The sequence below is a fragment of the Dicentrarchus labrax genome, unplaced genomic scaffold (genome assembly GCF_905237075.1).
Source record: "Dicentrarchus labrax unplaced genomic scaffold, dlabrax2021, whole genome shotgun sequence".
Classification (NCBI taxonomy): domain Eukaryota; kingdom Metazoa; phylum Chordata; class Actinopteri; family Moronidae; genus Dicentrarchus; species Dicentrarchus labrax.
The window spans coordinates 7,323,154-7,538,427 of record NW_026136717.1 but is presented as its reverse complement, the minus strand read 5'-3'; the positions used below and the strand labels follow the sequence as shown (position 1 = coordinate 7,538,427).

General features: G+C 41.3%; 13 protein-coding genes, 1 long non-coding RNA gene and 7 other non-coding genes across 32 annotated transcripts; 5 read left to right on the top strand and 16 right to left on the bottom strand.

Annotated features, from left to right (window-relative positions):
* Nucleotides 1–310: 310 nt before the first annotated feature.
* batf2 (basic leucine zipper ATF-like transcription factor 2) lies at nucleotides 311–7,882 on the bottom strand. Of its 2 annotated transcripts, XM_051428940.1 has the most exons (3): nucleotides 7,447–7,878; nucleotides 6,016–6,135; nucleotides 311–3,308 (listed from the first exon to the last, which is right to left on the bottom strand). In XM_051428940.1, exons 1-3 carry the CDS (start codon nucleotides 7,549–7,551, stop codon nucleotides 2,190–2,192), a joined length of 1,344 nt encoding a protein of 447 aa, XP_051284900.1. In that variant the 5' UTR covers nucleotides 7,552–7,878; the 3' UTR covers nucleotides 311–2,189. The 2 variants fall into 2 exon arrangements, with proteins under 2 accessions (XP_051284900.1, XP_051284901.1); XM_051428941.1 differs by lacking the exon at nucleotides 6,016–6,135 and having other exon boundaries at nucleotides 7,447–7,882.
* Nucleotides 7,883–9,489: 1,607 nt separating this feature from the next.
* On the top strand, nucleotides 9,490–11,997 carry arl2 (ADP-ribosylation factor-like 2). The gene is made up of 5 exons (XM_051428951.1): nucleotides 9,490–9,686; nucleotides 9,923–10,033; nucleotides 11,223–11,385; nucleotides 11,495–11,575; nucleotides 11,666–11,997. The coding sequence occupies exons 1-5, from the start codon at nucleotides 9,622–9,624 to the stop codon at nucleotides 11,798–11,800; spliced, it is 555 nt and encodes a 184-aa protein (XP_051284911.1). The 5' UTR covers nucleotides 9,490–9,621; the 3' UTR covers nucleotides 11,801–11,997.
* Nucleotides 11,998–12,820: 823 nt separating this feature from the next.
* Nucleotides 12,821–17,729, bottom strand: LOC127379416 (uncharacterized). The gene is made up of 16 exons (XR_007888303.1): nucleotides 17,678–17,729; nucleotides 17,079–17,115; nucleotides 16,790–16,823; nucleotides 16,450–16,499; nucleotides 16,220–16,267; nucleotides 15,989–16,033; nucleotides 15,595–15,642; nucleotides 15,315–15,356; nucleotides 15,063–15,125; nucleotides 14,594–14,653; nucleotides 14,363–14,416; nucleotides 14,083–14,133; nucleotides 13,831–13,873; nucleotides 13,444–13,496; nucleotides 13,207–13,252; nucleotides 12,821–13,035 (listed from the first exon to the last, which is right to left on the bottom strand). It is a non-coding gene; the product is annotated as an uncharacterized LOC127379416 (long non-coding RNA).
* Nucleotides 13,106–13,180, bottom strand: LOC127349614 (small nucleolar RNA SNORD31). The gene has a single exon (XR_007880345.1). It is a non-coding gene; the product is annotated as a small nucleolar RNA SNORD31 (small nucleolar RNA).
* On the bottom strand, nucleotides 13,326–13,395 carry LOC127349607 (small nucleolar RNA SNORD31). The gene has a single exon (XR_007880338.1). It is a non-coding gene; the product is annotated as a small nucleolar RNA SNORD31 (small nucleolar RNA).
* Nucleotides 13,943–14,012, bottom strand: LOC127349615 (small nucleolar RNA SNORD31). Its single transcript, XR_007880346.1, has one exon. It is a non-coding gene; the product is annotated as a small nucleolar RNA SNORD31 (small nucleolar RNA).
* Nucleotides 14,480–14,557, bottom strand: LOC127349606 (small nucleolar RNA SNORD31). The gene has a single exon (XR_007880337.1). It is a non-coding gene; the product is annotated as a small nucleolar RNA SNORD31 (small nucleolar RNA).
* Nucleotides 14,838–14,964, bottom strand: LOC127349608 (small nucleolar RNA SNORD22). Its single transcript, XR_007880339.1, has one exon. It is a non-coding gene; the product is annotated as a small nucleolar RNA SNORD22 (small nucleolar RNA).
* Nucleotides 15,201–15,269, bottom strand: LOC127349613 (small nucleolar RNA SNORD30). Its single transcript, XR_007880344.1, has one exon. It is a non-coding gene; the product is annotated as a small nucleolar RNA SNORD30 (small nucleolar RNA).
* A 1,311-nt stretch (nucleotides 17,730–19,040) lies between the features above and the next one.
* On the bottom strand, nucleotides 19,041–24,489 carry sb:cb1058 (uncharacterized protein LOC394209 homolog). The gene is made up of 3 exons (XM_051429533.1): nucleotides 24,330–24,489; nucleotides 21,792–22,564; nucleotides 19,041–20,420 (listed from the first exon to the last, which is right to left on the bottom strand). The coding sequence occupies exons 2-3, from the start codon at nucleotides 22,494–22,496 to the stop codon at nucleotides 20,265–20,267; spliced, it is 861 nt and encodes a 286-aa protein (XP_051285493.1). The 5' UTR covers nucleotides 22,497–22,564; nucleotides 24,330–24,489; the 3' UTR covers nucleotides 19,041–20,264.
* Nucleotides 24,490–27,990: 3,501 nt separating this feature from the next.
* b3gat3 (beta-1,3-glucuronyltransferase 3 (glucuronosyltransferase I)) lies at nucleotides 27,991–32,391 on the bottom strand. The gene is made up of 8 exons (XM_051429567.1): nucleotides 32,208–32,391; nucleotides 31,973–32,080; nucleotides 31,079–31,253; nucleotides 30,801–30,984; nucleotides 30,483–30,644; nucleotides 30,291–30,377; nucleotides 29,978–30,181; nucleotides 27,991–29,703 (listed from the first exon to the last, which is right to left on the bottom strand). Exons 2-8 carry the CDS (start codon nucleotides 32,064–32,066, stop codon nucleotides 29,605–29,607), a joined length of 1,005 nt encoding a protein of 334 aa, XP_051285527.1. The 5' UTR covers nucleotides 32,067–32,080; nucleotides 32,208–32,391; the 3' UTR covers nucleotides 27,991–29,604.
* A 563-nt stretch (nucleotides 32,392–32,954) lies between these two features.
* On the bottom strand, nucleotides 32,955–44,369 carry naa40 (N-alpha-acetyltransferase 40, NatD catalytic subunit). Its single transcript, XM_051429568.1, has 8 exons — nucleotides 44,012–44,369; nucleotides 41,186–41,281; nucleotides 39,178–39,230; nucleotides 38,800–38,895; nucleotides 38,200–38,358; nucleotides 38,009–38,092; nucleotides 37,597–37,674; nucleotides 32,955–36,750 (listed from the first exon to the last, which is right to left on the bottom strand). The coding sequence occupies exons 1-8, from the start codon at nucleotides 44,015–44,017 to the stop codon at nucleotides 36,603–36,605; spliced, it is 720 nt and encodes a 239-aa protein (XP_051285528.1). The 5' UTR covers nucleotides 44,018–44,369; the 3' UTR covers nucleotides 32,955–36,602.
* An 840-nt stretch (nucleotides 44,370–45,209) lies between these two features.
* trnal-aag (transfer RNA leucine (anticodon AAG)) lies at nucleotides 45,210–45,291 on the bottom strand. Its single transcript has one exon. It is a non-coding gene; the product is annotated as a tRNA-Leu (tRNA).
* Nucleotides 45,292–52,693: 7,402 nt separating this feature from the next.
* Nucleotides 52,694–70,853, top strand: rcor2 (REST corepressor 2). 2 transcript variants are annotated; one of them, XM_051429566.1, is made up of 14 exons: nucleotides 52,694–52,790; nucleotides 57,122–57,247; nucleotides 60,673–60,729; nucleotides 61,847–61,927; nucleotides 62,272–62,324; nucleotides 62,430–62,591; nucleotides 62,704–62,828; nucleotides 63,166–63,232; nucleotides 63,498–63,737; nucleotides 63,912–63,989; nucleotides 64,284–64,341; nucleotides 65,889–65,956; nucleotides 66,286–66,447; nucleotides 67,734–70,853. In XM_051429566.1, the coding sequence occupies exons 2-14, from the start codon at nucleotides 57,124–57,126 to the stop codon at nucleotides 68,079–68,081; spliced, it is 1,623 nt and encodes a 540-aa protein (XP_051285526.1). In that variant the 5' UTR covers nucleotides 52,694–52,790; nucleotides 57,122–57,123; the 3' UTR covers nucleotides 68,082–70,853. The 2 variants fall into 2 exon arrangements, with proteins under 2 accessions (XP_051285526.1, XP_051285524.1); XM_051429564.1 differs by lacking the exon at nucleotides 52,694–52,790 and adding an exon at nucleotides 53,138–53,378.
* Nucleotides 70,854–72,568: 1,715 nt separating this feature from the next.
* mark2b (MAP/microtubule affinity-regulating kinase 2b) lies at nucleotides 72,569–123,709 on the bottom strand. Of its 9 annotated transcripts, none has more exons than XM_051429555.1 (21): nucleotides 122,372–123,709; nucleotides 104,853–105,020; nucleotides 103,135–103,188; nucleotides 101,428–101,476; nucleotides 101,093–101,158; nucleotides 100,665–100,735; nucleotides 100,301–100,357; nucleotides 98,248–98,484; nucleotides 96,781–96,900; nucleotides 95,689–95,791; nucleotides 95,393–95,505; nucleotides 94,948–95,022; nucleotides 94,401–94,458; nucleotides 94,110–94,261; nucleotides 93,407–93,501; nucleotides 89,626–89,772; nucleotides 84,510–84,776; nucleotides 81,319–81,345; nucleotides 77,813–77,851; nucleotides 76,984–77,093; nucleotides 72,569–75,613 (listed from the first exon to the last, which is right to left on the bottom strand). In XM_051429555.1, the coding sequence occupies exons 1-21, from the start codon at nucleotides 122,420–122,422 to the stop codon at nucleotides 75,264–75,266; spliced, it is 2,409 nt and encodes an 802-aa protein (XP_051285515.1). In that variant the 5' UTR covers nucleotides 122,423–123,709; the 3' UTR covers nucleotides 72,569–75,263. The 9 variants fall into 9 exon arrangements, with proteins under 9 accessions (XP_051285515.1, XP_051285516.1, XP_051285520.1 ...); XM_051429556.1 differs by having other exon boundaries at nucleotides 77,813–77,848; XM_051429560.1 differs by having other exon boundaries at nucleotides 94,984–95,022.
* A 5,365-nt stretch (nucleotides 123,710–129,074) lies between these two features.
* On the bottom strand, nucleotides 129,075–134,421 carry krcp (kelch repeat-containing protein). The gene is made up of 13 exons (XM_051429534.1): nucleotides 134,191–134,421; nucleotides 133,698–133,859; nucleotides 133,491–133,572; nucleotides 133,158–133,217; nucleotides 132,533–132,764; nucleotides 132,300–132,386; nucleotides 131,871–132,002; nucleotides 131,572–131,759; nucleotides 131,286–131,482; nucleotides 131,102–131,196; nucleotides 130,913–130,967; nucleotides 130,474–130,571; nucleotides 129,075–129,834 (listed from the first exon to the last, which is right to left on the bottom strand). Exons 1-13 carry the CDS (start codon nucleotides 134,250–134,252, stop codon nucleotides 129,602–129,604), a joined length of 1,683 nt encoding a protein of 560 aa, XP_051285494.1. The 5' UTR covers nucleotides 134,253–134,421; the 3' UTR covers nucleotides 129,075–129,601.
* A 5,112-nt stretch (nucleotides 134,422–139,533) lies between these two features.
* cct7 (chaperonin containing TCP1, subunit 7 (eta)) lies at nucleotides 139,534–145,211 on the top strand. Its single transcript, XM_051375344.1, has 12 exons — nucleotides 139,534–139,627; nucleotides 140,571–140,654; nucleotides 140,776–140,845; nucleotides 140,940–141,046; nucleotides 141,196–141,374; nucleotides 141,544–141,715; nucleotides 141,859–142,023; nucleotides 142,123–142,311; nucleotides 142,700–142,797; nucleotides 142,911–143,043; nucleotides 143,948–144,154; nucleotides 144,313–145,211. Exons 1-12 carry the CDS (start codon nucleotides 139,622–139,624, stop codon nucleotides 144,541–144,543), a joined length of 1,641 nt encoding a protein of 546 aa, XP_051231304.1. The 5' UTR covers nucleotides 139,534–139,621; the 3' UTR covers nucleotides 144,544–145,211.
* A 139-nt stretch (nucleotides 145,212–145,350) lies between these two features.
* Nucleotides 145,351–166,229, bottom strand: hspa12b (heat shock protein 12B). Its single transcript, XM_051375342.1, has 15 exons — nucleotides 165,990–166,229; nucleotides 163,886–164,297; nucleotides 161,678–161,741; nucleotides 161,077–161,159; nucleotides 160,013–160,137; nucleotides 159,741–159,927; nucleotides 159,354–159,458; nucleotides 159,010–159,126; nucleotides 157,153–157,330; nucleotides 152,433–152,519; nucleotides 151,063–151,167; nucleotides 150,722–150,980; nucleotides 150,459–150,562; nucleotides 147,546–147,736; nucleotides 145,351–147,471 (listed from the first exon to the last, which is right to left on the bottom strand). Exons 3-15 carry the CDS (start codon nucleotides 161,721–161,723, stop codon nucleotides 146,998–147,000), a joined length of 2,061 nt encoding a protein of 686 aa, XP_051231302.1. The 5' UTR covers nucleotides 161,724–161,741; nucleotides 163,886–164,297; nucleotides 165,990–166,229; the 3' UTR covers nucleotides 145,351–146,997.
* A 3,850-nt stretch (nucleotides 166,230–170,079) lies between these two features.
* paip2b (poly(A) binding protein interacting protein 2B) lies at nucleotides 170,080–182,532 on the top strand. 2 transcript variants are annotated; one of them, XM_051375347.1, is made up of 4 exons: nucleotides 170,080–170,344; nucleotides 178,154–178,320; nucleotides 180,075–180,257; nucleotides 180,380–182,532. In XM_051375347.1, the coding sequence occupies exons 2-4, from the start codon at nucleotides 178,165–178,167 to the stop codon at nucleotides 180,434–180,436; spliced, it is 396 nt and encodes a 131-aa protein (XP_051231307.1). In that variant the 5' UTR covers nucleotides 170,080–170,344; nucleotides 178,154–178,164; the 3' UTR covers nucleotides 180,437–182,532. The 2 variants fall into 2 exon arrangements, with proteins under 2 accessions (XP_051231307.1, XP_051231306.1); XM_051375346.1 differs by lacking the exon at nucleotides 170,080–170,344 and adding an exon at nucleotides 173,222–173,390.
* An 8,323-nt stretch (nucleotides 182,533–190,855) lies between these two features.
* On the bottom strand, nucleotides 190,856–194,023 carry nagk (N-acetylglucosamine kinase). Its single transcript, XM_051375345.1, has 10 exons — nucleotides 193,903–194,023; nucleotides 193,375–193,459; nucleotides 193,069–193,167; nucleotides 192,751–192,892; nucleotides 192,298–192,408; nucleotides 192,103–192,215; nucleotides 191,877–191,964; nucleotides 191,687–191,784; nucleotides 191,494–191,572; nucleotides 190,856–191,361 (listed from the first exon to the last, which is right to left on the bottom strand). The coding sequence occupies exons 1-10, from the start codon at nucleotides 193,929–193,931 to the stop codon at nucleotides 191,159–191,161; spliced, it is 1,047 nt and encodes a 348-aa protein (XP_051231305.1). The 5' UTR covers nucleotides 193,932–194,023; the 3' UTR covers nucleotides 190,856–191,158.
* Nucleotides 194,024–195,887: 1,864 nt separating this feature from the next.
* On the top strand, nucleotides 195,888–211,831 carry dok1b (docking protein 1b). The gene is made up of 5 exons (XM_051375343.1): nucleotides 195,888–196,254; nucleotides 207,149–207,472; nucleotides 208,146–208,239; nucleotides 208,351–208,523; nucleotides 209,358–211,831. The coding sequence occupies exons 1-5, from the start codon at nucleotides 196,198–196,200 to the stop codon at nucleotides 210,759–210,761; spliced, it is 2,052 nt and encodes a 683-aa protein (XP_051231303.1). The 5' UTR covers nucleotides 195,888–196,197; the 3' UTR covers nucleotides 210,762–211,831.
* Nucleotides 211,832–215,274: the final 3,443 nt, after the last annotated feature.

Sequence of the window (215,274 nt, the reverse complement as noted above, 5' to 3'; positions counted from 1 at the left end):
GGCTGCATAACATTAATGTTAAAACTCTAAAATGTAGTTTAACAGTTGAATAAGTGGAGAAGATTCAGAAAGTCTGCAGTCAGTAATGTCAATAATACAGCAACATCTATCTAAAGTTTGCTAACATTAGCCACCAGAAGCTACTTGTCATACTAGACCAAATAAGGCTTTATAGCACCAAAACATCTGAGTGTACTGAACTGATCCAAGGTGTGTTTTATTGCCAACAAATTCAACTTGTAACTATATATTATATTAAATTATTATATTACAGATAGAAGATAATTGTAAAGTGAACAAAAGTGAAATAAACATGTTATAATATTTTTATTTATTTATAATTAGGTTTTCTTTTTCAACTAGCATTATAGCATAAATATATTAATCTACTGCATGATAAATACAACATGGTCATAACTCACACTACATCAGAAACCTCTATATGGTGTAAACCCTCATATATTTTCTATATATCTACAAACATAGTGTGTATAAAGCACAGCAATCTATGTAAATAATCATTTGAAAAACCAAAATCGTCAAATTAATACAATCAATGTGCAGAAACTCAACTACATCTCCCAACTAATTACTGTCCACTTTTCATTTCCTTACAGCAGTACCAGTAACAGTAACAACAGGTTTGAGCAGCCCCGACTTACTGTCAGCTACAGGGATTTCTCTCATTTGACTCACTACAAATGAGCACAGTAAGAGAATTATTAATTATACAAACATTTTTATCATAGGTTTAGCCCCACACGGGTGTTTGATGACCCCGTCACTATCATCATCCCTAATGAATCGGTGCCTGACAACCTCATCACCTCCTCCTGCTGCTTACTGTTTCCCTCCCTCACAGATCAATGCGGGCCAGCCGTCAGTGTTACTGCCTGTTAAAACAGCTCTGCCTGTAAAACATTATCCCAAGGTAATCCAAAACCACATGATCTCATGCATACATCTGGCTGGATTTGATCACGCAGTAACTGCCAATATGGGTCTCGAGTTGGCACATAAATTGTCCATGCAGCCATGGTTGGATTTAACCACTAGGGGGCTGTGAGCCTCTATTGGCCCTCTGTGTTTGTTCAGTTAAGCACACTTTTATTTGGGAATGTGCACCTTGATACAGGTACATAAGACAGATAAATAATACAGTTGTCCAATCTATTTACTGTTTGCAGTGAATCAAATAAACCCAAGAGACATTCATTTAGTCTCTTTGGAGACATTGGAGCATTTTTTCCCCGCAAGCAAAGCCTAAAAGATAAAAAATTAACAATGGATCATGTAGGAGCATAATTACAGTAAGTAGAAATAATGCAGTTCTATTATTTGAAGGGAAAGAAAAGAGATAGTTTTATCATAGGAAATGAAAGGAAAGTTGTAGCTTAAAAAAAAACATCAGATCAACTGACTTTTGCTGGTGTCAAATATTGCAATACATAAATAAATGATCAGTAGCAGCAAAATATGTGAGACGTGTGTGTGTCTGATTTTAAACTAGTTAAAAAGAAAAGGGGTTGAAAAACATTTTCCGGCAGCAAGGCCAGGGCTGTCTGACGATTCATAAGTTCACACTGTGGCTCAGATGAGGCACAGATGGAAATTTCTCCTAATGACATTTCGTTGAAGTTGCAAGGAAGTGAGCACTCCACCCTATCTAAAATTACACGTCAATGTTTCAAAAGTCAGTTTCTCAGTGTCTCTGGTGCAAAAGAAGAAAAACTATGCTGCTGGATTTCATTGCATAGTTGGTTCACATTTCATCTATAAGTAGCTCATTTATTGCAGTAGTATTATATTTATTGAGTTTTGGCCTGTTACCCAGCTAATTTAGAGATTTTAGCAGCTGTAGTCAAGGAGTAAAAAACCTCAGCTAGGCCGTTTTAAATGTACTACACTGAAAGCTGAATATGAGCAACAGCCCAGACATGTGTTTGGATTCATTCAATCATGTTCTGATGTCAAGACGGATGTCCCTTAGCATTGTATTTTCACTTTTAATAAGTTGTGTTGCAGTTCTTTCAGAAGATCTCAATCGTAAGAAGCCTCGGCTGCCATTTGGAACAACACTGAAAATGTACACATATATAAATATACATATAATATATGTCCATTTTGACACAATTTAACAGGTCTTTCTTTACAATGTGGCATGTAGTGCTACTGGTTACTAGTCCCACTCATTGTAGTATCCAATCATTGACGTCTAGGAGTTCTGAAAGGGAGAGATCTCTTAAGGGATCCCCCAATGGTGGCAGTGAGGGCAGGGGTTGAGAAGGAGGTCCATCAAAGTTGCTGGAGGTAGTCTGAGACATGCTAAGGGGACTTGGGACGGTGAGCAGGGAAAGCAGAGACGCAGGATTGGGCGCAACATGTTGACTATAACTTGGCTTTAAGGCAAAAGCAGAGGCTGGAGACGCCGCTAAGTTTGCCTGTGGGGACACTGAGAAGGCCTGAGGAGCAGGATCTTGATGCGCTGGCAGTAAAAGAGAGGGCAGCTGACTTGAATTGATTGGACTTCCCCTGAAGTGACCTCGGTGTAGCTGGGGCACATTCATGGGACAACTTTGCGCCACTAGACCTGCGTTCTCTGCCACTAAATGGGAGCAAGGGGACGCTACATTAGGTGAACCTGTAAGAAAGGCATCCAGTGCATCAAGGTGAAGAGTAGAGAAACAAGCGTTTGCTGGCATTGAAGAACGTTCATGGATGGCGCCTTGACTCGATTGAGGCTGACCAGCTACGGTGAGAGAGCTGGAGGGTACAGTGCTGGAAATGAGGCTGGTGCAAACAGGCGCAACATTTGTCTCCCTTGATGTGATTTGAGTAGGAGGATCATCACTAAACAAAGAGTGAGGAGCCGCGACTGTAGAAAAAGAGACAGAATAAGGAACGACTACAGACCCGGAGGACTTGAAGAGTTCTGAAGACAAGCCGGCAGCTGAGGCTAATGTTGTAGTTGTTGGAGCAGGAGTTGAAGAGGAAAGACAAGTGCCTCCCACACAGTCAAGGGTTTGAGGACCCAGGCTGGAGGTTAGGGAGGTAGAGAGTGAAGGGGCAGCAGCATGAGAGGAGCTTGAGGCCTGAGGAGGTACTCGAGGAGGGCTGGAGGGGGTCTGACAGCCAGCTGAGGGGGAACCCGAGAGGCAGGTTGTTGAGCTGGAGCTGGATGCAGAGTCTTTGAGGCAGCAGAAAGGCTTGTGGCGCTCCAGAGCTGCTGTGTAGAGTTGGAGGTCTTTTTGCAATGAGGCAATCTCCTTGTGAAGGGCTGAATTTGATCGCTCCAGACCCTGGAGCTCCTAAGGAGAAGAACAGAGATAAGATAAGAGGGCAGTAAAATAGAGTGAAGATTTAAAAAAAGGAAAAGAGGATCATAAATGACAAATAGTTCACTTCAGGTATATCTTTATTACCCCTGAGAGTGGCACTCATCAGCCATAAAAGCAGATTAAAGACATACATCAAAAGAAAAATAATAAAGCCAATCACATCCCACCCAGCAGCCAGTAGACCAGATAATGTGCGACCACGTCAGAACCTCAAAGGAGAACTGAAATATTGCTCTTTAGTGGCAGTCCTGCAAGTTCAGCACAAAAGGAGAGGGTTTCCTGCAGATCAGGTAAGTTTAATGTGACAAATAAAGAATCTAAATTTGGCTAAAAACCCTTAAAAAACCAAGACAAACACTTCCATAACAGCTAGTATTCACCAGTGACTGCAATTCCAGACTTGAATGACACTCAGAAGAATAGCTTTTTCCTTCAGTAAGATCACATTTCTACTATATTCTTCTTAAGGTCACAGAGTTAAAGTCAAAGAAGCAGTGCTACACAGTTGTGAGCCACGTGTGCTGACCCTTGACTTCACCGTGAACTGCTGACACCGGCTCTGTATTTTTGGTAAGTCAAAGTGGTGTGGGGAGCTTCCACCAATGCTTCTTCAAAATGAACATGAAGGACACACAGAGAGCAGAACAGAAAGAGAAAGAGAGAGAGAAAGTGAAAGTCTGGACTCCTTCTACACGAAACATACAAACAACACCCGCCCATTCATAAATCCAGTAAACACACACTTGTCCAACCAGGTTTAACTACTTGTTAAACCTGGTTTTTAGGAGGACAATAAGGCAAACTGTAAGTGGCGTCAAAGAGCAACGTCTTCAACCGCAGGAAGGTGCAGCACAGTCAACTCTTTCCCATCATCATAATGAGAGTAATTTATCACACTTTACGTGTGTCTATCGAGATGTATTCTGTCAGTGATCAATCATATGACAGATCTATGAATATCAGATTTTAGCCTTTATTATATTCAGTCATTCAGACAAGAAAATGCATTATTATTGGCACCACTGACAAACAAATGAGTTGTTTAGCTGCACAGAAACCTGTTAGAAAGGACATTTTAATATGGCAATCGATAATCAATGAACACCACCCATTTCAAGTGAATTTCTCCACTTCTTCATTTTCAGAATTGCTTTTCTGTCTTGTGTAATCTGCCAGTGCTGACCACTGAGCTCTGTGTTGCCAAAGACCATCTCAACTTTTTTTTCTTTTGGGACGATGCACTTATTTCTTGCCAAGAGTTGGATGAGAAGATCGGAAACAGTTTCATAGCTGTACGCTAAATATATAGCAACAGCCAGGAGATGATTAACTCAGCTTAGCATAAAGACTGGAAACAGGGAAACAGGTTGCTAAAATGGCAACAAAATCCACCAACCAGCACATGTAAACCTCACTGAATAACATGCTTTTTTCTTTCTTTCTTAGCTTATTTATTTATATTTTAAAAGTACTTTATTTTTCTGTGTGATTTTTGTGTGATTTGTATATTTGTATTTTTTATGCACCAAGTCACATTCATCATAGGTGTAAAAACCTACTTCTGATTCTGATTCTGATTCTGATTCTACAGGGGGTTGTGTGTAAAGAACAACTTGTCGTTTCTACGAGCTTTTGTGCGGATTAAACCAATGAGATACAACTTGTTAAGAACCCGAGAGCCAGTGCTCCGAGCTGCCAGTCCGGGCAGCTAACAGGATGGCTAACTGCACGGCTAACTGAGCTAACGGCAGCTCCAGTTAGTACAGCTGTCTGTCTATCAGGAAACTGTAAATCGCTAAATATTGAGGCAGAGCATCTGGAGGACATCAGACATTCCTTCACAACCGAAAAAGCACTTTCTGCGAGTCATACTGAGGAGTAGACCTGAGCAGAGCGGTCGCATAACTGACAGACAGACGGACTGGGCGAGTGGATGGGTACTGTACTCTGTGGGCGCGTTCCTGGAGCAGACGACCATACAAAAAAATGTACTTGTTGCGAAAGTCTGGAAAAACGTTGGAAACATTGCCTACGCATTCACAGGAAAAAATTTTTCTTCCGCTTACCTCATTATTTGAAACTTTGGTCATGCTTAATATAATCAGCCAACATGGTAACATTAACATAACACACACAGATAGGTCTCCTTTAAAAGAAGTGCATCACCTCCTGCTTTCTCAGAGGAATTCTTGGGGGATTTCACATGAAATACATCCCTGAATAGTTTTCAATAGACACATTATTAAGTTTCTGAGGCAGGGCACCTTTCGCTTCATTAAATCCAATTGGGAAAATTACTCTGTGCTTCAGAAAGCCCATAATGTGTGTGTGCACCTCTGTGTTACACCACCTGTGGAATTTGCCCCTTGGAAAAGAAAATAATAAAACAGAGGCAGGAGTGTTGTGTGTGTGTGTTGGGTGTGTGTGTGTGTGTATATGAAGGAGGGGGCACAGTGAGGAAAGGGAGGGCCAATGGGAAGGGCAAAGCAGAGGGAGTGAAAGCCCTTCTTCTAAAGCTGAGTATTTACAAGAAACGGCTACGAGCATGCTGACAGATTACACAAGACACACACACCACTAGTCACACAGCCTGTGTGTGTGCGTGTTTGAAAGAGAGATAGAAAGTAACAGAGGGAAGCACAGGGGAGAACAAAGATAAGGAATGAATGTTCTGAACCTCATGAAGTTCGTCCGCTCTCTCTGTTTGTTTTCTCCGGGTCTTCCTCGCAGCGTCTCTGTTCTTTTCTTGTCTTTTTGTCCCTCTCTTTCCCGTCTGTTGTCCCTCTCCCTCTCTCTCCTGTAAGGATTAGTGCAACAGACACACGCTTTTAGTATTAGAATAGTACACACTGAGTCTGTGCATGTCAAGTGAATACTTCTCTTGTGGTAGCCCCTACTGCCTCGTTTTTAAGGCAGACATTTATGTATTTCTGTGTGATGTTTTGAAAGGTTTCGTGGTTCACAATGTCATGTGAGCGAATTATCACATGAAATTACAAGTGTTCTCTGTCTCTAATAAAGCAGGAAGTTGTTGTAGCGCGTGATGTTATCATCAGGAGCAAAGTCAAGTTGACAAGTGAGGTTCAGGTGTGAAGGTAAATTGTCGCGTTCCTGACTGATTTCCTATCATGCCCTGAGAGGCTTTCAATGTGGCTGCATCTAACAATTACTCCCATCACTGTGTTTGACTCTTCATCAAATGGACCCAAATGAGACAGGAAGCACTCATTATTTTGTCTATATTAAACATTTATCCCAGGTCATTGGCACTAAAAACAAGATAACATCATATTCATCTAAATGTCTGCCAGATGTCATCAGACAAGAAGTGCATTCCTCCCAGCTAAACTACTGAAAGTGTATCCATTGGCAGAGTTTTTAGAGATTTTTGTTTTCTTTTAAAGACATTAGATGCAGTGGAATGAAGTGCACATACTGTACATCAGTCTGTGCTTGCAGTGGGAATTAAAGTGTGGGCTGAAGCCAAGTAACAATTAACAGCCATGATAAGTTGTGCTAAATATGTATTATGAGGTAGAAAGAAATGTTTGTGAAATAAAATGCACTTTTTTTTTTGTCTTTTCAGTCTTTTCACACCACTGTTGGGTGATTCATTAAATGTATTCCAGTATTTTGGGGCATTTTTTTTATTTTATTCCACTCTGGACAGTTGAGAGTTAATGGAAAACCACACTTTGGGGGAATGGCATCCAGTCAATGTCCCCAGCTGGAGCTGAGCTGCAGGCTTTGTAATGACAGTATGTGGTATGTGTCTGCTGACAGATTTTTAATGGGAAAGCCCTTTAATATATATAATACATTATATATAATGTTACTCATTGTGCCATTATAGCGACTTAGACTGTATCTGAGGCGCTCAGTTTTGATTGATTTTAGAGACACAATAAATAATAGTTAGATTGGGTGATTGTCCCATAACAGCATTTTATTCTAATATTTATTAATATTTACATGTGACATGATACTTTTAGTATAGTTTTCCTCGTGGCATTACAGTAACCCAACACTTCTATCCATCATTGTGTCTATGTTATAGTCTATTTTGATTAGATGGATTCTGATTGACTGATTGATCAGGAGAACTTACCGATCCAGCGGTGTTGCTGTGGCTCTCCTCAGCTGATACTGAGCCGGGGCTGTTGGGTTCGTACCCGGTGTCCATGAATAACGGAGACATCTCTTCCCTCCGCATCAGTCTTGGCTGGCCGACCGACTGTCCACCAGCAGGATGAACCTTCACCCAGCTCGGATCATCCGCACAGGTAGAGCCTCTCCCATCCAAACCCTGAAGTTGGCGCTCCTGCCTGCAGCCTCCGGTTGAACTCTGATTGACTCTGGACGACAGAAAAAGAGTCCAGGCTCCTCCACGGGCAGTGCTGTACTGTTCGTGGTGCAAACTGAAGTGTGCTTGGTGACCAGTTGAGTCTGTAAATGTGTGGCAGGGAGTGAAACTCTCAGGCGGGCTGTGTGAGAGCTTTTTTGCGCAGGAGGTTTGGCATTAGGGAGTGATGCAACATGATGCTGCGACTGCTTTCAGTTTCTCTTTATTTTAAACTGACCCGTTGCAGGGTAAGTGTGCCGGAGCTGTGCTGCCTTTACGTGTAGTACCTGTAGTTTCATTTTCAACTGGGTATATGTATAACTAATTGGGTTTAAAACACGATTGAAGCTGTGTTTTGGTGTTTGGGTTTTCAAGTGGCTGCTGTGTTTAAGAGGAGAGACAAAAATGAATTAAAATGAAAAGAATGAACAAAACAAATGCACATCCAACATGTTAGGGAAGGTTTTACCCTCAATCTGTTTCACTGTCTGTAATTACTGACTAAACGGGTTTTCAATAAGTGCCATAAAACTACATTTTCCCTTTAACATACAACTTACTGTGAATGATAAAACTACAGAATCAGAATCAGGTTTATTGCCAAGTAAGTCTTTAACTTAACCTAATATTTTCGACAGCCCATGAACTCATCACAGTGAATGAATGGGAAGAGATGTTCTGGGACAGGAACCAGTCGGGGCTGAATGACCAATTTAAGACTAAATGTTGCTCCTCCCTCACGTGCGGGGGATTTCGCAAATTGTCTCTGCCAGGAAATGAATAACCAAGCCCCCCAGACTGCAGCCAGCAGCTTTTACCGGTTCTCAGCAGGACATTATGTAACCTAAGGTAGAAAGGTGCTATTCTTTGACTGTTTGTACAGCTGAATCTCTTCTAAAGCAGGCACATACATAACCTCAAGGTTTTACAGTATCCAAGCTTGTTTTTATTAATTTGCCTGATATGAGAAGGAATTCATTCATTTGACTGTTGGGCTCATTTTATAAAATGATGGGCTTGTTAACTTAATAGTAAGGATATTAGATATCAGATATCAGTGCTTATATATCTCACAGCTCAGAGGATATGAAGAACTCGCTTCTTAAAGATTCTTAAAATGTATTATTTTAATAATTGCTATAATTAATTGCCAATTATCAAAAAAATACATGTGTTTTATTTGAAAGCACCCCAATAAACTGATGAAGGTACATTTATTTATTTATTTACCCTTATGTTAAATTATATATGTAATGCTAATGTATTAGATTAATTTCTATATAGTTTAAACGCTATTCTGTGACACTGTGTAATACAAATGATAATATATTATTCAATGCAATTTGGTAAAGTTTGGGACAGCAGGATGTTTTTACTGTTGGCAAACTAACTCTATTAGATAGATAGATAGATAGATAGATAGATAGATAGATAGATAGATAGATAGATAGATAGATAGATAGATAGATAGATAGATACTTTATTCATCCCCAAGGGGAAATTCACAATTTTTATTTTTATTGTACCCTCCAAATAAATTAGTATTTTTGGAAATACAACAGTCTTTATTTGGCATATTTTTGGAAACAAGCTGAGACAGTCATATCAACACCAAACTCAAATATGTAATGGCCACGCACGGGGGCGCCAACCCCGCACAGACCACGCACAGACGCGCCGCTACATCACGGCCACACCTTAAAAAGCTCACCGACCAATCAACCAGCTTCGAACGTCTCCAACAACCAATCAACACCCGCCCTTTTTTTTTTTTTTAACCAACAGTCCAATCGGTGGCTGCGGGGGGGGCGGGGCTAGTGTTCCAGTCTTTTCCTGGTTCGCAATGCTGCTCATGGATGCTAAACATCTCTCCTATAAAGCTATAACCCAGTAAAAGCAGCCTTTTTATTATAACTGCGGTTGAACGGGACACCACAGGCGATGGGTTTGCTTACAATTTTGAAGAAGATGAAGCAGAAGGAGCGGGAGATGAGACTGCTGATGTTGTATCCTGTGTGTTTACTAGCTTAGCTGTAAGTTAAAGTAGCACCGGTGTACCGACGTTAACGTTATTATCCCTTTATGTGCGTCAGTAACGTGACAGCTGGTGTATATCCGGTGGGGTGAGGAAGGTTTAGGATCACTGTTGTTGTGCTGTATCATGTTACCTTGCTTGCTGGCTACTTAGCATTGTTCGTGAAGTGGGTTCGTTATCTCTTCTTTAACCCGACTGCTGCTGCAGAGGACTGGACAACGCGGGGAAGACCACCATCCTCAAGAAGTTCAATGGAGAAGATGTCAGCACCATCTCCCCAACACTGGGCTTCAACATCAAAACAGTGGAGCACAAAGGGTAACACACACACACACACATACACATACACACACACACACACATACACATACACACACACACACACACACACACACACACAGAGTATGTTTTGGCTTTCCACTACAAGCAAAAGTCCTGCACTGAAAAGCTTTATTAAGTTTAAGTTTGTTAAATTATTTTATAAATGTGGTATTAAAATGTTTCCTGTCTGTGTTTTACTTTTATATTTGAGGTTTTTGGATTAATATAACAGTGTTTATGTTGCATTTTACTGCTGAGGATGTTTAAGGTTGAACTAATACTCATACTGTTGGGCAGTTTAATCAAAGTCAACTTTTAATGAGCTTTGTGACAATGCATCTTACGGCTAATTCAAGATCTGTTCAATAGTTTATTTTAAGATGAGGGACAATGTTCTTATCCTTTAAAGGAACACTTAACATAAATGTTTTAATTCAAAAGTACCAAATTTGTAGATATGTGGTTTTCACTGGACAGGAAGGGCACAAGAAATTATAATTTGAGTAAAAAGTACAGTACTTGCCTCAGATGTAGTGGCGTAGAGGTATAACAATAACTAAATACTACTTTTTTTTGAGTAGGCCATTTGCATTGAAAACATTCAGACAAGGCTGTGTTTGGACATTATTACTAACATTATTTATATTAGGTCTAACATTAAATTGAGTATATAGCGGTTCCAGCTGCACACTATGTGGATTGTGTGTATGCGAGCAATCCCCTGATGTAGATTAGATTAGCAAGAATTGTTGAGCATGCAGTGTGAGTACAGGACATACTCAACCGCCCCAGAATGCACTGCGTCTAATGTTGTAAATGATAAAGTCATGTGATGCAGTCAGTGCTACAGCCTGCTGGTAATGGCAGAATGTATACAGCCATATTCTTGTCACTGTAGGAGAAGCACAGGTCTGATAGTGAATGAGGGCTGAATTCCATTTAGCTGCTTCAGTTTCAGGGTCCCAGTATTGTGCATGCTAGTTTACTGTTACAGTGTCATGGCTCATTGGGACAGTTGAATGGAAAGGCCCCATCGACAGTCCGAATCACCTGATTTACACAGTAACCCAGTTATAAAGGCAAATATACCCTACAGCCAACCAAATCAAACCTTTAACTAAACTCTATAGACACAGGTTTCTCACTGTCACTGTTCACCTTGTGATCCTCTTTCTGGGTTTTGTAGCTTTAAGTTGAATATCTGGGATGTTGGGGGTCAGAAGTCCCTGCGCTCCTACTGGAGGAACTACTTTGAGAGCACTGACGGGCTGGTGTGGGTGGTGGACAGCGCTGACAGACTCAGACTGGAGGACTGCAAGCAGGAGCTCAGTTCACTACTGCTGGAGGAGGTACACACACACACCAGGGATAACAGTAAAATACAGTCTTCTTATTCTGTGTAATAACTGTCATTATTATATCAATCTCTATAGTCCAGTGTGTTCTTTCTCCATGCAGAGGTTAGCTGGTGCAACGCTGCTGGTGTTTGCAAACAAACAGGACTTACCAGGAGCCCTGTCGAAAGAGGCCATACGAGATGTGAGATTTTTACACAACAGTAATATCATTATTGTTGAGTTAATTATTGTATGAATTTATGTTTATGTTCTCACTGTGTTCTTCCTGCAGGCGCTGGCCCTGGATGAGATCAAAACTCATCACTGGTGTATCATTGGTTGCAGCGCAGTAACGGGAGAGAATTTGTTAGCTGGGGTGGACTGGCTGTTAGATGATATTGCTGCAAGAATTTTCACCACTGACTGAGTTTTTTTTTTTTTTTTTAACCGCAGCCTCTCATGCCTAAACTCCTACATGATTCCAGGCTCATTGGACTACGTAGATTAAAAAAAAGGAGCCCCGTTGTCTTTGTTCCTTCAGCCGCTGCAACATGCAGACTGTATCCATTACAGGATTCACACCTGGCTTTTGTTCAAGTAATCAATAAAATTCATACAACGAAACCTAAATGAAGTTTGTTTACAATGTAAAGACTGACATGAACTTTGCTGACTCCCACCTTTACTTTCAGATACAGTTGATTTGTGCCTCTCAATCAAATGTGTTCTTTAATAAATGTAATTGCCTACATTGTTTAACTACTGAAGTGTATTATGTCTCCAACTCAACTTCAGGAAAGACATTAGTTACATTAATCCAAAGGCCAGACTGCTTTCATCCTAGTCTATTTATGAGTGTAGTTAGAAAACATCAATGTTAGTTGTGACTCAATCTCATCACCTAGCCAACAGGTTACCTATAGTACAACAATGTAGATTTGCACTGGACCACATTTGTATCGTTGCTTTGATTTCAATCTTTAATGCAATCAGTTCAGATCAATTGTGGTGATCATTTACACACCTTTGAAGTGTCCCAACACTTACAACTGAAGAATTCAGTTTCCCTATGTTATAATTTGGGCTTTAGGTGAGAAATCACCATGGAAAATGTCTGAGAATTAAACTGAAATCAAGTAGAAGCTGTAATGGGCACATCATTTACAGCATATACAACCTAACAGGAACAATGAACTGGGTTTGTACACATCCCACTCTTGAAAGCTTTTCACATTTTAAGTCTTGTCATTGAAAGCACAAAATGACTTCATACCCACATCTTACCATTGTAAGAGTGTTTCATATATCACTGGATGCATAAAGTAGTTTCCCTTTGAATTAAGCCATTAATACAAATCAAAAGTATATTCTAAATTTTAAGACAAGGTTAAAGGTTTCCAAACTCTGAGGCAGACATTGTATGAAATATGAGACATGCAAGCTGTACTTGAAGCTACACTTTATTTGAAATAAATGCCATTACAAAATGTTAATTCAAGAATTCACAGCAGTCCTGTTGCTCAGTTCGCTGGCTGATGCAGCGTCTAGTTTTTGGTTCTTTGCAAATCAAGTGGTACCCATGAGTATGTTGACATTTTGAATCACCACTTGATCTTTAGACAACTGCAGCATAAGATGGCCGATGGATGTTCAGTTGACAGTCTGCAGAGAAACAACATCTTAGAAACAGGTGGCAGAAACGTCATTGTTTAAACTAGAAATGTGACTGTAGTTTTGATCAGAGGGGATACCAATCAGTCATGAATCTTCAGACTGGGGCGGTAATAAGGAACTCATCACTTCAAAATAAGCTTAAAAGTTATAAAATCTTACCAAGCAGTCAAAGCAGCAGGCAGCTTTGCAAGCAGATCCAGTTGGACTTTAATAGAAATACAAGACATGTCAAAATGTGTAACAAATACAATGAAGAAACTAAAGCTCTCAGTCTTGTAATCAGAGGGGATACCAATCAGTCATGAATTCTCAGACTGGGGCGGTAATAAGGAACTCATCACTTCTGCCTAAAGTAGACATCTACTGAAATTCAGTCAACATTGATCCAGTACTCACCATGTTGAAACTGAGCACAAGATCAAGACCATGTGATGACTGAGCTGCCAGACCTGGGAACAAACAAAACCACAAGTCGTCAAGGGTGCTCAATTAGGGTAACATGAGTGCAGATTGAATTGCCGAGGGGGCTTAGTACAAGTGTTGGATTTTTCCCGGTATGTGATCAGAGACGAGGGTTCAGTCATGGCTACAGTTAGTTTTTCCTCTATCAGAACTCCAGCAGGTCACCTTACACCTGTAGGATGTCAGGGTCCTCGGTGCCATACTGGGTCAACAAGAGGGAGACTAACTGAGAAGGGTCAAAATAGCAAAAACCCTTGACTGATATGGGGTTCATCATCATTTCCACCTTTCCAAATGTCACTTTAAACTAAGTTTAGTTACCTGCAGCAGTCTCAGGAGTCAGCTTAAGATAGCGTCACTGAACCTGCAACAAGCGAGAAGAGTTAGTTAACCGAGTTTGATTTGTGGCAAAGACAGTGCTAAATCTTGTGTGATCAGAGGGGATACCAATCAGTCATGAATTCTCAGACTGGGGCGGTAATAAGGAACTCATCACTTCTGCTTTAAGAGTTCAGACATTTATCTGAACTCCAATTCCATATTCTGAAACCTCAATATTGTTCCAGTACTCACCAACACAGGCAGGAGCTTTGCAAGACAATGTGACATCCCATGATGGCAGACCTTAAAGAAAAAAAAAAAAAAAGGGGTATTTATTAACAGGGCAAGCTTGTTAAGAGCAATTTATCAATGTAATTGGCATAAATCTAAAGACAGCAAGGCCAAAAAGGGTTCAAACTTAGACATGCAGGCAGTTTCTCATTATAATGCAAAGCTATTCAATTTAAACATGTACATGCAATTTTAATAACCTATACTGAAGTGTGCACAATCCCAGATACATTATACTTACATTTACACTGTAGTCCCAGGTGTCAGTGCTGTCAAGAGTCAGATGGTGTCAAACCTGTAACAGGTGAAAAGGTTACTCAACCCAGCTTAATTTGTGTGACTGACATTTTGAATTATTGTGTAATCAGAGGGGATACCAATCAGTCATGAATTCTCAGACTGGGGCGGTAATAAGGAACTCATCACATATGCACAATACTAGTAACAGCAACTGCACAGAGCAGAGACCCACCTCCATAAACAAGCACAGGCAACACAGATGACCTCATCCCAGCTCAGCCTCGATGTCAAACTAAAAGAAACAAATTGATATTGTTCAGGAATGTGATTAGCATCCAGTCACAGCCCAGTTTAAAAACTACAGCAAGTGTCTAGTATCTATGTTTGTACAGGCTCTAAAGATAGTTTTACTTCAGTAATCTCAGGGGCTCAAATCTGAATGAGTGCAACAATTAGACAATCATGTGATGTCAGTTTCCATTCAGACTGTTGGTAACCCCAACGTGTCTTCCCCTTATTGCCAAGGTAACACCAGTGGGTTCACCTTTTCAGGTTCTGGCATTAACACGAGGCGTAAGACGTGTGCGGGTGTCATCACGAAGGAAACTGAATGTGACATTGGTTGTTGTAACCCTGAACTTAACTGTGCTTAAGCCTTAAACAGACACCTCTAACTAAGTCCTCGCAAAGAGGACACTCACCTGGGAAATCACCTCTGGTGGCGAGAAGAGTCAAGTGTCTCCCAGGTGTCCAGAGGAAGGTACCTGAAACAGATAACACCATGAGGTCTTGGCACACAAAATCGCTCAAGTCCTAACCCGTCCTACATTGACCTTCACTGATATCAGATATTATATTTCTCAACAGCAGTTCAGACGAACGAGATTCCAAGTTATCTCATCATTTTCAGCAGGTCTGGATTAAGGCCTATTGTTACTGTGGTGACATCTTACCTTCAGAAAGACCCCGAGCATGCTGCTGAAGCCGGGAGTCACCTGTTGACAGAAGACAGGTCATTTACTGCACATTAAACACAGACTCATGTTCCTGTCAAGACTTTAATCGATTAGCTACAGAGCAAATTATTGCGCTGCAGCATTAAAAGCTTTAATAAATGCAGTTGCTCAGAGTTCGTGTCGTTTCACATCGGTTCAAAGTGAGCTAAGTTAATCATCATTGGAACTGCACCATGAGGACATTCACCATTTGGATGCATTTTAATGTAACACTCACCAGCAGACTTGAATGGTTCCTTCCTCTACAAGTATCCATTCAGAGGTTCTGCAAGAGAAACTGGGACTTTAGTACAATTCAACAATAACCCTTGTAGCATATATAGATTTGGAGGTTTGATCAGGGCTTTGGTGACAAACTGCCATGTGACATTAGTCGTCCAGGTGTTTGATGGGTGTTACCCCATTTCATCCTTTCAAACGGTCAGAAAAACCTTGCCTTTGACTTAATGTAACACTGAACTGGATTAAATATTGTTACTGCTGAAGTCATCCACACTAAACAGTTGACTGTGGTGCTTTGATTGACCTCTTTTACACTGTAGATGCATTTCAAATTTAGGAAATAGTATTTCTGATAATGTGATCATAATGCAGCTTTTGTAAAAACTCACATTTGTAGTTCCATGTGGCATCCTTCAAACTATCCAAACTCCCACCTACCAAAAGAAACAGGACATTAATACACGCTCAGAAATCAAACACTTTGCATTAGTTTGACTCAGGGTGATCAGATTAAAGGTTGACATCACTGTAATCAGGCATATGCTTGTCATTAATTGTAATCATCATGTTTATACCCCACTTGTGGATACACTCTTGGGATAAATGCATATTTTACTCACCTCAGAGGGAAGTCGGGCTGCTTTGGAGTTTAGCGACAGTGAAGACGCCTATGAAACAAACAATGCAATTAGCTATAAACCGAGGAAGGAATCTGAGTTTTAATTGCTTAAGGGCTGCTCAGATTAATAATCTAGCATCACAAAAATCAGGCATATGCTTGTCTTGTTTGAAAATTCATCAGTTATGGCCCATGAGGAACATATAAAGTCCTATTATCAGTCTAGCTCACCTGCCAGAGGCCATCATCTGTGTTCTTCATCTTTGAAGAGCCTTGAACATCTGAGGAGAAATAAATGAGTTTAGATTTACAGATTCTCAGCAAATACTGCTACAGTCATTTTAAATTACATCTTTCATTATACAGCAGCAGAGTTGTGATTAACCACTTTCTGACAAGTTAGCTGGAGCCCCATGTGCTACTCAGAATCTGGTAAAGTAGTATCTTCAAAGGCTGATTCAGTAAGAGAGAGTTCAGAATCATCACCGCAGCACTGAGCTCTGAACAGCCATAGAGCCAATCACCGGCTTATAAACAAAACTATACTGATCAACTACTATAGATCAATTACCTTGTGTGTGGAGATCGCCATGCTCTTCCCACACCTGAGGGATAGAAGGGGAGAAAAAGAAAAAAAGGTCATGGTCATAAGGTTAAAATGAGAAGTGCACGTGTGTGAGAGCTTCATGCCACTCAGCATTTGATAGATGAAGTTTCCTCAAGATAGATTCAGTGAGAGAGTTCAAATGAGACATCACTGTAGCATGAGGCTCCACGTTGTGTCACTACTGCACTTCATTTACAGATCATATTGAAGCATGGATTCAATGTGGATGAGCCACGTGGTGTCAGTAAGTTACCTCTGCAGCGGGGAGCTCGTGGATCTTCCGCCGCCATCTGGGAAACAGGATTTATTGCATTAGCATGATGAAGCTAACAGGCTAATTCCCCCTGCAAGGCTAAACTCGCGACCACGTGTTCAGGGCGGCACGAGCAGGTGACAACCTTTGTAAGAGCGTCTCACGTCAGAATAATTAATGCAATCACAGTAATTCAGTACAGGTCTGTGAAGTTATCATCATCGAGAGACGCTGCCTGCAGACACACCACGACAGCGGCGGACAGCGGCAAAAACGTGTTTCCTGAAGTCCATCTAATGTTTTACAGACAAATACCACACGCAGCATTTAGTAAACATGTTGTAGTTTATATTTATAAAGTGATTAAAGTAAAAATAAAGAGTCTGGCTGCCGGATGGTTAAGGATTGTGGCCTGTTGAGCTCGGGGCTGCAGTAAACAGGTTGCTATGGAAACTGCTCCTGAGCTTGTAAACAGGTGGAAGAGGATAAACACCAATAGACTTGTTGTGTATCCATAGTAACTTATTTCTAATGGTATCTAGTGAAATGAAAACGTTAACAAATGAAAGAAGAAGAAGAAGCAGCGGGATCGATCTTACCGTGAACGGAGGACAGGAGGAAGTGGAAGGAGAAACCGGTCCGTCTCTCTTTTATGTCCCGCCTGAAGAACTCCTCCCACCGGGAAACCTTCACCGAGGAAACCGCGCCAACATTTACATGAGCCACATTTACCTTTGTACGGATTTAATTTGATAAATAAAACAGTTTTATTCGGGTTAAACTCATCGTTTGTCGAGTGACTTTATACTTTCAGCTAAAGATGAATTTACAGAAAGTGTACGCGGTTTCTTTTACCACGTCATTTCCGTTTTTAAGGTGTAGTATGTTTCTCGTCCACAAGATGGCGGCAAAGACACAAAGTCAGAGTACCTGACTGTAAGTAAACCTACATCAGGTTTATTGACCATAATACTCTGGAAACTAGTCAGTTGTTTTAATTATATTATCAGTAATATGAGACACATGTTTTCTTTTATATATTTTATAAGATGAACACACACACACATACAAACACACACCTTTAATCGTTGTATTTCTACCTATTATATGTAGATTTATTCTTTGTCGTATGCAAATTACTTGAAATCAGTCTCAGATCTTTTATTGCAAACAGCTATGCACATGTTTTTTTTATTTTATCTTTATGTTTTGTTGGTCTTTGTGTAAACACAGAGTCGGCACTCCTGGAACAACGACAGCCACCTTGATCAGTCTTAAAGGATTCAAACTCCAGCAACACTTGTAGTGTAAGGATGAAACACGCTGGTCTCACAGTAAACCTGTCATTTTCACTTTAAGTGTTGAAACTGAAGCTTGATCCTTCAGGACTGGACCAGTAGAAACAAAGTTGTAAGGTCATGGTAACAGTTGCTATGGCGTTCTCACATGATGTTGTGATGTTGTGTTTTACTTCCATACTGTGAAGAGGAGGGCGTACGTCTCACTCAGCGACATCTGAAAGTTCTTTCAGCATCCTCCTGTATCCACATTCTTCACATATTCACACATTTTATAAACTCCATGTATCAGAAATTGTGTCACAGTTGTGTGTGTGTGTGTGTGTGTGTGTGTGTGTGTGTGTGTGTGTGTGTGTGTATAAATACTCTGTATATAACGTGATTTTGTTCTTCTTTACACTTGACATCTATTGCATGTCTGTCTGTCCTCCATCCTCTGTGGCTCTTCTTGAGATTCCTTTCATTTTCTCCCTGGTAAAAGGGTATTTGTGGAGTTTTTATAGTGTTAAAGCCCTGTGAGGTAAATTGTGATTTCAGGCTATCTAAATAAAATGAGTCTTGACTTGATTCATTCACATAACAACAACTCTGATGCTAAATCCAGACAGATTATTTGTGTATTTATTCTGAAACTGTACTAATCATGAAATGAAAATACAACCAGTACAATAAATTAAGTCTTTATTTAAAGTGCTTCTTGTTACGGTTCATGAAGCTTTGATTAGGATACAAAAGGATTTCCATAAAACTGAACACTTTTTATAGACAATCATTATACACAACTACAACATATTATGTCTAGTCTGCAATAATTACTGAGTACACTGAGGTAATATAAAAGCTAAATACATAGCAGATAACAGGAAGTTAAAGTGGGCCTATTGTAAACATTGCATTATTCATTTAAACAAGGGTCAATCATTAATACATTGAATAATATCTCATATCATGTCTTCTTGTTGCATGTTGATACTGAAGTTATAGTTAGTTCTTAAATATTATTTTGACCTTTACAGTGCCAGTGACTGATGTCTCAGGCCACTCACTCTCTCTCTCTCTCAAATGCACACACACACACATACATACACCCTCTCTCATGTCGTGTCCCTCCAGATTAAATAACCTTCACCAGAACACACAGTGAGAGATGGTCGTTATCTCATGAGGAAGTCAAACACTGACGAGCTGCACACACAGATGAGAAAACCACAGCTTAAATGGGTCAACTTTGGTTAAAAAACCCTGCAATTCCTCCACAAATACGAACGTGTGTTAAAGTGGACCACAATCACTGATTAGCTGCCAGACGGCAATAAATGGCACTGATTAACATACAAGAAATGTGAATATCTCCAGAACTAAAGTCCACTAATGAGTCATGGCTCTACGGTTTAATATTTCCATTCCTGCCGGTCACACATCCACTTCAGTAGTTTCATAGTGCTAAACCAACGGAAGATTATTTGAGCTCTGAGCCCTTAATAGTGGACCGGATATAAGGAGCTAAGATGTTAAGGCGCTCTTACACCACTGACTGAAAAGACGTTAGCAACATAGTAGAGGAAAACCAGGAGCAGCTGAACTCAGTCACACGAAGGCTGGACTTTTCCTTTTTCAGCCAGTCTCACAGACGTCAATGTACAATCAACAGCTCGGCTCCCTCTACTCATAAAGTACAACTGAATAGGTGCAGTCTGTGTGTAATTTAATGTGCACCATGATGAGACGAGGCAGTAAACTTTATGGTGACTACTTAAGACTCGGTAACTAACATAAATAATTAATGTGAGATGCACGACTCCACACTAATGTCATGGTGAATGTTCAGTACTAAGGGGAAATAGAGATCTAGCCTATATGAATATTAGATGCATGCCGCTCTCCAGTTCTACTGAAACTCAGCCAGCACAGAGTTGTGTTGCTGCTTCTTCTTCGATGACGGTGACGAAGATGGCGGCGGGGATGATGTCACAGGTGTGAGTGTGACGCTGTAGAGGTTGGTGATGAAGGCCTCCCAGCCGCGACGAAAGGCACGGTCCAAGGCCTGATGGGGATGAGAAGGCAAAGGTTAGCGATACATATTACATGATCTGAAATGAGGTTGATCAGAAAGTCACATGGAAGCTAGTTACAGATTTAAGACTATCAAAGAGTATGATTATAGTTATAGGCGAGATATTTTCACAGTGTCCTTGAAACTCGGAACTTATCAAGTTAAACTATTTATTTTTCATCTGAAACTTTATTCTCCGTATATGTTGAATCGCTCATATTTTGCATATTCAGCTGACCTGCTGTGTACCGACTGAAAGGCTCTGCAGTTTGCACAAGCAGTTCATTGGAAATATGCAAACTCAGCGCCTCTGTAGGTGGTGTAAAATGACACAATTATTTCCAGGGAATGGCCTGCTTAAATATGTTGACCATTTTCTGGAAAGTCTGCTCAGTTTCTCTTGAGCTTGAGTTCAGTTTTTATTGGTATTTTATTTTTTAAAAAAAAGGGGGAATTAAAGCTGTTTTGTCTTGGGTTAGGTTGGACCCATGGTCTTGGTATGTGGGGGTCCGGCTCTACCAGGTCAGCTACCAGGGTGCCCCTATTCTCTGCTTTCTTGACAACTTATCCTGCTGAGATCCCTTAGATTTGACTTGGTTTGGAACCACTGCTCCGAGCCCGTTGCCATAGTAACTGGAGATTTTACGCCATTAAAGAATATTCAGCCATCACCTATCGAGACTGAGCAGCAACAAAGAGCTGTTTTTTTCAACACAACATACAAGCGCTGTATTGTATTATACATGAAGCTGAGATCGTCCTCTATCTAACAGGAGGTCAGGCTCGGAGGCCTGAGGGTGGAGGCTGATTGGCTAACAGCGGTGGAATGTTTTTATGGTGTGGGCTTAGTGGGCGGGTCAACACTGCCATACTTCGTTCCACTGATCAAAGGACATGATATGGGAGGCACAGGAATGTCACCTCTGTGCATGTGTCTCAGTGGAAGCAGAAAATCTTTAAGAACATGTGAATCAGGCGAAGGTACACGCTGTACGCTTTACAGCTACAAGTCTGTTAGTGAAAACGTCAAACGTGACGTAAAGGAAAAACCCTTTCGGGGGGTAACAGGTTGGTGACATGCACCAATGGCTGCTGTACCTTGACCCTGGTGGCAGTCTATTATTAAGGTGATAGTTTCCATGGTGATTAATAGCCCAATGTGCAGTGTGTGGAGGATGTTGAGGGAGAACTTTACCCCTCTGTTCCACAAACTCTGGTTACGTAACCTTGAGGAGCTTAAAGTTTAACCAGGTGGGCCGAATATGGAATATGTGTAAATGTGAGTCAGGAAGCAGAAGTTAATAACGGTTGTCTTTGATAGAAATGCTCTCACTTTGTATTTCTCTGCCTATTCTTTCTCACCTTGCGGTAATTCTTGACCGTGTTCCTCTTCACGACCTTCATCCCCTCCTCTTGCTCCCTCTTCATCCTCCTCTCATCCTCTCCCTCCTCTTCTCTCCCCCTCTTCTTGTCTCTGATCAGGACCTGGTCGTCCTCATCCTCCCGAGCAGCGAAGTGAACGAGCGCGGGCTCCTTCCCTCCTCCTGTCTTCTCGTTCTCTTCCTCCACCTTCTTCGCTGTCTCCATCTCTACCTCGATCGTCACCCTGGTGCCCTCCAGGACGCGCAGGTCAGCTGGACTCTCTGTGCCCAGGCTGGGCCTCTCATCTCGGGCTGCGTCCTCCTCGGCTCTCCCCTCCTTCTGCTTCCTCCTGGAGCTCCTTCTCCACCTGCTGCTGCGGCGGCTGGGTTTCCTCCGGAGGAGAGTCTCCCCATCATCTTCCATCATCCCTTCATTGAAGTCAAACGCCTCGGCCTCTTCCTTCTCATCTCCCCCAGACACGTGCACCACGCTTGGGCTCGGGTTGCTCGCAACTCCCCCCTCTCTGTTACTGTCCTCCGTCCTGTTCCACCTCTCCTCCACTTCCTTCTCCCTCACCTCTTCCCCTTCTCCAGCAACCTCAGGCTCATCAAGGCGACCATAGAAGCCGCTGGATTTGTCCAGGAACTTTGGGGCCCGGACGGAGCTCCGCACAGAGCTTTTTCTGGAGTTCTTGCCGATTGTCATCTTTTCTCACTTCTTGTGTCCTCTGTTAAACACGTTTCGTCCTTCACAGCTCGTTTTTTTTGTTCCCTCTGAAAGATAGGGGCAAAGAGAGATTAGAGATTAATGCTGTTACATAACCCTCCCTCACCCACACTCTTTGGGTCTCCTCCATTTCATAGTAGCTCTCACAACTCATTTCATATGTGCCAAGGTTCGGGTGGTTGACAATAAAAAACGAAATAAAAGCGATAAATGCACCAGGAGCTCTTTTTCTGACTGTGTGTGTTTGTGTGTGTATCTGGTGCTGCAGGTCACAGTCAGTGTTATCAGGGTGGTGATGATAACTGAATGTGAAATTGGAGCTAATGACACCATGTTCTTTTTACAGCCGAAGACAAACACACACACGGACACACAGACTCAGACTTTGGCACTGATTTAACCAGTTGGAAGCTGTACAGCAGCCAAAATCAATGACTTCACATTGATTATTTCTCAATGCCAAGGTCAGCCTAACTGTTGGCTCATTCATCCAATAACGCCAAACAGGTGTAGGATCAAACTAACCAATCTTAAAGAATGTGAGAGAGAGTGTCACAGTGGGTTATTTTCCATCAGCCATCAAGGGCAAAACACCTTCTGTGACTGAGTGTTAGTTACTGATAGCTGCCCTTTAAAGCCTTTAAATTCAACCATATAATTACGGCTAATTTGTTTTTACCCTCCGACTTTCTATTATTAACTATAACTATTATTTAAAAAAGCAGGAATAGTTTGACATTTTGGGATATGAGCTTATTGGCTTTCTTGCTGAGAAACTGATGAGAAGATTAACACCAGTCTCATGGGGAGAAATAGCGAGCCAGTCTCTGTTCAAAGGTTACAAATAGTCCACTCAGCACTTTTAAAGCTCACTAATTGACACATTCTATCTTGTTTGTTATTGTACGTGTAAACAACAGGTTGTGGTTTTACAGGTGGAATTTCTTCACCAGGAGCAGTGACTTCCTGTAGTCCTCCAGGTTAGCTGTCTCCCCCAGATTTTAACTTTTATGCTAAGCTAAGCTAACCGGCTGTGGCTTCATGTTCACCAAAAAAACATAAAAGTGGTATTAACCTAATTAATTCATCCAGAGGGAAAAGGAGTTTTTCTCACAAAGTTGAACTATTTCTTAAACAATGCAGACTGTAAATAGGCTACATGATATTTTAAATAATTATCAACATTAAGAAAGTAAGTAAAGGTAGCCTTGTGTTAGCTTGTTAGTATGGATGTTGGAAGCTAGCATATTAAAAGATGCCATTTTAGTTTGTTGTAGGCTTTAGCATTTACATGTTTCATTGAATCAGAGCACCTATAGATTAAAACTATGTTTTTTCATAGAATTTTACAGGACATGGGTGTCTGAGCAAATAAAGTTAAATGTTGTTTAACCAACAGTTGTAACAGAATAATTAAGATAACAACAATCATTTAATAATGAAATAATGTTTGATTGCTAAGTGGGTAAAGTTTTGCCAGGTTTAGGTCACATCTCACATCCACAATCACAAATTACAAAGTAAAGAGAGAGACACGTTATTGAACAAGAGTTCAAATAAAAAGGAAACAGAAAACTAAAATCTAAAACGTAATGACACAATGTGAGAAAAAAAGATTAATAGAGCAACCAGATAGAAAGGACAGAAAGAATGAATGTATTTAACATCCTGCCATTTATAAGAAACAAGAGCTGTCATTTCTTTTCCCACATAAAGTAATTTATAGACACTTGATAATTAATATTATAAGAATATCAGTGTAGCAATAAGAAGAATGCAGAAACTTTTAGATTAAAGAGTTGCAGGTCTTACCTGATCTCTTGCTGTCAACTCTTGTCCCTCTGTGTGTGTGTGTGTGTGTGTGTGTGTGTGTGTGTGGGAGTCTGAGTGAATGAGGGAGTGCTGGGAGCTCAGGACACTCCCCTAACACACAACGTCACACACCCACCCTGTCCCAACCTGCACTTCTGTCGTCACCAAAGCAAATACACACATGCAAAAAGGGTGCATGCACACACACACACACACACACACACACACACACACACACACACACACACACACACACACGGAGCAACACACTCTCACTCTCTTTGTCTCTCTTTTCCTCTGACTCTTTCTTCTTAACTACACACACCTCTTCTTTACATCCTTAGACACACACTGACTTCGAGATAAAGTTCTGATTTAACATCTGTAACTCAAATATGAGACACACACGTCCACACACATGGTCAAAAACTATTTCAGCTCACAAATGATACCACCAGAAGCAAACATCCTATTCTGGTATCATTGTCTGTTTATCATTAACCATGGACATCCCCAGCTGTAGTCAAACCTGCAGAGTCCACTTTCAATTTAACATTTACCTCAACGGCTGAGCGTCCAACGAGACAACTTCTACGGTCCATAACACATGGGAAAGATGAATTCTTACCCCCAAAAATACATAAAAACTATACATAAAAATTCTGCCACAAGCACTTTTACTGTATTTAGCTCAAAGCTATATATAAGTACAGCCCCACTAACAGGGCTGTAGACTCTTGTTCTCTGTTCAACTCGGTGCATACATTGGTCACAACCGAAACCTGATGGGATCTCTACCACATATGCTAATAATACAGTATAAGTTTATATAAACTCAAAAATAAAAGCACACATGTTGTTTTTAACTCTCAAATATTGATATCAGCCTCAAAACCCAAGTCAGGCTGCAGCCAACATGTGTGAGACTACTGAAAGTAGCATAAAGGGAACTATATCTGAATTTCATTCTACAGAATTGCGTTTGTAAATGACTGAATAAAATAACCTTGAATCGTTGACTCTCAATATGACTGTGATCACCCCATCGGCTGATAATATTAGCTCACTGATATATCGGTCCATCTCAGATTGAATTACCTTTAAACATGTACACAGTTTAATCAAAAGGCTAATTAGGTTTGAATTTAAAGTTATTGAAAGTTAGTACCTTTAATTAATCCAGCCTTAATCTGACGTTACAAAACTAAATTGAGTTTAATTGTCAAACCAACTGGTCAGAGGTCATTTAATTGACTTTGTAAAAATGTAAAGGGTCTTCTCTCATTAATAACCCGTTAATAATCTGCTAACTGCTTACATGGCACAAGAACTGTAACTGCACTTACTGTAAAAAAATAAAATAAAATGTCTTTTTTGATCCATGGCATTAATAATGAATAATAATTGATTGAGCCTGAACATTTATTAGATTAAAACATGTTTTGGTTTGAGGAAGTGTGACGCAAGTTCAAAATGGCCACCTCTGAAATAAGATAACTTGCCTTCATATCCACTAATGTGTGCAGAACACTACTCTTTACTGATAAGCTGGTATATCCTAATGGAAAATTTGTGTGTGTGTAGATAAAATGAAAGAGCTCGGTCACTTAATGTTATCGTACTGTTGGGATGGTAAACACTGTGTCTGGGTGGGACAGGGAGTGGGAGCAGCTCAGCTCTCTCTCTGTGTGTGTGTGTGTGTGTGTGTGTGTGTGTGTGTGTGTGTGTGTGTGTGCGTGTGTGTGTGTTGGGTAATTATCTACATACCTGTTTTTCCCATATCAACTTCAGGATGTACAGTTCTTGCACATGCACACGCAGGCATCCTGTGGGAGGACATACCAACATTGAGAAAACACATACGCACAAACAGACGCATTAAATGAAGTGCGGGACGTGTTATTGGAGGGGTGAAAGCGTGGCAGTGCAGATGATGATACTTATAGTAATTAAACTACTTTCTGGTGGCACAGGTAGTCTACAGGCGTCTGTGAGTGAATCATTGTGGATCAAACGACAGTGTGTGTCTGGCTCTATGACTTCAGGTCCCCTTACTCATCTCCCACCTTCATCTTACAAGCCCCGTGTGAGTGAACGTTGGGCGATGAGGTAGACTCACACCTCCCTAACCCTCCGTATATAGTCAATAAGCAGGCAAGGGCGTTACAGCTGTCAGTCACACAGGCCTGTAAAAACCTCAGCTGTGTTGAGGCTAGAGACTCTCCGCCCACGTGGGTAATCACCGATGACGGTACCGGACGCTGGGAGCTGGTTGCCATGGTCACTGTCAAGCAGGGACAAGTTAGGGTTTTGGTACTGTCGGATGGTAAGTGTTGATTTTGATGTGGTGAAACTGGAGAAAACCTACAACATAGAATTAGAGAGGCTAGTGGGAACAATACCACAATATATAATTACATATAATTATATAAATACTCCTTTACAAGTAAAAGTTATTCATTTAAAATCTTAAGTAAAAGAACAGAAGTATGAAAATAAAAGCACTTGTTCTGCAAATCATATGTCATATTTAACATTATTAGATTATTAGTGTGTAAGTGGTGGTCAGTGGAGCTAGATTTAACTACCTTATATGGTGGAGTTTAGTAGTTTAGTCCAGTAGTTAAAAAATAAACTAGAGGGGTCATGAGACGCTTAATGGGACGGTAAAGAAAGTGATTTTGAAGTTTCTGTTAATATTTTAGACTTTCCTCTAATGTTTTTAGTACATTTTTGGATCATTTGATCTCTTTGGGATTCAAACATTATTTAAATGAAACCGTCTTAAAAATTTGTGTTTACCCTACTAATCCATGTCAAAATGGCTGCAGTGAAAAAGGTCTATTTTATAAACTGATGTTTCAAAATAAACTAGTAACAGCTGTCTAATAAACATAATAAAATAAAAGAAACAGCCCGAAAGGTACATTTCAGTACTAGGGCACAAACAAACGACGACAAAGTGATAAAAATCACAGACAAGCCTGAAGTGTGACAGTGTTAAGTATTACCTGACACACTCAGAGAACAGATGTGCTGTTGGCTGCGTTTCAAATAAAGCACATTAAGCTGCCAGTTGAGACACTCATTCAACTTTTTTGTCAAGTCAGCATTTCTTAAACTGGTCGGGGTCAGAGTCCAAAATGTGGTACAAGACTGAAGGTCTTTAGTTTGACATGGTCACGTTTCATCTGCAGTGGTGGAGAAAGGTTAAAGTCGTACTGTATCAGGACTCTTTCAGGTCCCTTTTAAAGGAGCCAGTTCAGACAAATTGTTAATAGTTTTAAATTATGTTTATTGTTTTTCAAAGAAGATAACATTAATATTAATATCAAAAATCAATAAATGACAGAGGATTTTGATGATTTGAGGAAGTTTTTGTAAATGTTGTGGAGCCATCAGACCTAGTGACCACGGCCAAGCTCAACCAGAAGTTCATCTAGCGGTTATCTCAAAAGCTGAACAATACTTCAGTTCCTCCTTTTACAACAGGGATGTTCCATTGTATGCACATTCCTCCCAAACACTGACCATATGTCAGCATGTGAGTCTTCCATTTTACCAGAAGACAGTCTCTCCGACTGTCAAAGCTAAAAACTAGTTAGAGATCATCATGAATCACTGAAGTTTAATAAAAAAAAAGACCACAAACGCAACCAAACATGTTTTACATTATCTACTAGGTTTATTTTCAAGGCCAAGAACAGACATTATCACATTGTACAATGTAAAGAACAATATTACAGTAATAAATACAGTATACACCAGTAGAGAACTGACTTACAGGCACTAATTACACTGAAGCAGGCACTAGCTTGTTTTACAGTATCATACAAAAGTAGCTGAGGAGCACTTGCTTGAGCTATAATGTTATTTTGCTCTTTAATCTTCCAACTTCAGAGGGTGAGACGGAAGATAATCAAGCACAGCTCGAGTACTTCAATTCATATTTGAAGCTTTTTTTCAAACATAGTCTTGAAATACTGCTACTGTAAAGTACCAGGGATTTCCTGCCTATTAAAGGCTAATTCAAGTCTTTTTCTCATCATCAGAGTGTGGAAATGTAACATGGATGCATGCTTAGTGTTTGTTTATTGCATAAGGAATATATATGAGCTTCGGTAGAGTTGTTCCCTCTTTCAGGACTTCTAAATTAATTCCACAAGCCTTATGTTTTTAAAAAGCATCACTAAAAAGACACACATAAAAATGCTGGCTCGAACTAGTTGTTGTTGTTTTTGTTGTTGTGCTATGACTCTCTTGAAAACCAGCGTTTAAGCTTTAACACTAAAGCTACACTGGGCGTGGAAATATTGGGTGTCTGTGTTGCTATGCTGACCCAGTTGTGTCTGTTACACAGGTGTATGTGTGTATAGGTGTAATAAATACAAGGCAATTATTACTTAGCATTTCCTTTAATTAACTGGTGAGTTTCGTGGCTTCTGCTTATGACTATTGTTTACTGTGGAAAAATGCACCTATGCTTCACAATACTATTACCTTGATAGCAAATGCAGACATTTTGATTAGACTGGTTGTACAGAGATTATTATCATGCCTATGATGGTGATAAAAAAACAAAAACAAACATCTATATGGCTGAATACGGACTTACAGACACTAATCACGCAAAAATCGAAGCCATGCATGAATAAAGTGCTCCGTTGCAACTGTATCTGGGACAGAAAAGGTTCAGATCAGATCCAACCAGCACAGGAAACAGAGGCTAAAGGCTGGAGCCAGACCTGGTGTAGGTCTAAATATCTAACTGCTGCCAGGAATGAGTTACACTGCAGGATTCCCACTGAGCACAAGTTAACATCTACAAATAAAGCACGAATGGACGTCTGTGTTCATCGTTCCTCCAGCTTTAAGCAAAAGTGTATTGTGGTGGAACAGCACAGCTCTGCAAAATTAAAACCTGGCGCCCCCATCAGGCATCTGTTCAAACTCCCGAGTCCTCATTCACTGTACTGCTGGACAAGGACAACTAAACTGACTAAAACCAAAGAAAAACCCTGATACGTACACTAACATACAGTTAGCACAGCTTTAACAGCACTCACTCAATATATACACACGTACATTTACTACCAGACACAGAACAACAGACAGTCAAAACCAGTTCAATTTAAATGTCACCTCGAACAGATATTTTTCTGTTTTACAGTATTTACAACGCAGAGTTACATATGCAGCATTAAACAGCAGAGTACGCCTTACAGTGTGTGTGTGTGTGTGTGTGTTTGTGTGTGTGTGTGTTTGTGTGTGTTCCTCAGACCTCCACTGCAGGGTCTGAACCCAGTCCCTGAGCCTGCAGAGCTTCCTCTCTCTTCATCTTCGGTTTCTCTGTCCGTGTGTGCCACACCAGCACCTACAAGGCACACACACAATGAATGGACACGGAAATACAACATTTCACCTTAAAATACACTTCAACTAGTAAGTCTGTCTTTAACTTAAATGTAAAAAAATCTCCAAGACCATAAACGCATCTCACACTCATCATTTGCTCTGAACTATAATACATGACAAAGACTATTCTTTCAAAACTTAGACATCTTTCACTCTCCATTCCTCTCTCACTCTCTCTAACACACACACACACACACACACACACACACACACACACACACACACACTCATACTTTAGAGCAGTTGTCCGCTTTGGGCTCCAGTTCGTCCATTGTAACCAGTCCTTGAAGGAAGCTGCTTTCCAGGAAGCCCATTGGTGCCTCGCCGTCAAAACAAGCCTCTGGATTGGCCAGGACAAGTTTGAGGGACACGGCAAACCCGGCCATGTCCATCGGGAAGGGACGACTGGGACGCCAACCGGTATGGAAGCGAACCACCTTAGAAGAACAATCAAAAACACCATATTCTGTATTAGAGAACTGTTGATGCAAAACACAGACTTATTCATCTCCACAGTTCATAAACCAGAACATAAAAAGCACCCACCTTTCCTCCTTCAACCACGGGCCTCTCATATTTCATCCCTCCAACCAGCCCCACCGGCCACACCGACACTCGCTGGGTACTCCTCATCTGAGACGGGACGAGAGGACATTAGTTTTTCTTGCTCAACCGTGGGAGATTTAAAACAGACACTTCCTCGGCTGTAGACTTTGCTGAGGATCATAAAGCACCCACCTCTTCAAATATCTGCAGGCTGTACGTGTTGTCGTCATCAGCAAAGTAAACCACTCCCTGCTGGTTGTCTCCTCCTGGCTGAGCCCTTCTGTCCACTCTGAGCCACCGCAGACCCTCGTTCCTCTGCTCGACTCCACGAGGCTTCAGCCAGCTGGGGTCACCCTGAGGAGGAGAGTGAGCATTCAGACCAAAAGTTTAAAAACGCTCCTTTGTTCATACTTAACTGAGGAATAATACTGAATTGAAAATAGCAACAAAAAAAACCTGCATTTGACTTCAACTGAAAAGGACAAAAACAAGAAAGACTGATGTCTGCACCTCCTGCAGTTTGCGGTCCTTGGCGGTGGGCATATGTAGGTGTGTGTAGTTCAGTTTACTCTTCCCCAGGAGCTCCGTCACCAGTGGCGTTTTGTGCGGCGAATCCTCCACCACGATCCAGTGGAGCTGAGGAACATGGAGGAAGGTCTGGGACAGACGAGTCAGCTCGGCCTTCTGCACCAATCTGGACAGACAGAAATCGAAAGGAACGGCGTGTTTGTATGTGGAAAAGTAACAGAGGGGGATGGAGATGGAAGTAGGCGAGGCTCCTTGGCTACCTTGCGTACGTCGGGGTGATGACAAAGATGGTGGGCAGCTTGGCAGGCTGTTTCTGGGGCTGTTTGGCCACATCCAAGTTCCTTATCTGCTCATGAAGACGGTGCAATTCCCCCCGCAGTTGAGATATGGTACGGTCTTTAGGGAAGTCGTGATCTGTGCAGTCGCAGCGCTGACCTGCAGAGTGTTAGGAACAGACAACACAAGTTTAAAGTACAGGAGCAAAAAGGGATTTCCCTGCTTGTGAAACTTGGATACACAACTGCTGCTCTGTTTGGTTGGTTGTTTTATTTTGTGCGTTTGTAACCTCTGTAAAAGATCACGACCACAATGGAAATGTTTAGCCTTATTAACTTTTTATTCATTGTATGAGGATCAAAATCAGCCACCACTGAAATGACTTTACTGGTGTGATAAATACATATAAGTCACATGACTAATTATCTCACAGTCTTCATTTTTGAGTTGTGTCTTGTTTTCCCAAAGGTAAACAATTATTACAAACATAAGAATAAAACAATATATAGGATAAATAATAGGATATGCTGAATATCCAGCCACACGCCACTGCATGGTAAGGGTCAGTGCCGAGGGACCTATAGTGTCTCATCTCACGTCCTCGTAATGAAGTTAAAGCTCTAATTATTATATCAGGACTGAATAATGGCTGCCTGTTATTCAGTTTTGCCCATATTACCACACTCATTCATTGTCATGGAACCCATTTGAAAGCCTTTATAGTAAATTGGGAAACACATTGGGAAAGTTAACTGTTATAGATTTTATTAAAGCTCAGTTTAGTTTTCTCCCCCTGTCAGACTGACCTGATGGAGTTGGAGTGGAGTGTTGTGGTGATGGATAAAGTCTGGATTTAGACAGTGTGGCTGACCACTTACCGAGCTGCATCAGTGCATAGACGAGGCCCAGCAGAGAGACCATGAAGTAGAGCACAAACACAGTCTTCAGCTTCAGCTTCATCCTGGTTGCCATGGTACCCTGAGCAGCTGACAGGACCACACAAAAGCATCACTCCTTGGTATTTATTCTTTATTATTTCTGATTATTTTTTTTATGTCAGTCTGACAATTAGTTTGAACATAAAATATCTCGACGGTCGCTGTCGTCACTCACCGGCGGCGGGAGCTCGTGGAGGACAGGAGAGTGCAGTTCAATCGTTCATGTCATCCTGGACAGATGTGAGCAAAGGCACCTCAGAGCATCAGAGCATCCATTCATCCATTCATCCATCCGACTCACAGCCAGGACACTTTATTCTTGCATCAATGTACCAACAACTTCCGGTTTCAGTGCAACGCAGTAAGGAGTCCCCTCAGAACCACAACCACGAAGAGTTCCACATACGTTGGCCATTATATTAACATTGATGTCTTGTAAAGTGGATTAAAATAGTACGTTTGCTCCAGTAAACATGAAAGCCCACTTCCCATTTCAAAAGTTAACATGGGAAACATTTTTAAAATATAAAAGTAAAATGATATCCTAAGTCAAAATGAAATTTAAATAATCTCTCAAATCTTTCCAAAATGACAACTGACTCTTGTTTTCTCATACTTAAGTACAATTGTTAACACGCCATCTCATAGCTTTTACTCAAGTCATAAAATTAAGTTACAAAGTTCTAATTTTGACATACTGTTTCAATTTCTATCATTTTTAACCACATTAATTTATTAACAGCAGAAATACAGAGACACACACACAGACACAGACACAGACACACACACACACACACACACACACACACACAAAAAACACACACACACACACACACACACACCACACACACACACACACACACACACTTTGTCCCTTGAAAAGAACAATTAATCATCATAAATGGGGGGAAAAAAGCACCTCTTGAAAAGTCAAACAACTTTCCTTTATTTGTAACATACAAATAAAACACTGACAAGGCATAATGACTTAGTTTTCCCTTTCATTGTCGTTTATGGACAGGACTGTAACACTCACTCTCAAACATGGAAGTTTTTTTTTAACATCATGTTTAAAAAAGTGTTTAACCTGTAAAAGGCCAAGAAATGAAAATGAAGATGGATCCACAACAGCTTATATATATATATACACACACAGAGAAAAGACCAAGAGAAGGATCTGTGATTTTGTGAGGGTATGTAACCATTTTTTAAAAATAAAAGTACTCACTGACTTAAAATAAACTGGTTAAGTTTAGGCTCATTTTCAAACTCAGGATATTTTCACAAAAGCTTTTTGACTTCAAGTGAGCCTTTTTTAAAAGACAGCCCACCCATCTGGATTGAATGTAACAACTGAGCGCTGATCTAGGGTCAGTACACACTGTGTCTTTAATTTTCTTGCATTTTCACACCTTCAAGGCAGAGCAGTTGAGGTGCTTTTGTTTTTACTGCAACATATAAAAAATAAAATCACTTTCCTAGTTGTGTTAAAAGTCAAAATTTAGATACGGTTCTTCGATTCACTTTCTTTAAATAATACGACATGACACGCAAACAAAAACTGACTCTAGGTCAGAGCTGTGGCCAATCCAATCCAGCGAACAGCTAACTGACAAAACGGCTGTTGAAATGAAATTGATGAGGTTCGATTACGTTTGATTAACCTGAGAGAGAGAGACTGTCAGTCGGTTGATATACTACCATTATGTACAACATCCTCTTTTTATTGTAACCTATGCAGTACAAAAAATGATTTACTGTACGTATCAGAAGGTATTCTAACACTAAAACAAGCAATATGTTGTTTAATTGTTTTCATGATCAAACAAGCGAGAGACACCAATAGGTCGTCTCCAGATGCTGAATTTTTTTTTTTTGTCTCAACCCAGTCTGGAAACAACAAGAAACTTTCACCCCAGGATCTGGGCTTGGTCATCCAAAGGGTTTTTCTTTTTTGGTGATAAATAACATTTTGTTCTTGTGTAACACAGATTATTTCGGTATTTAGGAGTTTCTAAGAACGTGTCTTCACATTTCAGTCTCCCCGTTTCACATATTTTGACCAGGTATGTCAGGTCTGTATGAAATCTCAAGTTGAGCCTTGATATGAAAAAACAAAACATACAAATTGAAGTCCCTCACAGCCACACTAGAGCAATCTTTACATCCACAGTAGTGTAAAGTAATGACTTTTTAACTCCTCCAGCCCACAAGTACAATCTGTACAAACTGACTACAGTCCTGGAATTAAAGGGTTTTATGGTGGTTTCTAGATAGTGCTTCTAACCCGGCTGACTCGCACTTGAAACGGTCCAAAAATACCCTGAAGGTTTTGTACAAAACAGACATGAAATCAACAAGATCGAGGTGGTTACAGCAGCCTGTCTAGGTTGACTAGTAATGTGACATCTAAAACCCTATGTGGAACTCCTACAAAGATCTCGGCAGCGGACGCACTGTTCAACTTTACCCAAATCTCACAGCACTGACTTTGTGCCAAGATGCTTTAAAGGAAACCGCAACATTAACTTTAAATGTCGCACAACTCTCCCTTTCACATACTAACATGCACGGCTGTTCATGGGAGATTTGTATGAAATATTAAAGTAATGCCATCAGACCCACATGAGGATTTTACACACGTGTTCAAACAGTGATGCTTAAGTTCAGAAGCAGCACTGCTGTTGTGTAATCCTGATTTAGACTACGAGTTTTGTTAAAAAAAAAAATGTAATTTTGTCATGCAAACTAATGATGGTGGGCTGGGAAAACAGTTGACGACTGAGGAGAAGGAGGAGGAGGAATAACGACCATAAAAAAACACCTTCAGTGCTCTGCAATTACTTGTATCATCCAGCCATCCATCCATCCATCCATCCATTGTTCCTTCCTCCAAGTTAACAGCATTCAGCTTCAAACGGCCACATAATGAAGCGGTGACTTCTACCAATCCTCATCCATGTTAAATCAATATGATTTGCTCATGCTAACAGAATATGTAAGAGAAGGGATGGAGGATGGTTTTAGTATTTTTTAAATACAGCTAAAGGTAGCGTCAACATCAACTTGTTTATCATCAACAATGAAGCGAAGGAAACGCAGTGAACGATGAGGCAAGCAGGAGTAATGCAATTGTACTAGGTGACTAAAGACGAGCGCAACAGATCTGCAGTCATCGTTCAGCACCTTTGGGACATAGAGGGAGAACGGAGGCACCAACAGGAGAAAGGGGGATGGGATTTCACAGAAGTGAAGCATGGAAAAACACATTATAGGCAAGTGAATCTCCCATTTGTATCTGAGAGCTTGGAAATGAGAGAAATATGGTGGGAAGAAAGCGTGAAAATGAGAGTGAATGACCTCATGAACTAAAAGAACTCCATGTCTTCAGTGAAGCAGGAAACCGAGTGTTAGTTCATGATTTGTACCTCTGATGAAGAAATATAGCTGACAGTTAAAGTTGAACATCTGAATGAGCCAGAGAGGGTCGCACTGGCATTATTTTCTGGGCTGGATGCAGGTCTACAGCAACAGATGATGAGAAATTTAACTTTTTCTTTTAATTATAAGCAGGGGAGACGTCTATACATTTAGCTGAGACCGGAGCAGAGAAGATGGGTAGTGCTAATATTGTACTGTAACCTTGTCAACAGTAGTATAACGGACAGATGTGGTTCAAAACAGTGCAGTTGCTGATAGCTGCAGTGCTATTGTTACAGAAAAAAAAAATATTACTTACAAGCCATATGTGCATATAACTTGCAACATAAAAAGGTGGTATTAGACAGCAAGCCTTCTCAGACTGCTTCTTCTGGGACCCAAATGTGAATACATTCAGCCTAATCCTGGGACCAGCGAAACCAGCTAGTTAGTCTCAAGTCCCAAAGAAACCAGGGGCTGTATCACAAGAACTGACTAACTCATAAAAATCCTATCGGTTTAGTTTAAGTGGTCATTTGAGTGAGGGAATGATTAATCAATTTTTACCACTAAATCCTATCTTAAGCTTAAGCAATCTTGACTTGAGGTAGTAAGTTTCTATAATACAGCCTTAGGCCAGCAACCAATTTTAGGTCCGAAGCAAAAGTTTGAGAAGCGCTGCAGAATGATTCAATACAGTACAGCAGGTTAGGAGATGAGAGGCAGGATGGGATGAGGTTCATTGGAGTGGTAGAGGATGTCAGCAATGCTTTAGCTTGTTCTTGACTGGGAACCAATAACTGTCATCATTAACTGGGATAAGAGAATGAGGAAAGATGAGCTTGGACATTGGACCAAGAAGTAGGAAAGAAAAAAAAAAATAAAAAAAAACAACAACCGGAGCTATGTGTGAAAGCTCACACTGCTTACTGCTTTTTGTAGCAGGAATACACAAAAAAAACAAACAAACACGTAAATCTCAATCCATAACGCGACATCAATATCTGTAGCCAGGTATTCCACCATCGGTTCATCTACAGCCGTTCAAACTCAAAACGCTTGCAGTGTAGCAGGCAGCTCAAGCTTTCACACACAGCCATGAAAGTTGCTGGCTTTTAAACCAAATCGTAAAAGCTGTAGCTGAAGCGGATCAGTGGCAGCAGCCCCCGCAGTGCCCGCCCCCGTGGGTGTGTCCCGCCGAGGCCTCGCCGTGTTTGGTCCGCCGGCTGAGGATCTCGTAAGAGCAGTCGTCGCCGCAGCAACCGGACATGCTTGGCGAGGTGTCATCGATCTCAAACCTAAAAAAGAGAGAGAGAGAGAGAGAGAGAGAGAGAGAGAGAGAGAAAGAAAGAGGTAAGTTAACAAGGATGAAGGAGAGGAGAGAGGAGTATTGTGAAATGGGAAGAATCATTTTTGCCAACACTTAAACGTCTTCTTCTGCTCTTATTAGCCTGATTTTAAATGGAAACGCCACTTACTTACTACATGTTACTGACATAATACTGACTGACTTCATGTTCACATAAAAAAAAAGGTGGGATTAAAGCAGCCCATACTATATATAGTTTGATCTAGTGTGGTATAGTATGAAGCCAAAAGGGATGGGAAACAAACTAATATCTACTTGGGACCCCAAAAATCTGTTGAACATGTTTAGTGATTTTATTGAATCATTATTTAAAAGAGGCTAAAACCCAAAAGTTTCCAGTGATTTGCAAGAAAAAAAAGCAAATATTACAGGAAAGTGTTGTAGAAATTGTTGTATTGTAGAAGTATGTTTTTTCTGCTTACATATCCTGCTAATAATCTCACGACCCTTCAGATTGAACCTGCGACCCCTTGTGTGGGTCCCGACCCCACAGGTAGAAAAACACTGCTCTAGAGGGAAAAAACGAAGCTTCGGACACGTTGCATATGTGTACATTAGATCACGGTCACCCTTTGTGTCTGCCTACTTTTTCTTTATGCATGAACAGAAATTGTGACAGCACGGAGATTCCTTAGATCAGCTTGTTCACGAGACGTAAGTAAGAGTTACAGAAATGAACAACATTCAAAGTCATTCATTGATTCATAAGTTTCCTTATACTTCCCATGTCTCCATATTCAAAAACAAAACCCCTTTGTAGAGCCAGTATACTCACTGTAAAGCTTCTCTGAAGAACTGGTAAGCCCCGTGGTTGTGTTTGAAAACTGTCAACATCACTTTCTTCATCTGCGTACTGGACATAAAGAGCAAGAGAGCAGAAAAGAAACAATTACTTTCACATGACAGGAAGATGTCACTTGAAAAGGTGGCCTACAGGCTTGGTCTTTTCATGGGAAAAAAAAAAAAGGTAGAATGACACCAAACTTAGTCTTCAAACCACATTGTGAAAAAAGTGTTCAGTTACAGTAAATGGGTTCAAAAGTTACTGATGGGATCATCAGTCTTACCGTGTAGAATACGACCCAAATTTAAAGTTATGAGCCAAAGGGCAGAGAGAACAAAGCTATTCATGCAGAAGCATCAGAATCTCACAGTCACACAGCAACGACTGCAGCTGTATATTTTACCTGTTAGCGATGAGCTGTAGTATCTGGATGAGGAACTTGCCGAGTCCTTTCCTCCGCACTCTGCTCTCTAACTGCACCTCATAGCTGCAGGGTCAAGACGACAAGTTACACCACAGGAAGAAAAAAAAGTCTGCGATTGTCAAAATAAAAGCTACTGCTGGAACCACAAACTTGTGGACGGCATGCCTTACCAATATAAAACCTCCTCCCCGCACTCCACGTCGAATCGGAAGTGAGAGAAGGCCACGGGGCGGAGTCGCCCGTCGCGGGCCAGTAGGTACCACGCCCTCTCGTCGTTCATCTCCTCCCTCTTTTCCCTCTCCTTCCACCCCCACTCGCTCTGCTCATACCTGCAGCACAGCGGAGAGAAAATGGGTCGACTCCAACACACACGGTGAATTTACCCTCCCATTTCTCCCCATCATCAGGCTGCTCTGGCAGTGCCACTCAGAAAGGACACATTTTCCCCAAATGGAGCAAAAAAATTTTCGACTGACTGGCTGCCATTTGCTAAGCTGAACACTACTCAAATTCAGGAAAAGAGAGAGAAGATAAACTGTAGTAATTTCTCTGCTTCCATTTCTTCAGCTCTTGGTCTAATTCAAATAAAAACACTGATCCACATCTTGCTCAGTAGCTGTTCAACGTCTCTCGCACACTAAGAATTTCTGGCTCGTCTGCACTACTTCCCAGCTGCAATCTACCAATCATATCTATATGAGCCTGTCCATTCATCACTCTCTTCCTGTCCCTACGCCTTTAACTACAACAGGACCGAAAGGACGTCTTACAGTGTCTGCATGTTGGCTCTGGTGAGTTCGAAGGCCCACTCCACAGACAGCGGGTTGAGGGAGGTCACTCTCTTACACTCTATCTGCAGATTCAGCCTGGATGGGAAGACAAGTGAGCAGGGTCAGTAACATCAAGAATGTGTGTGTGTGTGTGTGTGTGTGTGTGTGTGTGTGTGTGTGTGTGTGTGTGTGTGTGTGTGTGTGTGTGTGTGTGTGTGTGTGTGCATATGCTGTGGCAAAGCGGGAGAAACACTAAAAGAAGAACAGATATAAATACTCTCGGCAGACCAACTGGCCCCTCCATGTAGAAAATGAAACAAGTGTGTATTTCATGAAATGGTGAATAAGTCTTTTGTAGGCGTACAAAGCAATGCGTACCCATTTCTGTCGTACTTTTTGAAGGCTGGGAAGGCAGCCAGGGGGTCGTCGAGCTGTGAGGAGAAGGGGCAAAATTAGCTTAAGAGGCTTTCAAAACACAAAAAGTATTGAGTCTTTTCCCCCTCCAGGCCCGACTTTTATTACACTGCCCCCCCATTTATGCACACATATTTCAAAAGATACTGAAGCTGTGGCTTTAAATTTGCCTCATTTTTGATTCAGGCCTTAAAACAATTCTAAAAAAGATTATTACTGTATGGCTGAAGTAATTAGTGGTTGATTGCTTAAAATCAGCATTTTCCAAAGCAAGAAAAGTCAAATATTTGCTAGTTCTAGTTTCTCAAATGTAAGGATTAGTCATTTTTCTTCATCCCAAATGAAAGTGAACAAAATACACAACATATCTGAAGATGTCAAGATGGGCTCTGGGAAATTTAAGTGGGTATATTTTTGACTGTTTTCTGACGTTTTTTAGACAAAACAAAATCATTAAAATAAAAGACAGATTAATAATGAATAAGATCCTTGGTTGCACTCCCTACACTTCTTTATTTTCGAACTCTTCTTTCACTTGTGAATGCAGTAAATCCCCCCAAAATAGACCGTACCTCAAACCTTAGTATCCCCAGACTCAACTGCCTTCTCTGGAGCCTAAATAGGCCAACTGGGTCCCATATAGGCAGGAAAATTACAGGGCTATTAGTACTACAGCCCCATTAGTCACTGATTGCATGCGCCCACAAAGTCAGCTTTTCCTTGGCACTAAAATTATCATCTCAAATTAAGAATACTCCTCTTCTTGCACAGATTATAAGACGCTGGACCCCTGGGCTCAGACATGTGAACTATAAAGCTGTATATAATACAAAAAGATATCAGTTCAGACTTCTATCAGCAGATATTTAAGGATCAGAACATCTCTACATTTGAAGGAGCCATTTGACTTTTCCAATAACAAATGGGGCTCTTGTTTAGGGGTCCTCTGTCCCCTTAGGCCACTGGGCCTGTGCCTGGTAGGCCTGTTCACTGCAGCCATATCTCTCCTCCATTTTAAGGCCAAGGAGAACCTACCATATCAGGTTAAAATGGGTGTTTTCTTAAAGCAGTGAATGCACTATTTGTTCATTTGAAACAACAGTCTGAGTCAAGATTCATTTCTTTTGGCAAGAGCATAAACGAAAATAAATGTTACTTTGGGAGAACTTCTTGCATTCCTTCTCTGTTGGCACATCAACAGTGGAAAGGGGCGGGAGAAGGAGAACAGCATGCAACACAGTGTGCCCCATTTTGGGACAAAGTGACACAGAAAAGTAATAAGAGCAGGCAGGCCTGTTCAGAACTAGTTTGCAGCAACTACAGCTCAGCTCAAGGCGAGGGTATGAGCTTTGTTCTCCTTCAAGCTTCAGTAAGGCTTACCAATGCTCCAGCCCACCTCCAAGCTGCAGGAGCAGTCTGTTGTGTGTTGTACTAGATGGGTAGGATTTATTAACGCTGATTAATTATGCATAAAGAAACATATGGCTGTATTTGGCTTCTCCTGTACGTGAATATCAATTACGGGTGTAATTAGGGCAAGGAGGGCATCCCCAGCTTTTGGTGTCATTACAGTGATCTGTGTCTACTACTGTAACTTAACAAATGAGAAAAATCACAGCTCACGATGGAGATTTTAAGTGCCGTACTCGATGTAATCTGAATCCGCAGGAAAGCCTGAAACAGCACATAAAGGCCCGAGTGCTGGATGCTTTTATGTGAAGCACTTAAGAGTCGCAAAAGTGCATTTATTTTTAACTTATCATGCCATTATCAACTGTCAGAGCTACACCCCAGCAGATTTTGTGCTTGTTTTGCAGTCTGCAAGCAGCTAACGCCTCAACCTCGGTTTCTTGAACAAGATGACTCCAATTCCTTCAATAGTTTCAACTCGAATCTCCCCAAATGTTCCCACGAAAGCCCTGCAAGCGGCCCACTCCCAAACCCGACGACAGCTACCTCACCGGTTAATTACCTTATTGGCTGCGTCCACCTTGGCACAGACGGCATCCATAGCTGCCCTCTCCTCCAGACGACGGGCTTTCTTCTCCTTTGCTCTGTTGGACTTCCTCTGAACACGGGGGATAAGGGAGGGATGAACAGAGGAATGTGTTGAGATGGTGGTGGATATGCAGAAGAGAAAAGCAGAAACATTAGGAACAGATGAGACGGACCTTATGGAAGACAGGAGTATAGAAATTCTTTCCCTATGCTCCTTATTCCACCATCTTCTGAACACTAATGTGGGTTTGATAAAAACCGTACTTCATACCCTCCCCCAAGCTAGCAAGAAAAGAACTGTAATGATCTACTCATTTATTGAAAATCTTTAGCATTTTTTGTCACTTAATCAATCCCCTGCTTATTTCACGTGATCAATTACACATTCACTGATCCTTTTCTTATCTATATATCCACTGTGGGGCTGGAGGTATAATTTGGGGTTTGCTGGCTCTGGTTAGATATGACTCCATTCTTCAGTGTGCCTACAACTAAAATCAACTGAAGACTTGTACAGTCTCTTGTTACAATATGAAGAGGGATTGCAGTATTTTGGTACAAAAGCATAAGAAGGGCTAGCTTGTCAAATAACAAGATGTCATTAAAGTGGGTGGCAGAGATCAAAGAGCGTCTGCACACAAAATGTCAAATGTCATTTATTAGCTACCATATTGAGCTTGTTCATTCAGTGAGTGTGATAAAAGAAGGAATGCTCTTCTGTTGATACCACTTATGTACTGTAGAGTCTTTGTTAGAGCCATAACATCAGACTATATTTAACAGAAAATGTGTTGTGTTTTTAATTCACTTATGTGCTTTGCAGGCCCTTTAAATATAAATTATCACTATTGTTCTGAGTTTCTGTGTGTGTGCGCATGTGTAGACCCAGTGTTTTGTCTCACACACACACACACACCAACATGAAAACACTGACTGACTGACTCAAACCTCAAAACAAGTACAACCAGAGACATCAAGGCAAGACAAACAAATGAAGGTCAGTCACGCAGAACAAACACGAGTACACTTACACAGAAAACAATCTTACTACTATTATAAACATGATCATCCTGTCTATAAATACAGCAACAGCAAGATAAAAAAAGAGCATTCATATTCATATCAGTAGCTATTATGACCAACATTTAATCAATGCTGTGTAAAACAGTGGGGTGTTTATATCGCTGATGTTGCATATTGGTCTCGGTGTGGAGCTATAGTATTGGGAAAATTCTGATACTGATACTGTAATTTAGCCTGCTCTTGGCTTGACGTCCAATACTAGTATCAGCAATGGTGCAGCCATAATTCACATGTTTTACTCTGACTGCGTCCAGGCCTCGCAAAAGAGAGAACACGCACACTTCAACAGCTGCTATAAACGTGCTTCAACCACGACAGCACACACTACCATAAATAGTGATTATTAGTCGTCTTCAATTATTGTCGCCTGTAATTTATAGAGAAAATGAACACCCACTGACTCACAGCAGAAGTGGCCTGACACTTGAATTTAATCTCATGGTTTCTAACAGCGCTGTTTTCTGGGGTAACTCCTGCACGGTGGTACTGGAAGGATTAGTCGTTTAACCCCAGGAAATAATCAGAGGCAGTTTGTTAATCATTTAAATCATTAATCAAGGAAAAACACTGGAATTTCTCTTTTTCCCCCCCAGCTTCTCAAATGTGAGGATTGGCTGTTATATGTGTTTATATAATTCTAAAGTTAGACATATTTGTGTTCAGGACTGTGGGTTGTACATTACCTGGGGCTCTGACATTTTATAGCTCAATTAATGATAAAACATTCATTGGTTGTAGCTCTATATTGTACATTAGATTTCATATGCAATACCAATCTTGAGACGCTCCATGTCTCTACAACATGTTAATCAAGTTTTCAGTGACATATATACAGTGCAGAAATGGCGCACTGATTCTTCATGGACTAACAATAGCAATGGACAAACAAGCAGGCATTAGCTACGATTCCTTCATTAGATCCAAACCTAAAGAGGAGAAGTAACAATTATGGGAAGGAATGCACTGAATGGCCAACTTTAGGTCGGAGCATTAAGTCTGTACCAAGCACAGAGAGGCTGCAGACTGAGCTGGGGACTGTGCAAACACGTGGATTGGTTTATCTGGAGAGAAAGTGGAGAATAAACTCAAGTCTTCTTACACAGAGTAGCCAAAGTTATACCAACTTACTCAGCTTTACAGTATGAGTGCAGGCCTGGTCGGTGCCGAGAAAGTACGTGTTTAATACCCAGCAACCCCCCCTTCTTGAATCTATCACCACCATGTGGGCCCAGACACAAGCAGTCTTGTTGGTGAAACAATGTACACACAAAATGATTAGCATTAACAGCTAGCATAGCAGAGCGCTCGTCATTAATGTGGCATTCCTAAGTGGCTAACGCGGCTAGCACGCTAACAATGGCAGAACACACACACACACACACACACACACACACACACACACACACACACACACACACATATACAGGAGAAGTTAACTGAGCTCATCGACTAGGACAATGCAGTAATAATGGTCCAAATACCACGTAAAGCTCGGTATCAGCACGCGTTATTGTGCTATCGTTTGGAGGAGAGCAGCTACACGGCTAACCCACACCTCTAACTACATCCATCCACCATGGTCTCCTCTTCCTCTCCCTTCCTCTCTTCTTTCTTTCTCTCCTCTCACCCCATCACGCATTTTCCGAAGCCCCAACAAACATCCACCTTTTTCTCCGTCGGCACCAAAAACACATCAGGCGACACACGTACAACTCACCCCCATTTTCTCGGCTGTGTGTGATCGGTTCCCCCCGCAGAGACACGGCTCTATTGTCCCTGTGCTTCACTGTTGCTGAGTTATTAGTACAGACAGAGAGAAGAGGGCAGATTAATATCACAATGATAGATTGTGTGCTAACGAGGCTAGCTGGCTGTAGCGCCGACCGACGGCTACCAGACTACAGCGGCGCTTGGACGCAGATTTGATTAAAACGTCAATGAAAAATGAGCTAGTTGTTTTTCTCTTTAAATCGGATTGGCGCCAATAGTGCGAGGCTGAATTTATTACAGGTCCCCTCCTTTGCCCTTTTCTTCCCTCTCGTCTCCGTCGTCCAACTGTGCTGCATTCACGTGCTCTTGGCGAGCTCCGACTTCTGAAGCCTCAGTGAGTCTCAAACTCAACACCGACTCCAAAAACTTTGGGGAAAGTAAAAACAGGCTGGCTTTATGTTAAAATGTGTATTTCTGAGTATTTTATGTTTATTTTTGTTTATGTTACGTTTAATATTTTTTTGTAATTTTATTTACAAAGCATGGTCAAAGTTCACTAAAGTTTGCTCAGTCGTGAAGGAGTATTCAAACACATTACCACAAGACTGTTTATAAAAACTATATGAAAATAAAAATGTGCAAATAAACGTCTGTAAAATGATGAGTCTCAAAAGTGAAAGTAGCACACTCATTATGCAGCAGTAAGACCCACTGTGAGTAATGATTGGTGGTGCATTAATATGTAAAAGTCATTTTAGATGGTCTTTAGCTGTTTTACACTGCTTTGGGAAGTTAAACAACAGTGGATCATATTTTATAAGGTCATTATGTATAAAAAAAAATCTTTATTTACAAAGTAACGTGAAAATTCAGAGCAGCAGAAGATACATGTGTACATTGTATTTCCCACAGACTGGTGAGTTTGGCTGTTAAGTGAATGTAAAACTGGCTCAGAGCACTATTCATGAAAATAGATAGATGGCACATCATTAAATGTACCTCTGATCTTTACCATTATTGTAGACATTGCAACAAAGTGCATCTTTGACAGTTATGAATTTGCATGATTCAAACCACCTTACAGTACATTTCTGTAACATCAATCCTGCTGATTTTGATTATCAATAATACACCATTTTACATTACAATGCATTTACACTTGAAATCGTAGAAAGATTTCATTGAATTTATATAGAAAAGCTCATTGGCAGCGGTGGGATTCGAACCCACGCCCCCGAAGAGACTGGAGCCTTAATCCAGCGCCTTAGACCGCTCGGCCACGCTACCATGTGTCGTGCCACTTTCTATGCCTATTATCTGTTCGCCATTATTCCGACAGTATTTGAACGCAGCACTGGTTTAGCGCGAATATGGTTTCCTTGTCTGGAAAGTGACGACAGATCCTCAGAGGGCTGGCCAGGGTCAGGTAGCACAATGGAGCACAGCCTGTGGCCTTATTTCCGTATTAACTATATTCTCTAACAGAATCATAATGTATTATATTATTATTCATATAACAAACATAACTACAGGCAGCTGGGAGAAACATGTTTTAACACAATTACAAGAATTTAATTACAACAAGCTCAGTTAGCATTGGGGAATCATTCATTTTTATTTAATGCATTCTTTCTCAGAAGTTACTCTTTGTAGATCTCATGATCCAGTCAGCTAGAATATGTTAAACCTTCATATGTCCATATGTTTGCAAGTAGTGATGTTTTTGCTCCTCTGCAGTCTGAGCAAGTTATCATCCATGGATACAGTGAGTATTGAGGACAGTGCACAGAGATAATGATAGGAGTTACTGTAATAACACTTGTTCCATTTCATTTTGTAATTATAAAACAACTCACTATCACACAAACATTACAATATTTCTCAAATCCTACAGCTGATTATATTTCACTTTGCAAATATCTCAGGGTATAATGTAAGTAATTAGTAAAAGCTACATCAAATGCTCCCATGGATCCACTCTTTTCAGTTATTAGCCTATAATTTACAGTAATAAAAACATTATCTATTAAACAGGTTTGTCAAAAATGGGTCCACAGTCAAACAGGGACCCATCTCTTGCTCATATTACAAAGAAAATAATTTTTTTAAAAACCCAGAGGGTGAAATCAGCTTCTTGTAGAGTCAGATTATCTGAGTAGCAGTTTATCACAGTGAACACTAGGTGGCGACGTGGCGTGTGAAATCACTCCATTCATATTGTAGGCCTTTATTTCTTCCCAACCTAGAATTAAGCTCCAGACAGGATAAAAGATGAGCTATAGACAACTTTTATTTAAACTTTTACTGACTGACTTCCATTTTGTGCACTATTTCACTCTGGACACCAGTTCTTACAAACAAACTGTCATCAGCTGGTGAAGCATAAAACAGACTGTGGTATCTACCCTCGCCCTGCAGTGAAAAGAAACAGCTGCATATTATTTCATCAGGTGAAACAGCAACATAGAAATGTAGAGGAATACTAGATCAAAGTCACACTATAGGCCCCTGTGAGAACATTATAGGACCATAGAATGAGTCACGAAAGGATACCGTTAAGGTCACTAACAGCCTAAAACCCCTAGTGAGTACAGAAACACACACAGTGTACCCTACAGGAATAAATGAAAGTTATTTCACGTTGTTTGACCCAAGAAACAGGGAAAAATGTCCATCACAGTCCGAAACCCAACCATGTTTAATTTATTATCAGAAATTCTAAGAAGAATATATTATCATAGGAAGAACAGCTGGAAGCAGAGAATGTTTATCAGTCTTCAAAAAATACTGAAACCATTAATCAATTATAAAAAATAAGAAATAGCTGATTATTTTTTGAGTTATTGAATTATTGACTTATAGTTTCAGATCTAAAAGCCTAAATGTTCTATTTGGAGACATGGAGACCCAGGCCCCTCTTTAAAACATTCATAAAAACATTGTTTTATCAGTTTGTTCATGACTTTCCATATTTGAATAGAAAATGCCTCCAAACCTGATTTTGAACTGAAGTTTAGGACATCTGCCACAGACAGCGACATAGTTATGTACAGTGTTAAATACATATAATATACAGTTGATTCCCATTAGCTCTACTTCTGTTATAGGAGTTTTATGACAGGCTTAATGCCTCTAACAGGGACTTTGACCTCTCTGGGGTCCCTGAATAAAAGTCACTGAGGGGGAGAGCAAACTGCATTTCTTTGTCTGTCAATGGTTTTTTGGCAAACAAAAATATTACTTATTTCTTCATTCACAGCCCATATAACACATGAAACATAAAATATTTCCTTTTTTGGTGTAATAACAAGGCTTTATGGTTGTGTGTGTGCGTGCGTGTGTGTGTGTGTGTGTGTGTGTGTGTGTCACACCATTTATTAATCCAGTAAGGTCAGAAAAAAGAAAAGGAAAGGATAAAAAAAAAACTGATGATTGTGTAACTATTAATATTATTACACATACAGAAATGGAGTCTGTGTGACCCCAGAACAAAAGGGTTAAATATTACTCACTGACTGCAACTGTGAGTTCCTGTTTTGCTGGGATATGAGATGGCCACCTTCACAAGCCTACCCACTTTTTCATAATGCAAATAAAGGCCTTGTATAGGGGGGTCTGTCTCTCTCTCTCTCACACACACACACACACACACACACACACACACACACACACGGCAGCCCTCCCCAGCACGCAGATGGCCCAGTCTCTAAACCCCGCCTACAGTCTTTTGTCTTCAGGGAATCTGTCTCTCTGCTGTCGGTGGAAAAACTATTTATTTCATGTGTCAGTAGGGGGCGCGACGAGGCTCTACAGAGGCCCTGATGCTCGTTGTAAGAAGTCAGTCTGTCTGCATACAGTCGGACAGACTGACAGACATCCACATATCAACTCATATCGCAGTTGAGGTGTAACTCTTTGCCCTACTATCTGTATGTTTCCCTATTTTTGTAAGTATTAAAGACTTTCTCTACATTCTCTCTGGTGTGTGTTGGCAGGAGTGAATAATGAAATTCAAGCTGCCCCCCCACCTCCACCCACACATATACTGGTATACAGACAGACACACACACACACACACACACACACACACACACACACACACACACACACACACACACACACACACACACACACACACACACACACACACACACACACACACACACACACACACACACACACATACATGTTCTGCTGTAGACCAAAGATTAGTAGACAGATAGATAGCGGAGGAGATGGAGAGGAAAGAATGATGGGGGCAGAAAATAATGAAGATACTAGAGAGAATGAGGAAGAGGAGGACAGAGTAGAAAGATGAAAGAGGAAGGGGGGGAGGTGAGCGAGAGAGCAGCATCGAGGGGAGAAGGAGAGGGGAGGAGGATGAGAGAGGGAATCAACAGATGCAGTGTGGAAAGGAGCAGAGGAGAATGGTGGACGAGGATGAGGCCTCTCTCTCAACGCAGCGAGCCCTGCAGCACAGAATCACAGCACATAGACTAGACATCCACTCTACTATTCTACTATATGGTTGTACAGTACGTCTACACACTGCCTAGATGTGTCTCCTGCAGTGGGACGTCCATATCTGTGCAATAACAGGGAGTGGTTTATGGCTGATTGTGCTCAAACTATGTGGAAGGCCTTACTGCAGCATGAGTCAAGTCTGCATCAACTTCAAATGAAAGAACTAGCTTAGCTTATCTGGAGTTCAGTGGAGAATTTTAGCCTCATTTGATAATGTAGTGTAAATATTGTGTCGTAGCCTTTTCCATTCTAATAACAATACAATTCTAGGTGCAACAGTATTGATATAGAGGATGTTTTTGTTCTAGCAGAGTGATGAAGAAAAACTTAAATATTTAAACTTAAACTACTACTTGACAGTTTGCCATTAGATTTGGATCATGGGTGTGTCCAGTGGCTGGCCTGGGATGGCACAGGCTACCCTCTGATACCAGTTTGGCCACTAGGTGCTGCTACATTATCCTCAACTCTGATTGGCTATCTACTCGGTCAGAGGCGGGGCCTTAGTTTAAACAGTGTTTGATGAATAAACTGGACATTTGTTCATAAAATGTTTTAATTGTCCAGAATGGTTTTCAAATGGCATTTCACTGTAGCAAATTTTCTCTAGGAGATTTTTATTGTCAAATGGTTCTACACAATTTTGTATATATATATATATATATATATATATATATATATATTGTATGTACACGTGTATGTTTTTGGGGTACAGTTTCTTCAGAAGCACATGAAAGAATAAAGCATGAAAGCTTTATGTTACATTTGTTGTGTTGTGATTGGTAGGACTGTTTATCTTTTCAACAAAAGCCTTAAATGTAAGAAACTGTAAGATACTGTAATGATTGTAATTGAAGTAGATACATAGACAAGCGGTAAATTAATGCTCTTTTCATTGTCTGTGCATGTGCACATTCTTCATGGGTTAGTGTTAGTACCCCACTTGGGCCACCCCAAAAGGTCTAGACACACCACTGCTCTCTCTCTCTCTCTCTCTCTCTCTAGATATTTACAGTCTAATTCCTTAAAGATGAGGCCTCATGATTTTAGTGACCTTCGGATCTTGCACTAGCTGCACCTTCAGGACAAAATGTTGTCTTTACCAACATTTTTGCCCAAACAAGGCGCCGTATCGTAACTTAAAGGTTGGATTGTCATATTTCCAGTAAATATTCAATATCAAAAGAGGATGATCCATTTTTCCATGTTTTACCCCCAATATCTCAGAAGTTAGATGGCAGATAGGCAGGAAAGTAAGTTCATGCTCCCAAGAAAAGATTTTTGTGATGCCATTAATTTAAGACAGTTTTACAGTTTAATTCCAACGCTAGTTCTAAAAAGAAGTTCAAATATTGTTTTGTTCTTAGGGTTTATAACAAACACAGCAGCACACTGAGCCCCCTACTAGATTGTTTTCAATGTGACCCAATTCTATACTAATTGTATACAGTGTGCCCTATATACTAATTGTCTTAGTAGACTTTTTTTGCAGTACACAGAGAGCAACAAACTTAAAGGATTACGATTTAGTGGCATGGTCCAAATGTGTAGGAGAAACTACAGTGGCTGCAAAAAATGCAAAAGGTCCGTATCTAGAGCAAGTGTTTGGTTTGTCCCTCCTGGGCTACTGTAGAAACATGGCGGTTCAACATGGCAGCCTTTGTAGAGTTAATAACAGCCCATTCTAAGGTAACAAAAACACAACCATTCATATATTCGGGTTATTATACACTAAATGAAACATATCTATGCATATTATATTTCATTTCTGCCAATAGATCCTCCTAAATGTTACACACTGGATCTTTACATATTATTTTTAGGCGTCCTATTATGTAGGAGTTTCAAATGTTTTTGCACACCACCAAAGGTGACATATTATCTTACCATTGTTATATAATCTTAGTTTGACGACATAAGATCCAATTTACGTCATAAAAGCTTGTGTGAGACAGTAATGAGTCATATAATGTGTCATACAGTGCAACTTGAGGCACGATGTCTTGGCATCGGTGCATAAAAATCATATAATGAGTTGGCAAATGGCATCATTTCACTGTCGTTATATCAAGGTGAGGAATACAATACACAACATTTCGACTCACATCCCATATGACTGCAACTACTTGATAAATACAGCAGGAAGAGCTTGTTCTATCACATCTGATTCTAGACCACGCATCTCCTGAGATAACAGAGAAAGTCAGTGGATTCATAGAAGGGAGGGATGGGAGTCAGGGTGAGGTATAAGGGAAGGAGGGAGAGAGACAGCAGAGGAGACAGACCTTTACCTCGACAAAAGTGAGAAGAGCAGACAGATAGACAGGCAAGAAGGAGGAATGAGACAGGTGGAGAGAGGAGGGAGGGAGGAGGTGAGGGGAGGGGAGGGAGGGTGAGGAAAGAAGTGGAAACCAGAGTGAGCTAAAGGGAGAGTGGGAGGGACACTCAGTTCTGAGAGATCGAAGAGAAACAGAACGAGGAGGGAAGGGAAAGGGAGAGAGTGAGAGACGAATGGAGAGGAGGACAGAGGAGGAGGAGAGGGGAGGACAGAGAGAAGAAGAGGAGGAGGATGAAGGGAGAGCCGAGAGGTGAAGGGAAGGAGGGAGGGGGAGGGATGTAGCAGTTGTTCATTAGTGAGGATGTGTTAGGGACTGGAGGACTGAGCGAGGGGAGAGACAGTGGAATGGTGAGTTTCATGGACACTGACTAATGAGAGGAGAGGAGGGAAGGAGGCGAGGGGAGAGGAGAGGAGGAGGTGGCAGGGGTGAAAATGAGATTGGAGAGGGAGGAAGAGGAAGGGGGAGGAAGAGGAGAAAAGGGGGGGAACTGGAGGTGAGCGAAGCGAAACTGCTTTACTGTGTCACTCTAGGGGGAGGATGGGGGGAGGGGAAGGGAAGAATTTGCACGTACGCACACACACACACACTGTTGAAATCGAAAGCAACATGAGAGGAAGACAACAAGAGAGGGGGGACAGAGAAGTAGCCAGAGAGAGAGAGAGAGAGAGACAGGAAGGAGGAAGAGGAGCAGGAGGAGGGGTGAGGAAGGAGATGAAGAGCAGGAAGGAGGGGAGGGAGGCAGGAAAGACAGAGGAGAGGAGTCATCACTGGAGAGAGAAAGTGAAGGGGGGGATGTGGAAGAACAGAGGAGGGAGGGGGGAGTATTAAGGAAGGGAGGAGAGCGGAGGATGCAAAGGAAATGGATGGGGTGAAAAGAGGGAGGCAGAGGGAGGAAAAGAAAGAGGAGGAGGAAAGAGGAGAAACAAAAAAATCAGGTAGGGGGGCACAGACAGTGAGAAGAGAGAGGAAAGAGAGGGAGGGAGGAGGAGAATTAGGGCAGATATTCAGGAGGAGGGAGGAAGAGGGAGAGGGGAGGAGGAGGAGGAGGAGGAGGAGGAGGAGGAGGAGGGAGAAAGTATTGGAGAAGGAGAAGAAAGAGGAGCAAACAGACAGATTTTAAAAAAGAAGTGTAGGGAGAGGAATCCGAGAAATAGAGGGGTGCAGAAAGGAGCAGGAAGCGGGACCGTGGAGAGAAAAAGGGGGGGGACAAAAAGAAATCTCGGAGATGGAGATAAGGTGGAAAAACAAGAGAACTGGGATGATGATGAAGAGGAGGTGGGGAAAAAGAGGAGGAGGTGGTGATGCCAAAGAGAGAGTAGAAAGAGAAGAAGCTGGAGGAGTATGTAACAGGCTGTTACATGTCAGCAGCAGGCACTTGTGAAGGTAGCAGCAGGTTCTGTGTGTGTTGTGTGTGTGTGTGTGTGTGTGTGTGTGTGTTATTGTGTTTATAGCCTGCATCAGGTGTGAGAAATCCTGCTACAGCTATCACTGAAACATCCCTTATTACACACACACACACACACACACACACACACACACACACACACACACACACACACACATCCACCTGTGCACTCACATACATGAACACAGACACACACACACACACACGGAGGCACAACTCTAAATTGTTCGACATGTTAAATAAAAAAATAAGCAAAGTACACTGAGGCTATTTATCTGAGTCATTGTCAGTTCGTGCACTAAGTCACGCACGCTCTTGAAGACACGTTCGCTCACTCACATGCTCACACACACACACACACACACACACACACACACACACACACACACACACACACTAGGTTCAATTGTGCCCCACTCTCCTGCCCTTTTCTCCACCATGCATACATCAGTGCAAGTCTGGACAGCCTGCCTCAGCACAGAGATGCACAGCTGACGAATCCCTCCGCCGACACACTGGCAAGTAGTCCCTAATTTATGGGATTTTGATAGATGGCAGATTAAGAGTCTCCAACAGCTACTGTTTCTACACAATGGTACTGCGTCTTCTTTCTCCTTCTATTTAAACGAGATTAATAATAACTAATAATCATAGTGTGAGTTAGCAGGTGGGCAGTTTTAAAAGATGAGTATTATTTTTCCCTGTCTTCTTTCAGTACGACACGCCGGTAAAACACCACTCTAACGGGTCAAATTACATGTTTAGCAACACAAAAAACCCAAAATAAGAGTAGCTACACTTGAGAGTTTTACAGGACTACTTTTCTTCAATCCAAACGGCTGGTTGGGGAGAGGCGAACGCATCGGGGCGGATGTCCACCTCCCTTTTCCCCGGGTGTTGTCCGCCTCCCCGGCACACACTCACGGCTGCTTCCATCTATCCATGCAGCTCACTTCATTGTACTGACTGTGCTCATCAATTAGACAAGAATTAAACCGTGTTAGATGCAATAATTGTCTTTAAGCACTTCGGAGAGGATTATAAACCGCGGACTGAGCTGCAGATAAGTTTTGAGTGCGGGGAAAGCGGAGAGGACCGACACACAGGTACAGTGTGACTGTTATCTCGACTTCCAACTATTAACGTTACTAATGTAACGCGAGGGGTACTAGCCCGCAAGCTAACTGGCTAACGTTAGCATCCCGGCGACTCAACTAGGTTTGACTTCAGATTGCACTTTGGTGAAAGGGGGGGGGGAATGTCGCCGGATTTTTATTGCTCAGCCTCCAGAAATCACTTCTTAGGTTCAAACTGCGACCGTCTGCAGCTAAACGTCCTGAAAAGAGACCGCCAACTTGAGTTTTAATAACGCAGAGAGCGAGTTTTTGCTCTTTACTCCAGCAGCAGATAGGAGCGTTAGTAGTAGTAACAGCAACGCAAGCGTGGGGAAAACAAAAGGACTTCAAAGTCTGACACACAACACAGATGACTGCTTGGGAAAGCTGGGGAAATATTGATTTAGCTAGCAAACGTGGCTCAGATAAAGCACCGGGTGCGAGTCCACCACCTCTTATTGTATAATGAAGTAACTTAATTTACACAAAAACATCATATTATAAAGGGATACTTAATAAAGGGAGACCCCGTACTGATATTATTACTGCCAAATAGCAACAACAACAACAAAAAAAGCCACTATAAGGTCTCTTTTAACTAAGTCCTGAGATCCATGAGCACATTATTAGTCGCTTTATGAAGACTATTATTCAGCCTTATTCATCAGTATGAGTCAAAGTGAGGCATCATTTAGGAGAGTTGAACCAGCGTTTATGATATAAGATATATATATATAGAACAAATTAAATCCTTTTTATATACTTTAAAACTTGTTTAGCAGTGTGTCGTATGGATTGGTTTTGTGAAGCATAATCACATCAGATTTCAAAATATTGGAAGTTAACGAGCAAGAAAAGTTCCTAGTGGTGATGAGAGGTTGTGGGAACGAATTACTGAGCACCAGCGGGTGGTTGAGCGATACCCATTACTACAAATAAGACTAAGTTGTTATGTAGTATAGTTTTAGCTCTTATTTCTTATAACAGTTAATTAATCTGCCTGAGATCGAGGCTACCGTGGCAGTGTCCGAGGCTACCACCACCACCTAAAACTCTGAAAGTGAACCGGGGCGGTGATCGATACATCCCGGTCTCCTTTTTTTTTCTTTCTACATGTAACTAAAGCGAGTTCCCCCCAAAAAAACTTTAATCCATCGAGATATATTCAAGTAGACACACGTATGTGTAGGTTTGAAGGATGTGAGTTTCCAGTGAAGTTAGAGGGGACAGCTGTTGTAGTTTTGGGGGGCCACCGGGAGCTGCGATAGACAAAGACCCCCAGAGAGCCTCAGACTCTTGTATTGTCTACGGGAGTTTGGTAGATCTGATTTAATCTCTCGTGATGTAAGGATTGGCCCCTCACCCTCTCCGAAAGCATAACTGATCATATTTAATCTGCAGAATGAGGGGAAATCTGCTTTGTCCTGGTCGTGGTTCAAGTAAGGGAACTGGAGGTGAAGTTGCTGATGTGAGGGTGAAAGAAAGCAAGGGTACGCGTTAAAGGCTCGTCGCTATAATTGTTTTAATTGGTGTTTATACTCTGATCAGTGGGTGATATCGCTCTTTGTTTGTGATCACCTGTTTGTAACGGCTCTGTTTGTGTATGGGGAGGGAGTTTAGGGTGCGTTACTTTCTGCTGTGTCCTGAGCTGACCGTCTAGTCTTTTGTGCTACTGGCCCCGAGTTACAGAGAGGGAGAGGGAGAGACAGGAAGAAAACGAGGCTTGGCCACGTAATGATGTAGCACTGACTGTGGATGACACTTTAAATGAGAGCCCCCTTCATGCAGGAGGGCCCTCATGGCACGTTTTCTTCTTCCCACGTTGTTTTTTTAGATGCTGCCACTTGTTAGTTGTGCTGGATTTCTTTAGCGGTGTGTTTAAAGGTTTGTGTAAGATGTGTTAGAGACTGTGACTTGATTTTTGTGATTCATAGATTTTCATACTGCAGACTGGAAATGATGTCAGGCTAAAAATAGGACATCACATTTTGGACATCTTAACAGTGACATTGAATATACAGACAGATATAAAATACGAGGTCAGACCAGGCCAAAGCAACATAAACTAAAATGACGAGATCTGCAATTAATGGTAATTATATTTATTGATAGTTTCTTGATTAATCTACACAATGTTAGAAAATAGTGAAAAATGCTCTTTGTCATTTCCCTACAGCCCGGACATATTCTGTAAGCTTGTTTCATCCAAACAAAAAGCAAATATTCACATTTTAGATGCTGGAACTAGACATTTTCTGGCACTTTTGCCTGAAGAATTACTTAAACGATTAATTTATTATTATTACTATTCTTGACTTGAAGTTGAAGTGAATTTAAGTGCTAAACGTAGTACTCTGAATTGATATGTGAGAATGTGTCTTTGGGCAGAAACTAACAGTTATTTTCATTTTCAATTAATGTGCTGAAAATGTTCTCAATTTAATCTATTGTTTTAATAAAACATAAGAAAATGGTAAAGATGGGCAGCCTATCTCTACGGTCCCAAGGTGACATCGTCACAACATCTGCAAAACTGTAAGATATTCAGGTTATTGTCACATAGAACAAAGTAAATAAGCAAATCTTTCTGGTTAAGGAGCTGAAAAACAGAATATTTGACAATTTTTCTTGATTAATGGCTTCAGTGATTATTGATTACAGTAATGGACTTGGCTGATCTATCGGATCGATATCACAGATACTGACTTTCAACCATTTTACTGACCTTGTTAATATGTTATTGGCCATTAATGTCACAAATCAACAGAAAATAAAGTTTCTTTGTCAGTGTCATTATAAAATACATAGTTTCTACTGTATGTTACATTAATTCAGTCATGGCGGGCTGCCAACTCAGTTCTTAGTGCCACAGCAAAGACTTTCTGTTACAGGTACGGGATCGATACACACTGTATTGGCAGATCGTCTGAGTTGAGGTGTCAGAATCCGTATTGGGAAAGAAAAAGTCAAAAATTATTTGCAGATCGTTTTCCGATCGTCATTTGAGCTCTAGTGTTTCTTAAACAATGGTTCTGGGACACTAAATAGCCCTCTGGTCTGTTTTTGGATGATGCCCCCATGACAGGAGCATGTTGTTAATGAGCTGGAGTAACAAAGGAAGACTTGAGTTAATCAGTTTGGGTTCTTTGATGAAGATGAAGAAGTGCCTGTGGATTGTGTGTGGAGGTACTCTTGCGGTCAGTACTTGGCGGAAGAAGATCAGAACTTAAACTTGAGCCTAAATCCAGCAATTATTAAAAGATGTGTTTTAGCCAGTAAATAGAGACCATGTTAGGACATCTTCATCACCGTAGTCCCACTGAACTGATAACAGAGCAGGGTCCTTTTGATTGGATAGATACCGAGTTACAGGATGAGGCTGAGAGTTACTGAGTGATAATGAGGGAGGGTCATGGAGTGATAACTGAGAGTTGTTGAGTGTGAAGGAGTCGTCATGCAGTAAACCAGCGCTTGGAAAATAAACTCCGCTTAAGGGAAAATAATGGGAGTTCTTCCAAGGTAGCAGCATAAGGTGCTGTTCTACTTTACAAGAGTGAATAAGGTTTTACAGGGTTTCAAGTGAGAACAAATGGCTGCCATGTCACTAATGAACAGTTTTATGGGAGATTGAATCATACTTAAGACAGAGATGGTATTTTGTTGATGCACAGTGGTGTGGAAGTGGGGGAATTTTATTTTTAGGATCTGTGTGTGTGTGTGTGTGTGTGTTGCAGCCATGCCCTCAGTGATGGAGCGCTCGGGGGCCGGGGTCCTGTCCAGGAGCAGAGCCAAGACCGTAACCAACGGCAACAGCCAGCCACACTCTGAAGAAGAGAGCAGCGATGAAGAGCATGCCCATGGTAGACACACTTACTTACACACACACACACACACACACACACACACACACACACACACACACACACCATGGCTAAGTTAGGGGTTGATTTAGCTACTCAATGTGTGGGTTAGCTATTCCAACATGAAGCATTTGCAGCGTGTTCTTGCAGTAGACACATTTCCATTGTACAGACGCATCATGCCAGCTGTTCCGGTTGCATTCGTTGCATTGCTTCTTCAGTCCTTGCACACTGCTCTCCTCTGTCGTCTCCTCCCTCTCTCCTCCACCCCCTTCCCACACTCTTCATCCTCGTTATCCTCTGCCCACATACATTTTTCCTTCCTCCATTCTCTCCTTCACTCACCGACTTGCTGTTGATCTTTCATTTTTTTCAACCGTTATCTCCCTAAGCACATGGACTAAAGATATAGTATGAGATCAAACCCAGCAGTTTAACTTAACGTTCAAAAGCACAAGCCACCATTCCTAACATTATTGCAACCACCACTTTCATCCTCGCCTTCACCTCCTTCATCCCCCTTTTCCTGTCTTCCAGCCATCTCTCTATCTTTTTCATCCAACTTTTATTTTTCTCTGTTTTGCCTCCTTCTTCCCTTCCATCCAGTTTTCTTTCTACTTTACTCACCCCCTTCCTGCCTCTCTCCACCCCATCTACTCCAGTTTCTATCATCCCCGTCTCCTCCCTTCCTGTCGTCTGTCCCAGAGGAAACAGTAATATGTCTCTTCCTACTCCTGGTCTGCTTCCCTGCATCTTCACTGTTTGCCCTCCTCGGTCTTTACTACAGCACTAATTACTCAACGTCTGCCATCCACTGTCTCACTTGGTGATGGGTGATATGCTGAAAATTTTATATCGATACAAATATCATACATAAAGATATTTCGCATAATATATGCTTTTTCTATTGAATTTGAATTGTACTCTTGTATAAAAGAGACCTGTTATTTGCTGTGATTAAAACAACCAAATGTTCAGAAACCCAAACGTTTACAACAATTAAGTAAATGGAACAAGTGAAGACTGAAATAGTCAGCAATTCCTATTATTAAGCTTCACTGAAAATGAGCAGTGGCACTACTTTACACAGTAAAGGAAATATATTTAATGACTGAGGTGGTATTTTAAACCATCATCTAGTAACTACATTGATAGTGAGATGAGTCAGGATCTTCACAATCCACTTCTGATGTGTGAGAAAAACACTCACACACTTGGGTTGGCATCAGAGATGTTCACAAGTCTTTTTTTGCAAGTCCAAGTCAAGTCTGAAGTCTTTGGTCACGAGTCCAAGTCAAGTCTCGAGTCTCTAAAAAAGTCATATGTCTCTTCTGGTTGTAATGAGCCTTCTGTCATCTGCTGCTATCTGGTCTACTAAGAATACTGCACAGCTATATCTAAGAAATTCAAAGCATTTACTGTATTATTATCACTCCTTTATCTATTAGCATACAGTATCAGTACTGATTAGTTGCAGTGCAATATGAAGAAAACACACAATGAATGCTTTCTTTTAAAGGAAACTGTATTCTTCCAACATGAACATACAGTTACAGTATATCTTGCCCCCTATTGTGCAGGCTCAGTGGGACCATAATAAGAACAAATATAGAAAATGTTACCCCTCACCCAGTCAAAGACATTGTAATTAACATCATTCCAATTAGTGCAAAACATCACACTTTAGCTAAATGCAAACAACTTGTAAGCAAAACACTTAAAAGTACTTTAAACACTTGTATAAGTTACTTCTGTGTTATTTATGATGCTGAGCTAACCGTCCATATGCGCTAATGTGACTGACCTATCCGGGTGAGTTTTCAGGTGCCTGATAAAATTTGATGTGGTGGATCCAGCATCCTTGATTCGGGTACTGCAGGCTTTGCTGTCAGCGCTTGTTGGTGCCGTCCCGTTTGAAGTTTTTATAACCAAATGCAATCACAAATGGTACTGGTAGCTGCAGGTGTGCTGCCGGTCGCCATAGTCGTCATCCAAGGTACTAGTGCGTGAGGCTGCGAGGCGCGCACCCAATACGTAATATGGTTACCATGGTTACCATGGTTACCTTGAAAAAAGGAAGGAATCACATTAAGCTCGTCAGACGTTTCAGAGTTTCCTCAATATTAATACGCCAAAAAAGAAAACATGATTGTTCACGAGTCCCAAAACACAGGTCTGAGTTGAGTCTGAAGTCTTTTGAGCACGAGTCCAAGTCAAGTCTGAAGTCTCTGTGTGTGCGACTTAAGTACGACTCGAGTCCCCATCTCGGGTTGGCATCACTTATAAACTCCACTAACCCCCGATCGCACATTACATACATCTGACTGGAAAACAGTAACCAGGTTATTACATTTTACTGCACTTTTCAGAGCCAGAGCTCTGTTTCAGAGAACTTATATTCCATAGTTAAAAAAACCCAACCCATTAAGACTTATTAGAGCATTTTGGGCCATGTTGACTGTTTAGCCACCACATGTCGTTATCCGCCTGTGTTGTAATCTTTGGCGAGTTCAGAAATAAAAAACAGACAGAGAGGTTGGCAAGAACCACAGATTCGCTAAACTAAACTAACGCTAATTATCATTAGCAAAGCTCAGTGTACAAAACATTCAAGTAGCAGCAACGTAGAGTGACGCTTTCCCCGGTTAAAATCACAAACGGCTGCAGGTCATACCAGCTGTTTACCACTTAACGTTAATTCCATGAGTACCTTGATGACAAGCCAAAATTATACTTCTCTGTTGTCAGGTTCAAGTGCTCTCTGCAAGACGGTGTCTGTACAGTGTTTCTGTAACACCACTGTACAACCACAAGTACAGTGTTTTTGCAGGAGTGATACTACTTAACTCTAATGGATCGCTTCACGACAGTTTCAGGAGTTATATATTTTCATTCATATCAGAATCAGATTTATTGCCAGGTAGGTTTTAACACATACCAGGAATTTGTCTTCATGCAAGATTATATACTTAATATGTTTAAACCAGCACCTCCAGTGTTTGAATCAATCACTGTTATTTCAATTTGGTAGGTAAATATAAGTAACGGATTGGACTCGGTATCGGCACAATACTCAAATAGGGATTGTGGCCGAAAAAATGTGACTGGAACATCCTGACTAGATGATCAAACTGATACGGTATTTTGTCAGTGGGGGGAAAAAAAGGCAACCTGGATGTAACTCCAGTTCTAAGAGTGCTACTTGATAGGATAAATCAATAGTAGTAGCCAGTTAGGCTGAGCATGTATGAAATAAAAGAGGATTATCCTTCTGTCTCTCATGTTATCTGTCTACTTATAATCCAAGTTCTGCAACTTCTTGGGACATTTACCAAAATACTTGTCCCCCATCCTCTTTTATCTCTACAGCTCTGTCCATCCATCTGGGAAATAAAACCTCATATGTGTCTTGTCTCTCTCTACAGACAGTATGATCAGAGTGGGAGGAGACTACCAGGCTCAGATCCCAGAGTTCAAACCAGGTAAGCTGGGGGAGAGAGAGAGAGAGAGAGAGAGAGAGAGAGAGAGAGAGAGAGAGAGAGAGAGAGAGAGAGAGAGAGAGAGAGAGAGAGAATAGGGCTGAGAAGGAGACGTAGAGGTGAGGAAATGTGGAGGACATTGAAATGGAGGAAGGAGGGGAATGCAGATGATGAGAGAAATGAAGGTCAAATGACCACTGTGGAAATCCAGGGAAATGGAAAGAGGGGAAGAAAATGATGTTTCTCCTCCTCCAGTTGTAGCTATAATAAAGAAATTAATTTACAGTGTTCTTCCATATCTTTTACCCTATCTGTTTGAATACTAAATCATAGTTTACAGTTTACTGCGGGAATAACAGACATTGGTAACAGTGTATCTGTGTCATATTAACGGGCCTTGAATGAATCCTATTAAGGTGAAGTTGAATCTTGAAAGTTATAAAACGTGTTAAATAATTAGTATTATTAGTGACACCATGCAGTAAAAGGCTTCTTTGAGGTTGATGTCAAGTCTTTGTTTAATAAATAAAAGGGTTAGCTGTGCAATATTCAAATCCTTTATTTTATTTATTGTATCCCCTTCAGAAAACAGGCCTTACATTTTTGTTTCTGATGTCAGATTTTAATTTGGTTTGAGTACAAATGATTAATGGTGGAATTGGGTTTAGTGAAATGCCCTGAGACCATGTATGAGTAGATGTAAAGTGGCTGAACACTGGAAAAACAATCACCATAAATGAAGTCGTCCCACAAACATCAGATTGCATCATAGGAGGAGAGAAGCAGGCAAACCAGCCTCTCTTTTAACAGTGTCAGTGCACAGGTGTTGAATTCCCAAGAGAATTCAGTGGCTGACACGCCACTGTCTCCTCCTCATTTTTCTTGCTAATGAAGAGGATGCCAACGATGGAGACTGGACAGGAGAAAACCTGCAAAGGAGAGGGAGGAAGAAAGTAAAAGTTCTGTGAGGATTGATAAGTAGACCGTCAGCGAGAGAGAGAGATATGCGGTGGAGGACAGACAGGAGACATAGACGATGTGACCCAAGTAAAAGAGGGATTTGAATATACATATAACTTAAATAATATATAAAAATGTCCCTGTTTATTTCCATTACCAGATAGTCCAACCCGCTACAATGAGAAGGACCAGAGGAGCATGTTGGTTTGGTGTCCCAACAGTCAGCTTTCTGATGCAATGTGTAAGCCACACACACACACACACACACACACACACACACACACACACACACACACACTCTCTCTTACACTTTCACACCTATCTACCTTACCTTCCATTCACTGGCACAAGCTTAACAACATGACCTTCAGTTTAATGGCTATATGCTGACTGGAGAACTGCAATGAAACCTTTGCTCTGGTTTTCTCATACTCTCTTGCCCCCTTTTGTCTTCATCTCTTTCCCCTCATTTCTTTATATTTCCCTTTCATCATCTTTCTTTCCCTTTTTCATACATATCTTCTCTTTTCTATCTTCCAACTTACCTCTCTTTTGAACCCATTGTCTTCTTTCTTCATGTCCCAGTGGATGAGTACATCCTGATGGCTAAAGAGAAACATGGATACAACATGGAGCAGGTACGGCAGATCAAGATACAAATGTTGCTTGTTTGTGTCTCTCTCCTCTGATTTGTCAACGTCCCTGGTTGCCTGACCCCGTCCTTGTCCCCTCTGTTCCTTCAGGCTCTCGGCATGTTGTTATGGCACAAACACGATGTGGAGCGCTCACTCGCCGACCTGGCCAATTTTACCCCCTTCCCCGATGAGTGGACAGTGGAGGACAAAGTGCTGTTCGAACAGGCCTTCAGCTTCCACGGCAAGAGCTTTCACCGCATCCAGCAGATGGTGAGGGACTAAAAACACACGCAGTCTTACAGTTGGTGCACAATTGAGTGTAATTTCGAAAACATTTTCAATATTTAATACTGAATTTATTTATTTCTGTGTTTGTGGGTAGCTTCCAGACAAGCTGATCTCCAGCCTGGTGAAGTACTACTACAGCTGGAAGAAGACCAGGACCAGGACCTCTGTCATGGACCGACAGGCCAGGAGGCTGGTCAACAAGAGGGAGAAAGATGACAGGTATAAGATACCATGAAACTTTAATGGTCCCCAGGGGAAACTGGGCATGAGTGGAGGGATGGACAGAGAGAAGAATGCATATTGAAAGGACAAAGCAGGAATGAAACATTAAGTTCTCAGAAACGACTCATTTGAGATCTGACATTTACAAAACTCCTTTGTTAAATGACACTCGATAAGCGTGTCATCCGGGGAAACAAGAGTCTCATGAATATGAATGAGATACTTTGATATTATTTCTTGCCATTTTCAGTTGACATTCTCCAGCATTTTAGAAATAGACAATTGGCTGGGGACGAAGCTAAATCATGGGTGGATTTTCTTTTTCTTCCGGTAGTAATGATGATCTAGAGGAAGGTGACCCTGGCAGTGACAGTGACTTTGAGATTGACGCCAAGAAAGAGGTGAGCAACATAAAACTTTAATAGTGGTTATTTGACTGACAGAGGGTGTGCATGCTTATATAAACACATTTTTGTGTTTAATTAGTCATGACTTGCCCGAGGAGGTCAGCCCATCCAAATCAATGTATCTGTGATCCTTCACTTTCAACTTCATTTATTATACATCAATGTAATGCTGCACTCTTGAGTTGCTGTTTCTTGTAAAAAGATGCAATTCTAATAGAACCTGATGTCTAATATTTGTGATATTTCTCGGTCCGCACAGGCAGTGAAACAGAACCCCAACAGCGCCAGCTCAGACAAGACCACCCCCAGCCGCTCTGGGCCAGTGAAGAAGGAAAACTTGGGGGCTCAGTACCGCCACCACCCGCTCAGAGCCCGCCGCAGGCCACCCAAAGGCATGTACCTGGAGCAGGGAGACATCACATCCCTGTCGGCCTCCCACGATGCCGGGGTGCTAACCGTACGGCAGCTGGATACGCAGTTGGTGTCACTCAAGAGACAGGTATGTACCTTTTTGTGTATTTTAAGCCTGGCCTTGGGCATTTGATTATAAACTGCAGGAATAAATACACTACTGTATGTCTAGAGGTAGATTTTAATGTATCTTTAACTATGTATCTGTCAGTAAAGTTGAAAATGTGACATTCTCTTTCCTCCCCTACACTTTTTCTCTCAGGTTCAGTCCATTAAACAGAACAACAGTAGTTTGAAACAGGGCATAACTGAAGGTGTCAACTCTTTCAGACCTGCTGAGGTAAGTCTTTGTTAATACCACTTTATTTTTTAGACTCCCCTCCCTGCATTCTGCCTCCTTTACATCCTTTATCCATCCCCTCTTTGAATATTGTTTCCTGCCTGTATTTCCTTTTCTCCATCTCTTATCTCTCCTCAGTTTGTTCCCCTTTCATTGATTCACTCTGCCCTTCCCCAACTCCCTCCAGATATTATTTCACCTCCTTGTGGGACTGAGATTAGTCTTAATCTGCTCTTTGCTCTCATGCTGTCATTTTCACCCCTCCCTCCCCCTCCCTCTCTCTCTCTCTTTCAGCCTGCCCCTAAGATGAACTCTCGTTGGACCACAGAGGAGCAGCTCCTGGCTGTGCAAGGTGAGTAAAGGCTGCAGCATCTTCTTCCTTCCTCCTACAGGGTCACCTCGTGCTACCGGCTCTCCTCTCCCTACCTCACATTCACAGGCAGAAATCAGACTGTTAGACACATTCATGTTTTCCACACACAGAAACTGCTAACTACTATAGAAGCACTGACACATGCAGTGTAGGTAACATTTCTCCTGAAATATTACCACATAGGCCTTTGTTCGATCTTGAAGCTGTTTCATTTGAGGTGGTTTGAAAAAGATCATTTACATATTTAAGTTTCCCCTCTGCTTAGACTGAGCTGTTTTTCTGTAGTGGAGCTTTGTCTGGCTGTGTCTGATATTGTTTGCACTATTTAACTGTAAAGGGTAATCACCATTTGTTGTATTGTAAAAATATTCTAACCTATGTAGTGGACTCAAAGTATCCCACAATGCAACATAAATTGGTGTATGATAGATGGTCACTAATGAAATGAAAAGAATGGCCTGTTTTGTGTGAGAAATAGTTTAATTTTACCATCTGACACTCCATCTATAGCGACGATGCACTGATTTCCATTTAAAAGACAAATGTAGGTCCTCCTGTTGTTCTGCCTTTGACAATTTGATGCAGCTGAAATAAACAGGAGCTACTGGGATTCAGTTCCCAGCTGTGATTGAAGTGAATTAAAATCAGTGTCCACAGCACATTGTCAGATAGAGAGACACAGTTGTGTTATAGCTTTCAATGAGGGTTATTCATTCAAGGGGGATCCATGGCTGGTGAAGTTATTTATTGTTTGTTGTAATGGACACAGAGCTCTGCATGGCCTGGCACCCAACTAAATTAATTGGTGTTAAGTTCCCATTGACTTACGTGGAATTAGATGTGTTTTGTTGTAATAACTAAGTTATAATCACATGTTAATATGCGACAAATGAAAATGGCAAAAACAACCTGATGGGTTATTAAGGTGGTCTATACTACATATTATGGACACTGAAGGTTTCAGCATTCTTTACCAGAACTACTTCATATTATGTGTTGTAAGTCTCTAAAAAGTGTTTCTTTCTGTTCTGAATCACATCAAAGGCGTAGTGAAAAGCTTGCCATCATAGCCTCATCCTAGTTAGTTCATGTATTGGGATACGTTGGGAGTTGTGGAGATTTCAATCTCTGTAGATGAAATCCATAAGTTGCAGTCAAGGTCAGAAAGACAACTTCCCTTTTCCTTTAGCGGCTGCAGTCAGCGTGCTTTTAAAGCATAGTCCCCCTCAACTGCAGCTGAGTAGTGCAAACAGAGGAAAAGAAAGCAGAGGTTGAGAGATATGAATGTGTGTAGTAATGTGAGTGTGAAAGGCCTGGAAAAGAGCAGGTGCACTCAGCTGGCCGACCTCAGATGAAGGTTAACAGAAAGCACACATCAACAAGCCTGCTCACGCTGCGTTCACGCTTCCTGTCTCCCCTCACACACACACTGCCACATTTCTCTGACAGAGAGCGAGAAAGCAGACTGTTTTTGTAGCTTTTTGGTGGCGACGAGTTAACCTGGCGTTCTTCTGTCTCCTTTCCAGCTATCCGTCGCTATGGTAAAGACTTCTCAGCCATCGCAGAGGTGATAGGGACCAAGACACCAGCTCAGGTGAACATCCTCTTTCTAAAGTGTTGAACTTGGGTTGGGGTCCTGTGAAGATCCCGTCTCTCATCTTTTATTTTGACCTCAGTCTAACCCTCTTTCCATCCAGCAGTTTACTTTCTGTGAGCTATCAGCTTTTCATCTCCTCTCCAATTTCCCCCTCATCCCTCGGTGTAGATAAGCATTTTTCTTTATAGGATAACTATAATCTCCATTATCCCTCCTTTCATTTGTCTACTGACCTCCAATCTCCGCCTCTGTGTCCTTGAAGGCAGCACAACTTTCTGTCCTCCGTCATTTCTTTTCTGACTCTCCGTCTCTGCCTGTCCGCTCAGGTGAGTTCGTTCTTCGTGAGCTACCGGCGTAGGTTCAACCTGGACGAGGTGCTGAGGGAGTGGGCGGCCGAGCAGGTGGCCACCAGCCGAGACCAGAGAGACTCCAGGAGGAGCGGCGAGGAGATGGCAGCAGCTACGGATGGAGCCGCCGAGGAGGACGAGGTGAGCCGCCGAGGAGGATACACATTATATCTTTTTTCCAAGCGTGAAATGAAACCGATGACATCAGTCTGCATTAAGTACAGAGCTGGAGTCAGAACATGGTTAGCCTAGCATAGCATCCTTGCATTAAGACTGGAGGCAGGGGGGAAACAGCTAGCCTGTCCAAAGGATCGTGTTGTATCTTGTTCACTTAATCCGTACTCAAACAGAAATGGTTTAGTGGGAGTTATAGGCTGTAACTTCTTGGCAAACAACAGCCCTGCACAGCGATTGTGTCATCAGAGGGAGTTTGTCAGGTTTGGTGCCATCGTGCCCAAACCTGACCACATATGGTGCACACCAGCCACATCTGGCAACAGAAACTGAAACTTTGTCAAGCAATCGTTACAACACTAACTCTTACGAACTAAAGTTTCATGTTTTATCAGTGAGCTGCAGATATGTTGACAGGTATAGTTTGAAAAGTTTGGAAGCAGTGGAAAACAGGGGCTTGGCAGTGTGCAGTGTTTATGCTAAGCTAGCATAGCTTACCTAATGGAAGCAGACTGATGTTGATCTTCTCATTCGACTGTATTTTTTTATGCTGAACTATTGTTCTAAGTAATCAAAGGAATAGTAAGCATTGTCCTTCATCGTCTCTTTGACTAATGCTCTGGTCAGCTGGTCAAAGTTTTATTTATGGTCATTCATATTTTTTCTTGTAAAACCTTAATTGCACCTTTTTATACACCTAAAAAGATTTTAGAAAATTCCATTAAAAGTGAAAACTACAGCCTGGTATACTGGAGAAGAGTTGGAGAAGGGGAAACGTCTAGCTTTAGTTCCAGATTCGATTAAGTGTCCTCTCTTGTTTGCCATAAATACAGTATATTCAAAATTCAAGATGGCGTAAGCTCCGAGGAAGAAATGAGTAAAAAAGCTTGTAAGATATAAAGTCTGTGTCATTAACAGGACCACCAACTTAATGCTGACTCGCAGCTTAAAATGCCTGTCGGTGCAGTCGGTAACTGAAGTGGATTTAATTGGTGACATTCATAGATCACAGCTCCGAGGATACCGAGCAGAAGGAGCAGGTGGTTGTAATATTCTCTCCTGTGTCGGCTGCTGTGGTTCCTCCTCTTCATCATATGACATCTGTTTCAATTCACTCTCTCCTCAAACTCTTCCTCTCTCCACCTCCTTCCTCTTTGTTGTTGTCCAACTGTCTTCTTATCTCACTTCTTCTTTCATGTCTACACTGTTTGCCCTCCTCCTCACCTCTCTCTCTGCCTCCTCCCTCCCCTCAGGTCAAAATGGAGGACTCTCCCTCAGACGCCGCCGGCGGCTCCTCTCCCCCCTCCTCCACCCAGACCCCCTCCTCCCTCTCCCAGCCGCCTCCACTGCTGCGCCCCGCGCCTCCGTCGGCTCCCCCCAGCCTCCTCCGCCAGCCTCCACCTCTGCAGACGCGCCCGCTCCAGAACCGAGCGCCCCACAACCACCCTCCGCCTCCGCTCATCCGGCCCGCGGTGACCACCTCGTCCTCCTCCACCGGGAGCTCCAGCCTCAGGGCTTCTCCTCCCAGCTCCTCCTCCGCTGCAGGGCAGATGCCTCCGTCGCTGGTCGGCCTCAAAGTGGAGCAGCCCAACTCGCACTGATACACATGCACACACACACACACACACACACACACACACACACACACACACACACAAGATAATAGGAATAGAAACACACACACACACACAAACAATAGGAATAGAAACACACACAAATTAGCATGCAGACTTCACCCTGTAACTCCATCGCTTCTAGCCTTTGTTTTCTGGGGACCATCACACATCACATGACCACCTGATCGATTGAACACGCTCAGGTCCCTAAGGTGACACACAGCTCTTAAAATGTGGCAGGAAGAGTGTGAGGACCCCCGCAGGTCTACTTTGTAAGGCAGTGGCCTGGAGCCCCTTTACTGTACTAACAAACACCTACCTCCAGACCAACGTTCCCGAGTGTAAACACACACACACACACACGCACACACTACAAACAAGCTAGGAACTCAAAACAAACACTACCTGCACAAACCTCCCTGATGAAAACAAAAAAGAGACACTGGATCATCAAGCTGTTGAAGAAAGCCATGACCACTCAGAGCAAAACCCACCTGCTTGTTTCCATGGCAACTGCAGAACATCTGGATTGCGGAGGAGTGTGGTTGAACATAAACATACACACACACACACACACACACACACACACACAACAACAACACTATATATATATATTCTGTAGGTTCCACTGGGCAGGTATCAAGTCATCCAAACTACCTTCAGGAAAATGAAATGAGGGAAGGGAAAGGTGAGAGACGGAGGAAGAGTTGCCCACATCTGAGTCAAACCTGAGAGGTCGCGTAGATTAGAAAATCATTCAGATAGATTGGAGAAACATGCCTTGTCCTATTGAGCTTTGCTTTAAAACTTGGACCCTCTTAGAGGAGTCAAAGAAGGTACTTTTGCAAAGAAAGCGGGCTTTGTAACCGAAGCTGTGCTACGAGTTTATCGTTCTGGCTCTTAACAGATGAAGCCGTTTGTTTAAAAATGGAAAAAAAACAAGAGCAAGAGATCCCACCTCTCCCTCTTCTCTCATAGCCATGTATTACTAGTATTAACTGGAGTGATGTTTTTTTTTTACTAGACTTTTAAAGTGAGCTCTAGGTAGGCAGTTAGTTATTGTAAGTAGTTTAGATAGTGAATACTTTATTATAACGATGATTATTGACTGAGCACTAAGGAGAAAAAGAGCCTTTTAATACATGTGACTGGACTGTGTCTCACGTTTCAAGAAGACATTTGCCGTCAGTTTGTTTTTCACTGGCTCAGTGTTGAAGTCTCACTGCTTACTGTCCGTTACATTTGAGGAATATTTTCAGTAGTCGACGGCGAACAGCGGAGCAGCCGAACGGAAAATGTGTGTAGAGGTTTTTAAACCAGGTTTACAAAGTGAAGGGGACAGTGGATCTCTCCTGACCTCCTCCAGACACTGAATAATAAAATGTTCTGCCAAAGTCTGTTATTGCTTTAAAAGCTCGTCGTCCCACGGAATTTCAACGTCTCCAGTTAGCGGTTGAGCGTCTTAGAAGAATCTGTTTAACATTTTACAACTGTTGGTTTGTTTCCTACATGTTAGACAGGAAAAGTGGCGAAACAAAAGGGGTTGAAGGAACAATTAGACATTTTGGGAAATACACGTACGTAAGCTACTGCCAGCAGCCGGCTGATTTATCTTAGCACAAAGACTGGACTGTTTAATCTGTGCAAAAACCTGTAACCTCTGTACGTTTTTGTGTTGTTGATTTGCTAGACTGTTTCTTGGTCAGGACCAGTAACTACCTGGAGTTGGACAAGAAATCTTCCAGGTCACAACCGCCCACTTATGTGTATTAAACAACAACAGATACGGCTCGTCAGTCAGTGATCTTTAGAGGTGCTGCTATGTGCTACCTTTGCACTGAGCCAGGCTAGCTGTTTCCCTCTGTTCCCAGTCTTCATGCTAAGCTAAGTTAGCCAGCTGTTGTCAGTATCTTCACATCAGACAAGAGAGTGGTTGAAAGTGTATTTACCAAAATATCAAACTATCAGCTTGCTTGAAAGAACTGAGTTCAGTATTTTGTTAAGAAGCAGGTCAGAATAATTGAAGTGAATTTATAAAGATGTGATGACAACTGTCTGAAGCCCTGTGAGTTCAGTAAAGGCAGCTTTCTCTCTGGTAGTTCAAAGTCCTGTCCAGACACAGAAGGGGCTGTGGCAGGTCAAAGGACTGTCAGGAAATGCTGCATCTTGTTTCTCATCCCTGCCACAGTGCAGTTCCCTGCCTCTGAGTTGTTCCTCTAGCTCGTGTTCAAGGATATCAGGCAACCTCATGAACAAATGTAGATGACTGAATGATATTCTGCTGTGGTTTCTTGTTTGTGATTTTCTTTTGGGCATCGTCTTGCGCCCGCCATCCCCCCACCCCCTACCCCACCCCCACCTGCTGAATCTCGTCCCTCTTCATAGTCTAGCTGTCTGTGAGTCGCTGCCTTCTCAAGCAGGTCTGGGATCACACGACATGTAGAAACCTTCCTTTAAACTGTGTTCGGTGCTTCTCCACTAATACATTTCACACCACTTCCTTTTGTTAGCCGAGGCCTTCAGCGTTCCGTTTGACGCAGCACTGAGCGGGAATCAAAGCGACCCATCACTACGTTTGGCTTTAAAGTGGCTTGTCTTTTGACTTTGCGTGGACTTTTCTTACATTTTGTTTCTTCCTCCAAAAAACTGCTTGTGTGTACTGTATGTGAGAAGTTGTTTACATTGTGGAAACTGAATTGTTTGTGTTTGAGAAATGTTTTTTTTTTTTTTTTAGAATAAAGAAATGACCAAATTGTACAGTATTTGTTATTTTAAAGCAGTTAGTCAAACACACCATGGTAATGTTATCTGTGAGTTTGGGGTCTAAACAATCGAGAATAAGCTGTTATTTCACAGAATGAAGAAATCTGTTCAGTTTGTAATATTGACCTAATTTACACCTACAAGTGTGTACAACTATTATCTGTCAGCTTCATGTGCACATCATCTGTTCCCAAATGCCAAGTCTCATCAAAACACCATCTGTTGACTCCCAACAGGTTCGGCCACCTGCAGCTCCCACATTCCTGAGCAGGGCTGGGCACACAAGCACTTTGTTGGGCTTCACCTGAGAACCAATGAGTGAATCAGAAGTCTGTCTACAGTCTTAAGACAAAAAAAAAACACACACCGATATGAAACAGCTATAAAATAAGATGTGCAACTCAAATCAACGTGAGAGACATTTAAAACAATCTATATGAGGGAATAGACCCAACAGAGCACACTACAAGTAATTGCCTAAAGATAAAGGATCCTGTCTTGATATGTATGCAGTGTTACCATGCTGGGTTACCATCAAAGCGGGCGTCTCCCTGTGGGTCCCAGTAAACATCCCAGTTATTCCCAGCAATTAGTTTAATTTCCAAGTTGTAATGGAGTTTGCATCCTTTTCCCTTATAGAGTAAAATCAACATGGGTCCCGCATTATGAGCCAATCTGTGGCCTCCTTCTAGAGGGATGCTGTGCAAAAGAAGTTTAACTCTTTTAGTTTATATTGTGCTTACATTGTGCCTGTTCATAACACAAACTGACAGAACAACTGCAGATGGGTGACAATGCAGCATGTGAGGGTAGGTTGTTTTCTAGGTGTCTGGATAAAGAATAAAGTTATCACATGCAGTCTGAACTAGGAGGTGTATGTACCATACAGTCCTCAGACCTTCATCAGGTAAAATAGAGCACAAGTGACCGACAGTGTGCAGGATTTTCTTCTTTAGGTTCTTTGTCATGAGATGGACCTGACAATAAGACTTCCTGCAGTGCAAGAACTTTGTAGTCTTACGTGCTGGCTCAAAAGGGCCCACTAATAAGATTAATGCTGACAGTCACTACATGATGTATAACTATTGATATTATCCTACACAAGAAATGTGAGCTTATGAAAATGTATAATTATAACTAGTGCAACAATCCTTTCACACCTGAAAGTGACCCAGTTGTAATTTCCAGTTTCATTCTTTCACACCTGCAGGAACTTGTCAGTTAAATGATTTTCTCTCAGTGCGCCCCCTACTGCTACTGTGGAGCACTGCCGCTTGTGTCTCACAAATACCAAGGATTGGAACTAGCAGCATGTTTTCATTTACATCCCTAATCTGAATTATATATTGGCTTAAAAAATACTGTTAGGAAATATTGATATTTGTCTTTACAGGCTTGGTGCTGTATTAAAATGAAGAGTATATATCTAAATAGGCTAGAGTCCATGAGAAAACCTTCATTTATTCAGACTCTTGGGCAGAGTGGAGGTCTAGTAGACGGGGAAACTGTAGTTCAAACAGTCAATGAAATTCCATGAAAAGTCAGCAAACTCCATCTGCTGAGGATGATCATGTGATATGAGTGAGAGCTTCAGCTACTAAATGTACCAGGTGGTGAGATTGTGTCATCTACTGAGAGCTTCCTGGAAGAGCAGAAGATTGTTTGAGCACATTTACTTACTTTTCACATGATGGATTTCAGAGGCAGACTATCATTATATCATTGTTTTTATTACTATCATTGTAATTTTTCATCATTTTGTCTTTGCACAAAAAAAACAAACAAATAATACATTTTTCAGGAGTTGATCACCCCTCCCAACCCCAAACCCACCACTACAGTTACAGTTTGCTCAAAACACATTTAAAATCAATGTAAATTACAGCAATGTAAAACGAAAATAATGTAAAATAAAATCAACCCTGAAAGAGATAATATAACAGCAACAGCCAGAATAATAATTAGAATCCAATACCCAGCACCTTAATACAATGATCAACTTTTAAAGAAAAATCTGACGTATTAAAAACTGAAAGAAATAATAAAACGACAGTGTGTCATTGTGATAGAAAGAAAGAAAAGTGTTAAGTTAGGTACAACCAGCTGACGGGACCCATCGTCCCCTTTTCTCTAACCCCCGAGAGAGTGTGTGTGTGTGTGTGTGGGTGTGTTTTTCTTCTGCTTCGACAAACTGGAGCGTCAATGCAAAAAAAAGAGAGAGAGAGACAGGAAGTGGCTTCTTCTCGTTTGTGGTCTTGAATGTGAACGTGAGCTCTGATATGAAAACGTTTTTGACGAAGAAGCCGTTTCCTGCCTTCTCTCTCTGCTTCAAGCCATTCTGGACTGATAAGGCCTTTAAAAAAAACAAAACAAAATAAAAACAAACAGATGAAAAAAATGGCCAAAGATGAACGAGCAGTAGTCGACACCACCACCAACATCATTAAATACATCGATAACTCCTGCCTGCGCTTGGGGAGGGCGGGCGGGCGGGGTTTATGTTTAATCTGAGACACTATGAGCTGTGTGTTAAATGTGTGTGTGTGTTAAAAGGTGCACTACACTGAAAAGGCAGCAATGATATGATCTGATCTGACGTGACCCTTCACACCCCATCCAACCTCCCCCATGCCCGAAAATCCAAATCTGTACAAACCCCAAGTTTTCCAACGACACAAAAATATATTATCAAATCAAAAGTAGAAGAAGAAAACATTTCACCATTCGTCGTCGTCCTTGTCGATTCTTTTTGTTGTCGTTTTTTTTTTCCAGTGATCTTTTATAATACACTCACACACACACATACTGTTTGTTACATACTCCAAAGACACCTTATTTGTGTGTTTGCTCTTTGGGAACACATGTAGCAGAGAGGGGGATGGGGTGGGGGGCAGGGGGTTGACAAGAAATGCGTCGGTTCAGGGTTGACATTCTGGATATGAAGGCGTGATGCCAACCGAAGCGATACCAACATTAACAAAAAAAAAAAAGTACAAATAAATCATTTGAGCATTTATGTGCTGACGTATGCAACAAAAACAAACCCCAAATTTAATTCTATAAAGAAAGGCAACATAAAATCCATCAACAACCCCATCCATCCCTCCCCAGTTTCCCATATGCCCCTCTTTTCCAGTGCACAACTCTTTTTTATTTTCAAAAGCCATTAAAGAAAAAAACAAAAGTACGGACTTGAAGGGTTGAAGCCCGAACAATCGATGACGGCATCAAGTTTAACTGGCCTCCTCGGACTTGATGGCGCGAGAGAAATTAAAAAATGAGGAAGAAAAAGGGAGTGGAAGAGGTGAAAAAGATGGATGTGTTTGTGCTGAGTTCAGTTTGAAATTACAGGGAGAGGGTGGTGTTTGAGTTTGTGTGTGTGTGTGTGTATGTGAGGGGAGGAGGGAGGTGGTGGAAGGATGGATCAGGTGGAGTTTTTAAATGTTCATTTTGGGGAAGGAGGGGACGTTTGTGCAGGCAGGTGGAGGGTGGAGAGGGTCCTTAAACCAATAACAGCAGAGTTCGTCCATCCAAAGTCCATCTGTGAGTGTGTGTGTGTGTGTGTGTGTGTGTGTGTGTGTTTGTGTGTCGCGTGTGCGTGTGTGTGTGTGTGTGTGTGTGGTGTGTGTGTGTGTGTGTGTGTGTGTGTGCGTGAGAGTGGGCTTCAGCGACCAGAGTCCTGGCTCAGTTAGAGTCCGTTCAGTTTTGGAGGAGAATCAGAACACATTCAATCAAAACTCCTTTCCAGCAAAATAAGGCTCCGAGCTTTCTGTCAATCACCACCACTTGTTACAGATTGAGAGAGAAAGAAGAACGTTTTTTTTTTTTCTTTTTTCAGCAATTCCTCTGCTCTCCTTCCTCCATCCAGCCCCCCACGTCTACCCAGTTTCCCCCCCTACCCAAAAAAGACCTGGCAGCAGAATCGTGCAGAAAAACTGAATAAATAGCAGGAAGAAGTGACAGGAGTGGTCAAAGTGATCAAAGTGTGACTTCTATAAACCAGAGAGAGCAGATCGGACATGCAGAAGAGTGGAACGTCTAAGTAGAACGTGACAAAAAAAAAAAGAAAAAAAAAAAAAAAAAAAAATACCCAGCAGGGAAGAGAGAAGACCTCGGTCTATAAGTACTTCACAACTCAGAGTTTCTAATCGCAGGGCCTCGGGAACTTAAGGAACAAAACTTCTAGAAAAGAAACATTTTCTAGTCTCAGAGAACCGATAGCCCTACTTCAGACCTTTGTCCAGATAACAATCGTGTTATTTTTAAAGTGATCCCACCCTTTAGCTTACCTCCTGACCTCCACAGCGCCCCCACCCGGCTTACATCTTTATCCTCGCTATCACCCCCTTCACCCTCCCACCTCCACCCTTTAATCTCATCTCCCCTCGCTGCTCCTCCACGCACTCACAGTTTGAGCTCGTTGGCAATCTTTGAGGCAATGTTCTTGAAGGCGATGGACGTGCCCGAGATCCGTTTGAAGCGCACGCCGTTAAGGGAGAGCCGCGGCAGCTTGCACACCTCCATCTCCCACTGGACGAAGTCGTCACGGGCTGGGTTGCCCGACATGCAAAGCAGCATGTAGCGCTCGCGCAGCTCGTACTCGCAGCTGTTGGAATCGAGCACCTTGCGAATCTCGCGCATCATCTCCATGGGCTCCATGGACGACGTGGTCTTCATGGACCATGTGAAGCGAAGTGAGCGTGGCTTGGCCGAGTCCTTTTGGCTGGCGATGGCTGGAGGGGTGCCGGTGCCACCTGAGGAGGGAGGGAAAAAAATGGTGGTGAGAAGGTGAAAGATGGGATAACGGACAGAAGTGATAAGAGATGGTTGCATGACAAATAACAGGAGATAAAAGAAGGAAAGCAAACAGACGCGAGGGGCCAAGAATTATCAGAGAACAGGACAAAGGACAGGAAAAAGGACAGAAAATAAAGTGAGGAGAACAAAGATAGAGGGGGGGAAAGAAAGCAGAAAAGGAAGGGTTGAAAAACTGAGTGTGAGACAAGAAGAACGAGACAAGAGTGGAGAAACGAGCGCAGAATGAAAAATGAGAACGAGCACATAATGACTGCAATATTCTCTAATAAAAAACCCCATTAAGACAATTGTCTGAATAAGAATTGATTACCATGACCTGAACAGTGTTATAGTTGGATGAAGTATAACTGAATCCAGATATGAAGATTTAAAAACATTTTTCAAGTTTGCAAATGCTGCAGTGACATTAAATGACAAATGATACCGACCCACAATCCCACATTATTGCACCCTTTTACCAAAACCTGAAGTGTGTTCAGCTGCTACCTCACTGCCAGAAACTCGAAGGGATAAATCAGTTAATGAGGATAACTGTGGTGCCAAAAACTGAGTTTGAACTATAAGATAGCAGCAACAGTAAATGTTATAATGATATTGACTACATTTATACTGTATCTAATGTGGGTAGTCACATGGACAATACCCGATCTCAGGGTCATCTGAAGGTCAGCACTGGGCTGAATTCAATCTGTGCATCTCTAGTTGTAATGCGAGCTTTCCACTGTTCAATCAATTTATAATTTTAACCAAAAAAAATGTCAGAAAATAGTAAAAACTAAAACTTTTCAATGTACTATGACATAAAACAGAGGAAGCAAATTTCAAATCCAGATTTGAGAACCTAGAATGAGCAAATGTTATGACTCAATTAATCCAAACTTTTGTTGATCATATGTCAGTTAATCAACTAATCTGAACTATGGAGTACCTCAAGGGTCTGTGCTTGGCCCCAGTTTAGTTTCTGTTTTATCTTTCCATTTCTGTGCCACGGTTGTGCCTTTGATCCTTTTATCTTTCCACTTTTCTGTCATAATCTAGCCTAAGCTAATAAAAATTAAATGTTGCTGATGTTGTAAAATATCTCTAACTAACATTGCTTCTCCTCCACAAACGCGAGGTTATGTAACATCACACTGCCGTACTATGGTATTGGGTGGGGTATGGTTACAGGTAGCACTATCAGACAGAATGCTGGTATTGGTATGGGTGCATCCCTGCTGAATAAAAATTGTTATTTAATACCCATGACTGTTCTGTTTTACCTAATATGGATAAAATTAGAAAACAGTGATAAAAACCAACATACCAGTGTTACCAGATCCTGGAGAGGAGTTGTTCTCATCGTTGTTGGAAGAGGAGGAGAGAACACCACCAGACGTCTTCTCGGACTTGTCCACTGTACTGCTCAGCATAGACCTGGGTGAGGAATGGGAGGGTGGAGGAGAGAGAAAAGACAGATGAAGACAGGAGAGGAGAGGGTAGGAAGAGATAGTGAAGGGACAGGAAAGGAAGGGAGTAGGGCGGAAGAAGACAGGAAATAGGAGGACAAGATAAGCAAAGAGAGAAAAAGAAGAAAAGCGTGAGATTGAGGGAATTATTTAAAAAGTGGAGACAAAAAAGGAGGGAAGGAGGAGGGAGAAATGGAGGAATGATTGAGAGGAAGAGGGAGATGATGAGGTCGTGGAAATGAATGAAGACAAAAAGCAAAAAAATTTCTCTTAAGTACCCCTGTGTGTGTTTGTGTGTGCACGTCTCTGAGGTTACCAAAATGTGTCTAAGATTTAGATCTGTGCAGTGAACTTCAAGTCTGCTTACACACAAACACACATTTGGGTACTTTGATTCTGATTCCCATCACACATACACACACCACCATGCAGGTCAACCTCCACACCAGCACTCGCACTCTCTGGGATGCTACCATTCACTGCTAATCTCCCGTCCCCTGATTGGTTAAGCTGTTATCACCATCACCAACCAATTATAACCCAGCTCGGCCCCCCTCTCCCAGCCATTCACAACAAGCTCAGAGATCATCTACTGATTGGCTCCAGTCTACTGATTGGCAGGCGGTTTTATGGTAGAGTCTGGGGGTTTGTAGGGTTTTCGGTTTTTCAGGCTGTTCTGTATCTCACCTGCTCCCCTCATCCCGACCCTCTCCCTCATACGGACTCCTCGAGAAAAATCAACACAAGTTTAGTCTTTTTGAGGGCTAGGGGCAACAAATGGACTCTTAAACAGATAGTAAAATCAGCTGGCTGAACACAGTCGCTCTGCCCGCCACGCGTGCCTGAATGTTCCAATCCAACCACATCCACCACTGATGCCAAATGTCTGATTTCCACTCCAGGTGCTCAAATTTAAGTCCAGAACCACCTGAGAACTTCACATCCCACAATGCAGGTCTCAATGCCAGTACACTTTTTATAACCACTTTATCACAACTCATCTCTAAGGAGGAGTCATTTAAAGTTCAAGTGTAAAGTCCCTCCTACATTCTTAGTAACTAGTAGTATCAAACAAGTGATTTAATAAATTAGGTTGCAACACTGAAACTTAAAGAGTAAAGATTTTAATTAGGAGTAAATTGGTTGCTAGGAAACATCTCTAGTGCTGCCAAATCAGAAGCTTCCTAATAACCTTCCCAAGGGTCAAATCTGACGTTATTTGATCATTCCGTGTGTGTTATTAGCACAATGTTTGATCATTTGAAATAGATATAATTTAAAAATATGACCTAAATGGGTCATATATTACGAGCTAACATTAGCTTTGTCAGTTTATTCAAACACCAGTTGTCAGTTAACAGGTATAAATATTTTGTAACAACTAATATAGTTTGTCTGGTACAACCATTTTTAATTTAGTAAACACTTGAACGCGTTATAACTAGATTTAATTGGATCTTACAAGAAGCTGGTGCAACTAGTTGCAGGATGGATCAGAAAAAGGTGATGGATGGAAAACAACAACTGGTTCAAATGAAATGGAAAGTTTGGACAATAAGTTGAGAGCTCAAAATGTCATGGCTCAATTCAGATCAGAAATTTATTTCTAACCAAGTAGAACAGAATGGAATGGATCCCAGCAAATCAAATGTGAAAAGGAATGGTTTGGAACAGAATGGAATGGAATGGGTTCCAACAAAATATGAAACTGAACTATTATGGTCAAGGATGGAATGGTTTGGAACAGAATGGTCGGCATGGTGAGGGCGAATCGTGCGGCTAAAGGAGGTTAGGAGCATTACTGATCCCAGCACTGCATTAAAACCTGTATTAGTAACATTGGACCTACATATAGGCTGTTTAACACACTCACACTCACACACACTCACACACTCACACACACACACACACACACACACACACACACACACACACACACACACACACACACACTCACACACACTCCCTGAAACAACAATGTAACTGCAGCCTATATAACACATATGTCTCTCACATTCTCTCTCGTACCAGCAGACAAACAATGGAGAAAAGCACACTATAACAAAGAAACACAAAGACAGACAACAGCAAAAACACATGCAGACAATGGAAGGAAAGTGACACACACGACCAATTCAGATTATGGTCTTAAATTCATTCTGTTGTGGGAAAAGACAGCATTCCTGTTTTGCCCCATTAAAATAATAACCAAAAACATGTAAAATACCTCCTGCAACAGAAACATGATTAAAAGATAACACAAGGGAAATGACAAGTGGGGCAGTGGAAAAAAGTTGCACAAAGATTACTTAAATAATAGCGGTAAACTGGTGAACAATGTAAATTAAGTTATGCTGTTTTGCATGCCCTGTATGATTTTAGCTAAGTATGAAGGGATGCAAAATGGCTCCCAGAGGAGGGGCACTGTGACATCAAGGGAAAACAGAGGGCCGATAAGGTGATTACTTGAACCCAAATATCTCACTTGTCAGGTTATTAAGAACTTTCACTGTCCACCACATATAGTGCACTGTAAACACTAGACAACAACTAGAATCTATTCCTATACTCAAGAACCTAAAAACCCATTTGCCACATATACATACAGATATTTTTAAGGCAAGTTAACCATTTCTCCATCTCATATTTCAAATGTAATGATTTATGAGTATCCTTAAATAGCCCAAAGGCATTGCTACTTATATAGAAAAACTGAGAGGTAGTTCATCATAACACTGTGACAATACATTTGTATTATAACTTCTAACCACCAGGTGGAGCAATGGTCCAGAGTAAAAGGAAAATTGCTCTACCTGCTGGTAAAAAGCAACCAACACACCTAAAAGCAAGTGTGTGTGACAAATGTGGTTGGGAACTGCGTGTTCAGCATATATAAATGTAAAATGTGTCACTGTTTTTTTATAGCATCTGCATACTGCAAATATCTACATGAATGTGGACAGAAGTTTTTATGTAAATGTTTGGGTGGGTCAGTATGAATATTACATAAATGTGCATTAAGTGTCATCTGTGTGTGTTTGTTTGTGTGTCCACAGTATAAGGGGTTTTCCAGCCATAGTAGGTCAAAGCCATCCAGTTCTGTTGCTGCTGCTGTTAGAGAGCCAGTGCCAGAGTGAGAACAGAGCGATGAAAGAAAGGAAGAGTGCAGCCTCCAGAAAAGAGTGCAGCCTGAGAAACACTGCAGCCCCGTCCCTCCTGGGTCCTCTCCTCTCTACCTCCTTCCATAACTACCAACTACAGCCAGGGACTTTAAAATAAAGTACTTCCCCAGTGGGATCATCATGAACTTGCACCAAAAACTAGAAACACAACTCCACTCTATGGGCTGATGAAAACTTGATTTTTGTGACCAAACCGATGAAAGCAGAGAGGTGAGATGGGTGATGGTTCGGAGGGTTTGGTAAGTGGCGTTAGCTTGGATAATGGTTAGCAACATTACACGATCCTGGGCAAAGTGACAAAGCAAGACTAAAATAAAACCCCCTGCTCATATCACTCTAAATCTCTCATCCCTGTGCTTTTTCTCTCATCTTCTTATGGAAATGATGCATTGTAAGACTTTTGATACCATTACCTCACCGTTTAAGATTTGGAGGAAGATTTCCATTAAGCTCAAAAGGAGGACAACATTACCTGCATCTGAAGCTTGGAAAGGGTTAAGAGTAGTAAGGGAGTAGTTTGATCTATGGCACCATTAAGACTTGACCTAAATCTTGGATGCTACATGGGGATACAAGCTCACATACACTCTACCTGGTAAATAAATGGAAAGAGGGGGGTGAGAATGAGGTGGCTTGGAGGGACGATGGAGGGACGAAGAGGAAGAGGGGTGAAGTGTTATTGTGCCGCATGATGATGGAGTGAGTTAAGTGAGTGGGTGACTGGGTGAGGGGGGAAGTTAGTAAGTAAATAAATAAAATAAATAAATGAATGAATACAAATGGGCCAAAACACGGCACTCAAAACCAGAAGGCTCAAAAAAGGGGCCAACCACAGAAAAAAAAAGGAGGAGAAAAGATAAGGCTCAAGGCACAAAAGGAAGATTTCAACAAAAAGCTGCACGAAACACCAAAAGGGGAGGAAATATATATATATGTAAAATATATATGAAGAAGAGAATATACGTATATATATCAAGGGGTTATATATTTAACGTTGGGGATGTTGCCTACCTTCTCGGAAACCTGAACGAGAGATTTCTACAAAAACAAAAGAGGGATAAAGAAAGAAAGAGAAACAAACGTATGTATAAAAACGTATAGATTCATGACTTTCCTGTAAAAAACAAGCTGCCCTCTGAGTAGCAAACAAAAGTCCAACGTGAACTAGGCTCACTTGGGATTGAAGCAGCAAGCACAACCAACATTAAATAACCAAAAATAAACAACAAAAGCAGAGAATCAGTGTTACTGACGTTGACTTTCAATTTGAATGTGTTTAAATGTGGGAAGTATTGGTGTGAATGTGTGAACAGACATTATTTAATGCACACCAGAGCACCTCAGAGGGATTTTAATGAGCTCAGTGGGAAAAATTCCATTAAGAGACCCTGTTTGAACATAGTCAACCCGCCCCCCACCTCAACCTAACATGAAATGAAGTGCTCCTCCACATACAGAGCAGTCCTGGGTGATCCTGAAAAGAAGTGTTTGTGAGGGGAAAATTTCAAACGTGATAGAAAAAAAAATTAAAAACAGAGAGAAAACCACCTCATATACACACACAAAGACACATTTCAAATGAAAAAGCACAGGTTAAGCAACAACTTAATCTTTAACACACATTGAGAAACTTGATCTCCTTCACACACACACACACACACACTGATGTGTTTGAAGGACAGAGAAATATCACTCACCAGCCCAAGCAGGAAAGTGCAGAGGTGAGGTTATATGATACGTTAATAAAACACACAGCTTAAGCGTATATATGTGTATGTGTGTGTCTGTGTGTTTGAGTGTGTGGTCAAACTGTACAAATGCAACACAATCTCTATCTCTACCACCTCTACTTCCTACCAACACGCCAAGGTGTGTGTGTGTGTGTGTGTGTGTGTGTGTGTGTGTGTGTGTGTGTGTGTGTGCGCGCGCACATGCATGTGTGTCAAGGTGTCCCCACTAGCGGTATTTATAGTTGAGGGAAAAGTGATATCTCCGGTGTAACCATGGATACTGTCGCCACGGAGCTACAGTATCTCTGAGTGGGAGGCCTAGAGTGTGGCTGTGCCTGTACCTCCGCCTCTTACACACAACCACACGCGCACACACACACACGCACCCCCACATATGCAGGTTTATCATTCTCAATTTCTGTCTTTTTAAGGCTAACACAATCACCAAAAATACAACCGTACATTCATTCCCTCTTCCCTTCCTCCCTTCCTAGCACACATTTCAACACATGTGTTCAGTGCGGACCCTCAAGGTCTGGTTGGTGACACAGCAGCGATGACGAAAATCTCAACCTTACCTGCTCTCACAGCTTTTCATTCTTTCATTGCTCACTTGGACCTTCCTCTTTCAGTCTCTGCCACCTTTAAACCCTCACTTCCTGTCGCCTCCTCTCCTCCACATCTTCCATTCTGGCGGCAGCCTCTGATGTTTTTTTTCATGTCTCCTCTGTGTTCTTTACTTTTCCGTAATTCTGACTCAGCTGTGTACATAGCCTTCATTGCCCTTCATGCATGATTTCGATAAAAACACTGACAATTTGGTTTATGATATTTTAAGTATCTGCCTATGAATTTATTTCTCTCTTGCTTTGTTGCTTGACACAATTCATAATTTTGCTTAGTAAGAATCTGCCTACAACTGCTCTATCTGGAATACATTATGTTTTAGTGGTAGAGAAATGTAATTAAAACTTTAAAGTATATTTCTATTTTTCATATTGTCATCAAATTCCACAAAAAGACCAAAGCCAACATTAAATCCATCCTAACAAGTATTGTCTGTGCAGTGCCAGTCAAAGCCTGGTATAGCTTATCTCTCTGTGCCATAGAGCTCCATTGTTGTCAAAAAACTATGAACAAACAAATTAGGGAGCCACACTTGCAATGGGTAAATTATCCTTCATTATGATGAACAATGTAGTTTATTTTGGTTCAGTCTCGGTTACACTGTCCTGCTGCTGTGAATACTCACCAGTGCATTATCTACCACTGTTAAAATAATGTTACAGGGTCCAGCGGTTTAAGGAAATTATGTGGTCTTTTTTCTATAAAACAATAAATGAAATTAAACTATATATTATATATAGATTATAAAGATTCAGTAGAGACCAATGGGCTTGGGACTGAGAGCAACAGACATGGTGGGGAAGTCAACAAGTACTGAGAGATGAGAAGTAGAGTTTGGTCTTTTATAGAATGTAAGAAGAATACAGAATAAGTTAAATTAGTCTTTCCTTTATAATTAAAACCCACATTCAGAGTTTTCCAATAACATAACAAGCTATCATTGTAAATCTTATTGTGGAAAGAAATGGCATAATGTCTCAGGTATATCAAATTCAATTACAACTAATGCCAATATTTATCTGCCAAAAGCCGAAATCAGCGAGTAGAAATATCCGTTTAGTTGTCACAGGACTGTGTAGTTAAGGAGTTGGTAGATACTGTATTAGTCAGGCTTTTCCCTCCAATCCTTTCCTTCCACTCTTATAACCACAAAGTACTGTCTTCACCTCACTGTTTACACAGCCGAGTTGGATCAAAGCTGGGCTTCCACTTCCAGAGAAAATTAAAAAATATATAAATAAACAAGTTTAGTTTTCATTACAACCAGGTACCCATGAGAGCAGTTTTAGTCCTTGCAACCTGCACTAGAGCACTGAGATGAAAACTGGGCCAGACGTGGAACCAAAACCAAAATTACTCCTCAGTCACCACTGCTCCAAACAAAATTATAGAGAAGGCACAGCTGTTCCCTTTCCTCTCCCTTTCTACTCTCAGCAGACTTACAGATCAGCACAAGTCTAGTGATAGGGATGAGATTAGACCAGGCCCTTTAAAGAAATACTCTGAAAACCAGTGATGACATGGACGTACAGTATGTTGTTCCTGAGAGGAAATGAGCACATGAAATGACTTGTAACGTAAACCTAGTCATTTTCTGTTTCAGGCTGAAACCTCAATACTCTGAAAAAGCTTTAAACTGTACTTAAGTAGAACAGCTGCTACCACGACTGCTCTGCATTTCTAAACTACTTCTTCTACAAAGTTTCTTCTTCTTCTGCCACATATCCTCTCCTGTCCTGTCTCATTGCTTCCTTTCTTTGCTCTTGAACACCACAACCCTAAAGTATCAATCATAACTATTCACCCTTCCCATTTTCCCATGCTCCTGCCTCTCTTGTCACTCACCTGCGTACAAACTTGGATGTGAACTTGCTGAAAATCCCTGTGGCACCGTGTGTCCTCCGGGCCTGGCTGTTGCCATGTGACAGAGATGGGGACGCGGGCCCGCCGGGGTAGGCGGAGCCCTGCTGATCCCTGGCACCCCGCTGCTGGCCTGCGTGGAATGTGCTGCGGATGCCCACCCCCCGGGAGAAGTTGGGACGGTCTGACACGGCAGCGCTGCTGATGTTGTGGGCAGATGGGGAGGCACCGGGCGCCCGCTGAGGTGGGGCGCTGCAGAGGAAGGGTGGGAAGAAAGAAGAGAGACACAGAGGGAGGGATGGTAAAGAAAAGGTGATACACAGGAGGGGAGGGTGTAGACGAGCAGGGAGGCAGATGTGGAGAAAGAGAAAGAAGTGCGAAAAAATATTGAAGGATAAGAGGTTGGAAGGTGTGATGAGAAGAGGCAAGAAAGAGGAGGTGCAAAAGAAGAATTCAGGGTGACATAGATTGGACAAAAGGAAATAAAGAAAGTATGATAGAGGGAAGGAGACAAGAGGTAGATAAACAGTGAGGTGTAGGAGGTGATGCAGCAGAAGAAGAGTAGACAGAAAGGTATTAAAAAGAGGGGATGGGAGTGAAGAGGAGGGGTGTGGGAGAGGAACACAGTTAGACAAACACTAATAGAGGAAAATCACTTCCTTCTGATGCGCTACTTACCTCAGTCTAAGGTCATACAAGTATCTATGTCTGAAAAATGTCTGCTCGCCTAATGTTTCACATAATCCCTAAAGTCCGCCATGTCAGTTTTTAGGGGCACATCAGGTCAGCGACACGCACACATGCAGATACACACAGTAATCCTCCTTGCCTTGGTTGTAAGGCAAAGCATCACAATCCTCCAGCTCTCATTCACATAGACAAAGACACACAAACACTGAGCTAAAAGCTTGCACTTGCTTTGTAAGCATGTGCGCATACATCTTCCATGCCAGTATGCGGCAGTAGTATACCTGCAGCAGATGGCAAACACAACAAACAGAAATAGCAAAAGCACAAACACAAATCACACATACTGAAAGACGAGACGGGCAAATACTGAGTAGAAGAAATATAGAAAGCAGAGAAGTTAATACAAATGGACAATCCACTGTAGAGGGCTGCAATGGGACTGGGACACCACAAATGTTGCAGGTGCACCCAGGGATAAAATTTCATATATGAAAATAGGAGAGGCTGTAGTCTTTACTAGTCTATGTACATGCTTCGCCCACCATAAAACCAGTAACCAATAAAAGGTCAGAGTCAGTTTATTTTCTATCTCTCACAGGCCAAATTTGCTTTTACTTTTCACACGCACAAGTCACGCTCTCTCTTTTTAGACTAGACCCTTGCTCTCTTTTTTTTATTTTACAAATGCTGATCTGCAAAGGAACATGCCAATCTGCAGTCTAACATTACAGCATCTGGCTTGTTTCTGTTACTATGGGAAACAACATTACCCATCAAGAAAGAGGGGCACAATCTGTAAGCTTGTAGTTGCCCCTCCTTCAAGATAAAGCCTGTGTATTGTTAATATTGAATTATTATTATAAAAGGCTGATTTTCATCTTTTACAGATGAGTAGCTGGGTAACTGTATTTATCAGTTTTTAAGGACTGCATGTGTCGTCGAGGGATTGAAGAAACAGCCCCATGCAGACCCTCTAATGCACTCAACACTCCACAAAGAAAAATAAAGAGGGTTTAAAGCCAAGTTTACAGTCTACCTGTGTGATGAACAGCTTAAACACATCCTTTAATTTGATGAGGATGTGTTCAAGTTGTGCACCAGGGATGAAATATATACAAACACACAGCTGTTCTATTAATACAGATGCAAGGAAAGAAAGGCTGGATCAGGCAAATTAGTGGAAACCAGTGTTACACATTATAGTTATGAAGAGGATTGTTGATTGAGAAGGACTACATATGGCTACAGGTAAAATAGCTTTACTGTTTTCCATTTGTTTCAGCATATGAAAGCATTTCCATCGTCACATACAGAATTAAGTAAAAGAGCAGTGACAGCCTGTAAGTATCTAAAGAAGGCACGTGGCATGAGGTGGATGCAGGTGGGTGAGGACGATGATGACGCAGCTGAATGATTTCCATGCTAGGCATACTTGATTTGCGTATAGTAGACTGCACCTCTACTTTAAACAAATGTGTAGCTGCCTATGTGCAGCGTCACTTGCTTCACAGTAAATGAATACTCATGCAGTAAAACAGGTTGTTAAAAGTAATGTAAATTCATGAGAATGGTATTTTAAAGTTTTTCAGAGGGGTATTTGGGGATAGCTGGATAAAACAGGAATGGATGGGACTCTAGGGCACAGATTATGTTCTAAGAAAAGGTGCCTATTCCTCACTCAGGGTACAGTCTACGTGTTGGAGCGGTACCTTCTCTCCAGCGTTCCCAACCAGGTTCTGAACGGCCCAAGCTCACTGATGAACGACGCATGCAACAGAACGAGACTTCAACATAGAGCAGACAAAACCACATACAGCCAGAGGGCCACCTTGACATTTGCCCTGCTGGAATTTTAGCCTGACATTTGTGGGGGGCTTTTTTCACTAGACAACTGTCACAAAAAGGGTGGGGGTCTCTGTCTGTGCAAATGGCATATCAGTTCAGACTAAAACAGTATTTCAGTTAGCTGGGGAACATGTACAAAGACCTTCCACCGACACATGGCTGGCGGGGGGGGGAGAGAGACTAAAACTCAAAATATCAAAGTAGCCCTTGAACAGACACTGTGAAGCAGAAGAGCTGAACAACAAAGCAGCCCACAAAAACCGAGCACAGACAGCAAACACACACACAGTTCACACAGATGGCCAACAAGCTACAGTCAGGTCATTATTTCATTTTGTTCGTTCAGCGTCACAGAACAGTTAATGGTTGACAGATAAAGATGGGGTTTTCCCGGGCAACTTCATAACTGAGGTGGGTTTACATAGTAGATTCAGACTGTATGAGAGAGCACTTAACGTTTGAGAACAAAAAAACAGAGGCTGTGGGAACCTTAAAAGGGACTCCACTTCTTTACACAGGACTGTAAATTCACCTGTGCAAGCCAGGGAAAATCCTTTTGTCCACTAACACAACATGTCAGAAAACCAAATGGGGGACAATATTAGTGTATACAGAAACATGCATCAACACAACTATTGCATCTGCATTTTGTCTGGTTCTCCCCAGGGGACGTTTTTTAAAATATCTTTTTTAATGACACAAACTAAAGGAAAATGAAGCATGGAAAATGAAACAGGAGTTTTACCACTTACCTGCATAGCCTACCAGCACAGGTAGACTGTGCAGGTAAGTGAGGCTCAGAGAGGAAAGTTTATGTATCAATAGTTATTAAAGGGACAATTAACGCGCACAATCTGGTGATGAAAACCGTAGTTTTGGCGATTTAAGGCACTTTGTGTTGTGTTCAATGTTCATTGTCATTGTTCATATTAGATGCTGAATAATGTGGATCTCACTTTCCCTTCAATACAACTTTTTTGGCAAGACTGTGGTATTGTTGATAGTAATTTATTACTGTTGACTGTCCATCTACATCATCTACATAAATAAAGACCATCATTGCAAACATTTCACTGTAAGCTCTTACTTACATAAAGTAGTAACTGCCACTTTTCTTCAAATCAGCATGGTGATGTCCAACATCAGGACAGCAACCTTCGACAGACTTGCTAATACCATTTTGCAAGCTAGAAAGTTAGCTAAGCTAACTTTCCATAACCTTTGGCCCATTTCTTAAATCAAATAAAATGCCTAAAATGATAGTATGTAAGACTTTTATGCTGTCATGTCAACAGAAGGTTTCTTTAAGATGCCATCTTATTAAGCTTGATTGACTTTGTCTTAGAAGGCAGATGTACAGTACACCTCATTATCAAGCCAAGCTTAAAGTATATAAAAAGGGCTGGCCTCCTGTTTATTAGCTACCGAGGCCTCTGCGTGTGTGGAAACTTTATCCCTGCTGGTCCATAAATGTCTCTTCCCCCAATGTGTCTGGCTTATTTTGCTGCCAGGAAACAAAACAAGTTAAAAAAAAACCTGGTCTGTCAGTACAGTGAAAAACCTGCTCATCTTGTTCTCAAGCTCTGACTGTTCAGTTAAGGTCCACCGAGTAAATGTGAGGTCTGAGAGTGACTGATATGTCAATGTCTCCACACTGACTTTAGCTCAGATAGTACAGATTTCTGAGCACCACAATCTACTTCCTGGCTGTTGCTAAGTAACTGGTGAGTCTATGATTACTGGTGTAAGAAATGTTGGGCATCTCACTACGGTGATGTTATAGTGGTAAATATATATAGATGGAGGTAGATATACAGATATATATTCAGGACAGCACCTCTTGAAAGAAAGAAACTGATGAGGTAATGTCATGTAGTCTCTTTGTGGCTACATTAATGCTAACTTTACTTCCTGGTTCTGAGGGAAAACATTTGTATCACATTAAGGAATTTCTTTGGAGTTTTGCAGCAGATTTAAACTGCACACTTTTCTAAAACTGTACACATGCTACCCATCATCAAAACATTAACAAATACAAGTGTATAATTCTTTTAAAGGTCAGATTTCTTGACTTCTCTTTGGTTTAACAATTTGACTGCATTTCAATTTTCTTTATATTTATATTACGTAATGTAGGGGGAGATTTTAGCTGATTATACCAAACAGGTATAAAATATTTGAGAATAAATAAAGGCACCAACTGTTCAAGTTAAGGAAGCAACTTATCTTTGCTCATGGGAACATGTATGTGAGGTGATTGTTGGCAAACACAGCAGTCTGTGTTAACTAAAACACCCACTCTTTGGGGAGGAAAATCCACCTCTTTCATCAATTTCTTTTTTTTTTTTTGGGGGCATTGAAAGAGTTGTTTTAAAAAAAGGTGGTGCTGTCCCTTTGATCCAGCAGTGGTGGAGGATTTCAGGACCAACAAATCACTTTATCTTCATCTTTCGTTTTTGCCCACCAAGTTCTTGCGGGAAGGATGATCTGTGGTACATGCTGAGGGAGCTATGAGGGAGCTATGAGTGTGTGTGTGTGTGTGTGTGAGAGAGAGTTTGAGACTTGCCTGGGCCGTGGTGCGTGCAGGTCAGAGGGGCATGGATGATTGGAGGAGGACAGGGACTTGTGGTGGCGGGAACGCGAGGTGGAGGAGGAGGAGGAGAGGACGGCAGCGGCCGAGGCAGTGGAGGCGCGGGAGCCCGGAGTGTTTAGGCTGGGAGGAGGGGGGAGGAACAGGAGGAGTGCCCCGCCCAATGCACACACGCACACATATACACAAACATGCAGACACGCCCACAAACGCGACCGACAGAGGACGAACACACCAAAACGTCACACAAACAAACATACATACGAGCATGACACATACACACAGTCACACACACCGGGCGGGGTTTGTGTGTGGGTGGGCAGGGAGGTGAGGTGGAGCATGGTTAGAAGCAGCATTTATCAAACACAGTAAGAGGGATTGGGGGGGGGAGAGAAGAGCAGAGAGAACAGATACACAAGCGGAAGAACAGAGGAAGTAGAGACAAAAAGACAGAACACAGAGCAAAAGACTTGAACAAAGAAAAAAAAGTTGGTCCTTTTCGCTGCTGCATTTGCTTCATTGTGGTGTAACAAGAAGAAATCACAAACCACAATCAAAGGCTGACTGTGTTTGTGTGCCTTCATCTTTCCATGTAAAATCTACCCGACAAAAGCCAGAGCACAAAAGACCAACTTTAAACACACATTTTTCTTTTGGCTAGGAAGACTGAAAACACACTCAAGACAAATTATGAGGAAAGAGTCAAGTTACCAATATTGCACAAATGTGCAAAGCAACAAAACTCAGCAAACCACCACATAGTAACTGAAGCGACCCCAACATTTCACTGGTCAGCTCATTTGCCTCCCCAGCAGGTCTACATATTGGAAAAAGGCATCATCAACACAGCTTGGGGAACAAATAAAACGAGGCCAGATAACAAATCCCCTCTCAGTATGTAAATCTCTCTTATTATTTTAATTCACTGTTTTGTAAGAAGTGTGCTATACAAATAAAATTAGACTGCATGTATAATATAAATTATTATCATTAACATTCTTTTTAAACTTTTTAAAATCTGTATTGTATCTAAAACACTATTTCATGATTCTTCATGGCTCATGCCGTCATAAAACTGCCACAGTAACCAATTTTATTATTTATTATTATTTAAATGGGATCTAAGAGGCTAGACATGACAGCTAAAACAATTAGTTGATTAATTGGAGGACAAACAATTAATCATCATCAATTTTGATGCATAAATACCAAAAATCTGCCAAGCTTCTCAAATGTGAATATCTGCTTATTTTCTATGTCTACCTTGATACGAGTAGACCTTTGAGATTTGGACTGTTGGACAAAGTAAGCATTTTGATGTTACCTTGGGCTTTCCAAAAATCAGACAGGCATTTTTCAGTATTTTCAGATCTTTGTCAAATTAATCAAGAAATAATCCTTAGTTGCAACCCTACAAAACAAATAAAGCCAATTAGCGTATTCTCTTTTCCAAGAAATAACGGACAGGAAAGATAGGTTTCTGTCATTTAGACACTGGCAGGAAATCAAGCTGTTGTCTTGTTATGGAATAATCACTCTGACCTCTGAGCTTGCAGTTTTTTAGATTTGACCTGCCTGTCACGTTCCTTCCTTTCCTTTACTACTGTAAACAATCTAGTGTAGATTGTGTATCTGTAACAAAGAACATTTTATTGAATTACTTAAGCAAAACAACACTGGTTATTTCCTGAACCCTCTCCTAATCAGCAAGGTTGCTACGGGCTACAAAGCTCTGCGCATTACTGACAGCTCTAACTTGACTTTATCCACACACAGAAACAAACACAGTAAGAGACAGGGCAGAGTGGTACCACTGAGAGAGACAGAGATGGCTGAAGAGAGAGCAGAGGAATGGGAGAGAGAGAGAGAGAGAGAGAGAGAGAGAGAGAGAGAAAGAGAGAGATAAAAAGACATAAAGACATAAAGAGAGAGATAGAGATGGACATTTATAGAAGTCGACCAACAGCTGCTAATTACACAGAAAACAAACACACTCTTTCTGTCAGGAATTAGTCCGGCTTGTGATGGAAGAATAACAGCATTCGCTGGACAACCCAGTGTGTGGCAAGATGTGTGACATGTATGTTTAAGCTTGTGTGTGTGCAGATTTTTTTGTGTATGTAAGCCTATTAAGAGGCAAGTACAGGCACCATATAGTGCCACTAAGAGTTAATATTCCATCACAAGTCTTCCTAATCTCCTTAGAGAGAGAGGGGAGAAAAATAAAGAGAAGAAAGATTAATATAAAGACGAGAAGGAAAAACTGGAAGCTGGATAAAGGAAAAGAAAGGAGGTGCCAAGGAAATGTGAGTGACTTAAGATCCAGAGGGACAAGAGCTCAGACGCAGATAAAAGCACACCAAGTGAAGAAAATTAGAAAAGGACAGAAAGGGAAAAGGGAGAATTGGGGATGGGGGGAGGGGTGTAACAAGTATAAAAGCCCAAACTTCAAAGCATTAATGATGATCAAATAAAGTAACTTTAAAATCAAAGCAGATGACAACCACTAAGTTAGCAGAGCCTACCATGGCTAATAGACCCACAGTGCTAAAAAAAAACAAAAAAAACAATGCTGTCTCAAATGACCACGTCGTCGCCAAGTAAGAACAAAATGACAGAAATTTCTCAAGATTTATCAGACTTTACAGCCTGAACATGGATTCAATTCAATAATTTTTATCATGTTGTATGTAGGGCACCATGTAGGGCACCATGTAGGAAACGAAAGGGGCCATTTGAGACTGATGTACAAGTAATAAAGCAGTAATGACAATGAACACAGCATCATAGTAGGGATTATGGCTTGGCTTAATGTTTAATGCTTATGAAAAAGCACACAAAGCGTATGGCTGGTTAAGCATGAGTGATGTGCGCGCAGTTGTATGTGTGGACGCGTATGAGGTGCATACAGCACCAGAGGGCTTAAGCTCCCGGGGCGACAAATCCAAAAATCAAGCAACTCCTATATGGACAAAAAGTAGCTTTGTCCATATAGAAGTTGTTTACAGGACGAAAGGGGAGCTGGAAGGATGAATTACATTTTGGCATGATGAAATGAAAAAGGGGAAAGGGGAGGGGAATGTCACACTTCGTAATGTCCCACTGGTTAGTCATTTAATGTCATTTATCCTACTTTTAACCAAAATACCCAGAAATATTGATTTTTGCTTTTTATTATCATCTCTACCCGCCTATCCCTGGTCTGATGTCTGATTCAGCTACATGTTTGGTGAAGTCAAAATTAATTGGATCAAGGGAAAAGAACAGAAAGAAGGATAAGAGTTTACAAAATAAGGTCTCTGTGTGTCAGTATATGTCAACCTGCATATGTGAATGCTAGTGTGTGTCCATCGAACCCTGCCTCTGCTCTGAGTGGCAGTCCGCAAATCAGACCATCACAGGTAATCTGTAATCTACTGGAGGTTTGGCCTAAATTCCCAAGGGAGCCTAATTTCCTTGTCCAGGAGGGCTTACCCCGCCCTGGGGGAAAGCTGTGGGCCTCCCTGAGCCAGCTGGCAGAGCTCTGGAGAGTACCAGCCAAGGTCTGGGATCCAGTCACTGAGACAGCTGTGGGACTGCTTCATTCACAAACCATGGTGAGTGTGTTTGTATTATGTGTGCGTTAGTGAGGAAGCAACACTACCTCACAGCAGTTTCTTGAGTTGCCAGTGACGAGAGTGTGTGCGAGAGAACGACTGTATGTTGTTGTTTTTTTTTTTTTTTTTTTAAATCTCACTTTTAAATTGTGTGTATGTACCTGTCCTTGCCGTTCTGGACGCCCTGGCCCAGCGTGGCTCTCTCAGTCAGAGGAGAGTTCCGACTGCGACCGGTACCGGTGGACAGGATGCTATTCTGAAGGGAGAGAATAAGAAGAATGTTAGAAATGACAAATAACTGCTGAACAGCCTTGAGCAAGCTTCCTAATCAGTAACGGTGAGTGACTTCAATTGCCTAAAATGTATTAATTCTTTAGTATATCATGTCTTCAGAGTATTTGCTGAGTATTTTTATTTTTTGCTATACAATTCAAAAACTGTTTCAGTTTCACCTCAGTGTTCTTGAACTGTCATTTAAAGGCCCTGCACTCCCACACAGGTGCTTTCCGTTACCCTGACACATTAACTATCCGCTTAAGCTGAGGTTGGGTGGGGCTATACTATAGACTGGGAATTACTCCATGCCACATGCTAATAAAAATGATAAAAGTCACCCACGTAGCTTTGAGATGAAGCCATATCAGGTGACTTAAATAAAAACAGCAATCTATGTGAACACGCTTCAGTGTCAGGGACCTGGTATTGTGCATGCTGGCTCATTCTCACACTGTCATTGCTTACTGGGACACTTAAACAGACTGGAGTCATCGTTTATGTTGCTAGTAACACATGTCCTTTTCTGACTATGACAATTCAAAGTGGTGTTGCAAATGACATGTAAGCAGTTTGAGTGTTTGGTCTCACGGTGGAGGGCGTGGCGCTCTTCTTGCGGTCAGAGGAGACCAGAGGGCTGGCCGGCACCTTGGTAGTGGAGCTGCCTGATGAACCTTTCCTCCCAGAATCCTCCGTTGCAGTCCGGTTGTCTGCTTGACCTCCCCTCTTAGAGTAGGAGGAGCCTAGAGAAAGAAAATCAAAGGGAGTGCATCAGAAAAGCCACCACTTGATCCCATCCCTGAGCTACTGACAGTTGACCACCTCAATCTGATCCCTGATATGCCTTCCACCAGCTTCCCCTCCAACACACACCAATCTCACCCTGGTCGGTGGCTCTGCGGTTCTGAGGCTTCTGGTTGGATGACACACTGCGCTGTACCTTAAAGAAGTAAGAAGGACAAACACGTCAGCATGGTATTCGTTATGTTAAAGGACACGGACACAGACACACACACACACACACACACACACACACACACACACACACACACACACACACACACACACACACACACACACACACACACACACACACACACACACACACACACACACACACACACACACACACACGTAAGTATGCTAGCAGAATAGCTGGATTTACAGCTGCTGTTAGTCTATAGAGCCATTCACACATGAAACCTACAACACTGGTGAATTAAAGCATCCGGGAAAAGCATTGGTTGCTGTAGTTCACATGTGTGTAGGTCCACAATCTAAAACATGAAAATTACCTACAACACCATAGTTGTTTCCCAGAGTGTTATTGGTGAAATATATGTGGTCAAGTCAGCATACTTGTGTCACTGGCTGGAGTTGGAAGACCTCATTATGTGTTAGCAGAGGACATTATGTGTTCTCATTATACCTTGTGAGGCGGGGAGGGGGCGTTTATGTTGCTTACATCACTTCCTGGCCGGGGCTTGATGCAACCTTCGTCCAGCTGAGGAGTGGAAAAAACAACACAAATATGAATATCTGTGGAGGAGATGCAGAGAGACAGTGGTGTGGCTACAACAAACACAAAGGACTAAAAATAGAGCTTTTTTACATGGTATTGTTATGAGAATACTGAAGTGTTTTGAGCATAAATATATGCGAGATGACAGCAAATTGTATGTTCTGATGGCTTGAAGGCAAACTAAAAGTGAAGCCCTACATTTTCTTGTATATAATGATGAACTCACTTAAGCTTGTTAGTTTGACAGTTTTCTGTACAACATCAGTGTAACTACAGCTAAAGGAGCTCTGACAAACCAAGGACTGGCATGGTAAAATGAAAAGCGTGTAGGTGTGAGAAAGAAACAGTATACCTCAGAGTTCCTATAGTCCAGTAGCAGATATGCAGCCATCACATCATTGTACTTCTGGTTCACCAGCGAGTCCTGGATCTCCTCCTGAGAGAATCCCATCTGCAGCATGATGTCTGCACACACAAAACCAGTTTATAATTAGAATGGAGAGCTTCCTGCAGGTCCATAATTCTCCTTAAGATAAATTATCCTTGTACGTGTGAGTGGAGGAAAAGAACATCTGTGCTCAAATGTGTCTTTGCATGGCTAAAGAAAGGAATATATTTATCATTTTTTGAGTGTGTTTCTGTGCCTACCTGTCCTCCTGGGGTCCTTATAATCTGGCTGTGGTTCGATGTAGGGTTTGAGTTCTTCCTCCTCGTAGCCCACATTCATCCACCGGTCCCTCATTATCTGCTGCTGGGAGCAAGCCAAACAGACAGATAAAGGGAGACATGAGATGTCAAAGGCGATAAAGAGGCAAAAAGCAGAGGAGGAAGGAAAGGTTAAGGAATGAGAAAGGAGGGGAGAGGAGAGGGTAAAGAGATAAAGAGACACAACAAGTTGGCAACACAATGGAAAAGGATGCAGAATTCAGCTGAACATGACAAATGAATTATACACTATTCATCTGTTTGATCAACTAATCTTGACAATTAATTAGTTTTTTCTAATAAGCGTAGCCAGAGCTAACTAGGAAATGAGGGGTTTGACCTTTAACAAACAGGCTATAAAGATTCAAAGGTTGGGAGTGATCAAAGGAGCAAAACTGACTCATATCAATCTTTTGGCTGCTTAGAAATGAAGACGCATTCTACACAAACTTTAAGGTAGGTGTAAATGAAACAGTCACAGGACTGAATTCTCACACTAAAGCTTGAGTCTTCTTTCTGTATTTTTACAGGGCTGCCATAACATTCAGCAGGTCAAGGCAAAAATCTAAATTAAAAGTATGTGTTTAACCTAAAACGTTACTGGGAATCTGGTTAACTCAAAGGGCAAGTGACACCTGCTACTCAGCAAAAGAGTTATATACCTTTTATTCTTCTTGCAATCATGAGCAGTAACTTCCAGGTGCTGTTCATTTGCCTTTAGTGCAACCAAATATGGTAACTCATAAATCCCAATATAACAAGCATTTACTATGCCTTTAAAAAGCACTTTACACATTAGCAACAAACTCACATGTAGCTGGTGAAGCGAGTCTAGGTATACAGTCTAGTACTGTGTGTGCTACATACACCATAAGATTTGCAAATTAACAATCACTGCTCAAGCTATTAGGAGATGGACAATTTTGGTTGTTTTCAGTCAGTTTTATCAAGTTAAATAAAAGGAATTTTAAATCTGGTTCAGTTTGAAAATTGCACTTTTGTGTGTCTGTGTGTCTGTGTGTGAATGCAGTGTACCTCGAGGCTGCCTCTTTTGGAGGGGTTCAGGATGAGAAACTTTTTGAGCAAGTTCTCACAGTCCGTAGACATGTAGAAAGGAATCCTGTATTTACCACGCAGCACGCGCTCCCTCAGTTCCTGCAGAAGGACCAGGGCATGGAGAGTCAACAACAGATTCTGAAAATCCACCTTCAAAACATGCACACAATCCTTTTCTCTCACGTCTGAATGTCAAAGGGCAGCGTCCTTCCAGGATTGTGTAAACGGCACCCCAGACTATCCAAAGCGATTTAATGAAAATGAGGGTCTATGAAACAGTTTTTGAACAATAAAGGACTTGACTCAGAATGTGTGTGATATGGCTTGAATTGGCTACGTATATGGGTGATATATTACTAAAACGTATTATCCATAGTGTTTCCTCTAGGATTTTTTTTAGCAGTGGGGGCAATCAACATAGAGGAAACACTGCATACATATATACATGTATTTTGATAATGCTGATATTAGATTTTGTTCAACTGTTATACAATCAATAAACATGAATAATTCAATATTTATAACCTACTTCAGTGGCCTTCATCAACACATTACATTTGAATGGTCTACGACAAAACTCATTAACCTATTCAATGGTACTTCCCCCAGTAGAAGGGTCCTAATAATTATCATTTACTGAGGCTCTGAAGGGTAAATGCATGTAGTGACTGGTTTTAACACAGCTGTGATGTATATGTAACAAGCTGTTAAGGAGCTTACATCGTGAAGCATTGAATTTGCATACAAATCTATCAAATTGAGTGTTAGGGTTTTAAAATTGTAAATGTATCTTTTGAAGTGCTGAAATGTTCACATAAAACTATCTTAGTCATAAATGTTGCGCTCTTTTTGTCAGTGCATCAGTTAGACACATTTAAAAGAACAAACACATTTTATTACAGCGAGTGAAATCAGAAAGCAGTGAGGCTCCTATCTGTTAAATAAATAGTAAGACCAGTAATGTAGGTGTTAAACTAAACTCCACACAACAGGAGGTAGCGCAAAGGCATACTAGAAAAAGCTGGATGGCAGTTCGCAGGCATGTTAATATCAATATCATCACATTCAATGTCATATCGCCCACCCAAAATGTGTCTGCACTTCCAGAGTGAGTCATGTGGGTACTGACTGAATTCACGGTGTGATAGGTGGTATGAATAATTGTGAATAACTATAGTTCACAGAAAGCATTAAATCCTAAAGGTTTTAGTTCCTGTTTGGTGCAGCACAACACCGAACCCCATTTACTAAGTACTTGGGGGTTGGCATTTAATCACTTTTACACATTCTCTCTCTCTCTCTCTCTCTCTCTCTCTCTCAGGTTTGGTTTTTGCATTCTGTACGGCAGAGGGAACCCAAACCAGCATGACAAATACTACAACCACCCACAGAATACAGACCTCGGCTTATATAAGGCACACAAACACACACTCTCTTCATCCTGACCTTGAGGTTCTGTCCATCGAAGGGCAGCGAGCCGCTGACCAGCGTGTAGAGGATCACCCCCAGGCTCCAGACGTCCACCTCGGGCCCGTCGTACTTCTTGCCCTGGAAGAGCTCTGGGGCAGCGTAGGGTGGAGAGCCGCAGAACGTGTCAAGCTTGTTCCCCAGAGTGAACTCATTACTAAAGCCAAAATCTGCTATCTTGATGTTCATGTCTGCGTCCAGCAGCAGGTTCTCTGCCTGCAGACATACAAGCGTGTGGGGGAGAGAGAGGAAAGGAAAACATAATTATGATGTAGACAGCAGAAGGATGTGGAGGCAAACAAGAAGAAAAGGATGGAGAAATAAAAAGATTATTAATCCTGGGATTTTTTTTCTGAATACTACTTGGGCTGAAAACATGAAACACAAATACTTTGCATACATTTGCTTAATGTGAAATGGTAATGTGATATTTTATTTTACTTTTTCTAGAGGAAGGTAAGAGCTACATAAAGTATAAAGCTAGCTTGTACAGCCAAAAAATAGAGTTTAACAATTGGCCACCCTGTCATCCAGTGCCAGCGTAACAAAGATTTTCTCTGACATGCAAGTGAGTTTGAAAATAATATATTTCACAGACAGTTGTCTAAAACACCTTTCTCTGGGAAAAAACCTCTGCTGGGTGAGAGAGGGAGTTTTCAGGGTAATGGCGTGGAGCCTACAAGTAGCATACAATGGGCAAAGTGACACAGTTTATTCCTCTGTGTGTGTGTGTGTGTGTGTGTGTGTGTGTGTGTGTGTGTGTGTGTGTGTGTGTGTGTGTGTGTGTGTGTGTGTGTGTGTGTGTGGTATCCCTAAGTCTAAAGTGAGCCAGTGAGCAAGGAGGCTGGGGTTGCCTAGCAACAGGTGCGCTCTCCTTTTCACTTGCTCTGAATACTCTGCCACTTCTGTGTGTTTGAGTGTGTGAGAGGGTGTGCGTGCACATTAAATACAACACTGACATCATCTCTAGGCTCTGACCTAAGAAATAAATGAACAACGGCTTGTCATTTCTTTTGCCAACAGAATTAAAAATATATAGCAAATGAACACTAAGATTACCAAACAACAAAATATAACTCTTTGATGTTGCCTTAAAAAAAAGTAGAGTAGATACAGCCATATAAACCATATGTAGACTACTGGATTTTTCATCTTAGGATACAAACAGTGATTGATTTTAGTCTCACTGTCCAACACACTCATCAAAATTTGCTATTGCTGTATTACAACCCATAGATCGAGAGTGATTAGGATAATGTGCAGGATGGTACGCATTACAGTAATGAAAACTGTCTGTCCTCAAGAAAACTCTTATTACCCATGCTGCTTTCTTTGTAAATGCCAACCATCGTTACCTGCTAAAACGAGAGAAAATGTTTATGACCTTGATCAAAGTGCTGAAAATGTTTATTAAAAAGCCAAAAATAACCATGAGTGGAAAAAAGTACTTTGAGATTAGAGGTTCCTGTATGGTTACTGTAAAAGTAATCATGATAATGTCTTGTCCACAGGTCTGTCTGCTGGCACACTAAGAGGATTTACAACTCTGCATAATACTATGAACCAAAATGACCTGGGAGCTTTAGACCTGTCTGTCTGCGTGTTGTTTCATTTTTGGCACCAACTAAAGTCAATCAAAAACAGAAGGAATACATAAATGAAGAGACAGAAAGAGAGAGGGACCCAGTAGGGAACACGATAGGAGAACTGCATAGGAAGTGTGTGTGTACACATCTGTGTGTATGTGTGCCCTAGCACTCAAAGAGGGACATTATATAATCTTTGTGATTAACATCTGGGTCGCTTATTCATGGGGACGGGATTTCATCTCAAAAAGTCAAATCCTGACTTCAAGATTAATGTAGAGAGAGAGAGAGAGAGAGAGAGAGAGAGAGAGAGAGAGAGAGAGAGAGAGAGAGAGAGAGAGAGAGAGAGAGAGAGAGAGAGAGAGAGAGAGAGAGAGAGAGAGAGAGAGAGAGCGCTTGTGCCACTCAATGCAATGTAATTCAATAATGTTTGTGTGTGTTCTCACCTTGAGGTCTCTGTGTACTATACACTTCTGATGGCAATACTGCACCGCTGACACAATCTGGAGAGTGACAAAGTGAGAGAGAGAAAGAAAGAGCGGGAGGGAGAGAGAGGGATGAAGCGAGAGAAGAAATGGTTAGACAATGAAGTTAAAGACAGAGAGCTCTTAATTAGGGTTTCATCAGGAAGCAATCATCAAGTACTAGGGATCAATCAATTAAGACACTAAAATACAAAATGGGTCTTTTTGCTTTATACAGTTTATTTTCAAATTTCAGCCACAAAAAAATAGCCATTTATTGATCAATTAAATAACTACATTTTATTCCCAGATTGAATCAATATAAGCCTGTCGCTCAAACACACACCTGTCTGAATTTGGCACGGGCTTCTTTCTCCTTCATCCTGCCATGGGCCACCAAGTAATCAAAGACTTCTCCTGGGAGACAAGAGAAAGAAGAGGAGAACAGATTTAGCATTGGAACCTGATAGTTGTCGCCTTAAAACCAGAGTATTGGGTCAATGGGACATTGAACTAAGTATTGTCATTTAAAAATAACATATGGGCACAGACAGTTTAAGCTGTAATAATTTTTACTTAAATAAAAACAGAAATATTTGTAAATTTAAAATGTCATTTTTAATGCCAAAAGGGTAGAGATGAAACAAACTAAAATGAAATAAAAACAGGATGTTTCTGTACACTAACAGGTGAGGTAGCATTTTTACTTGGGAACCATTTGATTCTAAGATACAGAGTGCTGAGCCTCGGGGGGAATGAGTGACACGCACTTACCTCCACTAGCGTACTCCATTACCAGGTACAAAGTCTTCTCTGTCTCTATCACCTCAAAGAGCTTGACTGGAGGTGGACAGGGAAAGGCACAGACAGTGGATTGGAGGGGGGGTGAGGGGGAGTTAAGTTAAGGGAGATGGGGCAAAAAAAGAGGGAGACAGAAAAAAGGGAGCACCAGTGGAAATAAGAGTTTGGAAAGAAAAGGCAGCAAGAGTGAAAGCAAAAATAAAGAGATAAGAGAGAAAAGTTTAGTATGATTTGGATTGAACACCTAACCTTGACACACCAATTAAATCTGGTCCTCTGTGAGAAACTCATGTTTCAGTGTGACTCACCTATGTTGGGGTGATTCAACATCTTCATGATCCTCACCTCCCGGAAGAGCTGCAAGAAACAGGCCACAAATACGCTCATCAAAATTTAGGTCGATGTCAGTGTGAATGTGTGTTTGTTGTTGTTGTGAGTTTAATTTATATTCTACAGGTCTACTCATTTATATCAACTGATTTTGCATGTATGTGCCCTTCAGAATTACAGTTTCTTTGTCATTGTGTCAGTGGGTAACAGGACACTGAAAACATGAACGTTCACTTCCTGTTAATGAGCATGTGGGTCAAATTATGAGAAGGAAAACAAAAACACACATGGTTAGTTATGACACACAGGCAGAGGTTCAAGAAATACAGTTAATATCCAAGACCTGGCACAATTTTGGATTTTAGAATAAAAACAAACAAACAAAGCAGAGTAAATACTAACATAAGTTAAAATACTGTACAAAGTACTATTTCAACCAAGTCTAGCTTGACGCCATCCAGACTCTTTCAAAGATAAATGGATCCAGAAAACTCAGTGTAGACAGACAGAAGTTAACCTGTTACTATTAAAGTTACAAACACACAAAACTGCAACAGTTCAGTCAGTAATATTTACTCTGTTACAAGCATTTTCCCCGTTTGATAGATATCTGCTGCTCTTGAAAATAAAGCAAACCACTTTTTCAAACATAACTTGAACATCATGTTATATTTAAGACCAACATAGTATATTAAATCAGAACCTTAAAACTGGACTTATTATTTTAACTCTTATCTTGACACTTGAACTTGCTTTATATTGTTTCAGTCCCACATACATCGTCCTGCTGCTTTAAATACTCAGAAGAGCACTAAATGTGTATCAATCTGTGGCTGAAAATAGTCCCCATCAGATACAATGTTTTCACATATTTTAGTAACATTTAGCAACATTTTTAAAGACTTAGATCTTTAGTAGAATTGAATGGAGTTGGGGCTGAGTAGCAACAACGCGGTATGAAAATAAGAAAGTATTTAGACGGACAAACGCATTGTTGGCTTTGGTCTTTGCATTGAATTAGTGGACAATAAGAAAAATATAATCTTTTAAGACCTGATAAGAGTGTAATATCAGGAGTTCTGTCAATTCTGGTCCAAATGTGAATGGATTTGCATTTGCATGCGTCTTTACATTCGACGTAAGGGTGTTATTATATATTAAGTATCAGCATTTATCAATGGATTTATGTATTGGCCCGTTAGTGTCTTTGTTATGTCTTAACGTTTTCTTCATGTGCTCTGTGTGTCTGCGTTTGCACATGAGTATATCTTGTGCCTTATGAGTGTTTGGTGTGTGTGTGTTGAGTGTGCAACCATACATGGTTAGAGAGTGTGCGTGTAAGTGGACAGACCCCACCCTGCCACGATCAAAAGAAGTAATTGCAGCTTGTTTCCTGTAATTAAAACGCTCTCTGAAAACTAGACCACTTCAGAAAGACAGGGAGAGAGGAAGGGAAAGAGAGATGGATAGAGAGAGTGCAAAGGAGCAAAAGAGAAAGACACATGGGGAAGGAAGACTTAAAAATGACTTCTGAGAAAGGGACTGAAGTTTGAATTTTGAGCCTGTATGTATGTATATATGTATATATGTGTGTGTGTGTGTGTGTGTGTGTGTGTGTGTGTGTGTGTGTGTGTGTGTGTGTGTGAGAGAGAGAGAGAGAGAGAGAGAGAGATAGAAAGACCCACCTTCTGCAAACTGGAGGAGTTGAGCTGTGTCTTATCAATGATCTTTACAGCCACCTAAAAGCAAAACAAGAAGGTGTTATTGTATTATTACACTTTTATTCATTAATAACACTTGCTGCAGTAGGTTTGACGCATCTCGCTCACACAAACCTGCACAGCTACAGCCTGTGACCACAGCACAAACACACATACTGCTATCTTTTTGGAGACATCACAGACACACAGACACACAGACACACAGACACACAGACACACACACACACACACACACACACACACACACACACACACACAGACACACACACACACACAAACAGAACGATACAATCTCACAGTATTAAGTGATAAACACACAATCACAGCAGGCGACAGTTGCATAATAGGCCAAGTATACAGACAGGGGGACACACAAACACACAGAACTGAAGCATGGTTATACCCATGCCATAATGAGGTCTATAGTTCATAATCCAACAGTGGGCACCGACGAGGGAGAGATAAAACACAGAAAGGGAAAGAGAGAGAGAAATGAGGAGAGAAAAATAAAAATAGAGAAACAGACAGATGGGAGAGATTCAAAGTGAGAGATGTAGAAAAAAAAGAGGACGAAAGAAGAGAAAAGAGGACACAAAGAAAGGTGACAGAAACAAAGATTTATCTCTTAACAAGGACACAGAAAAGGGAGGTCTACTTCTTTCTCCCATTTCTGTATTTCACTGTCAACTAAATCCTTTTTTCCACTCCTCTTTCTGGTTGTGCTGTCTGACTCTTTCATGCCCTCTGACTCTCCCTTGTTTTCTTTGTGTGTGTGTGTGTGTGTGTGTGTGTGTGTGTGTGTGTGTGTGTGTGTGTGTGTGTGTGTGTGTGTGTGTGTGTGCGCCAGCGAGTCACATGGAGTGTTATCAGGGTGTCAGGCACAGAGCTGTCACACATTGACAGAGCCCGCCCACCCCTCTCTAGCTCTCTCTAACACAGACCGAGAGTTGACTTGACTGGGCCTCAGACACTGCAGACGAAGCTTTTCCCTTAAAGGGACAGGCCACCACGTTACATCACATCTGGAATTCACAGTAAGCCGGAGACATTTAGGCTTCTCTATTCAAGCTGACAATGGTGATCTAATCTCCTGCAGCAGATGTACCGACTCCAAAGCCATGCGAGACCAGGATCAGACCAGACCCACTGTGTATCACAGCGTGAACCCTCCCCTATCCTCAGCAACCAGGAAGGAAGATTAACATTTAGACAACAGCTAGACATTTGTACTGTTTTGCTACTTTTAACTTGCCTAATTATAAACACATGAAGCCTATTTTCTACTCTACTGGTGATAAAATAGTCACCAGCTAAAATAAATTTGGAGTCAATTTGTCACCTATACCAGCGTACAAAAGGGGTCAGGTTTCCTCACCTGCTAACAATTTCTCATGACAGTCTCACTCTGTTTTAAGAACAGTCAAAGTAGATTGGTGTTAGATTTACTTTTCTAGGTTTCTATTTCTTGCTCATTGCTGGTGTTTGTTATTGAAACACTGACAAGCCAGTTTCTGGTTAAATAAAGAGTCAATAGTAAAGCATTTCTCCAGAATGTGACTAAAGTGGCTAACAATAAAAGTTTTAAGTTCAGAAAGTCAGGGTGAAAGTCAGTCACTCTGGAAGTGGAACCAAAGGAAAGATTAAAGCTTTCAGTCCAATCTAGCGTGTGTGCACATGCATACCTCTTTTCCGGTGAGGACGTGTCGTGCCAGTTTGACCTTGGCGAAGTTGCCTTTGCCGATGGTTTTTAGCAACCGATAGTTACCAATGTGCGGCTGGTCATCTGATGTGGTCGTGGCGACGGAGTTCCGACATCGCGGCATGCTGGAGCGGCCAGATGACTTTGACTCCTGAGAAGAGAAAAGGCAATATGTAAGCATAAGAGACAGCAAAAATGTGCCAGAAAGGAAAGGTTTTACATTCCAGCTGTACTGAACACTTTGTATCTATGGGACATATAATCACAGGATATTCAAAGCTTATAAAGACAGATAAGGTCTCAACAAAGAGTTTTATTTCCATTTTCGGTTTCACTTACTGGCCCATTTCTACATTTCAGGGGGAGAGAGACATGTATCTCATAGAATAGTTGAGTTTCATTCATCCAGATAAGTGATACAAGTAAAATAAATTGAGGTTTGGTAACGCTGTACACACCTCATCAACATGATTGCTTTTTAGAGAGACAATGCTTTAAAAAAAATTAAGTACAGACACAATCTCTTCAAATTCTGGTTTTAACATGAAACGCTCAAATCAATGAATCCTAAAAGCATTCAAGTCAGTCCTAACCATCACCTATCCAATACATTAGTGGAAAGGTACTTCCTTACAAACAACACTTTCTGACAAATGTATGTACATTTAAAATGCATATAACCCCGATATAAAACTGACTAACTCACTGTTGACACAGTTAAAATAAAGTCAATAAAAAATTATTAAATGTAGGTTTATAAAACACATTTTCTAGTATGCTGTATGCAGGTAGGCTAGTCCAAATTATACTGGCCCAAATGCCTTTAGATTTGACTATGGATTAGAAACAGTCAGCAAAGAATTGTCTATAGAGCTAATGCTGCACTTCCACACAGCCAGTAGGGAGTTACAAAATCTGCATTATAATCTGGTAGCAAGATTAAGATAGAAACTTAGACAGCCAATATTGATCAAGAGCTCCCTGGCTTCTGGAGAGACAGCTAAATAAAACACAAACAAGTTGGACTTTTGTTAAAGAATAGAAAGGTGAAGAATATTTTATCATTCAAACTTTATCAAAAAAAGAACTTGACAAAACTGAAGGTTTTTTAAATAAATCTAAAGCTGTTATATGAAGCAGCACTCTAAGCTCATTTGACAGCCATGAACACAATTTGGGGGAAAACAAACCGGTCCACTGCTCTATACACAAAAAGCTGTGAAAAACTCGAGAGCAAAAGCACTGATTACAAATAAGTGATGTAGAATTTTAGCAAAGCTGCATGAAGAACTGCAATTTTCTTCCATGTTCTGTCTTATTAAACTCGTTAAACCTCTGACTGCCACTTATGCATTTCCTTTTACCATTCAAATTGATACTTTTCCTTGTAGTATTTGACGTAACATAATATCGCTTAATATTTGGATATGAGCACATGGCAGTAAGAGCCACTGCCAAACATTGAAACTATGCACACAGTGTGATAACACTGGTCCTCTTTTGTATGGTCAAAGTAAAGGCCCTGGGACAGTGTGTCTTGATTTTCCTATTGTCACCGTTTTACTATGGTTAATGTTTCACACTGTAGCCAGTCACGGCCCACACACAATATTCATCCTTCGGTAAGATACTTATATTCATCTTCAGAAGAATATGAAACAATAGTTTACCCCTGCTTCCTTGACTTTATCTGTGTGACTTTAATTTGAACCCACAAGGCCAGTAGTGTATAAAGTTATTTTAATAGTCTCTTTGTATGGTAGCATGGAGTAAAATTGCTTCAGTTCATCTTAGCAGCAGACAGTAGGTCTTTCGAGTCATACGCACACCCACAAAAAGAAAACAAAACCTTGCTGTGCTGGCAAGTTTCACATGGTTGGCAACTGCGATTGGGTTTCAACTCCAGGAAAGGGTCACAGCAATTGTGTGTGTGTGTGTGTGTGTGTGTGTGAGCGGACAGGTGACGGGGATCAGGGTCAGAGGGAGAGGACGACCGGCTCCAGGGTGACGAGACGCAAACACACACGGACTGTGACACAAACACCCACACGCAGATACAAGAATACACACTGGTGCGAGTACACAGACATGTATGAGCAGCGGCATAAATCACACACACCTCTCTGAGATTTGACACCAATGAGAGAGATGGTCCAGTGAAATTCACACTGTTGGTGTGGAGTGAAGAGGTTCGCACAAATCATCTCTTTCTCTTGTTCTCTCCCTCCAACGCCGACTAGTCATTTTATTCACCTAATTATCTCTTTCTAGCTTGAACAAATTAGAGGCTTGCTCTATGTCACAAATTACCCACAGACCACATTTCTATCAACATCTTCCTCCCTTCATTACCATATCTTGGGCCATGGGAAACAAGGATTACTTCATTGTGTTTGTGTGTTTCTTGCTCCAGATGGTATGATCTAATGTCTGCATCCCAACCATCCCCCCAACCCCCCCACATCCTCATGCTGACAGTGCAGACCTGCATAAACTGTAATAGGCCAGATTAAGCTTTAGCGCAAGCGGGGGAACTGGGATTAAAAACAAATGACAGTTACATTAAACCCAGAGGAGAGGGGAAGGACCTTATGTGGCCTTGTGTGAGAGGGAAGCAAATGATTTTTATTTTTGGATCATGCGGGAGAGGGGGAGAGGGAGACAGACAATGTGTCATATGTGGACACTATTCGAGACAATGAGACCCAATCCGACCACACAAAGCTGATTTTTAGATCAGCTGGGCTGTCCTCACCAAGGTTATCTGATCTAACTCCCTCTGTCACTCCTTCAGCTTTGCATTGATCTCGCTGGAGTGCTGCCGTCCAAAATTGGCCTGGGGGTCAAATTGTGCCCCAACAAAACATTTGTCTCCCAAAAGTGATATGGAATCCTATTTTGTCTGTATTGATGCAATTGAAAAGGTATGAGAGAAGACATGCAAGTAATAAAGTTATAAGCCTTTTAAGTATAAAAGTAAAAATGTCCTTTTTATGCACACAGACACAGCATGTAAATGGAATTTTGTATTTTTAAAATTTACACTATTTCATACAGAACCGACTCTGAAGATGCTTAGGTATAGTCTTTACTATTACTGGAAATTAGTAAAGTTTGTAAAGTTTCCATAATCGCAGTAGGGGATTAGAGAAAACTGATCTACCTAATTAGATTTCTTCTGGAGAACATTGATGTGATGGCCATGTATACAGCCAAACAGAATTGTAATCACACATGACAAAAAGACAGGGAAAGTCTGAAGGAAAATGGCAGAGCTTGTGTATAAAATAGCAGACACAAAATAGCCCCTCAAAGTCTAAGTATGTTTCTACAGCTGGACAATTGACTGTTTGAAAAATGTACACTCGTGCTGAAAGGCTTCTACAACTCCTGCGAAGGTGTTTCCTGCATAACCTGTTAACCAGTAAACTGGTTTTTAGTGTGCCGACAAGAGGCAACACAGTCTTAAGACAGCATTAATGTAATGCCTTTAAAATCTAAAGCTGTGCTGATATTGACAAGATTACATAATAAAGACACATCTTGATACATATATTTGAGTCAGAGAGATAACCTGTCAGTACTCAAAGGATTTCTCAAGCAGCCTCTCACTCTCACAACAAAACCTTCAAACCACACAGGTGTAATGAATGAATGAACTAATCAAGGCTCCTCAACAAATGCATCACCAATGAAGGGTAAAGTGTTGGAGTAACTGCCAACTGGAACTTTCCACACCAGTGTATCTGTTTAAAAACTATAAATAAAAACTCATCGCAACTTTTTTTTTAAAAAAGGACAAAATGTGAAAGGGGGCATTTATAGCTAAATAACTAAATAACAAAACATACTAAATCACACATAACTAAAACAAAGCACAACAAAACCGCAGAGAGGTATTATAGCACAGCAACACAGTGGTACAATATCTGATGCTGCAATAGGTATTCATTCACCTAGATCAAAATGTTAATACAGTAACAAAACAGACACTGGTTTTCTTCCTAAGTCTGTAACTATGAGCGTGCCAATGCCCTAATAAGTGATACACAGTGATAAGAATGTCAACTTTTATGTGCAACCAAGATGGCAGCAGGAGACATTCACACTGTGGGTGCACCTCAAGTCTCTTATTTGAGCTGTACTTGCACGAACCAGAAGTCTTTTCTGGTCCAGCATCTTGAAGGCTGTCTCAAAGCTACCATTTCTGTTCTGAGGAGACATGAGCAAGAATACACAAGAGCAGACTTCACAGAAGTCTTTTACCGGCCAACACACTCCCTTTACTGGATATCGGTTATTGATTGAACACTGCAGCTGAACGGACTGATCCGATAGATCCCAAGATAACAGGAGTTTCATACCAGAGTGAAGAAGATAATAGTTTAAACTCAAGTGTATCACTCCCAAGTTTTATATATGTTTGTTTTCTGATTCACCATCTAGTTAGTTCTGAACAACAACTAGCGGTTATTTCCCCCATTAACTTTTTATTATGGATACAATTAAAGTCAGAGTTTGAGTCTGCCAGGAAGAAACACTTTTTACATAATGTATCGTATTAATATTAGCACAGTATGTGTGCAGACACAAACTCCATCAAAAGTCTCTACAGCTGGTGAAGCCGACTGACAGCTGATCCAGCTGTGATCAGCTGTCATAGCCATCAGCCACAGAAGCTTCAGAGAAAAGGACGTCTCATTTTTCTGAAAGACATATTTCCTTGTTTCTTCTCACCTCACATGGTTTCCTCGCTCCCTCCATACATCCATGGTGAGAGAAACGTGAATGCAATTAAGGGACTTGATGTATGGTGTTTAATTTCTGAGTAGCGAGTTATAAACAATTATATGTATTTGTTTTACAACTGACTACACTTTGAGGCCGCTTCCTCTGCTATTCTAAAAGATGTCTGGAAAATGTAGGAGTTAATGAGGTCAATGGAGGACAACTGAACTTTGGATTGGGCAGTACAAGTTTCATGCTTCAGAGAGGGCTGAAATAAAAGTTAACCAGCTAACCAAGGCTGTATGTATAACCTTGGTACAACTGTACTACAACTGACATAAAGGTCAGTAAACGGAGACAAACTTTCAGTCTTTGGTTAACTAGGGCTTAAATGGATCATCTCCCCAGTCGTCAGCAGGCTTAACTTTTAATTATGTAGTCGACTGACATTGTACAAAGTACAGCAAGTTAAAATTCAAGCGTGTTTCCTCTGAGTTCTTTCCCTGTTCCACAGTCCTCAACTCTTTAGTCTTCCTTCTCGCCTATCCTCTTTCATGTCCGACTATTTTTGTCTTCTGATTCTTCCTTCATTTTTGGGCAGCTGCAGGCTAAGCACCCCCCACCCCCAACACACACGCGCATATGCACCTCTCCTCTCTCCCCTCAGTTATAATTATAGATGTGTTGGAGGACAATACGTGACATCATTGTTTTGTTCTCACATTACTCTCTGATGCTGCATGTGACTCATGAATTCTAACTTGAAACTGGTAACTTACACAGTTTAGCTAAGAAGTTTCTAACTTAAGATTCCTGTGTACTCCAAAGAATATCTAACTTGACATATTCACAATGACTAACAAACTTCAGTTGAATACAGAGTCGAACATATTCTCATTGCAACTTTGTGAAAGGATTAGAGGTAATAAATTGGAAACACACAGCTGAAAGACACAAATGTAACCAATCACATGACCACTTCAGGTAACACTTAACTGGGGGCAGAAAGCAAGGCTGTATAAATAGTTGAAGCTCAGAGCCTATGCTTCATGACATCAAATTTTAGTTTCATGAATCGCCGTTAAATACTCATGTTTCAATCGCAATTTGAGTGGCTTGCAGACAAAAAACAACAACCGAGGACTGTTAAAGACAACGATCTGCGTACGCGGTGACAATGGCGAACTGCTATCCCGCATATCTCCTGCTAACAATTCCTTTTGTGTTTAAATAGCTTCTCCGTACATAGCTTTCACCTCCAGACAGTGAATGTTGGGACAGTGTAATGTATTCCCCCACAGTAGCGGTGGTTGCATGTAAGAGCCCAACACATAACCCGGATTAGTCAATAGAAATCAAAGTAAATGGATATTTCTCCGTCAAATTATATGAATGTTTTTATGTATCTTAAAGTTTTGGCTCTTACACAGTTACTTTCCTATCTTTAAATACTGATTCCTTGGTCTGATTTAATGTTCAATTTTCCAGTTTAGTGAACTGACAATTTAAATTCATCTTCAACTTGGATGATATCTATATTACATTTCTTGCTTAAAGTTATTTCAGATTTCCAGGTCCAATTTGTTTTCACAGCACAATAAAGTGCAAATTCACTAAATTCCTACCGTGTGGAGAGACCATTAGTATAGTGTTTATATCCATCCCTACAATTCAGACCCCCTCCCTACACACACACACACACACACACACAAAGTGAAAACTCACTGACAAGATGTTTGCAGCTGAGAGCCATTTACTGCCACACTGCAAACACAGGCATGTGCACATGACACACACACACACACACACACAATGTTAATCCAAGGCAGTACTGGTTGTGTTTTGACTCAAGCCTCATTATCACTGACCTTTACTAATCTGAGTTCTGGGAGGAAGCCACTCAGATACAACCAGATGGAATTTTACACGGTAAGGTTCAGAAAGTAACCCGAAAAGCCAGCCACATGTGAAGTGTGTGCAGCACACTACTATCAAGAGAGAGCTCAACGCAAACGCAAGATAGGCAAACACATCATCAACAGTAGGGAGGCAAAGTAGGGGTAATAACGTTTAAAAAACACACACACTTTGACAAACCGATAAACTGTCAAAACTAAACACCATTTACAACATTGTATTGTAGACAATGCCCTGCTTATGCATCACATGATCACATTGATCAATTAACTATAATCTGATATGGCTTCCCAATTATTATTCTGCCTGTCTTTTACCCTACTTCACCTTACAGTACGTCATTCTGCAGTCACAATTGAAAATCACATTTGTCTATTATAGAAGCTGAGGCACTTGTTTATAGTGGCGGACACAGTGTGAAGAAAGAAACAAAAAATTGTATCTGTTGTGTAAAAATTGTCAGATCATTTTTGTACTGTATGTGTTTTTAATTTCTAAAACATGGGGTCTAATTACAGACCCATTATTACAATTAAAATATGGCGACTTTTCTGCCAACTTTGGCAACCAACAAACTGATGGTTCATTGGCAGTTATTATTACAAGTTGTTGATGCAGATTGCTTTTTTTAAATACTGCTGTTATCACAAACTGCTGTTAACAATTAAATGTAATCACACTGTTCCGTCTCATTTGAAGTAAAATATTCTGTCGCTTCCTGTCTGAAGACAAGTTCAGTTTGTCACTGTAAACTCAGAGGAAGAGCTGGACAGAACAAAGCATGTAACTATACGCTCTGCATTTTAAGACTGAAAAGGGAAGTAATGGCTTAAGACAGATAATTATAACCATGGGGGAAACATATAAAAGCCTAATTAAATTTAAGAGTAACGAGTTGCAAACCAATTTATGAGGTTAAACTGGAGGTCTTAACACTTGCACACTGCCAGAGACCATTTGCTCTCAAATTGATTTATATTGTCATGTGCAATGTTTTCCCCAAGGTGTGAGGGTCATCTGTGGGGACGGAGGGGCGGGCTGGGAAGGGGACAATTGATTTAACAAATTCATTAATAATATATTTACAGTCAATATAATGTTAACACTACATTAAGTGTTATCAAAACACAGTGCCAAATAAAGATAGTGATTCATTTCTCTACAGGAGGATGGGTAATCTCAATATAGACATAATACCATTAATCACAGCCCATAATATCTGTTTGATTGGTCCTCCAATACTTAAGCTCCTTTCCAAATACGCACTGTGTTTTAAAGGTGTTTTTTTTACACCGTGTTATTGAATTTAATCAGATCTCTACACATTCTGTGGAGGATAATGGCAGAACTAAAAAGATTTTGGCTACCGTTTACACTGACACACAGTCCTAATTGGAAGTCTGTTCATCCGGAAGGAGGAAGAAAAAAAGAAGAGAGAAGCTGTTAGGACAGTCAGACAATGAGTTCATTAAAGGAGCTGTTGTAATGTCAGATACATCTAAGCTAACTACCAGGCCTGTAGACTGCCTTTATGTAACTAATTTGACATGTAATCAGTTGGGGAATGCGTTGTCTAGAACAAACCACCTGCTGTAATTTGCTGGAAAGATGGCGTGTAGTTAATGAGCATGATTCTCGTTAACTATACTTGTCTCAATTCATTTTATTAATTAATCCTGTCCAATGGGCTTAACTGGACTTAAAAGGGAGGTAGCACTGCTAATAACAACTTCACTTTCCTGCCTTCACAGCACACAACCTCCTCCAGTTCCACCTGTTCCACATTTGCGCTACTTGGTGTATCTTGAATAAATCGATAAAATCAATATAAGTTATTGGTCAAACTGAGGCAGTTTAACACAGAGGAGAAGTCCTGATATGAAACTGGATTTTTCTTTTTTGCTTTGACCATTTTAAAATATAAATACTTCTGTTCTAATATGTCTATTAAAAAATAATTCAATTCTTAAACTCAATTAAAGTCAATCCAATACTTAAAGACATTTCTACTTACTAACCGAAGCTATATCGAGAACAAACAAGCTAAGAACAAACAGGGTCTTTATGGGATACATAACACAACCACATACAAAAGCTACTGCATTATACCGAAATTTGTGGGAGGGAGGGAGGGAGGGCGTGCACACACACACACACACACACCTCCCGACTCTAGGTCGTGATGGCTGTGTTGCCATGGAGATTTGTCGCTTGCTGAATCCTGCCCTCTATCTCGATGTTGGTTTGTATCGCTTTCATCCTTCCTTCATTTTCTCTTGCTCCCTCCCCACCATTCTTTTTCTTTATTCATATGTTTATGTTTCTATTTATACTCCTCTTTAATGCCAAGATGGGTTTCCAGAAAGGAAAAACGATATATGTGACAAAGAGAGCTTGTTTAGCTTAAACAGGAGCATGTGTAGTGTGCAGTATTCTAATACTACCATACAGTGGCATATCAGAAGAGGGTCAAAAAAGTTAACTTAGCACAAAGGTAACGTACGTTTTTCTCTGCTTAATCACTACGTTTTGCTTTCTGTATAGCAACATATAAACACCCATTAGCACTGAAACTAATAAATGTAACTACTACCCAATTACAAGGAAATTCCAATAGGGAATAACTTTGGGAGCACTCATGTGAACAAAACACTCTAATGAGAGGGAAATTAAAATGACATCAGTTAAAAAGCTGCCAAATGCCTGAGAGAAATGTCACTGCACCTGTTTGACAGTTAGCCTGATTCAATTCATAATGGAAAGCCAGTTAAACAGGACAAGGATGTATAGCATTATTTTATGTGTACTTAAGATTATTTTCACAAGGCAGAAGCTGTCATTAGGTCCATTTATAGCTTTGAGGTACAGCAAAATATACGTGTATGACTCACACTTATCACACAAATGTATTTTGGTGACAAAGCAGAAAATCATTTCATCATGCCTGTGCTTCAGTAATAAATGATTAATCATGCAACCTACTGATAGCAGTCACTGTACACAGATTATACCAGCTACAGATCTTTTAATATTTAACGTCAAACCTAACCCATGATGGCCCAAAGTAGTGCCAGTCGGATCAAAACCCTGTCTATCCATAACCATTACACTACCACTCATCTGCCACCAGTAACTATAGACACAAAGCATTGTGCTTTAGTCAATGTTGACCTTTTTACACTCTGCAGGGCAATATCGAATATATAGAATGACTCGTATATATACATACTAGCCACACACACACACACACACACACACACACACACACACACACACACACACACACACACACACACACGGCTAAGTAAATTTGTGAGAGGCCCCTTATTTTAACAAGGTGGTGTCACGCTGGGTCGCAGTTTGCTGTGAAAGTAGTGTCGTGTGTGTGTGTCTGTGTGTGTGTTCTCGTGAACTGGATTACCCCAGCCTAGCTCCCTAGGTATGGGTATATTTATTTGTGTGTGTGTGTGTGTGTGTGTGTGTGTGTGTGTGTGTGTGTGTGTGTGTGTGTGTCAAATCAAGTCAGGGCTCCTGTTTGCTCTGTTGCTGTCACAGTTGGGACACACTGCACAGCACTTCCTTGCATGCCCTTGTTCTGCTGCTATGCAACTGTGTGTGAGTGAGTGTGAGCCACCAGAGTAAACAGGTCTGTGTAGCTTTCACAGGGTGGCTGATTTGAAAAGCTGATGAATACATGTATAGATAAATGGAGTACAGGCTTTCCCGCAATGTTTTATACCCACCCCGTCTGAAACAAAGACCACTGCCGATAACTTTTTGGGTAATAAAACATAAATAAAAGCACCGGGTGTTAATTCACAAAGTCAAAGGCCATATACTGGCTGTTTGCCTTTGACTATTGTTCAGGCAGTTACTCACTAAGTTTCTTTTCCCCTCTCACAATTTCATGTGGGAACCTAGGAAGAGTGGTTTTGAGAGTAAGGGAATGGTATGATGCATAGGTTGGGTGATTAAATCACAGCAAAGGCACTCTAAAAGAAAATCTCAAAATAACGTGACACAACTTGTATTCCAGTCATAAGTAAAAGTTTTATATGGAAAATACAAAAAAAAAAAAAAGCAAAGATAAATTATGTTTGGAACTTTATACCATTACAGTGTCCAGTTTTTTGGGGGGGATACATTTAATTAAGCAACTGGGCTCAAGTAACAAGACTAAAAACATTTGGGTGTACACTCCAATTATCAAAGATAGGGTTATTGCTTGCTTATTCTGGGCTTCCACTACCAAACTCTCTTTCTGCTCATTTCTGATTCAGTGTGACTCAGCAGAGATCAGAAAGTTTCCTCCAATGCACTCAGCTAATCCTGCAGAATAAGAGTGGTAAAAAGACTCAGATCAAAACCAGGGCAACAGTCTGGGCTGCTAAAAAGCATTTTAAACTAGCGTTGTTGCAAAGACTGTAACACACATTTTTTCACATATGATAAAAAGGCCACAATGTAGCTTGAGTGACAGTTTTACCAGTTCCCTTAAGTATTCATTTAACCTTTCCCAGACATCAAAACAAACATTTGATCCAAGAGAGATCCAAGTATCAACGGAAGACTGACATCAGTGTAATTCGGTCTGTTTAGTCATCTGAAGTAGTGAGAGAGTCCACACGCCTTTACCTGAATGACGTCAAGCCCTTCAAATCGCAGGTCTACAGTTAGCTGCCACACCTACCGCTCTGCTCAACAGGAAAGGCCTGTTTTACCCTGCTCCCTTAGACAATCCAATACACACAACGCACTGAACTTCAACGCATTGTTGGTTAAACACCCAGGTAGCACCTGCTTGTCCTATATTTATGTGTCCACTGGAACTCTGGGTATAAATGGTAAACAGAACTCATTAAATCCAAACGGTAATTCCAAGCCAATTAACAAGTAACTGCATGTGTCTGTGTGTACGGGGAAAATGAGGGACTGCTAGTGTGTGTGAGCCAGCAAGAACAAATGTGAAAGTGATGGAGTGAATGATCTAGTGTGTGTTTGCGGCAGGTTCTCTGTTGCTAGGGCCCTTGCTAGCTTTGTCTTTCTGTTCATCTGCCTAGTGACTGGTCTGGTAAGGAGAGAGGCATAATTTATGGTTTCCTGGGCGTAACAGCAACGTGTACGTGTGTGTGCCCGTGTGTGCTATAGATTGCTTGCAAGATGACTCATTCAAGGAGAGCATGAATGAAGACAGGCAAAAAAGGGGAACACTAGAATATTAAAAACATCTTCAGCAACATACTTGTGTCAATACACTCTCACATTCAGTGCTTTTCTTTCATCTATATTGAATTTCCAGCTCAACAGCTTGCTGGGAGATTCTCTGTGAGGCTTTCACACTCAAGGTGTCAGGTGAAATACATCCAACTGTGCTCAGCTAACCTCATATTTCCAATACAGCGTTAGCTTTGTCTTTAGTTGCTGTGGTGCATGAACCTGCAACCACCACTGTCACCTCTTCATGTCGTGGTGCAGGTTACAAAAGGTTAAACTGGAAAAGACCTATAGATAGAGACTATCAGAGAGGAATGACAAGATTTTCACGTTATGATTTTAACTGAATTTAAAAAAAATATATGGATACTGGTCCTGGCATCTTTCCAGGCAAACAATTGAAATCAGCATTCCAAAATGGGGGGAAAATTGGGAAAACAGATTAACTTAATTTTTCAGTTATACAAATCATAAGCATACTGTTGCTGATTTCTCATGCCTTACTTTTGATATATTGATGACTTTTTGATAATGTGATGATGATTAATGATTTAAAACTTAAGAATTCGACCTTATAAATGATCAGGTGAGAAACACCGAGTGCAATGTGTGTTTGTTTTAACTAGATCAAGTTAAACATCTAACTTGATCTAGGTAACAGGGCACCTTTAAGGTCCTGGGTAAGTCTTTACAAGAAAGGCAACACTTTTAAGTGTCTAAATGAGAACGCTGAGGCTTCTGCACTGAACTCCTGCCAGCTGCGGTGTATGAAATGACTGTCAGATGATTCTCCTTATTCCCATATGGTATAAAGTCTTCCAATAAAATGTAATAGTCCTGCTGTCCCACAAGAATCCCACAGATCCCACCCCCACTTTTCCCTGCTTTATATAGTAGTGTTAAAGCAGAACAATGTTCAGTGGTGCTTAGTGTATACTCACAGGAAGCATTAAATGACAGCAATTATTAGTTTAGTTATAAAAAATAAAAAAAGACACCACACCTTGTTAGAAAGCCACCATGGAAAGATATCAATAAAGGGCCCAAGCTAGCCTTCTCACTAGTCTGGGTTTCAGGGGACCTTTTCCTCGTCTCTACTGAAGGGCTAAGATTGGTTGTGCCACTGGGCATACACCATGTAGGTATGGCAGGCCTTTTATGTTTTCATGTGGGCCAGTTTGCAACGTGTGCTTCATTTCCTTGTTCCTTGATTTACTTCCTTTGGGGAGGGAGGGTCTTGCATAAATAAATCTTAATAAGTCCAATGTAAACACGTACTAATCAAGTACTAAATATAGTTTAGGTAGTTGCTCGTTTTCTCCACATTACTTCTACAATAAGGAAATGTCTCACTCGGACAAATGAATGGTTCAAATCCATTACACCTCCATATAGGGAGGATTCAGTTCGCTCTGCTAGTGTGCAACTACCCAAACAATGAAATGGAGGATGAAGTAACAATTGAAGCAGCAGACCAGTATTTCTGGCTGCATTAGTCTGTCTTTTCAGAAGACGTGGCTCAATGAATAGAGAGGGAACATTGTAAAACAGGAAATCAGACAATCAAGAGATCATGTCTAGGGAAGTGGACAAAGAGTGCAAACCTCCAGCAAATGTGAACAGCGCATGTTAATGCAGAAACCCATTTTGGACCAACTTACTCCAATAATTTCAATGTTTCTGCAGCAAAACACATTGTCCCTTTAATAAACCTGCTTTATCGCTGTATTATGTACAAATTCCAGGTATACAATGTCACTACAGTGAACTGGTGTCACACTGATAATGAGAGTCATATTCAAATAAGTTCCTCAAACTATCAGCCCGTACCAACGCTTGTGTAACATGACAACATGTCAGGTCAAAGCCACTCAACACATCGGCCATTTTACACCGTCTGAAAGGTGTCACAAGTCACTTCTCTACATTTGACAGCTCTCTTCTGGTATGTGCCTAGTGCCCGTTTATGGTGATAGGATGGTAGTCCATCTTGGGCCGTAACTTTCGCTGAGAGTTACAGCCTTAAGTTGACTTAAACAGATCACCATAAGCACTGGTAAAATGGTGTTAAGCTTGTTCAATGGTAATTAAATTAGATGATTATAAATTATACTCGCCCTACACGTAGAGAGTTCTATCGTAACATTGAATCATGCACCAATCATTCCATTCGAACGCCAGGTTGGAACTAGTTGTTTACTAATGTACAATAATAAGAACTGATAAAATGATGTTAATCACACTGAGTCCAAATTTCTCAAATAGCTATGTAGTTGGCAAATAAGAAGTACTACTACACCTGTGTTATTATTATTTTCTATACATGTGAATTCATAACAATAGCCAGTAATCGCGGCACTGGTGTTTTGAACACACCTGATGAAACTCACCAGCCCTTACTGTTGGATCAGGGTGTGAGCATCAACTGGTTCAGGTGTGCTAGAGCAGAGAGAACTGGAATATGGGCAGGTAGGGGTGGCTAAAGGTCTGGAGTTGGGATTCAAAATGACAACTACCAACCCAAAGGCTGCACAGGACCTAAGCTCTCTAAAGGTCTAGGGAAAACCCTCCAATAACTTACAGCTTAGTTTGCCAGTCATGTGTAAAAAGGGCACCATTAGGCTAACCTGACATAAAATATTAAAACAAATAGCCTTTCCAGTCCAGTTAAGCAGCGGCACATTGACTAACCAGACCAAAATATACACTTTAGTCTGACAGCAACAGCGACAGTCATGTCAACACTGAGCCCGTCTTCATGTCCGGTGCCATTTTGTCATGTATCTTGAGACCCGACACCAAAGGCTTTCTATACATGGCCCTTAAAACAGACTGTGTTTGTGTGGGAGTATCCATCCGTGACCTTTTGCCTACAAACCCAGTTATGGACACACCATGACCCCAAACTTTTTTATCCACACCTAAATCCCCACTAGGTTCTGTAGGATGAGTTAGGGTGCATTCAGACCGACAATAGCACTACAGCAAAACACCACAAGCCTGTATTGGTACAGGCACGTTGCTAAAGGGTACACAAACAGGGCATACCAGGAAGTTCAGCTTAAGGGTTATTAATCACCAAGATAATGCACTTTGGTTTTATACTCTTTGAAGCCCGGGTGTGCAACAGTGAAAAGTTACCACAGCAGCAGTTTATCTCCGTCTGATCTTCTTCTAGCTTGTGGAACAATGTTGCACACTACCACTACTACCTGACATGTACGCTTGCAAGGATCTGATTAGCCATCACAGTGTGATGGTGGATAATGTTAAATATAGCCAAGTCAGACTTTTTTGATGGGATGTTTTTTTGTTTGTTTTTTTACCAAAGCCTTATGCAGAGGCCATCTTGTTGAATTCAATGAGGAAGTTTGCTAATATTAAAGGTTAATACTCACATGTTTGTACAAGTAGGTGTTATACCAATATGTTCAAAACAAACCTTCAACTATGACATCATCTGAATATGGAAAGGCCCTGTACGTGTATGTGTAAGGCTGCTCTAAAGACTTATATAACCAACTGTATTGTTTATGACCTCTGTTCCAGGTAAGGGTGTAGCCAATTAAGAATATGCATGTGTCACTGTGTGTGTGTGTGTGTGTGTGTGTAGTTCTTTGCCTACACTTACCTACTTACATACCAGTCTAGCTGTCGACTTGCTTTCCTGTACACTCTAATGGAAGCAGTGATCCATTGTGTGAGACAAGCCAGCACACACACCAACACACGCAGTGAGATCATGCTATCAACAGACAACTTCCGTCAGCATTTTATCCGCACAAGAAGTGAAGACAGACTAAATCTTTTAACCTTTGAGTCTCCAGCACCCACAGGTTTGCCTGTTGGCTGGTAAGAGCAGATCTGCATTCTGGTTGGCTGTGCAGCGGCAGTTTACACACCTGGGTTGGGCTTTCAATGTTTCAGGTAGGAAACTGTTTGACAGAGGGTGCAGCTCTTGGGAAAGACTGAAAAGAAAGCATGATTTAAGAACGCTCCCCTTGTTTATCGTGTTATATTCCTATAGCCTTGCTTTGTGTTATTTAACTACTTTTTAACCAAATGCTTTTTTTATATGTGTACAATGGGACTGCATGACATCATATTGCGATGTGATTCACTATTGGTATTTTAAATGATTTATATTTGTGATAAATATGCAAATATAAATAATTTTAAAAATATATAATTAATTAATAAACAAACACGTGTACATTTCCTCTATTTATGCTGATGTACTCATTAAAGCTACTGGCCAACAGCTGAAACATTATATCAAATCCTAACCACAGCTACATTTCTATACTTACAGATACTCAAGCAACACAAATATAGAAATGGGTTAAGCTTCGCACATGCTGACATCAACCAACAGCTACTCTGTCAACATGTGGACACGCAAAATTTCCATCTATCGCTCATAAAGAGATTTTTCATCACAGGATGCTTGTCAACAGCTGTCCAAGTAATGCAAGTCATGGTCTGTATTGGAAACTATAATGGTTTTCATGTGAGCACTTTCCATAATTACAATGAATCTACAGATAAAATTGTTTACAATACTGAGACTGATACTGTAGTCTCGGAAGCAAACCTTCTAAAAATGACTTGCAGAGCACAGCCAAGGGCTTTTTTTTGTCTTTTAAGGACACTACCAAAGTGTTTTTCTACTCAAGTCAATAGAAACATGAAAAACACAATCTTTTCAAATCTCCAGCTCTGCAGTTTTGACACATGTATTCTTGGGATGGTATTTATAGTGTGTTTAGGAGCTCTCTGGCCTCTGGGTAAGGGTCAGTCGTTTTAGGTCAACAGAGGATGTGTATTGTTTGCGAGTGCCTGTACTTAGACTGAACCCAGAAATAATATTTTCAGCTTAACATCTTGGAGCCGATTTTAAAAAACACTTCTGAGTTTAAATCTAAATCTCTTCCAGGAGGCCTCTGGCTGCGTATAATTTATTTAGTAATCAATGAGCGATAGATCTTTATTCTTAGTTTGCACCAAAGAGATTGAAATGATTGTTTTAGGTCGTGCTTGTACTATAGAAGTTGTAAATTAAAATGATTAATTAAAAAATTCACATAATGTATGAAGTGCCCAACAAAAAGTCAACCTTCTTCTTCTCTCTCTCAAAAATAACATTTCTCAAACTTTACTGACTCTTTAAACAGTGGACAGTGTTCCCAATGGCCAAGGGTTAAATAAACAACATTGTCACACATGCACTGTGGTGAATTAATAATGCATCGGGCTATTATGTGGATGCTGGGTTTGTCTACTGTCAGCAACTTAGAATTCACATGGAAGTGGCTGACAGGTTTGCCTGTATCTCAACAGGTCAAAGTAATGAAAAGTGAAGCAGGAGGACAAGCCCCAACACCCAGACTAAACAGAAACCTAAATTTGTTCTTCTATTCTGCAAGGAGTGGGAAATCCAGTGTGAGTGCGTAGGCAAGCTGGTGAATCACTGCTGTGTGGCAAAGACAACAGAGACAGAGAAAAAAAAACAAGGAGACAACCAGAGACTGTGGAAGGCCAAATTGGGCCTCTCTCCACAGCAGATAAGCGTTTCTAACTAAAGTAGACTGGTTGGTAAACATCAACTATAACATTATCTTGGAGAACAGATGTGTATCTTACCTGGCCGGTCGAATTTTCAATGACTTGCACCAGTGGGATCCTTGTTGACATTTTTGAAAGACGTGAAGTTGCCAAAAAAAAAAAGGGAAAGCAACAGTGAAACAAGAACGATTCTTCAGTGTCTATTGTGCATTTAAAACCTGTGTAGTTTATGGCAGAGGGGAATTTCCAAACAGATGTCCAGTGCTAGCCAGCTAGCAGCAGCAGCACCACCACAGATAGCCTGTGAATCAACAAGTTGAATCCCACATCAGCGGCTAGCCCAGTTAGCCAGCTAGCTAGAAACTAGCTAGCAGCAATCGCACGTCCCATGTTTGTCAACAAGCACAAAACAGGAAGGAAAAAAAAAAGAGCAAACGTCTTCTTCAGCTTCGTCCCTTGGTGTGAAAACAAGTCAGTTCCCAATCAGCATTTATCAGCGTCGACGGTGAGCTGCGAGCTAACAGCCTGACGCTGTGACGTTTTGGCCAGCTAGCTACTCGGGCTAGCTCGAAGAAAAGTTAGTCAGAGGTTGAGTTCAACAAGACAGGGTTCAATTAGGTGGCTACCATGCTAACCTGTAAGGTTGCTAACTAATGTCTGGAGAAAGCCCCAACTGTCGCAGAAATGTACTAGCAGTGTTTATCCGGTGTTGTTTTCATACCGCGGGGTCGACGCCTGTTTTCTCTCGTTTCGTGGCAGAGAGGTTTCCCTTCAGGGTTTGAAACCAGCTCCGAGGTCTACAAACTTTCAGGCCAAAGTTATTCCCGGCGAGGTGTCGACCTTCCCAACTCTCACAAAACAATTCAAACTGTTCCCAGTGAGATATCCAGGGTTAGGGTATCCGAACAATAAAAGCAGCACCATGAAAAACGATCACATGGCAGAGAGAGAAACACGAATGAACAGGCTGGCCGATGTTAGCCCATGTAGCTGGCTAATTCACTGTTTCTTCCGAAGCAACGCTAGCTAGTTAGCCTCCGGTCCTGCGGCCGCGGCGGCGGTGACTGCCACACGGCGACCCACAAAACTCAAAATCCACGGAAATCACCGGCGCTCTTCCTTGTGTTGCGTGATTGGAATAAGGTCGTTCACCAGTGCTGCACTGCAGTGTGGCGATAAACCCGTTCGTCCCGTCGCTACACCGACTACTATTAATCCCGACACCAGCCGACTGAACGAGGAATCATCAGGTTGTAAAATCCATTATCGGTAAACTGGGGCTTTCTTGTTAGGAGGTGCGTGTCACGGGCGACAGGGGGAGAGAGGCGAGGAGCTGCGCCCGAGTCCGTCTATGCGCACGATCCTGCCCTGATACCGGAACAAGCTCGCGGCAACATGGCTGCTTGCACCACGACTGAAAGGATCGGGGAGGAGGGAGGGAGGAGGGGGTGAGGGGGGTTCGGTCTGCGCTCGGCTGTACTCGGGTTTTTCCGACCCTTTACTGGTGACCGCGATTCCTCCAGGTTGGTAAATGGCAGGTGCAGAGGATTGTGTGCTCTGTACTCTGGCTCACTGGAGACGGAACCACAGGGGGCACAAAAAGCTCCACGTACACTTGTGTGTCACTTACTTTTTGGTATTTGATAACTTCTAAATGTGTACCACTGAAGTACAATGTGCATTATTATCTTGTGGAGGGGCCCTGTGTCCAAATCTAGTTCTAACTTTGTATCCCAGCCCCCCTAAAACCCACCCATCCATGATGGCTGGACTGATGTTGGTCTACATATAAATAACTAAACTAATGTCGTGTAGTCTTGATGTTGCTAGTGGTGTAAACGATGGAGGGGATTCCAGGGATCCACAGAAAATTCAAGTATGATTAATGAAGGGACCAAAGAACCTGCTAAGATGAGTTTCATTCACAAACATTTGTATGCACACGTACATATCCTCATCTCTCTGGAAACTCCAGTCCTGCAGGTGACTCACGTGTCACCTGGAAGAGTGGCCAGATATTTCTACAATGGAGTCACACAACTATTTCCTTACACCTGTCACACTCTTAGTTTTCTGCTTTATACCTCAGAGAATCCAGTCCTTTCTACATAAGCACAACCAAAAGTAGGTCACGTCAGGGGTCATATATTAGAGCAATGAGCCTGCAGTGATATAGTGCCTTGCTCACAGGCAGGGTGATCTTTGCTGACACTGGGAATCCTCTAGTAGTTGAAGGATACTTTAATAATTATTCCTTTCTTTTGTTAACTATACAGAACTTTGGTGTAAACTTTAAAATTTCTTCCCCATCGTTTTTATCTGAATGTATCAGAGAGCATAGCCCATTGTTAAACTATAGTGTAGTTGCATTGTGGGTCCTCGTTGCATTGTGTCATTTGTAAATATGTACCATAAGTCTGACTGTGACATGCTGACAGCTGGCATAGACATTTTCAAGTTACTTAGCAACAGCCATGGACTGAGGAAGATAAAATGGCTGCCATTGCAAGTGGTGATGTCTGAACTCTGTCAATCAGGAGGGTCCGCAGAGAGTAGTCACCAAATATTCACCATTCGCACAATGCAAGGATGTTATGGAGAAAATAAAAAAGAAATCAGGAAATGAAGTGGTATGAGAGGCTCGTTAGTAATGACTGGGAGAGCATCCAACTGGCAGGATTTCCCGATGAATCAAGGGAAAAATCACATCCCTCATGATGGACAGAGTGTACTCAGGGGTGTATACACAGTTAAATGAGACAAACACCTCTGTTTTCAGTGCATTACAGTGTATTCATATCATTAGTACCCTTGGTACTGCATCCCTGGGCCCCTCTTGTAACTTCTCTATCAATATACACTCAAACTAATCCAAGTCACTTGGCACAATATGTCATATTGGAGCGCGTCCAATTTGATGGAGGATCACAGAAGAGCGGATGTCCCATGTATCGTACAGTATTTTTGCAACCAGCTCTGAAAATGTGCAAAAAAGCTAATGTTTAATGTTTAATGACCACATGACCTCAATGACTGTACAGATGTTTAAAGATTTTACATGAGCGGTAGGAGCAAGAGTCTAGTTTGTTGCTGGGGGAAATGTGCTGAAGTGTCGCCATCTGCAGGACGCCTGAATATATTACAGAGTATAAACTATCTATCTATCTATCTATCTATCTATCTATCTATCTATAAACGTATATCCCCAGGTGCATCCTGACACTATTTCCTGCGGTGTGTCCCATAAATATTTGGATGAAAATGCATTTCTTGGCAGCCATACTCCAATTTTGCTTTGGAGAAGAAATGACACTCTGAGTAGGAGGTTGAACTGCAGACTGTTAATTGCAGCTGATTTGAGGGTATTTTAAGTCTCATTGGATGAACATTAAAAAGCATACCAGCCTTTTTATCTCCAGTCTCCCATCTCAGGCTGCCAAATGTATCTGTCCAGATTGAGGCTGTAATAACAGTTATTTTTAATATGTAGCCAATAATTCTCTCTGTAGAAGCTGGCACCCTGTCCTATACACATCACCAGACTGTTGATACGTTACTGTCAGGCTGTCCCTCCAGCCTCATTTGCATTTCTCTCACAGTCCTACTGTTGGTAACTCTCTGTGGCAATATGCAGATCTTGATTACTGGCGTCCAATTCAAACAGCGTCCAAATTCTCCATCATGTTGTCACATGTATGATCCAAATGCACTGGAGCATGAACCGCCCAGCTGTTACCAGTGATTTCACTTTTGGTACGCCAAATATTGAATTAAGTTTGGAATTATTAAAGCAATTCTTAGAAAAGTATTTTTTAAGGTAGAAATGAGGACAGAAATGCATTTTTTTCTGATTCCTGCTGTCACATTTTAAAGCCCCTACAAGGAACTTTGATATTGTGTTGATTCTGGTGGCCCCTGTGGACAAAAGCGGTAGTGCTTCTACTGTCTCATTTCATTGATTTCAAGAGGAATCCCACCAAATCAGACCTGGTGGCAGACATTAAGAATAACTATCAACAAATAGCCAATTTATAAAAGGTTGACTGTACAGGACGTGCCTTCCCCCACCCTGATTAAGCTGTAACACCAGTTAAAATCAGCATTTGAAATCCAAATAGTATCTAAAGTGGTTGAAATGTTAGCTCCTGTCACTCCAACTTGTGACGGTACAAAGGCAAACTTGACTAAAAGAAACAAAACACCAAGAACATCAACAATCTGCTGTGACAAATACATTGTAACAATGTCCACTTTTATGACCTGTGTTAAATGACCTCCGGTTTAAGGTCTATTCAAATCAGAACATTTGGAACATGTTAGGAGGGGTTGATGAAGATGTACTCGAGATAATCTTATGGGACAGCGGGGATTTGTCTGGAAAAACCCACCCCATAACGTACATCATCAACAGGAAGGAGCAATCTGCCTCGATATAGCTGATCCTGGACAAGAAGTGAATCTTTTCTCTCCGGCAGATCATTCATAGAGATATTATCACCAGAGCACTGGAATAATTACAGTACAGGTGCTCATATACGTCTGCGCTGTAACCTATAAGATGTACTGGACGTGATTATAGAGACAAGCAAGAGAAGCAGAAGACAGCAGAGCACACAAACCAACATAAGATTAGTGAGAGTACAAAGTATAAGGATCATCTTTCTTTTGCCCAATTCATGGCCTAACAGACTGAAAGGGTGACAGTCCTTCCTTTACATGGCAATTTAGTAGGCGCTGACTCACAGCGTGGGCAAAATTAGTGAAGAAGTAAGAAGAGGGGAAAGCAATAGTCTGAATCTGTGCAACAATAACACTAAGTGCAACATCATGTCCTTTAGTAATAAGAGAACTCCCATTAAGTACGTTGCATTTTTTATGATTTGCAGCAAAGGAATCGAGTGGGAAAAGGCACGTACTTACTTGTCTTAAAGGGAAACGAGGAAACTGATTTGTTTTTGGTTGAAAATTTTGAGGAAGCCAGGCTTTCCTTTGCATCACCAGAGGAAATGCCACGAAGTAGGTGAAACCAGCTTCACAGTCTGTTTTCTAGTCAGATGGGAAGCAAAAATCTTCTGTGGGTGCATTTTAGGACAAATTTGATTTTAAATTAACTTCTTGCTTTCAGTCTTTGTCTCATCTATTTTTAAATATCTGGGTTCACCTGCTTCTGCTCCGAGGTAATGGAGGTCTCAGTCACGTCAGCGCTGTTCATCCTACTGCTGGGTCGGATCACGATGATCGTCGTCCTTATCCTCACACAACACAGACTGCAGTGAAGACGACTGATGGTGTTTCCTCTGTAGATCCACATATGCTTTTAAACCCAAGATCTATTTTCACTATGATTGGCATCAGATTACATGTTTCTTTCGAGTAAACTTCCTAAGAAATTAGTATGAACTCACAGACCTGTAAAAGTCAAATCACTGTATTTATTTTGTTGTTATGTATATTATTTAATTTCTGGTATGGATAATAAAAGTTGGCCACACTTTCAGAAAAAGTTTGTGCCTATTGGATTTTTGAGAGTAAAAAAAGTTCTAACTGGACGATTATTAACAATATAAATGAGAACTAATTCTATATATACACTCCCTCTTGTGAAAGAGAGTATATATAGTATATAAAGAGTATATATAGATTAACATGCAAATTAACATCAACATTATTTGCTCTGAAAAAAAGAACATAAGCACCATTATTGACCCGTTTCATTTATCTTGATATAAGTCTTGAAGCAGGTTACTACAGTAGACACTGACACCTCAACAACACAATCTTTAGAAGCAACATGTACACGTGCATCAGATATTAATGTATGTGTACATCTATGTTAGTATAAATTGATAAAGGGAATTTACTTACCCATCTTATTGTGTCAAATCTTTTTTATAAAACAACTTCTTCCAGAGCATGAAATCATGTATAACAATGTCTGCAGACACAAGACCCTCGTCCCCCCTCAAGTGCAATATTTGTATCATTTTTATTGCAGCCTCTTTACTTTCTCAATGTGTTTGTGACAATTAATGTCTCAGTAGACTTGGCTGTACATAATATTTAGTAGTTAATAGTGACTTATCTAATATATGTATCTGTTCTTGTACTTGCTGCTGTGACACCTCAATTTCCCTGAGTGGGATCAATAAAGTTTATGTGATGTTTTATTATGTGATTTCTGCTCTGAGGGGATGAACAGACATGGAAACATTTACAGCTTGTTTCTTACATTAAATAAGAGGGCATTAACTGACTTACTGAGCCTCCTGTTACCAAAGAGGTTGGCTGTATAATCCACTGAAAATATTCAAGTTAAAAAACAGTCACATTCATGACACCATTATCAGCGATTCAGCAGGAATGAGGATAATCCCTCTCGAGCACCACTAATCTTTTATTAAAACGTCTGCATTTAGCTCGGGCTCTTTGAAGATAACATCAGTACTCTGCTATTCTGACATTAGCTCATGTTAGTGTTGAGTTACCGGGACAAACGGGATGTGTTATTAATGGGCCTTTCCGTTTAAAGTATCAAACCTCATTTAAATTACATCAGTTTGACACTACCGGGTTTAAAGTACACCTTGCTGTTTTATGTCAGACTAAAAAGGTGGGTTAATTATTCTGCAAACGGAAAAGGTCATCTAAGTTGAGTCTAAGTAGGTTAAACTGCCTCTGTGTCTCCCCACATGTGGCTTACTTTCTTTATAGAGAGGTCTCTGAGCAGAAAAATGAAATGTCAATTTAAAAGGAAGATTATGTTTAATAAGACAGAAAGGCAGAAAATCAAATGTTTATTATTAGGTAAAGACATAAACCAAGTGCAAAATGGAACAGCACAGAAATAGAGATTTTATTTTTTCCACTAAACGCAAAAGTTTTGGAGATGACGACAAAAAACAGTGTCATGATTTTGAGCATAATGAATACAGCTAAAGCACTCGCAGCTATCCAGAGGCAACACGTTCCACATATCAGGGCTACTGTTAGTCCCAATCATTCATTCATTCAAAAATAAAAATATAAATTTTACCTGAGGATGAACTTGAACAGCTTTAAACTATTTACATAAAAATTAACTGAGGAAACTTATTTGTTTAAAGGAATCTAGCATTTGAGATCTGTATTCAAGAAAAATTTTAAAATGTAAACCCCTTTTAAAAACACAATAGAAAGAAGAGAAGGCTGAAACAACCAAAGAGAGACAAAGACAAACTATATGAATATAAATAATAAAGAGTCTGTGGGGGTGTTAAAAGAGATTCACATCCAGTCAGGCAGTGAGGATTCACCTCTGACTCACTCTCTTTAAATAGCAGCGAGCAGTTCCTCCACAGCGACAGTCGTCAGGTCGGAGTAGAAGTTGCCCTCGTTGTCTCCGCCTCCGAACACCAGCAGGGTTCTGCTGACGGACCCCGCGTCCGCGTCTTCATCCTCCTCTGAGAAGTGGTGGCGTACGGCTGTCTCCATGGTGATGATGGAGTGCCCCGCCCTGGGGACGGAGAGCTGAGGGAGCGTCACCTCCGTCCAGCTGTTGGTGTCTGAACCGTTGAAACAAGGACAAAAAGGGATTAGTGAAGTCAATCTGGGGAAAAAAAGGACCAGCAACTATTTTATGTTTTTTATGAGATTTATTCTAGTTCCAACTTCTCAAATATTATTATTATTGTTTTGTTCAATTTGTCTTCTATGACAGTAAACTGAATTTATTTGGGTGTTGGATTGTTAGTCAGACAAAACAAGACATTTGAAAGAGTACTCTACAGGCCCACCATATTCACTGTGTACTTCACACATTCTTTTTTACACTCAGATTTCACTTTATACGAAATTACAAGTAATAACGTCAAACCATTAGTCGATCAACTGAAATGTTTAATAAATCATCAGAAATTCCAGCTTCTAAAATGTGATGATTTGCTGTTTCTCTCCATCACTGCCAAATTAAATATATTTGGGTTGGGTTCTTCAGACAAAACAAGCACCCTTTAGACGTCACCTTAGATCGAGACACTGATGGACTTTTTATAGACTACAGAATCAACTGAAAAATAATGGACAAAATAGTTGTAAGCGAGCCCTGTTAGTATGAACCAATAATTCCCCTGAAAAACACCCAGACAACAAAGCCTCTTCCTCAACATGTACTTTGTAAGTGTTTATTACGAGCGGCCTCTCACCTATATCAAAGATGAAGGTGTCACTGAGAGCGTTGTTTCCGTTGTAACCTCCGTGGATCAGGAACTTTGTGTCTGAGAGCACAGCGCTGCCGTGCCAGCTGGAACACACACGAACGCACACACACACACACACAGATTAAAAGAGCTGCTAATGAGAGTTGATAGTGAAAACAATTCTCGATACCGTTGCAGATATAAAATCTGAGTTTTGGTGTTGATACCACAAAGACTTTCAAAGACTTATCTTGAGGAATATATGTGTTTCTTCTTTTTTATGTATTATACTTGAGCTAGAGACTGCTGAGGGAGGACAGGAAAGGGGGGAGGAGAGAGAGAGAGAGAGGAGAGGGGGATGACATGCAAGGGCCACAGGTTGGAATCTAACCACAGCTGCTGTGGTAAGGACTCAGGTAATGTGGTTGTGTGTTTCGTTGTGTACCTTCGAGGAGACGGGCCTTCCCCAGTTGTTTTTACAGCGGAAAACTCCATCAGACCTGAGAAACACAAGAACATTTTCATTTCAATTATGAATGCAGTGCTACACATTTGCACCTCTAACCAGATATATGTGCCTCGTGTATGTGTGTACAGTTAGATCTGTGTGCGTGCCAGCTGGTGTGTGGCTCACCAAGATCCAACATGTACATGTCATTGTAGCAGACAGGAGTGTCCCATCCACCGAATACATAGATCTTCCTCTCCTGCATCACACATGCAGAGTGACTGGAAGAGAAACAAAAGGGAAGGATGAGAAAATGAAGTGATTGAATGTGTGTGAAAAGATGACTGACATTTGGATCAAACCATCTTACCCTGAGCGGGGGGAGGGTGTGTCGCCTGTGACAATAGGCTGGTACCAGATGGAGAGGTTGGGATCGAAGATGTACAGTGAGTCGCTGCAGCCGTCGGGCTCTGGGTTTGGACGAGGAAACACCCCACCCAGCACGAACAGTTCACCTCGAAACAGACTGCAGCTGTGGTAGGCCAGAGGAGGAACCTTACCTTGAGCCTGGAGGGGGCGAGAGAGGGGAGGAGGATGTCAAGAAAGAGGACGAGCAGCAAAAAATCGGACTTATGACAAGCAAAACTCACACAAACCTCCACCATGGTCCACTTCCAGCTCTGCGTGTCAAGGATGTGAACGTCGTTGAACCACTTCTTGTTCTTAGAGCCTCCGAACACAAATATCCGCCTCGAGTCCGGGTCGTAGATGGCTGTGTGGCCGATTCTGGCCTCGGGTGTTGGACCCTCTGCCAGAGTCTCTGCTGCAACCCAGGACATGTCCTCTGTTGGACGGAGACAAGAACACTCTCGTGGACAGCACAGGAAACTAAAATCCCCTTAAACACAGTGGAGCCTGATGTGAAACAGATTCCAAAATGTTGTTCATGACTGACCGGTGCAGAGCTTCCACATGGGATCTTTGCAGAACTGCATCCTGGCCCCCTGCCCTCCAATCAGGATAGCTGTCTGAGCATCGATGGGACACAGAGTCTGACCCCAGCGGCCTGATGGGCTGACCAGCGGGGCTGCGGGAAAACCAGAGATTTGTTATTTCAGGTGTTAACGTCTCACAAACATTTCAGAGACAGCAAACTCAGAGTTCACACCAGATGCCGATATCGCTGAGGTGTTGATTTGATGCTACATTCCTGCACTGAACACTTCTCACTACTTGAGAAACACAAACAGGAAACAGCATTGTGTGAACTCAGGTGGGCGATGTGCATCAACGTACCAGCTATGGGACTGAAAAGTGAATAAATATGACAAGAACAGATATAAAAACAAGTAAAATGGTATGTAATGTGTATGCACAAACTCACCGGTCTGCGTGGGAGTCTTGGCCTGCCTACTCTTCGTCCTGGCTGCACTCTGTGGAGGCGTTCTTCCCACAATCCCCTGCGCCTCTCCTGCTCCATTAGGTGTAGACAGGAGATTTCATAGAAGGAACAGTACACAAAGAAATGCTTTACTCCTCCACACCGAGCCACGGGAGTGACTTCAGCTCTAATTATCATTAGCAGTACCACTCGCTCAGGCGTATTGACTCTCTCACCCGTTCCCTTCATCTTTGTTGCATCTCCTCCGCTACTGAACAGCTTCTGGGCCCCCTTGGTTTGACCTCTGGGTTTTCGCACAGGCGTGGTCTTCTCCATGCCACCATTTGGACACACGTTCTCTTCTTCCCCTCTCTTCGTCATGTTATTCTTGTCACCGTCTCCCTCTGACATTTGCTCTCTCTTCCTCTTGCCGTTGAGCTCCCGGGCTGCGAGGGGAGCCATTGTGTCCTGGGACAGTCAGAACAGTCAGTGTCATTTATCATTCAGCAAATACTGAACTGGGAAGTTATCAGTAATGTATCATTCATCTGTGGGTCAGATCTCTGCATCAATATTTAACAGCCATAATAAGAAAAAATGAAATGGATGAACAGATATCTCTTCTGACATTAGCCTCAATAGACCAGAATGCAATGCTGCAACACAAACATGCTGGGCTTGGAAGGGGAATATGACACTCCGCATAACCATTAAGTTACTGCCCATTCTGGGTCGCTGAGAGGCATTGTGGTAAATGTAGGAAACCACAAAAGTAATTGAATATTAACAAAAGTATAAGTATATTAAATGTTAAAAATATGATACTAGTATCAGTAACAGTACATCATTCACACAGATTACCTTCGGTGTGTATTCCTTCACAGCCAGGATGAGCTCTGGTTCTGACCAATCTGCTTTTACCTGAGGGAAAAAGTAAAGACAGACTTTTTAAAATCAATAACTAAAAAATAAATCTGTTTACCATGATGAGTAAATATTGTCAATTTACCCCAAAATTGATTTTTTAAATAAAAGACTATAAAGGATATATTGAACTACTAGGGTATGCTGTGTTATATTTCCATACTTATTGTGGCTTGGCTATTATCTGGAACAACAGAATAACTTCTTCTTCTTATTGCTGTTTGTTTGACTATCCCCGGTCCTGAATCTGAAGGTTTGTGTGATATTTACCAGGTTTCCTCCTTCCAGGGTAACAGTCAGTGTGACGGTGTCTGTCCATGTCTCCTCTTCCCACTGCTCCCATGACAGACACCTGGAGGAGATAAGGTGTCATTAAATCTGATTATTGATTGACATGATTAGATGACAGTGGGAGACAGCACCCAGGGTTATCCCAACAGAGTCAACTTTTACTTTATAAACAAGCAGTCAACCTACTTGTTGTATGGAGTCAGCTTTCCGATAGTGATGGGCATCCGGTCAGCATCGTTGAGCTCCGCGTTGGCGCAGATCCTCTCTCCCCACGGCCCGCTGCTGAACAGCACCACCTGCCGGACACTCGGGGGAACTGCAACAGACACCCTGCACGAACCTTCAGCACTGACATGGAGGACAAAAACAAATAAATAAGTAAATATCCTGTCTCGTATTATCCAGATAAACTAGCATAGAAATGGGAAGGTATTAATGGTCATGTGTTTAATATATAAACATCCTCTATGAACGCAGATAATTTGGAGAGGAGCAACAGATAAAGTTTATGACTGCTTACAATAATAGTTAGTTAACAACGCTTGAGTTGAGGTTCAGCTACATTACTCACACACACACACACACACACACACACACACACACACACACACACACACACACACACACACACACACACACACAGCTAGCTGACGTTAACAACATTAACACTTCATCGTACCTCAGCAGCCTTTGGGGCGGACCGCTGACTCCAAACACCGCATAAAGTCCGAAATCCTCCATGTTCTCGTTTTCCTCCAGCAGAGACCTTTAATGTCGCAACTCTTCCTGCTGTTCTACTTTACTTTGACACTTTGGGTTTTTAAAACGTCAAAACAACGTTATCGTGTCTGCGTTGCTCCGTTCAACATCTCCCGCCACAGATCCGTACAGTATCTAAACTCCGCGCGAGTTCTCGGTAGGAGATTGTGAGCGCGTGTTTTGTTGTTAAGAGTATCTGCATGGGTGGAGTCTGCGCTGTTTACTATACAGAACTGTAGCTCCGCCCATGCAGGACATGCTGATGACATATCGAGCACACTGCATGCTGTAACTAAGACAAGCCAATCAGAAGCCTGGAATCAGCGACGCTGCAGGACGTAACAAAAGCTGCGTTCAAGAACACCTGTCTTTTAAATTAGGGACTATTTATTTATGTCTTGCACTGCACTAAAGCACACTATTTTATCACGTTTTATTCCATTTTATTGTATTATTTTTAATTGTGTTCTTTTATATGTACATGTTTGTTTTAAATATAGTCTGAATAGTGCTTTACAAAACAAAACATCTTACCATAAAGATACATCACATCATCAAATAGAATTATCATTGATTTGTTTCAGTGGGACTATTTACACATACACCAGGAAAAGGCTTCAAATCTTCTACAAATATGAATATTACTCCATGTGTTATTTGGTCTATTTGATCATAGTACACAACAAATGATTTTAGCTACATCCCAAATGGTAGATTAGTCTGTTCCAGGAGTATGTGACAAAAACAGTCCCCACTGTTTGAGGTGACAAAAAAAAGCAACACACAGAACTTGAAGATCAAAAGCACCTATGAAGTGGATGTTAAAGGCTCACAGGATGCAGGAGGGTACACTGCATGCATCGGGTTCATGTCATTTTCATGCAAATCTACATGGCATCTGTCATGTTTCTGAAGGCAGCCGCTTTTTCAAATGAACCCTCAACACTGAGCAAACAGTTGGCGAGCACCAGGCTGTGTTCAGAGGTCCACTCACACTGACAGGTTTGTCACAGATACTTTACTGTACGTTCATAATTCAAAGATAAATTGTCGATCTATCTACAGAGGGAAAAAAAGAAAATAATGAACCTTAATCTCTCTGTTTCTCTCTGTCTTCCCCTGCAGTATGAACAGATTTGCTGTAAACTCTTCTTCCTCAGCTTCAGGGTATTACTGGACAGAGTGTAAGACTTATGAGGATGGTTCTGGCAAATTAGGTGGACCTTCGGCAGGCCTCCTTATCCTTTTGACCTCCTACTGCTTTGAATTCTTTGTTGGCACCCCAGCAAACCTCTGGCTCATCTCTCACATCCTCAGGAGAAGGTAAATATTGTCTAAATATTTGGTGTAATGTAGTGACATAGCATGTACAGAACAAATCCCATAATGCATCCTTGATTAAATGTTAAAACAATAAGAAAGAGCCTTATTTATTCATATTCTCCTTGTTAATACCAGTTCTTGCTAAACTTAATTTTCTTCTTCTTTTTCTTCGTCTTGTTTACTAAATTTAAATGTAAAGGTCAAAGGTTTCCGGGGTCCTTCCTGCGGACTTCTTCCCCCTCCACCTGGCCCTCACCCAGCTGCTCTTCTACCTGGTCTTACCTTCATTCTTTGCCAACCATTTTCTGTGGCAGAGTAACGCTCAGATGTCCATGATGACGTTCCTGATCGCGATGGTGCTCATCATGAAGCCGCTGCTCCTCTGTCTGGTGTGTGTGGAGAGGTATATGGCTGTGGTGCGACCCTTCGACTATCTACGGTAAAACACACACACACACACACACACACACACACACACACACACAGAGAGCATTTAAGTGTAAAAGCCATAAACACACGAGACCATATTCATGATGACTGGCAGCTTCTGTCTCCAGTGGTACATTTACTCAAGTACTCCACTTAAGTACAAATGTAAGGTACTTTCTTTTACTTTATGCTTCTGGTCCACTACATTTATCTGAGAGCTTTAGTCGGTAGTTACTTTAGTTTACTAAAGTTTACTAGTTAGTTTACTTTACACATTTTTAAAGATTTTGGCACTCAAACATACAAAGAGCTTAGAAAATATGTTATGTCATAAGTTGAAATACCCCAAAATCAATTCATTAGTTGAGTAGAAAATAAATTGCCATCTATTTTGATAACAAGTCATTTTGCCTGTAAAAACGTTTGATGCTTCCAGCTGCTGCTATTATTTTTAATAATGTTAATTTATTTCTAATAATTTTGAGGTTTGGACTATTGGGTGGACAAAACAAACATTATGAAGATTCACTTTGGGCTCCGGGTGATTGTGAAAGTTACATAACACTGTCTGTCTTTTCTGTATGTAAAAAAGAAAGAATGGTGATAAATGTGAGATATAAAAACAGTTACAAAAAGTGTGGATGAGACTGACGCTGGTTTACAGGTTGTTGTAAGTAGGATTACAACTAACCATTGTTTTCATTATCGATTACTCTCCTGATTATTATTTTTCAGATTAATTGATTAATTGTTTGGTCTATAAAATGTCAGAATTCAAGGTGATGTCTTTAAATGTCTTGTTCTGTCAGTCCAAAGCCCCAAAAAAAACTCCATATTTGAGAGGCTGAAAATAGCATTCTATGTAATCGATATCAAAATAGTTCAGTATTTTTTTTTCTGTCAACCAATAATCCATTAGTCGACTAATCGTTGCAGCTCTAGTTGAAAGTAAAGTTTGATCGGACACTGACTGCTCCTAGCAACCGCTAGTGCAGCTTCAGTGCAGTGAAAACCGTCTGATTAACAGGTTTTAAAACGTAGCCCCCCAAATTCATGGATGTGCAATAATAAAAAGCTGCTTTAATGGTCAGTTTTACTATGTTTATATGTTTATAATTAAAATTCAGACCTGAAAAACTTGTATCTTCACTTGCAATGCACTATATGAAAGTTCTGACTTGATTCTAAATGCAAAGTGGTTGTGTGTTTGAAACATGTGGTACATAATGTGTGACTCTCTGCTCTCTCTTCCCTTCCGTCCAGGTTCAAGGCACATCGTTACAAATGGGGACTGTTGGGTGTCTCATGGGGCATTTATGTCCTCATGGCTTCAATTTCTCTTGTTAAGCACTCTAGCATCACACTGTGTGTGTTTTTCCTCCCCGTTCTAGCCATAGACACATTCTGCTGCCTGTCTGTTCTCAAGACGTTAAGGAAACCTCCACCGGGTGATGAAAAGATGACAGAGAAGAAGAAGAAAGGGGGGGACACAAGAGGTCAGGTAGGGAGAATGGAGGAGGGAAAGCAAGAGCAGAGCAGAAGGAAAGAAGGAAGGAAAGAGGACAAGGTGAAGAAAAATGAGAGAAGCACGCCGAGGGGAAAAGGAGAGATGAATTCCATGAAGAGAAAATCCTTCATCACCATTTCCATCATCCAGGCTGTCCTCACACTCAACTACCTCCCCTTCATCATCACCCTGCCTATGGAAGGACTCGTTCCAGCTCAAACACTGAAGTGTCAGTACCTGGCCATGGCTTTAGCTGCTGCAACCAGCTGTGGCTACCTGCAGCCTCTGCTCTACCTGCACAGGCTGGGCAGGCTGCCATGTCTGACGGCACAAAACACCTAACTGCATCACTAATATTGTCTCTGTCATTTACAGGCTGCAGTGTTACAGTAATTACTGTAAGTGAAGTCTGCTTCGCTCTAGATGTTTTGTTCAGTGTAGAATTGTACAATGTAGATAATGAGGTCGAAGCTCACCCAACTTTTTGTACATTTTACTGTAAGTTTTACTGTGAGTTTATGTGTAGACCATGATGCCAAAGATATTCTGATAATTAGTTTAAATAATTGATTTTATTAAAAGGTTTGTGTCAAAACACATTATACTTTGTGCCTTTGTGTCCACATATATGGATGTGTCCTACATATTATTTGTCACCTATAATATATAATAATAACTATATAGTTTGTTTCATTAGAGGTTCACATAGTGTGTTTTATCTCTTCTGTGTAAAGGGACAATAACTATGAGCTTATGAACCCAGAAGGTTGTAAGGCCGGATGTTTTTATTGCAGAATAAATGTGGGACTCAAATAAAGTAAAACTAAATTATTCTGGTGTTTCAAGAGGCATTTTAAACTCTGATTAAAAAATAAAAAGAACTTGCTCCAACTTGCCTTGATTGCAATGTTATTTATACAATATGAACAGAATTGAGCAGGCAAAACATACCTGAATCCTTTCTTCTGCTCTTGACGCAGGGAAAATAAAACAATTTGGAAGTCAGAAAATCAAAACAATTATGCAGCTTAATTAAACTTGTTATCTCATCTACTACAGACACACAGTACAGTCGGACCATTGCACTTTGAAGAAATGTACATGTTCAGAACTGTGTGTTCTGTTTGGTCTCCATCACAGTATGCAAAGTCATTTTCATGAGCGCATGCAGACATGAAAATGTTGTCACATGTCGTGAGCATTATAGCCTGCCAATAACAACTTTCCACACAGCAATGCTTTAACTTAAATGAGGTGTCCTTCAGAGAGTTTGCCTAATATAAAATAACCTAATATGAATTTGTTTAACAAAAACAACCAAAGCAGTGTCATTGTTGTGACAACACAAAAACTCAAAAGCTTGCTCATGGTGGGTCTTTAAATAATTGTATCTATCTGAAAAGTGTCCTGAGATAACTTATAACTCATAATGATTTAGGGTTTGAATTTAATTTGATTGAAAAAGTTTTAAGAAACAATTATGTTAATTATGATGTGGAGCCACAATACACATTTACCTCCCCAGTGCAACAGTTAAACCAACTAGTAGTTGTCAGTAGTTGTACAAAGTATTAAATATGAAATGAATAGACATTATACAAAAATGATTTGTATAAATTGTGTAAAATATATAAATTAACCAATAAATAAATGAAAAGAGAGATTTTTAAAATGTGACATAAATAAATAAAATAAAAAACAGACTTCTGAAAGAGGTCATAATGAAATAGAAATGTAATTTTAACTGAACTATGAAATAACAACATAAATAACAACTTGAGTTTGAATAATTTCTTTCTCTATGTCACATTTTATTGGTTCGTCTGTATGTTTTAAACTTTCTTCACAACGTCCTGTGTATTTATTAGATATTGAACCCTTTCGGGCTCCATACTAGCGATTTATACGAACTCACGAGAGGCTTATTGATCAATGATTCTGTGATTTATGTCACAAAATGTGTAAAATAGAAAGTTCATATCGTTGAAAAAACGTTGCGTCGTGTTCTTGAACGCACCCCCAACAGTGCTCGCTTTCGAAAAGCATTGTGGGATTGAATGCCGGTGGAGAGCTTCTCGAAGGAACTGCAAAGATGATGGTGAGTGAGTTAGCATCCGTGCCCCAAACTCAAGAGTATAATCCGTGTCCATCCTTCCGTTAATCAACAAGCATTTGTATCTGGACTACTCTTAGTCTAGATTACTGCCATTTGGCGGCGTTTGGATGCAATTATTTCTGTGAAAATGATTTTAAAAAGAGTTTGTTGTTGGGTAAACCGTGTTAGCCTCCTAGCATTAGCCAGCAGCAATGGGCGTATGCGATGCTAACTGCGATGTTCGCTTTTATTATTGATAAAAGATAAACTGCGCTGAGCTGGTTGCAGTTTGAACTGTTTATTTAGGACACTTTGTTTTAAGTGTGTGTCTGTTATTAGTCTTATTACCGTCAGTCAGCTCATTATAACTCAGTTAGCCGCTGTTTGTGGAGCTTCTTTGTATGAGCAGCCGGCTAAAGAACAAGTGTCGCTGTTCGGTGCTACAAGAGCTAACCCGGACTACCGACTTCAATGTGTGGCTCGGGTTATGATGTGTAATCAATGAGCTGAATCAGGAGCAGACAGTAAACAGACATCCGGCTTTATGACTGTCACACAGCTGCATGTCTGATGGGTAACAAAAGCATCAGTACCGCACTATGTCTGTATCGATACCTTAACTGGTGAAACCAATAGTATCGATAACTAATGCACTGCGTTGGTACAGTAGCTGAGAGATATATAGATATATAGTGATGTTATGATATAAGACATTCATATGATATCAGTAACATTGAAGTGAAGCTCAGCAATAGTTATTTAAATTAACTCCCTTTTATTTACTCTTCACATAATAGTATTAATTAGATAACCAGCACACACCACTTCAGTTCACCTGACTTTAAATTATTGGTTTGGGTTCAGCTCTCTTAATTTCATCACTTCCTTACCTTTCCCCTTTCAACCATCCCCTCCTCTCTCTTCCTTTATCCCTTCCTCTCTCCAGCCCACACCAGTTATCCTGCTGAAGGAGGGGACAGACACGTCTCAGGGCGTTCCCCAGCTCATCAGCAACATCAATGCCTGCCAGGTCAGAAGAACCTCTCTTCTCTCCTTTGTTTGTTTGTTTGTGTTTTTTTCTGTGAGCTGTATGTGTGTGTGTAACTTAATATACTTTAAATCTTTCTAAATGTACCTTTTTCTTTTTCCAGGTGATTTCCGAGGCTGTCCGGACCACCCTGGGTCCCAGGGGGATGGACAAACTGATGGTGGATGGCAGAGGTGAGGAGACAAGGATTGATTGATTGATTGATTGATGAGGGAAAAGATTCCAGGATGAATTCATTTTCACCGTTGGTTCATTGTGTTTTTAAAGGCAAGGCCACAATCTCCAATGATGGAGCCACCATCCTGAAACTGCTGGACGTGGTTCACCCTGCAGCCAAGACCCTGGTGGACATCGCTCGCTCCCAGGATGCTGAGGTGAGAAGTGTGTGTGTGTGTGTGTGTGTGTGTGTGTGTGTGTGTGTGTGTGTGTGTTTAAGGTTTGAGGCAGTTTCTGTTTCAATTTAAGGGAGTTTACTGACACTGACGATAATGTTTTCATAATCTTTCCTTTGTACCATCCTCAGGTTGGGGACGGCACCACCTCCGTCACTCTCCTGGCCGCCGAGTTCCTGAAGCAGCTGAAGCCGTACGTGGAGGAGGGTCTCCACCCTCAGACCATCATCAGAGCGTTCCGCACCGCCACCAACCTCGCTGTCAGCAAGATCAAGGAGATCTCCGTCCCTGTGAAGAAAGACGACAAGCAGTAAGTGCTCGCTTTCCCCGCACTCATTTATTCACGTAGCAGCTACTTAGCATTTAAAGTTTGATCTATTCAGTATATACATTTTATATTCTTAGATTGTAGTTCAATTGAGCTTTTAAAAAACGGTTTAGTTGTGCATTTTCAAATGTATTTGTCTGTATCGTCTCAGAGAACAGAGGCAGCTGTTGGAGAAGTGTGCAGCCACAGCCCTGAACTCCAAGCTAATTTCTGGTCAAAAGGCGTTCTTCTCCAAGATGGTGGTGGATGCTGTCATGTCTCTAGACGAGCTGCTGTCTCTGAAGATGATTGGCATCAAGAAGGTCCAGGGAGGAGCCCTTGAGGTTTGTATATATTCCTCCCAATTGAACAAAACCTGCCTCTGAAAAAGCCTAATATAAGATATGAAAGAAATGATTGGGTTATTCATGGAAAATTTGGGTGAAGAAATGAAATCCATGGATGTTTCTATATTTACATTTTACAGGAATCCCAGTTGGTTGATGGAGTTGCATTCAAGAAGACCTTCTCCTACGCCGGGTTTGAGATGCAGCCTAAACGCTACGACAATCCAAAGATTGCTTTGCTCAATGTGGAGCTGGAGCTGAAGGCTGAGAAGGATAACGCTGAGGTCCGCGTGAAATCTGTGGAGGTATGAAGACCACAACATAGCAGCAGTTTGTCAAATAAGTTCCTGGAAATGTCCGTCTGAAATTAATCTTCTGTAATTTCTTTTTCCCCTTTTCTGCAGGAGTACCAGGCCATTGTGGACGCAGAGTGGAACATCCTGTATGACAAACTGGAGAAGATCCATCTGTCAGGAGCCAAGGTTGTGTTGTCCAAGTTGCCCATCGGTGATGTGGCCACCCAGTACTTCGCTGACAGAGACCTGTTCTGCGCTGGCAGGGTGCAGGAGGAGGATCTGAAGAGGACCATGATGGTAGGACACACACACACACACACACACACACACACACAGACGCACACTGAATACCTCACATCTGCATTTGAAGGATGAAGCTGGATGACTAGATTACTTGCCACAGTTATTTAGTGTTGTGACAGGTCAACAAAAACAGATAATGAATAAATAAATAGAGTAGACTTTTAGTTTAACTTTTAATAAACAACTAAAGTAAAGTGTGATATTTCAATTCAATGTTATTTTCCATGAAATTACATTTTGCTCAGTTTTTAAGATAAGCAGTTATTGTCATTACACTATCTCACTTAGTGGTGTTACAAATGATGTATGTATTATTGACTGAGTCAAACACTTGTTTCTTATGTTAGAATGAGCTTTAACGTGTGTGTAATGTGTCCTCCAGGCCTGCGGCGGCTCCATCCAGACCTCAGTAGGTGCTATGACAGACGATGTCCTGGGACAGTGTGAACTCTTCGAAGAGGTCCAGGTTGGAGGAGAGAGGTAAGACGAGATAAAGTATTTTGTCCGTCTTATTCAGAGAATAACGCCTTAAGAGTAAACTGTGCGTTATGACTCTGTACGACTGCTCACGCCCACCATGTCTGTGTCTGTAGGTATAACTTCTTTAAGGGCTGTCCGAAGGCGAAGACGTGCACCATCCTCCTGAGGGGCGGAGCAGAACAGTTCACAGAGGAGACGGAGCGATCGCTGCACGATGCCATCATGATCGTACGCAGAGCCATCAAGGTCAGTTAACACATGGACTGTGTGTGTGTGTGTGTGTGTGTGTGTGTGTGTGTGTGTGTGTTGTGTGTGTGTGTGTGTGTGTGTGTGTGTGAAGGCTCATTACATATCGCTTTTAGGAATACACAGTTATAAATTAACAGCCCTTAGTGTTACTGTTGACTGGTTGAGTTGTTATAAAGATTCAGGAGTCTGAAAAATCGGCTTACTTCATTCACAAATGTATGAAACTGTTAGCATTTGATACAAACCAGTGAGATTCAAATTCAGTTCAGATTTTGTTTTACATTGTTCATCTATTCTATTATCTAAGTGTGAGTTTTTATTGACCGAAGCTAAATTGAGACATCGGCCTGTGAGGCCCATTTAGGTATATGCATCTTGAGTCTGTGGCCAGAATAACTGAACATGATCCAACATTTTCAACAATGCTACATGGGTGCAGAGAGAAATAAAGCAACTTACTGTCAGAGTTGTTGCCTTTTACCAGGCAGGGTTAGCGTTAGCTGCTAAAGCTCATTAGCTGTGGATGTGGATAATATTAATCTCAGTGCTCTTTTATTCTCTATGCAACTCCCGCAGTATGATATTTTAAAAACATTTTATAGGGAAGTGGATAAATGGGAACTGGGAACCTAGCAGGAGAGGGCTGTGTCACATGAACACAAGAAACTACAATTACATTTTTTGACCCAAATCTGTTTAATATTTGAAGAATTTTAAATGAAATTTGGTTCAGACGTGGTTTTAAATCAACATAGTACTACATCAATATTCTTTGAGAATCCAAATTAGTTGGTTGATCTGTACGTTATTTATTGGATCTTGAAGCTCAATTCACTTTAATTTGTCAGCCCATCTCTGCACACTGAAAGCAATGAGCTGACTTTACTTAATCCATTTTCAGAACGACTCCATTGTAGCAGGCGGAGGAGCCATAGAGATGGAGCTGTCAAAGTACCTGCGGGATTACTCCAGGACCATCCCTGGGAAACAGCAGCTGCTGATCGGAGCATACGCCAAGGCCCTGGAGATCATCCCCAGACAGCTGTGTGACAACGCCGGCTTTGACGCCACCAACATCCTGAACAAACTGCGAGCCAAACACGCACAGGTAGGAAATGAAACACACATGCTCACCTAACCCTATACCACACTTTGAATACAGCACTCGGCATTATGGAACTTTTATGGTCTTCAGTTTTAGAAGTGGAACAGGAAATGAGGTCAAATACTCGGTTTGACTCTGCTTTATCTGTCATCTCGCTGCAGGGTGGTATGTGGTACGGCGTGGACATCAACAACGAGGACATTGCAGACAACTTTGTCGCCTGCGTCTGGGAGCCGTCCATCGTGCGGATCAATGCTCTGACGGCGGCGTCAGAGGCAGCCTGCCTCATCCTGTCAGTCGATGAGACGATCAAGAACCCACGCAGCTCTGCAGATGGACCTCCAGGTGGCGCTGGCAGGGGCAGAGGCCGCGGGAGACCCCATGCTCACTAAGAGAAAGCAAGAACAAAACCTCCTTTTAAACCGGCCACTAAAATCCAAATGCAGATTAAAGATTGAGTCTTCAGTACTGGTCAGGTTAGATTTAAACACAAAGTTGTTTAAATGTAGCTCGGCATGTTTGACCTGCATTTGGATTTGGGTTCCAGATTAAATGAGGTGTTGTAACCAGTCAGACACGTTGCAAACGGCAGGCGTAGTGAATCAAACAGAAGGGGGAGAAGGTGAAGTTCATCTTGCAATTTCAAGACAGGTTCTTTAGACTTTGTCAAAGATGGCTGACATTTCTTGTGTTTTCTTTGTCACCTGTAGTGTTTTTTCTTACTGAAGCTTTGACTCGTCAGTTTAACATTTCAAGCACTGTATCTTTCCACGTGTTGCCATTTTACTGAGAAGTGATATTGAAATACAAGCAGAATGAAAGCAGTTCCCCCCTTTTGATTTTGAAATAAACACTCCTGCCCCCTCAAAGTCAGCTCTTCCTCTCTGACCTGAAGCCTTTCCATCCTTCTAATCTGGTTTTGTGTTATGTGACAAACTGATGTGTAACATGAAAAGTAAAGCACTGATAGGATGACGAGCAGTTCTGAACCATTCACTTGTTACGCTGTGTGAAACTATTTATTGGACCATTCTCATCAATAAATTCACAGCTGAAATCATTCTGTTGACTGTTCATATGTGTGTTATTTTGAATGGAGTCAAGGGGCAGAAAAGATTGATCATTGTGTATCAATATATCAGTGGCAGAATTAGTGGATTAAGTGAATTATATTGAAATAGGGAGAGTAAAACATGGTATATCAGGGGAAGTGGTACAAGTGTTTATTTTAATGTATGGTGGCCATGGATGTTCAAAGTAGGATAATGTAAGATCTTTGTTTTATCATCTTGTAACCTGCAAGGGTAAAAAAAAAAAGAACTGCCATAAGCATGAATACAGTTTATTACAGCATAAAAAAGACTAATGTGACACAACATGATGTCTTTTTCTTTGGGTGCATGTCGTACTTGGTGCCAACACTTCCACCTTTTTAACTCACATTAACGTATACAGTATGTATTTTTATGTATAGAATACATCAGCGATTTACTGCATTTATTACGGTTGGATGACACATTGAAGCTTTTATGTGGTGGTTCATTCTTTACCTTAGAAACAGCAGTTAGACAAACAAAATCTTGACTCGTGGTCCACTTGTTGGCTTTTTCCAGAGCTTTCAACTGCATTTAGCCTGTCTTCCTCAGTTGATGGACTTTACCCAGTTTCCATGGTAATAGCTCAGTTGTATAAAAAGGTCCAGTGTGTAACGTTTAGGAGGATACTTGAGTCACGTGGCAACGTCTAACAAAGACAACAGCAAACTCCATCTGCTGAGGAAGACTGAGCGACATGGTTGAAAGCTCTGGGAAAGGCTAGTAAGTGGACCTTGAGTTGAGATTTTTATGTCAAACATCAAAGCTGGGTTCCTGCTGAAAAGTTGGAACTTGAATTTCCCATTTTTGTACACACAAAGAATAATCTGGAAAATATACAGATAAAGCTCCTGATCTGGATTTGAAAAGACAAAAAACTGAACACTACACCTGAATGTGAATAGGTGACGTACTTTATAGGAAACATGTAAATATAATGCCACAGTTTAGTTGTGTTTTGATGCATCCAGAGAGCTTTTATCATCCAAGATGATTCTCAGCTTGTAGTTGAGTCTTTCCACCGCTGGGTAAGGCACAATCATGTTCACATTAGAAAAACAAAGCTGCAGTCCAGGTAGCTGTTTCAATATCCCGTACATGGATAGAGAAATAGGATTTAAATGAGGTATCAGACCAGAACTCATGAGATATCTCTGTGTAATTCATTATATGACACAAGAGTCTTCATATTAAACGATTAAGATGAGTGAGTTTTACTCTAGGTAGTATAATGCTTTAGGTAGAGTCTCCAGGCAACAATCAAACTTGCAACAAAAGTTGAAATACTACTCGAGGAGGATGAATATTAGAAGGTGTCAGTTCATTGCAGCAGGGATGTGTACTCAGAGTTCATACAAGTGCTCCTCTGCATATTTTTCTAGGCAGGAAATGCCTATGACAGCAACATAGGGTGTGATATGACAAACTCCCCACTGAACCCAGAAGGCAGACAAATGAATGTCTTCTCTTCTGCAGAGAGAGGGCACCCTGCCCGTAAGTCGAGGAGACACTGACAGTTTCTTGAGATGAGTATGAACTTGTGATGGCTGGCGAAAATGTTCCTCTTGGGATGTTACCTACTCTAATGAGCAAATATAAAGCCTAAATGTCTGAATTACAGGATGTGAGTTCCTGTTCTTTCCAAAAAAAACATGTCGCCCACTCCCAAAGTACCGCTTTTTCTACGATTATCATCCCTAAAATCAGTTATTTCTGTGTTTTCCATTCCTTGTCTCCACTTCCTGCTCCTCCTCAGTTAGACAGGAAGTCTATGGAAGCCCGGACGGAGCGGTTAGACATGATGTCAACGGCTGTGACTTTGATCTCCGTGTCTCCGAACTGCATGGTCGCTCTGATCTCTCTTCTCTCTGGGCCTCCTCCTCCTGCTCCTCCCACTGCTCCCGGTAGCGGTAACGGTTCCGGTAGGTCCAAAGTTATCGTCCCACACTTCCTGACTCCAGGGTCGGAGATGTACGTGACATCATCCGACGTGCTGCAGTAGATGTTGATAATGATCTTCCGCTGGCCCAGACGAGCGGGCGTGTAGCTCCTTTTCACGACCTCGCCCAGAGCCACCGACTGGTCGACAGAGACGAAGCGGTCGAGGATGTCGGTGCACCACTCGCGCCCTTCCTTGATGAGGAGTTTGTCCCGTGGGTGGCGCCCCTCCACGAACCGGTTCAAGACGCCAACACCATATGTCAACGGGCATCGACGCACTCTGACCTGTGAGAGAGAGAGGCCGTTAGAACACGTGTGAAAGAATACTAGAGGACTAACAGGTAGTCCTGAGCACTCACCACAGTGGGATCCAACCCGAACAGGACAGCACCCTTCAGTATGGTCAGCCCAACGTCATGGGGGATGATGATGCGACACGTCCGCCCCAGTGCTCTCTGGACCGCTTTCTGTAGCATGGGCGACTCTGCAAAACCACCAACAAGGAAGAGGAAACGCACACCGCGCACCTCCGGCTTTGCCATCAGCTCCTCTGTCGGGACAAAGAAAGAAGGAAGAGCTTTAATATGTTAAACGTTCACTTAATTGGGTTGAATGTTCATGTGAGACGTTAGGGAGGAAAATAAATGACTAAAGAAAAGAAGGAACTGGAGGAGAGGGAATCTAGGAAGTGTCATGGAGGAATGTTGATTACACTTGGTATTTCTTCAATTTGATGCATGTAGAACCCATTCATGCCTTGCAAAGCTAAATGCTACAAAACCAGTGCCTCTTGTTTTGAGTGTGCCACTGGAATGTGACTGATGTAAAAGAGGCTCTCTCCATTTGTCTGCCTTCATTCTGTCCTGACAAGGCTGAAAAACAATGAGGTCACCATCAGCTAGAATAAGGATACTAGGGCCATTATGCCTAAAGTTTGTTTTGTTTGGTCTGAGCCGTAGTTGGAAAGTGCACTCTGTCCATTTACAAGCAAACTCAGATGTGTAATCTACGTGACACAGACTCACAAGTCGCTCACGTAATGGACAGTTTTGGCAGCTTGTCATCCTGTGAGGTCAGAGGTTTGGGCAGTGTGAGAGTCAAAACAAACCCATTTCCCAGATATGCAAGTTAAAGCTGCACTAATGAAAATTTTATATTAACAATGGATCAAATGATTGTGTGGAATGTAAGAGGAGTCGCTCTACCAAGCTTCTGAGCCTCTTTGAGCTCATTGTTTTAGTTTTATTGCCTGCGACTTTACTGTTTTGGTTCAGTCTCCGCGCGCCCATCCAGCTGGTGTCCAGCAGCAGTGGAGCATTTAGCAGCTAAAGAGCCTGATATTATCTGCCTGTAAGAGTTGGTGGAGACCAAAACAGAGCTAAAAGGAGAGATAATATTTGGACTTAAAGTTTTCAGATTGTCAGAAACACGACTCCAAATGAACGCTAATGTTGCTCTGTATCTACTGGATCTGTGAATAAGCAACATCAACTTTAAAATGTGATTATATGTCAACAAGTGGTGGGTTCTGCCCCCAAGTGGCCAAAAATGAACAAAACTGATGAGTGCTGCTTTATGATGCACCTGTCTGAGCATCTTCTTCCACCCACAAAACCTCCATGTTGTGGAGTTGCCACTTTCAGGTACCTCTGTGTATGTTTGACTAATTGCTGTATGTATGACTTAGAGTTGTTCCGATTCCGATACCAGTATCGGGAACGCCTCCGATACTGCCGAACATGCTGGCATCGGTATCGGCGAGTACTGGAGTCCAGACACCGATCGATCCGATACACGTCATTTATTAGAAATAGGAATATATTTACTGGTTTGCTCCGTTAGCTCCGACACAGTTCTTCTTCGCCGCTCTTTAAACAGTTGCGCTGTGCTGCCATCAGCGGCTGCTGTTTTAGAGGGGCGAAGAAGAATTGATCACCTGACACCTGTTAAAAGGAGCTCACGTCAGCGCATCATGTCGGCGGTCTGCAGGACTTTACAGTGGATGTTCCCACCAGTAACACGGCCACAGTCAACATATGCAAAGGAGCAGTTTCGAGGGGAGGCACGAGTGTTGCAAATTTCAACACCAATAAATTAAACACTTAATCAAACATTTGAAGACGTGATGATCATATCACAGCAGAGGCGGACTGGCCATCGGGAGCACCGGGACATTTCCCGGTGGCCAGTCCGCCGACCCGGCCCGGTCGGCGATTACCGATGGTCGGGACCAAAGGCTCGGTTCGGGTCGCGTTTGATTTTGAAATAAACAATCCGTCGTGCGGCTCATTAGGGTATCTGCATCTCTGAAGCTCCCACAGACTGAGCAGCAACGTTGGGAACAAACACACCCCCTCCTCTCTTTTTCTGAGGCTCTCTGTGACAGCACTGCAGGCAGGCACACACACACACACACACACACACACACACACACACACACACACCAAGGTGCGCCCCCGCCCCCCTCCTCTCTCCCTCCTCCCTCACCTGTAGTTCTACATGCTTGAAACATGGAGGGAGATCGACAGCCCAAGAGGAAAGGTGGAGCAGAGAGGGAGAGGCTTAAAAAACTAAAAACACTGACCACAGATCAGCGAAGTGCTGTAAAATAACTGACATGTTTGGCACAACCATAGCCTATCCAGCACGACCAGCTTAATGAGGAGGTTAGTTCCACTTTGTGGAAGCTGATGGGCTAAAACTGACTTAATAAAAGTAATGTTTTAATTTGTAACAAAGGATATTGCAAATTTCTTTCTGTGTGTTTTAAGTTTCCTTGTTTAATGTAACAGAGAATAAACCTACACATCTGCATCTTTATTTAATCTACTACTACACTATTAAATGTGCAGCCTGCACATTAAAAGTGTAGTAGTAAATGAAATAGAATAGAAATTATATGATTTGAGGTTATTGCAGCACAACAGAAAAATTTATTTTGTAGGGGAAAGAAACAGAAAAAGCTGTGTGTGGGTGCATGTGGAGCCTTTGCTTTATTATTTTACACTCTTACATCAGTATTTTGCGTTAATCGGGTGGTGGTGGCCTGGGATGGTATCAAATTCCCGGCCTAATTATTGTCCCAGTCCACCCCTGTATCACAGTCATGCAGGCGTAGTATGATTTTTTTTTTTTTTAACACACTGGTATCGGTACTCGGTATCGATACCCACAGCACGGAATCGGTATCGGGAGGGAAAAAATGGTATCGAGTATCTCTAGTATGACTCTGTCTGTATATATTGTTATATGTCTGTCTTTGTGTTTCTCACCAATGTGTTTGACAATATTGATGATGGTGGGCTGGAAGAGCTCATTCATGGCTTCCTGTGTCAGCCTCAGCATCCCCTGGGACGACCACTTCACTATGTTCATACTGGCACACAGAGGAGAGAGTTTAAATGTTACATGTTACCAACACACTAAATCAATCCATTGTTAAATCAGACTGCTCACACACTCATCCCTCTCTCATAAACACACACACACACACACACACACACACACACACACTCTTCTCCCAGCCCTCACTCACTTGCTCCTCCTCAGTGCGGCCTCCACACTCTGCCCTCTGTGTCTCTTGTAGAAGTCGATGAAAGAGAAGGGCAGGGAGATGTTGAGGGCGTTGGCCCTGCCTGGCGCCGCCGTCCGTTTCCTAGCCTCAAATGCAATGGTGAGGTCCACCCACGCCGCCGGCCGCTTGGCTTTGAAGCTCTGGATGAAGTCCTCGCCAAAGATCTGGCACAGCATGGCTTCGAAGGCCAAGTCTACTCCGACGGCACCATACGGACCGCCTGGAAGAAAAAAAACCACAGCTGTGCAAACTGTAGGAAATATGGTTGTTTTTGTGTTTCAGCAGTTTGTGAAAGTGTGTACCTGAAGCTTTGTAGAGCTCTTTAAGTGTTCCCTGTGGCTGCTCGATCTGATGGACTGTCAGGTCAACTGTTCCTCCTCCACAGTCTGCAACAATATACCTGTCACCTACACAAAGAGTGCACAAACACACACGCATTTTCAAAAAAATCAGTTATTTTTCAGAGAAAAGAAAAACCTGCTTATCAGTTTGATTTCAGGGCCAGGAAATATTTTACACAGAACTATAAGGGCATGATGATCCTCCTGAATTTGTAGGAGGATGATAATGTGTCTTCATTTCTGTGGAATGTCTAAATGTTATGTGTGTGTGTGTGTGTTTCCCCTGAAACTCTTCAACCAGCGGACCCTCAAACATAAACAACCTCCAGACCTCTGCGATTGCTGCCAGTGTGCATTTCTGTGCATGTTTATGATGTGTTCAGCGATAAGAGCTGGTTTTGGTGTAGTTGACCCTGAGCTGAGCTGACCACACCCTTACCACAACAGTAGAGTAGCGAGGTTAGGAAGAGACAGTGCTAGCAACAAAAAAGAACATAAATGAAAAATGGAAGGACTGATGAGAGGACAAAATGCAGCAGGAGGAAGATAAAACAGGGTTTCTTCTCCTTTGGTTTATTTACAGTGCAGAGGCAGAGAGTCCCATGGGCTGGGTCCTTCCTGTGTGTGCACAGGAAAGGGAGCAGAAGGGGTCAGCAGGGGCGCGTGGCTCCTCAGATTGTTGTCATGGCTCAACAGAATGAAAAGGCTGTGTGTAAAACTGGAGAACTGGGTGAGTTTGATTGTCCCTAGTAGGATTTAGTCATCCCATGGCAAACTCCACACTGTGGTTTGTACATTTGGTGGTTGTGAACAGCTGTGTTTGGTAGTTTAAAGTGACAGGGTACAAACCAGTTTATTCTTGGTCCTTTCAAAAGAGATTTGTATTGGTATAATATTTCAACCCTGTTCTTTAAAATTATAAACGTTCTTGAAATGATGACTTTATTCTTGTAACAGACTCTTTTCTTCAAAATATTACTTTTTTCAGATCTTTTTTTCAAATATCAGATCCTGTTTTTTAATACACCACTTTAAACAGGTCCTGCAAACAGTGCAGATATAGCAGATAATAGGTGGAAACAGCAACCACGCTGAACTGAAAAAGTGCAAAGTGAACGCAGAAGGAGGTGATGAAATGCAGGAAGGAAAAGTCAGATTCTGGGGATTTAGAAGTACAAAGTAGGTGTTTTTCCTTCTCACAGTCAGCCTGCTGGGGTTAAATGTCAAAATCATCAATATCTCCGACATGTGGGGTCTGTCTGTCTCTCTCAAACACACACACACACACACACACACACACACACACACACACACACACACACACGCCTTACCAGTCTGTAGCTCTGACCACAGCTCTCCGGTTCCACTCTCCACTAGGAAGGTCCTGCTGTGTCTGGATCGCCTCAACTGCTCCCTTGCTGCAATAAACACACACACAAAGCTAAATACACACAGGTACTCAACATACTTAGCTTTATATAGCTTTGGTATCTGGATACAATCTCTCTTGCACACGCACACTGTTAAATCAGTTCAAAAAGTCACAGTGAGGCAAAAGATAATGGTGCCTATGTTCATACAGGAAACTACGGAAGTCGAGAATGGCCTTGCTTGCAATTATTTTTTTGTTTAGTATCATTATCTTAAGATCACCAGTTTCTCAAAATAACGAGGTAATTTCTCACGGGAAAACAATTTTTGTTATCTCGAGATGACGAGATAATTGTGAAGAATTCGAAAATGAGTGTCCACCTGATTTTGGCCTTCAAGTTCACTCTCATGACTGTCGAGGAGGATTCATAGCTGAACTGAAAATAGTTAACTCTGAGAGTTAATTATTTTCTTGGCAATGTGATGAAATACTGACAAAATACATCAGGAGAAGATTGATGCTCATTAATTAATATAAATGATCTCAAAGATCCCTGTAATGTGCAGATTTTCATTCACTTTTTCCTGGCTGCTGCTTAATTTTGGTAATGAGGACAATGAATGCAAACTGCCACGCTGCATGTCATTCCTTCATGCATTATGTTGAACCAGTGCTACATCTGTAATAAGCCACTATGAATGCTAGCATGGCACTCCTGATCTCTGAAAAAAACGTGTTGTTTTCTTGTGATAACCAGAACCACAAAGCTTGTTTTCTCGAACTTCAAGATAACAGCATAAAAAAAATAAATAACTGCAAACAGGGCTTCCGTAGAAAAACATGGGGATTTTTTATCTTAACTTTAATTGTTGAGAAAATGAGTAGTCAGGAGGATCTACTGGCAGAAATGCAATATAATATTCATATAATCATCTGAAAATAAGAATTGTTGTGTCACCTGAGAATAAGCTGTTTTTGATCAACAAAAGGAGCAGCTCCTCTTCTACGGAGGCCGCCATCTGGAAGCACCATGTGTCTACAGTAGCCCAGAAAGGACAAACCAAACACTGGCTCGAGACAGGGCCTTTCATAAATTTTAAAAGTTTTGTGGCCACCATAATTTCTCCTACACGCTTGGTTGAGGTGAGTGGTTTCATTTACTTGCAATCTGCAACTTCACCACTAGATACCACTAAATCCTACATACTGGACCTTTAAGATAATTGGCTTAACTGCAATATTTTCTATTCAAACTGAAAATTTTAAATCAAGTTAGTGTACAGTGAAATACTGTGTCCATCTTTCTGCTTCAGGGGTATAGCATGGATTTCTGGGTCCCAGGGGCACAAGTAGGAGTTCCCCCTGAAATTGCTCTGGGACAAGGTTTTCTAAACAAAAAAATCAACTAGAATTTTTCTTTCTAGCTGTGGGCCCCAAGAGTCATCACCACCTTTCACCACCTTGCACTGCATTCAAAAAATTTTTGTCTTCCTGTATAAACACGCTGTAGGGTCAGACACTTTGTCTTATGTTTAACTAATGCTCAATGCAAACCGGCTCAAGAAAAACATAAACATCCTCACTTTCATCTGAATGAAGATAAATGTTTTTAATTTATACTACAGATTGTATATTTGTAGAATATTTAAACAAGTTTCATAATGAGGTCCTGGCATTTACCCACTGAGGAGTATAAAGTCGTTCAATCCAAGTAAAACAAGAAAAACAGACCAAAACCAGTCATAATGTTTTTGCGTGACAGGAGCAATTTGTTGGAAATGAAGAATACGCTCGCATTTTACATTTTTCTTCGTTCTCAACATGCAAACCTGCCTGACTGTGTATGACTGAGTATGAATGGGGGCCAATAAAAACAGAACACACTCAAGAATACAAAAACCTGACAACCTGTTTGACAGAGCCAATACACTTAAAGGACTCCATACACGCAAGTGAACCCACAAAATGAGACATAATGGCTTTAAGATGAGAAATAATTACAGATCAAAGAAGCAAAAAAAGGGTGTTTGAAAAAATTGTATATTTTTGCATGTTGCTTTTAATAATACAACCTCTTTGGCGGGGCTGTGGGGACAATGTGGTCCATGAGGTAAAAGTGTGTGTGTGTGTGTGTGTGTGTGTGTGTGTGTGTGTGTGTGTGTGTGTATGTGTCGTAAGTCATAGGTTTGACAGTCCGAAGTGAAGTGTTTGTATAATGTAGGTAAAAGTGCTTATTACTAGCTTCCCGCAGACCCCATGAGTGCTACACACCACAAAAATTAGAATAAGTAGAGTAAAGGATAAAAAAAAAGAAATAAAGAAAGATTGACTAAAGATTATAAACTTATTGGGCAACAATGAAGACATTGTCTTGAAAGCAAGTACAGTTGTTTTAAGGCCGTGGATGACGCAGGAGGTAATGTATGTGCGTCTGTGTGTGAGTGTGTGTACGTGAGTGTGTGTCTTTGCAATGGGGGTGATGAATAAAATGCAAGTCTGGAAACCATTTACAACTATTTGAAACTGCAGAAAAGAAAATGTATGTATGTGTGTGTGTGTGTGTGTGTGTGTGTGTGTGTGTGTGTGTGTGTGTGTGTGTTGTGTGTGTTAATGACTCCCTGGTGCTATCTTTGGACACGAAATGAGGTGGAAGAAAAGCTAAAGATAGTAAAAACCATGACCGTGATGCCAAGTGTGTGTGTGTGTTTGTATTGTGGTCTGTGTCTGCAGAGTCCTCGCAAAGTGTACGACCTGGCAAAAGAAAGTCACACTGGGAAAAGAAAGAAAAATGAATGTTAGGGAATCTGAAGGAGAGGGAGAATGACAGGCCAGGAGGGGGTGAGATCATAGTCTCACTGCACCTTGTTTCAATTACAATATCCTGTGTTTAGTGTGTGTCTTTGTGTGTGTGAATTTTCTTTGTGTGTGTGTCACTGACTGGATATGTATAAGTGGGCCTGTGCGGGGGATTTTGGACGGCAAGTTCGTTCGCTGAATAATGCATCAGTCTCCTTTTTCCCAGCCTGAAATCGCTCTTTGTTCCTGCGCTGCAATTTAGTAGCATTTTCCTGTTGCTGTTACAAACACAAATGTTTTCAATGCAACTTTAATGTAGAGTAGTAATAATTCATTTCAAGTTGTCACTTTTGTCCTTTTATCTTGAAAAGTTATACACTTGTATAAGCTTGTTGATCCACAAGGAGTTGCTGGTATAGGAAGTATTTTTTCCCCACCGTAAATTCTCATGTGAAAGTTTTCTTTTAAACTGCACTATTCAATACTTAATGTAAACAATGGGTCAAATGACTATATAAGAAGTTGCTTGTACATCAAGCCCACAGAGAGTTATCGACCCAACTCTGCAGTTCCCCTCAGCTCTATGGAGTGTTTTAGCATCTTTCAGCTCATTGTTTTGGTTTTCTCGCCCGCAACTTTACTATTTTGGTCCACTCTCTTCGCTCTCATCAGTGTCGTTTTCAGTCTCAATAGGCCACTGTTTTCAGCACATGACACATACATGGGAGTAGAGCATTTAGCGTCTAATGAGCCACATATGTTCTTCACAAGAGGAGACCAAGACAGAGGTGGAAGGTGAATATTAAACTTACATTATTTAGAACTCGTCTTTAAGTAAATACTAATGTTGCTCTGGATATGTAAAGAAGGATGCGTTCACCAAATCAACTTTATAACGTGATAATCTGACTGTGTTTACAGCTGGTAGTGCTGCCTCCAAGTGCTATAAAGTGCTGAAGAAAAAGCCCAGCTCAAATTAGAGCTGTAGCTGTTCCTCATTGCAACTGTGAACAGAACTCTGTGCCTTCTAGTTTCTCTAGTCATCCAAAATTGACTCAGAACATGAAAAGGAACTGATGTAAAGTACAGTGTTTTTACAAAGGGTAAATGTTAGTTTCAACTCACCTTTAGTTGCAAATGCAACAAGATTTGAACTCCTTTGTACAGTTTGAGTCATAGTTGACTTCTCCTATTACATTTGAATGTGAACAGGTCTGTACTTTTGACTTAGAAGAAAGAACCAGATATCTTGCAACACAGCTTCTCATCTTTTGTACTGATTATTCAACCAGAAGATATACTTATACTTATGCTCATATTTCATGCCCTCTAGTCAGTGCAGAAAATTAAATACCCAAAACAACCCCTGCAGCTTTGCAATAATGAATTAAAAAGCATTGCTGCCACAAAATACATATAAGATATAGGATACTTATTATTATAATATATTTTTTTCTGCTCTACATGAGACACATGGTTCGTGTACACCCCCCCAACCCACACACACACACACACACACAGTACACAACTGCAAAGTCATGAGTAAAAACCACAAATAGTATCTGAAGTCACATCTTTACCCTCAGTGCTCTCTCTTTCTTTCACACACACACAAACACACACACACACACACACACACACACACACACACACACACACACACACACACACACACACACACACACACACACACACACACACACACACACACACACGCAGCAAAAACCACAATCCCCAAGTGAAGTCAAACAACAACATTTCCAAGAACACAATGTGGTTTCATGCTTATGCTAATGAAAAAGTCTACAAGAAGAAGACACACAGAAAAAAGTACACACACACACACACACACACCCACACAAACCACTCTCTTTCTTCACTACCTTGTCTGAAGCTGGAGTCGAAGGGCTGGGAGCCCTCCAGATCTAGGCCATTTGTGATTGGCTGCAAGCTCAGGTCAATCACCTGGTGGAGGCGGAGCTTACGGCAGTAAATGGACGCAGCCTCGGGTTCCAGAGCGATGAGGAGCTGCTCGGGACAGTCGGGAGCCACCAGACCAGCCTGGAGGAGAAAAGAGAGGGAGAAATTTACAAGCAGAATTTTATGATCCTGCTGTGCTCTTGATTGTACTGAGATACTAAAGAGACAGAGAAAGTTAAACATAGATGTAAACTCTGCTTTGGTGCATATATAGGCCTATATTTAGTGCACGCCTTCCTATGAGGAGTTGGTATATAGTATAAGAATTAGGCTTAATGTATTGGGAGTAAAGTTGAGTGTCTGGAATGATGTGTGTGTGTGTGTGTGTGTGTGTGTGGTGTGTGTGGGGCAGGGCGGGGGTCTGGACACCTCTTCCTGTGTTTGTACGCCGGTCTCCCTCATTGTTCACTTCTGATGACATCATCACCAGCAGGAAGCACACACACCCCAATGGCCTCAAGCTGGGAGCCAGTACAGGGTGTGTGTCAATGTGCATATGAAAGTGTGAATGCATCAGACTATTTATGTATGTGGCCGGGTGAGTGAAGGGCAGATGAAAGATAATGATTAACAAATTGAAAATTCTGTGTGTGTGTGTGAGAGAAAAGTGAACAGAGAGAGAACAAGAATGACGAAAGCATGACATTAAAAGTAAAAGGTTGTACAGCCTCTCCCAGGGACTATTGCGTAGTACACATTCACAATCACACACACACACACACACACACACACACACACACACACACACACACACACACACACACAGGTTCATTCATTTTCATTGATTTGCGATGTGACAGGACCCCCTGCATTCCTATCCATGTGCGCACACTTCCTACAAGTCATTGTGACATGTACAGTACAGCGAGGGGGAGTGTGTGGTGGGAAGATATTCAGGGAAAGTGCAGCGTTGTGTGTGTGTGTGTAGTAAGTGATCCATGGGAAAATTAATCAGACAGTCTTTATCTAATGCATTAAACACTGCCTTTCTTTCCATCTCCCTGTTGTTCTTCCTCTCCCTCTGTCACACACACACACACACACACACACACACACACACACACACACACACACACACACACACACACACACACACACACACACACACACACACACACACACCGTTTTAGTCCTACAACATGAAACTATAGTTACAATAATATACTTGCAGCTAATCATGACTAGTCTTTAGACTTTCAAAACCACAAATCTCTAAAATCTCAGTTGTTCATGCAAAAAAAACAGCCCTTTTTTTGTTTGAAATTCAGCGGCTTTTTAGAGAGTAGAAGAAAATATAAAATGTTTTTGATTTCCAGAGGGGGAACTGTGTTACAGCAACACAAAAAAGACAGAAAAGTAATTTTTTAAATAAAAAAAAAAGAAAACTACACCACAAATTCAACCTTAAACTAAAGGAGCAGTGTGTAGGATTGCAACTAACTGAACACTGCTTGCTTCTGTGTTTGACAACATGGGAATGAAGACGGGCTGTGAAGTGTGCAAGAGAAACTACAGTGGCCACAAAAGGCCTTATCTACAGCCAGTGCTTAGTTCTTCACAGAAGGCGACTGGCGGCGTCTGTAGACATAAACGTTCATTCTAAGATAATAAAAACACAATGATTCCTATATTCAGGTGATCACACACTGAAAACATTCTCCTAAATGTTACACACTGGTCCTTTAAATATAAAAGATTTAAGTTAAGTACATCTAATGCTGGATTTATGTATGTGTCAATGTGTGTGTGTGTGTTCCTACGAGGTATGCAGCCTCTCTCATGAACTGTTTGGCAGGTTGTCTCCACACAGCAGGGACGGTGATGACCCATCTGATCTCCTCTCCTTCCAACACTGAAGACGACTGGTCCTTCACCTCCTGAAGCAGAATCAATGAAGCACTTTTTTTGGTAACTAAAGATATGAGCTTCCATCAAAGCAAAGCACTCTATGGGTTACATGAGCTAAGTAAGTGTTCATATATATATATATATATATATATATATATATATATATACATATATATATATATAAGCCGTATCCCAAAAAAAATCACACACATAAAAGCAGCTTACTGCAATCATAAACTGGGGCTTTAACGTGTACCTTTAGAGCGTGTTCCCTGAAGAAGTGCAGGGCGTGAGCAAACACTTCGATGGCCCTGACCCTTCGACCATTGACCGCCTCCAGCTCCGTCTCCATGGTGAGGTCCTGCAGCAAACACAGGACCGAAACTGCTGAAACACTGCTGCAAGAACAATTCCTCTTTCTGATGCTTGAAATCTTAAAGAGGTAATCTGGGAATTTAGTATTGCGCTTCCATAAAGTTGGAAGACGTGAGAAACAGAGTTGAAAAAAAACAAATGGTCAAAATTGAAGCTGCAGATGCCAAGATATTAGGGTTCATTTGTACTTCTCATGACTAATAGATTGATCTGGATGTGTAAAATTGGCTTTATGTCACCACCAGTTGATTCTTCTGATCTCTCTTACACTTGTGCTGTGGATCTTCATCTTGAACTTATCAAAGTAGAGCCAGTGCCGGGCCTCCTCTGGGTCCAGGTCGTGGTAGAAGTCCCGGGCAGCAAACCCAAAACTGTGGAACCGCAAATCAGGAGTCAGCAGCAGACACGTCGGGCTCTTCTGATTGGCCACCCCAGGGTCGCCGCCCTCCCAGCGCCTTTATTGATTGGAGGAATAAGGTGTCAAGGGTAGAAAATAATTGAATATAATAGAATTGAAAGACCAAAATCGCAAATTCTTACTTCATCATGTGTATGGCTTCTGAGTCCTGTGTGAAGCTGAAGGCGTAGCCGCTGGAGGTTGTCCCAAAGTCTATCGCTACGACAACTGAGAAGGGACAGGCCATCCTGGGTCTGACCTCCACCCTCTGAGAGAGAGAAAGAAGGCCAGAGAGAGAGGGAGATTAACAGATGAACTTATAATCACTCCTGTACTCATTCATCTCTTTCCTGTTTGTGAAATTTGGTGCAGACATTAATGTGTCCCTCAAGATAACATATAAAGACTTTCCTTTATCTAGTGCCATCACCAGGTCAAAGTTTTAATCTGTCCATTATACTTTGTTTTATGACTTAATACTAAAAACTGATATTCCTATTACCCTTAGCTGTTTAGCATGGAAGCCCTGAAAAGCAAGTGAAAAACAAAATTCATGTTTTCACAGATAAAGAAAGTATATATATATATATATATATATAGAAAATAATCCTAAAAAATATTTTTTTCATAGATGCAGAAAATTAAGAACCTATAAAATATGCTACTCAAAAAAAACATTTCACAGGTGAAAAAAAAAACTTGCCTTTCAGGGCTTCCATAGTTAAGTGCAGATTAGCAAACATTAGCTATCCCTATCACAGATTCAATGGGCTAATGTTAATGTTTTTGTCTGGAAAATGGGCATGGGTGGGATTGAACGCCTCTTTCATTTCAGTAATAACTAGTTTCTATCAGTGGAAACAGCGTAGAGTTATAAGGTTGGCTTTGAAATCAGAAGCTGTTTTTCATGGACTATACTTTTTCTCCATTAGTACTTGTGAGAGTTAGCACCAAAGTGTATATATTTCTTCCCCACAGTCTTTATTGGCTCCTTGTTTTAATCCTACACTTCACTTAAAACTGTGAGTGTAAGTGTTATTATAAACCACTAATAACAGTGAGAAGTGGATGTGGGTTTACAGGTCATGTTTAAGAGCTCTATATAAAGAAAATAAGTAGAAAGAGGAAAGGGTGTGTAGGAGTGTCTGTGGTAAGTGTCTGTGGTAAGTGTGTGTGTGTGTGTGTGTGTGTGTGTGCGCGTAGTTACCGGTGAGGGCGAGGGTGTGAGCGGTGTAATGCTGCAGTCATTTCTAGCTGTGGCAGGTGACGAAGGGGCTGATAAATGATCACCTGGGAATTAATGGAGAAGAGAAAGAGAAATGTAACGATAACGTAGTGGTGGCTAACTATTCAAATCTCACTATTAACATATCTCAGCATTGGAAAAGCGCCACACGTACTTCACTGGAAAATAAGCAGAATAGCCAAAAAAATCAGTGTGTTTGATGCGATATGCAGCCATGTGAAAACTCTCTTATCAGAAGGAAAGAGCCATTATCGGACTTACTATTAGGTGCTGATACTAACATACATGTACACATGCAGAAAAACACCTTATTTTTCACCCTGAGGGTGAGTGAGTTTGGGCGTAAACACACTTGACCTGAAGCTCCCTGTTGAAGATGTGAAATTGAATATTTGTGATGAACCGGAATGACTGGTATGTAACTGGAATTTGACATGAGTAATATTCCCAGGTGGGAGAGGGACATGGAAAGGTCAACATGTTCATGCTCCAAAAGATAAGAGAGAGGGAAATTACCAGGTTGCCATAGCAATGCACTACTGCAACTCCATGCGTGTCTTACCAGGTATCTGCAGGCTGTTGGGGTCTGGCTGCACCACGTCAGCCATCTTTACAGGAGCCAGGGTCTGCAGAGAAACACCCCATCATGATGCATATAGAATAATTAATGAGGGGAACATGCTCTATGGTTTCCACTTTATCATCAGTATGGAGTTTATTTGTGTTGTAGTTTATAGAACTGGACCTGGCAGCAGATCAGGCATGATTTGTCCCGAATTAAAGGTCTAAATAATAATTTTGCATCCTTTTTTAATTCACTGTTATTTGTATAGCGCCAATTCATAACAGCCTTTTAAATAAAAACAGCTGGAATTGAGGCTGGAGAGAGTCAAAAACACAACAGTTGAGAGGTATAAATAAAACCAATAAATTAAAAGATATTAAAATGATCCATAGAGCAGAGGGGTACAGCAGAGTCTTACCCTAACCCTGTGATAATTTTCTATTAATAAGAATATAAATTAGTGCAGGTTTAAGTAATTAACTTGGGTGGACCAATCATATTATACGTCCCATATGCAAGCACAATAAAATGGAGAAAGTGATAGCTCAGTGGTTAGAGATAGGCGGTTGTGATCATCCAAACTCACTCCCTTATTCACACATTCACTATTCCCTACATAATAATGGCTCAGCGCTTAGCACTGTTGCCTAACAGTAACAAGCTCCTGAGTTGGATTCCTGGTCTTTCTTGAGGTTGCATGTTCTCCCCGTACGTGTGTGAGTTTCTACAGGGGGGTCCAGTTCCCCCCACCCTAATCCTCCAGTCAGTGGCCTCTCCAATATTTGGGATGGGTTAAATGCAGAGGACAAATTTTGATATGTGTTGTATTATGTGACAATAAAGTTGATTTGATAAAAAAAAACTAATGATAAATTATTTACTTCGTATTCAGCAGGAAAATTAAAAAATAGGACACTAATTGATCAGTGTTGTTTTTTCCCCATCAGTGCTGGGTGAAGCACATATTTTACACAGATAACTCAGACCTTAGATACAATGGCGTAAGATAAGTGCAATAGGTAGAGAATAGAGAGTTATTTTGGAAACACTTAAGATATTCATCAGCCAGAGAAGTAAAGAAGACTCACCTCTTCCACTGCAACTGTCACACACTTAAACCTCCAGCTACTGAAACTGCTCAGAGGCTAATGACTGATGCATTAGGGAGTGGTAGCATGGGGAAGTATATGAATCCAAATATCTGCAAAATACGGTGTATGTAAACACTATATGGCTTTAACGTGAGACAAACCTTTTGTCTGGGTTAAGTGTGTGTTCAATTTGTTTTATTCTTAAAGTCCTAATTAGTGAGTTGTCTCTACTGACTGTACGTCCATGTGCACATGTATCTACTTTGTGTGTATGTGTGTTATGTTTTCATTGGCTTGTGTGTGTGTGTGTATTGTATTGCAACACTGGGGCTCATTGGATCAGTCTGTGCTCTAAGCCAAGATCAAACTAAACAGATGAGTGCAATGAAACAAAGATGTGTTTGTTAAAATCCCTTTCTGTGAGTGTGTTCGACTGAGAAAGTGAGAGAGATAAAAAGAAGTTAGTTTGACATCCTTTCTTTGCGTACGTGCGTGCAACATCTGTGTGCATTTATTCAAGCATGTGCATGAAACATTTGAACATAATGTGTGTGAGTGTGTGCATCATTGGCTTTCTTTCCCAGAGTCTGTCCTTGCTATTTGATGATAAAACCAGAGAGAGGATGAAACTCCACATCTCTCCCTTGCTTCATCTGTCTTTTCTTTCCTTCTTTCTGCAGTGGATGATTTACCCCCCCCCGCCCGTGCCCGTCCGTTCTTTTCTTCTCTCTCTCGTTCTCAGACACACGACTTCGATCTAGTAGGGGATCAGCAGAACAAGCAACTCTAACTCCCCTGAGACGTTACATTAGGGGCAGATTGTGCAACACGCTCCACTTTTATGTGCCATTAACAATAGAACTCTCACTTTGAAGCATATGGAGAAATTTTGTAAACATTACTGGCAGACTTACTGGCAAGACAGGCTTTAGTAGTGCTCATTATCATGCAGCTTCGTCCATTAATGCAAAATAACACACACATGCAAGTTTATAGTTTAGAAGCTACATTTCATAGATGCCTTTGTCCAAAACATCTTCTAAAAATGCCTTCAACCTCCATAGGAACATGTCATCTACACTTAAAGCAACTTTTGTTATGAATATTAACTCACCTCTTTGTATGCTGTTGCAACACTATGTCCTTGTCCTGTTTTTTTGCCTCTCTGAAAGTATTCCCAAACTCTGGAGTTTGGCTGTCCGAAGTTTGGAATCCGCCTCCAAAGAGAAGATGAGAGAGAGATGGAGAAGAGAAGAACAGGAGGAAACTGAGCCTGGATACAAGAGGATGCTTTTCTAGAAAATCCCTTGTTATAAATGTGAGACTACCCAGCTGACTTGCAGGCAGATTTCCCAAAACTGGAACCAGAAGAGCCGTGATGAATGGAGAGACCAGTTGCAAACCTAAAGGAAAAGGACTCCTACTCTCTTCTTCTTCTTCCGAGAAAATCCCAGCTTTTCCTAATGAGGTTCTGAGTTGGATCTGTAGTTCTGTCTCTCTGCAGCCGAGCTCACTGCCTCTCCGCTCTGCACAGGAATGTCAGAGAAAAGTGGTGACACACACACACACACACACACACACACACACACACACACACACACACACACACACACACACACACACACACACACACACACACAAGTTGCATTAGTGGGAGGGCTGTGACAGCGCATAGTGGGGGAATGCTGGGGGATTTACCTCACTGGGAAACTGCTGTGTGTGTGTGTGTGTTGGAGGCTGAGGGTGGAGTATTCCTGAGCAGGCAGTGTATCCCAGTAAAGTCATTTTGCCCTCTCTTTCCCCTCCCACTCCTCCATATGTATCCTTCCTCTGTTTAATTATCTCTTCCTGTCTTCCTCTTTTCATCTCGTCCTCTCTTCACATGCTGCTGCTTTCTTTTAATTTTTTTCTTTCGTTGTCTCCTTCCACTTCTTTGTCTTTACTGCTTTGCTTTCTTCGTTACTGCAGCTACTCCCTTAACCTTTCGTAACATTTATGTGCAACTTTCTGACAAAAGCAGGAAACAGCCAGGTGTGTTCAGTCAACCTAAAACAAACGATAAACTTTATTCCACTGCTCCCTTTTTTTTTCTGTGCACACCTCTTGAGTCGGTCAGTTTAAAGGAGTAGTTCTACTTTTTCAAAATAGAGATCCGTCCATTCAGTATGAAACGACAGCAAGCAGCTGCTTAGGTTAGCTCAGCTTAAAGACTGGAAATGAAGGAAACCTTTATCTGTCCACAATCCGCATACCAGTTTGTCATCTTTGGACAGACAAAGCTAGGTTTCTTGTGCTAATAGGAACGTGCTACTGGGTGTAGTGTTTATCCTACAAGAAAGCAAAATAGAAGGTAGAAAGCATGTTTCCCAAAATGTCCAACAATTCCTATACTGACAGTCACTTTAATAGTTAAACTGCATTTGCTCCAGTGTGTAGATTTGTATGTGTGGGTCTTGAGGTCCACATTAATGCTGCCGGGATCTGATTTCTCCCCACTAGAGCTATGATTGAAAGCATACATTAACCCCCAGTGTTTGCACGCACACACACACACACACACACACACACACACACACACAGAGAGAGACAAGCAGGCCCCACTCCCAATGGGCAGAGGAAGTCAGACCTCTTGAGTATGTAAAAGAAAAGGCCTCTGGTATATACACACACACATCCACATACACTCAGTCTCCTTGTCAGATTTCTAAATCGAATTAGGCTTTGTGTGTGTGTGTGTGTGTGTGTGTGTGTGTGTGTGTGTGTGTGTGTGTGTCTGGAAGCCATTACCTGGCATGTCTCCCCATGCTGCCCAAAAAACCAAGAGGCCCCATATGAATCCTGCCATCACCTCTCTCTTTCTCTTTCTTTCTTTCACTTTATTGCCTCTTTTATTGTTCTGTCCCTTCTCTGCTTTATAGGCCATTCTTCTCTCCTTTCTCTTGCATCTTTCTTTGTTAAATAACGTTATTTGATCCCTTAACCGCATTAATTGGATCCAGTTAATTGTCTAATTACTAATAATGCCAGTCGGGAGGCAGTTTGCTAGCAAACCTGGACTTTTCAGGATTTTTGACACCTACATTTGGCAATCAGCTTCGTCCTAACCTGCATTAGACCTGCTTAAACTCACTAGGGAGGCCGAGGTCAAGCTTCTCCATCACTTCGGTGACACAAAGCTATGAAATAGATCTTGAGTCGTGAACTAGATGCAGCCTCACCCTTCTCCTTGGAAATCCAGACGCAGGAAGCCCAACGCAGGAAGTGATGGAGTCAGGTGACAGGAAGGAACCCCTGTACGGCATTCCTCTCATGAATTCCACATTATCTCTGAGACCCTGGAAGTCCTTGAGTGACGGAAACACACCCATAACATACACATGCACGCAAACACACACACACACACACACACACTGTTCGTCCTCCAGCTCCTCTAAAAAAGATCACAGTCTCAACCGCAGCCTGAGTGAGAACCTGTTACTTCCCCTCCAGATAGCATCAAACGCCAAACTGTGGATGCAAAAACGTCACATAACACTAAATTTAGGAATATTGGAATACCTTCATTGCTTTATGTCAACCACAACATCAATTAGCCTATATGTTCAGTGCATGATAAAGCCACAGTTCATGCTTTATTTGCTTTGTTGCTGTGAGTCAGATGCTAATAATGGTGCCACTCTCATCTCTGTACAGTGCATATGCAGCTACAGCTAGCAGACAGCTAACTTAGCTTAGCACAAAGAGTGGAAACATGGATAAACAGCTAGACTGGTTCCAGCCCATCAGTACTTCTGAAGCTAAACTAATGCTAAATGGCTGCTGGTGCTAAATCCATATTTACCCTCAGACATAAAAGTCCATATATAGGCATTACGCTTTTCATCAATGGCAGTTCGTGATCTGTATTTGTGATTGCCAAACCAATCTCAGCTCAAGGACCTTAGAGGTGGCCAGAATGATGAAAATGTTGAACGTCTATAATTCCATTACCGTGGCTTCTGATAAGGAGAGATGTGGTCAAAAGCTCCAGAATAAACAACTCGAGCTGTTTCCTGATCTGGCCTTTCAAACAGCTGTGATAGATGTTCTGCACAATCACACTTTCGCCGAGATGAATGATGAACGATGATTATGCAGATCCACTCAGCATGCATTAATATTGTAGGTTATAAAGTGGTAATAATTATAAAACCTCCCCTTCAAATAAATCTTCTTGCACAAGTACTGGTGGACTGTTTGCACAATTTTTCAAGCAAACATGTTAAACACACGAGGGGCCCAGAGTCTGAACATGCGAGTGTAAAACACACAGGGGAACTATTAGAGCATGTTCTGTGTAACCCCGTGTTTTCTGAAAGGTCTCTGGAACAAGTACGTAGCTGGAATATATTTCCACGTTCACCGAAGTCCTTGTTAAAATCGAACATATTGTAGGCCTGTTGCTTACTGGAGTGTTAACAGCACCTCAGTGGTGAGTGTTAACAGGGCCTCAGACTATAAGCACTCGTGCGTGCCCCAATATTGAGTTTGTGCAGAGAATAATAAAGGTAACATAGTACGTTTGAGCTCGTGCTAACGTGCCACTTCCTCCTCATGTGCATGCGAGGGTGTGTCTTATGTTTCAGTGTGTATACGCGTGCATGTGTCTGTGTAAGTGGCATTGGATAAACTCACCGGTGGGGTGGGGACCCAGGGCCACAGGAAAGGCTGGGGTAGAAGATACACACTCACACACACATACACACACTCATATTAAACATGGCTGCCCTCTGACATCAAGTCTGGGCTATTGTGTAATAATAAAAAAGAAAGGGAGGGCAAGGGAGAGAGAGAGGTACAGGAAGGGAATTTATGATTTATGATTCAATAGCAAAGGCAGAGGGAGAAATTTATAGCAGAAAGGGGCTGAAGGAGAGGAGGAGGGGGATGTCATGTAACAGCAGTGGGGAGAAGGAAAGAGGAGGGAAAAGAGTACCTCCTTTTATCTGTAACGAAATATTGAGTGTGAGAATAGTTGGTGTGTGTGCATGCATGACATTACTGTGCACTCCCATGAGAATATATGTGATTGTGGGCTGTTAATTAAATCTGCACTATGAGGTGTCTCAGATTAAACAATTCTTCACCCAAAGACGGCACTAACTGCCTTTGTCATGCGTGCGCAGAGCATAAACCACAGCTAAAGCCCAGAGTCATTGAGATATATTCGACTAGTTTTGGTCTGCGTTTGGATGCAGCTTGTAGGTGCGTGTGTGTGTGATCACAAGGACACAAGCCATTCCTGCAGCCCTTTAGGAGTTTCTCAAGTAGAGGTATCGCAGGTCAGTGTGGATAAATCAACTGCAGACACACATACATATATATATTTGAACTGACACTCTAGGGAACATCTGGCGTTCTTGAGCACTGATTTAATGTCCCCATCTCCTCAGCTCAACACATATGCACAGCCATGCATCTTGCATCCAGCTGAGGTAATGCAGAAATAATGTAGCAAGCTGGAGATCAGTTACAGTGACGATTTATGGTGACGTGGAGCTTCTTTGACTGTAACTACATAAAGGCCGAGCAGCAGTGTGGGGCAGGGATGAATATGCAGTGTAGTTCCTTGGTTCAGTGCTAAACTCTCAAGATGTCAAGAAAATCGACCCTAATTTGGAGCTGAGGCTTGGTAAGTTAACAAGGAAAAATCTATCAAATAAAAAAACTTCCTTCCTGCTCTGTTGTCACCTTGGTGTGAATGTTTTGAACTTTTACTCAGTGTTAGAAAAGAGGTTTAAGACAACAAAAGTCTGACTTAACTTTAAATGTACTGTGTATACGACAAAAGACAGCAGCGTTGCAGAAATTATTAGCACTGTCATCTAAAGTCGTAATATCAAAGATGGACTACAGAAAAGTTACAAAAAGTAGGTTCAGACATGGTACTGTAGCTCCTTTAATATCTAATGTGATTTTCCCCTTATTTTGACATCTGCATTGGTCAGTAGGGATCAAGGTGCAGTATTTACGTCCATAGTTCCAGCTACACACTTACAACCCAATAATAATGTTTCTGCTCCTGGAGACAGCATACTGCCCCACAACCACACTGTGTGTTACAGTCGCCCTCCGCTGTGATTTTATGGTAATGCACCCTCTTATGCTGACCCAGGACGTCTCTTTTCTTGTAGCTTATTGCCACAAGTGCTTGAGGCCCATTCAACAGGACATCTGTGTTGATGATCCATATGAAAGTTGTAATCATATCTTGTTAATTTCCCCTCAGTTCTCGTGAGGTGTGTAGGACACGTGACGGAGCCCCTAAATGCTGCATGACTATGTGGCTGCAGCCTTGTTGCTCTTTTTCCAATAACTACATGTCTGTGGGTCCTGGGTGTGCATGTGTGTATTACAGGCCTATGTGTGTGTGTGTGTTTTATAATAACAATGGGTTGAATAAATTGAATTTCTCCCAAGGGGGATTAATGAAGTAAGTTTTCTTCTTAATAGGTATTGCAGACGCATGTGTTTAAGTGCCAAAAAGCTAATGAAGTGCCTGGCCTCAATTACTAGTGGGTGCTGGCAATAAGTTAATGGCCATTTTCAGAACACAACCTCAGACCAACTTAATTAAGACATGAAACCTAGACTTTTAAACAGTTTACTGCTGTTTTCACTAAACTAATTGTCAGCATAGGCTGTAATATGACACTTTTAGAGTGAGTCTGACACATGAAATCTCTTCCTGCAAACACCAGCATACTGCGATCTGTCATCATGTTAATTATGTCAAACAGGTTTTTAGATTCAGAAGAAAAAACATTCTCAGATATCTAAACCTGCACGATGGAAACCGGTTTTTGGCTTTGATCAAAAATAGACAAAAAGCCTAAAGACTTCAGGTAAATACTCTAAATATTTAGGTTTCTGAAAAACAAGTGTAACTTGAATGTAATGGTGACAGATGCAAACTAGGGCCTACCTCGCCCCTGAAAAGCATTTAAACGCCACTGCTCACACTCACATATCAGATTTTTTCCTCTGCTGTACTTTTACTCTCCTCTTATCCTCACACTTTCTCACCCTAACAGCCCTAACCAACATAAAACTAGATCCTCGCCTGCTAAAGAAAGAGCAGACCTAGTTAACACAGCCACGTTGTCAAATATTAACTCGTCACATTGATTACAAAAAAGGGGCAACAAGAAAAATGGGTTATATTTTGTTTACTTAGGTGAATGGAGAGGTGGGGCGGGGCGTCGGTCGTCTGCACCAATAGCATCGCTGGAACGCTTTGACTGACGTAGATTCCAACCAATGACAGAAGCGTGCAGCTGGACACAAACGAGACCACGACACAACGTTTTTCCCCCTCGACGTTTTAGGCAAGGAAACAGTGGATTTATCCGTTTTTTAGCCAATAACGCGGACAAACTGGCAAAGGGGACACGTGTTTGTTCACCGTATTGGAGATTAATAGAAGAATTTCTTTACTGTGTGGTTTTCTTGTGACATCCGGGACCGGAAAAGAGCCGCTTTCCCCCCGACAGCTGGTTTGCGGATCCCCCCTATTTGCACTTGAAGTTGTGTGGTGAGTCTGTTGTTATTGGTGGAGTAAAGGGGGGAAGCTAGCTGTTTGCTACAAAGAAAGAAAGAAAGAGCAGCAAGAGAGCAACAAGAAGGGATAACTGTCCACAGTGTTTATTAAAAAGTAATTAACTTGTGTTATTTTCCGTGTAAGAGCGTATTTGCTGGTAACTTTACAGCAATATCACGGCTAACATTGCTAATTGTGTTTCACCACTTCAGCCCTCAAATATCCGTCTGAAAAAATGGAAAAACTATTATGAAGAAGTGGTAAACCAACTTAAGAGTCTCCTCCTACCTTACAAATAGTTGTTTTGTGATAAAACTACAACAATGGCGCAAGTAAAGTTCACGAAAATGTGCAGTCTTGAAGTTTTATTTATATCTTCACTTGGATCAGTAATGTTAGGGTTATATATTAGATAACGTTGCACACTGGCTATCACTGTTCAAGAGCTTGTTGTTCGTCATTATAAACAGTTAGCCCTGCTTAGGAAAGTCCACCAAAGTGTAACTTGTTGTAGTATCTGTTATCAATCGACAGAAATGCGTGTATTTCTGAAGCCACGCAGGCATTAGTGTTTGGAAGAGAGTAAAGAGAGTAGTGGTGGAGCTTGAGGGATGTTTGTTCACATGCCGCGTTCAAGTACCACCAGTGAGCCACGATTTTTGACACTCAACGTTACAGTGCTGTGTAGTGCCTAAACGATTAAATTAACGAGTTTATTGGCTCCCAAACGTTTTTGCTTGGTTATGGTCCTCTGAAGCGAACATGTCTACTTGCGACCCCATGCCCTTAGGGCAAAGGGACATGTGTTTGAGTCGTAAACAGTTCCCTTCTGAGATTGTTGCACTTCAATCATTTTAGATGTGCAGAGAGGAAAAGCTAACATCCAACATTTTACAATAAAGAAGGAAAAATTAGTTAAAGTCTGTCAGATTTAGCTTAATTCTTGTTGAAAGCTTTGTTTGAGTTCATATTTAAAATACTTCTTACTTCACATTTATTCTGTGACCCCTTGAGGCACTCTAACTCCCAGGTTGGAAAACACTGGATTAGTTGATTGATTATTGGCAACAATTTTGATAAGTGATTTATTGTTTAAGTAGTTTTTGAGGCAAAATTGCTCACTGCTAATTGGCTCCAGTTGTCAAATGTGAGTGTTTGCTGCTTTCCTCTTTTCTATATCATTTAAAAATTAATATTTTGGGGTTGGGGGCTGTTGGTTTGACAAGACAAGCAACTTGAAGATTTTACCTTGATCTTTAGGAAATTGTGATGGCCATTTTTATAGACTAAAACCAGTTAAGGTAAAAAAACAAAACAATTGTCTAATTGATGATGAAGATAGTTGCAGCCTGCACAACTAGATAGTTGTGTTTATTAGCAGCATAAATGGGGTCTGTGCGGAGTTAGTGGCCTTGTGCTCATTTCAACTGTATGTGACGGGCTCACATTCAGTTGCTAACATTTGCTTCTGACGGAGGCTTTAATGTTCAGTTTTTGTTGAAAATGGTTTAGAGAGGTGTCGATTCATCATTTTAGAGGATGTAGTTTGTGGTGCTGTAAAAATGTTTGAAAGGTGTTTCTACTATTCAGTCTTCCTTCAGTAATATAAACACAGTGGATAAAATATTATAAACACTTCTGAGTATAATGCACTCAGTAGCTTTGTTGGCTTGAAAAAAGGATGATCACTTTTCTCACCTGATTGTAAGAAATGGTCACGAGTAAAAGCGTCAGGATCTTTCTTTGTTTGCTGCTGGGCAACCATATTAACGTCAGCTGCTGTCAGTCTCTCAATTAGCGTAACTGATGACATTAGCAACCATAACTTCTAACCAGAGGAGAAGGAAACATAATATCTATTTCAGGCTGTGACTCTCTGAGCCTGATGGTGTTTCTGTTGTGATATTTGTTATGGATTAAATACAAACCACTCTTCTGTCACAATGGACAGCAGAGAAAAGAGGGTCAATGATTTAAAGTGTTTTTCTTCTCAGAGTGCATCAGAGCTGGATCTTATTCAATCTTGGATCCATCATCTAATCACGCAATATTAGCCTCTGGGGGGAATAGGAATGGAAATACTGTAGTGGGATATAACCAGATGTTTGTGGTGTAGCTGCTTGCATATCCGGGCCACGTCTGTTTCTGTGCATCACTGCAAATGTTTTTCTGCACAATAAACAAACATCGACTCTGACGGCACGTTGGTCAGTTTGTTTTTCATTTGCTCTGCACATGCACCGTCCTCTCATGTTTGTCAGTGTTAACACTGTTCATCCTTCAGATGGAAATTAGTATTTTTTCTGGATATTGCCACAATATTCAGAGGAATTCAAACATCCAAAATAGGGCGGGTCAGTGTGGTTGAACTCTGTATCCAAATATCAATAGTATTGATTGGTATGTCTCTATCTATATAGATCACGAAGTGGCAAATGGTTCCAATATCACACATACAATAATCAAACTGATCAAACAGTTAAGTGTATTCCACTGCTGCTGTTCGTACTGTGCCTTTAAAACAAAAGATTAAATAAAAAATTTGTTTTTTTAATTAAAGTTTTCTCAAAATTAGAGCTGAAACGATTAATTGACCAATCAACGTTATTTATCAAGCAAATATGGCAAGAATGTGAACATTTACTTTGTTCCAGTCACACAAATGTGTTGATTTTCTGCATTTTTCTGTTTGATATCATTGTAAACTATCTTTGGGTTTAGAACAAGACATTTAAAGATATTACTTTGGCTTGTGAAAAAAATGTGATTGGCTTTTCCTCCCACATTTCGTCCGTCTGAAAATATCTTAAACCCCCCACATTCTCGAGAGAACCTAAATGCAGCACCGGACCACGTGACCGACCCAGCTCTCTAACGTTAGCAAGGTGGCTAACAGGATTTAGCTAACTTGAGCTACGTTGCATCGCAGCACAGAGTAATCCCCACCGGAGAAACGACGAACACGCAGTCCGCGCTCTGTACTTGCAATAACTTTGAGTAACGTTACACTTTAAAGCGAACACCGAGAGCACAATGCCAGGTAACGTTAACTTTTAAAACCCTGAACGTTGACTGTTCGTCCTGTGAGAGTGTGTGTGAGTGTGTGTGTGTGAGAGTGAAGATGTGGTAATCCCCGAAGCGGAGGCTTGTGTTGTTGACCCGCTTCACTGATGCTGCCATGCTGTAGCAGCGTGCTAGCTCATAGCGACTTTGTTTGGCCTCAAGCATCCGGACGGGAGTGGAGTTTGACCTCGGTGCGTGTTTTACGTGTTATAATAGCTAACCGCGTCGTTTACATTTGGTGCATTGTTTGCGTTTAAGCTGCTTTCACGCAAACGCACGTCGCGACTGCGGTGAAAATAACAGTTTCCAGCCACCGAGCCCGCTACCCTTTGTTGTTTCCTGGGATAGCTTTCACCTTAGGCCCGCTCATTGACAGCACAGCTATGTGTGTGTCTACCTAGCCTGTTAGCACTGGGAGCTAGTCCCTTAGCATTCCCTCGGCTAACACCGTCCAATCCCTCCACCAACTTTCCAGGTAGGCCCGGACACCTGGCTCCTGGGTTAGCCGGTTAGCTCTCTGAAGACGGGAGCGATACAGCACACTAACTGTTACATTACATAATGTGTTATGTAGCGGGTTATTCTGTGCACTTCAAGGCACCACTTAATATTATTATAATAATAATAATAATATTATTATTAGTATTATTTATGGACTTACTCAGACCTAGCTTCGCTTTTTCCTGCGTTCACTAGTTTTTGTCTCCTCAGATCGGATCTCTGTTGGAGATTTTTATTTTATTTTTTATTTATTTATTTCTTTAGCACATGTAGATACACAAAGTATCTCGGGGTTTCTCTCTGATTTTAAGTTATCTTTGAATTAAAGACTCCTCGGCAGTCTGAGTCGACACTTTCACGTGTTGCGTTTAATATTTTAAACTGTTTTCTTCTGTATGGTATTAGTGCCGAGGCTTATTTTGTTATCGGGCTAATTTTAGCTGTTTACAAAGCAGTTTACAACCGGGATGAGTCTGTTGAAATGTATAGGTGTCAGTTCATATCTTCATTAATTCAACTTTTGATTATTAATGCATTAATGGTAACGTTTGTTTTCTTGAGTAATGTGAAAAATGTCGAGAGATCACAGTTACCATCACAGTTGCCCAGAGGACACAGTGAGATTATCAGATTGCTTGTTTTCTTCGTCAAATAGTGTAAATATTTGCTTAATAAATTACTTAAATGGTCAGTTGAATACAAGTTGTTGCAGATGTTTTTAGAGGTTAGTCTCTTAAGTGGCAGAAAATGTTAAAATAAATTTCCATCATAATTTGCTTAAAGTGTTTTTGCCTGACCAGAAGTCTAAAACCAAAAACGTTTTTAATTTACATTTATGTAAAAGATGCCAGCTACCAGTGGAGGTTTGGTTTTTTTTTTTTCTTTAAATAAATGACTTAAAGGATTGGTGTATTATTAAAATAGTTGCCAAATAACATGAATTTGTTTTTTTCCCCCCTCCCTTTTTAACAGAAGTACTGCTCCTGTTAATTAATGGAAAGTCCCCATATCTATTGGATGGATCCTTTAATCCTAATATTCCAATTAAAACAGATAACATATAGAATGAAGGATTTTTAGTGAAGAAATGAATCAAGGCTGCAGAATTTCATATATTATTGACCTTCATCCTGAGGAATACTAACATTAAATACTCTGAGGGAATTATTCATCAGGGACGTCCAGCCAGAAATTGTTGACATAATTTATAAGTAGAGTGCAACTGGATGTGTTTCAGATCACAACATAAGGTAATTTGAGCTCAATCATATCACAATATTTGTTAATTTGTCTGAATTGTGATGTATTTATTTTTTCTCCATCTGTGTAGTCGTACTGCTGAATGGCATTTTACCTTTCCGCTGTTTATCCTTCACCCTCATCGAATCAGATCAAATCACACTCTGCTCGCGGCCACAGAGGATGCTAGGCTCCGCTAACTAAATATTACATGGTAACCAACACATGGTTATGCAACATGAACATGTTAAGTGCTACATGCAGTACATAATGGCACAGTGCTCACTGTCTCCACCTTTCTGTATTCATGCTGGGTCAACCGCTGTGCACTCTTGTGTCGCCTGAGCAGAGTTGATTTACAGTGGCTCTTGGCAACTGTTTGAATTGATATTTAGGGGTAGTATTCACATGATCACTTTTCAGCTGTAAGGATTTAATGCTCATCGAAGAAATCCAATAGGGATGCAACTAATTTTCTCATTGAGTAATCTGATGATTCTTTTTTTTTTTTTTTCACTTAAATGTTTTTCTGTTTAATCTATAAAATGTCAGAAAATAGTGATAATTGCCTGCAATACTCCCAAAGGGATGTCTTTAGCTGCTTGTTATGTTCAACCAAGAGTCCAAAAGCCAGGGATATTCAACTTAAAATTATATAAAACAGAGAAGCTGAAACCAGAAATTAGAAAAGTTTCCATGCATTTTTAATGGCCATATTGCTGATAGACCTCTTGGGTAAACTTCACTGTTTACTTTGAATCATTATATGGAATTAAATGCAACACAACCAAAGTGTTGAGTCTGGTAAACGCTGGCAGTTCATAGTAGAAATCGGTGTTGTTTCGTAACACTTTTATAGACTCCAGTAAAAGTGAATTTGAACCCGCTGGCACACACTCGCGCATACAGGCTTCAAACACTTTGCACACGCTGGCACCTTGCTCAACTAGTGCAGGATTAAATTTAGGTGTGTCGTATTCTCTTTCAAAATGTTCGTTCCTACCCTCTCACTCTCTCCTGCCCTGATTATTTGCCCTCATAGCTAACATCTCGTGTAAACCGTTGCACTGCATAATTAGACTGTTTTATCATTGACCACAGATACAGACAAGACAACTTTGAGCCTGGCAGAGACACCTCCTCTTAGTCTACTAACCTACTTAGATTAAACATGTTTATTTGAACTCCTCTGAAGGACTTGGTGTCCGTACTGTCACTGCGTACAGTGAAGAGCAATCGGTCTCGGGTCACACTCACATATGTTTGTCACATTGACCAAGACAGAAACAGCAGGTTTAGGCTTCAGTGTAACATTATGTGCTGAATTTAGAAATCAGTTGGTTTAAGCTGCTGGGAGTTTGGGAAAGCAAGTCAGTCCTCGCAAGTCAAACATTGCAATGATGTGTCTGCAACAGCCTGACCCTGGGGCTGTGTGCACGGCTCGGTTGAGATCATCGTTTTACTGTCCCCCCCCCCCTCTCTCCCCCATTGCGAGGCCGCAGTTGAATCATGACAAGTCTGTTGGAGCTGGCTGGCAGTCTGAGGATTATGTCATTATATTGGGCATTTATCATCAGAGCTCTGTCTGTCACCGGAGTATGGATGCACAAATAATCGCGTATGATCACTGTTTTGTCGGGATTAAAAGTAGTGTACTTGTGATGTTAACTCTTGTTGGAATGCATTAGGATCGACGTTCCTTACATGAAGAGCTGGCTCTTTTTGTACTTTAATAGCTGATCACCAGGTTTGCTCTCACTCAGCAGATCATTCCCTCAGAAAGTGTACAGAATATACACTAAATAACACTAAGCACTCTCAAAAGTGCTCTCTAACCTGACCGATAATGCTCAATATCAAAAGCACTCATTTAAAGCCACTGTGGCAATAATGCCAGTAAAGCGCCTGTACTGAACTGAGTTTATTTTTCACTGTATGAAATGTTTTGATTTCTTTTTAATAAATCTTAGTCATCTGAAAGCAGGTAGGGCAGATGTGCGTTATACCTGCTGCCTCTGCATTGCAACATGCAGCACCATTATGTACAATGATTCACTGACTTTCTACTAATGCTGCTCTAACTTGTGCTTTCCCGGTCCGTTACATTTCCTGGTTTTGCCAACTTCGACTTAGATTGAAATCTTACTTCACTCATTTGTTTTGCTCCACTCACTGAAGCTAAACTTTCTATGGAAATGAGGAAGTTGTTGTATTTTCTTTTTTATTAGCGCAACTGAGATGATTTAACACTATGGGTGTTTGTTTGCCTGTAAATGTTGCTGTGTGTCTTCATGATGTCAGTCTAAGCCTGTGGTTTTTTTCTCTTGTTAATAATAATACTGTGGCCTTTTACCGCAGCACTGCCATTCACCAACCTGGAAAACTATTGATTGCGGTCGTAAAATGTCAACGACTCTATTAAGCCTTCAGACTCATTTGGGTGTTTACTTTGCAGTAAGAACATTTTTAGATCTCACAGAGCAGTTTTGGAGACCAGGATCAGTCCCAGCTGCTTTTCAGCCTGTTTCCTATTTAGATTATGAGATATGGAAGATTGTTGTTCAGCGGTTTTATTGTTTATGAGCAGTGAGACTCGATGAAGACTTTTCTGCCCGTGGGAGCAGTTTTCCAGCTGTAGCTAAAATGTAATTGAGATGCTGCTAATTTGTTCAATTTGGGTCCTGGGCTGAAACATCGGAGCCTTGATTCAGATGAGATAATGTCAATTTAACAGCCAATAAGACCCAGCTGTGGGCTAATGAATAGGAGACGTTAGCTGCCTTCAGAAAGATGGAAGAAAATGATGAAGTAGTTTTTCGTTTTTTGGGGGGGCCACTTGTGTCTGATTTCTGAAAAATATTTTAAGCTCATCTTTGTCAGTATACTTTACCACGATGAAGGTTTGAGCTGAAGTTTTAATAAATACAGAGTTCTTGTGTTCCTGTTTTTCCGTTGTTACCAGTCCTCTAACTATTCCGTTTATGTACCTTTCTTGTGCAGAGCCGGCTGAGATGAGCGGTCCAGAGGTGGCCAAGACACCGGGAGGTGGAGCTCCAGGCAAGGAAGGAAAGGAGCCAGTGGCTAATGGGCATGGAGGAGAGGGCAATGACGCCAACCCATTCGCCGAGTACATGTGGATGGAGAATGAAGAAGAGTATAATAGACAGGTGTGGTCATACTTTTATATTGATATAAAGCACATGGTGGACACTTCAACCCTCGTGGTCCAACTGATTTTAGAGATTGAGAACTTAAGACTCGATGCCTTCATCCTCCGCCGTCTCTTTCTAATCTCATTCCGTGTCTTTATTTGGCCGTGGTCTCATTTTGTCTATCCGTTCCCCCGACACACACCCTGTCTCTCACGCCCCCAATCCTCTTCCTCAAAGTCAATATCATCTTGGATGATGAAGCTGTGGGGAATAATTGGTTTAATCAGTTCAATCCATTTTTAAGGTTGAGCTCAGACCAACGTCAGCACTGTCCTACTGTCGTCTCCTCATTCGTTTCACTCTGTTGATGCAGAGGTTTTGTCCAGCCAAAAAAAGTCGCACCTGGCTCAACGTTTGCTGCAACGCGACGCAACGTCATCTGATTGTGTTGGCCAATCAAGATATGTTTAAGGTCAATTCGGTGTCTCCATTACTCAGTATGTGCATCAGAGAGCACCGACTTTACTGTAAAATGTAGCACATATGTATTTGGCCACTGCTAAAAAAAAATGTATAGATCTTTTATTTTGTGTTCACAGAAAAATTATAGCTGGTTTATTTGTGTCTGCCTCTAAAATCCAGTATTGGTCTGGATATTTGGTAATACCCACTGTGCAGGGTTTTAGTGTTTTGGCTTCTGATAAGTCTTAAAACTCATGGAACTGTTACTACAGTTGGACTTTTGGTTTATTATTTTTGGTATTTTGTCCCTTTTTTTTTTTTTACTTGAGAGAAATCAATAGAGACGCCAAGGAGTAAGGAGAGGGATAGGGAACAACATGCAACAAAGGTCTCTGGACAGAGTTGAACTGGGGATATTGCTGTTTATTGTTGCCCTCTCCCTCCTCCTCCGTGGATCATATTTCATCTTCTCACTAGAACCTGCAGCAACATGCCTACATAGCACAGCCTCTCACATTTTTATTAAAGCAGAACTGGTGTTGAAGTGTTAAAGTGTACGTACATGTTAACACCCCTCCCTCCTGCACCTGCTTTCCTAGATAACGACCTTCAGATTGTGCTCTTTGCCAGGTTGCTCGGATAAATCAGAATTAATTTTATAACCCTGAATTTTACCGGTCTTGGTGCTTCTTGCCTAACCCAACCCTCCCTACACTCTCTGAAGCTCTCCTGTACATTGAAGTCTGCCATTTTATTTGGCTTTCCCTCCGCCCTCCTTCGTCTTTTCCTCGACACCTGACTCAGGTTCTCACGGCAGCTGATGACTGATAACCATCCACAATTTACCAGACCTGTTTATCTGCCACACACACTCCCCCTTTTCCCCGTTCTGTCCTCACTCTTGTCATTTCCCCTATTCTGTGATGGCTGTTTTTCTTCTTTGTGCGACAGAGGTTATTTGGACCCAATCTTAGTCACTTGCGCTGTATGATTAGTAATTATATATGTAGAAATGTGCCTCTGCCTGGCATATTTTCTTCTTTCAAATCCATCGTCTTCCAATATTCATTCCCCCTTTCAGCTCTTTATATCCAACCTCTAAAGTCTCTTTCTCTTGCTTAGCTGGATGAGTCATGCAAACACATAATGACCCCACATTACTGAGAAACCTTCCACCTATTTGTCATGCAAATAATCTCATATATTCCTCCTCCTGTACATCCACCCCCTTACCCTTTCCCCCCCCCCAATGTCTCAGCATTTTTGTCACTCATCTTTTCCTCTTTATCCTCACCCTTGTCACCCAGGTGGAAGAGGAGCTGTTGGAGCAGGAGTTCTTAGAGCGCTGCTTCCAGGAAATGCTGGAGGAGGAGGACCAGGATTGGTTCATCCCTTCACGTGACCTCAACAACCAGGGGGTGGGGCAGCTGCAGCAGCAGCTCAATGGCCTGTCTGTCAACGATCACCACGGCAACCTGGAGGAAGTGGCGGTGAGTCAGAGATGCATCTGATTCCTTTTTTTCCTAAGCTTACTTAGAAATTGCTCATAAACAGTCAAAAGTTTAGATTAAACAGAACATGTTCTTACTGGTTTTTGTGTCTTTATTTGCAGAGGAAGAGCATCTTGAATCCCGAAGCGAAGGAGTTTGTCCCGGGGAAGAAATACTAGGAGTCCCCCTCACCCCCATGGAGCCTCCACACGCACACACACACCAGTCCTCACATATTCTCAGAGACTCTGGCGGCCTCGACCGCGCACACACTGATTCCCACACACACGCATGCACACACACATCTACACACTTGAAGTCAGTGGCGTGCTGGCAGGCCCAGTTGGGGGGTGGGGGGATTTCTTTTTCTTTTCTTTTTCGTTTCTTTAATCTTTTTATTTCCTGTTTGTTTCTTGTAAACTGAGGGACATTGGGAACAGGGGTGGGGGATGGGTGTAAAACCAGCACCGCCCTACTGCGGGCGCTAGCTCATCATTGCATTTCAGATGACACTGTTGATGTTTACAGAGTATGCAGATCTCATTGATGTCCCCTTGGAACTGAGGCAGCTACCAAGGAGTGATGCCAGGACAAAACTTCAATCCAAAACATCGAATAAACTTGAAAGATTACTTCACATACTCGTTAATTTGTGTGCTGTCAAATTTGAAAAATAACATCACCAGTAGGTCGAGGGTTTCCATGACAGCGAGGCTAGAGAACGACTAACATCTGAGGGGACATGATGGGTTTCTGCCGCTGCTCTGTAGCGTCACCACGGTCAGTCGGACCCGCTAACGTTTGCTCCTGTGATGTCACAATCTCCCCGTGACATCATAGCTCTTGCTCATCTAGAAATGTGGGTTCTTATCTGCAGCGGCTCCGTTCCAAACCAAATACAGACCCCATCCTCCCTGCACGCTTGTTTTTTGAAGTGATGTTAACAGACATGGACAGGTGTAATCATGGATAAGAAATTATTTTCCCAATTTATGTGGAAGTCCATGTTTATCTTTTGTCCAGATTATTAGAGCTGAGGTGTGAGTTTCCCAATCGCACATTAAGCCAAGTTTAGCAAGAAAAAAATGTTATTATAGAGGGAATGTCAGAGCTTTTTGAACCTTTAAAAAAAATAAAAAATAACTCAGTTATCGTCTTTCTTTGTTCATCATCCTTTAGTTCAATTTTGATTTATGGGGTGTAGTGAACAACCTTGTTACAGGGGAGTATTTGGTCTGGAACAATGCCACTGCCTCCTTCTGCCGGAACAACATGGTTTGTCCAGCATCAGATCAAGTGTCCATATCCAAATCAGGTTTTCAAATAGCCTCTCCTCCTCGTTTTTTTTTTTCTTCCCCCTTCATGTTTTGAGGATGAGGCATTTTGTGTCTCTACTGGGTACAGTAACCTGTGGTGTCCATTCAGTCCTGTTTGCAGGGGGAAACGTGAGGGGACGTTATTGTCATGGCCCATCAGAAAAAGAAGCGGTATGGAACATGTCTGACAATATGGCCTCCTCGCTGTTCTTCTCTTTGTAGGTTGACTTCTTTTGAGGAAGTTCTTCTTTTTAACCATAAATCTTGGTTGTGGTCTGGCTTTCCCTGAAGCATCGCCCCGTAGTCCAAGTTTAATCTCCGTTAAGTTGTGAGCCAATAGGAAAAAGTTGTATATGTGAAGATGCTTTTTAGGAAACCCAGATTGTTATCAACGGTAATCATGAGTTACTGAGTCCGTTTTTCTAGTTCTCAGCCGTCTTGGCTCGAAAATGCAGAAGCAGTATTGTCATAAGGGAAAATCTTGTGACGTGATCTTTAATCTTCTTCATGCCACTGTTCATTTGTGGTATTAACAGTGACAATAACGCCTTGTGTATTTTACTGTATTAGTGTTAAGTAGACGCTTGGAGTACTTGTACTTCATTGAATTAAGAAGTATCTGATGGGTGAAAGCACTTCTTTCCATCCATGTTGCTTTCCGATGTTCAGACCAACAAGTACTCAAGTGTGTCCTTAAAGTGTGCAGTAGAAACGTGGTTAAAATGGAACTTCCTCACACAGTGTTGGACCACAGCTGTTGAGTGGCACCCTGGTGAAGCCAATAGGAATGTCCGCCAGGTGGATTGTACAACATGAAATCATTTTTGGTGATTTTGTTTAGATGAGTTAGATAACAGAAGCCGTTTAAAATAAGAAAAAAAGGTCCAGAAGACACAGAGTATGAATTTCAATACAAATAAAAATAATGAAAAAAGATGAATAAAGATGTTAAAGACAAATGCCCTTTTCTTAGTCTTTTGTTATATTTTGCTGCATGCTGGACAAGAACCCTGATGAACCCATACAGTTTGATGTTTGTAAATATTAATAAAGACAGAGTTCTTCTAATACACACACACACAATTTAGGTTATTCTAACACTTATTGAACTTTGAGTGAACAAATTAATTGAGGACTTCTTACCCAGTCAGGAGTAACCAGCAGATGGCTACATACATACTTTGAGCTAAACGCTAATGTCAGCATGCTAACATGCTGCTGTTTAGCAGGCCTTTATTTACCGTGTTCTTACCATGGCATATTAGCATGCTAATATTTACTAATCAGTGCTAAACAAACAGCTGTGACTGATGGGAATGACAAACTATGAATGTGACCGGATTGTGTCACACATGAAACTAAATAATCCAATTCTAAGATGGATTCAGCATGAAAAAAATCTAATGCTCACACATTAGTCGGATTCTTCCTAATGAACATATTGGCACGCCTATAACAATTATAAAAATAGCATTAATGTTGTATACTGGCAGAGCTGTCGAATACAATAATTCACGAGGGTTAAAAAGAAGAACACACGTAGAAATAATAAAACTGAGTTTATTGTGAATAAACTTACCAGTACAGTTTTCATGAAAAGTTTTGGGTCGATCCCTGTGTGGTTATATTCAGAGAGAATAAGAACCAATGTGTATAGGTTAACTTCCTCTCCTTACTCTCTTGTCATTAAGCTCAGTTAGCTCTGCGTGAACAAAGGCCCCAAAGATTTGAGTATATGAGTGAGCGCCAAGAACACAGTAATCACTGGTTTAGTGATATTCTAGTACACCATAATGACATGAACCTCTGCAGCTGGACGTGCCAATATACACATTTTACTTTATTTTCATCTTCACCCAGTACAACTCATGTTACTTCCAAACCTTATTATCTGCAATACTTAAACATCCAACATAAAGCACAGCAGGTTGCAACAATCACTTTTTATATTTTATCCTCATCCTCAGTCATTATTATAATCTTGACATGTAAGGTTCACCTTTTTTTTTTTTTTAAGTATATTCTTTGGGCTTTTATTGCCTTTATTACAGTGACAGCTGAAGATAGACAAGGGGGGAGAGAGAGGGGATGACATGCAGCAAAGGGCCGCAGGTTGGATTCGAACAATAAGCTGCTGCAGCAAGGACTCAGCTCAGTACATGGGTTGCCAGCTCTACCCACTGAGCTAACCGGGCGCCCAAGTTCACTCTTGAACAGCAGTTGACAAAGCAATCACAAGGCGTGACTTCAGCTGATGGATTTTGCCTAGTTGTCATGGAAATGTACATTAGATGTTTAAAGGCCCATTTCTCTGTATATTGAGATAACTATCCAAAATCCACCTGCTGTGGAAGATCTTGTGATATGATCAAAAGCTCCAGAACAGCTCCTAAATGGACCTTGTGGTGAGATTGCTGCGTTTTAAACCAACCAACCAACATTAGCCTTCATCTGAAGGAATGGAAACTCTAAGAAGAGAGAAGTATTCAATGAATGTGGACCTTGAACTGGGGCCAGAGCAGATCTCTGCAGGTTCGAACGTAGTGTTCAGTAATTCATCTCTGACTATGTGAACATAGAGCGCAGTGTTAAGAAAGCTCCAAATCTCAGCAGCCATTGAAGCAAAAGAAGAGTGACAAACATAAACATGCTTAAGAGGTTTTTTTCTGAAGGTCTCTTTCAGGGACTCTGACTACACTGAAGATATTGATGACACTGTCAGCGTAGTGCTACTTCCCCCTTGTGGAAAAGGAGAGGGTGGAACAGGAGGAACCTCAGAAAAAGAGGAAGAGGGTGGAAACCTCCACAGATGAGAGCAGTACTGATCTCCCTAAACAAAGATTCTGACTGTAACGCTAGTGATTAGAAGATGACCTCCAGAGGCAGGCGTACAGGAGGACATGTCATGCAACTGAACCTCTGTCATGTCAACATCGATGTCATGTACTAGCGTGATTTCTTGACACCGATTTGTAACAATGAGTCAAACTGGGCTCTAACATTTTGGTGTGGTTATGCACAGTCTAAAAAAAGCCACTTCTGATATTTATGTGTTAATCTCAAGAGTTGAGCTCCATCTGTAGCCACTGTAGTGGGCGTGTCCTCTGCTGTGGCTTTGGTTGTAGCGGTTGCTGTGGTTATTGGTGTGGCTGTGGCTATGGCAGTAGTTGTATATGGCTATTGCTGTGACTGTAAAGTTAGCTATGATGTTATTTGTGTTTGACTGGCTACTCTTTATAGCAGCTGACACACCAACCAGCAAGACGGTGTTAAAAAGCCAGACCCTCCTGCCGGGATCTGACCTGTTCAATGTGGAGTCTACTAAAAACTATGTCTCCCTTGTTTAAATGGTCATGTTATTGTTGTGGATCACATTTATCACAATATGCTGGAAGCTTGATCAGAGACTACCATGAATCACGTTTTCACAACTCTGAGCCCTTGTTGCACATTTGACCCAGTGTTAAATTGTTGGAAAAGTCACATATTAATGAGTAAATGTTTTAAATTTCAAAAGTATATGTGAAAGATGAGATTTTCTTACAAAAAATATTAATATTTTGTAAACAAATCATCTCAACCTATAAAATATGATGCATTAAGATGAAACTACACAACCTTTACAGTCACCATTAACTCCACCTAAACTAGCAACAATATTAAAATACCTTAATGCATGAATATTAATAATCTAATAACTGAATATATATAGTATAATAATATAACCTTCAGGAAGGGACATCTGCATACTGCAACACGTCTGTACCTTTGCTTGAGTACATTTTTGAAAGCAGACCTTTTACTTGTAACAAAGTATTCAAAGTATTTCTACATTGTGGTATTTTTGCTTAGTAAATAGAACTGAAGTACTTCTTCCACCGCTGCACAACAAGGACACACATTTCACTGTCTCCTTTAGGTGCCTGCCAGCACATGGTTTACTGCTGTGTTATGACTCATCCTCAGCTTCTGTATCCTGAGGCTAGATAACTGAGAATCACAGGCACAAGTCTTGACCGCAACGTCAGTTGGGAAGAATTTTTAATATGTGGCCTGAAAAGAGCGACGGTTGGAAAGGGAAGCAGCACGTTTTTATCATTTAATGCTGACATGCAGTGCTTTAAACTGGTTCATCGTGTTTAACGCAAAACACAAACAATGTTTGTTTTAATCTGTTGTGTATTGAGACAAAAGTTGAGATTCAGAGAGAAGGATAAAGTATCTGGTGACGAAGAGTATGATGATGGTGAAGGTCACTCTGCTGGATCTTAGGCTTGCCCCACTAGGAGGAGACACACAAGCCAATAAATATAGTTTAGTGATGATCGCGCACACACACACACACACACACACACACACACACACACACACACACACACACACACACACACACACACACACACACACACACACACACACACACACTCAGTCGACCTCTCTTCTCTCTCCTTACCTCAGCACTGTAGCTGGCTTGGTACTCTGTCAACCACGGATTCCTGCTGGGCTCCGTGCAGCAGTCAGTCGGCGGCACATGGGCCAGAGGTAGCGTGCTGCCATGAGGGATGCCAGGAGGGAAGGCCTGCATCTTAAAGCAACTATTAGGGCACTCAGTTTTCCATGCATAGCTGAGAGCGTGGGGAAAGGAGACAAAGTGTCAGAAACACATAGGGTACAAGAGGGATATGTGAGAAGAAAGTAAAAGAAAGAAAAATGTGTCTGTGGCTTACCAACTGGACTGCCTGGAAGTAGGCTGAAGGAAGGCGCTCTCTCTCAGACCAATAGCCGGTCGAAAGCCCCTCAAGTGGCCGCTGTCATCCCAATTTTCAGCATCTAATCAGACGTGAAAATTAAATATTGTGCACTTATTAAAATACTGCACTTAAGTACAGTTTACTTGCACTTTACCATGCGTAGTGAGGTGCTACTACTTACAGGTTAATAGCTCAATATTGGGATAAAATGTCTCAACAGCTACGGGACTGATTACCATGCCATTACGCATACTCCATGTCCCCTTCAGGATGAATTGTAATAACTTCCCTTAACTTTCCCTCTAGCACCATCATCAGGTCAAAACTTTCATTTGTCCAATAATTTGGTTTATAACCATTCAGTTTAAGCTACTCAGAGCTGCCAGCATGGCTTTAGACTCTTGTTCTTTATACTGGCAGTCATTTGTTAGGATGTTTTGTTATTATTTTCAAATTTTATATAATTACTTTAGTAAACCCAATTTTTTGCCTGGTCTACTATCTAGTGAAATGACATGACCTCGTCACCTCCCAAAAAGGTTTTTTTCTTTCATGTTATTGCAAAAGGGCAGTTGTTTGAGTCATATGTTATTCAGCATGGGTTAGGTGTGTTTCTGTGTGTGTGACACACAGAGAGTCGTTCTACCTTTGATTGTGATAATTGGACTGGAGGCCACAGGGAGGTGGAGCAGGTGCTGCAGCCCGGCTTCTCTGCAGACAGATCTAAGTAAGTCTTCACAGCAGGCCGGACCGACATGAGATGACAACATAATCACACCTAAAAAGGCACAAATCAAGGATCAGGGATAATTAAATGTCTTTATAGTTTGGGTTAAACATGGGTTAAACAGTGAAACTGCAGACCACAAGCCAAAAGTACTTTAAAAAAGGTTTAAGCTTAAATGAAAAATGACTGGATGAATCTAATCAACACTCCTGAAGTAAAAACAGCCATCTAACCTTCCTCGTAGAGAACATCAAACTTCGGCTGCGGCTCCTTTTTCTCCTGCTGCTCCAACACATTTACTGTCAATACAATACAAAATGGCCTGAGTACCAACGTAGCTGCCAGCTTAACTGTGTCTGTATGTGTGTTTATGAGTGGATTTCAGACAGATAGAGAGCGTTCCTTACCCTTTCCACCAAAAACATAGTGCAGCTGACCTTTATCCTCTTCACCAAGAAAAGGCCTGGTCTCACTGGCAACCCCCACTTCCTGTGTCCTGCCCTTCGTCAGGGCAGAGCCAACAACCCCCGACGCCTCAGAAAAGGAAGGAGCGAGTGTGCCAGATGGAGTCAAGGTGGCAGGGAAGAGGGAACAAGAGGGAGGCTGAGAGACAGAGTACAGACAGAGTGAGGGCGGCGGTGGTACTGGTAACAGAAAGCTAGTTTATATTATTCTGAACTGGTGTGTGTTGTTGTGGTCCACCTGTAAACAGCCACTTGAGCCATAGATGCTGTTAGTTGTCTTGTAATAGTATTGATGAAATATAGGCCAGGTTTCACAGTTAGTCTACGAAAACAACACGACAGTGAGTCTATCTAGCCATCAATCTGTCAGTCAATCAGTCTGTCTCTCCATCCATTAATCCATCCAACCTGAGGTGTGTCGATAAATGCAGGAGCAGCTTTAGCTTCAGTTCTGGGCTTCAGCTGGTTGACCTGTGGGTGGCACTCACTGAGGGGTTTATAGTCACTGCCATAAGTGGTCACAAATCGATCCCAAGGCTCCACAGCCTGAAAGGGGAAAATATACGTTGTGACAGTGTCACCTGACAGGGGTTGACTGTGTGTGTGAGGATGGACATTTACAGTACTGTAGGTCAGCACAAAGACAGGATTCACACCTCACAGTGTCAGCGACAGTGGTTTGACCAAACGTAGCTTTTTGGCTTTGGTCTGAATACTCAAACAGGGGTTGAAGTAAAAGCAGCATTACAATGTAAAAAGACTCCATTATGAGTGGAAATCTTCAATCAAAAGTATTAACATGTAGTTTAAGTATCAACAGTAAAAATAATTCAGAAAGAAAATGGCTGTTGTGTTTTACTTTTACATGTTATTGGATTTAAAAGTACATTTCACACTGAATTATAGTAAAGTAGCAAAAAAATGTCGATACTTGAGTAAAGTATGGTACAGGTACCTCACATTTGAGTAAGGTTTTTGATTAAATACACTTTATTTACAGATAAATTCCATCTTTGTTAGCAAAATGCGCTGTAAACTGCATAATCTCACTGAAAGGGGCTAATGGGTCACTATCTAGTAGCATCATGCTACAAAGAAATAGCATATCACACGACTCTTTAGTTTCTTTAATGTAAGTAGTTTATTTTTTGGGCCTGTTGTTGTCATTATGTTGTTTTTGGTCATAGCAGGCAGCTACGTTTGGGGAATAAAAGTCTCCAAAAGTAGACCGCTACCAGGCAAGCGCCAAATGGTGTAGTGATTCACAGAGTTAGCAACTAGCTAGCTGGTAAACATAGTGGAGCATTTAACAACTTAACTTAACAGCAGATATTTTTGAGTCAGTGGAGATTGAAAACAGCTAAAAGTTGAGTGAATATTTGTCAGGTGGCCAGAAGGACTGAAAACTCCACATGAATGATAAAGTTGCTCCCTTAGTGCTGGATGTGTATAAACTGTTAGTTAATGAATTTGCCTGAAGGTTAAATCTGTATATTAGCTTTGTGTTCACAGCTTGATTCTGTCGCCCCCAAGTGGCCAAATGTCACTTATTGCAGATTTAAAATAATGTCTAGTTATTGCATCGAGTGGGAAAAAATTGCTGTTTATCTGCATTTATTTTAGCATTTTGTATTTTAGTGTATTTTGTTCTGCAAATACTGTACGAATTCGTCATAATAACTCAAATTGAATCAACAGCTTTGTTGTTGAAATAAAATGAAAATAAGAGAGAAAAGTTGGTATGTAACATTATGTGCTGAGATTTGAGTTTTGTAACACAGTTAACAGTAATGCTGCCTGACGTATAGTGGTGCAGTCTGCGGAGGGTGACAGGTTTGCCTTGAGGCTGCAGACTCCATGTATAAGAGAGAAACAACTGTGTGTAGTGGTATTAATAGCTGTAGGAGCAGGAGTGATGTGTTGGGTTTTATTTTTTAGAATTTTTTTAACCTCCATTTCAATTCAAAACAAACTCTGAAAAACAAAAAAAGAGGCACACTAATGAATCATTCAATTAAGACACAAAATGACCAAAAGACAAATCAAGTTGCTTATACCTCAGAGTATTTACCTTCTGATGTTGAGACAGAATCATCTGATGATATTTTGATTCCTCTTTGGTAGAGTAATCAGTGCACCATCACCGCACCGAAGCTGAACTGAGCTGAGGAGTCAGTGGAAGCCGGTGGAATGTTACTGCTACTGTTTTTAATTGTATTTATTCTATTGACTGTTGCTGCTAGGCTACTTCTAATACTGGTTCAGTAGACCGTCTATGGAGCAATATGACATGGCCAGTGTGCGGAGAACTGAGTCAAACAGTAAACTCGTGACAGATACAGAACTCTGACAACTTGAAAAGAAATGACAGCTTTCTCCTTTTTTTTTTTTTTTAGACCAAAGCTGTGACATCCTTATAGCATATAAACATGTTTATATCAAATCTGACTGGCTGTAAACATCATGGACTCTATTTGTGTGTTGCTGCAGGAACGCAGTGTTGCACTGGTGAACTGGTATTATCTCGGGGTACAAATTTATTGATTTCTAATGCCACCTATAGATATTTAATGCTTTACTACTGTGCCACAATAATGTAATATTTTTAAGGTGAAATATCTTCATTTGGGGGCTTTTCGTAGCAAAATTTGATATATGTGAATGTTAGCAATTAATTCAGCAAATATTTTCTGCTACCACTTAAAGTCTCCATGTAATCCTCTGGCCACCCCATGAATACTTCTCTTGATCTGCCCCTGACCTCGACTGCACTCTGCAGGTCCCAGAAACCAGGAGGTTTCCTCTAAGTAAAAGTCTCTCCACAGGATTCCCAACAGTTTAAATATCATGATGTTTAAATGGGATTGAAGTGTGATAATTGTCACAGCCTATAATGCATGATCATGTATACTCTGATCCCACCCCGTAACCAAGAGTGCCACGGGTGTATTATGCGTACCTGCCCACAAAATTCTCAAAAGTGTACCAGAACGCACTAAGCAGGGCGCAGTGGTCTGTGATCTGAAAACAGAGCCCACTGTGCCAAAGTTACAAAATCTATAACATAAACTAATAACAGTAAAAGAACTGTGTTGTGAAAAAAGGCTAGATGCATTATGGAACATCTCAGTACATGTGGATCCATAAGAATATGAGCTTCTTGTTAGTTATTGCATTATTAAATGCAGACACTGTGATGTGTCTGTCACACGTAGAAAGGCAGTATAATAGCACCATCTACAAGCAAAAAACAAAAGTGCAAAATGCTAATGATGTAGAAGAAAGTGTCATTTCTCTGCCTATAATAACTGAATACTAAATAAACAGTGATCATCACAGCTTGGATGGAACTTCAGTTACCTCAGGGATCAACCCTTCAAGTTAACAGTATTTTATTATAAATGTCAGATGTAAACAAGTGTTGTAGAGGTGCAAATATTTGCAATGAGAATAAAATTAAAGTAATATCAATTCCACTGTCACAATAGCCGCTATGCAGCTTCATTTCAAATCAAGTGCTATACCACACATAATCATTATTATCATTACAATAAATGTTATTAGTGATGCTTATATTCATTTACAGGCCAATGCGTTCTCCCTTAAGCTGATTGGTTAAGATCGACAGGATGCAGCTGAATTCTCACTGGCTGCTGTTAAAAGTGTGTCGGTAGAAGACGTTGGCATTGGCTGTGTAATCCATAGTTATGGAGGCGCCCATACTCTGAGCCCCCAGACTAGCGCCGCCGAGGGCTGAAGAGTGCCGCAAAGTCAGGAGGCTGTACCCATGGAAACGACCCTTGAACTTGTCAGATGATGCTACTTTATCCAACACCTCAGTGAACCCTGGTCGGAGAGACAGAAACAAGCAGAAACAAAGAGAAAAAAACTCATATTTAGCTGAACTTAAACGGCTTCACCTCATTTTCTTTCAGTGTAACAATGATAATACGTTTTCTTGATTGAAGGGACACTGACCTGGCTTCAGATGCTCCCAGCTCTTCCACACTGTGCCCTCACACAGGATGGGCAGGCCGAGGTCATTACTTAACAGAGGCTGTCAGGACAGACAGAGGAAGACAATGCAAGAAAGTCATGCAGTGAATGTTTTGAGCAAATAAGTGAAAGTGCAGTACACAGTATGTGTGTGTGTGTGTGTGTGTGTGTGTACCTCTTGTGCTGCAGGTAAGACTGCTTCTACATGTTTTGCCAGGACTTTCCCACCCTGACTGAACACATACTGACAGAGAGCATCGCCTGCTTCTGCACCTTTAACACACAGACAGAGATTTCTTTTCATTGGACCCTCCGCTCTAATCTTTTACTTTGTTTCCTAAAGTAGGAAGTGATGCGCCGCCTACCTTCAGCCAGCTTCTTGCAGAAACCGGCAAAGTGGGACTTCTGGAAGTTCCTGTAGAGGTGCGGCAGCATGCCCATCAGATCTGACACCTGGGGTAGTATGTACATGTTTTACATAGTATATGCATTTTGTCCACACAACATAGTACATCAGAAGAGAGAGACGTGATTTTCATAAATAAGATGACTCTCAACTGTGATTCGAGTTCACGGCTGTTACAATCTGACCTGGAAGTATTCCTCCATGGCTTTTCTGACATGTGTAACGTCATGAGGAGGAGCAGCCAGGTTGTCTTTGGCATCAAACACCGTCTTCACCGCTAAATGAGCCATCCAGAATGCTGAGAGATACAGAGAAAACCTCAAGAGTTGGGTCCAGTCAATAAAGCTATAAATTATTCATATACATATCGCCATGGTTACCTGATCCCTCATCACCCATCATGTGACCCCAGCCTCCACAGCCGACGGGTGGGCCATCGGGATTAACCAACTTGCAGTTAGAGCCGGTCCCTGATATCACCACGACACCTCCTACAGAGAAAACAGAGCTGACTTGTATTATATGATGATAACGATGACTGCGCTGATCTCATTGAGCAATAAAGTTTGGAGAGACGCAATATATATGATATACAGTTACACCCAAGGGGGTAAAGTATCAAGCCTCGCCCTGTTGAAACATTTTATAGTCATAATTTCAGCTGTATCTGTAACTGTGAGTATCTTTCAGATGTTAATGTAGAAGATACAAAAGTAGCTACAGTGTAAGTTCATCTACAATACAATTCATTTGCTAAACACCCTGAGGTGCAAATTCATATCCTTTGAAAATGTTTGTTGTGGAATTTATATCTGATATTTTAGACTAGTTACCACGGTCACTGGCGGTCGCCATGGCGCCAATGGCATCGGTGGTGATGAAGTAGTGCTGGCTGAGTGTGGGGAATCGCTCCTTCATCTGAGCGATCAGTTTATCGATGGCGTCCTTCTGCTCCCCTCCACTCAGAGACATTCCCTGCGTGCACACACACGCACGCACGCACGCACGCACGCACGCACGCACGCACACACGCACACACACACACACAGACAGACAGAGAACCAGTGTTTAAAATGCTCTTCTTGGCACTTATTTCTCCATCAAATACCTTCATTTGGAAGTCAGCTAAAGAGTATGGGCATTTGACTGACCAGTGAGCATAGTGGCGTGTTTGGATCCAGCCCTGCCTCCCTCTTGGCTCTCTGGATCATGTCGTTGATGCCTTCGATACATTTGTCCACCCCAACCAACTGTGTACACACACAGACACACACAATATTGGCATTTGTTTCGATTTCAAAAGGGGAAAAAATGATTAAATTCTCTGCCTACTGCATTTAGTAAACCCCCAAATACACCTTATTCATCCCCTTTCTCCTCCCTGCCATCCTTACTTGGTTTTCCTACATTTCTCCACTTCTCCACCTCAAACTACCTCCACCCCTGCTTCAGCTCACCCAGTGGTTAGTGGATGGTCCCTCTGTCTGTGCCAGGATTTTCCCATCTGCTGCCACCAACAACGCTCTGGAGCTGGTCCCTCCACTAGACAAACAGAAACACATGCATACAGTACACCAACAGCAACATAAACAGATCATGTGTTTACTGTGATATAGAAACTCACAGGTGAGGCAGTGAGGAGACACATAATCGATGTCTTGAAGACTCAACAAGCTTACATTTTACACATATACATTCATATTTACAAACATAAATTGTTCGAAAATGTAAACTAAAAGTGGCCCACAAAATGTGAGTGAGAGGAAGTAATCAACAACAAAAAAAAAGTTCCCTTGCCCCCCCCATAAGTCAGAAGACCAGTGTAGTCAGAATGAAACTCTCTCAGTACCCTACATTTCAAATGGCAACCGCGAAAAACACGACTCAAAGCGACTCAAAGCCTGCAATACACACTAGCCTTAAGTGATAGTTATAAAGAAAATCAAACTGGATAGGTTTTGTTGTGTATTTTAACTCATTCTCACCCCTCCACTCCGCCGAACACTGATGCCATGTCTCAGTTCCTGTTTTGGTCCAGTCAAAGTGCGCAAATATCGCGAGATATTACGAGAGCGCCAACCTGCAATGCTGATTCCTCACCAGTAGGTGACAGCTGTGTTCAGGGGGAAAAAACACCCTCAACCTACAGTTCAAGTGCTATGGTGATGATTTATTTATTTATTTATTATAAGAAAAACATATAATACTAGTAAAATGCTGCTCTATGTAAGGTACTGAGGAAAATTAAAAACACATTGTGCGTCTTGACTCATGGTCTAAAAATCCTCACTCGGTTTCAAGAATGAGAGATTTAGCAACATTTGGTTTATGGGCTGAAAACAGGGACAACTTTGAGTTTCTTTGTGAGCCAGCAGGAGTCATCTGCAACACATTAATCTGTGGGCCAGCTTCTCTTTGCCAACATAGTTAAAAAAAAACAAAAAACAAAAGCTAATATTGTTTGCCTGCTCAAACTTCTTACAGTATCTTCTTAGTTAAAGTATATATAAGCACTAGTAGGGTTCATATAACTTTGTTTTACTTTATATTTGTTCACATAAGTAACAATAGCTCTCCTCTATGAGCTGCACTGTGCTGCTGTGTTCTTCTGTCTGTAGATAAACACCGTCTGTTGCTAACCTGCACTTTATGTTGTGCATACAGTTTCTGCTTGCATTAGAAAGTGCGTGTGTGCGAGCTGAAACCAACAGAGAAGTTACACAAGAGTGAGGAGGAGGTGGGAGGAGAGGAAGAAGAGCGGCTCGGTGCGCTCACCACGCGCTGCTCACTCCTCCTGCAGGGCACAGCTGCGTCAATCCCCGCGCGCTTACTGCAACACCGGATGTTAGCTAATTCACATTTCAAAATAATGACACCAACTTTTTTTTTCACGCAAACAACATCGTCATCCTTCATTTCATAATTTATTGTTTTCTTACCTTTGTGAAGCCCCTAAACAGTGTGATTGTATTAATACATATATGCTCTATATATGACTCTTCTGTGAATAATAAGGTTTAATAAACAACTATTTCCCACCATCATGATATTCATTTCAGAATACTAAACAGTATTGCTATGGTACCTATGTCTTATTACAATAATTTAGGTTCATTTAAAGGTTTCTTTTGGTAACTGTTATTGTTAGGGGTCTCTGGGACAAAGACTGACAACCTACTGCCCTATGTTCATTGTGTATATACTGTGTTGCCTCCACTGCAGCCTCCACAACCTCATTGCATGGCCAGAGACCAACCAGAACTTAAATATGAACTGGACCCAGGGCTTCTTTGTTTTAATAAGTTTGTGGTAATTTGAATAAACACAACTTCCACACTGAAACACTTCAAAAAATTAAGGTCTCGAAACTACCTTTTGACAAGACAGGGCCTCAAGATAAAGAAGTACTGCAAGGTAACCGTAGTTAATATTGTGCCTTTGTGGCACAAACTCTCTCACAAATTGCAATTAGTCAAATGACCTCAAACCCTATTAAAACCAATTAACATGCACAGAGCCTGGGACTTTTGGGTGACTATCAAGGGTCTGCTTTGCCCTGTTGGTCGAGCCCTGGCATCAGCTCAGGGCCTCTGAATTAAAATCTAGTTTAAACACATGGTGCAAATTCTTAAATAAAGTTTTCAAGTTACCACAAAAACATTAGGCTCACTAAATACTATCTAATACCTATAGATTGTAGTGAAAGTGGGTAAAATATGGAGATTAATAAGAACATACAACTCATTTCTGCCCCGGGGCCTATAAAACATGTTAATCTGGCCCTAAATAAATATTTTTTTGACCGTGAAATAAGTTTCCATGGTAATATTCTCTACCTTTTAGTGGTCATTAGATACCAGTAAAGCACTGCTGAGCTGATGTTCGTTCATTAGACCTTTATTCTGAAATCAGTAACCGGAAACTTCCTGATGTCTATGAAATGTGGCTTTCCCCTGGTCCAGCCCTGCAGGAGGAGTGAGAGGCGACAGATAGGCGACTCACAGACAACATTTGGACATTAGTTAACTTTGTCCGGACCACCCAGCGACAGTTTGGGCCTTTTTTTTTATTTCCACCATGACTCCCTGAGCGAGCGGGACCTGCGTTTGAACGGCCGGGGAGCGGAAGACAGAGAAGGGGGGGGAAGTTTTTGGGGGATATAGGAAAAATAAACCCCACAAAAAAAAAAAAAAAAAAAAAGAAAAAGTGATTTTCCTGCGACAAGTTCAAGTCAAATTTCTTCTTTCTAGAGGAAGGGTGGCCCTGGAGTGTTGGGGGGCATGGACACCCACGTTAAGGAGGGACAACTGTATGTGCAGCATCAAAAGTTTGGGAAGGTAAGTCCAAGAATATTTTACCAGCACGGTTGTGGCGTTGACAGAAATGACCCAAAAGAAAAATAACTGTAGCTAGTACCCCATCATAAACGTGTCGAGGATGCTATATAACATCAAATGTAACAATACATTTAACATATAATATAATAAACCAGTAATATATGAAGAGAAGAAGCTCTTTAATGTCACTAAAGCTAGATAAAAGGCTTCTCAGACACACAAAAGTCTGTGTAGGACAATCATAGAAATATCCCAGGAAACCAGTAGCTACAGTACATGTGATAAAACAACTTAAAGGGCACTGCTGCCTGTCATAAACAGTCTTTAAGTCCTTATAGAAATGAAATATGATGCTATTGGTGACTATATGAATGATAAAGTAGTGGCATATGTTTAAGAGACAGTTAAAGTCAGTTTAGGTGATGATACACAGCTCCTCATAGCTGTGTTATATGTTATTCAGGGAGATGGAAGTGTCCCATTGAGTCTTTAACATGTAGAGGATGCTATATAACATCGGAATGATACACGGGGATATACATGTAACAATATTTATAGCATATTGTATAATAAACCAGTAATATATGAAGAGAAGAAGCTCTTTAATGTCGCTAAAACTAGATAAAAAGCTCCACAGACTATTATAGAAGTATCACAGGAAACCAGTAGGCGTGATTAAGCAACCTAAAGAAACCTAGTTTCATTTACTTTTATACTTTTACTTTTCTTTTTGTGTGAGAAACTCTAAAATCATATTTATTATTGCAATACACAGCCTTAAAGGTAACTGCTGCCTGTCATAAACAGCCCATAACTCCTTACAGAAATGAAATATGATGTTACTGGAGACAAAATATGAATGATAAAGTGGTGCCATATGTTTATGAGACAATTAAAGCCTGTTAATGTCAGTTTAGGTAAATATACAAGCACTACAACTCATCCTAGCAGTATTATATGTTATTCAGTGTCCCACTGAGTCTTAAACATGTTTTTAATTCACACAAATTACGTTAACTTTGTGCTATTCCCAGTTGTAAAGAGAAAGGAGCATTTTACGTCATGGCAAATAAATAGAGCAACATACTGGTGCAATTACAGACCAGTCATTGTGCCCAGTGTCTTCAAAGACAAACCTACAGTAGATGCAGAGAGAGGAAGTTAATGCAGTGTTGTACTGATCTGGCCTTGTTTTGATGTGGTGATTCAGAGTAAACCTGCTGTGCATATTTGTGTGTGAGTGAGTGTGCATGTGCATGAGCCAGTAAAACCCTGGTGCACTGTGTTAACATTCAGTGAATCTAGAAAGTACAGGAAACTAGACTGTGGACTAAAGTGAATGAGGACAGAGAGACAGAAATTGCTTGTGAGCTGCAGACACCTCACTCCTTTAGAACAGCTTGAGCTACAAGATGAAAGCTGTTCTTATTATATAATATAATTTTCCACAACAAACACGTCACAAAATCTGCACAACCAGAACATCAGAGATTTGTGGGGATGAAAAGTTGACATGACTGAGAAACAGACCTTTTTCACAAAGGTGGCAGACATGTTTCCACTGTGATCTTAGCTGCATATTCAGTACAACTGTTCACACCATTGCAAACACTGTCAACAAGCCCCTTTTGTGTCACCTTTGACTAAATATGATCACTCATTTTAGTTTTTAGACCACACAGCTTGTGAGTATAGTGAAATGTTAGTGATAACACCTGTGTGTTTGTGGGTGTGTCTGTGTATTTGCTTCAGTCCTTGGCCTCCATGCAGCCTCGCTTTTGGTCTCAGTGCACCGCTGGATAAGGACTCATTTACTCTTTTCAGATTTGTAAGAGGGTCTTTGTCTCTCCGTCTCTCTCTCTGGTCATATGACATGGATCAACAAAACGATCTGGCCCTGTTTCCTGCCCTGAAATCACCACCCCACAATAGATATTCATACTCCCAAAACACAGTTTCAATGCCTTTTATAAACAGTAGAAAATACAATAGAAAATGAACCAACAAAATCTCCACATTGTCAAAAATAACGTGTTATCTTTGCAGAGTAGCGGCAAAGAGAACAGAAGTGCATACAAAAGCATCAGAGTAGAGAAGAATAGTACAGGAAGCTGATTGTCGGCTGATCTGAAAGTGTTGAAACTGGTGTGAGGTTTGTTGGGTGAATTATGCAATCACAAGAGCTGTCAGTGGACACACACACACATACTGTATGCTCGTTCCCACGTGTATGGTCGGAAAATGTGAGCTAAGAGTGCAGCGGCCGCGTTCGACCCTGGTTTCTGTTTCTGACTGCTGCTTTATGAGGGTGTGAAGTAATGGCCATTATAGAGTTTATAGAGTGGGTTGTTGGGATTTAAACAATCAAGCTGCATCTTTTTTTAATAACATTTTTACACTGTGTGTCTAAGATTTTAGTATCTACAGTCCATATACAGTATTGGGGAAGAAGTTTTATTGAAATAACATAATCAAGAACAAAAGTTGTTTCTCAATGCAAATGATAAAATATAAATTTAGACCAAAAAGACACACAGAATTAGAGAGAATACGTTTTTTGTCTCATGTCAGAAATCTTTCGATGTGGTCGTACTTTACATGTTGGTTTCTGAATGATTTTTTAAAACCTGAAAGCATCATCAGCATTAGAGACCTGATGTTTGTTTAATATTCTCAAATGAATCAGTTTCAATCAACTTTTTGTTTAGCTCCATGTCCCCACTGCACTGGCTCGACCCCCAGTTTGGGATCCATTAGATTAGCTGATGGACAAAAAATCAACAAATGATTTATTAAAAATGCAGAAAATGTATACATTCCAGCTCCTACAATGGGCAGCTACCCTCTCTCATATCAGTATAAACTGAATTCTTTGGTTTTTTAACTCTTGTTCAGACAATTAGTCATCTTCCAATTTCTTACATGTCTGCTGCAAACTTGGAATAAATTGATCAATAATTTGAATCGACAATAACAACAACTGTCAGCAGTCATTAGTTGCAGCCTTAGTTCTAAGTCTGTATCTGCACTTGGCATTTAGTCACTACTCTCACTAGAAAGATTTGAAAAATGTAAAGTATTTTAACAACAGTGTCCCAGACCCCTCTGAAACGCTGCTATCCGCTGTTCCCTCTGAGGTCTGACGTACACAACATTACAAAGGTATTCATAACATCCAAAGCTTGGCACATGCCTCCGACTCAGCCAATCACAATCACATCTGAACAATGCTGATGTGTAAAGCATGCCAGATATTTGTGGTGATGTGGATGTTAAAGTGCTGTCTGATCTTCTGCTCAGACTCACAGTCTATGTATCTGAAGTTGTAATTAGTTTTTACACTTGTAAAGCTGTCATATTTCATTTTGAGACTAAAATGTGCAGCGAAGCAATGTGACCGCATGCATGATTTAGTGGGAAAATGGCTCTCTGTACGTGCATCTGCTTGTCTGCCAGACACGTCTTTGAGACACAAAATGCTTGGACCTGCAGTTTGTAGTTTTCCTGCACCCCGGAGCTACAAAAAGCTTTCGGTTTGATGTCGATGTTGGCAGCAGTTTGCCAGTTACCAGTAAAGGCTGCAGAAGCGGGTATGGTAGATGATGAAGATATCCTGAGCCAGGAGCTAGCTGCCACTTAAACTGACGGGGTGTGTCAGGATAAAGTAGAATTACACACCGTGAGGTAGGATTTATAGTTAGTAATGACTGCCTAATGGAATAATGGGATTGTCTACTCTTGAATTGTTCATCTCAGACACTAAGTCATATTTCCAGATTATTAGTAGTATGACCTTGACATAGGACAGTGTGTAATTCTCCATATATACTCTGCAGTGGGTGTGTTTACTTGAAAGAACGCCACACACAAGTGTTTGCAGGAACTATGATCTGAGTTCTTACTCACAGTGACAGTGTAATTTACTTTTAGTCACATCAACGCTCATTTATTTTCAATTAGAGTATTCTTTACATAGCCAAATTTGACTGACTTTCATTCTCTCGTGCAAGTCAATGTGAATTAATGTAACCGTGCATATGACTTTCTTCATAATAACTAAATAAATAAGTCATCTTCCCCTAATTATACAAATAAGTGGTTTGTTCAGGCATAATTGTAGCTGAGTGTAATTTCTGTGGTGTTGGTGATGTAGCTTTAGAGAAACAAAGAACAAAGAGTGTACAATGGAAACTGTTAAACTAATTAGACTGTTGGAGGACACAGTTCTCCTGTTCCTGTTGAAGCCTAGTTCCCATTTTTGGCAACTTATTCAGCAAGAGAAGATACAGAAACACGCTGAAAGCAAAAACACCTTTCTTCAGCTGATTTAAGTTGAATTTGTCATGAGTGACAGCATACTTTGTGATTCCGTTTGGGCATAAAAGTAAAGTAAAATGCTGCATATTAATATCTACCAGATTAATATCTTGTCAGGCACTAATGTAATGTTTGCTGTTTCACACGTCTTTTTATTGAGCTAGCCAGTTCTGCAGGATTATGACGGGGGACATCAGAGACGCTGCTTTTTGTTATACCATGCAAATGGAAAATCTTTATCATGTTAGACCGACTTCCTTCAATTCATGAAATCATTTTCTGACTGAGATCACATTTTGCTGTATCATTACTATCTTTTGTGAAGCTTAGCCACACATTTGTGCCAGCTCTGGTTAGCCATGTGATTATACTGTATGTGTTTACTATTCGGTATGCATGTGTAACCACTGGTAAAGAAAGCAGATGAGATTTTTTTGTGATTTGGGGGAACTAATTCTTTTCTTAGAACAGTAGGCTAAATTGGATTACAGTGAAAATGTTCAAGACAAAGTACTGTGGATGTGTTTTCTTTTAAAGTTGCCTTTAAATCAATGAGAACAACTGTACTTTTCCCTGATTTATGTTTTCAGCATCCCTGCTTGCTGTGATCAACAGTGACCATCTTTCTCTCTAGCCTTTGCTTACAGGTAGAGCTGAAATGTATTTGTTTTTTAGTCTAAACTGAATTCCTGTTGGATTTCGGACTGTTCAGTGGGGAATTGTGATTTGATGTGAACTGTTCTCTGACATTTTAAAGACCAATGATTTAATTAAACAAAATTAGAGATTTAGAATTAGAGATTAGATTAGATAAGTAATCAAAATGATTAGTTATTTGCTCCTTGCAGGTAACTCAAACCTGCTCCAGGCTCAACATGTTTACACCTGAATTCGTGCTGGGTAATGTACCGGATTGAAATTTACTGCTCAATATGGATTTTACATATAACACCATACCCATGCATTGCTGAAGCAACTTCTGTAACTCATCTGTTCCCTTTGCAATAAAACATTTAAGAAAATTTAGTTTATAGTGTTAATACAACTATATTAAAATATTTTGTCTTTTACAGGAAGCAATGTTAAAGTGTTGGCATATCTTTTTTTTTATTAATTTTTTACTACATTGCAGTACATTTGAACAATTAACAAAGCTTATATTCTGATTCCTTCATAAGTAAAATAAGCCACTGTAAACAACAAAAAACTTTTTATACCGTGAAACTGCCAGAATTTAAAAAATACCACCCAGCACTAACCTGAGTCATATGAGTACAGAAATTCAAATAAATAAATTGTAGTATTTAGTATTGAATGTTGGTACTGCACATCATTCTGTTGTAAGCATGCCGTCACTTGTGTTACCCAGCGTGACCTATTTTCATTATCTCTCTTGAAATATCTGTCTGCTCCACAAACTGTCCAAGGATACACAGCATGTGGCCAATAGTACTTTGATTATATGAAAATGTGGCATATTTCAGTTTGACATCACTTTTATTCTCATTTTTACAGCATTGTTTCATTCAAATCTCATATGGTCAGAGTGTCTCAGTTTTGGTTGATCAGTTTCTGGTAGCATACTATTTACTTTACTCCATCCTCACAGTTCCTTCACTGCTGTCCTTCTGTTGGTGTCCTGTTTTATTTTGCAATAGAGGACTGAGGTTATGGCAGCAGACCTGCGGTCAAAGCAGTGGTCTGCTTCCCTCTGAAACACACACTCCACTTCTCCCTCATCCACTAAAATACACATTACAAACACATCCATGACACATAAACACAGTCACACAGCTTTCCTCTGTTTTCCTTCTGTCCCCTTTCCACGTGCATTACAGAGGACAGACACGCTCCGATACACAAACATACTTTTACTCTCTTAAACACACACGCAGATAACCAAATACACACTTCTCCTGCATGTCATTGAGGTCTGTCTGTGGCCAGCGGGAACATGGTCGAGTGGTTTAGTTGAAAGGCAACATGAGGGAAAGAGAGGATCCTGTGTTTGAGTGGTGACGGTGGTGGATTCATGTATCCATCCATCAGACAGTAGATCAGTCTGCTTGTATGCAAACACACACACATACATGTTTTAACCATTTTCTAATATTAAAAGTACAGGTAATGGAGTGACTTTAGTCCTTACTACAACTACTTTTGAAGGGTGAAGTCACACTTTCTTTTAAAGCAATAATTTATTTTGAGAGCCAAACATGCTGTAAAATATAGTTTTAGTAATGTGTTCAATTGGAAACTCAAATTCTGAAAATAGAGTTATTGTTGTTAAATGCAGCAACAGTATCTACAACAGTATCTAGAAAAGTATGTACAACAGTATCTCAAAATAATTCAATGGTAAATGTGTGAAAAAGGAAAAAGCATAAACAAATGAACACATGAACACTGAAGACAAAGAATTAGAATCATCTTTGTTGTTTATAAAAAATTAAAATCGCCACTGTCACCTTCAATGTTGAATGACAAGAAGAACAAAAGCACCTTCCCAAGCCCACTAGATCTTCTAACAGACTAGTGATACAGAAAAATCTACAAAAAATGGCATCTGTTGGCATTCTGAGAGGATGATTTTATTCTTCCATTGTTTAAAAAACACACAGACAGATATTGTAATCACTGACTAATGTACTAAACTGACAGATTTATGTGCAAAGGCCTACAAAAGACAGCGATGTACAAGTTAATCTTTTCTCGTGAAACAGGCAGGACATTGGTGAGGAAGTTTCTCTGGCTCTCTCTGTCATGATCCTTTTGCATAATTTCCACTCAGTCTATTATTGGCTGATAATGGTCTGTTGCCTTATATGGAGCAGCTGTTTGTCACACACATACACACACACGTCTAAGGAACATATTGCATCAGGAGTTTAAGTTTCACACCCTATTCACGTATACTGCACAATCACACATTTGTATGGACTAAACATTCAGAGCGTTCTGTGTGTGTGTGTGTGTGTGTGTGTGTGTGTGTGTGTGTGTGTGTGTGCGCACTTGTGCACTGCATCAGATGGTCCACAATGCACCAAGGGAATCATAAAAACAACAAAAACAGCTGCACATACACATATGTACATACACTGAGACACACCTGGATGCAGAAGGAAGCAAAGAGAATCCTGGGTAATAACAGTCCCACACATTTCCTGTCCTTTCTGGCAGTTAATTGTAAGGGGTTAGAAGGGGCGTGCATGTGTTGACTTTTGAAACCTGGCATGATAGAAATAGATGAAGTTGGCTTTCATGTATGTCTACATGCACCTCTGGTCTCTTCTGTTTTTTAATAACTGTGATGTTTACAATTTATTTGACTGTGCAGTATATAGATGCTGGAGCTGCAGCTATATCGGGCCCATCATGCAAATACTATAGTTACACCTTGTGTTTGACTGACTCACATGTCTCTTATTTTCATGCTGTGAATGATAGGTCTGTGAAATGTAAGATATTTAAACTGGAGTTAAGTATCTGGATTGTATTCTACTTTATATTTCTACTTCACTTTATTTAAGGGGGAATTATTCTGCTTTTACTCCACTAGATTTATTTGTCAGTTGTTGCTACTGTCAGACTTTTACACACAAAACATATGATGAATATCTAAAATATGATATGAAGTTGTTATAGATGAATCTACCCAACAGTATATAAAGTGAGCCTTAACCAGCTACAACAGTAAAAGCTTCTTAATGAATGCATTTGCAACGATAATCCATAATATACGATATAACAGTATATCATTCTCAGAGGCCATTTATCTGAATTTTCTGTATTCTTCTTTTTTGTAATTGGCAGATATGCATATAGAAATCACAAAACATCCTTTATAAGCTGTATTTCTATGCATTTCAAGACTGGAATATATTTGTTTTATCTATAATTACTATACATATAATAATTGAATGTCCTATTAAATTTAAAATCATCATTACACTTACTATTGTAAAGTTTATAGACCTTTTCACATCAGATATTTTGACATGTCACAGTAGGAAAAATACAGTAAATAATGAGTGCTATTGGGCAACATTTAGCCATTACATATTTTTGAACCCCTCAACTATCTATACTTATAACCGCCTCAAAAGCCACATATTGGGACGTAGTTGTCGTTACACTGAATGTAGGTCATCTAATTTTCAAATGCACGGAAGAATATTTACTTGTTACGTTTTATTTGACCAGCGAAAAAGAACATTTCACTGGTCAGGGAGCATTTGAGGAGCTGTAGTTTTAGTGTGTCTCATTCTTTTTCCCCGCTGGTTGAAGGATTTTCAAACCGCTGACCTTCCTGTCACAGGCTAAGCTCTCTGGCTGTAAGTCAGTTTCCTCTACGCACTGAGTAAATGTGGGGAAAAACACACACACACACTCTGTATAGAAATGTTGCTGAGATGAGGCATAGCGTGATGTGGGGTAGCCACGCACACACATCCAGAGGGTACAGGGGATGACAGGGACTTCCCAATCAAGTGTTGAGTTCTGTTATCTCATGCAGTTTTGCCATAATCACACGTATACTAGTTTCTGCAGTGACTGCACGTGATCTTGCATCTAGTGTGTCATCATGTCCATTGTTAGCACTGAACATCTGGATTCTTACCCACTCACTGTGCGTCTTAATGTTCAGTTTGTTGTATTGTTTGGTCATGTCCATTTTTGTCCCTGTGGAGGAAGAGATCATTGTTAGCTGTCGCTTCCTCCCTGCTGTCCTCCCGGAGAGACGATGCACCTGCCACCTAGTTTGGACCAACTTATAATATTAACCTGCTTGGGGCTATCGCACACTTTAAAACCTTAAAAATAATCCACAACATGTCACAATTGGATTACTCTGAAGCAGCTTAAAACATAGGCTGAGTCTTTTAATCCTGGGAAATATATGATAGCATGTAACCCTGAGAGTCGTAGAGGATCTTTACTGAAGCTTTTTAAATTTGACCTGCTTTTCTACATTTCTTATCATTTACAAAATCTCCAGGAACAGGTGGTTATTCAGAGCAGATGACTAGTATTGAAGAGAAAGAAAAAAATAAATAGATGTAGATATATGCAAAAAATGAGTTGCTATGATAAAAAAAAGTGACTTCCTACACCCAAAATAAGTTCAGGAACTAATGATTAACAGTACGATGTATATGTAATTGTGCTATTATTTTGTGGTTGTATCTGGTGGGTCTTTTGGATGCACATCTTGTTCTGGTTTTACTTTTACTAATTTAGATGAAAAAAAAAAAAAACCCCAGTGCAGTACCTTGTTTAGATTTTTCGGGGGAATTGCTCTTTTTCTGAAAGCAACGGTGACTAATACTGTAACTGTGGTCCGCTGCTGCTGATTGATAGTAGAGGAAAGAATGGTGCGCGCAACATGTCTGAGTCAAATTGCATTAGATTTATCACCACATGCCTCCCACATTAAGCCTCAGTCAGCAGAGTAGAGTATAAGTAAGAGAAAGACCCAGAAATATCGTTTTGACTCACAGCCTTTGTGGACTTTAAATGTTAACGTTCTCCACTTCTCTCTTTGTCCGTTTCTGATTATTTGTGGCCAACTCTGCATTTTGCGTTTCCCCATTGCTCTCTGTACAAACCACACAGAAATTGATCTTCCCTCCCCTAGACAGATGTGAACAGGACAGATGTGCATTGCAAAAAAGGAAGAGTCAGATTTTCTGTTTCTGCACTTTTTCCCGTCATCCCCTGCCAACCTTGCCTCATTAATTCAGAAACAGCCTTCTTACATGAAATGCTGTTTTACTAATCTCTGGAACAAAATGTTTAATGTTATATATAATATAGATGTATGTGTAATACAAATAAGAGAAATAGATACAAAAAAAATAACAAAAACAGAGGAAAAGTTCAAAAGAAACCAATAAGGGAAAAACTGTAAATTATGTACTTGATATATGAAAAAATGTCTAAAACTAATATTGTCCTAAGAACAAGCAAACACATGCACATTCTAATAATTTACTGTATATTGTGGGAATGGCCTGAGCTATTTTTCTTGATTATGAATGGAAAAAACTTGATGAGGCCACTTTTTGTGTTGATTCTGTCTGCCCCTGTGGACAAAAGTGGTAGTGTTTTAACCACCTCATTTCATCAGATTGTGAACGGAACCGAAGCGGGTGGCAGGCATGAAGAATAACTATATAAAAATAGCCAATCTTCTCACTGATTGCCTGTTTATGGAGGTCATACAGGAGCTCTTGTAGCAAAACCTTTTACAAATATGAGTGGAGAGTTGTGTAACTGTATCTTAAAGCCGTGTGTATATTCAGATTTGCAAATGAAATGAGCTGCCTGCTGCTGCTGAAGAGGGCAGTGAGCGGTGAACTAAAACTGGCCCTAAAACCAAAACAATTAGCTGAAAGACACTAAAACACTCAAATCTAACGGAAAGCACAGGGTCTGGTTATATTTATCTGTGGGTGGCCTTTGCAAGCGCCATCTTTCACATCACACGTGATCATTTGTCACTTTGTTAATATAACATTTTGATTAGTGCAGTTTTAAATTTCTCTATAACTTTTCCTCTTTTTCCACTCATCAGAAATGGAAGAAAAACTGGTTTGTCCTGTACCCCGCCAGCCAAAACGGCATCGCCCGCCTGGAGTTCTATGACTCACCCTCAGGCGGAGGGGGAGGGGCTGGCGGAGGCTCGGGAAGCGGGTCCAATGAGAAGACCAGGAAGCTGGACAAGAAGATCATCCGCCTGTCTGAGTGCATTTCCATCCTGCCGGCACTGACGGAGAGCTGTCCCAAAGAAAATATGGCAGCGTTCTGTGTGGAGACCAACGACAAGACGCACGTGTTTGCTGCAGAGAAGAACGCTTCCAAGGATTGGATGGATACCATGTGCGACATTGCATTTCAGGTATCTTTGCACAGTTCACTCTTTAGGAAATGTGACTAAGATGTGGGTGTATGTGTTTCAACTTCCTTTATGTGTGTGTTCTGAATGTGTATGTCCTTTGTTCTATCTACAAAACGTTTTGTTTGTGCTCACTGTCCAACTGACAGGAAATATTTAAATAAAATAAATAAAAAAAAAAAGCTGAAGAACTGCTGCTTTAAATTTAGTTTTCTGCTGGGATTGTAGAATAATTCTTTTTTGTTTGTGTTTATATGAGTTTTCCAAAATTTCCCACATGCCCCTGGAGTATCTATGCAGGCCACAGTTTCTATTGCACGCACACACACACACACACACACACACACACACACACACACACACACACACACGCACAAACATGAACATTAAACATATTCGCAGAGAGGAAACCAGAGGGAGTTTCCAAGAGGAAGACTTCATTCGCTTTGTTCTCTGTTGTACACTCTCTAACTCTTCATTCGTTTTCTCTTTCCCTTCTCTCACGTTGCCCACTCTATCCTTCCAGTGCTTATACTGGAAATCTCCCAGTTTCTCTAGGTTTCCCCTTCCAAAGTACAACGCATGAACTGAAAAGCAAATTTGGGTATAACATGCTATGTCTCCTAATTAGGTGCCTTTCTCAGCTAGTTGACTGTCAGTGTGTGTGTCCCCACAGGGAGGAGGCGGCACCAGTACTGCTGCAGACTCTAATGGTGGAGTGCAGGACCTGCAGATGTCTGAAAACCTCATCTACTACTCCAGAGAGGAGGGTAAGGACACGAAACAGTCAACAAAATATTCCAGCACAGAATATCATCGGCAATTAAGGAGGATTTAAGTTAACCTCAGCAAACAACACCTCTCCTGTCTTCTCCTTGCAGTCAACGAGTTCTGGGTGAGTGTTCAGCGCACTGATGCGTCGGACCGCTGCGGGCTGACGGGAAACTACTGGCTTAAAGCAGAGAATGACATCTTAATCTTAAAGGATCCAAAGACCAAGAGGAAAGTCCTGGTGTGGCCCTACAAGCTGCTGAGGAGATACGGGCGAGACCGGGTGGGTGCCTGACACTTTACTCTTCAATGATCAAAAGCAGGGGGAAGCCATAAGACATCACAAGATAGCTCTCCTAAAAACACAATTTGGGAAAATAATAAAATATAAATAATAAATAAATGAATAAATATAATAATACATATTGACAATATGCTATTATCGCCATGCATTTCTATTTTTCTGCATCTTTATTATCATAGATCATGCATAAAAGTAGGCCATTGTTGATGTATGTATGTCATGAACTAATATTTAAAATGTCAGATGTGCTGACATAAAACAAGTAGGCCTACATGATTGAAGCTATAAATGTTCCTTTGCAACTATAACTAGCATAACATTGATCAAAAGTGATCGATCTCTGATGCACCTGACGAGTACAGCCAGAGGAAGTTTGGTCTTGAAGTTAAACCTACATTGTGAAGATTGATCGGAGCTAAGAAGTGCAAGTAACAGTTTTAGCAGCAGTATGTGTCCATGTGGTCACAGAGGATGTGTATCTTTAGAGTCTGTGGTTGTTTTTGTATCACTTTGAAGCTTCAGACAAAGATTTTAAAATGGCTTTGACCTTTAAAAAGGAGGTCTTTATTTATGTGTGTAGACCATAACCATATGAAATATACATACATGATAAAAAGAGGATGTAACTAATTTATCTACACGTGCATTTTACAGATAAACATGTATTTATATGTAGATATTTATAGATTTGAATTTAACAGTAAAGAAAGCAGTGAAGTAATAAAATAGATTTGCTGAGAATTTATAATTATATATTTCTTTAGTCTCATACTCCACATGTAAATACATTTTTCCTTTCCTTTCTTCCTCTAGATGATGTTTTCGTTCGAGGCGGGCCGCCGCTGTGACTCGGGTCCCGGTAACTTCACCTTTGAGACCAAGCAGGGCAACGAGATCTTCACGCTGGTGGACCAGTCCATCCAGTCGCAGAAGGTACAGGCTGAGGAGCGCCACCTCAGCTTTGACCCAGAGTGCCCTGGGTCACTACAGCACATACGCAACACCGTTCCTAGTGGCGGGACGGCGGGAAGCGGAGACAACAGCAGCTGCAGCAGCCGGGAGGCCGACGGCGACTCAGGCGGCAGCAAACCGGGCTCTGCTGATGGCGTGCTCGGGAAGAGAGAGGGTGGAGATGGAGGAGGAGGAGGATGGGGGCAAGGAGCAGCAGGAGGAATCAAAGGGAGGAGTTTACCAGAACCACCAGCCATGTTGACGGTTTTGGGAGGAGGGGGGACTCCTCCAAGGTCTCCCAGGGGGCAGGCGACAGCAAAAGGTCTTTCCTCAGCTGATGAGCAGGCAGGTCTTTATTCAGAACCAGCAGATTCAGTCCGCCTGCCTCTGACTGCCTCTGACTGCCTCTACTCCGACCCAGTGGACAGCATCAAGGCTCAAAGCCAAGCTAGCAACCCATCCACCCTTCCAATGCCCACCCCACGCCTCCGACCGGTAGGGGACGAGGCTTCAGGAGGTGGCGTCCAAGGGGATCACCACCATGTTGGCAGCAACCCCAGGAAGCAATCGGACCTGTACTCACACGTGTACGACCGGATCAGCCTGGAGCTGAACCAGAAAACGATCGCGCTGAGTTTAAACGGGGCCACAGGGGGAGGAAGAGGGGGAGGAAGAGGCGTGAACAGTAACAGGCGGCCACCAGGAAGTAAAGCAGAAGGAGCTTCGCCACCTCCTGGTCCTCCAGAGCACATATACGATGAACCGGAGGGTTGCGCCAAAGGAACTGCTAGCATGTTAGCTAGTTCAGGGATGAGTATTTACGACGAGGCCCGTTTGGAGCCCCACAGCCAGAGGAGACAGGAAGAGGTGACAACCCCGTCAGGACTGGAGGGAAATTACAGCACCCCCTCCCACAAACACTCTCCCCCGCAGCTGGGCCCGAGCCGGGGCACACCGCAACCTCCGGCCCCGAGGTGGCCCAAACCCACAACCGCCCCCAAGCCTGGCAGGAGCCCTTTTGCTCGGAAGGAGCCGGTGCCGCTTCCCCCTGGGAAACATGGAGGTCCTGGCAATAATGTGAACAACAACAACAATATTTGGGGGGGAGGAGGAGAAGGAGGAGGAGGGGGAGGGGGAGGAGGAAGGGAGCTGTACAGCAAAGTATCTAAACAGAAACCTCCATCTGCTAACTCGTGGTACAGCCAGCACCACCAGGCGCCGCTGAGATCACGTGATATCATCTACGACAACTTGGGAGATATCTGACATCCTTCTTGTTTCTACAGGGACCAAAATGAAACGTTTACCCCATTTGTGAAAGAAAAAGGCTGAAAAGCAAACTTTCAGTCAATGCCTTTATTCTCACAGTTTCTGTAAGCACATTTCTTCCATCTGTGGACTGGGATAATTATTTGAGACAGTCGATTCATTTCGAGTAGATTAGCTCACAACTATGAGAAAACCACATTACGGCTGCATTCTGAAACACGGAGTGCAACGATTGTAAGGCCACCCTCTGTGTGTGTGTGTGTGTGTTTGAGAAAGAGAGAGTGAGAGTTTGCATGGTCAAACCCATAATTGGAGTACCAATCCACAGTGTGGTTGGAACCAGCCACCTCACTTGAACACACACACACACACACACACAGAGAGAGAGAGAGAGAGAGAGAGAGAGAGAGAGAGAGAAACCGTTAGGATTTGCCAAAAGGAGCTCGGCCTAGAGGGTTTACTTTAACAAGCTGAGACCGCGGCTTGGCTCTTCATTTATAAAATGTCTGCCGTGCTTATGAAGTGATCGGGAAACGTGTTTTTGCACTGCTGCTTTTGTGTTTCTCTGCAATGTTTGACAATGTGACAGCCAGGAGTTACCGTTTGACAGGTTTGGAGTATCTTTGCCAAAAGGAGCTCGCGTGTTTGTGTTTTCCGGGCTGATGTGTCACCCTTAAGCCCAATGAAATTGGGAGACTACAACACTGTCAGCCCAGGACACTAATATGCCACATGGGTGCATCTTAGGATCCACTGAGAGAAACATCAATGCTACTGTTTGGGAGGAAACATGAACAATGGGACTTGGAGACCCTGTTTGGGTCTTGGAAACAGACATAAATGGGCTATAAAGGGGCCATGGGGGTCACATGGTCCTCGTGCGGCCAATAAATTCCGACTTCCTGCACAAGATAATATTATTTGAATCCTTTATGTTTCTATGTACAGACAGACTAAATATAAAACTAATCAGTTCCCTGCAATATGTCGGTGTGTGTATGTATGTCAAAAACAGCTGTGCTGTCTGTAAATATAACTAATAATAAAAATGGCTCCAAAAACTTAAAGCATATCTCCATAGTGGATCTGTAAACAAGAGAACTCCCCTAATTGCTACATCACCACTTCCCCTCAGTGTGTTTCTCCCGTCAGGATCCAATCAGACAGTTTTTAGTGTTTTAAAGACTTTCTGTTCTGGACCAAACGGGACAGTAAAACAGTCTGACCTCATCCTCCACTTCCCTTCCTCTGCCACGCTCTGTTTTTGTTGTTTCAGTCAGTTTCCAACCACTTAATCACACCGTTAAAGTCGAGCCTCAAAAAAAGGAAACAAAGACTTTCTTTCTTTCTTGTCTTTCTTCCTTCCTTTCTCCCACTCTGCATTAATACTGTTGTTCGGTTGCTCTGGTGACAGTTAATGGCGGCTGGTTTGTGTCGGACACGCTGCGCATTTTAACTGCAGAGAGATACCGTGAGAGGAGGGCAGGAATACAAGATGGAAAGAGGGGAGAAAATGGGAAAAACAGCTAATTGACATGTTGAAGAATGCTGCTTGAGAAACGGGAACATGTGGGTGTTTATCCTGAACTGAGGATGACGAAAGAGTCGAAAGAAAGGGACTTAAAGGCGGAGAAAAGAGATGAAAAAGCGCTGACATTATGAATGCTGGCTGGATGAACCTGTCTGTGTCTGGTTGGCTTGCATAACAGGTACAGACTGTTCCCGTCACCACTGCTGCTCTTTATCCCCGTCATCCCTCTTTATCCCTCGTTTTCTCTCTTTCTTTCCCCACCTGCTGCTAGAGGAGTACTTTCTGGACAGGAAAGTCCTCTGAAAGTAACTGGATTACATTTTGAGGTAAATTTCCTCACTCAGCCCCCCCCCCTTACCTCCTCTGTTCTTTCAGACAGAGTGGGGGGAGAAAAACAGAAAGAGAAAGAGCAACGACAAACTTCTGTCTTTCTCATTAAACTCTGAGTGAACCTAACTGTGGGTTGGCCTGTTTGAGCAGGGGGAAAGGTAGCTGTAGCACTTTTCACACTGACAGTTTTTCAGATAACACATTTCTGGACCTACATTATATGGTGTCAAAGTACTATTCACATCTTTTTTTTTGTGCTCACCATCATAGTAACAAAACCGTCATTTCAGGAAAACACACATTCACCTTCTCGCTGAGATATATATTACCCTCAATGTGAAGCCACCGCCAGCAGCCGATTAGCTTAGCTTAGCATAAAGCCTTGAATCAGGGGAACAGTTTACCAGCGGAGACTCCAGGAAGTCACTGTGCCTGGTTAAGAAATAATCCTGCACATAGTCAACCCATTAAACCACAACATGCTTTGTATCAGCTAAGGGGTCCTTGGCCTCAAAAACATTGCCGTTGTAGGTATGGTAGGTTAATTTAACTCAACAGTATCTCATAATGGTTCAGATGCAGTTTCTAACCATTTTCTGCCTTAAACACCAGCAGAGTCACAAGAGTGTAGACTAGATTAAGAACACTAATTTGGTACAGCCCTCTAAACTCGAAGTGGTTAAAACTTTGTTCCTCTGTTACCAAAGGCTCTTCTGTTCTTTCTGTCACCTCCTTCCTTCTTCACATTTCTCTCCTCATCTGCTTTGACCTTTCACACATCTGCAGAACAGCTCAACTGGCTGCCTGATAGCCCATGGATGTGTGTGTGTGTGTGCATGTGTGTGACAGCTATAGGCGAGCGTGTGAGAGTAATCTACAGACAGGTCTGCTGCTGTCAAGTTTGTTCAGTTTACACTATATCAGTTCGGGACTATGTGTCTAACTAAGTTCCACCACTGCTGCCATATCAATTTGTATGCATTCCTGTGTGATTATGTGTGTGTGTGTGTGTGTGTGTGTGTGTGTGTGTGCCGAAGGTTGGTAGCTTCATACTGAAAGCATATACGAGACCTCACTTCATAGTTTCAGATCAACTTCTGTGAGTTTTCTCTGTTTTTTGGAGAAATGTTAAGTCAGTAGGGAGCCCTTTAATGTTTTGCTGCAGGACACATGACACAAAGAGAACAAAATAAGTGTGGATTGATAGATAAATGCTGAAACTGGAGACAGAAAAAGCCTCGTCAATGACAACTCAACTTGCTTGTGTTGGCGTGCTTGTGTGTGTACTGTTTCTAGCCACATCTCGCTATCTTTGGCCAGATGAGCTTTATCTGCAGGTCTGAGGTCTCTGCATTTCTGCATGTAGACACCACACACACACACACCAACACACACAATCTTCGACTATTATCATGTCAGTCACAGTGTATCTCAACATTGTATGTCAGTCTCCTTCCCGTCAAGGTCTCTCCCGCTCTGTTTTTAAGGTCATGTCAGACTTACTGAAAGAGAACAGGATCAGTCCAGCAACAAGAGGCACTGAAACTCTGCTTCACACTAACAGGTGCTTTTTGTGGAGGCTGGACTGTTTTTAGATGCTGGGCAGCAGTTCAAAACTTTGCACACACAGTTACAAATAGATGCGCGAACTGAAGACAAAGCGAGTTCTAAAAGTTTCAATGTGAGCAAAAAATTACCACATATCCCTGAGCTTTATGAATCTGCTTCATAAACGTACAGAGAGGAGAGGAAGAACAAGTAGAAAGACTTGAGGGGAATAAGAGAAAGACTGCAGTTCTTTCTCTTTGTGGTTCTGCGTTCAGTTAGAGGCTAAGCTGAGCAACAACAAACAGGCAGACACACCCACAGCACGTCCGTTTACTAGCTAGCTTACAGGTAGCGTCTGTTCAGGTGGTGCATTGGCGGTTGGAGACAAATAAACCCAAATGGTCCAAAAGTGAATTTTGCATTGTTGCAAATTCACATAGCTTCCTGCCTGAACACACCTTCAGACTTACATAAGTTGACTGTTTCACCACTTAGGGGCAGTGAAACAACACTGACATATCACCACTTTATAAAGCTCATATGACCAGTTGGCCTATTTACACATACAGCAATTGAAATGTGCTCTATATTGGTCTGCACCGACTGCAGGGGCTCTTTAGCTGCTAAGCGCTCCACTATACACACACGCTATTCGCAAACTTTGTCAGACCCGCATTCGGTGCTCTGCAGGTCGCGTACAATGGGTGTATCAGAGCACTGAAAACAGATGCCCGCTGCTTGAAGCGTGATTGAGGAGAGCAGTGAGAGTGAACCACAACAGTGAAGTTGTGGGCTGCAAAACCAAAACAACAAGCTAAAAGAACAACAAATGGATTTTGTCTAAAGTTCCTAATAGCTTCTTGTCTTTAGGAGCCATGACGTTGAAAGTATTTTTTTTTAACAGCAAATGTAAAAAAAATTATATTTGTCAAGACCTGGAAACTCATCACTTTCAATGCAGACCAGGAAGACTTTTTTTCTAATCTTTTGAGGATTTCGCACCTGTCAGCTGAATGTGTGTGCATGAAACATTCTCGAGCTGAAACTCAGCTGCATTTCCTCATTCTGTTTTAAGATTGCGGTACACAGAATATGAGGCCT

What these genes read in the sequence shown, in the direction of transcription:
- rcor2 (XM_051429566.1), top strand. Translation starts at nt 57,124, where the DNA reads ATGCCCTCAGTGATGGAGCGCTCGGGGGCCGGGGTCCTGTCCAGGAGC. An exon ending in GCAGCTCCTGGCTGTGCAAG is followed by an intron (nt 64,342 to 65,888) that starts GTGAGTAAAGGC and finishes TCTCCTTTCCAG; the next exon opens with CTATCCGTCGCTATGGTAAA. An exon ending in GAGCCGCCGAGGAGGACGAG is followed by an intron (nt 66,448 to 67,733) that starts GTGAGCCGCCGA and finishes CCCTCCCCTCAG; the next exon opens with GTCAAAATGGAGGACTCTCC.
- krcp (XM_051429534.1), bottom strand. Translation starts at nt 134,252, where the DNA reads ATGGAGGATTTCGGACTTTATGCGGTGTTTGGAGTCAGCGGTCCGCCC. An exon ending in CCCTGGAAGGAGGAAACCTG is followed by an intron (nt 133,218 to 133,490) that starts GTAAATATCACA and finishes TTTTTCCCTCAG; the next exon opens with GTAAAAGCAGATTGGTCAGA. An exon ending in CATGTACATGTTGGATCTTG is followed by an intron (nt 130,968 to 131,101) that starts GTGAGCCACACA and finishes TGTGTTTCTCAG; the next exon opens with GTCTGATGGAGTTTTCCGCT.
- hspa12b (XM_051375342.1), bottom strand. Translation starts at nt 161,723, where the DNA reads ATGGCTGACGTGGTGCAGCCAGACCCCAACAGCCTGCAGATACCTG. An exon ending in GCCGCACTGAGGAGGAGCAA is followed by an intron (nt 150,563 to 150,721) that starts GTGAGTGAGGGC and finishes TCTGTGTGCCAG; the next exon opens with TATGAACATAGTGAAGTGGT. An exon ending in CAATATTGTCAAACACATTG is followed by an intron (nt 147,737 to 150,458) that starts GTGAGAAACACA and finishes TTGTCCCGACAG; the next exon opens with AGGAGCTGATGGCAAAGCCG.
- sb:cb1058 (XM_051429533.1), bottom strand. Translation starts at nt 22,496, where the DNA reads ATGACAATCGGCAAGAACTCCAGAAAAAGCTCTGTGCGGAGCTCCGTC. An exon ending in CGGTCAAGAATTACCGCAAG is followed by an intron (nt 20,421 to 21,791) that starts GTGAGAAAGAAT and finishes CATCCCCATCAG; the next exon opens with GCCTTGGACCGTGCCTTTCG.
- nagk (XM_051375345.1), bottom strand. Translation starts at nt 193,931, where the DNA reads ATGGCATCAGTGTTCGGCGGAGTGGAGGG. An exon ending in GATGGGTGATGAGGGATCAG is followed by an intron (nt 192,216 to 192,297) that starts GTAACCATGGCG and finishes TGTATCTCTCAG; the next exon opens with CATTCTGGATGGCTCATTTA. An exon ending in CTGGGAGCATCTGAAGCCAG is followed by an intron (nt 191,362 to 191,493) that starts GTCAGTGTCCCT and finishes CTCTCCGACCAG; the next exon opens with GGTTCACTGAGGTGTTGGAT.
- dok1b (XM_051375343.1), top strand. Translation starts at nt 196,198, where the DNA reads ATGGACACCCACGTTAAGGAGGGACAACTGTATGTGCAGCATCAAAAG. An exon ending in CTACTACTCCAGAGAGGAGG is followed by an intron (nt 208,240 to 208,350) that starts GTAAGGACACGA and finishes TTCTCCTTGCAG; the next exon opens with TCAACGAGTTCTGGGTGAGT. An exon ending in GGAGATACGGGCGAGACCGG is followed by an intron (nt 208,524 to 209,357) that starts GTGGGTGCCTGA and finishes TTCTTCCTCTAG; the next exon opens with ATGATGTTTTCGTTCGAGGC.
- paip2b (XM_051375346.1), top strand. An exon ending in AAGAAGAGTATAATAGACAG is followed by an intron (nt 178,321 to 180,074) that starts GTGTGGTCATAC and finishes CTTGTCACCCAG; the next exon opens with GTGGAAGAGGAGCTGTTGGA. An exon ending in GCAACCTGGAGGAAGTGGCG is followed by an intron (nt 180,258 to 180,379) that starts GTGAGTCAGAGA and finishes CTTTATTTGCAG; the next exon opens with AGGAAGAGCATCTTGAATCC.
- b3gat3 (XM_051429567.1), bottom strand. Translation starts at nt 32,066, where the DNA reads ATGGCAACCAGGATGAAGCTGAAGCTGAAGACTGTGTTTGTGCTCTAC. An exon ending in ATCACCCCGACGTACGCAAG is followed by an intron (nt 30,985 to 31,078) that starts GTAGCCAAGGAG and finishes CTGTCTGTCCAG; the next exon opens with ATTGGTGCAGAAGGCCGAGC. An exon ending in AGGACCGCAAACTGCAGGAG is followed by an intron (nt 30,645 to 30,800) that starts GTGCAGACATCA and finishes TCTCCTCCTCAG; the next exon opens with GGTGACCCCAGCTGGCTGAA.
- batf2 (XM_051428940.1), bottom strand. Translation starts at nt 7,551, where the DNA reads ATGCGGAGGGAAGAGATGTCTCCGTTATTCATGGACACCGGGTACGAA. An exon ending in ACAGCAACACCGCTGGATCG is followed by an intron (nt 6,136 to 7,446) that starts GTAAGTTCTCCT and finishes TAATCCTTACAG; the next exon opens with GAGAGAGAGGGAGAGGGACA. An exon ending in GAGCGGACGAACTTCATGAG is followed by an intron (nt 3,309 to 6,015) that starts GTTCAGAACATT and finishes TCTTCTCCTTAG; the next exon opens with GAGCTCCAGGGTCTGGAGCG.
- mark2b (XM_051429555.1), bottom strand. Translation starts at nt 122,422, where the DNA reads ATGTCAACAAGGATCCCACTGGTGCAAGTCATTGAAAATTCGACCGGC. An exon ending in AGAGCGCCACGCCCTCCACC is followed by an intron (nt 93,502 to 94,109) that starts GTGAGACCAAAC and finishes CTCTCCCTTCAG; the next exon opens with AATAGCATCCTGTCCACCGG. An exon ending in TCCAGGATCTGGTAACACTG is followed by an intron (nt 75,614 to 76,983) that starts GTATGTTGGTTT and finishes CTCCCTCCTCAG; the next exon opens with GTGGCACCGGCACCCCTCCA.
- arl2 (XM_051428951.1), top strand. Translation starts at nt 9,622, where the DNA reads ATGGGTTTGCTTACAATTTTGAAGAAGATGAAGCAGAAGGAGCGGGAG. An exon ending in GTTCACTACTGCTGGAGGAG is followed by an intron (nt 11,386 to 11,494) that starts GTACACACACAC and finishes TTCTCCATGCAG; the next exon opens with AGGTTAGCTGGTGCAACGCT. An exon ending in CGAAAGAGGCCATACGAGAT is followed by an intron (nt 11,576 to 11,665) that starts GTGAGATTTTTA and finishes TTCTTCCTGCAG; the next exon opens with GCGCTGGCCCTGGATGAGAT.
- cct7 (XM_051375344.1), top strand. An exon ending in GCAACATCAATGCCTGCCAG is followed by an intron (nt 140,655 to 140,775) that starts GTCAGAAGAACC and finishes TTCTTTTTCCAG; the next exon opens with GTGATTTCCGAGGCTGTCCG. An exon ending in ATCTGAAGAGGACCATGATG is followed by an intron (nt 142,312 to 142,699) that starts GTAGGACACACA and finishes TGTGTCCTCCAG; the next exon opens with GCCTGCGGCGGCTCCATCCA.
- naa40 (XM_051429568.1), bottom strand. An exon ending in AAAAAGTACGACAGAAATGG is followed by an intron (nt 38,896 to 39,177) that starts GTACGCATTGCT and finishes CTTCCCATCCAG; the next exon opens with GCTGAATCTGCAGATAGAGT. An exon ending in TTCTTCAGAGAAGCTTTACA is followed by an intron (nt 36,751 to 37,596) that starts GTGAGTATACTG and finishes TCTCTTTTTTAG; the next exon opens with GTTTGAGATCGATGACACCT.